Raw genomic sequence first — 244261 nt, 5'->3', positions numbered from 1 at the left:
ACCTTAGATTGCAAGCTCCTCGAAGGCAGGGACTAATGCTCCCTGCAGCGTTCCCGGCAAAAATTTACAGAAGCTGCTAAAGTTGTCAGAGGGAGCAATAAAAAAAAATAGTTTCTTACTACAGGAACAAAAAAATATATATATAAATAATGCAGAGACATGATCTAGAGGAGGGATCTAGGGTATATTTGGCTAATGCTGTCCCATGCGCTTTAATGGTGTCATCAATGCCATGTTCTGCCTCAATAAGGCTCTATGTGGTAGCAGCTTCAGTGGCAACTGCAGGCATCACCCCCCCCGCAACTGGGGTCAGTTTTCTTGTAAAAGCAATCCTAGCACCTAACTAGCCACTGGACTACTTTTACAAGCAGCTGGAGGGGACGTCTCCCGGCCCTCGGAGGCCAAAAATGGTCATCGGTGACCAAAAACAGCACTCTTTGGGCCCTTGAAGGCCAAAAATGCACTCCTGACCCTTGGAGGCCAACAAAGTCCTCGAGTGACCAAAAACAGCATTCCCAGCCCTTGGAGGCCAAAAATGTTCCTCGGTGACCAAAAACAGCACTCCAGACCCTTGGAGGCCAAAAAAGGTCCTTGTGGCTAAAAACTGCACTTTTGGCCCTTGGAGGCCAAAAATCACTCCTGGCCCTTGGAGGCCAAAAAAAAGGTCCTCGGTGACCAAAAACAGCACTCCCAACCCTTGAATACCAAAAATGGTCCTTCCGCGGTTTGCTCAGGCTCTCCTGTCCCACCAGGATCGGCTCTCCACTATGGTAACCTGGAAGGGCTGACCTGACATCACTTCTGGTTTACCTGGACATCAATGCGCCATTTAAAAAAAAAAAATTTTTAAGTATTTAAAAATGCCAACCTTGGTGTTTTGAATGCTTTTAAGGGCAGAGGAGGGATTTGGGATCTTATAGACCCCCAGATCCCTCCATAAAGAGTACCGCTCACATGCCCATTGCTGTCAACAGGGATGTCTACGTTCCATGTGGCAATAAAAGTGATAAAAATAAATAAAATAATAATAATTAAAAAAAAAAAAAAAAAAGCCGATTTGCTTGTTTATTGTCTAATTTTTATGTACATTGGTGGCGTTTTGTTTTTAATTTTCTTTAGATTTTTGGATAGAAAAAAAAAAAAAATTCTTTAGATAAAAAATTCAATAAACATATCCTTAAAAAAAAAAAAAAAAAAAAAAAAAAAAATGGAATATCCCCATTCGCATTTGCCTAGGGCAGCATGGTGTCTAAACCTGCCCTGACACCAAATATAGTTGGGGGCGGTGTTGTGCGCCCCCCCCCCCCCCCTTGGGGTTGATTTACTAAGACAGGAGAGTGCAAAATCTGGTAGAGCTGTGCATGGCAGCCAATCAGAGTCTAACGTCGGCTTGTTCAAAAACCTGGAAAAAAAAAAAAAAAAGACGGCAGGGGTCAAAGCATACCATACCATTATTATAATTATAAAATAGGCAATGTGACTTTAAAGATTTTGTATATTTACCTAAAATAGAACCGAATTGTGGTATGTTATATTTTGTGATACGCATGCAATTGATTTACGTCTGTTTGTTTGTATAAAAAAAAAAAAAAAAAAAACTATAGGATATTAAAAAAAAACAAAAAAAAAAAACAAAAACTTGGAAGACGATTGGATTTTGTGCACCAGATTTTGCACTCTCCAGTTTTAGTAAATCGCCCCCCCCCCCCCCCCCCCCCCCCATGTGTCATTACATTCCCGGAAGAACATCACTTACTTGGAGAGGTTCTGATATTCAGGTTTTTGTTGAAGTCTTCTTTCAGGTTGTCGAGGACGGTTTTCATGTCGTGCTCCACATCTTTCAGATTGATAATGTCTTCAACCAAAGCCGCGTTGATGTTTACTCTTGCCGGAGCGTGTTTTTGGCTTTTGCCTATATGCAAAAAATAAATAAATAAAATAAAATGAAAATAGTAAAAAAAAAAAAAAAAAAAAAAAAAAAAGCAGTTTTTATTACACCGGCTCTCCTACGTACCTTCCTGCCAAGGTGACAACCGAAATAAAACTGGAGTCAAAACATTTTTTTTACACAACTAGAGCTTGCTTTTGGTGGCATTTAATCGCTTTTGGGTTTTTTTTTTTTTTTTTTTTTTTTTATGTTTAGCAAAAAATTTACAGAATTTTTTTTGTTACTATTATAAAAATTTGCAAATAAATAATCTTTCTTCACAAATCTAAGCCAAACTGTATTCTGCGCCATTATTTTGGTGAAAATAACCCAAATCCGTGTATAATATTTAGTCTGTAGGAAAGTTAACTGGTTATTGTGCAGTCATGCAAAGCTGTTTCCAAATTAAAAACTAAAATTTATATATATTTTTTTTACACTTTCTTTTTGTGGTATTTGACCACCACTGTGGTTTTTTTTTTTTTTTAATAAATTAAATAATAAAATGAAATAAAAGCGAAAATTTTGAAAAAAAAAAAAAACCCCATAGCGATGGTCAGAGACTGCAGACATGATACAGGAGATGGTCAGAGACTGCAGACAAAATACAAAGGATGGTCAGAGACTGCAGACATGATACAGGAGATGGTCAGAGACTGCAGACATGATACAGGAGATGGTCAGAGACTGCAGACAGGATACAAGAGATGGTCAGAGACTGCAGGCATGATACGAGATGGTCAGAGACTGCAGACATGATACAGGAGATGGTCAGAGACTGCAGACATGATACAGGAGATGGTCAGAGACTGCAGACATGATACAGGAGATGGTCAGAGACTGCAGCCATGATACAGTAGACGGTCAGAGACTGCAGCCATGATACAGTAGACGGTCAGAGACTGCAGACATGATACAAGAGATGGTCAGAGACTGCAGACATGATACAGGAGATGGTCAGAGACTGCAGACATGATACAAGAGATGGTCAGAGACTGCAGACATGATACAGGAGATGGTCAGAGACTGCAGACATGATACAGGAGATGGTCAGAGACTGCAGACATGATACAGGAGATGGTCAGAGACTGCAGACATGATACAGGAGATGGTCAGAGACTGCAGACATGGTACAGGAGATGGTCAGAGACTGCAGACATGATAAAGGAGATGGTCAGAGACTGCAGACATGATACAAGAGATGGTCAGAGACTGCAGACATGATAAGGGAGATCAATGCAGCCTCACCAGTGTCCATCAAATGCAGCTTCACCAGTGCCTGTGCCCATTGGATGCAGCAGCCTGCCTGTACCTGGATCATAGCGGCGATCTCCGTGTGTCACGGAGCTGGATTTGAATTGCCCGGGCCGCAGTAACGATGTCCCGCCTCCTACGGCCCGGACAATTCAGCTCCCTGACACAGGGAGATCGCCGCCCTGCAATGAGAGGTGGAGGGAGGAGGAGGAGGACAGGACCCGGACCAGGATGACACTCCGCAATGGGCTGCACCCAGCGGCGCGGCCACCGCTACTGCGCGATTGTCGGCACACAATTTTTGGGAGGTTTTTTTTTTTCGGCCACCGAAATTTCAGCGCATCATCAAAATATTATACATATATATATTATGTTTGGGGGTTCTAAGCAATTTTGTAGCAAAAAAAAAAAAAAAAGACTGATTGTTACATGTAAACAAAAAGTGAAAAGCGACTTACCTTTGCTGCTTTTGGCAGCCAGCTGTCTACTCAGACAGGCCCCGGGAAGCTGCTGCTGCTGGCGGACCAGGAGTGCCGCGTTCCATGAGTACGCCGCTGCCGTGGATCTCAGCTGCTGCAGCACCGGCCTGAACCTTCCCAAACCCATCAGTGCCATGGCAGGATCTCAGCTGTAATGATTAAAGTGAAGAAAAAAAAAAAAATAAAGTCAGCACAACCCAGAGGATCGGATTTTTTTTTTTATAGATTAAACCACGCGAAGACCGCGCCTTTTTTCTGGCAATTTTTCTTTACAAGTTTAAATTAGTATTTTTTGTGGCTAGAAAATTTACTTAGAGCCAAACATTATATATTATTTTTTACGCAGAGACCCTGGGGAATAAAATGGTGACCGTTGCAGTTTTTTTTATATGCTGCATGCTTTTAGGTAAAACCGAAAAAAACTACACTTTATAATAATAATAATAATAATAATAATTGTTTAAAAAAAAAAAAAAAAAAACACAATATTTCCATGGTTGCATGGTATTTGCACAATGGTTTTACAAACCGAAAATAAAATACACTTTATAATAATAATAATAATAAAAAAACACAATAAAAAAAAAACACAATATTTACATGGTTGCAAAGTATTTGCACAACAGTTTTGCAACCCCCCAAAAAAATACAATTTATAATAATAATTAAAAAAAGACAGGAAGTGGCTGAAGGAGGCTGCAGGAGATCAGCAACACTGACACACACATACATATATATATACCTATACAGTTGTGCTCATAAGTTTACATACCCTGGCAGAATTTCTGATTTCTTGGCCATTTTTCAGAGAATATGATAACACAACAACATTTCTTTCACTCATGGTTAGTGTTTGGCTGAAGCCATTTATTATCAATCAACTGTGTTTACTCTTTTTATATCATAATGACAACAGAAACTACCCAAATGACCCGGATCAAAAGTTTACATACCCCAGTTCTTAATACCGTGTTTTGCCCCCTTTAACATCAATGACAGCTTGAAGTCTTTTGTGGTATTTGTGGATGAGGCTCTTTATCTTCTCAGATGGTAAAGCTGCCCATTCCTCTTGGCAAAAAGTCCTCCAGTTCCTGTAAATTCTTGGGCTGTCTTGCATGAACGGCACGTTTTGAGATCTCCCCGGAGTGGCTCAATGATATTGAGGTCAGGAGACTGAGATGACCACTCCAGAACCTTCACTTTATTCTGCTGTAGCCAATGACAGGTGGACTTGGCCCTGTGTTTTGGATCATTGTCATGTTGGAATGTCCAAGTACGTCCCATGCACAGCTTCCTGGCTGATGAATGCAAATTTTCCTCCAGTATTTTTTGATAACATTCTGCATTCATCTTGTCATCAATATTGACCAAATTTCCTGTGCCTTTTGTAGCTCACACTTCCCCAAAACATCAGCGACCCACCTCCGTGTTTCACAGTAGGGATGGTGTACCTTTCATCATAGTCCTTGTTGACTCCTCCAAATGTAGTGTTTATTGTTGTGGCCAAAAAACTCCAATTTTGGTCTCATCAATCCAAATGACTTTGTGGCAGAAGGTTTGAGGCTCGTCTCTGTGCTGTTTGGTGTATTGTAAGCTGAATACTTTGTGGCATTTGAGTAGTAATGGTTTTCTTCTGGCGACTCGACCATGCAGCCCATCTTTCTTCAAGTGCCTCCTTATTGTGCATCTTGAAAACAGCCACACCACATGTTTTCAGAGAGTCCTGTATTTCACCTGAAGTTATTTGTGGGTTTTTCTTTGCATCCTGAACAATTTTCCTGGCAGTTGTGGCTGAAATTTTAGTTGGTCTACCTGACCGTGGTTTGGTTTCAACAGAACCCCTCATTTTCCACTTCTTGATTAGAGTTTGAACTCTGCTGGTTGGCATTCTCAATTCCTTGGATATCTTTTTATATCCCTTTCCTGTTTTATACAGTTCAACTACCTTTTCCTGCAGATCCTTTGACGATTTTTTTGCTATCCCCATGACTCAGAATCCAGAAACGTCAGTGCAGCACTGGATGAAAGATGCAAGGGTCTGTCAAGAGTCCAGAAACTCATTGACCTTTCATACATACACACTAATTACAAGCAAACAGATCACAGGTGAGGATGGTTACCTTTAATAGCCATTGAAACCCCTTTGTGTCAACTTGTGTGCATGTTATCAGGCCAAAAATCACCGGGGTATGTAAACTTTTGATCTGTGTTATCATTCATATTCTCTGAAAAATGGCCAAGAAATCATACATTCTGCCAGGGTATGTAAACTTATGAGCACAACTGTGTGTATATATATATATATATATATATATACACTGTATATACACATACTTCAGTGTTGCTGATGTCCTCCAGCCTCTTTCAGCCACTTCATTATACTTTTTTTTTTTTTTTTAAATACATAAAATATATACATATATAAAATTGTATTAAAAAAAAAAGTATATTGAAGTTGCTGGAGGAGATCAGCAACACACACATATATATATATATCTATATTTCAGTGCTGCTGACCTCCTGCAGCCTCTTCACTATATATAAACATCTATATATCAGTATTCTGGGCTCACCTGACCTCTACAATGTTATAGACATGGAAATATACAGAAATCATCCTATAAAGATCCCCCCAGTGCCCCTCCACCAGTCTCTGACCCCCTCCATGCTCTCACCTCTTCTCCAGGACTCTGGCAGCCTCGTGTGACATCATCAGCCGGCGCGGTGAGGGGGGGGGAGAGAGAGAGAGGACGTCGCGCTGTGATGACGTCGCCGGCTCGGCTGGGAAGATGATCGGCTGAGCGGAGGCCTCTCCGGTAAACAAAGCGGTGTGTTGTTGGGGGAGGGGTGTGTGGATTATAAAGGGGAATGTCCGGAGTCTAGGGGGGTTGTTGGAGGACTACAAGTCCCAGCAGGCCCTTGTGTTGTCCCTGCCTGGTGTCCAGTGACTCCTCATCTCTGTTATCATCTGATGTTGTGTGATGGAGGATATGGGGGGGGGAGTTCTTAAAGGGGCGCTGACATTGATCGTCCTTCTGATCTGGGGTCCCTGATTGTCCTTGTATCAAATCTGGGGCCCCCGGAAGTCTCCCCGTATGGTCTGGGGCCCCCGGAAGTCTCTCCGTATGGTCTGGGGTCCCCGGAAGTCTCTCTGTATGGTCTGGGGCCCCCGGAAGTCTCCCCGTATGGTCTGGGGTCCCCGGAGGTCTCCCCCGTATGGTCTGGGGTCCCCGGAAGTCTCTCCGTATGGACTGGGGTCCCCGGAAGTCTCCCCGTATGGTCTGGGGTCCCCGGAAGTCTCTCCGTATGGACTGGGGCCCCCGGAAGTCTCCCCGTATGGTCTGGGGTCCCCGGAGGTCTCCCCCGTATGGTCTGGGGTCCCCGGAAGTCTCTCCGTATGGACTGGGGTCCCCGGAAGTCTCCCCGTATGGTCTGGGGTCCCCGGAAGTCTCCCCATATGGTCTGGGGTCCCCAGAAGTCTCCCCCGTATGGTCTGGGGTCCCCAGAAGTCTCCCCCGTATGGTCTGGGGTCCCCGGAAGTCTCCCCCGTATGGTCTGGGGTCCCCGGAAGTCTCCCCCGTATGGTCTGGGGTCCCCGGAAGTCTCCCCCGTATGGTCTGGGGTCCCCGGAAGTCTCCCCGTATGGTCTGGGGTCCCCGGTAGTCTCCCCGTATGGTCTGGGATCCCCGGTAGTCTCCCCGTATGGTCTGGGATCCCCGGAGGTCTCCCCGTATGGTCTGGGATCCCCGGAGGTCTCCCCGTATGGTCTGGGGTCCCTGGAAGTCTCTCTGTATGGTCTGGGGTCCCTGGAAGTCTCTCTGTATGGTCTGGGGTCCCTGGAAGTTTCTCTGTATGGTCTGGGGTCCCCGGAAGAGCGCTTTGTGGGGGGGGGAGAGAGAGAGGACGTCGCGCTGTGATGACGTCGCCGGCTCGGCTGGGAAGATGATCGGCTGAGCGGAGGCCTCTCCGGTAAACAAAGCGTTGTGTTGTTGGGGGAGGGGGGTGTGTGGATTATAAAGGGGAATGTCCGGAGTCTAGGGGGGTTGTTGGAGGACTACAAGTCCCAGCAGGCCCTTGTGTTGTCCCTGCCTGGTGTCCAGTGACTCCTCATCTCTGTTATCATCTGATGTTGTGTGATGGAGGATATGGGGGGGGTTCTTAAAGGGGCGCTGACATTGATCGTCCTTCTGATCTGGGGTCCCTGATTGTCCTTGTATCAAATCTGGGGCCCCCGGAAGTCTCCCCGTATGGTCTGGGGCCCCCGGTAGTCTCCCCGTGTGGTCTGGGGTCCCCGGAGGTCTCCCCCGTATGGTCTGGGGTCCCCGGTAGTCTCCCCGTATGGTCTGGGGTCCCCGGAGGTCTCCCCCGTATGGTCTGGGGTCCCCGGTAGTCTCCCCGTATGGTCTGGGGTCCCCGGAAGTCTCCCCGTATGGTCTGGGGTCCCCGGAAGTCTCTCTGTATGGTCTGGGGTCCCCGGTAGTCTCCCCGTATGGTCTGGGGTCCCCGGAAGTCTCCCTGTATGGTCTGGGGTCCCCGGAAGTCTCCCCATATGGTCTGGGGTCCCCGGAAGTCTCCCCGTATGGTCTGGGGTCCCCGGTAGTCTCCCCGTATGGTCTGGGGTCCCCGGTAGTCTCCCCGTATGGTCTGGGGTCCCCGGAAGTCTCCCCGTATGGTCTGGGGTCCCCGGAAGTCTCCCCGTATGGTCTGGGGTCCCCGGAAGTCTCCCCGTATGATCTGGGGTCCCTGGAGGTCTCCCCGTATGGTCTGGGGTCCCCGGAAGTCCCCCTGTATGGTCTGGGGTCCCCGGCAGTCTCCCCGTATGGTCTGGGGTCCCCGGAAGTCTCCCCGTATGATCTGGGGTCCCTGGAGGTCTCCCCGTATGGTCTGGGGTCCCCGGTAGTCTCCCCGTATGGTCTGGGGTCTCCGGTAGTCTCCCCGTATGGTCTGGGGTCCCTGGAGGTCTCCCCGTATGATCTGGGGTCCCTGGAGGTCTCCCCGTATGGTCTGGGGTCCCCGGAAGTCCCCCTGTATGGTCTGGGGTCCCCGGGAGTCTCTCCGTATGGTCTGGGGTCCCCAGAAATCTCCCCGTATAGTCTGGGGTACCCGGAAATCTCCCCGTATGGTCTGGGGTCCCTGGAAGTCCCCCTGTATGGTCTGGGGTCCCCGGCAGTCTCCCCGTATGGTCTGGGGTCCCCGGAAGTCTCCCCGTATGATCTGGGGTCCCTGGAGGTCTCCCCGTATGGTCTGGGGTCCCCGGTAGTCTCCCCGTATGGTCTGGGGTCCCCGGTAGTCTCCCCGTATGGTCTGGGGTCCCCGGAAGTCTCCCCGTATGATCTGGGGTCCCTGGAGGTCTCCCCGTATGGTCTGGGGTCCCCGGAAGTCCCCCTGTATGGTCTGGGGTCCCCGGGAGTCTCTCCGTATGGTCTGGGGTCCCCAGAAATCTCCCCGTATAGTCTGGGGTACCCGGAAATCTCCCCGTATGGTCTGGGGTCCCTGGAAGTCTCTCCGTATGGTCTTGGGTCCCCGGAGGTCTCCCCGTATGGTCTGGGGTCCCCGGAGGTCTCCCCGTATGGTCTGGGGTCCCCGGAAGTCTCTCCGTATGGTCTTGGGTCCCCGGAGGTCTCCCCGTATGGTCTGGGGTCCCCGGAGGTCTCCCCGTATGGTCTGGGGTCCCCGGAAGTCTCTCCGTATGGTCTTGGGTCCCCGGAGGTCTCCCCGTATGGTCTGGGGTCCCCGGAAGTCTCTCCGTATGGTCTTGGGTCCCCGGAGGTCTCCCCGTATGGTCTGGGGTCCCCGGAGGTCTCCCCGTATGGTCTGGGGTCCCCGGAGGTCTCCCCGTATGGTCTGGGGTCCCTGGAAGTCTCCCCGTATGGTCTGGGGTCCCTGGAAGTTTCTCTGTATGGTCTGGGGTCCCCGGAAGAGCGCTTTGTGTCCCGCCGGGCATTTCTTGGCCGCGATTCGCAGTCCTCGTCTCCCAGAGATGGCGGTAAAATTCCAGGAGGGGGAGGGGCTGTGATGGAGAACAGAGTTTTCGGATGACAGATTTCATGTAATCGGATTTTGAATATCAATTTCCAGCAGAACAGAACTGGACTCACCTTGTGTGCTCCGCTCACACAATCCGCGCTAACCGTCTCTGACCAATCACAGCCCTCCGCCACTAATCCCCCGTCCCGGAGCGCTCGCCATCATCACCGGACAGATCCTCATCTACACTGTGCAGGGAACATTCCACCAAACAACAAAAAGTTTAAAGAGGACCCGTCATCAGACGTGAGCGCGCTCAGTGATGGCAATGGAAGAAGAGCTGCGTCAGATTGTTCACACAACTTTATTGACACTGGACATTGCATGCGACATCCCCTCCAACGCGTTTCAACCTCCTGGGCTCTCTGAGACTCCAGAGGCTGGATGAGCGTGGAGCCGCAACACATCTAATGCTCAATCATGTGCCCGGTTTTCACTTCTTCTTCAGATTTTTTATTTGTTTCAAAGGGCCGCAGTAAAACCCCAGCTTACTACCCCCCCCCACCTCTGCTGATCCCCCCACTGAGTAGTAACCCCCAGCTCTGCTGATCCCCCCCACTGAGTAGTAACCCCCAGCTCTGCTGATCCCCCCCCTGAAAAGTAACCCCCAGCTCTGCTGATCCCCCCACTGAATAGTAACCCCCAGCTCTGCTGATCCCCCACTGAATAGTAACCCCCAGCTCTGCTGCACCCCTATTCAATAATAACCCCCCAGCTCTGCTGATCCTCTGCTTTTCTAAGCCTCCTCTCTCTCTTGTCTCCACTTACCTCCTGCTATATTTCTCCCACACTGTGTATCACATGTGACATCTTCCAGTTTCTCCAGCTCCAGTCCCCCAGCTCTGCTGATTCCCCGCTGAGTAGTAACCCCCCAGCTCTGCTGATTCCCCGCTGAGTAGTAACCCCCAGCTCTGCTGATTCCCCGCTGAGTAGTAACCCCCCAGCTCTGCTGATTCCCCGCTGAGTAGTAACCCCCAGCTCTGCTGATTCCCCGCTGAGTAGTAACCCCCCAGCTCTGCTGATTCCCCGCTGAGTAGTAACCCCCAGCTCTGCTGATTCCCCGCTGAGTAGTAACCCCCAGCTCTGCTGATCCCCCGCTGAGTAGTAACCCCCAGCTCTGCTGGTTCCCCGCTGAGTAGTAACCCCCCAGCTCTGCTGATTCCCCGCTGAGTAGTAACCCCCCAGCTCTGCTGATTCACCGCTGAGTAGTAACCCCCAGCTCTGCTGGTTCCCCGCTGAGTAGTAACCCCCCAGCTCTGCTGATTCACCGCTGAGTAGTAACCCCCCAGCTCTGCTGATTCACCGCTGAGTAGTAACCCCCCAGCTCTGCTGATTCCCCGCTGAGTAGTAACCCCCAGCTCTGCTGATTCACCGCTGAGTAGTAACCCCCAGCTCTGCTGGTTCCTTGCTCAGTAGTAACCCCCAGCTCTGTTGATTCTTTGCTTTTCTGATCCTTCTCTCCCTCTGGTACCCGCTCACCTCCTGCTATATTTCTCCCACGCTGTGCATCACGTGTGACATCTTCTAGATTCTCCTGCTCGAGTCCCGCAGCTCTGCTGATCCCCCGCTCAGTAGTATCCCCCAGCTCTGCTGATCCTTTGCTTTTCTGATCCTCCTCTCTCTCTCTGGTCCCCGCTCACCTCCTGCTATATTTCTTCCATGCTGTGCGTCATAGGTGACATCTAGCTTCTCCGGGTCCAGTCCCGCAGCTCTGTGGTAACCCCCAGCTCTGCTGATCCCCCCCCCCCCCCCGGCTGAGTGGCACCAGTTATGCTTTAAAATAAAGTTGTCGTTGCTGTTGTAGATAACATAATGTGAGGATAGACATTTGATGGAGTAAAAAGATGACAATCTATATTTCTGTTATTTTAGTACTTTTAGGAAGAATCGATGGAGGAAGACTTAAAGAGGTTGCCGCTGGAGAACGCTTCGATCCTGTCTGAGGGCTCCCTGCAGGATGGACATCGGTTGTGGATAGGAAACTTGGACCCTAAAATCACAGAGTAAGAGATTCTTTGTATACATAACGCACAAACCAAATCTGGGCTCTTGCAGCCCTTAGTATATTAGGGCCGAGGACCCCAACCCCCAGGCTACAGGACCGGTACCAGTTTGTGGCCTGTTAGTAACACGGGCCACACAGCGGGGGGGGGGGAGCGGCGACTGTGGTCTGTATTCTCTCCCGGGTCTCCCACCCCACTGACGGTGTCATCCTATCAGCAGGGGAGGGGAGGAGCTGCAGATCTAGACAGAGAGCGGAAAGGGGGATAGTGAGAGTAAGAGAAGAAAGTGGGGACCATGACTGCAAAAGGGCACTGTGCTATAAAGGTGGGGGCACTGTGATATAAAGGTAGGGGCACTGTGCTATAAAGGTGGGGGCACTGTGCTATAAAGGTGGGGGCACTGTGCTATAAAGGTGGGGTCACTGTGATATGAAGGAGGGGGCACTGTGATATGAAGGTGGGGGCACTGTGATATGAAGGTGGGGGCACTGTGATATGAAGAAGGGGGCACTGTGATATGAAGGTGGGGGCACTGTGATATAAAGGTGGGGGCACTGTGATATGAAGGAGGGGGCACTGTGATATGAAGGTGGGGGCACTGTGATATGAAGGTGGGGGCACTGTGATATAAAGGAGGGGGCACTGTGATATAAAGGAGGGGGCACTGTGATATGAAGGAGGGGGCACTGTGATATGAAGGAGGGGGCACTGTGACATAAAGGTGGGGGCACTGTGATATGAAGGAGGGGGCACTGTGCTATAAAGGTGGGGGCACTGTGCTATAAAGGAGGGGGCACTGTGATATGAAGGAGGGGGCACTGTGATATAAAGGTGGGGGTACTGTGACAGCCTGCTTTACAGATCATTCCCCTTTACATCACAGTGCCCTTTACAGTGCAGTCCTCTAATGTAAAGGGGGGGGGGGTGTGAAGTAAAAGGGAATGCTTTGTAAAGGGGGCTGTAATGTAATGGGGGGGCTGTGATGTAAAGGGGGGCTCTGATGTGAGGGGGACCTGTTCTGTAAAGGGAGGTTGTGATGCAGAGGGGCTGAGAATCGACTCTGTAACAACTACTCCAACACTCCGACACAGAATGTCAGAAACCAGGTAAATATAGTAAGCTTAGTCAAAGCATAGCCAGAGTTCAGTAACCAGATCGGGTAGTCAGCTAAGCCAGAAGTCAGGGATCCAAGTAGAGGAACAGCAAGCAGGATAAGGAGCTAGAAGGGATGTCAGCAAAGCCAGTATTTAAACAGGAATGCAGGAGAAGGTTTCTTGTGATGTGACCAAGGCGAAGGCAGGAATGAAATGAGCTGGAAATCTTTAAGTAGGCGGGACTAACGAGCAGATCCACAAAAGCGGGTTAACTGTGGAGAGAGATGGGAGCTGGCAATTGGCCGACAGCTGAGCGGCCAGCTCAGAGAAGGAAGGGCTGAGCAGAGAACAAGTAGAGCTGGGCAATGAAAGGGATAGAGTACCGGGAATAAGGAGCTCCAAGTCCCTTCTGCAGAGTATGCCGGATTTGCCTCCAGTCCAACCATCCACCCCGCATGGGAACTAACCCTGGATGGGGGGGGGGGGGTCAAATGCGACCCTCTCCCAGTCTTTCATCCCTTCCCGCCTCCTAAATCGTATGAATCGGAAAACAAGCAATGCTTATCATTGCATAATAACAATAAGTTGTAACATTGGGGTAACAACTGAAGTCTGCCTAATTCAGGTCATTTCATCTAGAGCTTATCTGCATAACTGTCAAAATGGAGTATCCAGAACCGATAGTTGTTTCTTCATCAATTTTTCGTAGCTTAAAGTATGAATAAGGGACAATACCTGGGAGTCTAGACCCCTATAAGGTTAGAAAGGGTTACGGGAAGGGGTAGGGGAGGTAGGCGAGGTGTTCTTGGACTAATGTAAGTGAGATTGCATCTGGAGTCCATTCTGTACTTTTTTTTATATGCAGGTTGCATTTATGGATTGAGTATTAGACATCTATTAGACTTTTGCGGATTCCTCCTTTTGAGGTCTCTCGCACCCTCAGGTCAAGCTCTGTTGATTGTTGGACAGCCTGCTGAATTCAGCTGATTCTGAAACTGTATAGTGCTTCCAACATGCCCAAGGTTTGCAGAATTTGGTATGTGTTTCCCTGGCCTGATGGACTAAATCTTCCATTTCGTCAATCTTGCCTATTCGTTGGAGCCATTCAGAAGTACTGGGGGGGGGGGGGGGGTGCTTTCCTTTCAGTGGAGGGGTATGCACATCTTAGCTGCAGTGATGAGGTGCAGAGTCAAGGACTTTCTGTAGTTTGATTGGGGTAGGGATGTGTGGTGGAGGAGAAATTGTGCCGGTGCGTAAGTTGTTATTTTGGTAATAAGGTGGTGTACATTTTTCCAGAAGGGTTGTATCAGCGGGCATTCCCACCATATGTGGAGAAGTGAGCCATTGGCCATGTTATATCTCAAGCAGAGTGGTGATACGTTAGGATAGTACTTATGAAGTTTATCTGGAGTCCTATACCACCTCGAGTATATTTTGAAACCATTTTCATGTACGGAAACATTCCTCGAACCTTTATGAATGTGGGTATAGATATGTTGCCAGTCCTCTACTGAGAGGTCTACCTCCAATTCCCTTTCCCAGTGTTGGCTAAGTTTGTTCGCTTTAGGATCATGATCAGCGAACATAAGTGAATAAAGATCTGAGATCACGTGTGTCTTTGGGGATCTGATCTGGAGCAGATAGCTTTGAAACTGGTGTGATCCCTGCACCATGTGTCTAGTGGTTTGGCGCAATTTAGAAAGTACCTAATCTGTAGGTATTTGAAGAAGGTGATGGAGTGGTCCAGGATTTTAGATGAGAGAGCGTGGAATTGTAGACATTTGCCTCTTTAAAAAAAAGTTTTCAGCCCGGAGAGATGTCTCTGGGGTTCTGTGGCTAACGCTGTGAAGAGGGAGATCGGGGGAAATTCTGGGTTACTGTCAGTTGGGGTCAGGGGTCCGGGGGAGGATGCAATATTCAGTTTTTTTACATGCTGTCCTGAAGCTTTGTGTAGTGTAGGGCCAATTATAGGATGGTTGGTACTCTATTTTGGGATTAAAGTCGGCTTGATCCATGTTGAATGGCTAATCGGTACTTGGAAGAATGAGTCTTTGAGTTTATTCCAGTCTTTGGTGTTGGCGTGGACATGCCAGTCTACCACTCTAGTCAGGTGGCACAACCAATAGTATTTATTTAGGTCTGGGAGGCTGAGCCCCCCCCCCCCCCCCTGTCAATTTAGGGGTCACTAATCTATTCCAGCCCAACCGAGGATGCTTGGAGAGCCAGATGAAATTCTTGAAAATCTGCCTGTATGAGGAAAAGGACATTCATCTTGATAATGGCCGCTCTCCCGTACCAGGAGAAAGGACTCGTTGACCATTTTTTTTTTAAAGATCTTGGATGATTCCCAGGATCGGGAGGAAATTTCTGGAGTATAGTTCGGATAATTTGACCGGGAGCTGGACCCCGAGGTAGGTAATGGCGTGTGAGTCCCAACCAAAGGGGAAGTTATTTTGGCAGTGAGTTAAAGAGGATTGAGGAAGAGATATATTCAGCGCTCGTGATTTTGAAAAAATTGATTTGGAGGTTGGAGAGTGTGTTTGAATAGAGAAAAGTCTTTCAGTAGGTTGGGAATTGAGGTAATGGGATCGGTGAGGAACATCAAAATGTCATCTGCATAAGCTGATAATTTGTATTGATGGCCTTTTGGTTCGACTACTTTTAATGTCAGGATTAGCTCTTAGTGTGTGGAGCAGGGGTCCTGTCAGGGCTGGGCTCAGCCCTTCCTTCTCTGAGCTGGCCGCTCAGCTGTCGGCTAATTGCCAGCTCCTATCTGTCCATAGTTATTCAGCTGTTGATGATATCCTGCTCGTCAGTTCTGCCTACTTAAGCCGTCCAGTCCAGAGGATCTCTGCCTTTGCCTTGGTCAACATCACAGAAATGATCTCCTGCGATCCTGTTCAAGACTTGCTTTGCTGACATCCCTTCTGGCTCCAGATTCTGCTTGCTGTTCCACTACATTGATCCCTGACGTTTTGGCTTGTCTGACTATCCGTTCCGATTACTGAACTTTGGCTATGTTTTGACTACGTTTGTTTTTACTTTTATTATTAAACAAGTGTGATTTAACTGTACTTCTGTCTCGGCCTGATTTCATGGTTCCTGGCAGGTTCTAAGGTCAGCACAAATATGAGAGGGGTCGGGGGCAACCCTGTCGCGTCCCGTTCGACAGGTGGCTGTTGGAATTGAATATAAAGCAAGGATAAATTGGAGCATGCGATCGCATGTGCCTAGCGCTTTGAGAGCTTCTGTCATATAGTCCCAAGCCACTCTGTCGAAACGCCTTCTCAAATGATAGGAAGAAGCCCGGTTGGCGGGATGAGTTTTTTGCAGGTACCTCCAAAACGTGGAGATATGTACATGTATTGCAGATTTGTGCTGTATGTTTTATTTTGCCATGACATACCGTACCCTTTATTTGATACAGTCAAATATTTAAAGGTAAAATTGTTGCTTGTGTTTTTACAAGTTTAAAAATTTTGAATTTTTTTTATTGTTTATTCCTTTTAGGTACCATCTGTTAAACCTCCTGCAGAAATTCGGAAACGTGAAGCAGTTTGATTTCCTGTTTCACAAGTCCGGCCCCCTAGAAGGTCAACCCCGGGGCTACTGCTTTGTAAATTTTGAGACTAAACTGGTAAGTTTCTACAATGCTCTTCTGTCGTCGTTCCCCCCCCCCCACCCCCCCCCATGCTGTGTAACTAATAACCGTCTCAACCACTTGCCACCCAGGCCAGTTCTGACATTTCTCTCCTATTTTTGTTTTGGAAAATTATATATATATATATATATAACACACACACCGTGATCCGAAAAAAAATACTTCCCCCCCCTGCTGATTTTGTACATTTGCCCACTGACAAAGAAATGATCAGTCTATAATTTTGATGGTCAGTTTATTTTATCAGTGAGAGACAGAACAACAACAAAAAGATCCAGAAAGATTCATTTCAAAAAAGTTATGAATTGATTCGCATTTTAATGAGGGAAATAAATATTTGACTCCTTCGCAAAACATGACTTAGTACTTTGGTGGCAAAACCCTTGTTGGCAATCACAGAGGTCAGACGTTGCTTGTAGTTGGCCCCACCAGGTTTGCTCACATCTCAGGGGGGATTTTGTCCCACTCTTCTTTGCAGATCCTCTCCAAGTCATTAAGGTTTCCAGGCTGACGTTTGGTAACTCGAACCTTCAGCTCCCTCTATATATTTTCCATGGGATTAGGGTCTGGAGACTGGCTAGGCCACTCAAGGACCTTAGTGTGATTCTTCTTGAGCCACTCCTTTGTTGCCTTGGCCGTGTGTTTTGGGTCATTGTCATGCTGGAATACCCATCCACAACCCATTTTCAATGCCCTGGTTGAGGGAAGGAGGTTCTCACCCAAGATTTGATGGTACATGGCCCCGTCCATCGTCCCTTTGATGCGGTGAAGTTGTCCTGTCCCCTTAGCAGAAAAACACCCCCAAAACATAACGTTTCCACCTCCATGTATGACGGTGGGGATGGTGTTCTTGGGGTCATAGGCAATATTCCTCCTCCTCCAAACACGGCGAGTTGAGTTGATGCCAAAGAGCTTGATTTTGGTCTCATCTGACCACAACACTTTCACCCAGTTCTCCTCTGAATCATTCAGATGTTTATTAGCAAACTTCAGACGGTCCTGTACTTGTGATTTCTTGAGCAGGGGGATCTTGCAGGAACTGCTGGATTTCAGTCCTTCACGGTGTAGTGTGTTACCAGTTGTTCTCTTGGTGACTATGGTCCCAGCTGCCTTGAGATCTTTGACAAGATTCTCCCGTGTAGTTCTGGGCTGATTCCTCACCGTTCTCATGATCATTGAAACTCCACAAGGTGAGATCTTGCATGGAGCCCCAGACCGAGGGGGATGAGTTATTTTGTGTTTCTTCCATTTGCGATTAACCACACCAACTGTTGTCACCCTCTCACCAAGCTGCTTGGCGATGGTCTTGTAGCCCATTCCAGCCTTGTGTAGGTCTACAATCTTGTCCCCGACATCCTTGGACAGCTCTTTGGTCTTGGCCCATGGTGGAGAGATTGGAATCTGATTGATTCTGTGGACAGGTGTCTTTTATACAGGTAACAAGCTGATATTAAGAGCATTCCCTTTAAGAGAGAGTGCTCCTAATCTCAGCTCGTTACCTGTATAGGAGCCAGAAATCTTGCTGATTGATAGGAGATCAAATACTTATTTCACTCATTAAAATGCAAATCAATTTATAACTTTTTTGAAAAGGGTTTTTCTGGATATTTTTGTTATTCTGTCTCTCACTGTTATAATAGACCGAACATTAAAATTATAGACCGATCGTTTCTTTGTTACTTTTTACCCTCCACTGTTCGTGCGTATATATATATATATATATATATGTGTGTGTGTGTGTGTGTGTGTGTGTGTGTGTGTGTGTGTGTGTGTAATAAATAAATATATATATATATATATATATATATATATATAAAATTTATAAATATATATATATATATATTTAAAAAGTTTTGAAATTATTTTTCTTTGTCCCTTTTTTTTGACATCACAGAAACCTGACATTTTAACAGGGGTGTGTAAACTTTTTATATCCACTGTGTGTGTTATATAAAAAGTTTACACACCCCTGTTAAAATGTCAGGTTTCTGTGATGTCAAAAAAAAGGGACAAAGAAAAATAATTTCAAAACTTTTTAAACCTTTTAATGTGGGCTATAAACTGTACAACTCAATTCAAAAACAAACTGAAATCTTTTTGGGGGGGGGGGGGAGTAAAAATAAAAAACTAAATGTGGTTGCATAAGTGTGCACACCCTCTTATAACTCGGGATGTAGCCGTGTTCAGAATGAAGCAATCACATTAAAACTCATGTTAAGTAAGAGCCAGTACACACCTGCCATCATTTAGAGTGCCTCTGAATAACCCCAAATAAAGTTCCGCTGTTCTAGTAGGTCTTTCCTGACATTTTCTTAGTTGCACCCTACAGAACAAGCCATGGTCCGCAGAGAGCTTCCAAAGCATCAGAAGGATCTCATTGTTAAAAGGTATCAGTCAGGAGAAGGGTACAAAGGAATGTCCAAGGCACTAGATATACAATGGAACACAGTGAAGAAAAAATATGGCACAACAGTGACATTACTAAGAATTGGACGTCCCTCCAAAATTGACAAGAAGAAAACTGGTCAGGGAGGCTGCCAAGAGGCCTACAGCAACATTAAAGGAGCTGCAGGAATATCTTGACAAGTACTGTCTGTGTGATACATGTGACAACAATCTCCCGTATTCTTCATATGTCTGGGCTATGGGGTAGAATGACAAGACGGAAACCTTTTCTTACCAAGAAAAACATCCAAGCCCGGCTAAATTTTCCAAAAACACACCTGAAGTCTCCCAAGAGCATGTGGGAAAATGTGTTCTGATCTGATGAAACCAAGGGTGAACTTTTTTGGCCATAATTCCAAGATATGTTTGGCGCAAAAACAACACTGCCCATCACCAAAAGAACACCGTACCCACTGTGAAGCATGGTGGTGGCAGCATCATGCTTTGGGGCTGTTTCTTCTTCAGCTGGAACAGAGGCCTTAGTCAAGGTAGAGCGAATTTTCTACAGTTCCAAATACCAGTCAATATTGGCACAAAACCTTCAGGATTCTGCTAGATAGCTGAACACGAAGAGGAACTATATCTTTCAGTATGACAACGACCCAAAGCATACATCCAAATCAACAAAGGAATGTCTTCACCAGAAGAAGATTAAAGTTTTGGAATGGCCCAGCCAGAGCCTAGACCTGAATCCCATTGAAAATCTGTGGGGTGATCTGAAGAGGGCTGTGCATGGGAGATGTCCTCGCAATCTGACAGATTTGGGGTGTTTTTGCAAAGAAGGGCGGGCAAATATTTGCCAAGTCTAGGTGTGCCATGCTGATAGACTCATACCCAAAAAGACTGAGTGCTGGAATAAAATCAAAAGGTGCTTCAACAAAATATTAGTTTAAGGGTGTGCAGACTTAAGCAACCATATTATTTTAGTTTTTTATTTTTACTTCCCTCCACCTAAAAGGTTTCAGTTTGTTTTTCAACTGAGTTGTACAGTTTATAGGTCACGTTAAAGGTGGAAAAAGTTCTGAAATTACTTCTTTGTCTCATTTTTTACATCACAGAAACCTGACATTTTACCAACCCGGGGTGTGTAGACTTTTTATATCCACTGTAGGTCCACACATGGGGTGACCCTTTTACTATTCTGATCAAGACTTAATATCCGTTTTTAGTCAATTTCTATCCAAGTTATCGTTCTGTTTTTTTTTTTTGCTTTGAACAGGAAGCAGAAAAAGCCATTCAACGTCTCAATGGGAAGATGGCCTTGTCCAAGAAGTTGGTTGTCAGATGGGCCCATGCACAGATAAAGGTATTGATAATACACACCTCTCTAACTTTGGTTTTGATAGAGTGGAAGAACCTAAGAAATCCTGAACCTAAGAAATCAAAGATTTGCTATGTTAGGTCAGTGGTCTACAAACTGCAGCCCCGGTGGGGCCAGATGTGGCCCTTTTGGTTGCCTTTATCTGCTCCCCGCCATTACAGTAAAGCATCTATAGCTGCGTAAATTGCGTAGCTTGTAGACCAGCCATTCTCAACCACGGTTCCTCCTCGGTTGGCTAAGGGTTCCTTGAGCTGTGGCTAAATGACCTCCCATCTGATGGGACCTTCATAGTTCCAGGTTCAACACCACTTGGCAGCAGAGCCAGTGAAGATGACCACCTTATCACCACTGCAAGTGGAGCATTTCTCCCACTGACCTCCACCTCTGTAAGGGGTGCTTTTCCAATAACCCCTGATAGACTAATCCCCGGGGGGGTTCTCTGAGACCTGAATATTATTTCTTGGGTTACTCTGGGGTAAAAAAAAACATTGAGAAAGGCGGTTGTAGACGATATAACTTTCACACACACCCATTAAGTAGTGGACATGTATGGATTATACCAGAAGATATTCATAACCGTTATTAATAATGATCTGTTTTATTCTTTCAGAGGTTCGATAATTACAAAAGTGAAAAGGTTTTACCGATCAGTCTAGAACCTTCATCAAGCACTGAGCCAGCACAGTCCTCCCTCAGGTAAGTACAATGGGTTGTCTTTATAAGTTCTGAAGGGACTGCTGTGTTTATATTTAGAGGATCTATTACAGGGGTCTCCAAACTTTCTAAACAAGGGGCTGGTTTACTGTCCTTCAGACCTTTGGGGGCTGGACTGTGGCTATCGGGAGTACAAAATGTCTTAGCGTCAGTGGGAGTAAAGCATCCCCCATCATTGGTGTCGTTGGGAGGAATTGTGCCCCATCGTTGGTGTCATTGGGCCCCATTGTTGGTGTCATTGGGAGGAATTGGGCCCCATCACTTGTGTAATTCGGTTCCATTGTTGGTGTCATTGGGCCCCATTGTTGGTGTCGTTAGGAGGAATTGTGCCCCATCATTGGTGTCATTGTGCCCCATTGTTGGTGTCATTGGGAGGAATTGGGCCCCATCACTTGTGTAATTGGGTTCCCTTGTTGGTGTCAATAGGAGAAATTGTGCCCCATCATTGGTGTCATTGGGCCCCATTGTTAGTGCCTTTGGGCCCCGTTGTTGGTGCCATTGGGCCCCGTTGTTGGTGCCATTGGGCCCCGTTGTTGGTGCCATTGGGCCCCGTTGTTGCTGTCATTGGGCCCCGTTGTTGCTGTCATTGGGCCCCGTTGTTGCTGTCATTGGGCCCCGTTGTTGCTGTCATTGGGCCCCGTTGTTGCTGTCATTGGGCCCCGTTGTTGCTGTCATTGGGCCCCGTTGTTGCTGTCATTGGGCCCCGTTGTTGCTGTCATTGGGCCCCGTTGTTGCTGTCATTGGGCCCCGTTGTTGCTGTCATTGGGCCCCGTTGTTGGCGTCATTGGGCCCCGTTGTTGGCGTCATTGGGCCCCGTTGTTGGCGTCATTGGGCCCCGTTGTTGGCGTCATTGGGCCCCGTTGTTGGCGTCATTGGGCCCCGTTGTTGGTGTCATTGGGAGGAATTGGGCCCCATTACTTGTGTAATTGGGTTCCATTGTTGGTGTCAATAGGAGAAATTGTGCCCCATCATTGGTGTCATTGGGCCCCATTGTTAGTGCCATTGGGCCCCTTTGTTGGTGCCATTGGGCCCCGTTGTTGGTGCCATTGGGCCCTGTTGTTGGTGCCATTGGGCCCCGTTGTTGGTGCCATTGGGCCCCGTTGTTGGTGCCATTGGGCCCCGTTGTTGGTGCCATTGGGCCCCGTTGTTGGTGCCATTGGGCCCCGTTGTTGGTGCCATTGGGCCCAGTTGTTGCTGTCATTGGGCCCCGTTGTTGCTGTCATTGGGCCCCGTTGTTGCTGTCATTGGGCCCCGTTGTTGCTGTCATTGGGCCCCGTTGTTGCTGTCATTGGGCCCCGTTGTTGCTGTCATTGGGCCCCGTTGTTGCTGTCATTGGGCCCCGTTGTTGCTGTCATTGGGCCCCGTTGTTGCTGTCATTGGGCCCCGTTGTTGCTGTCATTGGGCCCCGTTGTTGCTGTCATTGGGCCCCGTTGTTGCTGTCATTGGGCCCCGTTGTTGCTGTCATTGGGCCCCGTTGTTGCTGTCATTGGGCCCCGTTGTTGCTGTCATTGGGCCCCGTTGTTGCTGTCATTGGGCCCCGTTGTTGGCGTCATTGGGCCCCGTTGTTGGCATCATTGGGCCCCGTTGTTGGCATCATTGGGCCCCGTTGTTGGCATCATTGGGCCCTGTTGTTGGCATCATTGGGCCCTGTTGTTGGCGTCATTGGGCCCTGTTGTTGGCGTCATTGGGCCCCCGTTGTTGGCGTCATTGGGAGGAATTGGGCCCCATTACTTGTGTAAATGGGTTCCATTGTTGGTGTCAATAGGAGAAGTTGTGCCCCATCATTGGTGTCATTGGGTCCAGTTGTTGGTGTCATTGGGAGGCATTGTGCCCCATCAGTATTTTTTGGTAGAAAATTACTTAGAACCCCCAAACATGATATATTTTTATAGGCCCTGGAGCGGTGATGGCAAACCTTGGCACCCCAGATGTTTTCGACCTACATTTCCCATGATACTCATGTACTCTGCAGTGTAGTTGAACATCATGGGAAATGTAGTTCCAAAACATCTGGGGTGCCAAGGTTCTCCATCACTGGCCTAGAGAATAAAATGATGCGTGTTGCATTTTTTTTATGTCACACAGTATTATGCAGCGGTTTTGCAAATGAAATGAAATGTAAAAAAAAAATACACTTTAATGAACTAAAAAAAACAAAACACAATATGTACCCCAATTTATTTGTAAAATATAAAAGATGATGTTACACCGAGTAAATAGATACCCAACAGGTCAGACTTTAAAACAGCACACACTTGTGGAATGGCAACAAAGTTTGGTACTTAAAAATCTCCATGGGCGACGCCTTAAACACCTTTTACAGGTTACCAGTTTAGAGTTACAGAGGAGGACTAGTGCTAGAATTATTGCTCTCGCTCTACCGATCGCGGCGATACCTCACATGTGGTGCCAGCACCGTTTACATATGTGTGTGTGATGGATTGGGGGGGGTTGGGCGCTTTTACTTTTTTATTTTACTTTTTAATGTGAAGGGGGAGACTGAGGACACTGATGTAAAGAAGGAGTTGTGATGTGTGAGGGAGCTGAGGACACTGATGTAAAGAAGGAGTTGTGATGTGCGAGGGGACTGAGGACACTGATGTAAAGAAGGAGTTGTGATGTGTGAGGGAGCTGAGGACACTGATGTAAAGAAGGAGTTGTGATGTGCGAGGGGACTGAGGACACTGATGTGTGCTGTGAAGTGCAGAGGGGACTGAGGACACTGATTTAAAGGGGGGGGGTCTGTGATGTACAAGGAGGGACTGAGAACACTGATGTAAAGGGGGGACTGTGATGTGGAGGGGGCTGTGATGTACAGGGTGGGACTGAGGACACTGATGTAAAGGGGGGTGGGGGCTGTGATGTGCAGGGAGGGGGCCGACTGAGGACACTAAAGGAAAGGGAGCTGTGATGTGCAGGGGGCTGTGATGTGCAGGGGGGTGACTGAGGACACTGATGTAAAGGGGGGACTGTGATGTGCAGGGGGCTGTGATGTACAGGGGGGAGACTGAGGACATTGATGTAAAGGGGGAGGGGTCTGGGATGTGCAGGGGGGGACTGAGGACACTGATGTAAAGGGGGGACTGTGATATGGAGGGGGCTGTTATGTACAGGGGGGGACTGAGGACACTGATGTAAAGGGGGACTGTAATGTGAAGGGGGGGGGGGGCTGTGATGTAAAGAGAGGAGGGGGCTGTGATGTGCAGGAGGGGAGGGGCTGAGGACATTAATGTAAAGAGAGAGGCTGTTATGTGCAGGGGGACTGAGGACACTGATGTAGAGGGGCGGGGGGACTGAGGACACTGATGTAGAGGGGGACTGTGATTTGCAGAGGGAAACTGAGGACACTCATGTGAAAAGGGGGACTGTGATGTGAAGGGGGGGGGGGGCTGTGATATGCAGGGGGGGACTGATGACACTGATGGAAAGGGGAGCAGGCTGTGAGGTGCAGGGGGGGGGGGGTGACTGAGAACACTGGAGTAAAGGGGGGACTGTGATGTGGAGGGGGCTGTGATGTACAGGGTAGGACTGAGGACACTGATGTAAAGAAGGTTGGGGGCTGTGATGTGCAGGGGGGGACTGAGGACACTGAAGTTAAGGGAGCTGTGATGTGCAGGGGGGTGACTGAGGACACTGATGTAAAGGGGGGACTGTGATGTGGAGGGGGCTGTGATGTACAGGGGGGAGACTAAGGACACTGATGTAAAGGGGGACTGTGATTTGCAGAGGGAAGCTGAGGACACTCATGTGAAAGGGGGGACTGTGATGTAAAGGGGGAGGGGGCTGTGATTTGCAGGGGGGGAGGACTGAGGACACTGATGTAAAGGGGGCTGTGATGTGCGGGGGCGGGGGGGAGACTGAGGACACTGATGTAAAGGGGGGAGGGGTCTGGGATGTGCAGGGGGGGACTGCAAATGAGAATACTGAGATATTGCGGCAAACATCAGCGCGAGAGCAATAATTCTAGTGCCCCGCCTCCTGTGTAGTGCCTCTAACCTGGTAACCTGTAGAGGACGTTTAAAGCGTCGCCTATGGAGATTTTTAGGTACCGCCATTTTGGCGCCATTCCACGGGCATATCCGCAATTTTAAAGCGTGACGACATGTTTGATATCTATTTTTACTTTGCGTAACATCATCTTTTACAAAAAAAAGGGGGGGATTATATTATCTTTTTTGTGCATTTTTGAAATTTATTTTTTCAAAAAAAAAAAAATTGCGTTTGAAAATATCACGCAACTCACCATTTTATTCTTTAGGGCCTCTGCCTAAAAAAAAAAAAAAAAAAAAAGATATAATGTTTGAGGGGTTGTTTTAGTTTTCTACCCAAAAAAAAAAGAGATTTCTACATGTAGGAGAGGAATGTCAGAGTCGGGCAGCGAGTGGTTAAATTTCCTCGTTTCATGTCATGAATTTTACTAACGTTTCCAGCAGAGTCGATCTGGCGTAGTCGGGATAGTGAATGTTCTGAGGTCTTTAAACAAACAAGTGTTCCTGTGATTGGGCTGATCTGTCAATCTCGGTGGGCAGTCATTGGGGGGGGGAGGGGTAAGGATTGATCAATCAACCTGTGTGTATCCAGGCAGCCAGGAAACGAGAAGGGTAAATGCCGTCTGCTAGCCCCGGGGGCGGTGTGCCGGGCCGGGAAAGGTTAAACTGATTGAGCACTGATTGGTGTGTTGGTTCAACAGGAAACTCATTTACTCCGGGGAGCTCCGGTGAACTTTTAGGTCTGCAGAGGAAGGTCAGACACAATCAAGGAGGAGAAGTGGATATCATGGAGGGGAGGGGGGGGGGGGGGGGGTCTGCTCCGTTTCTGCTTCGCCTCTTGTTTGGGGACTAAAAATGCCTTTTCTCAACCACTTGCCGACCACAATACATATTATACACTCACCGGCCACTTTATTAGGTAGACCTTGTCTGTACCGGGTAGGATCCCTTTGGCCTTCATTCTTGGTGGAATAGATACAACAAGGTTTTGGAAACGTTCCTCAGAGATCTTGGTCCATAGTGACATGATAACATCACACAGTTACTGCAGATTTGTCGGCTGCCACACCCCAAAGGTGCTCTATTGGATGAGATGTGGTGAGTGTGGAGGACATTGGAGGACAGAGACCTCATTGTCCAGTGGTGAGATGATTGGAGCTTTGTGACATGGTGCATTATCCTGCTGGAAGGAGCCATCAGAAGATGGGGACACTGTAGTCATAAAGGGATGGACATGGTCAGCAACAATACTCAGGTAGGTCGTGGGGTTTATATGATGATCAGTTGGTACTAAGGGGCCCAAAGTGTGCCAAGAAAATACACCCCCACCATTACACCCCCCACCACCAGCCTGAACCGGTGATACCCCATCCCCCCACCATTACACCCCCACCACCAGCCTGAACCGGTGATATCCCATCCCCCACACCATTACACCCCCACCACCAGCCTGAACCGGTGATATCCCATCCCCCACACCATTACACCCCCACCACCAGCCTGAACCGGTGATATCCCATCCCCCACACCATTACACCCCCACCACCAGCCTGAACCGGTGATATCCCATCCCCCACACCATTACACCCCCACCACCAGCCTGAACCGGTGATACCCCCCATCCCCCACACCATTACACCCCCACCACCAGCCTGAACCGGTGATACCCCATCCCCCACACCATTACACCCCCACCACCAGCCTGAACCGGTGATATCCCATCCCCCACACCATTACACCTCCACCACCAGCCTGAACCGGTGATATCCCATCCCCCACACCATTACACCCCCACCACCAGCCTGAACCGGTGAGATCCCATCCCCCACACCATTACACCCCCACCACCAGCCTGAACCGGTGATATCCCATCCCCCACACCATTACACCCCCACCACCAGCCTGAACCGGTGATACCCCATCCCCCCACACCATTACACCCCCACCACCAGCCTGAACCGGTGATACCCCATCCCCCACACCATTACACCTCCACCACCAGCCTGAACCGGTGATACCCCATCCCCCACACCATTACACCCCCACCACCAGCCTGAACCGGTGATACCCCATCCCCCACACCATTACACCTCCACCACCAGCCTGAACCGGTGATACAAGACAGGATGGATCCATGCGCCAAATTCTGACCCCACCATCTGAATGTCGGAGCTGAAATCCAGACTCATCAGACCAGGCAACGTTTTTCCAATCTTCTGTCGTCCAGTTTTGGTGATCCTGTGCCAATTGTAGCCTCCGTTTCCTGTTCTTAGCTGACAGGAGTGGCATCCGGTGTGGTCTTCTACTGCTGTAGCCCATCTACTTAAAGGTTGGATGTGTTGTGCATTCAGAGATGGTATTCTGCATACCTTGGATGTAACGAGAGGTTATTTGAGTTACTGTTGCCCTTCTATCATCTGGATCCAGTCTGTCCATTCTCTTCTGACCTCAACAAGGCATTTTCCTCCACACAACTGCCGCTCACTGGATATTTTCTCTTTTTCCCACCATTCTCTGTAAACCCGAGAGATGGCTGTGTGTGAAAATCCCAGAAACACTCAGACCGGCCCGTCTGGCACCAACAACCAGGCCACGTTCAAAGTCACTTCAAATTCCTTTCTTCCCCATTCTGATGGTCGGTTTGAACGTCGGCAAGTCGTCTTCACCACGTCTAGATGCCTAAATGCATTAAGTTGCTGCCATGTGATTGGCTGAGTAGTAATTTGTGTTACCGAGCAATTGAACAGGTGTACCTAATAAAGTGGCCGGTGAGTTTATATGTTGAGGTTTACTGGGATTATGGCTGAAGCTATCGGCCATAATCCTGTATTGTGTTTTTTTTATCAGCCGGTAGCAGGCTTTCTCATGAGCCGCTGGAACGCTTTCAGAAGTGACGGGAGGGAACGTCCCCTTCCACCGCTTGCCGGTGTTTCTCAGGGTTACTGTTTTCTGCCGGTTTGCTTAAGAAACGATCCGACAGTGCGGCCGGCTGCTCCCATAGGGGTTCAAAGAATAGATCTGCTTTCATTCCCTCTATGGCCTTGGAGGACTGGAGCCACGGTCATGATGTCACTTCTGGTCCAGGCTGGAAGTACACAAATGTTTGTTTTTTTTTGTTTTGTTTTTTTAAAAGCAAAAATTTATTTATTTTTTTAATCTTTTCCTATCAGTGCCCATCAGTGCAGCCTCACCAGTGCCCACCAGTGAAGTCTCACTAGTGCATCCTTACCAGTGTAGTCTCACCTGTGCCCACCAGTGTATCCTCACCAGTGCAACCTCACCAGTGCCCACCAGTGTATCCTCACCAGTGCATCCTCACCAGTGTAGTCTCACCTATCCTCACCAGTGCATCCTCACCAGTGTAGCCTCACCAGTGCCCACCAGTGTAGCCTCACCAATGCAGCCTCACCTGTGCCCACCAGTGTAGCCTTACCTGTACTCACCAGTGTAGCCTTACTTGTGCCCACCAGGGTAGCCTTACCAGTGCGGCCTTACCCTTGTAGCCTCATCTGTGCCCACCCGTGTAGCCTCACCTGTGCCCACCCGTGTAGCCTCACCTGTGCCCACCCGTGTAGCCTCACCTGTGCCCACCCGTGTAGCCTCACCTGTGCCCACCCGTGTAGCCTCACCTGTGCCCACCCGTGTAGCCTCACCTGTGCCCACCCGTGTAGCCTCACCTGTGCCCACCCGTGTAGCCTCACCTGTGCCCACCCGTGTAGCCTCACCTGTGCCCACCCGTGCAGCCTCCCCAGTGCCCACCAGTGTAGCCTTACCAGTGCAGCCTCCCCAGTGCCCACCAGTGTAGCCTTACCAGTGTAGCCTCACCTGTGCCCATCAGTGTAGCCTCATCTGTGCCCACCAGTGTAGCCTTACCCGTGTAGCCTCACCTGTGCCCACCAGTGTAGCCTTACCAGTGCAGCCTCACCAGTGCCCACCAGTGAAAGAAAAAAAAATGACCTGTTTCCAAAATTTTATAATAAACTATGAAAATGTTAGGATTTTTTTTTCTACATTTTCGGTCTTTATTCGTTTATTTAGCAAACGAAATAAAAAAAACCCAGCGGTGATTAATTGCCACCAAAAGAAAGCTCTATTTGTGTTGGAAAAAAAATGATAACAATTGACTTTGGATACCATTGGCCGCGCAATTGTCATTTTAAGTGTGACAGCGTGGAAAGCTGTCCTGGGCAGGAAGGGGGTAAAAGTGCCCGGCAGGCAAGTGGTTACAGATAAAGAAGAAATGTGGGATCCTTTTGACCCCAGATCTCTGCATAAAGAGGACCTGTCATTTTTATTTCTATTATTTTTTGAAATAGGTATAAAAGTGATCAAAAAAAAAAAAAGTTAAAGGGACATTCACAGAAACCCCTGTATTATGTGAGCACATTGACAAAATACAAAGTCTTCTGTGAATAGGCAGGAGCAGGTGTTGCTGCAGCTATGCCTGCTTCTTTCCTCCTCCTGCCCATTTATAGGAGCCTTTGTATTATGTGAGCACATTCATATAATACAAAGGCTTTTGTGAATAGGCAGCAAAGTGTTGAGGCAGGTATCGCTACAGCAGCTATGACCTCCCCATTCACGGAAGCCTTTGTATGATGTGAGCACGTTCACAACATACAAAGGCTTCTGTGAATAATCCGCAAAGGGGAGATTATGTATTGAAATTTTTTTCTCACCTGTTGTTGTGTTTGTATTTTTTTGGTGCAGTGTCAGTGCTAAAATCAAAGCCATCGAGGCCAAGCTGAAAATGATGCAAGAAAATCCCGACAGCGAGTTACCTGGCCAGCCGGCGTACTCTTACTTCAAAGCGTCGGAGAAGAAGAGGAGCATCCCGTATTCTCGTGTTTCCTGGAAATCTAAAAGATGACATCATCGCGTCCTTGCGGATTTCTGAGCGAGACTGAGCACACACACACACACTGATACCTGTAATATTAATAATAATGCAGACCTCATGCCACGCCTTCATCCACAGCAAAGACTTGAATCCTCTTTGGAGGGAGGCTGCTCTGTAATATATGTTTTTTTTTTTTATTTCTTTCGTTCTTGTATGTTGGAATGTGTGTTTGTTAGTATGACTTTTTTCCTTAAGGCTCCTATAACGCTTGTGCGATCTGTCATGCGACTTTGGACACCTAAAGTCGCCAGACAATTTGCAGCCCACGTGTTTCAATTGAAGTCGGTCAAATCTATGCGACTTAAAATCGCAGCGACTTTAAAAAAAGTTCCGGCGCTACTTTGATGTGACATGAATGCTACAGAATGCGAACTCTCAAAAGTCTCATCGTAATGTTAGTGCAACAGCCAATGTCGCCAGCAAGACGAACTCATCTAAAGTTGCATCAAAGTTGCTGCCTATACACTGGTTTCTCTTTAAAAAGGAAAGATTGTTTGGCAATCCAAAATTTAGCAAGCCTTTACAAACACTTTGAGTCTAACGAGGTGCATGCCACCTCGTAGAATTATTTATATTATTCACATAGACAGGTTTATAGTGCTTCCGGAGCGCCCAAAGCTGCTCTCTGTGGTCTCAGCTCCTTCAAGCGTACTGCAATGCCTGCCCTTCCCCTGCTTCTGCCCATTCACAGAAGCCTTTGTATTATGTGATCTTGTTCACAAAATACAGAGGCATCAGTGAATGGGCAGAAGCAGGGGAAGCCCAGGCATACTTGCTGTGTGTGTGTGTGTGTGTGTTTCTCTACTGAGCTCTGCATCTTGAACAGGAGAGCCTCTGCAGCTGCTATGCCTGCCCTTCCTGCCTATTCACATTTTTGTATTATGTGAGCACATTGAAAAAATACAAAACCTTCTGTGAATGGGCAGGAGAAGGGGATGGGCAGGTATCGCTGCAGCTGCTATGCCTGCCCCTTCCCTCCTCCTGCCCATTCATGGAAGCCTTTGTATTATGTGAGCACATTGACAAAATACAAAGATTTCTGTGAATGGGCAGCAGAGAGAGAGAAGGGTGGGCATAGCTGCTGTGTGTGCTTCTCTCCTTTTACAGCGGCAGTGTAATAAACCTGTCACATATGAGTAATAGAGATAAGTCAGGAGGTGACACGCACCAAGTTGGACTTGCCTCACTGCCCCTCCCCTCCTTCTGCCCATTCACAGAAGCCTTTGTATTATGTGAACTCATTCACAAAATACAAAGGCTTCTGTGAATGGGCAGCAGAGGGGAGGGACAGGCATACCTGCTGTGTGTGCTTCTCTCCTCTCACAGCCAAAGTGTGTCCCTTAGGGAGTGCAATAAACCTGTCACATATAAGTAATTGGGATAAGTCCTGGAGGTGACACGCACCTAGTTGGAATTGACTCACTGCCCCTCCCCTCCTCCTGCCCATTCACAGAAGCCTTTGTATTATGTAAACTCATTCACAAAATACAAAGGCTTCTGTGAATGGGCAGCAGAGGGGAGGGAAAGGCATACCTGCTGTGTGTGCTTCTCTCCTCACAGCCAAAGTGTCCTCCTGAGGGGGTGAAATAAACCTGTCACATATAAGTAATAGGGATAAGTCCCGGAGGTGACATGCACCTAGTTGGACTTAACTCACAGTGTGCCTGCACTACTCTGATGCAACTTGAGTGCAATAGACTGCAATGTAAAGACTCCAAAGTCGCATTCCTAATGTTATCAATGCAACAGTCCAAAGCCAAAGTTGCATCCAAGTCGCACCCATCCAAAGTTGCATCAAAGTCGCAATGGCAATCGCACGACTTCGGAGTCGCACAAGGGTGAACGGAGCCTTAAGCTGCCCATACACTGGTCTTTCTTTAATAAGAAAAGATTGTTTGGCAGTCCCAGTTTCTGCAATAGTAATCACTACGGCTTCCTTGGAGTTTTAAAGCAGTATTAAACCCCAAAAGCAAACATTCATTTTATTGCAGCTTACTAGTTCTTAGATGTGACAGCTGCATTCATTTTCTTTTTTTAGGCTTTCTTCCCTTTATTTTCATCTGGTGATACGGCCAATAAGTTTGTTTTTTTTGTTTTTTCAAAAGCACAAGCAGAATATATTAGTTTACATGAATGAGACGAACCAGTTACCACTGACGGGTGCTTACAATGATCAGCTTTTATTTATGTAAAAACGTTATCCCAAAAGGGAAAAAAAAAGCTGCAACTGCTTATATAGTGTGAGCTGTAGTTTGGCTTCAATTTGTTAGTGTATCTAAATCTGCTAGTAGAGCAGCTGCTATGCCCGTCCCGCCCTCCCTGCTGGCCATTCACATAAGCCTTTGTGTTATGTGAGCGCATTGACAAAATACAAAGGCTTCTGTGAAGGGCAGGCATAGCTGCTGTGTGTCCTTTTAACACTCACCTCCCCCCCAGACTGACAATGCTGCTGTCCAAAGTGTGCTCCCTGTTGCTCCTTCATGGGGAGGGGGGGCCCTCTAATACTTCCCTTCTCTTCATTTTGTTAGTGTATCTAAATCTGCTAGGAGAGCAGCTGCTGTGCCCGTCCCTCCCTCCCTGTTGGCCATTCACAGAAGCCTTTGCGTTATGTGAGCACATTGACAAATTACAAAGGCTTCTGTGAATGGGAAGAAGTAGGGGAGGGGCAGGTATTGCTTCAGCTGCTATGCCTGCCCCCTTCCCTCCTCCTGCTATTTATAGAAGCCTTTGTATTATGTGAGTGCATTCACAAAATACAAAGGCTTCTGTGAATGGAAAGGACAGGCATAGCTGCTGTGTGCCCTTTAACACTCACCTCCCCCCCCAGACTGACAATGCTGCTGTCCAAAGGGTCCCCCCTGTTGCTCCTTTATGCAGAGTGTGGGGGCTATAATACAGGAGGTGTGTTACTGGCCAGATCACCAGGTGAAAACAGAGGGGGGAAAAAAGAAGAAAAGTAATGCAGCCAACACATCTGAGTGGTAAGCTGCAATATATTACATTTTTGGTTTTGGGGTTTATTACTCCTTTAATGTGGTTTTAAACCCCCAAAAAAGGAACAGTAGGGGTACATGCTTGTGACCATATGAAAATGTGGCTGGTACGCAGGTTCTTTTTGGCAGGAAGATATAAGGTGCTCCTCGGTAGTGTCGGTTCGTGTTGAATACCTTCGAATGGGACTGCTGTTTGTATAGTATGATGATCTGCTCCAGAACCTCTCCTGGGAGTCTTGATCTGACCATGTCCAGCCCTGGACTGTAGCCTCAGCTGTGTCTGCCCACCAGTCGTCCACCCTTAGGAATTCAGCTACTTTGTAAAAATTGCAGGGATTCCATGAGCTAAGTCTAACGAGGTGCATGCCACCCCATAGACCTATCTCTAATATTCACAGCTGATAGGTTTATTGTGCTCCAGGAAGATAACTTCAGGAGCTGCAACGCTGTTCACTGTGGTCTCAGAGAGAACTGCTATGCCTTCCCACCTCCCCTGCTTCTGCATATTCGCAGAAGCCTTTGTATTATGTGATCTCATTCGCAAAATACAAAGGCTTCTGTGAATGGGCAGAAGCAGGGGAGGCCCGAGCACCTTAAACAGGAGAGCAGCTGCTATGCCTGCCCCTCCCCTCCTCCTGCCCATTCATAGAAATCTTTATATTATATGAGCACATTGACAAAATACAAAGGCTTCTGTGAATGGGCAGAAGGAGGGGAGGGGCAGGTATCGCTGCAGCTGCTATGCCCGCCCCTCCCCTCCTCCTGCCCATTCATAGAAGCCTTTGTATTGCGTGAGCACATTGACAAAATACAAAGGCTTCTGTGAATGGGCAGGAGAAGGGGAGGGACAGGTATCACTGCTATGCCGTCCCCTTCCCTTCTGCCCATTCACAGAAGCCTATTTATTATGTCATCTCGTTCACAAAATACAAATGCTTCTGTGAATGGGCAGAAGCAGGAAAGGCCCAGACATACCTGCAATGTGTGCTTCTCTACTCTTCTGAGCTCTGCATCTTGAAGCTGCCGCTGCAGCTACTATGCCTGCCCCTTCGCAGAAGCCTTTGTATTATGTGAGCACATTGACAAAATACATAGGCTTCTGTAAATGAGCAGGAGGAGGGGAAGGTATCACTTGCAGCTGCTATGCCTGTCCCTCCCTTCCTCATGCTCATTCATAGAAGCCTTTGTATTATGTCAACACACTCACAAAATACAAAGGCTTCTGTGAATGAGCAGCAGAGAGGGAGGGGCGGGCATAGATGCTGTGTGTGTTTCTGCCCTCTCACAGCCAGAATGTAATAAACCTTTCACATATAATTACTAGAGATGAGTCCCGGAAGTGACATGCACCTGGTTGGTCTTCATTCACAGGGTGCCTGCACTTTTTTGCAAAGTTGTTGAATTCAATAGGCAGCAGGCGGAGGTGTTTCATGCGATGGGGGAGATGCTTCGCTTTGTGCCTGTGGCAAAGTTTACTGGTGAAGCAGTAAGGGCTCGTTCACATGTGCTTCGATCTCCGAAGAGCGACCTTGCATTGCTCTTCAGAGAGCATTTGAGAGCATTTCAGATGCATTGTATAACCTCTTCACCACCCACTTTAATCCCTTGAACCCGCAGTAGCGTGCCACAACTGTGTGTATTGCACAAGTTTGCAGAGCTGACCCATTCAGTGGCAGGGGGTTATAATTTCTGGTTTGTGACTGAGGCATGTGTACACCCCTGGCCTCTGCAGATAAAGGGGGGTGGGAGGTGATAATGCAGCTCAACGGCGGGGGATTTACCACCTCTCAACCACTAGCGTGAACAAGCCCTAAAATGCACAAAGGATGTTTTAGGGCTCCTCCCCTCTGCTGCCCATTCACAGAAGCCTTTGTATTTTGTGAATGATGGGGGAATCCCTCCCAGCGGTAATAATGTGGCTCAACCTCTGGGTTTTACCGCCCCTCAACTACTAGCGTGAACAACCCCGTAAATACAAAAAAATATGTAATTTAGGGCTCCCCCCTCTGCTGCCCATTCACAGAAGCCTTTGTATTTTGTGAATGATGGGGGAACCCCTCCCAGCGGGCTCAACCTCTGGGTTTTACCACCCCTCAACCACTAGCGTGAACAACCCCGTAAATACAAAAAAAGATGTATTTTAGGGCTCCTCCCCTCTGCTGGCCATTCACAGAAGCCTTTGTATTTTGTGAATCCCTCCAAGCGGTAATAATGTGGCTCAACCTCTGGGTTTTACCGCCCCTCAATCATTAGCGTGAACAACCCCGTAAATACAAAAAAGATGTATTTTAGGGCTGCTGCCCATTCACAGAAGCCTTTGTATTTTGGGAATGAGTGTTGATAGAGGAATCCCTCCTGTGGAGCCATTGTTTTCTCCCGGCTGGGGAAGCCATCCACGCCAGGGGGGGACAGTGATTATTGCTAGCAATTGCATGTGAAATCCAACAGGCTGGTTGTACCCTAGTTGATCAATCGATTGGTACTTTCAACCTTGCTATACATGGTTTGAATCTCGGCCGGTCCCTGCTGAACCGGACGAGATTTGAACCATCTATGGCCGGCTTAAGCATGTGAATTCAGAACTGCCGATCGCCATCCATCGAGGGCAGGGTGTTTCAGGAGAGTCGCCAATGGGAAGTCCATGACGATCGCTGTAAATGAAATGCTTAGTAAATACAGACACTCTGTATGTTTAGATTTGTTTTTTCTTTTTAATGGAATAAGATACTGTATGTATATACTATATATATAGTGTATTATATTACCGACCTCCAATGCAATGTAACATTTTAAAGATCGGCTGATTTAAAGGTATTACGATCTATAAGCTGATCTCCAGGTCGATCAAAATGTACACATTATTGCAGCTCTGTAATCATTAAAGTGATTCTGAAGGTTTTTTTTTTTTTTTTTAATAAACATATTATATTTACCTGCTCTTTGTAATCATTTTGCACAGAGCAACCCCCGATCCTCCTCTTTTTCCCCCCGCTGGCGCTCTAGGCCCCTCCCCCTACTGATTGCCGCCAGAGCAAGCTGCTTGCTTTTGGGGCTCTCGTGTTCTCTCTCCCAAGTCAATCGATGGACTCACAGAGCGCAGCTTGGCCCTGCCCCCTTCTCTCCTCGCTGGCTGTGATTGACAGCAGCCCTAGCCAATGGCTTCTGCTGCTGCCTCTCTGTCCAATGAGAAGAGAGACAGCTGGAGGAGCAGCGCTGAATCTGGATTGGGCTCAGGTGAGTATATTGGGGGGGGGGGCCGCTTGCAGGTTTTTTTTATCTTAATGCATTCTGTCCATTCGCAGAAGCCTTTCTGTGAATGGGCTTCTGTGAATGGGCAGCAAAGGGGAGGGGTTGGCATAGCTACTGTGACAAACAGAGCACAGCCCTGCCCCCTGCTCTCTCCTCGCTGGGTGTGATTGACAGGAGCCAATGGCTGTCGCTGCTGCCTCTGTCCAATGAGGAGAGAGAGCCGGAGGAGCCTCTGCTGACATTCACATTGCTGCATCAAGATCGGGCTCAAGTAGGTATATGATGGGGGGGGAGCTGCTTGCAGATTTATTTATTTTTACGTTGATGCCCATTCACAGAAGCCTTTGTATTATGTGAACTAATTCACTGAATACAAAGGCTTCTGTGAATGGGCAGCAGAGGGGAGGAGTGGGCATAACTACTGTGTGTGCTTCTCTTTCCTCACAGCCTGAGTGTGTCCTCCCAGGGAGTGCAATAAACCTGTCACGTGTAAGCAATTGAGAGAGGTCCCGGAGGTGACTTGCACCTAATTGGACTTAACTGTGCACCTCGCACCTTTAGAACCACTTTAATATATCATTATATGTATTTTTTTTTAATGTAAGCAGTGTATGTATCTGAATTTTGACCTGGCTCTCGGCCTCTAACAGTCCCTGTACAGCAGAGCTCAGACTGGGAGAGGGAGAAGCAGGGCAAGGAGCCAATCACCGCAAAGAGCACGCTGACAGGAGGAGAGAGCAGAGAAATTGAGCCCATTCAGCGTTCAGTAAAAGGGGAACTGCAGTGGAGGAAGATCAGATCCCCCCCCCACTCTCTCCTGACGGGTAAAGCAGACCCCCCCCCCCCCCCGTATGGACTTCATCTGTGTATTTAGCTATTTGCCTGGAGTTCAGCTTTGATCGCATTGAACCATGCGACACGTATTGATGTATTATAAGAGGGCACATCGAATTATTCACAAATATATGTTTTTATTGATGAGCGGTATTGATTGTAGTGACGTTGTGTCGATGATCGTCTTTTGTGATATGAAATCTGATGTGTGTGTGAGAAGATCGTTTTATCTGAAAGTGGAAGAACATCGAGGGTTTCGACGGAATGTGGTAACTCTTATGTTCTGGCGATGAACCATTTATCCACTTGCAGCCCGCTAACCGTCCATTTACTGCTCGCAGGCGGCACGGCCAGGCCCGGCAACGTACTGGTCGGAGCCCCCCCACGGGAAGCCACGCTGGAACACGGGGCGGAAGTGACGTCACCGGAAAGGAATGGAGGTACCCAAGGAGAAGGGAAACAAGGCAAGGCTATGTGCTCCGAGCATTCTGCACCTTCTACAGGCCTGGTGACGTCACTTCCGCCGTGCGTTCCAGCGTTGCTTCCCGGGGATCCGACCAGTACGTTGCTGGGCCTGGCCGTGCCGCCTGCTAGCATTAAATGGACGGTTGGCTCCGGGCTCCCGAGCCGGCCATCTCCATGCCCAGCAGCCAGGAAACAGATGACAGCGGCCCTGCAGGATGGTAGTAGGAGGATCTACATCTACACATAGTGTGACCAAATGAGCTTTTTCTACGTTTTTACGGCGGAACCTTGGTTTACGAGTAACGCGGTTAACGAGCGTTTTGAAAAGCAAGCAACTTTTTTTTTTTTTTAATTCCTGACTCGGTTTGCGAGTGTTGTCTCGCAAAACGAGTAGGATTCGAGCCAATGGGGTGTGCAGTACTGCATTTGGCCAGAGGTGCCGGGGGGGGGGGGGGGCGCCGGTGACACTCGGAGCCGTTCGGAAATACTTGGCAACACTCGGAAATACTCTGTTTCCGAGCCTTTCTGAGTTTAGCCGAGCTGTCCCCGAGTATTTCAGAGGCTCTCCGGCGCCCCCCACCACCTCTGGCCACATGCGGTATTGCATGCAATAGAAGTCAATGTGGAACGAATTATCTTAGTTTCCATTGACTTCAATGGGGAAACTCGCTTTGATATGCAAGTGCTTTGGATTGCAAGCATTATTATGCTCGTAATCCGAGGTTCCACTGTATTCTTGTTTTTTTTTTTTTTGTAATCTGTCTCCATTAAAAAGGTTTTACTTGGATACTACACTTAGCTGGCGCCTCCTTCCCTCTCTGCTTTCTTCCTTACTCTGTGCTCCAGTAACTTCCCTTATAACTCCTCTGGGAAGGCCGTCCACAAGGTTTAGGAGTGTGTCTATGGGAACGTTTGACCGTTCTTCCAGAAGCGCATTTGTGAGGTCAGGCGCTGATGTTGGATGAGAAGGCCTGGCTTGCAGTCATCCCAAAGGTATTATATCCGGTTGAGGTCAGGACTCTGTGCAGGCCAGACAAGTTCCTCCACCCCCAAACTCGCTCACCCATGTCTTTATGGACCTTGCTTTGTGCACTGGTTCTGAAATTTCAAAGATTCGGAAATTCAAAAACTCGGAGATTCAAAAATTCGGAAATCCGAAAATTAAAAAGGAAATCCGAAAATCTGAAATAATAACTAACCAATAATAACTTAAAACTATTAAATGATAGGTATTGGAATTTCCTTTTTAAATTTGGCTGTTAGCGAACGTAACGAATACGAAATTTATCTGACGTTACGGATTATCCGAAATAAGGAATGCCGCATCTAAATGAATGGGACGTAACAAATTAATAATAATAATAAAAAGTCATTTGTTACGTTCCATTCGTCTAGATCCTGCATTCGTTATTTTGGATAATTCGTAACTTTGAATAAATTCGTATTCGTTACGTTCACCAACAGCCAAATTTGAAAGAAAATTCCAATACCTATAATTTAATAGTTTAGTTAAGTTATTATTAGTTAGTTATTTCAGATTTTCGAATTTTTGGGTTTTCTAATTTTCGGATTTTTGTTCTTTTGAATCTTCGGATTTTTGATTTTATTTTGGGATTTTTGAATTTCCAAATTTTTGGATTTTCGTTCTTTTGAGGCTTCAGATATTTGTTTTTATTTTGGGATTTTTGGATTTCCAAATTTTCGAATTACTCGAATTTCTGAATATTCGGAAAAATTTGTTAAACAAGTTTTCGTTAATTCGGATATTTCCGAATTAAAGAATTTGTCGAGATTTGTTAAAAAAAAAAAAAAAAACAATTCGGGACGGAACGAATTGCACGTGTCTATCTTAGCCTTGGTTGGCATCTGTGCGTGCTGCCCTACCCGGGAGAAGGAAGTCATCATAGTCAATTTAGTCGTAAATAACTAAAACTAAAAAATAAAATAACTTAAATTATAATACAAAATAGTTAAAACTAAAATACAAATGAACTAAAATACAAAATAATTAAAACTAAAATACATAATAACTAAAACTAAAATACAAAATAGCTAAAACTAAAATAAAAAAATAGTTAAAATACAGAATAATTCCAACTAAAATACAAAATAGCTAAAACTAAAATACAAAATAATTAAAATACAAAATAATTAAAACTAAAATACGAAATAGATAAAACTAAAATACAATATAGTTAAAATACAAAATAATTAAAACTTAAATACAAAATAGCTAAAACTAAAATTAAAAAAAATAATTATAATACAAAATAATTCCAACTAAAATACAAAATAGCTAAAACTAAAATACAAAATAGCTAAAAAGTTAAAATACAAAATAATTAAAATACAAAATAATTAAAACTAAAATACAAAATAGCTAAAACTAAAATAAAAAAAATAGTTAAAATACAAAATAATTCAAACTAAAATACAAAATAGCTAAAACTAAAATAAAAAAATAGTTAAAATACAAAATAATTCAAACTAAAATACAAAATAGCTAAAACTAAGATAAAAAATAGTTAAAATATAAAATAATTCAAACTAAAATACAAAATAGCTAAAACTAAAATAAAAAAACAGTTAAAATACAAAATAATTCAAACTAAAATACAAAATAGCTAAAACTAAAATAAAAAAAAGTTAAAATACAAAATAATTCAAACTAAAATACAAAATAGCTAAAACTAAAATAAAAAAATAGTTAAAATACAAAATAATTCAAACTAAAATACAAAATAGCTAAAACTAAAATAAAAAAACAGTTAAAATACAAAATAATTCAAACTAAAATACAAAATAGCTAAAACTAAAATAAAAAAAAGTTAAAATACAAAATAATTCAAACTAAAATACAAAATAGCTAAAACTAAAATAAAAAAACAGTTAAAATACAAAATAATTCAAACTAAAATACAAAATAGCTAAAACTAAAATAAAAAAAAGTTAAAATACAAAATAATTCAAACTAAAATCCAAAATAGCTAAAACTAAAATAAAAAAATAGTTAAAATACAAAATAATTCAAACTAAAATACAAAATAGCTAAAACTAAAATAAAAAAACAGTTAAAATACAAAATAATTCAAACTAAAATACAAAATAGCTAAAACTAAAATAAAAAAAAGTTAAAATACAAAATAATTCAAACTAAAATACAAAATAGCTAAAACTAAAATAAAAAAATAGTTAAAATACAAAATAATTCAAACTAAAATACAAAATAGCTTAAACTAAAATAAAAAAACAGTTAAAATACAAAATAATTCAAACTAAAATACAAAATAGCTAAAACTAAAATAAAAAAAAGTTAAAATACAAAATAATTCAAGCTAAAATACAAAATAGCTAAAACTAAAATAAAAAAATAGTTAAAATACAAAATAATTCAAACTAAAATACAAAATAGCTTAAACTAAGATAAAAAATAGTTACAATACAAAATTAAAACTAAAATACAAAATAATTTAAACTAAGTTACATTATAACTAAAACTAAAGTAGAAAATATTGTAGGATACTGGGGGTTCTCCGGTTATTTCTTTCAGCTTTGTATGTATCGTTTGGATGATGCCCATGTCTATTTTCTTTATTTACTGAAACTAAGATATAAAATAACTAAAACTAAAATACAAAATAGCTAAAACTAAAATACAAAATAGCTAAAACTAAAATACGAAATAGTTAAAATACAAAATAATTAAAATACAAAATAATTCAAACTAATATACAAAATAGCTAAAACTAAAATAAAAAATAGTTACAATACAAAATTAAAACTAAAATACAAAATAATTTAAACCAAGTTACATAATAACTAAAACTAAAATAGAAAATATTGTAGGATACTGGGCGTTCTCCAGTTATTCCTTTCAGCTTTGTATGTATTGTTTGGATGATGCCCATGTCTATTTTCTTTATTTACTGAAACTAAGATATAAAATAACTAAGAATTAAATACAAAATAACTTAAATTATAATACAAAACAACTTAAATTATATTACAAAATAATTAAAACTAAAATACAAAACAATTAAAACTACATGCTGCTTTTTTTCTAGCTTTTGTTTTTATATGCATTGTGATTCTGTAGGACAGTGTTTTTTTTTTTTATTTCTACAGATTTTCAATATTGAAAGCAAACTTGAAATCTTAGCAAAAAAATATTATGTTCTTAATTTAAATAGGGTTAGCAATTTTCTTGATCTAGATCTAAACTTGATCTTATTTATAAAGGGGGCTTTCATCTGATTCTTGTTGTGCAGTGCAATTAAGTTGTCACATCGAATAAAAAACGAACATAATTTGCGAGACTTCATCATATCGGGTTTCTGTATGCAGGTCCTTTATGTTGAAGCTCGCTGGATCTGTATGGAATTATCATATTACCAAAGGGGCCTGGATGTTCTACACCAAATCAGACTAGCATGCGATACTCTCATTTATAAAGCATTGTCATCTCAGGGTCGTACATTACATAATGCATTCTGGAAAATAGAGAAGGCTGTTCTAACAAAATGGACGTAGAATACGCATACGCCAGGGAAGTGGTTCTCAAACATATTGAGACCAGGGCCTGGTAAATTCTTCCAAAACTTTGCATGCTCCAACAGAAAAAAACAAAAACAAAGTTTATACACAGGCAAAAAAAGTTTGGGGATACAAAATATGTATTGAAGTTCTGGAAGGCTCTGGGTGTCACTGTGAAAGGATGGAGTTTCTTGATGGGGTTAGGGGACTCTGCAGCAGATATGATGGCCTGTAGGAGGTTTCTCGAGGGAGCTGGGGGCAATTGTAAGGGGGGGGTGGGGTCTCTGGGGGGAACTGTGGGGGTGGAGTCTGTGCAGGGAGCTTGGGGCAACTGTGGGGGAAGGGGTCTCTGGGGGCAACTATAGGGAATGGGGTCTCTGGAGTGAGTTGGGAAAAACTATGGGGGATGAGGTCTCTGGAGGGAGCTGGAGCTCTCTTTAGAAAGGTGGAGGCTTTGGAGGGCATTGTGGGAGAATGTAAGGCACTGTGGAAACAGTGGGTGACACTATGGGTGGTGGTGGGGGGGGGTGTTAAGGTATTGCAACAAGCTAGGGGGCACTGTGGAGGCTATCAGTGGGCCTGGGCAAACTGTGAGAGCTTAAGGGGCACTGTGGGCCAATATGAGAGGTTGGGTGGCACTATGGGAGCTGGGAGGCACTATGGGAGGTTAGGGGATCCACAGGATGGGGTCTCTAGAGGGATCTGTGGCTCCGTTCAGAAACCTGGAGGCTTTGGAGAGCATTGTGGGAGAATGGGGGGCACTGTGAGGGCTGGTTGGCACTGTGAGGCTGAGGGGCAGTGTGGGACACTGTAGGGGGCACTCTGGGGGTATTGAAGGCTCTGCAGCAAGCTAGGAGGCAGTGTGGGGGCTGTTAGGGGGCCTGGACGAACTGTGAGAACTTGAAGGCCACTGCGGGCCACAATGAGAGGTTGGGTGGCACTATGGGAGCTAGAAAGCACTATGGGAGATTAGGAAATCCACAAGATGGGGTCTCTGGAGGTAGCTGGGGCTCTGTTCAGAAGCCTGGAGGATTTAGAGGGAATTGTGGGAGAATAGAGGGCAGTGTGAGGGCTGGGTGACACTGTGAGGGCTGGGGGTGACACTTTGGGGGAAGTATGGTGGGTTGAAGGCTCTGCAGCAGGCCTGGGAAAACTGTGAGATCTTAAGGGGCACTGCAGGCCAATATGAGAGGTTAGGTGGCACTATGGGAGCTGGGAGGCACTATGGGAGATTAGGAAATTCACAAGGGACTATGGGAGCTAGGAGGCAGTATTGGGAGGTTAGGGGATCCACAGGATGAAGTTTCTGGAGGGAGCTGGAACTCTCTTCAGAAGGCTGGAGGCTTTGGAAGGCATTGTGGGAGAATAGAGGTCACTGTGAGGGCTGGGGGGGGGGGGGGGGCACTGTGAGAGCTGAGGGGCACCGTGGGAAACTGTGGAGCGCCTTATTGTGGGTTGAAGGCTCTGCAGCAAGCTAGGGGGCACTGTGGGGGGGGGGGGGGGCTTTTAGAGGGCCTGGATGAACTGTGAGAGCTTAAGGGGCACTGTGGGCCACTATGGGAAGTTGGCTGGGACTATGGGAGGTTGGAGGATCTGCAGCTAGCTAGAGGCCTGGATATCAATGCTGCTCCTTCTAGATACAGAGTGTGTTGTCACCCTAGGACAGGAAGTGTGTTACTGGCAGGATCCCCATGTTAAAATAAAAGAAATAATTTTTAATTTAATATTTATATTTTTGGCACTTGGATTAGATACATTTTAGGCTTCTAGAGTTCCTCTCAAGTTTGGAAGGTGCAGTGCAATGAAAAGCTGATGAGCCGTGGCTTTGAACACCATAAAAAAAACACAACTGTACTTGGTGCGGGGGACCTCCAATGGATAGGTAGTCTATTGACTCCACCGCAGTACGGGTTTATCTGCAAAGCCTTTGATGATCACGAGGTCAAGTGAGGACCTTCTGATCACATGACTTGTGTTTATAAACAAAAGCCATGTGATCAACATGTTCTGGATGATTATGACTTTAGTTGATAAACAAAAGCCACATGATTGTGACCCACATGGTTTCGTTGACCAACAAAGCCATGGCACAGAGATGGAGCATGACATACGTTTTAGTTTGATCCAGTTCCCTGATTATGGTATCTTCCTGCACTAGATGATGAAATGAGGAGCAGATAACGGGAAGAATCACCCAAAACCTGACCTCCAGCTCTGACGGTGTCTTCTTCATCAGTCAACGTTTTATTCTTCTCTCCACATCGATGTCATAAGCCAGTGATGGCGAACCTTGGCACCCCAGATGTTTTGGAACTACATTTCCCATGATGCTCAACTACACTGCAGAGTGCATGAGCATCATGAGAAATGTAGTTCCAAAACATCTGGGATGCCAAGGTTCACCATCACTGCCATAGGCCTTACTATCAATCTTTCATTTTAATTTAGTTTTAGAATTACTTTGTTTTTATTTTATTTTACAATATGTATCTATTATATTTTATTAAATGTATTTTTATTTTTTTTTATCTTACTATATACATTTATTGTCCAAATCATTTGGTGGAGGGGGGATTATGGTGTGGGGTTGTTTTTCAAGGGTTGGGCTTGGCCCCTTAGTTCCAGTGAAGGGAACTCTTAAGGCGCCAGCATACCAAGACATTTTGGACAATTTCATGCTCCCAACTTTGTGGGAACAGTTTGGGGGATGGCCCCTTCCTGTTCCAAGAAGCCCAACCCCTGAAAAAACAACCCCCCCACCATAATCCCCCCTCCATCAAATGATTAGGACCAGTGCACAAAGCAAGGTCCATAAAGACATGGATGAGTGAGTTTGGGGTGAAGGAATATGACTGGCCTGCACAGAGTCCTGACCTCAACCCGATAGAACACTTTTGGGATGAATTAGAGTGGAGACTGCGAGCCAGGTCTTCTCATCCAACATCAGTGCCTGACCTCATAAATGCTCTTCTGGAAGAATGGTCAAACATCCCCATAGACACACTCCTAAACCTTGTGGACGGCCTTCCCAGAAGAGTTGAAGCTGTTACAGCTGCAAAGGGTGGGCCAACTCAATATTGAACCCTACGGACTAAGACTGGGATGCCATTAAAGTTCATGTGCGTGTAAAGGCAGGCGCCCCAATACTTATGGTAATATAGAGATAGATAGATAGATAGATAGATAGATAGATAGATAGATAGATAGATAGATAGATAGATAGATAGATAGATAGATAGATAGATAGATAGATAGATTAGATCCAGGGGTCTGCACTGATATTCAGCGTATTGATTATCAGCGCAGACCCATCAGCAGTGCCCACAAGGATGCCCACAAGTGCCCACTAGGGGTGCCAATCAGTGCCCGATAGTAATGCTTGTCAGTGCCTCCCATCAGTGCTGCCTATCAGTGCCACCTATTAGTGCCCATCATTGCTGCCTATCAGTACCCATCAGTGCTGCACATTAGTGCCACCTATCAGTGTCCATCAGTTCTGCATATTAGTGCTGCATATCAGTGCCAACTATCAGTGTCCTTTAGTGCTGCCTATCAGTGCCCATCAGTACTGCCTATCACTGGTCATCAGTGCCACCTACCAGTACCCATTAGTGCTGCATATCAGTGCCCATCAGTGCTGCATATCAGTGCCACCTATCAGTGCCCATTAGTGCTGCATATCAGTGCCCATCAATGCTGCATATCAGTGCCCATCAGTGCTGCATATTAGTGCCTCATCATCAGTGCCCATCAGTGAAGGAGAAAACGTATTTACAAAATTATATAACAGAAACAAAGAAAAACTTTTTTTTTTTTTCAAAATTTTCGGTCTTTTTTTATTTGTTTAGCAAAAAATAAAAATCCCAGAGGTGATTAAATACCACCAAAAGAAAGCTCTATTTGTGTGAACAAAAAATGATAAAAATTTCATTTGAGTACAGTGTAGTATGACTGAGTAATTGTCATTCAAAGTGCGACAGCGCTGAAAGCTGAAAATTGGCACCTGGGCAGGAAGGGGGGTGAAAGTGCCGGGTATTGAAGGGGTTAAAACAAACAACATCATAGAAACAAGATTTACATCAACTGATTAATAAATGTGCAGGTGAGGAGTTCTGAGCTCCCCGACGGAGAACTTGTTTCGGGTCAATGAATGCCCAGGGTTGGGATGACGGGTGACGACATAAACGCCCATGGCTCTTTACTGGCTGGCAGAGAAGCTTCACCCCATGCCACGCGCCGTGTGCCGTTAGCTGCTGGGAGCAACCGCGCAGCCAGATTCCCTAATGACCAGAGATGCTGCTGTTCACATGTAACTGTTCATTCCACTGACCCTGAGAACAGACAGTTTGGGTCTATGGATGACGTTCCTGGATAACTGTCTGGTTTGTTTGCGGCCATAGAGCAGGGCGCGGCTGCGTCCACGCGACATCCAGCCATGTCTGAACGCAGCGGCCTGTCTACCCTCATTTCACCAATCTGACTGAGCCCCAAGGGGGTGAAAAATGTTCACTAAGCAAAGTGCACATTCAATTAGATTGTAAGCTCCTATGAGCTGGGCCCTCTTAACCCTCTTGTGTTTTATTTTATTGTATTTAAACTGTAATGTCTCCCTTTATATTGTAAAGCGCTGCGCAAACTGTTGGTGCTATATGAATCCTGTATAATAATAACATTATAAATAATAATAAAAATAATATTAATAATATAAATCCTGTATAATAATAATAATAATAATAAAAAACCTGAATAATAATAAAAAATAATAATAATGATAATATAAATCCTGAATAATAATAATAATATGAATCATGTATAATAATAACATTATAAATAATATAAATCCTGTATAATAATAAAAATGATAATAAAAATAATGATAATAATAATATAAATCCTGAATAATAATAAAAATGATAATAAAAATAATAATAATAATATAAATCCTGAATATTAATATTATATATCTTGTATAATAATTATAATAATACAAATCCATAAATCCAGTGTAATAGTAATAATAATAATAATATAAATCCTAAATAATAATAATAATAATAATAATAATAATAATAATAATATAATACATCCTGTATAAAAATAACAACAACAATAATAATATCAATAATAATAATAATATAAAACTTGTATAATAATAAAAAATAAAATAATAATAATATAAATCCTGAATAATAATAATAATAATAATAATAATAATATACATCCTGTATAATAATAACAGTAATAATGATAATAATAATAAAAATAATAATAATATAAATCCTGTATAATAATAACAATAATAATAATAATGATAATACCATAAATCCTAAATATTAATAATATAAATCCTGTATAATAGTAGAAATAATAATAATATAAATCCTAAATAATAATGATAATATAAATCCTGAATAATAATAATATACATACTGTATAATAATAATAACAATAATAATAATAATAATAATAATATAAATCCTGTATAATAGTAATAATAATAACAATAACATAAATCCTGCATAATAATAATAAAAATAATATTAATAATAATATACATCCTGTATAATAATAATAATAACAATAATAATAATAATAATATAACACCTAAAAAATAATAATAATAATAATATAACTCCTGAATAATAATAATAATAATAATAATAATAATAATATATTATTATTATTATTATTATTATTATTATTATTATTATTATTAATAACAATAATAATAATATAATATATTATTATTATTATTATTATTATTATTATTATTATTATTATTATTCAGTCATACAATAATGTGCAAAGCAAATCCCTATTCACCTTCATCATCTGTACATGACTGAGAGTCAGTGGTGAAGACAAACATCCCTAATATGTCCACATCATATGTAGGGAGCATTGGGGGTGATTTAATAAAACCGTACAGACTTTTCACTTAAAGTGTATGGAAACCTAAAAACTGAACTGATGTCTGTGTAAAACTATGAAAAATAAAATTTATAGTGATCCTGCCAGTATCTTCTCCCTGTACTTCTTACTTGGGCTATGCAATATATAGAATACTCCTGACCTCCGTCCCTCTGATCTTACAGATTGCTGGGGTCAGGTGTATACAACACACAACATCCAACCACAACCTACAGCTCTGTGTATAGAGGTCAGAGGTCACCACCACTCCCCCAACACCCCCCATCCCAAGAAAAGATCATTTACTACATGTTTAGTTATAAGGTTTACATTGATTTTAAAGTCAACATTATAGATAGATAGATAGATAGATAGATAGATAGATAGATAGATAGATAGATAGATAGATAGATAGATAGATAGATAGATAGATAGATAGATAGATAGATAGATAGATAGATAGATAGATAGATCGATCCAGGGGTCTGCACTGATATTCAGCGTATTGATTATCAGCGCAGACCCATCAGCAGTGCCCACAAGGATGCCCACAAGTGCTCACCAGGGAGAAAGAAAGAAAGAAAGAAAGAAAGAAAGAAAGAAAGAAAGAAAGAAAGAAAGAAAGAAAGAAAGAAAGAAAGAAAGAAAGAAAGAAAGAAAGAAAGAAAGAAAGAAAGAAAGAAAGAAAGAAAGAAAGAAAGAAAGAAAGAAAGAAAGAAAGAAAGAAAGAAAGAAAGAAAGAAAGAAAGAAAGAAAGAAAGAAAGAAAGAGTTTGCTGAGGGACGGAAGAGATAGATAGATAGATAGATCTTTCTCAGTCCTGGTTTGCTCAGGGACAGGAATCTGCATGGAGCAGTTGGGGGTGATCATGTGAAGGAAGGAGGGGGGAGGGGAGATTTCAGCCCACATCATCCTCTCCTCCAGGAACATTCTGAGGGTCCCTGTGCAGAGTCTCCTCCATCTATTAGTACAGAACATTCCCTCCACCCAGCCAAAGTTCCTGTCCAGGACTCCGCACATCAGAGGACTTGGTCGGTCCATCCATGGACATGTCCTGGAGGTCAGACTTGGGGGGATCCTGTGGCAGAGCAGAGCTCCACATTGGGGCCCCTGATTGCTGCAGCTGAGTGATTGGTCCCTGCAGGGTGAAGTTCCTCAGTCCCTGCTGGAGTCCCTCTGGTTGTCCTCCTGTGGATGGTCCTCCTGGATGGTGGTGGTGACTCTTCTTCTGGGGTAGGTGGACCTCAGCCGGCACTTCTTGGAGACTTCTGCAGAGCTGAGCAGTCCCTTCCCTTCTTTTCCTGCCTCTCTGCTCCATCCTACAGGAAGGTGGAAGGAAGGAGTCCTGGCAGTCCCAGCTTCCCCTCCTTGTGGTCACACACAGCAATCCTGGACATGAAGAATGGAGGGATGATTGGAAGCTGGAGCCCCTCTACCAGAGCCTGAACACTGTGTGGATTGTACCCCCCCATCCCCCCCTCCCTCCCCATCCAATCTGGACCCAGCTGCTTCTTAGCCCCCTGCTAGCCCTGGCACTGCTCTGCCCCCATGTACTGGAAAAATGAGAATGTGGCCCCTCATTCAGAGGGCACCAACCTGGACCCAGAACTGGACTCTGCAGGAAAGGTGAGGCTCCCTTCTCCTTTCATTCTCACCTCTGTACACAAAGGGTTAACGAGGACACCCCAAAATCTTTACATCACTGGAATTCCATTCACAAAGCTAGCACACCTAAGTGACAGTTCTGCTCAGAAAATGACAGTTACTATAGGAAAAAATAGCGATCCTTATCCTGAGGCTTCATTCACAAAAGCTAGCACACCAGAACCTTATTTCCCTAAAAGTGACAGTTCTGCTCAGCTGAGTCCAACGCGAACAGAAAATGACAGTTACATAGGAGAAAGTAGAGATCCCCATCCTGAGGCTTCATTCACAAAAGCTAGCATGCTACTTTTCACAAAAGTGACAGTTCTGCTCAGTTGAGTACCACGCGATTCTGAAAGTGACAGTCGCGAAATAGCGATCCCTATTCTCCATTAACAGAGCTAACGTATCAGGATCCTTATTGCGACAGAAGTGACAGTTCTGTTCAATTGGGTCCAATGCGATCTGAAAGTGACAGTTATAGGCTTGAAAAATAGCGATCCTTATCCTTAGGCTTCATTCACAAGGATAGCAACCTTATTTTCACATAAGTGACAGTTCTGTTCAATTGAGTCCAATGTGATCTGAAAGTGACAGTTGCATACTTGAAAAGAACGATCCTTATCCTTAATTCACAAAGCTATAGCATTTTCACATAAGTGACAGTTCTGTTCAATTGCGTCTGAAAAACTACAGCCACCAGCTATAGCGATCCTTATCCTCCATTAGCAAAGCTAACATAGCAGGATCCTCTGCGACAAAACAGACAGTTCTGTTCAAATTGGGTCCAATGGCATTTAAAAAAATATGACCTCAGGTCGCTGGAAATATCGATCCGTATTCTCCATTAACAAACCTAAAACACATCAAGTTCCTTATTGCAACAAAAGTGACAGTTCTGTTCAATGCGATCTAAACATTGACAGTCACATAACTGCAAATAGCGATCCCTGTCCCCCATTAACACAGTTAACACACTATAGGATCCATATTGCAAAAAAAAAAAAAGTGACAGTTCTGTTCAACGCGAGTCCAATGCGATCTAAATATTGACAGATTAGCTGCAAATAACGATCTATATCCTTAACAAAGCTAACACAGTACGATCCTTATTGCAAAAAAAAAGTGACAGTTCTGTTCAACTGAGTCCAATGCGATCTAAACATTGACAGTTTAGCTGGAAATAACGATCCCTATCCTCCATTAACAAAGCGAACACAACCTTATTGCAAGAAAAGTGACAGTTCTGTTTAATTGAGTCCAATGAGATTTTAAAGCTACAGCTTATAATAAAGATCTTTATCCTGATAGGCTCGGGGGTTGATGTGAACAAATACCAACATCTGAGCTCAATTCACAAAGCACAGCAGGATAGGGATCCTTATTTTATTTATTTATTTATTTATTTTTTTACGAAGGTGACAGTTCTGTTTAGCTGAGTCCGATGCCTTTTGGCAATGACAGTCACATATGTGGAAATAGCGATCCTTATCTTTGGGCTCACAGTCCCAATTTCCACAAAAGTGACAGTTATGTTCAATTCAGTCCAGTGAGATTTTGAAAAATGACAGTTGATCCCTATTATCCTTATGGGCTCAAGGACCATCTCAGTCCAACAAACACACCAGTATAAGTATCCCTATTTTCACCAAGGTGAGTCCTTTCTTTTTTTTTTTTTTACTCCAATGAAATTTTTAAATAAAGATCGTTATCCTCGGGCCCTAAGACCCTTCCAGGCTAACGCATGCAGTGTAAAGATCCTTTCTTTCCCCCCCAAAAAATAAGTTATTTTTTTAGCCCAATAAGATAATAAAATGACAGCTGAAAATACAAATCCTCATCATTCGGCTCTATAGGTCGGACTATATTCCAGGCTGATAACACATAAGGATCCTTATTTCACAGACCTGAGATTTATTAAATGAGAACTGAAAATAAAGATCCTTATCCCTGTCTGTGAACTGAATTCTGTGAATGAATATGTAGCCTTAAGAGGTGCACGTTGGAAATAATTGTGTGTAAAATAAATACTTTTTTTCTGGAGATATGATATTATGAAGGTTGGGATTATATGGCATTCTAAATCTTGGGAGTACATGACATTATGGAGATGGGGGTCTATGACATTATGGAGATGGGGTCTATGACATTAGAGATGGGGGTCTATGACATTATGGAGATGGGGGTCTATGACACTATGGAGATGGGGGTCTATGATATTATGGAGATGGGGTCTATGACATTATGGGGATGGGGGTCTATGACATTATGGAGATGGGGGTCTATGACATTATGGAGATGGGGTCTATGACATTATGGACATGGGGGTCTATGACATTATGGACATGGGGGTCTATGACATTATGTAGATGGGGGTCTATAACATTATGGGGATGGGGGGTCTATGACATTATGTAGATGGGGGTCTATGACATTATGGACTGGGGATGGGGTCTATGACATTATGGGGGATGGGGGTCTATGACATTAGAGATGGGGGTCTATGACATTATGTAGATGGGGGTCTATGACATTATGTAGATGGGGGTCTATGACATTATGGAGATGGAGGTCTATGACATTATGGAGATGGAGGTCTATGGACATTATGGAGATGGGGTCTATAACATTAGAGATGGGGGTCTATGACATTATGGAGATGGGGGGTCTATGACACTATGGAGATGGGGGTCTATGACATTAGAGATGGGGGGTCTATGACATTATGGAGATGGGGGTCTATGACATTATGGAGATGGGGGTCTATGACATTATGGGGATGGGGTCTATGACATTATGAAGATGGGGGTCTATGACATTATGGAGATGGGGTCTATGACATTAGGGAGAAGGGGGTCTATGACATTATGTAGATGGGGGTCTATGACATTATGTAGATGGGGTCTTTGACATTATGGGATGGAGGTCTATGACATTATGTAGATGGGGGTCTATGACATTAAGAGTGGGGGTCTATGACATTATGGAAGATGGGGGTCTATGACAATTATGGGGATGGGGTCTATGACATTATGGAGATGGGGGTCTATGACATTACAGGGATGGGGTCTATGACATTATGGGGATGGGGGTCTATGACATTATGGTGATGGGGTCTATGACATTATGGAGATGGGGGTCTATGACATTATGGATGATCGGTGGTCTATGACTAGACTAGAGATGGGGGTCTATGACATTATGGGAGACTGGAGGTCTATGACATTATGGGGATGGGGGTCTATGCACATTAGGGAGATATGGGGTCTATAACATTATGGATAGATGGGGGTCTTTGACATTATGGGGATGGAGGTCTATGACATTATGGAGATGGGGGTCCTATGACATTTAGAGATGGGGGCCTATGACATTATGGAGATGGGCGTCTATGACATTAGAGATGGGGGTCTATGACATTATGGAGATGGGTCTATGACATTATAGAATGGGGGTCTATGACATTATGGGGATTAGGAATATACGACATTATGAAAGTTGGGGGCTCTATGGCATTATGGAGGACTGGGGATATATGGCAGTATAGGTGATTAGGAATGTATGAGATTCTGGAGATAGATGACATTCTGGAGGTTTGGGTCGGGGGGGGGGGGGTGGTGACATTCTAGAGATTAGCAATATATGACATTGTGGATATTGGGGATATATTAACATTCTGGACATTGGGGCTTTATGACACTCTGGGGGATTGGGGCTCTGTGATGTGTATGAAGATTGGGGATATATGATATTATGGGGATTGGGGATATACAGTATTATATAAATTGGGGGGCTCTATGACATTATAGAGATTGGGGATATGACATCCTAGGGAGTAGGGATATATGACATTATGGGGATTGGGAATATTAACATTATGGGTGATTGAGAATATATGGCAAATATGGAGATTGGGAATATATGACATTATGGGGATTGAGAATATATGGCAAGATATGGAGATTGGGGATATATGACATTAGGGGGATTGGGAATATATGACATTATGGGGAGTGGGGCCTCTATAACATTCTAGAAATTGAAAATATATGACATTAGGGGGATTGGGAATATATGACATATCGAGATCGGAAATATATGACATTAGGGGGATTGGGAATATATGACATTAGTGGTATTGGGAATATATGACATTAGGGGATTGGGGCCTCTATGACATTAGGGGGATTGGGGCCTCTATGTCATTTAGAGATTGGGGATATATGACATTAGGGGGGTTGGGAATAATTGACATTAGGGGATTGGAGAATATCATGACATTGGGGGATTGGGACTATATGACATTAGGGGGATGAGAATATATGACATTGTGGAGATAGGGGGCCTCTATAACATTCTAGGGATGAAGAATATGTGACATTGGGATTGGGGCTCTATATGTCATTTTAGAGATTGGTGATATATGACATTATGGAAATTGAGGATATATGACATTAGGGGGGATTGAAGATACAGTATATGACATTATGGAGATTGGGGATATATGACATTAGGGGGATTGAAGATACAGTATCTGACATTATGGAGATTGGGATATATGACATTAGTGGGATTGGGAATACATGACATTATGGATTGGGGATATAAGACATTAGGGGGATTGGGAATATATGACATTATGGATTGGGAATATATGACATTAGGGGGATTGGGAATATATGACATTAGGGGGATTGGGAATATGTGACATTCTGGGGATTTATGACATTGTAGCCCCATTCACATAGGTGTCTTGTAGAAAAGTACACTTCTACATTTAGTTTAAAGTCTGTAGTTTTTGTTTTTTTCCTGCATAAATGGGGGGAGGAAAAAAAATCGATTTTTAATTACAAGCATTAGAAGAAATGAAATTTGCAATTCTTTGGGTGGCCTGATGGATGGTCTGATTGACAGCTGAAATTGACACTTGCAGCCTCTTATCCTGGGCATTTTTTCTGCAGTTTCTAATTGCAGGTAGTTTGTGTGTTTTTCCCCCCTTGCCTGCTTTGGATTACATGGGAACGAAACGATTACCTCAAGAGGCATGGGTTAAGTGCAGGGAAAAAAATCAATCTAGATTCAAATTGCTTCATTAAAAAGACACATCTTTTGTTTGCAAATGGTTTAAATGCCTTCTAGATTTGTTGTTTGGAGCCGGTTTATATAGGCGGACTGCAATATAAAGGGACGTTGGTGGCATTTAAACCAGCTTGTAGGACTGAGGCTTTTCCTGGCAATATCTCCTGAGGGTTTGAAGTTCCACCAAAGGAACCTCCAACAGAGGGACACCTAGGGATTTTGGATATCTTCGGTCCTCCTCACAGCATGGTAAGAGATGATCCGTACCTGGGTTATTATAGGATGGAATGCTCTGGGTAGACAGGAGGGGAGTTTGTTAGTAGATGGCATGTCAGGAGGTCAAATAGAGGAGCAGAAAGAAGGGAAGGATTGCTAATGCATGCCATTGATGGGGACTTACCTTCCACTGGATGCCCTGATCACTGAGGGGGTGCACAGAAGTCACCAGGGGGTTCTGACAGGCGCTGATCACAAAGTAACACCAGGACACTATAAGTTAGGACATATATTCACAAAGTAACACCAGGAGAATATAAGATAAACAAAAATACATATATACAAAATAACATTTTATAAAGAAATAACAGAAGAGTCCAAGACAAGCAAAGATGCATATTTACAATGTAAGACTAGAAGATTCTAAGATGAGCAAAGACATATATTCAAAGTACACCAACCCTACTGATTGATTTTATTTCTACTACATCCTCCTCCCTTTTTTCTATTGAATACATGATTTTTATTCTCACACTTTCTGCCTTTCTGCATTATCATATTTACAGCATTTCTATACTCCCCCCCTCCCTCTCGCAGTCCTCAGTCTTTTAGTGTGTGTGTGTGTGTGTGTATATATATATATATAGAACTATAAGTATAATATATTATATATATCTATATATATATATATATTTAATAATGTCCTCTTCTTTCTCTCTCTTTCTTTCTTTCTTTCTTTCTTTCTTTCTTTCTTTCTTTCTTTCTCTCGCTACCCCCCCCCTCTCTCTGTCTCTCTCTTCCTCTTCTCTCTCCCTCTCTCTTCTGGAATAAATACACATATATGTATCAGTTTTAGAGTATATATACATTTTGGTCATTTTTGACATTTTTGTCTCTAACTCCGTCAGTCACCTAGAGCATAATATTATATTTTGAGTATATATCCTAATGCCTTCTAGAAATTAATATTTATAGTTTTCTAGCTATGTTCTCCTGATTTCTCGAACATGTTCTTATATTTTCAATATATCTCTTCATGTTTTCTAGAACATAATATTCTAGATATAATATTTTACATCAGAGTAATTTCTGTCTTTTAGAACATATTATTTGCACATCAATAAATCTATAAATATAGGTCTCTGTCACTCTTCCAGAACATAAAATTATATGTATAACTATAGCTCTGCCAGTCTTCTGATCATAAGATTTCTTAAACAGCCTTCAGAGCAGGAGAGAAACTGGTCTGTGTAGAGAGCATGTTAGAGAATGTTCAAGAATTACACCGTTTATTAAACTTACAGCTATCAGTCTTCCAGAAAATAACATATAGATATAGCTCTGACAGTCTTCTAGAATATAAGATATAGATATACAGCTCTGACAGTCTTCTAATATATAAGATATAGATATAGCTCTGACAGTCTTCTAGAATATAAGATATATATATAGCTCTGACAGTCTTCTAGAATATAAGATATAGATATAGCTCTGACAGTCTTCTAGAACATCATATTATAAATCTAAATATATCTGCCCATTTTCTGGAACATAATATTATCTCTGTCATATCTTAGTGCTTAATGATTTCTACCTGTCCCTGTCAATCATCCAGAACATAACATTATCTCTATCCATTAGAGCAGAAATCGTCTGTGTTGTCAATGTTTAGATCGTTACAAATGTCATCATAATATATCTGTCAATATTTTAGAACAAAATCATTTCTGTCTGTCGCTCCTCTAGAGGATAATATTATCTTTACATATCTCTTATATCTCTTGTAGCAGAACATTCTTTCTTATGTTGAGGTCGTTTCTCTCTTGTGCCTCCCAGCAGTACATATGAGATCAGATATCTGGAGAGTTTTATGTGATTTGTTGGATCTCTGAACACTGGAGAAGAACACAGAGAAGTGTAGAACATTCTGAGGACTGCCTGTAATTCTGGAGGGTCTGAGCTCCACTCCGAACTCTACCCTCATCTCTGAGCCATTGCTGAGGATAGATTTATATGAGAGGATAGAGATCTGATATCATATCTATCTATCTATCTATCTATCTATCTATCTATCTATCTATCTATCTATCTATCTATCTATCTATCTATCTATCTATCTATCTATCTATCTATCTATCTATCTATCTTCTTTATTTCTATCTTTTGTATACAGTTTACAACGGTCTCACTCTCCTTGTTTTCTTTCTTTCTTTCTTTCTTTCTTTCTTTCTTTCTTTCTTTCTTTCTTTCTTTCTTTCTTTCTTTCTTTCTTTCTTTCTTTTCTTTCTTTCTTTCTTTCTTTCTTTCTTTCTTTCTTTCTTTCTTTCCCTAGTGTATATAAGTGTATAGCTGCCCCCCCCCTTTATTTTGTGTTTACATCTATCTATCTATCTATCTATCTATCTATCTATCTATCTATCTATCTATCTATCTATCTATCTATCTATCTATATTTTTCTTTCTTTCTTTCTTTCTTTCTTTCTTTCTTTCTTTCTTTCTTTCTTTCTTTCTTTCTTTCTTTCTTTCTTTCTTTCTTTCTTTCTTTCTTTCTTTCTTTCTTTCTTTCTTTCCCTATGTATATAAGTGTATAGCTGCACCCCCTTTATTTTGTGTATCTATCTATCTATCTATCTATCTATCTATCTATCTATCTATCTATCTATCTATCTATCTATCTATCTATCTATCTATCTATCTATCTTCTTTATTTCTATCATTTGTATATAGTTTACAACCGGCTTACTCTCCATAAGTGTATAGCTGCACCCCTTTATTTTGTGTATCTTTCTTTCTTTCTTTCTTTCTTTCTTTCTTTCTTTCTTTCTTTCTTTCTTTCTTTCTTTCTTTCTTTCTTTCTTTCTTTCTTTCTTTCTTTCTTTCTTTCTTTCTTTCTTTCTTTCTTTCTTTCTTTCTTTCTCCTCCACATCGTCTATAATCGTACAATTCAGTAACACAGTGAACACATTCGGAAGGACATATATAAGAGATCTGACTTGGCGTGTGTAACACATATATATATATAAAACACTTTGTATATTGGAGAGTTTACAGGGGACCGAGCTTTATATTCTATCCAGTGTTAGGAAATAAGTCGAGTATTTAGGATGTGATATAAATGATAATGATAGAGCGATATAGATCTAACAGACACAACAACTCTCAGTTCTGCTCTGGGGCTCCTGGAAGGATTGTCAGTTGGCAAGAATTGTCTTCTGGCTGTCATTTCCTTTATATGGAGATATTAGCAGTTTAGTTACTAAAGAGCCCCCCCCCCATCCCATAACTGAACCGATATTTATCGGCAGATCTCAGCAAAGGTGGAATCTTCCTGCAATAGGGGTTCACATAGAACTACACCTGTCCCTCTCCTATCACAGCCTGACCTTAGAAATACTCTTCATTTCCAGACCTTTCCAATAGTGGTCCAGGATTAGCTGCTCCAGGTCCCTAGATACCTCTCAGACTTATACTGGAGGTCATTTACTAAAGGAGTAGAGGCTGTAGTGTATGTTAGTAAATAAGAAGAACCTATACCACCCTATTAGATTGTAAGCTCTTATTTTATATATATTTTATAATAATAATAACATATAATCTGAATGGACAATCATATGTCACCAAAAACCATAATAATATTATTAACAATAATAATATTCAATTTGAATGCACAATCATATATTATTATTATTATTATTATTATTATTCTGTATAAAATGCTTATATTAATAATAATAATAATAATAATAATAATAATAATAGTAATAATAATAATAACAATAACAATTGTTCAATCTCAATGGACAATCATATGTCAGCAAAAACAATAATAATAATAATAATAATAATAATAACAATAATAATAATGTTCAGTTTGAATGTACAATCATATGTTGTTATTACTTTTTTTTTTTTTATTATACAATATTTATATTTTTATTATTATTATTATTATTATTATTATTATTATTATTATTATTATTATTATTATTATTATTCTGTATAAAATGCTTATATTAATAATAATAATAATAATAATAATAATAATAATAATAATAATAATAGTAATAATAATAATAACAATAACAATTGGTCAATCTCAATGGACAATCATATGTAAGCAAAAACAATAATAATAATAATAATAATAATAATAATAACAATAATAATAATGTTCAATTTGAATGTACAATCATATGTTGTTATTACTTTTTTTTTATTATACAATATTTATATTTTTATTATTATTATTATTATAATTATTATTATACAGGATTTATATTATTATTATTATACAGGATTTATATGGCGCCAACAGTTTTTCGCCGCGCTTTTCAATGTTAGGGGTTAGGAAAAAACCCTGTTTTTATTTTATTTTATTTTTTTGAGGGGTATATTGTTTTGGGGGGTGGGAGTTGGGCTTCCCTTGCACATAATTGGCAATGCAAAGCCTGCAAAGGTTCACCTTATTTACTAATTTACTAACACTCACTTTGCACCACCAGCAGCCTCCGCTCCTAAACGCTCCAAAGAATCTTTAAAAATTCCAAAAGCTGTAGATACACTCAGGTGACAATGTAATTAGATGTCAGAGATGTCACCAGGCTGCCTGAAAAGTACTGATAACTTTCTTTACACACTGGGGGGGGGGGGGGGGGGGGGGGTTAATGTACTAAAGGGACCACACACATTGCAATCTGATTGTACATCTGATTGGATCTACTAACAACTATGTAGTGCAAGGGCTGCCTGATTGGATACAGATTGATTGGATGAATGAGATAGGTCCTCATATTACATAGTTTTGGAAAAGCCAAAAGTTGATGGTAGGAAGATTATACAGTCATAAATAATCATCATCATAATCACATGTAAGGAAAATACATAGAACATGATTTTTGCTAAGCAATAAATTAGGTATAACAATTGAACACAGCTCACCTTTATTTATCAAGGGTCTCTAAATAATAATAATAATAATAATAATAATAATAATAATTATGATTAGTAGTAGTAGGAGTATTATTCAGGTCCTTGATAAATAAAGGTGAGCTGTGTTCAATTGTTATACCCAATTTATTGCTTAGCAAAAATCATGTTCTATGTATTTTCCTTACATATGATTAGTAAAAGTGAAAACAGATTTTTACTAAAATTCACTCTCTATTACTGCCCTTAATTTAATAGTAAATCAACCCTGATGTCGCGATGTCGCAAATCTGGACACTCTTTCTCCATGCACACTAGTGAGCGGAAAAAACGTCAACGTTTTTAGCTTCAAAAAACGTGGCATAAAAGACACAAATATATCCCTATAAACACCCATCAGCTCCTCCACGGGGATTATTTGCTTTTACCCTGAATCAGATCTCATGCTTTTAAATTTAAGTAGTCAGCTACATGGAGAGAGATAATGTCAAGATTCGGCGAGGAAGTTACAGAATAATAATGTGTGAGCTAAGCGACAAACAATGCGACACTTTCACATGACAGTTGTCAGAGGACAGGAAGCTGCGACCTGATCGGCTTATAGATGCGCATGTGGCACGTGGTGAAGGCTCATGTACTACACACAGATCGATTATTGAGCAACCGAATTGTTTTATATACAATATAGGCGAGAGAGCACTGTGCCCATGTCTACCACTATCCACATAGAAATCATCAAGTCTGCCAAACGTGGTTATGCCACGTTTTTTTATATCCCAGATGTGTTTTCTGCTGGAAAACAGGTGCTTTTGCTGTTGTTGGTGTGTTTTCATTCATATTAATACAGGTGCAGTTTACAAGTTTTTAAACTAACTATATATATATCATTTAAAAATATATATATGTATATAAATACAGTTTTTATGCATCATAAATATATCATTTATATATATATATATATATATATATATATATATATATATATATGTATATATTAGTATGATACATGTATATCACTATCATTTTTATATATCTAATATTGATAAATTTTAAATAATTTCTTAATATATATATATATATATATATGTATATATATATATATATATATATATATATATATATATATATATATATATATATATATATACACTATAGATATATTATACATAAATAGATAGATCGATATATAGATAGATAGATAGATAGATAGATAGATAGATAGATAGATAGATAGATAGATAGATAGATAGATAGATAGATAGATAGAGAGATAGATAGATCGATAGATAGATAGATAGATCATACGCTTGTAAACGGCACCTGTATAAAATGAATGGAAATACACCAACAACATATATGATGCACATATATCTGATGTTTTTATATATAAATGTATGTATGTAATATGTATCTATACAATTATTTTACATTTTTCTCCCATTTTTTTTTTTTTTTAGCTTGAGAATTACCACAGGTGTACTAGTTTTTAGCGTATTGGAGGTTTTATTACAGCTGATTCATTTTATATTGCTTTATCAAAGGTGTGCATTGTACCTATACTCATAGTAAGGGGCATTCTGTATTCAATTCCAATTGGTGTGTGTGTGTGGTAGTCGGTTATAACCAGGAGTATTTACTGGCTGCTGATTTCTTTCTTTTTTTTTCTTTTTTAATGCCTACTGATTTTTATGTTCGTTTTCAGCACATTTCCTTAAGCAGGTTTTATGACCAGTGTTCAAGTTCTGCAATTATTTATTTATTTATTTTAATTGTAGGGTTAAACTAGTTAATAATTCCTGAAATGAATGCATTAATTGTATTGGCACATGTATGTGGGTAATTTACCGTTGTCTTGGGTGGCTTGTGTTTTTGCTTTTAATTATGAACAGGAGGTTTGATTTGCTGGTTGCCTTATCTTATACTCTAGTATCTCTCTCTCTCTCTCTCTCTCTCTCTCTCTCTCTCTCTCTCTCTCTCTCTCTCTCTCTCTCTCTCTCTCTCTCTCTCTCTCTCTCTCTCTCTCTCTCTCTCTCTCTCTCTCTATCTCTATATAGATATATATATAGATATATATCTATATAGATATAGAGAGAGATATAGATATATATCTATAGATATATCTATAGATCTATCTATCTATCTATCTATCTATCTATCTATCTATCTATCTATCTATCTATCTATCTATCTATCTATCTATCTATCTATCTATCTATCTATCTATCTATCTATCTATCTATCATATATTATAGATAATCATATCTTCCTTACTCTAACTACTTGTCTATAGAATGATACAAGTCTATAGAAGTGTGATAACTGACATACATTCCTCAGCTCTCATTTTATTTCCCTTCCTCTGCCACCCTCATCCCCATCCTCTGTACCATCTCCATCCTTTCCTATGAATCTCGTGAACATCAGATTTAATGAGGTGACTTGTAAAGCTGAAGAATAAGAACAAGGCAGTAGTGTCTGGGTAGATGAGAAAAATTCATTTTTTTAAAATTATTATTTATATGAGGATGGTGATTATTATTATTATTATTATTATTATTATTATTATTATTATATTTTATTATTTATATTCCTTGAAAATTCAGCATGGAAATGCAAAAATTCTGAATCTGTCACCCTCACCTCCACCCTTTCCTATGAATCTGGTGAACAGCAGATACACTGAGGTGACTTGTAAAGCTGAATAAAAATTAGGCAGTGTTAGTGTCTGGGTAGATGATAATTCAATTTTTTATTATTATTTATATGGCAATGATGATGATGATGATGATGATTACATTTTGTTAGTATATTCCTTGAAAATTCCAAATTTTTGAAAATCCTAAAATTCTGAACCTGTCACCCTCATCCCCAATCTTCTGTGCCATCTCCATCCTTTCCTTTGAATCTAGTGAACAGCAGATACATTGAGGTGACCTGTTAAAGAATAAGAACTAGGCCATTGTAAATAGTGTCTGTAGATGAGAATAATTCATTTTTTTAAATTATATATGATGGTGATTATTATTAATATTATTATTAGCAAACATAAAATTTCTTATTCATATTCCTTGGAAATTCTGAATTTCCTGAAATGCAAAAATTCTGAAGTTGTCACCCTCACCCCCATCCTCTGTGCCACCTTTCCTATGAATCTGGTGAGCAGCAGATACAAAGCTGAAGAATAAGAACTAGGCAGTGTAAATAGAGTAGATGAGAATGTGTCTGTTTTTTTTATTATTAGTTTATATTTTTTTTATCACGATGATTATTATTATTATATTGATTGATCGCTATTATTATATATATTATTATTATATTTCATTATTTATATTCCTAGAAATAATTAATTCCAGCCTCTTTTGGAAATGCATTTAATGGTTGGTTATGGTGCCAAGATCAGCCATGGGTTTACAAACTCATTGATTTCCCCAAATCAATAAAATGACAGGTGTGATATGAGGAATCTTTTAAAATAAAGACTCTCCTCTAGAACAAAGAATTGAAACGTGTTGCAAATGGTCTTGTAGGCAGGAACATTACAGGAGAAAAAAAATAAAATAAAATAAAAAATAGATAAGAACACTATTGTAATAAAAATGTTTTTTTTTTCTGATGGGTTTTAAATAAAGATAAATTATGTAACAAGCAAAAGAATGTGACAAGTCACAATACAGACCATAGGTGGGGTTCAATAGATGCTAAGGTTTCTACAGGATGGCAAATGTACTTTACATATGAATAGAACATGTTATTGTTTTAAGAGCACAAGTATATACTGCAGTATTATAATGTTATAGAGATTAATCCTCCCCCCACCCCACCAGCCCACTATACATGATGTAGGTGACACCATGTATACAAGCAAGCTACATCCAAAGCAAATTCTCTTTTTTTTTGTACACTTTAGTATATAGCTGTTAATCAAAGGGTTACCTAGCTGTGGCCTAGGACCATGCTCAGGTAACCCAATAAAGGAATATATATATATATATATATATTATTCTGTGAAGCGTTAGTCTAGGACTCGAGGACCCTCAGTGTGCATGGCATGGCGTACACATTTTGGCCATGCTTAATCATATTATTATTATTATTATACAGGATTTATATATTATTATAATTTTATTATACAGGATTTATATAATATTATTATTATACAGGATTTATATATTATTATAATTTTATTATATAGGATTTATATAATATTATTATTTTACAGGATTTATATTAATATTATTATTATTATTATTACTATTATACATGATGAATATATTATTATTATTATTTTTAGTATTATTATTATTATTCAGGATTTATATATTATTATTAGTATTAATATTATTACAGGATTTATATATTATTATTACTATTATACATGATGAATATATTATTATTATTATTATTATTATTATTATTCAGGAATTATATATTATTATTAGTATTAATATTATTATACAGTATTTATATATTATTATTATTATTATTATACAGTATTTATATATTAATATTATTAATATTATTATTATTATACAGGATTTATAAAATGCAGTTTGCTCAGAGCTTTGCAAAATGAGGGCAGACAGTACAGTTACAACACAATTTAATACAGGAGACATCAGAGGGCCGTGCAGGATTTACATATTATTATTCTGAGGAAGATGAGCTTGTGCTTCGTCAAAACATCAAATTAAACCGCCATTGTGCGCTCACCTTTCAAGACCCGTGAGTGTGATTTGTGTGCGGTGACAACCATTGGATATCATTATTATTATACAGGATTTATATATTAATATTATTATTATACAGGATTTATATATTACTATTATTATTATTATTATTATACAGAATTTATATATAGTGCTAACAGTTTGCTCAGCGCTTTACAACATGAGGACAGACAGTACAGTTATAATAAAATGTAATACAGGAGAAATCAGAGGGCCTTGCACCTTAGAGCTTACAATCTAGAAGCACTTGCAACAACATAGTTGACTACAGTCCATTGTTTTTTTTTTGTTTTTTTTTACATTTTATTAATTGGAGCTAACAGCTCATTCTGTAGGACAAGCTTTTGGGGGTCTTTCCCTTCTTCTATGTCCAGGCAGTACTGGTGCACAGAGATTTAGCAAAATTTTAAGAAAAATCTGCAAAAGAGGATAACAATCTCTGAAAAGGGGAATTATTATAATACAGGATTTTTATATTATTATTATACAGGATTTATATTATTATTATTGTTATTATTATTATTATTATTATTATATTATTATTCAGAATTTATATATTATTATGTGGAAGACGAGCTTGTGCCTCATCAAAACGTTGAATCAATCCGCCATCGTGCGTTCACCTTTCAAGACCCGCGAGTGCCGCTCTAATTTTTTTGGTTTATATGCACTGCAGTCTCTGCTGCGCACCCGGGCCCATTTTTTATCCTTGGTTTTTGAGCGGTGACAACCATTGGATATCATTATTATTATTATTATACAGGATTTATAAAGCGCTAATTGTTTGCTCAGCAACATGAGGGCAGACAGTACAGTTATAATACAATTTAATACAGGAGAAATCAGAGGGCCTTGCACCTTAAGATCTTACAATCTAGAAGCACTTGCATAGTTGCATAATTGAGTACCCTCCATGGTTATTTTTTTTTTTTTAATTGGAACTCATTTTGTAGGACAAGATTTTGGGGGTCTTTCCCTTTTTCTAGGTCCAGGTAGTACTGATACACAGAGGTTTGCAAAATTTTAAGAAAAATCTTCAAAAAAGGATAACAGTCTCCGAAAAGGGGAAAATTATTATTATTATAATACAGGATTTATATATTATTTTTATTATTATTATTATTATTATTATTATTATTATTAACAGAATCATTATTAATAAAACAGAATAATAGAGGTGAAATAGTAAGCCAGATAACGAGTATTTTTATCATTATTATCATCAATAGTATTATAATACAGGATTTATATATTATTATTATAATACAGGATTTTTATATTAATTGTGTTATTATTAAAACAGAATAATTAAAGTGAGAGAGTAAGCCAGATAACGAGTATTTTTAATCATTATTATCATCATCAATATTATTATAATACAGGATTTATATATTATTATTATTATTATTATTATTATTATTAATAATAAAACAGAATAATAGAAGTGAAAGAGTAAGCCAGATAACGAGTATTTTTATCATTATTATCATCATCAATATTATTATAATACAGGATTTATATATTACTTGTGTTATTATCATTAAAACAGAGTAATTAAGGTAAGAGAGTAAGCCAGATAACGAGTATTTTTAATCATTATCATCATCAATATTATTATAATACAGGATTTATATATTATTATTATAATATAGGATTTATATAGTATTTATATTATTATTATTATTATTATTATTAATAAAACAGAATAATAGAAGTGAAAGAGTAAGCCAGATAATGAGTATTTTTATCATTATTATCATCATCAATATTATTATAATACAGGATTTATATATTATTTGTGTTATTATTATTAAAACAGAGTAATTAAAGTAAGAGCGTAAGCCAGATAACAAGTATTTTTAATCATTATTACCATCATCAATAGTATTATAATATAGGATTTATATATTATTTATATTATTATTATTATTATTATTATTATTATTATTACAACAGAATAATATAAGTGAAAGGTTAAGCCAGATAACGAGTATTTTTATCATTATTATCATCATCAATATTATTATAAAACAGGATTTATGTATTATTATTATAATATAGGATTTATATATTATTTCTATTAGTATTATTATAACAGAATAATAAAAGTGGGAGAGTAAGCCAGATAACGATTATTTTATCATTATTATCATCAATACAGGTTTTATATAGTGCCAACAGTTTCCGCAGCATCTTACAATATAAAGAAGGACAGTACAGTTATAATTGGGCCCTGCTCCTGAGAGCTTACAATCTATTAAGTAGAGTATTAGGCTTTAGAATTGGGATGGGTGTCACAGTTTTATTTTTTTATTAGAGGTACTCGTAAAGCACCATCAATTTATGTAGCGCTTTACATATTTTACATTCACATCAGTCGCTGCCTGCAAGGAGCTTACAATCTAAGGCCCCTAACTCACATACTGGGGTCAATTTAGACAGGAGCTAACCAGCATGTCTTTGCACCATGGGAGGAAACCAGAGTACCCCGGAGGAAACCCACACAGGGCACAGGGAGGGCATGCAATCTCTGGGCAGGTGGTGCCGTGGTTGAGATTTGAACCAATGACCCCAATGCCGCCAGGCAGAAGTTCTAACCATTTTGCCACGGTGCTGCCCAGGAAATCTAATATATAAAGTATAATAATGGTGATAAATCTTAGTGATCATGGTTTAGAATTCTAAAATACAGAATAAAGGTAGCCAAACGCGTTGCGGCCTTCTCTCATTCAGTCCCTGAGCTAAAGGAGAGAAACGCGGTTGATTCTGCAAATCACAATAATAAACTAGATTTGTACTCAGACAAAAAAGGTAAAGAAAAAAAACTATATATATATATATATATATATATATATATATATATATATATATATATATATATATATATATATATATATATACAATGGCTAGGAAGGCTGTCCACAAGGTTTAGGAGTGTGCCTATGGAAATGTTTGACCCTTCTTCCAGAAGCAGGTTTGTGAGGTCAGGCACTGATGTTGGACAAGAAGGCCTGGCTTTCGTAGCCTCCGATCTAATTCATCCAAAAGGTGTTCTATCAGGTTGAGATCAGGCCTTTGTGAAGGCCAGTCAATTTCCTCCACCCCAAACTCGCTCATCCATGTCTTTATGGACCTTGCTTTATACAGTGGTGCGTAGTCATGTTGGAACAGGAAGAGGCCATCCCCAAACCGTTCCCACAAAGTTGGGAGCGTGAAATTGTCCAAAATGTCTTGGTATGCTGACGCCTTAGGAGTTCCCTTCACTGGAACTAAGGGGCCAAGCCCAACCCCTAAAAAACAACCCCACACCATAATCCCCCCTCCACCAAATGATTTGGTCCAAAGCAAGGTCCATAAAGATATTAATGAGCAAGTTTGGGGTGGAGGAACTTGACTGGCCTGCACTTCCTGACCTCAACCCAATAGAACACCTTTTCGGGATGAATTAGAGCGCAGACTGCGAGCCAGAGCTTCTCGTCCAACATCAATGCCTGACCTCACAAACGTGCATCTGGAAGAAGGGTCAAACATTCCCATAGACACACTCCTAAAACTTGTGGACAGCCTTCCCCAGAAGAGTTGAAGCTGTTACACCTGCAAAGGGTAGGCCAACTCAACACTGAACCCTACGGACTAAGGTGTCCATTTATGAAACTATGAGATCGCCGCTGATCTCAGTTCATTAACGGTTTATGAAACAGAGATGATCGGGGGAGAACATGTTCTCTGCTGATCATCTCCGTGCACAGAGAAGCTGTAACTGACTGACACAGAAACGACCAGTTTTTGAAGGTGCGATCTCAGCACCTCAGAATTCTCCCTCCCAGATTCACCAACTCAGAGCTGGTGAATCTGGGAGAGAAGAGAGAATCCCAATGGAAACTGAGCAGGAAGGAGGAAGATTATTGACTTCCTTCTACCTCGATCAGACCCCCCAAGACATTTAACATGTCCCCCTGCCATGTTTATGTATATATATATATATATATATATATATATATATATATATATATATACAGTTGTATGCAAAAGTTTAGGAACCCCTGACTGCTTCCATGATTGTCATTTATAAATTATTGGGTGTTTGGATCAGCAATTTCATTTTGATCTATCAAATAACTGAAGGACACAGTAATATTTCAGTAGTGAAATTAGGTTTATTGGATTAACAGAAAATGCGCAATATGCATCAAAACGAAAATTAGACAGGTGCGTAAATTTGGGCACCCCCAACAGAAAAATCACATCAATATTCAGTAGAGCCTCCTTTAGCAGAAATAACAGCCTCTAGACGCTTCCTATGGCCTCCAATGAGTGTCTGGATTCTGGACGAATGTATCTTGGACCATTCCTCCTTACAAAACATCTCCAGTTCAGTTAGGTTTGATGGTTGCCGAGCATGGACAGCCCGCTTCAGATCACCCCACAGATGTTCAATGATGTTCAGGTCTGGGGACAGGGATGGCCATTCCAGAACATTGTACTTGTTCCTCTGCATAAATGCCCGAGTAGATTTTGAGCGGTGTTTTGGGTCGTTGTCTCGTTGGAATATCCAGCCCTGGGGTAACTTCAACTTTGTGACTGATTCCTCGACATTATTCTCAAGAATCTGCTGATATTGAGTGGAATCCATGCGACCCTCCACTTTAACCAGATTCCCAGTACCGGCACTGGCCACACAGCCCCACAGCATGATGGAACCTCCACCAAATTTTACTGCGTTCTTTTGCCGCCATGCGTAACGCCCCTTGTTATGACCAAATAACTCGATCTTTGTTTCATCAGTCCACAGCACCTTATTCCAAAATGAAGCTGGCTTGTCCAAATGTGCGTTTGCGTACCTCAAGCGACTCCGTTTGTGGCGCGCGTGCAGGAAAGGCTTCTTTCGCATCACTCTCCCATACAGCTTCTCCCTGTGCAAAGTGCGCCGAATTGTTGAAGGATGGACAGTGACACCATCTGCAGCAAGTTGATGTTGTAGGTCTTTGGAGGTGGTCCGTGGGCTGTTTTTGACCGTTCTCACCATCCTTCGCCTTTGCCTCTCCAATATTTTATGTGGTCTCCCACTTCTGGCCTTAACCAGAACCGTGCCCGTGGTCTTCCATTTCCTCACTACGTTCCTCACAGTGGACACTGACAGCCTATATCTCTTCGATAACTTTTTGTAGCCTTCCCCTAAACCATAATGTAGAACAATCTTTGTTTTCAGGTCATTTGAGAGTTGTTTTGAGGCCCCCATGTCGCCACTCTTCAGAGGAGAGTCAAAGAGAACTGCAACTTGCAATTGGCCACCTTAAATACCTTTTCTCGTATATGGATGCACCTGTCTATGAAGTTCAAGGCTTAATGAGCTCATCAAACCGATTGTGTGTTCCAATTAATCAGTGCTAAGTAGTTACAGGTATTCAAATCAACAAAATGACAAGGGTGCCCAAATTTATGCACCTGTCTAATTTTGTTTTGGTGCATATTGCGCATTTTCTGTTAATCCAATAAACCTCATTTCACTACTGAAATATTACTGTGTCCTTCGGTTATTTGATAGATCAAAATGAAATTGCTGATCCAAACACCCAAATATTTATAAATGACAATCATGGAAATTGTCAGGGGTTTCTAAACTTTTGCATACAACTGTATATACATATATATACATACACTATATTACCAAAAGTATTGGGATGCCTGCCATGAACTTGAATGGCATCCCTTTCTTAGTCCGTAGGGTTCAATATTGAGTTGGCCCACCCTCTGCAGCTATAACAGCTTCAACTCTTCCGGGAAGGCCATCCACAAGGTTTAGGAGTGTGTCTATGGGAATGTTAGACCATTCTTCCAGAAGCGCATTTGTGAGGTCAGGCACTGATGTTGGACGAGATGGCCTGGCTCACAGTCTTCACTCTAATTCATCTCAAAGGTGTTCTATCAGTTTGAGGTGCAGGCCAGTCAAGTCCCCCCCCCCCCCCCAAACTTGCTCATCCATGTCTTTTTGGACTTTGCTTTATGCACTGGTCCAAATCATTAGGTGGAGGGGGTATTATGGTGTGAGGTTGTTTTTCAGGGGTTGGGCTTGGCCCCTTAGTTCCAGTGAAGGGAACTCTTAAGGCGTCAGCATACCAAGACATTTTGGACATTTTCATGCTCCCAACTTTGTGGGAACAGTTTGGGGATGGCCCCTTCCTGTTCCAACATAACTGCGCACCAGTGCACAAAGCAAGGTCCATAAAGACATGGATGAGCAAGTTTGGGGTGGAAGACCTTGACTTTGGACTTCCTGATGACTGATAAAGGCCAGTCAAGTTCCTCCACCCCAAACTCGCTCATCCACACTATATTGCCAAAAGTATTGGACCACCCCTCCAAATCATTTGGTGGAGGGGGGATTAAGGTGTGGGGGTGTTTTTCAGGGTTTGGGCTTGCCCCCTTAGTTCCAGTGAAGGGAACTCCTAAGGCGTCAGCATACCAAGACATTTTGGACAATTTCATGCTCCCAACTTTGTGGGAACAGTTTGGGGATGGATCCTTCCTGTTCCAACATGACTGCACACCAGTGCACAAAGCAAGGTCCATAAAGACATGGATGAGCGAGTTTGGGGTGGAGGAACTTGACTTCAAGGCCTTCATAGAGTCCTGACCTCAACCCGATAGAACACCTTTGGGATTAATTAGAGCGGAGACTACGAAGCCAGGCCTTCTTGTCCAACATTAGTGCCTGACATCACAAATGCGCTTCTGTATCCTACAATACTTTTGGTGATATAGTGTATGTATAAGAAGGCCAGTATGGTGGCCTGAATTTCTAGGAGGAATCCGTTGGGGGGGGGGGGGGGGGTATTTAAGCAGAACAGTCACCTTGTGGTCTTTGTCGGTTCTGGTGAGCGATATCCTCCCTCCTAGTCCCCTTTTTCAGGCCACTCCTCAGCACATTCTCTCCACAATCGTCCATTACTTATATTGAGTATGCCCCCCTTTGTTGGCATACCGACCAGCAGACCAAGGCACACCTCAGGTCTATGTTATGTTGTAAGACTTGTCGCATGTTTCTGTGGTTTGCATCTGTCTCGGTCGAAGGGCTTCAACCATAAATATATATATATTTTGTATAGGGGGACTAATTCTTTTATTAACATGATGTGGGCGGTCTCCTCTGAGAATGTCCGTGTACTGAGCAGCCGCTGCTTAATATGCATTTAAATGCTGCAAATATATTATTATTATTATTCAGGATATATATATCGCCAACAGTTTGCGTAGCGCTTTACAACATGGGGGCAGACAGTACAGTTGCAATACAATTCAATACAGGAGGGATCTGAGGGCCCTTCTAATAAGAGTTTACATATATAAGAGGCTGGGTGAAGGAAGAGGATAAACTGACCTTTTTTTTGGGGAGAAAGTCATCAAATTATGTTTAAATAAAATTCAATTTATTTTTTTTTCAAACTCCATTGCCCATGATTGGGTGTTCCACGTGTTCCCTTTGGATACATAAACAATGCAATTTTTTTAAAAAAAATATTGTATTAAAAAATGATATTGTATTAAAATTATTACATTAAAAATGATATTATATTAAAATGATTATATTATTATAAAATTATCCCTTTTTTTAATGCCCCCGTTTTTTGATATTATATTAAAATGATTACTTTAAAAATGATATTAGATTAAAATGATTATGTTATTATAGAATTATCCCTTTTTTTTAATGCCCCCCCTTTTTTTTGATGTTATATTCAAATTATTACTTTAAAAATTATATTATATTAAAATGATTATATTATTATAAAATTATCCCTTTTTTTAATTACCCTTTTTTTATATTATATTAAAATTATTATATTAAAATGATATTATATTAAAATGATTATATTATTATAAAATTATCCCTTTTTTTAATGCCCCCCTTTTTTTGATATTATATTAAAATTTCTACTTTAAAAATGATATTATATTAAAATGATTATATTATTATAAATGTATCCCTTTGTTTTAATGCCCCCCTTTTTTATATTATATTAAAATTATTACATTAAAAATGATATTATATTAAAATTATTATATTATTATAAAATTATCCCTTTTTTTAATGCCCCCCTTTTTTGATATTATATTAAAATTATTACATTAAAAATGATATTATATTAAAATTATTATATTATTATAAAATTATGGCTTTTTTGAATGCCCCCTTTTTTAAATATTATATTAAAATGATTACATTAAAAATGATATTATATTAAAATGATTATATTATTATAAAATGATCCTTTTTTTTTTAATGCCCCCTTTTTTTCTTTATTAGGCATTTATATTGAACAAAGTTTCAAGCAGCAGCTCTAATCATGACAAGTGCTGTGTTCAAGCTGACCCTTGTAAAGGGTCAAAGGATTGTTTTGTCAGGTGGTTCGTGGGCCAGTCTTGTATGTTTTGAATATTTGCATAGCGAACGGTGTTTGGTTTAGGATTTGAGGTTGGGATGGGGCCAAAGCAATTTTTTTTTTGCACATAAAACAAAAAAAAAAAAAATTGAAAAACAAAATTCAAGTTTCCATCAAGTTGATTGCTGTCAATGGCCCTGAAAAAAATGTTGAAGATAGAAAACCTCAAAATGGGATTTTATAGGCAATTTGAGAAAAAAATAAGAAAAATTATATATATAAAAGTATACATTTATTAATACAAAATGAATCATAAAAACAGAATTCTTCTTAATATATTATTTTTCTTTTTTTTTTTCTCAAATTGCCTTTAAAATCATATTTTGAGGTTTTCTATCTTCAATTCCTTCAGGGATGATGGTAATTTACACGCCAACCTATGGGAGTCTATTAATTTTATGAATAAAACTGTTGATATCAACACTATAGAAATACCAGTCATAAATAATTAAAATGAATAAAACTGAACTACACATTAGCTGGAAAAAGCAAGTGATGTTCTGAATTCTGCTGTGCAATTTTTTGCACATATGCCAAAAAAAATAGAAAACAAATACAAATTTCCATCAAGTTTTATATCTGTCAATATAACAATGTCCTTGTCCTGAAATCGTATCTGATGTACATTTTCAGCATTATACTGCAAAAATACCAGTAAAAAATAATTAAAATTAATACAATTGAACCACATATTTGCTAAATATAGCAATTTGCATATGTGCCAAAAGAATAAAAAAAAATCCTAATTTCTATCAAGTTGATAGCCATCAATGACCATGGCTTTGTTGGCCTGAAATGTTAATATCTGATGTAATAAATAAGTCATAAATAATAAAAATAAATACAACTGAACCACACATTAGCTGGATATAGCAAGTAATGGTCAAAATTCTACTGCACAATCTTTTGCAAAAATGCCAAAAAAAATTAAATTAAATTAAAAACAAAAATTCAAGTTTCCATCAAGTTGATAGATTTCAGCGACCATGGCTTTGTTGGCCTGAAATGTTAATATCTGATGTACATTGATGGCTCTATATAAATACATCAGAAATTAACATTTCAGGCCAACAATGCCATGGTCATTGACAGCTATTAACTTTATGTAAACCTGTTTTTATTATTATTATTATTTATTTTTTGGCATAGGTGCAAAAAATTGTACAGCAGAATTCTAAGCATTACTTGCTATATCCAGCTAATGTGTGGTTCAGGCATTATTAAGTTATTATTATTAAGTATTTATTTTAATTATCTACTACTAGTGTTTATATAACATTATCAATGTATAAGAAATAAATAATTAAAATAAATACAACTGAACCATACATTAGCTTGATATAGCAAGTAATGCTCAGAATTCAGCTGTACAATTTTTTGCACCTATGCAAAAAATAAATAAATAAATAAATAGAAATAAAAATTCTATCAAGTTGATACCTGTCAATAACCATGGCTTTGTTGGCCTGAAATGTTAATATTTGTGGTACATTGATGGCTCTATATAAATAAATCAGATATCAACATTTCAGGCCAACAATGCCATGGTCATTGACAGCTTATGACTTGATGTAAATTTGGATTTTTTTTTTTTTTTTTGGCATAGGTGCAAACAATTGTACAGCAGAATTCTGAGCATTACTTGCTATATCCAGCTAATGTTTGGTTCAGTTGTATTTTTTTATTATGAATTGCTTGTATTTATATAGAGCCATCAATGTACAAGTAATAAAAATTAAAAATAAATACAACTGAACCACATATTAGCTGGATATAGCAAGTAATGCTCAAAATTCTGCTGCACATTCTTTTGCAAATATGCCAAAAAAAAAAAAAAAAATTAAATTAAATAATAATAATAAGAAAAAAAAAATCCAAGTTTCCATCAAGTTGATAGATTTCAGTGGCCATGGCTTTGTTGGCCTGAAATGTTGATATCTGATGTACAGCAATGGCTCTATATAAATACAAGTAATAAATAATTAAAATAAATGTAATTGAACCACACATTGGCTGGATATTGCAAGTAAGGCTCAGAATTCTTCTGTACAATATTGTTTACAGATATGCCAAAAAAAAATTAAAGTAAATTAAATCAAATTTAAAAAAAAATCCAAGTTTCCATCAAGTTGATAGATTTCAGTGACCACAGCTTTTTTGACCTTAAATGTTGATATCTGATGTAAATTTTCGGTACTATATAAATACCAGAAATAAATAGTTAAAATAAATAAAACTGAACCACACATTAGCTGGATATTGCAAGTAATGCTCAGAATTCTGCTGTACAACTTTTTACACATACGCCAAAATAAATAAATTAAAATAAAATAAAAATTTAAGTTTATACCAAGTTGATAGATTTCAGTGACCATGGCTTTGTTGGCCTGAAATGTTGATATCTGATATACAGCAATGGCTCTACATAAATACAAGTAATAACTAATTAAAATAAATATAATTGAACCACACATTAGCTGGGTATTGCAAGTGATGCTCAGAATTCTGCTGTGCAACTTTTTACACATATGCCAAAATAAATAAATAAAATAAAATAAAAATTTAAGTTTATATCAAGTTGATAGATTTCAGTGACCATGACTAACAAAGTCAACAAGACCTGAAATGTTGATATCTGATGTAAATTTTCGGTAATATATAAATACCAGTAATAAATAATTAAAATAAATAAAACCGAACCACACATTAGACAACATTAGCTGGATATGGCAAGTGATGCACAGAATTAATTCCTCTATACAATTTTTTTTTGCACATATGTCAAAAAATAAAAATAAATTAAAATTTTAAAAAATCCAAGTTTCCATCAAATTGATAGCTTTCAGCGACCTTAGCTTTGCTGGCCTGAAATCCTGTCTGATGTAAATTTTCAGCATTATGGAAATACCAGTAATAAATAATTAAAATAAATACAATTAAACCATGCATTAGCTGAATATAGCAAGTGATGCACAGAATCCTGCTGAAAATTTTTTTTTTTTTTTGGAAAAGGGGCCAAAAAAAACCAAAAAAAAAAAACATAAATCCAAATTTTCATCAACCTGTAAGCTTTCAACGACCATGGCTTTGTTGGCCTGAAATGTTGCTATCTGATGTATATTTTCAGCACTATATAAATACCAGTAATAAATAACTAAAATAAATAAAATCGAACAAATCAGCTGGATATAGCAAGCGATACACAGAATTCTGCTGTACAATTCTTTTTGCACATGTGCCAAAAAAAAAAAAAAAAAAAATATATATATATATATATATATATATATATATATATATATATATATATAAATTTCCATCAAGTCGATACCCTGAAATGTTGATATCTGACATACATTGTTGGTGCTATATAAATTCAAGAATTAAAAAAATTAAATGTAATACAATTGAACCCCATATTAGCTCAATGTAGCAAGTGATGCTCAGATTTTTGCTGTATTTTTTTTTTGCACATATGTCAAAATAATAATAATAATAATAATATAAAAAAATGTTATCTGACATTAAATGTTGAAATATAAAAATACCTCTAATAAATATATAATATTTTAAAAAATAAACCGCACACTAGCTGAATATTGCACGTGATGCTCGGAATTCTGTTGCACTTTGCCAGCATTTGTTAAATAGTTAACATGAGCTCCAGGTAGCACAAAAGAGAAATACACGCTGAGGAATATTAGTAATAATGTTACAATTTTCTGCAACATTTGTTAATCTTTATTCACAAGTGATTTTTTTATTTATTTTTTATACTAGTTTTATGTTTCATTAGGGCAATAAAAAAAGGATTTTTATAAACAGAGTTGCATAGTAGTTGCCTGTTGCTTTATTTATATGAACAAGGCGGTCAGTTTTCAATTAAAGTGAATGAAAACCCAATCACTCTAATCCTATAAAAGCTTGAAAGCAAAACTCCAGCCAAAAAAAAATCACAAGAGAAAAATGAATAGACCATTAAAAAATAAAATAACAAAACCAGCGTTTGCTGCAATATTCACCTTTTAGTCAAAACCTTTCCCCCAGCCAATCCTTTGATTCTGCCACTAGATGTCCTCAGGGCAGCATCATTCATCGCACCTCCTCTGAGCCCAGGTCGTCCTGGATCCACCTTCCAGATTGACTGGACAGTGAAAGGTGAAGCAGCACAGTGATGAGCTCATCCCTTTTTTCTCCTCCTATCAGCATGCTCCACATCAGCACGTGAGCTGATTGGTTCCTTGTGCTGCTTCTTCTTCTCACAATCCAGTCCTACTTTACGGGGACTCCATGGTGATCCTGCCATGAAGATTTGGGTCACAAAGCTCTGTCCTGGGGGGACTGTCCCTCTTTCCTGCTCAGTTGTTCTTCTGTTGTGTCTTTTTTTTGTCCCTCTTTGCTATCTCAGAAAGTTAGGAATTATGCACACAGGCTTCTGAAGGTGACTACAAGTGACCATTTTAACACATACTGAACTGGCATAGTCCACCATTAGGAAACCACCTTAGGAAGTGCCATGCAGCCATCATTGTAATGCATGTAGACAGGATGACTAGTCTCCTCATCACCTCCTGAGTAAAATGTTCCCAAGTAGATGCTAGGTGTTGGGTGACCAGTCTCCTCATCGCCTCCTGGGTGGCTTGTCACTGGCTAGCTGCTAGGTCTTGGTTGGCCAGTTTCTTCATTGCCACCTAAGTGACCTGTCACCAGCTAGCAGCTAGATGTAGGATAAACAGTCTCCTCATTGCCTCCTGTGTGACCTGTCAGCGACTAGCCGCTAGGTGTTGGGTGACCGGTCTTCTCATCGCCTCCAAATGACCTGTTCCCAACTAGATGCTAGGTGTTGGGTGACCAGCCTCCTCATCACTTTCTGGGTGGTCTGTCATCAGCTAGCTGGTAGGTGTTGGGTGACCAGACTCCTTATCACCTCCTACGTGACCTGTCACTAGCTAGCTGTTAAGTGTTGGGTAACCTCATCTCCTCATCGCCTTCTGGGTGGCCCATTACTGGCTAGCTTCTAGGTCTTGGGTGACCAGTCTCCTTATAGCCTCCTGGGTGGCCTGTCACCGGTTAGCTGCAAGGTGTTGGGTGACCAGTCTCCTTATTGCTTCCTGTGTGGCCTGTCACTGGTTAGCTGCTAGATGTTGGGTGACCAGTCTCCTCATCACTTTCTGGGTGGTCTGTCACCAGCTAGCTGCTAGGTGTTGGGTAACCAGTCTCTTGATTGCCTTCTGGGTGGCCTGTCACTGGTTAGCTGCTAGGTGTTGGGTGACCAGTCCCCTTATCGCCTCCTGGGTGGCCTGTCACTGGTTAGCTGCTAAGTGTTGGGTGACCAACCTCTTAATCACATCCTGAGTGACCTGTTCCCAACTAGCTTCTAGGTGTTGGATGACCAGCCTCCACTTCACCTCCTGGGTGGTCTGTCACTGGTTAGCTGCTAGGTATTGGGTGACCAGTCTCCTCATTGCCTCCTGGGTGGCCTGTCACTGGCTAGCTGCTAGGTGTTGGGTGACTAGTCTCCTCATTGCCTCCTGGGTGGACTGTCACTGGCTAGCTGCTAGGTGTTGGGTGACTAGTCTCCTCATTGTCTCCTGGGTGGACTGTCACTGGCTAGCTGCTAGGTGTTGGGTGACCAGTCTCCTAAATAACCTGTTTCCAATTAGATGCTAGGTGTTGGGGGACCAGACTCCTTATCACCTTCTGGGTGGTCTGTCACTGGCTAGCTGTCAGGTGTTAGTTGATTAGTCTCATCACCTCATGGGTGACCAGTCACTGGCTAGCTGCTATGTATTGTGTGACCAGTGTCCTCATCACTTCCTGGGTGACCTGTCTTTGTCTAGCTGCTACATATAAGGCGACCAGTCCCCTCATCACCTCCTGGGTGGTCTGTTCCCAACTAGCTTCTAGGTGTTGGATGACCAGTCTCCACATCACCTCCTGGGTGGCCTGTCACTGGTTAGCTGCTAGGTGTTGGGTGACTTGTCTCCTCATCGACTCCTGGGTGGCCTGTCACTAGGTTCTAGGTGTTGGATGACCAGTCTCCACATCACTTCCTGGGTGGTCTGTCACTGGTTAGCTGCTAGGTTTTGAGTGACCAGTTTCTTCATCGCCTCCTGGGTGGCCTGTCATGGGTTGGTTGCTAGGTGTTGAATGACCAGTCCCCTCATCACCTTTTCCTAGCTCTGCAGAACATTCATACCTCACTTAGGGTGTTTTGAGGACTCCTCCTTTCTGCACTGCTAAATGCTGAAGATCGGGGGCCCTAGTAAATGACGTACCCAAAAATCCAGCTAGGGATTTATATGCACTAAAGAAATAAAAGTGAACCGAAAAGCCATGTTGGAATGATGGGGTGGGGGGACATTTTATCTAAAATTAAACTTTATTGGAGATCAACTTTAAGTGTCTGCTAGATTTTCCTACCCCAAAATGAATCAACAATCCCCAGCAGCTGTCCCTCCCGATATGGAGAATAATTAGGAACTCCCAACAATAGGTCCAAATCCCTGGGCACCCCCTCCCCCCCCCAGTTAGTATGTTGACTTTCCTATATACTTTTCTATTGTAGCTAGCAGTGCCCTAATAAATCACTGATTAAATTGGGTGCCAAATGGCCAAGTTGCACTAGGAGGTAGAAAGATCTCGAAACCTCGTTGCATGTGTTTTTGTATATCTGGCAAAGTAAACATTTTTGATGGACAAAAACTTGTAATGAGCTACAGATGACTTCCTTTTGGTCTTTTTGCAATTTTTAAAATGTGCAGTCCTATGTAAAACTTCCCTGTGCCAATAGGCAGGGGCGTATCTACCTCCTCCCCTCTCTCTCTCAACCCCCTCCTCTCTCATCCCCTCCCCTCTCGCTAACCCCCTCTCTCTCTCAACCCCCTCCCCTCTCTCCCACCCCCTCCCCTCTCTCTCAACCCCCTCCCCTCTCTCCCAACCCCTCCCCTCTCTCTCACCCCCTCCCCTTTATCTCACCCTCCCTCCTCTCTCTTTCACCCCCCTCCCCTCTCTCTCATCCCCTCTCTCACACCCCCTCCCCTCTCTCTCACACCCCCTCCCCTCTCTCTCACCCCCTCCCCTCTCTCACCCCTCCCCTCTCTTTCACCCCCTCTCTCTCTCAACCCCTTCCCCTCTCTTTCACCCCCTCTCTCTCACCCCCTCTCTCTCCCACACCCCTCTCTCTCACCCCTCCCCTCTCTTTCACCCCTTTTCTTTCACCCCCTCTCTCTCCCACACCCCTCTCTCTCTCTCTCAACCCCCTCCCCTCTCTCTCACCCCCTCTCTCTCACCCCCCTCTCTCAACCTCCTCCCATCTCTCTCACCCCTCTCCTCTGTCTCTCAACCCCCTCCCCTATCTCTCACCCCCTCTCTCTCTCACCCCATCACTCTCTCTCTCTCACCCCCTCTCTCTCTCACCTCCCTCTCTCTCACCCCCTACTTGAGACAAATTCAGATGGGGGCGGCGCCCGATTTTAGTCTTGCCTAAGGCAGGACAAAACCAAAATACACCACTGTCTACAGGAACCCTGATCTTAAACAGAGCACAGAAGTCCAAATCTCCAGGGATCCAATACTCCCCCCTGTGCTGTTCTTCAATCAAGAATGCTTCTCAGGGGGCATGAGTGAAGTTGATTGGAGCACAGTGGTTATGGTTAGGGGACTCGGACCACTGGAGATCCAGTCCGCTGTAGTCTGTGTGAGCTGTGGTCCGGCTATCCAGCATGCTCGCAACACAGGACTATTTGATATGGGCCTATTGTACTAACTGATTAAAGTGCATGTAAACCTTAACAATGAACTTCTATTTTCTTCCTTTTGGTCTTTTAAGTACGTATACCATTGAAAATGTTTCATTTTATCTGTCCGATAAGTTCCTATTGATGTTGTTAGAAATTCAGAGCTGTCATGTGTCCTGTGCACACTTCCTGTCCTATCTCAAACAGCCCTGGAAGTGGACACCTCTACTCCAGTGATCTCCACTAGCTTTTGGGTCCTGTGCTACCCTGCCGTATTGTGAACACAGGAGAATGGCCGCTTGGCACGGGTGACATTTGATGAACATTTTGTAACTTTTAAAAGAATGTCAAGCGTTCTGTGATTGGAGGGGTGGAGAGGCGGACAGTGCTGTTACAATCTCCATCTCGTCCAAACACAGAACACTTTGCATTCATTGAGAAAATACAAAGCATTCTGTAAATGGCACCGACATCCTATGTTCACAATGCAGCAGGGCAGCCGCTCAGCACAGGACCCAGAAGCTAGTGGAGATCGGTGTAGTAACGGTGTAGTAGCGATGTAGTAGTGTCTTCTTCAGTGATTTTCAGCTTCCAGGCTCATCGGCCAGGTATGGTATATGTATTGTTACATTGGTCCAAGCTGGCACAATGTACCTGTGTAAAAATTACCAAATTACTGTTATCCATATGTAATTACTATTACACAAATCAAATTGCCCCCATTACCACAATCTCCTGGAATGTCGGGGGTTTAAACTCTAAAATTAAACGTAAACTAGTTCCTGAAACGTTACCATCCCCATATCTGTATACTACAGGAAACTCATTTGATGGGGAGCAGAGTGTTGGCTCTTAAAAAGCCCTGGGTGGGTTCAGTGTCGGCTGGTGCTCAAAATTTTTTGGGCGGCACAAACTGAAAAATTCTGAAAAAAAACACCATCAATTGCAGCCACTGTGCCATCAAATGCTGCCACTGTGCCATCAAATGCAGCCACTGTGCCATCAAACGAGCCACTGTGCCATCAAATGCTGCCACTGTGTTATCAAATGCAGCCACTGTGCCATCAAATGCAGCCACTGTGCCATCAAACGAGCCACTGTGCCATCAAATGCTGCCACTGTGCCATCAAATGCAGCCACTATGCCATAAAACGAGCCACTGTGCCACCAAATGCAGCCACTGTGCCATCAAACGAGCCACTGTGCCATCAAATGCAGCCACTGTGCCATCAAACGAGCCACTGTGCCATCAAATGCAGCCACTGTGCCATCAAATGTAGCCACTGTGCCATCAAACAAGCCACTGTGCCATAAAATGCAGCCACTGTGCCATCAAAAGCAGCCACTGTGCCAATTAAATGCTGCCAGTGTCCCCATCAAATGCTGCCAGTGTGCCCATCAATTGCAGCCAGTGTGCCCATCAAATGCTGCCAGTGTGCCCATTAAATTCTGCCACTGTGCCATCGAATGCCGCCAGTGTGACCCCCCCCCGCCCGCTCTCCATCTGCCCGGCATTTACCCTGTCTTGGTGGGGCAGCGGGTGATGGCGAAGAGCGGGGTCCTTCAAGCCAGCGTCTCCTGCCGTGCTCATCTCCCGACTCCCATCCTCTCCTCCTGATAAGCATCCAATAGCGGCGCCTGTCATTTCAGCCAATCAGGTGACAGGTAACAGACCCGAGGACCTGATTGGCAGAGAGGTGGTTCAGTGTTAGGAGAATAGAGAATAGTCATTCGCTTTCCTAACACAGCTGAGTGAATTGTGAAAGACAATTTTTTGACGCCTATTAGAGACTATGGTTCTAATCAGGTGCTTCAAAAACACCCCCCGCCACTGTAATTCAGGCGCCTGAAAAGGGGCCGGACGCCTGAATGGGGGGGTGGCCGTGGCGGCCATGGATAGATTCATGCAATGCATGAATCTATCTATAGTGCACAGAGGGGGTGGCAGAAGAGAGGGGATGGCGCCCGTGCGCCCTTAATGCACGGGTCGCCACTGGGTGGGTTCCACCTATCACTCAGTATACTCTTCCTATGCAAGGGGAGTTGGCATCCTTCACAAATCCCTGCAATTTACTCTCCTGAATCTCCACTTGGACGCTAAAGGGTGTTATGTTGTGTTACATGCATTATGTGCTAGAATTGAGCTGGTCATCGTAGGGGTCTATATACCCCCCCCCTCAGCTAACATGTCACTTCTACGTAAACTGGCTCAGATTATAGCGCAATACCCTACTGCACAAGTTCTCCTGGCCGGAGATCTTAACATGCCCCCAGTTCCCAACATAGATAGGCTGACCCCTTGACGGATTCCCCCCCTCTCTAGATGGGCGGAAACATATGGACTGCTATAGCCTACTATAGCCCTGAGAGACTAACTAGGATATACCCTACACATTCGAACCGCTGCCCCAAATCTCTGAATGACGTAGGGACCTTCATTCATGTGGTCTGGACTTGTCCTCTGATACAGGAATTCTGTAAGGGTGCAGTAGGAGAAATCAATGAGATTGGAGGGCTACATACAGCTGTTGATCCTAGGGTTCTCCTATTAGGTATATATGTGATACTATTACCCCTAACGAGCAGCTGTTTATTTTCTACACAGCCTTTTATGCCAGGAAAACCAAATGGAAACTAGACGATCCACCGACAGTCTCACAATGGAGGTCAACGGTTGATGCAGTCTTACCCCTATATAAATTGACATATATGAGCCGCAAATGTCCTAAAAAATTCGACAAGATCTGGGGGGGCATGGGTGAAAGCACTGCCCGAATACCAATTAGGGCTCTCACTGGCTGAGGGGCGGGACTCTGAGACACGGTCTTCCTGAACCTGGGTGTCTGTGGCTTCGGCTCCCCCCTCCTATCCCTAATCCCCCCCCCCCCCATCTACCCTCCCCCATACTAGCTCCTGCTGATACTCTAACTCAATCCTCTTCTGGATATCTGAGTGCCTTAGAATCTCAGGTTAACTAATCTTGATTCCTCATTAAACCCTTATGTACTGTGTACCTATTGTGTCTGATAAATAAAAACTTTTCTGATAGATAGATAGATAGATAGATAGATAGATAGATAGATAGATAGATAGATAGATAGATAGATAGATAGATAGATAGATAGATAGATAGATAGATAGATAGATAGATAGATAGATAGATAGAAAGATAGATAGAAACATTCCCTAACAGACTGAATGAGAAATACATGATATTGCTAAACGCACAAAATAAAGAAAATCCAATAAAAAATGAAATGGGGATTTAGGGTTTATCATCTGATTATCACATTCTGGTCTATATTTAAATCAGTGGATTAAGCAGCAGGACCCCATCACTGGGACAAGGACCAGCCCCCGGAGACCTGGGAGTGGGGATAATGATCGGTTATAGACGGAGCAATCTCTGAGCGTTTATCTCACTGGGGTCACTAACTAGCAACAATTAGAGAGGTCATTATGAGACTGCGGTGGATGGAGATTAGCTGTGACATGCTGTGATATCTGCACACTGGGGAGCTGTTGAAGTTACTACAATACTACAATCCCCCTTCATCCATGTCTACTATCCCCCAAACATCCATGTCTACTATCCCCCTCCATCTATGTCTACTATCCCCTTCCATCCATGTCTACAACCCCCCCTCCTTCCATGTCTACAACCCCCCCTCCATCCATGTCTACTATCCCCCTCCATCCATGTCTACAATCCCCCTCCTTCCATGTCTAAAACCCCCCTCTATCCATGTCTACTATCCCCCTCCATCCATATCTACTATCCCCCTCCATCCATGTCTACAACCCCCCCCCCCTCCTTCCATGTCCCTCCATTCATGTCTACTATCCCCCTCCATCCATTTCTACTGTCCCCCTCCATCCATGTCTACTATCCCCCCCCTCGTTCCATGTCTACAACCCCCCCTCCATCCATGTCTACTATCCCCCTCCATCCATGTCTACAACCCCCCTCCATCCATGTCTACGGTCCCCCTCCATCCATGTCTACTATCCCCCTGCTTCCATGTCTACTGTCCCCCTCCATCCATGTCTACAACCCCCCCTCCTTCCATGTCTACAACCCCCCCTCCATCCATGTCTACTATCCCCCTCCATCCATGTCTACTATTCTCCTCCATCCATGTCTACTATCCCCCTCCTTCCATGTCTACTATGCCCCTCCATCCATGTCTACTATCCCCCTCCTTCCATGTCTAGAACCCCCCCTCCATCCATGTCCACTATCCCCCTCCATCCATGTCTACAATCCCCCTCCTTCCATGTCTACTATCCCCCTACATCCATGTCTACAACCCCCCCTCCTTCCACGTCTACAACTATCCCTCCATCCATGTCTACTATCCCCCTCCATCCATGTCTACTATCCCCCTCCATCCATGTCTACTATCCCCCTCCATCCATGTCTACTGTCCCCCTCTTCCATGTCTACTATCCCCCTCCATCCATGTCTACTATCCTCCTCCATCCATGTCTACTACCCCCCTCCTTCCATGTCTACTATCCCCCTCCATCCATGTCTACTATCCCCCTCCTTCCATGTCTAGAACCCCCCCTCCATCCATGTCTACTATCCCCCTCCATCCATGTCTACAATCCCCCTCCTTCCATGTCTACAACCCCCCTCCATCCATGTCTACTATCCCCCTGCTTCCATGTCTAATATCCCCCTCCATCCATGTCTACAACCCCCCTCCATCCATGTCTACAACCCCCCTCCATCCATGTCTATTATCCCCCAAACATCCATGTCTACTATCCCCCTCCATCCATGTCTACTATCCCCTTCCATCCATGTCTACAACCCCCCCTCCTTCCATGTCTACAACCCCCCCTCCATCCATGTCTACTATCCCCCTCCATCCATGTCTACAATCCCCCTCCTTCCATGTCTAAAACCCCCCTCTATCCATGTCTACTATCCCCCTCCATCCATATCTACTATCCCCCTCCATCCATGTCTACAACCCCCCCCTCCTTCCATGTCCCTCCATTCATGTCTACTATCCCCCCCCTCGTTCCATGTCTACAACCCCCCCTCCATCCATGTCTACTATCCCCCTCCATCCATGTCTACTATCCCCCTGCTTCCATGTCTACTGTCCCCCTCCATCCATGTCTACAACCCCCCCTCCTTCCATGTCTACAACCCCCCCTCCATCCATGTCTACTATCCCCCTCCATCCATGTCTACTATTCTCCTCCATCCATGTCTACTATCCCCCTCCTTCCATGTCTACTATGCCCCTCCATCCATGTCTACTATCCCCCTCCTTCCATGTCTAGAACCCCCCCTCCATCCATGTCCACTATCCCCCTCCATGCATGTCTACAATCCCCCTCCTTCCATGTCTACTATCCCCCTACATCCATGTCTACAACCCCCCCTCCTTCCACGTCTACAACTCCCCCTCCATCCATGTCTACTATCCCCCTCCATCCATGTCTACTATCCCCCTCCATCCATGTCTACTATCCCCCTCCATCCATGTCTACTGTCCCCCTCTTCCATGTCTACTATCCCCCTCCATCCATGTCTACTATCCTCCTCCATCCATGTCTACTACCCCCCTCCTTCCATGTCTACTATCCCCCTCCATCCATGTCTACTATCCCCCTCCTTCCATGTCTAGAACCCCCCCTCCATCCATGTCTACTATCCCCCTCCATCCATGTCTACAATCCCCCTCCTTCCATGTCTACAACCCCCCTCCATCCATGTCTACTATCCCCCTGCTTCCATGTCTAATATCCCCCTCCATCCATGTCTACAACCCCCCTCCATCCATGTCTACAACCCCCCTCCATCCATGTCTATTATCCCCCAAACATCCATGTCTACTATCCCCCTCCATCCATGTCTACTATCCCCTTCCATCCATGTCTACAACCCCCCCTCCTTCCATGTCTACAACCCCCCCTCCATCCATGTCTACTATCCCCCTCCATCCATGTCTACAATCCCCCTCCTTCCATGTCTAAAACCCCCCTCTATCCATGTCTACTATCCCCCTCCATCCATATCTACTATCCCCCTCCATCCATGTCTACAACCCCCCCCCTCCTTCCATGTCCCTCCATTCATGTCTACAATCCCCCTCCTTCCATGTCTACAACCCCCCTCCATCCATGTCTACGGTCCCCCTCCATCCATGTCTACTATCCCCCTGCTTCCATGTCTACTGTCCCCCTCCATCCATGTCTACTATCCCCCCCCTCGTTCCATGTCTACAACCCCCCCTCCATCCATGTCTACTATCCCCCTCCATCCATGTCTACAACCCCCCTCCATCCATGTCTACGGTCCCCCTCCATCCATGTCTACTATCCCCCTGCTTCCATGTCTACTGTCCCCCTCCATCCATGTCTACAACCCCCCCTCCTTCCATGTCTACAACCCCCCCTCCATCCATGTCTACTATCCCCCTCCATCCATGTCTACTATTCTCCTCCATCCATGTCTACTATCCCCCTCCTTCCATGTCTACTATGCCCCTCCATCCATGTCTACTATCCCCCTCCTTCCATGTCTAGAACCCCCCCTCCATCCATGTCCACTATCCCCCTCCATCCATGTCTACAATCCCCCTCCTTCCATGTCTACTATCCCCCTACATCCATGTCTACAACCCCCCCCTCCTTCCACGTCTACAACTCCCCCTCCATCCATGTCTACTATCCCCCTCCATCCATGTCTACTATCCCCCTCCATCCATGTCTACTATCCCCCTCCATCCATGTCTACTATCCCCCTCCATCCATGTCTACTGTCCCCCTCTTCCATGTCTACTATCCCCCTCCATCCATGTCTACTATCCCCCTCCATCCATGTCTACTATCCCCCTCCTTCCATGTCTACTATCCCCCTCCATCCATGTCTACTATCCCCCTCCTTCCATGTCTAGAACCCCCCTCCATCCATGTCTACTATCCCCCTCCATCCATGTCTACAATCCCCCTCCTTCCATGTCTACAACCCCCCTCCATCCATGTCTACTATCCCCCTGCTTCCATGTCTAATATCCCCCTCCATCCATATCTACTATCCCCTCCATCCATGTCTACTATCCCCCTCCATCCATGTCTACAACCCCCCTCCATCCATGTCTACTATCCCCCTCCATCCATGTCTACTATTCCTCTCCATCCATGTCTACAATCCCCCTCTATCCATGTCTACTATCCCCCTCCATCCATGTCTACAATCCCCCTCCATCCATGTCTACAACCCCCCTCCATCCATGTCTACTGTCCCCCTCCTTCTATGTCTACTATCCCCCTCCATCCATGTCTACAACCCCCCTCCATCCATGTCTACTATCCCCCTCCTTCTATGTCTACTATCCCCCTTCATCCATGTCTACTAACCCCCTCCATCCATGTTTACTATCCCCCTCCATCCATGTCTACAATCCCCCTCCATCCATGTCTACAACCCCCCTCCATCCATGTCTACTGTCCCCCTCCTTCTATGTCTACTATCCCCCTTCATCCATGTCTACTATCCCCCTCCATCCATGTCTACAATCCCCCTCCATCCATGTCTACTATCCCCCTCCTTCTATGTCTACTATCCCCCTTCATCCATGTCTACTATCCCCCTCCATCCATGTTTACTATCCCCCTCCATCCATGTCTACTATCCCCCTCCATCCATGTCTACTATCCCCCTCCATCCATGTCTACAACCCCCCTCCATCAATGTCTACTATCCCCCTCCTTCTATGTCTACTATCCCCCTTCATCCATGTCTACTATCCCCCTCCATCCATGTCTTCAATCCCCCTCCATCCACGTCTATTATCCCCCACCATCCATGTCTACTATCCCTCCTCCATCCATGTCTACTGTCCCCCTCTTCCATGTCTACTATACCCCTCCATCCATGTCTACTATCCCCCTCCATCCATGTCTACAATCCCCCTCCATCCATGTCTACAATCCCCCTCCTTCTATGTCTACAATCCCCCTCCATCCATGTCTACAACCCCCTCCATCCATGTCTACAATCCCCCTCCTTCTATGTCTACAATCCCCCTCCATCCATGTCTACTATCCCTCTCTATCCATGTCTACAATCGACCTCCATCCATGTCTACTATCCCCCTCCATCCATGTCTACTATCCCCCTCCATCCATGTCTACAACCCCCCCCCCTCCATCCATGTCTACAACCCCCTCCATCCATGTCTACTATTCCCCTCCATCCATGTCTACTATCCCCCTCCATCCATGTCTACTATCCCCCTCCTTCCATGTCTACTATCCCCCTCCATCCATGTCTACTATCCCCCTCCTTCCATGTCTAGAACCCCCCCTCCATCCATGTCTACTATCCCCCTCCATGTCTACAATCCCCCTCCTTCCATGTCTACAACCCCCCTCCATCCATGTCTACTATCCCCCTGCTTCCATGTCTAATATCCCCCTCCATCCATGTCTACAACCCCCTTCCATCCATGTCTACTGTCACCCTCCATCCATGTCTACTATCCCCCTCCATCCATGTCTACAATCCCCCTCCTTCCATGTCTACAACCCCCCTCCATCCATGTCTACTATCCCCCTGCTTCCATGTCTAATATCCCCCTCCATCCATGTATACTATCCCCCTCCATCCATGTCTACTATCCCCCTCCATCCATGTCTACAACCCCCCTCCATCCATGTCTACTATCCCCCTCCATCCATGTCTACTATTCCTCTCCATCCATGTCTACAATCCCCCTCCATCCATGTCTACAACCCCCCTCCATCCATGTCTACTGTCCCCCTTCATCCATGTCTACTATCCCCCTCCATCCATGTCTACAATCCCCCTCCATCCATGTCTACTATCCCCCTCCATCCATGTCTACTATCCCCCTCCATCCATGTCTACAACCCCCCTCCATCCATGTCTACTATCCCCCTAATTCTATGTCTACTATCCCCCTTCATCCATGTCTACTATCCCCCTTCATCCATGTCTACTATCCCTCCTCCATCCATGTCTATTATCCCTCCTCCATCCATGTCTACCATCCCCCTCCATCCATGTCTACTGTCCCCCTCTTCCATGTCTACTATACCCCTCCATCCATGTCTACTATCCCCCTCCATCCATGTCTACAATCCGCCTCCATCTATGTCTACAACCCCCCTCCATCCATGTCTACTGTCCCCCTCCTTCTATGTCTACTATCCCCCTTCATCCATGTCTACTATCCCCCTGCTTCCATGTCTACAATCCCCTTCCATCCATGTCTACTATCCCCCCCTATATCCATGTCTACTATCCCTCCTCCATCCATGTCTACTATCCCTCCTCCATCCATGTCTACTATCCCTCTCCTTCCATGTCTACTATCCCCCTCCATCCATGTCTACTATCCCCCTCCTTCTATGTCTACAATCCCCCTTCATCCATGTCTACTATCCCCCTCCATCCATGTCTACAATCCCCCTCCTTCTATGTCTACAATCCCCCTCCATCCATGTCTACTATCCCTCTCTATCCATAGTTACAATCGCCCTCCATCCATGTCTACTATCCCCCTCCATCCATGTCTACTATCCCCCTCCATCCATGTCTACAACCCCCCCTCCATCCATGTCTACGACCCCCTCCATCCATGTCTACTATCCCCCTCCATCCATGTCTACTATCCCCCTCCATCCATGTCTACTATCCCCCTCCTTCCATGTCTACTATCCCCCTCCATCCATGTCTACTATCCCCCTCCTTCCATGTCTAGAACCCCCCCTCCATCCATGTCTACAATCCCCCTCCTTCCATGTCTACAACCCCCCTCCATCCATGTCTACTATCCCCCTGCTTCCATGTCTAATATCCCCCTCCATCCATGTCTACAACCCCCCTCCATCCATGTCTACTGTCCCCCTCCATCCATGTCTACTGTCCCCCTCCATCCATATCTACTATCCCCCTCCATCCATGTCTACAATCCCCCTCCTTCCATGTCTACAACCCCACTCCATCCATGTCTACTATCCCCCTGCTTCCATGTCTAATATCCCCCTCCATCCATGTCTACTATCCCCCTCCATCCATGTCTACTATCCCCCTCCATCCATGTCTACAATCCCCCTCCATCCATGTCTACAACCCCCCTCCATCCATGTCTACTATCCCCCTCCATCCATGTCTACTATCCCCTCCTATATCCATGTCTACTATCCCTCCTCCATCCATGTCTGCTATCCCTCCTCCTCCATCCATGTCTACTATCCCTCTCCTTCCATGTCTACTATCCCCCTCCATCCATGTCTACTATCCCCCCTCCATCCATGTCTACTGTCCCCCTCCATCCATGTCCACTATCCCCCCCTATATCCATGTCTACTATCCCTCCTCCATCCATGTCTACTATCCCTCCTCCATCCATGTCTACTATCCCCCTCCATCCATGTCTACTATCCCCCTCCATCCATGTCTACTATCCCCCCTCCATCCATGTCTACTGTCCCCCTCTTCCATGTCTACTATACCCCTCTATCCATGTCTACTATCCCCCTCCATCCATGTCTACAATCCTCCTCCATCCATGTCTACTATCCCCCCTCCATCCATGTCTACTACCCCCCACCTTACATGTCTACTATCCCCCTCCATCCATGTCTACAATCCCCCTCCTTCTATGTCTACTATCCCCCTTCATCCATGTCTACTATCCCCCTCCATCCATGTCTACTATCCCCCTCCATCCATGTCTACAACCCCCCCCCCTCCATCCATGTCTACAACACCCTCCATCCATGTCTACAATCCCCCTCCTTCTATGTCTACTATCCCCCTTCATCCATGTCTACTATCCCCCTCTATCCATGTTTACTATCCCCCTCCATCCATGTCTACTATCCCCCTCTATCCATGTATACTATCCCCCTCCATCCATGTCTACTATCCCCCACCTTCCATGTCTAGAACCCCCCCCTCCATCCATGTCTACTATCCCCCTCTATCCATGTTTACAATCCCCCTCCTTCCATGTCTACAACCCCCCTCCATCCATGTCTACTATCCCCCTGCTTCCATGTCTACTATCCCGCTCCATCCATGTCTACTGTCCCCCTCTTCCATGTCTACTATCCCCCTCCATCCATGTCTACTATCCCCCTCCATCCATTTCTACAATCCCCCTCCATCCATGTTTACAACCCCCCTCCATCCATGTCTACTGTCCTCCTCCATCCATGTCTACTATCCCCCTCCATCCATGTCTGCAACCCCCCTCCTTCCATGTTTACAACCCCCCTCCATCCATGTCTACTATCCCCCTGCTTCCATGTCTACTATCCCCCTCCATCCATGTCTACTATACCCCTCCATCCATGTCTACTATCCCCCTCCATCCATTTCTACTATCCCCCTCCATCCATGTCTACAATCCCCCTCCATCCATGTCTACAACCCCCCTCCATCCATGTCTTCTATCCCCCCTCCATCCATGTCTACTATCCCCCTCCATCCATGTCTACAATCCCCCTCCATCCATGTCTACAATCCCCCTCCATCCATGTCTACAATCCCCCTCCATCCATGTCTACTATCCCCCTCCATCCATGTCTACTATCCCTCTCCATCCATGTCTACTACCCCCCTCCATCCATGTCTACTACCCCCCTCCATCCATGTCTACTATCCCCCCCCATCCCTGTCTACTACCCCCCTCCATCCATGTCTACAATCCCCCTCCATCCATGTCTACAACCCCCCTCTATCCATGTCTTCTATCCCCCCTCCATCCATGTCTACTACCCCCCTCCATCCATGTCTACAATCCCCCTCCATCCATGTCTACAATCCCCCTCCATCCATGTCTACAATCCCCCTCCATCCATGTCTACTATCCCCCTCCATCCATGTCTGCTATCCCTCTCCATCCATGTCTACAATCCCCCTCCATCCATGTCTACTACCCCCCTCCATCCATGTCTACTACCCCCCTCCATCCATGTCTACTATCCCCCCCCCATCCCTGTCTACTACCCCCCTCCATCCATGTCTACTATCTTTCCCCCATCCATGTCTACTTATTGTTAGATTGTAACGTCTGATGTACGATCTACAGAGGTGCTATAAGTCCATCCAACATAAGAACTCATCGAGGCATGAACACTGCAACAAATGGATTACATTGACATCACTTTGACCCTTCCTACTGCTACATTGTCATTTATTTGCTTTTAATTGGACCCTGTCACCAAGAAGAAGACTGTTTGGACAGAAGGCAGTTATTACACATTAACATGTTTCTGTCTTTTTTTGTAATGGTAGAGCACTGCTGGGTATATGCATTAATTGCACCCACATGTCAAACCCAAGGGACACCAGAGAAAAGTAAATGATCACCTTTCAAAAATAATGTGTTGCAACTAAAAATTAAGTTAATAAATAAGCTACCATTATCTGAAACCCAAACTGGAACCCTAAGGGCTGGTGTACACCGGAGGCTGCATTAGAACACAGTCACTTGTGTTGCGGTAGGATGACAGCAATGTTGATGCCCCAATTGCATACTGGTTTTTTTTTTTAAACAAACTTTATTGAAAGTGCTGCGCAAAGTGTTGCCGCTAGTATAATAATAAAAAAAATAAATAAATTGAAATATCACAAGGAGGGAGATTTACTCAAACTAAAGTGCTCAGAATCTGGTGCAGCTATGCATGATTTTGCACCATGCAGTTTTAGTAAATCAACCCCATCGTGATATCGCATTAAGTGTTATTGGAAGCCAATCACAGTGGTCATGCGATAGGGCGGTCCTTCTCACCCTCCAGGCGTTGATACCCATACACTTAAAGTGGAACTCCGGGAATTGCAGTACTTTTAGAAATGTGCTTGTATACAGTATCTCACAAAAGTGAGTACACCCCATTTTTGTAAATCTGGTGGATGTTAGAGACCTTGTGCTCCTCCACCTTCCGTTTGAGGATGCCCCACAGATGCTCAATAGGGTTTAGGTCTGGAGACATCCTTGTCCAGTCCATCACCTTTACCCTCAGCTTCTTTAGCATGGCCGCGGTCGTCTTGGAGGTGTGTTTGGGGTCATTATCATGTTGGAATACTGCCCTGCGGCCCAGTCTCTGAAGGGAGGGGATCATGCTCTGCTTCAGTATGTCACAGTACATGTTGGCATTCATGGTTCCCTCAATGATCTGTAGCTCCCCAGTGCCGGCAGCACTCATGCAGCCCCAGACCATGACACTCCCACCACCATGCTTGACTGTAGACAAGACACACTTGTCTTTGTTCTCCTCACCTGGTTGCCCCCACACACGCTTGTCACCATCTGAACCAAATAAGTTTATCTTGGTCTCATCAGACCACAGGACATGGTTCCAGTAATACATGTCCTTAGTCTGCTTGTCTTCAGCAAACTATTTGCGGACTTTCTTGTGCATCATCTTTAGAAGAGGCTTCCTTCTGGGATGACAGCCATGCAGACCAATTTGATGCAGTGTGCGGCGTATGGTCTGAGCACTGACAGGCTGACCCCCCACCCCTTCAACCTCTGCATCAACGCTGGCAGCACTCATATGTCTATTTCCCAAAGACAACCTCTGGATATAATGCTGAGCACGTGCACTCAACTTCTTTGGCGACCATGGCGAGGCCTACTTTGAATGGAATCTGTCCTGCTAAATCGCTGTATGGTCTTGGCCCCCGTGCTGCAGCTCAGTTTCAGGGTCTTGGCAATCTTCTTATAGCCTAGGCCATCTTTATGTAGAGCAACAATTCTTTTTTTCAGATCCTCAGGGAGTTCTTTGCCATGAGGTGCCATGTTGAACTTCCAGTGATCAGTATGAGAGAGTGAGAGTGATAACACCAAATTTAACACACCTGCTCCCCATTCACACCTGAGACCTTGTAACACTAACGAGTCACATGACACCGGGGAGGGAAAATGGTTAATTGGGCCCAATTTGGACATTTTCACTTAGGGGTGTACTCACTTGTGTTGCCAGCGCTTTAGACATTAATGGCTGTGTGTTGAGTTATTTTGAGGGGACAGCAAATTTACACTGTTATACAAGCTGTACACTCACTACTTTACATTGTAGCAAAGTGTCATTTCTTCAGTGTTGTCACATGAAAAGATAGAAGAAAATATTTACACAAATCTGAGGGGTGTACTCAGTTTTGTGAGATACTGTATATATATATATATATATATATATATATATATATATGTGCTTTCTTAGAACCTTGGATAATTATTAATGTGACACCTAAGGCCAACATCCGTATTATGTAGATAAGCCAAAATTAGAAACAAGTTGGACTCTATAGGCCAAGCGTGGAGTCTTATATAAAATCATAAATATTTTTTGTGTCATGAAATGTCATATGTTATAAAAACAGATATATTGGTAAATATACAACGATAATAGTGATCTTGCTTGATAATTCCAGTGATGGTTAAGAGGTCTTCATGTTTCAACGTGTTTCGCCAAAGTTAGCTTCATCAGGACGCATGAACACAATCCAGCAATCCTCTAGAGAAAGATAGAGAAAGATAATAGTACTTAAAACATATCTATACATATCAATACTGCAACTCCCTCCTCATTGGCTTACCTCTAAATAGGCTATCCCCACTTCAGTCCATCATGAACGCTGCAGCCAGGCTCACCCACCTCACAAACCGCTCAGCGTCTGCTATACCCCTCTGCCAATCCCTCCATTGGCTGCCACTCAGTCACCGAATTAAATTTAAGATACTAACTATAACTTACAAAGCCATCCACAACCTGGCCCCCAGCTACATCTCTAACCTAGTCTCCAAATACCAACCTAATCGTTCTCTTCGCTCCACCCAAGACCCCCTTCTCTCAAACTCCCTTGTCCCCTTCTTCTATGCTCGCCTTCAGGACTTCTCTAGAGCCTCTCAAATCCTCTGGAATGCTCTACCCCAATCTGTCCGATTTTCTCCTACTTTATCCACTTTCAGACGATCCCTGAAAACTCATCTTTTCAGAGAAGCCTATCTGGCCCCCACCTAACAACTGTACATTTATCTTCTCAATCAGCACATCACCCATAGTTATTACCTCTTGTATCTCTTGACCTTCCCTCTTAGATTGTAAGCTCTAACGAGCATGGCCCTCTGATTCCTACTGTATTAAAGTGTATTGTAATTGTTCTATCTACCCTCCAGTTGTAAAGTGCTACGTAAACTGTTGGCGCTATATAAATCCTGTATTATAATAATAATAATAATATTACAATATACCACTTTGTTTGCTGTGTTGGACATACCTCAGCAACCTAGCACCAAAATGCACATGATCCCCCAGGTGGGCACTGGAGTAAAGGGGTAGGGGCCCAACGGGACACACCAGAACAATGAAATATCTATATCAAAGAGATGATATATTCCCATAAGGACTGATATTATTTCGTATACCAACCAAACAAGGCCCAGTACGAAATGCAGAAGATGGTAAGTACTTAATAACACTTCCCAGATGGCCCAATAAACACTGTATGTCCAAGGTTGGAATAGAAGGAGGCCGTGGACAACAGATAAAATAACATCTGGCTGTAAGAGGAAAAAAATGGGGTAACATCAACTCCAATGTAATAGTAAAGAAAACCATAACTCTATCAGTAGAGTTTCTTAGAACCTTCTTTCCCTAGGTATTTTCATTTGAAATTCTACCCATCTATGTGAGACATCACTTTTCTCAAAGTACTATGAGCGAGTTTGGCGTGGAGGAACTTAACTGGCCTGCACACCATAATCCCCCCTCCACCAAATGATTTGGACCAGTGCACAAAGCAAGGTCCATAAAGACATGAATGAGTGAGTTTTGGGGTGGAGGAACTTGACTGGCCTGCACCTCCTGACCTCAACCCGATAGAACACCTTTGGGATGAATTAGAGTGGAGACTGCGAGCCAGGCCTTCTCATCCAACATCAGTGCCCGACCTCACAAATGCTCTTATGGAAGAATGGTCAAACATTCCCATAGACACACTCCTAAACCTTGTGGACAGCCTTCCCAGAAGAGTTGAAGCTGTTAGAGCTGCAAAGGGTGGGGCCAACTCAATATTGAACCCTACGGACTAAGACTGGGATGTCATTAAAGTTCATTTGCATGTAAAGGCAGGCGTCACAATACTTTTGGTAATATAGTGTATATTTATATATATACTGTATATATTTGTACTCAGAGACTCTTGTGGATAATTAAGGAAAGGTAATAGAAGGAAAGTGGGAAAGTGACCTGGGGTGTGCCATGGTCACAAGGTCAGTATGCCTAAAAGGGGGCATACCCAAGAAGTACTGTATTTATTGGTGTATAACACGCACTTTTTCACCATTAAAATCGGGTGCAAATAGTGTGTGCGTGTTATACGCCGATACTTCAATTTTAGCTGCCTCGGAGGGGACAGGGAGGGGGGCGGGACGAGCGCCATTAAATTACATACAGTGAGAATCTCCTGTACTTGGCGGCCTCTGTAATAGAAAGTCCCGTCTCCTGGGCCACCATTGGACCAGTGTTCTGTCTATCATAGGAGATTCTCACTGTATGTAATCTGTCGGCGCTCGTTCTGCCCCCCCTCCATGTCCCCTCTAGGCTGCAGATGGGCATCAATCAGGCTGCATTCAAGGCGATGGTGAGGCTGCTGCATTGATGGCAATGGTGAGGCTGCTGCATTGATGGCAATGGTGAGGCTGCTGCATTGATGCCAATGGTGAGGCTGCTGCATTGATGCCAGTGGTGAGGCTGCTGCACTGATGGCAATGGTGAGGCTGCTGCACTGATAGCAATGGTGAGGCTGCTGCATTGATGGCAATGGTGAGGTTACTGCATTGATGGCAATGGCGAGGCTGCTGCATTGATAGAAATGGTGAGGCGGCTGCATTGATGGCAATGGTGAGGCTGCTGCACTGATGGCAATGGTGAGGCTGCAGATGGGCACTGACCCTTATTTTGCTTCAAAGTTCCTCATTTAAAATTTAAGTTTTTTTCCTGAAACTTCCCTCTTAAAATGGATGTGCGTGTTATACGCCGATAAATACGGTATTTAGAAAAAAGAAGAAGTGAAATAAAGGGAACTGGTGGGAGGGCTGACAGGAAAAGGAATGCAGATGGAAGGGAGGATTAGGGGCTGGCCTTTTAAAGACAAGACTCCTCCCACAATCTGAGGCTGGCCTGCAGCCCACCTTCCTATATATATATATATATATATATATATATATATATATATATATATACACACAGTATCTCACAAAAGTGAGTACACCCCTCGCATTTTTGTAAATCTTTTCTTCTATCTTTTCATGTGACAACACTGAAGAAATGACACTTTACTACAATGTAAAGTAGTGAGTGTACAGCTTGTATAACAGTGTAAATTTGCTGTCCCCTCAAAATAACTCAACACACAGCCATTAATGTCTAAACCGCTGGCAACAAAAGTGAGTACACCCCTAAGTGAAAATGTCCAAATTGGGCCCAAAGTGTCAATATTTTGTGTGGCCACCATTATTTTCCAGCACTGCCTTAACCCTCTTGGGCATGGAGTTCACCAGAGCTTCACAGGTTGCCACTGGAGTCCTCTTCTCCTCCTCCATGAGGACATCACGGAGCTGGTGGATGTTGGAGACCTTGCGCTCCTCCACCTTCCGTTTGAGGATGTCCCACAGATGTTCAATAGGGTTTAGGTCTGGTCAGTCTATCACCTTTACCCTCAGGTTCTTTAGCAAGTCTTGTTATACCGCTGTATGGTCTTGGCCACCGTGCTGCAGCTCAGTTTCAGGGACTTGGCAATCTTCTTATAGCCTAGGCCAGTGATGGCAAACCTTGGCACCCCAGATGTTTTAGAACTACATTTCCCATGATGCCCATGTGCTCTGCAGTGTAGCTGAGCATCATAGGAAATGTAGTTCCAAAACATCTGGGGTGCCAAGGTTCTCCATTACTGGCCTAGGCCATCTTTATGTAGAGCAACATTTCTTTTTTTTCAGATCCTCAGAGAGTTCTTTTCCATGAGGTGCCATGTTGAACTTCCAGTGACCAGTGTGAGAGAGTGAGAGCGATAACACCAAATTTAACACACCTGCTCCCCATTCACACCTGAGACCTTGTAAAACTAACGAGTCACATGACATCGGGAAGGGAAAATGGCTAATTGGGCCCAATCTGGACATTTTCACTTAGGGGTGTACTCACTTTTGTTTGCTGAGGAGACAGCAAATTTTCACTTTCCTATAGTATAGTTTTCTCTAAGCCCTTATTGTAAATTAAAGAAAAAAAAACTATTGCAGTAAAAAAAAAAGTGTTAACCGGGGGGTGAGCTTCAATTTTTTGTTGCTTGAAAGAGGATACATTTCAAAATATGATCATTTTTTGAAAATAAAGATGGTTACTCGGGTGTATATGCTTTGTGATAGTATAAAAACCTCTTTTGGTGGTGATTGACTACCAATAAGGTAAAACCCAATACAGTCTGATATATGACTATACTGCACCTCTGTCCACTCACACGGGACAGTGTATTGTATATAAAAAATGGAGCTAATGTAAATACTATCATTTTTTTTAGATCTGTATCTGTGTATTGTTTCAGTGTTGGCAGTATGTACGGGGTAATGAATATTTCTGCAAATTCAGTGTTTATCTCATCTCTGTATTTTTAATAATGTTTATATCTCTATCTATTTTTAGCACTATTGTTTATGCAATTTTTTTTTTTGGAATCAAAACTTTTTTTTTTTTTCGTGGATTGCTGGCTTTAATTTGGTCTGCTGAGGAATTGTGCTATTAACTATATTAGGATTCATCTATACATGTTTTTAAGTATTGTATACCTAATAAGGGAACCTAAATCTTGGTCTGACTGCGGAGGATGGGCTGTCCATCTGTAAGCAATTGTGACTTATTATGGTCTGTCATATTTATGGTATTTATTTATAAATAAGGATTGTGACTTTTTTCAAATGGTATGTAGAAGTTCTGGTTGCTTATTTTATGAAAAAAAACACCAATATATATATATATATATATATATATATATATATATATATATATATATATATATATATATATTTCTAAATAAAGAATCAGAGTATATACTGTACAGTATATAATTTTTTTAAAATAAAGAATCAGAGCTCCAACATACCATTTTATATATCTATATATCTATATATATAGATATATATAGATATAGATAAATATATATAAAATGTGTTTATCTATACATATATATATATATACATATATATATATATATATATATATATGTATATATATATGTATATGTGTATATATATATATATATATATATATATATATATATATATATATATATATATATGTATCTATATATATAAATAGAGAGAGAGAGAAATATATTTTTTCGTAAAAAAAAATAAATAAATATATATATATATATATATATGTATATATATCAAATGGTATGTTGGAGCTCTGATTCTTTATTTAAAAAAATTATATACTATACAGTATATACTCTGATTCTTTATTTAGAAAAATAAATAAATATAAATATATATATATATATATATATATATATATATATATATATATATATATATATATATATATATATATTAGCAGCAATGATGGACATTGATGGACAGCACTGATAGACGGCACTGGTGGGCAGGAATAGGCAGCACTGATGACTGATGAGCACTGATGGGCATTGATGGGCAGCAATGATAGGCAGCACTGTAAGCCAACTGTAAGCCAACACTGACTGGCATCACTAATTGATCACTGATTGCTGGCACTGGTGGGCACTGATTGCTGGCACTGGTGTCGCTTTTTTTTGTAATCAGGGCACTGGTTATATGTCTCGATGTCCCCTGCGAGGAGATGCTGCTGATCGGCTCTCCTCACCACACACTCTGTCAGTGTCAGGTGATGGGAGCCAATTACCAGAATGCCCGTGTTTACATGTGACCTTCTGTGATTGGACACAGCCGAACACATGGTTTAAGAGCCACGGCCGTGGCTTTTTACAGAGATCGGGGTCACGCTGTGTCCTAGCAACGATCGGTGCGCGAGAGCGTCCGTTCCCGGGACAATGTGATTTGACGTCCACCCAGAACGAGAGCCGCGCCGTCCCTCCGTCATGATGGCGGGCGGACGGCAAGCGGTTAATAAACAATTCCCAGGCACATCGTGCTTCTGAGGTCATCTACCTAAGCCAGTTATTTGTAATTCCGTCCTGGAAGTCCATCCTGGACTCCCTTCCTACAACGGCATCAATTGGATTAAAAGCCTAAAATATTTTTATTAACCCCTTCAAGATCAGCATGTTACTATCCCTTCCTGGACCAGTTTTCAGTGCTGTGATAGTTTGACTGACAATTACTCTGCCGTGCAACACTGTACCCAAATTAATTTTGTATAACTTCAGATGGTATTTAATAACCATTCTTTTTTTTTTTTTTTTTTTTTTTTTTAACTATATAAAGGAAAAAAAGATTAAACACTTAGGTAAAAAAAACTATTTTCCTTACTTTCTGTTGTAAAATATTGCAAATAAAATTGCGGGGACAGTACTGATTTAATCCCTTTTCTTGAAAAATAGACACAATTTTGCCACATTTTTTTGGAAATGAGGAAAAGTTGCCGATTGAAGCCAAGTTCAAGTTTTCTGTTAGTGAAAAAAATGTTCCCTAAGGGATGGAATTGCATTGCACTAAAATTGCATTGTGTGCAATGACTAGATGTCATGGATAAATCCAAAACATTGCAGACCCCTCCCCCCCCACTAAAAATAATCAATCAGTGGCATTTTAAAACCCCTACCTTCATCCCCCCTACCATAACCCTCCCTCCAATGAGGGGTGGCCCAATACTTTTGGCAATATAGTGTGGATGAGCGAGTTTGGGGTGGGGCAACTTGACTGGCCTGCACCTCAACCCGATAGAACACCTTTGGGATGAATTAGAGCGAAGACTGCGAGCCAGGCCTTCTCGTCCAACATCAGTGCCTGACCTCACAAATGTGCTTCTGTAAGAATGGTCAAAGATTCCCATAGACACACTCCTAAACCTTGTGAACAGCCTTCCCAGAAGAGTTGAAGCTGTTATAGCTGCAAAGGGTGGGCCAACTCAATATTGAACCCTACAGACTAAGACTAGGATGCCATTAAAGTTCATGTGTGTGTAAAGGTATGCGTCCCAATATTTTTGGCAATATAGTGTATGTGATGGCAAGGGTTGCTGGGGTGTGCTGGAAGGTCTATTGATGCTGGCTACTGGAGGGATCTATTGTCATTGGGGGGGATTGTTGCTTGGGAGGTCAATTGTTGTTGGAAGGGATCTATTGTTGAGAGAGGGGTCTATTTTTGCTGGTTGCTGGAGAGTCTATTGATGCTGGCTGCTGGGAGATCTGTTGTTGCTGTTGGGGGTATTTTGTTGCTGCGGTAGTATTTTATTGCAGCGGTCCATTGTTGCTGGGGGGGGGGTATTGCTGCTGGCTGCAAGGGATCTATTTTACTGCTTTTCTTATTATCATTAACAAATTACATGCAAATTGCTTAACATCCCAAAATGATATTTGGCTTTACAGTCTCTCAAAGGATCGCTACTGGGAGGTGGGTAGGGGGTTGAGCCATGAGACGGTGGTTGGAGGTGGGCAAGTGGGTGGAGACAAGGAGTGACTCAGAATGGGGGGAGTTTCTGCCCCTATTTTTTGAGAAAAAAAAGCCCTGTACAAAAGCAACGTTACTTGGGTGTTCAATGCACATGGGAAACTAGGACCACACCCACAGATGTTCAGTAGTGTTGAGGTCAGGTACTAATGTTGGATGAGAAGACCTGATCGCAAAGTCGTTCCTTAAGGTTGAGGACAGGTCCTAATGTTAGATGAGAAGACCTGATCCCAAAGGCGTTTTGTAGGGTTGAGGTCAGGTACTTATGTTAGATGAGAAGACCTGATCCCAAAGTTGTTCAGTAGGGTTGAGGTCAGGTACTAATGTTGGATGAGAAGACCTGATCCCAAAGACGTTTAGTAGGGATGAGGTCAGGTACTTATGTTAGATGAGAAGATCTGATCCCAAAGGCGTTCCGTAGGGTTGGTGTTAGGTACTAATGTTAGTTGAGAAGACCTGATCCCAAAGGTGTTCAGTAGGGTTGAGGTCAGGTACTAATGTTACATGTTAGTTGAGAAGACCTGATCCCAAAGGCGTTCCGTAGGGATGAGGTCAGGTACTGATGTTAGTTGAGAAGACCTGATCCCAAAGGCGTTCCGTAGGGATGAGGTCAGGTACTAATGTTAGATGAGAAAGATCCGATCCCAAAGGTGTTCAGTGGAGTTGAAGTCAGGTACTAATGTTAGATGAGAATACCTACAGTCAAGGATCACGCAAGGATCATATCCAGGGCCTTTTTTCAGCAAATTCATACCAGGCCCATGCAAAAATAATAAAAAAACAGATTGAGGTCCCCCCAAATTCTATTCCATATCTTTTCTGCAAAATTCAAGAAAAAAAAGCGTAAGGATCCCTATGATGCCATTGACTATGTATTGCCATGTCAATATAAGGTCAATGACATCACCTAGGAGACCCTTCCCCTTTGTTTATATTGGCTGTCATCCGCCAGACCTGACGTTCAGTGGGAGTGAAGAGACTGTGTACCCCTTACTCGTTTACATGAAGGGGGGGGCAGTATCTGTGGGCCCCCTTATTATTAAAGGTGGCCTTCAGATTCTGCTAAGCCTCATGCCCACAGCCCTCCCCCAAACATCAGACCAGGGTTGTGGGGAAGAGGTCCATGTCCTCACCTACATGGTGATGAGATGCTTTGCCTGAGTGTCCCCCTCTGGCAAAGGTGCCCCCATGTTGAGTGCATGTGGCCTAGTATGGTTCAGAATGGGGGGGGGGGGGTGTCACATGCTCTTCCCCACTGCCCTTCCTGGCATGCCAACCTGCATGCTTAGATAAGGTCTGGTATGTATTTCTTGGAAGGACCTCATGCTTTTTTTTTTTTTCTTGATTTACCACTTGGGGTTCCCCATTAAAAGCCATAAGAGACCCAAAGGTTTTGGGGGACCTCATGCCATTTTTTAATTTATTTTTTGCACTGGATCTCCTTGATTTACCACTTGGGGTTCCACTTGGGGTTCCCCATTAAAAGCCATACCAGACCCACCGGTTTTGGGGGACCTCATGCCGTTTTTTTTATTTCTTTTTTGCACTGGATCTCCTTTAAAACTCATGTGAGATTTGCAGGGCCTGGTATGAATTATTGGGGAACTCCAACGCCATTTTTTTTTCTTTCGCGGTTCCTTTTTCTTCTTTACAGGCTAGGCTTTTTTTTCTTTAAAAAAACTTTGATATCTAGTAAAAGAGATTTGCATTTAAAAATATTTTGCGTTAGCTGGTCTGCCAAAGAAAAACAAATCTCCCTTTTATTGTTTGGCTTGCTGCTTTTGATCCTCGGCAATAATTCTGGAGGATATCACCGGAGGCCAAGATTTACATCTCATATTATCTCACGAGATAACGTGTAAATATTTAGATCACAAACAACAACTATACTGGATTATTAATCTGTCCCGGAGTGGATTTTTTTTTTTATCACATCTAACCATAAGCTTATTTAAGCCGTCGTGTGTGTCAGCTTGAAGTAGCCGCGGTGTCAATCACCGGAACAGATCCTGAAAACACAGCGCTGTGCCGGGGGTGCCCTGAGGGTCTTCACCTTTACTTTGTAACATATGGGCACCATTTTTACACCATTCAAAAGAATGAAACTGAAAATAAACAAAATTACTAAAAAGTAAACATAAGAAAAATCTGTTTTCTTTTTGACTGTTATAAGTTTAAAGAACGTATTCATCTGGATGGAGTTTATAAAATAAAAAAATAAAATAAAATAAATAAATTAAAATTAAAGGAAAAAAAAATATTTAAGTTGACATCAACCCTAAATGACACTGAATTTTCTAAAGCACTCTGTATCACAAACAAGTGATTTTTTTTTATTTATAAATTACTTGTTTTCACATTCTTGTTATTCCTTATTGATCTCCTGTAGGCTCTTTGCAGCCACTATATTTATTATTACTTTTTAATAGTGCAACTGTATACAATAATTGCAATATTAAAAATAAAATAAAAATTACTTAAGTTGATATTGACCATAAATGACACTGAACTTTCCAAAGCACTATGTATCACAAACAAGTGTTTTTTTTATTAATACTTTCATTTATTATTACTTTTTAATAGTGCAACTGTATACAACAATTGCATTATTGAATCCATTGCACTTTTTTTACCATTCAAAGGAATTAAACTGTAAATAAACAAAATTACTAAAAAGTAAACATAAGAAAAATCTGTTTTCTTTTTGACTGTTATAAGTTTAATGAACATATTCATCTGGATGGAGATTATAAAATTAAAAAATAAAAGAAAATAAATTAATTAAAATTAAAAGAAAAAAAATATTTAAGTTGACATCAACCCTAAATGACACTGAATTTTCTAAAGCACTGTGTATCACAAACAAGTGATTTTTTTTTACATTTATTTATAAATTACTTGTTTTCACATTCTTGTTATTCCTTATTGATCTCCTGTAGGCTATTTGCATCCACTATATTTATTATTACTTTTTAATAGTGCAACTGTATACAATAATTTCAATATTAAAAATAAAATAAAAATTACTTAAGTTGATATTGACCATAAATGACACTGAACTTTCCATAGCACTGTGTATCACAAGCAAGCAATTTATTTTTTCTAATACTTATATTCATTATTACTTTTTAATAGTGCAACTGTATACAACAATTGCATTATTAAAAAAAAAAAATTACTTAAGTTGGCATCAACCATAAATGACACTGAATTTTCTAAAGCACTGTGTATCACAAGCAAGTATTTTTTTTAATTAATACTTGTATTTATTATTACTTTTTAATAGTGCAACTGTATACAACAATTGCATTATTAAATCCATTGCACTTTTTTTTACCATTCAAAGGAATGAAACTGTAAATAAACAAAATTACTAAAAAGTAAACATAAGAAAAATCTGTTTTCTTTTTGCCTGTTGTAAGTTTAATAAATGTATTCATCTGGATGGAGATTATAAAATTAAAAAATAAAATAAAATAAATGAATTAAAATTAAAAGAAAAAAAAATATTTAAGTTGACATCAACCCTAAATGACACTGAATTTTCTAAAGCACTGTGTATCACAAACAAGTGATTTTTTTAATTTTTTTATTAATAAATTACTTGTTTTCACATTTTTGTTATCCTTTATTGATCTCCTGTAGGCTCTTTGCAGCCACTGTATTTATTATTACTTTTTAATAGTGCAACTGTATACAATAATTGCATTATTGAAAATAAAATAAAAAAATTACTTAAGTTGACATCGACCATAGAGGACACTGAATTTTGTAAAGCACTGTGTATCACAAGCAAGTAATTTATTTTTATTAATATTTTTATTAATTATTACTTTTTAATAGTGCAACTGTATACAACAATTGCATTTTTAAATCCATTGCACTTTTTACCATTCAAAGGAATGAAACTGTAAATAAACTAAATTACTAAAACAGAAGAAAAATCAGAAGTTTTCTTTTTGACTGCTATAAGTTTAATGAACTTATACGGAGTCTGGATGGAGATTATTAAAGAAATACAATTAAAAAAAGATGAACTTAATTTTAATAATGGGGCTGGAGTGTGGTGGAGGGTCTATTGATGCCAGCTGCTGGAGGATCTAATGTGGCTGGGAGGGTGTAGTGTTGCTGGGGAAGGGGGGGTCTTATGCTGCTGGGGGTCAATTGTTGCTTGGGAGTATCTATTGTTAAGAGAGAGGTCTATTGATGCTGGCTGCTGGAGAGATCTATTTTTGCTGCTGGAGGTCTATTGTTATGGGGGGATCTATTGTTGCCTGGGGGTGTATATTGTTCTAGGGAGATCTATTGTTGCTTGGGGTGTCTATTGTTGCTGGGAGGGATCTACTGTTGAAAGAAAGGTCTAATGGTTCTGGCTGCTGGAAGTTCTGTTGTTGCTGCTGGATGTCTATTGTTACTTGGGGTGTCTATTGTTGTGGGGAATCTATTGTTGCCAGGGGTGTCTGATGTTGCTGGAGGAGGATCTGTTGTTGCTGGGGGGAAGTCTATTGTTGCTGGGAGGGATCTACTGTTGAAGGAGAGGTCTATTGATTCTAGCTGCTGAGAGATCTATTTTGCTGCTAGAGGTCTATTGTTATGGGGGATCTATTGTTGCTGGGGGTGTACATTGTTGTGGGGGATCTATTGTTACTGGGGGTGTCTGTTGTTACTGGAGGAGGATATATTGTTGATGGGGGGAGTCTATTGTTGCTGGGAGGGATCTACTGTTGAAGCAGAGTTCTATTGATGCTGGCTGCTGGGAGATCTGTTGTTGCTGCTGGGGGTCTATTGGTTTGGGGTGATCTATTTTTCCTGGGGGTGTCTATTGTGTTGAGGGATCTATTGTTGCTGGGAGTGTCTATTGTTGTGGGGGGATCTATTGTTGCTGGGGGGTCTATTGTTGCTGGCTGCAGGGGATCTATTTTACAGCATTTCTTGTTATCATGAACAAATGCCATACAAATTACCACAAATTGATACTTGGATCTGTATTCTCTAAAAGGAGCGGTGCTCAGAGGTTGGTAGGGGGTGGAACCAAGGGACGGTGCTCAGGGGTGGGTAGGGGGCGGAACCAAGGGACGGTGCTCAGGGGTGGGTAGGGGGCGGAACCAAGGGACGGTGCTCAGGGGTGGGTAAGGGGCGGAGACAAGGGGTGACTTAGAAAGTGAGAGTTCCTGCACCTATTATCTAAGAAAAAAACCCTGTGTTCTTCATTAGGGATGTGCTTGGGTTCGGTCTAGTCACCCCATGTGCCATTGGCTTAGCTTCAGGGGTTGCAGGGGTCTCAATGGCAACCCCACCCATGTATACATACATGCACGCATGTGTGTTTGAGCTTTGGGGTGCACACCCTAATGCAATAGGCTGCCCACACCTATGTATCCGAGTAACACATCTAAGTTTTTATTACCTCTCACAGAGATCACAGTACTCCCCACTAAAATGGTTTTAGCTGCTTTGCTTTTCAGAAAAACAGCGCCATCTTTGTTCAGGCATCATCCAGGGTCATCATCCACTTCCCATACTGGGATGCTGGCTCAGGGATGGCACAGTCATGTAAATATTGGTGGCCGAGCATTTCTTGGCTGGAGTTCACAAACGACTGACACAGATCAGCCCATGAGGCATCCTCTCACCTCGCGACCAGTTACATGATGCCACACGTCCTCTTCTTCCTCCCCTGGCCATGTGCACCCTGTAATGAATTGGTGCCATTCTCCCATTGGTCCAAGCCTGATGACACCCCCCCCCAAAAAGCAGGTCCTTGATGTCCTCAGCTCATAAGAGGTGGGTTGAATGACACTGAACTACTCACCTTGTGACTTTCTACAAAGTTACAATGTTGCAGTCACTGGGGGGAGAGTAGACTGAGAAAATGCTTCCTCCTGCTGGCAGCGGACTGATGGTATCATCTCAGCTTAGGAGACTGAGAACATGCTTCCTCCTGCCTGCAGCAGACTGATCACATCATCTCAGCCCAGGAGACTAAAGACATGCTACCTCCTGCCTGCAGCAGACTGATGACATTATCTCAGCCTAGGCGACTAAGGACATGCTTCCTTCTGCCTGCAGTAGACTGATGACCTCATCACAACCTAGGCAAAGTCACTAACTGGAGTTCTAGGGATGGCTTTTTATTAATAAAATTCTTTTTTTTATTATTATACTTTTGCTGTATATTGTGACACCTCAGGACTTTATTCATGCAGACTTATAACATGAATGACAGGTCCACTTTGACATGTTATTTGTATACAGAAATTATTGCATGCTCAATGGATTTGCTACAGTAGTATTTGGAACTCTAGGTTGACATTAGATATGTGCGGTTCATTTCATTCCGAATCGAAATTGGGAAATTCGGATGCATCTGAATTTCCAAATTACAATAGTAATGAACTTAAATGAATGCAAAATAACAGAATTAACTTTCCGACAAATTTTGAATTCAAATCAAATTCAAATTGTTTTCTAATTCAATTCGAATTCAAATAATTTTCTCATTCGATTCAAATTTACAAATAGAATAAAATAGAATAGGAATAGAAATAAAGGAAAAGAATAGAAAAGAATATAATAGAATAGAAAATAATAAAAAAGAACAGAATACAATGGGATAGAAAATAAAAGCATATAATAAAATAGAAAAGAATAGAGTAAAACAGAACAAAATAGAATAGAAAATAAAAAAACAGAATACAATAGAAAAGAATAGAATAGAAAAAATTATTGGATAGAATACAATATAAAGAATATAACCATCTTCTGAAACTCGAATTATAGATAGAATAAATTAGAATTGGAACAGAATAGAATAGAAAAAACAATAGAATAGTAAATAATAAATAATAATAATAAAATATAAAGAAAAAATCCATTGGAATAGAAAAAACAATAGAATGGAATAGAGTTAAAATAGAAGTAATATAACCATATTCCAAAATTCGAATTAGGAACAGAATAAATTCAGATTTGAATGGAATAAATTTGAATTGGAATAGAATAGAAACCAAAAGAATAGAAACTAAATGGAAAATAAAAGAAGAGAATAGAATAGAAAAAACAATAGAATAGAATAAAATAGAAAAAATATAACCCAAATTCAAATAAAATAAATTTGAATTAGAATATATTAGAAAAGAATAGATTAGAATAGAACAGAAAATAAAAGAATAGAAAAGAATAGAATAGAAAAAAACAATAGAATAGAATAAAATAGACTATAACCATTTTCCGAAATTCAAATTTCGAATAGAATAAATTCAAATTCAAATGGAATTCGATTCAAATTTGAATTCCATTAAAATTTTACGAACTGGGTAAATTTGAATGGAATTCGAATAAACAAATGGAATTATGAAAATGAATGAAACAAATTTAACTAAAGTAATTTATAAAAATAACGAATTGAAGCGAAACAAACAATTTTTTCATTCTGCACATGTCTGGTTGACATGCCTGTTTGGTGTCCCGGGAAGCTCACGGAGATCTCCTAACTGGTGTTTTCTCTTTCTCCAGTCCCAGTCGGATGATGAAAACCTTCCATGTAACCTGGAAAAGGAAGACCACTCATCCCCCAGCCCTCCCTCCACCCCATCCGTGTGCTCCCCTCCATCTTCCTCCTCCTCCTCCTCTGTACCTTCAGATGGGAAGAACGTTTGTTCCAGCTGTGGCCTGGAAATCCTCGACAGATACCTGCTCAAGGTACGTAACGAAATAAGCATGAGTCTATGTATAACCATTTTGATATTTGCATAGCTCCTCCCAGTAGCCCGCCCACTGCTTGCTTGGTTAAGGAGCACCTGAGAGGAACTATGCAAATATCAAAATGCCTTGGTGGGTAGATGCCAGTCTGGAGGAGTAGGTGATCCTAGGAAGGGTTTTTTTTGGTAGGTAGCACCCAGATATGATGCTGACCCTCAGAACTGAAACCCAGTGAATGAAAGAGGCGGGCCTCTTGGTGAGAAGCTCAGAGTAAGCCATTTTAGTACAGGAGAGGCACAACTGTGCAAGACTAAAGGGAATGCCAGAGGTCAGCCTTGAAGTCCTGTATTGTGAAGGACCAGTTCAGTTTATAGAGCTCGTTGGCTTTGATTAGGCTGCTCTCATCAAAAAGAGCACCCTAGAGAGGGGTAGAATCCAAACTCTGAAGATGCAGTAAGAGTGGATACCTAGGCTTGACCATGATAAGTCCCCGCTGAGGTGATTGTCACCAGAACTGGTGAGTGAATCCAGAATTGAAAGGCCACACCTGGGTCCAGTTCTGCAGGAGGAGCTTCCTCTGCCTAAGGTCCCCTGCCCTTGAGGCAGTTCTTTGTAACACTGCTAGATGTTCATCGAGGTTCCAGTTGTAGCATAGCTGAGAGGCCTACACCTAAGTTTCTAGTTTGGAGTTTGCGGTCTGGAGACCATCTGACTATTGGATTGTCAACCTCTGAACGACAAAGGGTTTCGAGGACCACCTTGTGTAGATAGAGTTCTGGATAGAGTAGGGAAAGGTTTTACACCCCTGGAAGTTTACCCCTAGGTTCTACCCCTAGAGAGGCCACACCTGGGTCCAGTTCTGGAGGAGGAGCTTCCTCTGCCGAAGGGCCTGTCGAAGTTCTCTGTAACACTGCTAGATGTTCATCGAGGTTCTAGTTGTAGCATAGCTGAGAGGCCTACACCTAAGTTTCTAGGAGCATCTGACTATTGGATTGTCAACCTCTGTAGTGCACGACAAAGGGTTTCGAGGACGACCTTGTGTAGATAGAGTTCTGGATAGAGTTTTGGATAGAGTAGGGAAGGGTTTTACACCCGTGGAAGTGTATTTTTTCTTACTGTTAATGTCCGTTGGAGAAATTTCCCTTCACTTCCTGTACTTGGGAGGCAACAGGAAGTAAGAGGACAATCTTTGCAAAGTGATGGTTGCAACCATCTTAGACAGTTGTCACCAGAACAGGTGAGTGGATCTAGTAATGAAGGACCACACTATGATTTCCAAGTCCAAATCAAGATTATTACAATAAAAGCTATGTTTATAGAGCCAACGCGTTTCAAGGGCTGCGACTCCATCCCTTCATCAGGGCTTGAGAAAATGAACATTGAAACAATGAATGAGGATTTAAAATCAATATATGGTAAAAGTTGTGAATAAGCACAGCATTCAGTTGATGCAGTTCTAACAACTCTTTAATAATACCCATCAATATATTGATTACTGAGTCCACATACATTATTTCTTTCTCGAACATCACGGGACACAGAGCCACAGTAATTACTGATGGGTTATATAGGTATCACTGGTGATTGGACACTGGCACACCCTATCAGGAAGTTCAACCCCCTATATAATCCCTCCCCCTTGCAGGGATACCTCAGTTTTTACGCCAGTGTCTTAGGTGATGGACGTGTAAAGATGTCCTGTGCTGAGCTCCAAAGGGAATATCCTAAGATCCTATACTGGGGCAAGCCAGGCGAACCGGATCTATTCAAAGTGTCTTTTCATGGCCGAATTGAATGGTACCCGGGCCTCGTGTCCGAAGAAACGAGGTTTTACCCGTAATGCTTCTCTTTTTAGAGAGCTGGACCCCGCAGATCAGAAAATGGCTTTAAACTTCCTAATTTCTGGCGAGGTGCTTTACGGTCCCAGAACTGTTGGATCCCCCTACTGATGGGGGCCCCAGTTTCTGACGGTTTTTTCAAACGGAGCCCACCGTGAGAGGTGAAGATTGGGTCTGTGTAAACAGCACCCTGCGGCTGGATAAGGTAAGAGGAGATTCCACAGAATTTTTGAGTTCTAGTGGCTTTTCTCCTTTAAGGTAAATGCATGCTATGCCTATTGTGACCACCGGGGGCTGCCAAGAGCACAAACCTACACATGCTGAATGTCTGTCTCAGGTGTTGTAATCGCTGTGTATGTCCCAGCGTATCAAGCAGGCTGCAAGCAGGTAAGGTGGATGGGGGGATTTCTCATGTTTGAATGTTCCCCCCCAGGCTAGAGAGGGGCCACAGGGGTCTAGAAAGTGGTTATACCACCCGGGCTCTGTGGCCTAATGGCCACCATCTCTGAAGATAGCCGTTCAGGCAAATCTTGTTACCAGTCTCCCTCCTTCCCCCCCCCATCCCCAGCCTTTTCTCCAGAGCATGACAGGAGAGTCGGCAGTGCGGGAAGCGCTTGTTTTTTTCAAAACTCGAGGGGGGGGGGGCGGTAGAGGAGGGGGCGGGATGTCAGCACAGAGTGTTTAGACTCCCACTCAGGCCAGCTGCAGGCTATTAAAGGCACTCTGTACAGGTGCACTCAGCCTTCTGAGAGACACAGAGCTGACGGTCGCATGTAAGGTGGGACACAGGCATTCTCCTAGGCAGCATTTACTGAAGTAACACCAGACTGAGCATTGGGTAGCAAGGCTTTTAGCCAGACTACATCGCTCAGCAGACAGTGTTCATTTGTATACCTCACACCTTGTTGCTTTGCACTATGGGTAGAAGAGGTTCAAGCACCCCAGGAACCAGAGACACTAGGGGATCTCGTTCAGGTTCTGAGGGCCCCCTGTCGGCAGCATCCTTCCCCCCTAAAGATGGGCCAGGGACGGCTAGCCAGGGAGAGCCATCGGGGTCAGGGGCTACACCTGCTTCTGGCACTTCAGCCCCTGTATATATTACACAAGAGGTTTTTTCCTCAACCATTAATGGTCTAGAGGAAAGATTAATGGCCGTGATTACGTCTTCACTCAGTGGAAGAAAACGCACTAGGCTTTCCTCTGTTCCCCAAGACCCTCAGACAGAGGAGCTCTGGGATAAAGGAGATGAATCCCTTTCAGAGGATCGGGATGGGATGGATGATTCCTCTTCGGAGGATTCAGGTGGAGAGGGACCCTCTGCGACTTCCCAAGAGGAGAAAGTCTTAGTGCAGATCCTCACTGGATTGGTCCGCTCCACATTTAAGTTGCCCATACCTGAAACTGCTAAAGAATCCTCTTCTGCTTTGGGGTCACTGAAACCTTTCCAAGCAGCACATGCTTTTCCTGTTCATACTTTACTTGAAAAGCTTATTTATTCTGAGTGGGATCACCCAGACAAACGTTTTTTTCCGCCGAGAAAGTTTTCAACACTTTATCCGATGGAAGAAAAGTTTATTAAAATGTGGGGAATACCAGCTATTGATGCCGCCATTTCCTCCATAAATAATAGCCTGACTTGTCCTGTAGACAATGCTCAGATGCTCAGGGATCCTGTAGATAAAAGGATGGAATCCCTATTGAAGGATGTTTTCTCCTTAGCAGGATCAGTGGCCCAACCTGCAATAGCAGTGATTGGAGTCTGTCAATACTTAAGAGACCATGTTAAGCAGGTCATCAAAGTATTACCTGAACAGCAGGCCCAGGGGTTTGCTAACCTTCCAGCGGCCTTATGCTTTGTGGTTGACGCCATTAGAGATTCTATCGTGCAAACCTCCCGTCTTTCACTGGGGTTGGTGCATATACGTAGAATCCTATGGTTGAAAAATTGGTCAGCCGAAGCACCATGTAAGAAGCTACTGGCTGGGTTTCCATTTCGTGGTGCAAGGTTGTTTGGAGAGGACTTGGATAACTATATCAAGAGAATCTCTTGTGGGAAAAGCACTCTCTTACCTGTCAAGAAGAAGAGTAAGCGTCCCTCTTTCAAACGGACTCTTTCCCCAGCGCCGGGGGCTTCAGCCTCCAGGCAGTCTCGACGGCTGCCTCCATCGGGGTCCAGAGACAAGAGTCAACCCCAGGGACAAAAGAAGTCCTGGGGAAAGAAGCCTACTAGGCAAAACACTAAGACCTCTGCATGAGGGGGCGCCCCCGCTCACTCGAGTGGGGGGGAAGACTGCGACAATTCTCAGAGCTCTGGCAGGAGGACTTCCAGGACAGATGGGTAGTCTCCACGGTAACCTTAGGGTACAAGCTGGAGTTTCAGGAATTCCCTTCTCCTCGGTTCCTCAGATCAAATGTTCCCAGAGACCCAGAGAAGAAGCAGTCGCTCCTTCTAGCGTTAGAGCGACTTTTGTCGCAGGAGGTCATTATGATAGTTCCCGCAAAGGACCAGGGATTGGGCTTCTATTCCAACCTTTTTACGGTCCAAAAGCCAAATGGGGATGTCAGGCCCATTTTGGACTTAAAGGGGTTGTAAAGGTAAAAATTTTTTCACCTTAATGCATTCTATGCATTAAGGTGAAAAAACTTCTGACAGAACCGCCGCCCCCAGGCCCCCCGTTTTACTTACCTGACGCCTCGAAAGTCAGCTTCGCGTTCCCGACATCTGTTCCTCCGCTCACCCTGGCCGCTGATTGGCTGCAGTGGATGGATTGAAAGCAGCGCAGCCATTGGCTCGCGCTGCTGTCAATCACATCCGATGACGCGGCGCGCCGGGGGGCGGGGCCGAGTGATACAGCGAGCGGCTATAGCCGCCGGCTGTATCACGGGAGCGCGCCCGCAAGCACTCACCACCGTGCGAGGGAGCTCGCATTAAGGTGGTGAATGCTTGCGGGGAGGAGCTGAAACAGCCGCCGAGGGACCCCAGAAGACGAGGTTCGGGGCCACTCTGTGCAGAACGAGCTGCACAGTGAAGGTAAGTATAACATGTTTGTTATTTTTAAAAAAAAAAAAAAACACCTTTACAAACGCTTTAAGGGATCTGAACCGATTCCTAAGGATTCAATCCTTCCGCATGGAATCAATTCGAACAGTAGTTCCCACCCTGCAGGGAGGAGAATTTCTGGCATCAATAGACATCAGAGATGCATATCTGCATGTGCCCATTTTTCCTGCTCATCAGAAGTTTCTGCGCTTCGAGGTAGGAGGGCGCCATTTCCAGTTTATGGCTCTGCCCTTTGGGATAGCCACTGCACCTCGAGTGTTCACAAAGATATTGGCTCCTCCTCTGGCCAGATTAAGGGCTCAGGGTATAGCTGTCATAGCATACCTAGACGACCTGCTCTTGATAGACCGGTCGGTAGCCTCTTTGAATGGAAACTTGAGGACCACGGTCAGGTATCTAGAACACCTGGGTTGGATCCTCAACTTAGAAAAGTCTTTCCTAAAACCAGTAAGAAGACTGGAATATTTAGGTCTGATTATAGATACAAGCCAGGAGAAAATATTTCTACCCCAGGCAAAGATCACTGCTTTGAGAGAGCTGATTCTGACAGTAAGGACCAAGAAGGGTCCCTCAGTCCGCCTTTGTATGAGGCTACTAGGGAAGATGGTGTCTTCATTCGAAGCAGTTCCCTATGCTCAGTTTCACTCAAGAATGCTGCAACACAGTATTCTGTCGACCTGGAACAAGAAGGTTCAGGCATTAGACTTTCCGATGCACCAGTCGCATGCGGTGCGTCAGAGTCTCAATTGGTGGCTCATACCCGAAAACCTGCAGAAGGGGAAATCCTTTCTACCGGTTACCTGGACGGTGGTAACAACAGATGCCAGTCTGTCAGGTTGGGGAGCAGTTCTGGAACAGGCTGCGGTCCAAGGAGTATGGTCCAAGACAGAGAGGACCTTACCCATCAACATTCTGGAGATCCGGGCGATACATCTAGCTCTAAAAGCCTGGACCATCAGGCTACAGGGTTGTCCGGTCAGGATCCAGTCCGACAATGCCACAGCAGTGGCTTATGTCAATCATCAGGGAGGCACCCGGAGCCGAGCTGCTCAAAAAGAGGTGAACCAGATCTTAGTCTGGGCAGAGATGCATGTGCCATGCATATAGGCAGTTTTCATCCCGGGAATAGAGAATTGGCAGGCGGACTATCTAAGTCGCCAGCAGTTACTTCCAGGGGAATGGTCTCTGCATCCCGACGTCTTTTGGGCCATATGCCAAAGATGGGGGGTTCCAGATGTAGATCTCTTTGCATCCCGATTCAACAAAAAGATAGACAGATTTGTGGCAAGGACAAAAGATCCTCTTGCATGCGGGACGGATGCGTTGGTGATTCCGTGGCATCGGTTCTCACTGATTTACGCATTCCCGCCTATTCTGCTACTACCACGACTCCTTCGCAGGATCAGGCAGGAAAGGAAGTCGGTACTTCTGGTGGCCCCCGCTTGGCCCAGAAGGACTTGGTATGCAGAAATAGTAAGGATGACGGTAGGTTCCCCGTGGACACTACCGGAACGCCCAGACCTGTTATCTCAAGGTCCAGTGTTCCATCCTGCCTTACAAACGATAAATTTGACGGTTTGGCTTTTGAGACCCACGTTCTGAAGAGTCGTGGGCTCTCAGGTCCTGTCATATCTACCTTGATTAATGCAAGGAAGCCAGCTTCCAGGATGATTTATCATAGAGTCTGGAAAGCTTATATAACCTGGTGTGAATCCAGAGGTTGGCATCCCAGGAAATATGTCATAGGTAGAATCCTTGATTTTCTACAGATGGGATTAGAGATGAAGCTGGCCTTGAGTACCATCAAGGGCCAGGTCTCTGCTTTATCAGTATTATTTCAGCGGCCACTTGCTTCGCATTCTTTGGTCCGAAACTTTATGCAGGGGGTGATGCGTCTTAATCCTCCGGTTAAAGCGCCCCTAAACCCCTGGGACTTGAATTTGGTCCTGGCTGTGTTACAGAAACGGCCTTTTGAACCAATAAGTCAGATTCCTTTGGTCTTGTTGACAAGGAAATTAATTTTTCTGGTGGCCATCTCTTCTGCTAGAAGAGTATCAGAATTAGCAGCTCTTTCCTGTAAGGAGCCTTATTTGATTATACACAAGGATAGAGTGGTACTACGCCCTCATCCTAGTTTTTTACCGAAGGTGGTTCCTGATTTTCATTTAAACCAAGACATTGTTCTACCTTCCTTTTTTCCAGATCCCTGTTCTCCGGAAGAGAGATCTCTACATTCGTTGGATGTAGTAAGAGCAGTTAAGGCCTATCTAGGGGCAACTACTCAGATCCGCAAGACGGATGTTTTGTTTGTGCTGCCAGAGGGTCCCAATAGAGGACAGGCAGCGTCAAAAGCTACCATTTCTAAATGGATTCGACAGTTGATCATTCAAGCTTACGGTTTGAAACAGAAGATTCCTCCGTTTCAGATCAGGGCACATTCCACAAGGGCTATTGGTGCTTCTTGGGCAGTGCATCACCGGGCCTCTATGGCTCAAATCTGCAAGGCCGCAACCTGGTCTTCAGTTCATACATTCACCAGATTCTATCAGGTGGATGTGAGAAGGCATGAGGATATCGCCTTTGGGCGTAGTGTGCTGCAGGCAGCAGTACAGGGTCCTCAGGTCTGATTGCACCCTACTTGGTCGTGGTTCCCCCCCCTCAGGTAGCATTGCTCTGGGACATCCCATCAGTAATTACTGTGGCTCTGTGTCCCGTGATGTTCGAGAAAGAAAATAGGATTTTTTAAAACAGCTTACCTGTAAAATCCTTTTCTTTCGAAGGACATCACGGGACACAGAGGTCCCACCCCTCTTCTAATACACTATATTGCTTAGCTACAAAACTGAGGTATCCCTGCAAGGGGGAGGGATTATATAGGGGGTTGAACTTCCTGATAGGGTGTGCCAGTGTCCAATCACCAGTGATACCTATATAACCCATCAGTAATTACTGTGGCTCTGTGTCCCGTGATGTCCTTCGAAAGAAAAGGATTTTACAGGTAAGCTGTTTTAAAAAATCCTATTATTGCCAAAAGTTTTGGGATGCCTGCCATTACATGCACATGGATTTTAATGGCATCCCAGTCTTATCCCGTAGGGTTCAATATTGACTTGGCCCACCCTTTGCAGCTTTAACAGCTTCAACTCTTCTGGGAAGGCTGTCCACAAGGTTTAGGAGTATATCTATGGGAATGTTTGATCATTCTTCCAGAAGCATATTTGCTGATGTTGGACGAGTAGGCTGGCTCGCAGTCTCCGCTCTAATTCATCCCAAAGGTGCTCTATCTGGTTGTTGTCAGGACTCTGTGCAGACCAGTCAAGTTCCTGCTCCCCAAACCTGCTAATCCATGTCTTTATGGTCCTTGCTTTGTGCACTGGTCCAAATCATTTGGCGGAGGGGGGATTATGGTGTGGGGTTGTTTTTCAGGGGTTGGGCTTGGCTCTTAGTTCCAGTGAAGGGAACTCTTAAGGCATCAGCATATCAAGGCATTTTGGACAATTTCAGGCTCCCAACTTTGTGGGAACAGTTTGGGGATGGCCCCTTCCTGTTCCAACATTACTGCCCACCAGTGCACAAAGCAAGGTCCATAAAGATATGGATGACCGAGTTTGGGGTGGAGGAACTTGACTGGCCTGCACAGTCCTGACCTCAACCCAATAGAACACCTTTAGTGATGAATTAGAGCACAGACTGCAAGCCAGGTATTCTCATCCAACATCAGTATCAGTGGCTGACCTCACAAATGCTCTTCTGGAAGAATGGTCAAACATTCCCATAGACACCCTCCTAAACCTTGTGGACAGCCTTCCCAGAAGAGTTGAAGCTGTTATAGCTGCAAAGGGTGGGCCAACTCAATATTGAACCCTACGGACTAAGACTGGGATGCCATTAAAGTTCATGTGCGTGTAAAGGCAGGTGTCCCAATACTTTTGGCAATATAGTGTATATTGTTAAAATTCTTAATTTTCTAAAGATTTGAAGAAGGGGGTGGAGTTACAGCCCCTGAAAGGCATTGGCTCTATAAACAGCATCCGTCAGCAGCTGGTTGAAGCAGCTCTTACCTATCTTTAATACCACCCAACTATATATTGATCACTGAGTTCATATACATGGTTTCATCTTTTCATTTTCTAAAGACTTGGTGAAAGGGGGTGGAGTAACAGCTGCCGAAACGCGTCGGCCCTATAAACTGTCTGCCATTGGAATAATCTTATATTTGGACTTGGATATCAAGTTGTTGCGCTTCAATTCTGGATTCATTCACCTCTTGCGGTGCCTAAAAGAGGACTTACCATCAATTTTTAAAGATTTCCTTTCACTTCCTGTTGCATCTCCAGTAAAGGGAGTGAAGGGAAAATTCTCCAACTGGTTTAAAACCATTCCCTACTTTATCCAAAATGAAAAAGAAACATTTGGGGCTATACTTATACTTCAAATATGTCACTTATAAATATGAAAGTACAGCTAAAGGTACAGTTGGGGTGTCAAATGGAGGAGGGAAAAGAGACATGACCTTCAACCCCTTCACGAAGAACTGTCATATCTCTGTCTCATCTCAGACCATATTTTTGGAGAAGTTTATTTTCTTGTGCTGGAAATAACTTTGGCAAATATAGTTGTTCTATCTTTATTTTGACCACTTCAGCCCCGGAAGATTTGGCTGCTCAATGACCGGGCCATTTTTTTTGCGATTGGGCACTGCGTTGCTTTAACTGACAATTGCTCGGTCGTGCAACGTTGGACCCAAACAAATTTGACGTCCTTTTTTCCCCACAAATAGAGCTTTCTTTTGGTGGTATTTGATCACCTCTGTGGGTTTTATTTTTTGCACTATAAACAAAAAAAGAGCGACAATTTTGAAAAAAAAACAAAAAACATTATTTTGTACTTTTTGCTATAATAAATAGCCCCAATTTTTTTTTTAAAAAAGTTAATTTTTTCCTCAGTTTAGGCTGATATATATTCTTCATATTTTTGGTAATAAACATCACAATAAGCGTATATGGATTGGTTTGCGCAAAAGTTATAGCGTCTACAAAATAGGGGATAGATTTATGGCATTTTTATTATTATTTTTCTTCTTACTAGTAATGGCGGCGATCTGCGATTTTTTTATCAGGACTGCGACATTATGGCGAACACATCGGACACTTTTGACACATTTTTGGGACCATTGACAATTATACAGCGATCAGTGCTATAAAAATGCACTGATTACTGTGTAAATGTCACTGGCAGGGAAGGGTTTAACACTAGGGGGCGATCAAGGGGTTAACTGTGTTCCCTCAGTGTGTGTTCTAACTGTGGGGGGAGGGGAGTGACAATAGGAAATGACAGATCATGGTTCCTAGCTATTAGGAACTCACGATCTACCTCTCCTCTCCTCACAGAACAGGGATGTGTGTGTTTACACACACACATCCCTGTTCTGCCTCTCCTGCCCGCAATCGCGCGTGGCCGCCAGTCATCGCGACTGCCAGCCATGAGCATTGGCACCCCCGCAAAGCAGCGGGCATGCGCGCGCCTGCTATCCCACTTAAAGGAGCCGACTTACAGCTACGACTCTTCGCAGGATCGTGCTGACCTGCCACAGTATAATGACGGTGGCTGGTCGGCAAGCGGTTAAATTGATAGAGCATCGTCTACATTTTTAGTAATATGACGTGTTAACGTTACAGCATACAAAGACATTTTACAGAATTGTGCTCTATAACCTCGTGGGAAAGACCCTTTTCTTTTCCAATATGAAACCTTAAATCCAGCTCCATGAAGATATTGTTTGACCAGTTTGGTGTAGAGGAACTTGAGTGGCCTTCACAGGAGCCCAGACCTCAACCCTATTGAACATCTTTGGGATCAGATCTTCTCGTCCAACATCAGTACCTGACCTCAACCCTACTAAACACCTTTGGGATCAGGTATCTCATCTAACATTAGTACCTGACTTAAACTTCACTGAACAGCTTTGGGATGAGATCTTCTCATCTAACATCAGTACCCGACCTCAACCCTACTGAACGCCTTTGGGATCAGATCTTCTCATCTAACATAGGTACCTGACCTCTACCCTACTGAATGCCTTTGGGATCAGATCTTCTCATCCAACAACAGTACCTGACCTGAACCTTACTGAACGCCTTTGGGATCAGGTCTTCTCATCGAACATCAGTACCTGACCTCAACCCTACTGAACACCTTTGAGATCAGGTCTTCTCAACTAACATTAGTACCTGACCTCAACCCTACGGAACGCCTTTGGGATCAGGTCTTCTCATCCAACAATAGTACCTGACCTCAACCCTATGGAACATTTTTGGGATCAGGTCTTCTCATCCAACATCAGTACCTGACCTCAACCCTACTAAACATCTTTAGGGTCAGGTCTTCTCATGCAACATCAGTACCTGACCTCAACCCTACTGAACACTTTTGGAATCAGGTCTTCTAATTCAACATTAGTACCTGACCTGAACTCTACTGAACATTTTTGGGATTGGATCCTCTCATTCAACATCATTACCTGACCTCAACCCTACTGAAAAGCTTTGGGATGAATTGGAATGCGAATTGTGAATCAGATCTTTTAATTTAACATCAGTGCCTGACCTCATGAATATTCTTTGGGCTGAATCAGCACAACTTCCCACAGACACAAGCAACTTCATATTAATGGTCAACGTTTTTGAAATGAATGTCTAATAAGTTCATATAGGTTAGATCTCTCTTTTTCAACCTTTTCAACACAGAAGAACCCTTGAAATAACTTTCTGGATTCAGGGAACCCATGTTAAAAATCTACAGCTCATGAAAAATTAGTGTGATGGTCAATGGGAAGAATGCTCCTTACGCTTGTGTTAATCGGGTAGAATTACCCCCTTACAGATATCTAAAAAGATTAATGGTGTCAGAGGAAACTTAACTGAGGGGCAGAAACTGATCATTGCTCAAGGAACCCCTAGCAACCTCTGGAGGAACTCTTGGGTGCCATGGAACCCTGGTAGAGAAACCCTTTGTTTGAAGGTCAGGTGTCTACTACGGTCATAAAGTTTATAATAGAACAAATGATAATTATTCCACCTTTTCTACAAAATTTAACACAGAATAGAGATAAAACAGACATATAACAACCTTTTTTAATCGTTAAAATATTATACAGGATTTATATAGAGCAAAAAAATTTGGGAAGTGCTTTACAAAATAAAGGGAGACAAGAAACTTACAACACAATTCGATACAAGAGGATAAGGAGGACCCTACCTGTGAATGTTTACAATCTAAACAGGAAGTGATACAAAAAGTAGTAAGTGTGACAGGCAAGTTAATGGAGATGGTTACATTTCAGTTGTTAGGTGGAGGCAGCATAGCCTTGCCAGTATAGATGAATTTTCAGGGATCTCCTAAAGTTGGATAGAGTAGGAGATAGCTGGACAGATTGGGATAAGGAGTCCGAAGGATGGGAGAGGCTCTTAAAAAAGTCCTGATCGTGAGCATGGGGGGAGGTGATGAGCGAGCCAAAAAGAAGGAAGTCTTGGAAGGACCAAAGTGGACGGTTTGAATGTTATGTTGCAATGAGGTTGGTGAGCAGGAGGTCTTGGGAGGAGCAGAGAGGATGGTTTGGGTGATATTTTAAGATGAGGTTGGAGAGCAGGAAGTCCTGGGAGGAACGGAGAGGATGGTTTGGGTGATATTTTGAGACAAGGTTGGTAAGTACGTAGTCTTGGGAGAAGCGGAGAGGAGGGTTTGGATGATATTTTGAGAAGAGCTTGGTGAGCAGGAAATCTTGGGAGGAGCAGAGAAGATAGTTTGGCTGATATGTGGAGAAGAGGCTGGTGAGCAGGAAGTCTTGGGAGAAGCAGAGAGGACAGTTTGGGTGATATTTTGAGAATAGATTGGTGAGCAGGAAGTCTTGGGATGAGCAGAGAGGATGGTTTGGGTGATTTTTTGAGAAGAGGTTAGTGAGCAGGATATCTTGGGAAGAACGGAGAGGATGGTTTGGGTGACATGTTGAGACAAGATTGGTAAGTACGTAGTCTTGGGAGGAGTGGAGAAGATGGTTTGTATGATATTTTGAGAAGAGGTCGGTGAGCAGAAAGTCTTGGAAGGAGCAGAGAGTATGGTGTGGGTGATATGGAGAGACGAGGTTGATGAGTAGGTAGTCTTGGGCGAAGTGGAGATGATGGTTTGGGTGATAGTTAAAGATGAGGTTGACAAGCAGGAGGCCTTGGGAGGAGTGGAGAAGATGGTTTGTATACTATTTTGAGACAAGGTTGGTAAGCAAGAATTCTTGGGAGGAACAGAGAGGATGGTTTGGGTGATATGGTTGGTAAGCAGGAGGTCTTGGGAGGAGTGTAGAAGATGGTTTGGGTGATATTTTGAGACATGGTTGGTAAGCAGGAAGTCTTCAGAAGAGCAGAGAGGATGGTTTGGGTCATATTTTAAGATAAGGTTGGAGAGCAGGAAGTCTTGGGAGGAACAGAGAGGATGGTTTGGGTGATATGTTGAGACAAGGTTGGTAAGTACGTAGTCTTGGGAGGAGTAGAGAGGATGGTTTGGATGATATTTTGAGAAGAGGTTGGTGAGCAGAAAGTCTTGGAAGGAGCAGAGAGTATGGTTTGGGTGAGACGAGGTTGATGAGTAGGTAGTCTTGGGCGAAGTGGAGATGATGGTTTGGGTGATAGTAAAAGATGAGGTTGACCTTGGGAGGAGTGGAGAAGATGGTTTGTATACTATTTTGAGAAAAGGCTGGTAAGCAGGAAGTCTTGGGAGGAACGAAGAGGATGGTTTGGGTGATATGGTTGGTAAGCAGGAGGTCTTGGGAGAAGTGTAGAAGATGCTTTGGTTGATATTTTGAGACAAGGTTGGTAAGCAAGAAGTCTTGGGAAGAGCAGAGAGAATGGTTTGGGTGATATGGTTGGCAAGCAGGAGCTCTTAGGAGGAGTGGAGAGGATGGTTTGGATGATATTCTGAGACAGGTTTGGTGAGCAGGAGGTCTTGGAAGGAGTTTGGATGATATTGTGAGTAGAGGTTGGTGGGCAGGACATCTTGGGAGGAGCAGAGAGGATGGTTTGCGTGATATGTTGAGATGAGGTTGGTGATATAGCTCAGGGCAATGTAGCGGATTTTGAATTTTACTTATTGGATGAGCAGAAGCCAGTGGAGGGATTAGAAGAGCGATTTGTTTCTATTTCATTCTATCCTGTCGCAGATTCCAGAGGTGGGGGATATAACGTTTTCTTTAAATTTCACTCATATGGCTCAGTTGCCTCTCCACTGTAGAACAAAAGCCCCTTCCTCCGAAGCAGATCCATTTCTAACATACATCATCGGAGAAAAAAAAAAAAAAAGAAAGAATTCCCTCCTGACATAAAATGGCAAAGCTTGACATTCTTCAAGTGCTCCAATTATGGCCAAATCCTTGTATAAACTTAATTCTGAAAACATGTCAAACCCACTCTTGAAGGTTTACGTTACACGACCAACAACAGATTCCTTATAGTGAGTGATATAATTGTAGCGTCGAGAACTTTTTCCCTTTTGTTGCAGGTGGAACCTGCTTTCATCTGCGTTCGTTTCAAAGGATGACCCCAGAGCACGGCCGCGGGAAGGAAATATCCCATGGCAATTTGTTGTATTAACACTGAGAGTATTGACATAGGACATATTTATAACAAATACTTATATGATTTGACAGATTTGGGTTTTCAGTGTAAATAAACTCGTTTTGTCACGTCCTTCCAATAGAGCTCAACTTTTGCTGACTCCAGAATGACCTTTGTATGAACTGATACAAAGAATCGAATATATACGCTTTAATAAAAAAAAAAAAATTAAATAATAATAAAAATAATAATATATCATATACAATCGCTACACAAGTCATATTGTAATTTAATGCTAATAAATATTACCCTTCCATTTCAATCTCCAGTCTTTGGGTAAATTTCAAAAGCAATTATAGCAACCTGGAGGCACTCTGTACAGGCCCGCCACTTCCCCCCCACCCCCCCCCAGAAATGTAATTTCCTGCTTGTGTGATTGGCTCACTGATCTTTCCCAGAAGTCTGTGCTAAAATAAAAGTCAGATTTTAAGCATCCTCTGCAATAGGAATTTTAGTTTTGGTGAGCTACTCCCCAGGGGTTCATCACTTCCAAAGGGACGCTGACCCTGCAGTTTTCCTCATCAGGACACTGAGAGTGCACCATCTTATTATAATGAACCAAACCCTCCCATACAGAATCAGTCTGAACAGAGATTCAAGTCAGATTTTAGACATCCTCTGCAACAGGAATTTCAGTTTTTGGTGATATAGTCCCCAAGGGATGCATACCCTACAACTTTCCTCATTAGAACATTGAGAGTGCACCATCAGATTGTAATGAACCAGATCCTCCCATTTAGAATCAGTATGGATCAAGAAGAAACGAGTCAGATTTTAGGCATCCTCTGCAATAGGAATTTCAGGATTGGTGAGATACCCCCTCTCAGGACACTGAGAGTGCATCATCTGATTATAATGAACCAAACCCTCCCATATAGAATCAGTCTGCACAGAGATTCAAGTCAGATTTTAGGCATCCTCTGCAACAGGAATTTCAGTTTTTGGTGATATAGTCCCCAAGGGATGCATACCCTACAACTTTCCTCATTAGAACATTGAGAGTGCGCCATCAGATTGTAATGAACCAGATCCTCCCATTTAGAATCAGTATGGTTCAAGAAACGAGTCAGATTTTAGGCATCCTCTGCAATAGGAATTTCAGGATTGGTGAGATACCCCCCAAGGGTTAATTACTTCTAAAGGGATGCCAACCCTGCAACATTCCTCATCAGAACACTGAGAGTACATCATCTGATTATAATGAACCAAACCCTCCCATACAGAATCAGTCTGCACAGAGATTCAAGTCAGATTTTAGGCATCCTCTGCAACAGGAATTTCAGTTTTTGGTGATATAGTCCCCAAGGGATGCATACCCTACAACTTTCCTCATTAGAACATTGAGAGTGCACCATCAGATTGTAATGAACCAGATCCTCCCATTTATAATCAGTATGGATCAAGAAATGAGTCAGATTTTAGGCATCCTCTGCAATAGGAATTTCAGGATTGGGGAGATACCCCCCAAGAGGTAATTACTTCTAAAGGGATGCCAACCCTGCAACATTCCTCATCAGAACACTGAGAGTGCATCATCTGATTATATTGAACCAAACTCTCCCATACTGAATCAGTCTGCACTAAGATACAAGTCAGATTTTAGGCATCCTCTGCAACAGGAATTTCAGTTTGTGGTGATATAGTCACCAAGGGATGCATACAACTTTCCTCATTAGAACACTGAGAGTGCACCATCGGGTTATAATGAACCAGATCCTCCCATTTTGAATCAGTATGGATCAAGAAATGAGTCAGATTTTAGGCATCCTCTGCAATACGAATTTCAGTTTTGGTGATATACTCCCCAAGGGTTCAAATTTTCCAAAGGGATACAGATCCTGCAGCTTTCCTCATTAGAGCCCTGAGAGTGCACCATCACATTATAATGAACCAGATCCTCCCATTTAGAATCAGTCTGCATCAAGATACGAGTCAGATTTTAGGCATTCCCTGCAATAAAAAATTTGAGTTTTGGTGAGATACTCCCCAAGGGTTAATTACTTCTACAGGGATGCCGACCCTGCAACTTTCCTCATCAGAACACTGAGAGTGCATCATCTGATTATAATGAACCAAATCCTTCCATTCAGAATTAGTCTGCATTAATATACAAGTCAGATTTTAGGCATCCTCTGCAATAAGAAGTTTACTCCTCAAAGGTTAAATACTTCCAAAGGGATACAGACCCAGCAACTTTCCTCTTTAGAACAGTTTTTTAGAGAGTTCTGAAGAGATTTTAATGAACCAAACCCTCCTATACAGAATCAGTCTGCACTAAGATACAAGTCAGATTTTAGGTATCCTCCTGAATAAGAATTTCAGTTTTGGTAAGATACTTCCAAAGGGATGCAGACCCTGGCACATTCCTCATCAGAACACTGAGAGTGCAGGAGGTGATTATAATATACCAGATCCTCCCATTCAGAATCAGTCTGCACTAAGATACAAGTCAGATTTTAGGCATCCTTTGCAATAGGAATTTCAGCTTTGGTGAGATTCTCCCCAAGGGTTAAATACTTTTAAAGGGATGCAGACCCTGCAGCTTTCCTCATCAGAACACTGAGAGTGCAGCAGGCGATTATAATGAACCAGATCCTCCCATTCAGAATCAGTCTGTGCTCAGATACAAGTCAAATTTTAGACATCATCTCCAATAGGAATTTCAGTTTGAGTGAGTTACTCCCCAAGGGATGCAGACAATGCAACTTTGCTCATCAGCACACAGAGAGCACACTAGATCAGGGGTCTCAAACTAACTGCCCTCCAGCTGTTGCAGAACTACAAGTCCCATCATGCCTCTGCCTGTGGGAGTCATGCTTGTATCTGTCAGCCTTGCAATGCCTCATGGGACTTGTAGTTTTGCAACATCTGGAGGGCCACCAGTTTGAGACCCCTGCACTAGATGATTATGATGAACAGAACCCTCCCATTCAGAATCAGCCTGCTCTAAGATACAAGTTAAGTTTTAGGCATCTCTTGCAATAGGAATTTTCAGTTTTGGTTAGATACTCCCCAAGGGTTAATTACTTTCAAAGGGATGCTGACCCGGCAACTTTTTTTCTCAACAAAAGTGGAGATACTCTTTAAGCAATGGCTGGAAAATCTTTATAGAGATGAGTTTCGCTCATTGAGCTACTTAGATGAAATTTGCTTGGGAAAAATTAAACAATCTGCTTATATTTTTCTCTTGATTTAATGGTTGTGCTTGCGGTGGTTTGATTTGTTTCTGGTATTTCATTAATGTTTTTTGTTTTTTATTTTTTTTTACCCCTTATTTTTACATTTGATGGTTAATTTGTGCTTTGACTCATTTTTTTTAATATTTTTCTTTTTTTTTTTTCTTTCTGTAAAATAAAACAAAACTCTGTTACTATTGAGGTTAATGGGATAGTTTTTGGCCCAAGAATAGGTTTAGGATAGTTGAAAGGGATATCTGATAAAGTTGATTGTATCATAGTTTTATTGTTACCTCTTGTTTTATAATCTTTTTTTTTTTTTTATATCTTTTTAGGTAAATAACTTAATTTGGCATGTGAGGTGCCTGGAGTGTTCGGTCTGTAGGACGTCTCTGAGACAACATAACAGCTGCTATATCAAAAACAAGGAGATATTCTGTAAAATGGATTATTTCAGGTAAAGTGAGACGATGCTCCAGTCTGTACGGCTGGATTAAGATTTTTGTATTATGATTTTTTTCAGCCAAATAAACACAGTTGATTCGTTATGCATGCAAGAGCATTTGTGCTTGAGTGAATTCGGTGGTGGATAAGATACACTATATTACCAAAAGTATTGGGACGCCTGCCTTTACACACACATGAACTTTAATGGCATCCCAGTCTTAGTCCGTAGGGTTCAATATTGAGTTGGCCCCACCCTTTGCAGCTATAACAGCTTCAACTCTTCTGGGAAGGCTGTCCACAAGGTTTAGGAGTGTGTCTATGGGAATGTTTGACCATTCTTCCAGAAGTGCATTTGTGAGGTCAGGCACTGATGTTGGATGAGAAGGCCTGGCTCGCAGTCTCCACTCTAATTCATCCCAAAGGTGTTCTGTCGGGTTGAGGTGCAGTCCAGTCAAGTTCCTCCACCCCAAACTCACTCATCCATGTCTTTATGGACCTTGCTTTGTGCACTGGTCCAAATCATTTGGTGGAGAGGGGATTATGGTGTGGGGTTGTTTTTCAGGGGTTGGGCTTGGCCTCTTGGTTCCAGTGAAGGGAACTCCTAAGGCGTCAGCATACCAAGACATTTTGGACAATTTCATGCTCCCAACTTTGTGTGAACAGTTTGGGGATGGCCCCTTCCTGTTCCAACATGACTGCGCACAGGAAGGGGCCATCCCAAACTGTTGGGAGCATGAAATTGTCTAAAATGTCTTTGGTATGCTGACACCTTCAGAGTTCCCTTCACTGGAACTATGGGGCCAAGCCCAACCCCCGAAAAACAACCCCACACCATAATCCCCCCCCTCCATCAAGTGATTGATTTGGACCAGTGCACAAAGTAAGGTCCATAAAGACATGGTTGAGCGAGTTTGGGGTGGAGGAACTTGACTGGCCTGCACAGAGTCCTGACCTCAACCAAATAGAATACCTTTGTGATGTATTAGAGCGGAGACTTGTGAGCCAGGCCTTCTCGTCCATAATCAGTGCCTGACTACACAAATGCGCTTCTGGAAGAATGGTCAAACAGTCCCGTAGACAAACTCCGAAACCTTGTGGACGGCCTTCCCAGAAGAGTTGAAGCTGTTATAGCTGCAAAGGGCGGAGCCAACTCAATATTGAACCCTACAGACTAAGACTGGGATGCCATTAAAGTTCATGTGCGTGTAAAGGCAGGCGTCCCAATACTTTTGGTAATATAGTGTAGGTGTAAATGGAGGTCACCATTCTTGGAGGCTGGAGAGCAAAGTCTAGTTTTATTGATGAATTGATATATATATATATGCATGTCCATGATTGAAGGGCTTGTTTATATCTCCGGTTGCATTTTCTAGTATTTAATTGGTGGTTAGGTATTTGGTGTAGTTGACTTATTTCTATTAGACTGGCAAAAAACTTCACTTTAACCTCTTGATTGCATTGTATAGCCAAAGGTTTCTTGACGCCTGACCATCGCATAAAATGTATGTGGACACAGGTCCCGAAAAATTCAGTAAAAGATAATGGTAATGCTATAACATACCAAAACGTATGCAATTGTGTGCTTCCAACTTTGTGGAAAGAGTTTGGTGAAGGCCCATTTCTGTCCCAGCATGACTTTGCCCCTGAAGATTATTTTACCCATTTAAACCCTTATCACCATTAACCTAGGCCTAGTCATCCTTATTGAGCTCCTTCTTCCCCTTATCCCTTTAGTTATGATCGTTTTGCTCTTTTATTATTATTATTATTATTGGCATTATTATTATTATTATCTATATATATATTTTTAACCATTTATGGTTGCTTTTTTTTTTTTTTAAGAGTCAATTAATATTGAAATGTGCAAAAAAATAAGCGCATAAAAACATTTTCAGCAAAAAAATTCATATATAAACCATGCTTATAATTAAAACCATTATATCCAAACTATGTCCATGGTATTAAAGTGCAAAAGGAGTGCAAAGAAAATTTGCAAATTAGTCTCTTTGAATGTGCAGAGAAAAAAAAAAAACTCTGGGTAGTGGGGAAGCAAGTGGGGTCACACTACCTAAAGAAGCGAAGCCCTCCTGCTGCCGGGAGCTTCCCCCCTTCACCTGTTCCTCCTTCGGGGTTTGCGTGCTCCTGCTGTGTGGATAGCCCGGGCCGTGATGACGTCACTCTAAGTAAGTGCACAGGATGCTGTTTTTGAGCATGTTTGCAAAATTAAAGTGGGCCGGTCTGGATGAGGTCCAGGGCCAAACCGTTGTCCCAGTCCAGCCCTGGGCTACGCTGATGGGCACTGCTGAGGCTGCACTGATGGGCACTGATGAGGCTGCACTGATGGGAAATTATGAGGTGGCACTGATGGGCACTGAAGAGGCTTTACTGATGGACACTGATGAGGCTGCACTGATGGGCACTGATGAGGCTTCACTGATGGGCACTGATGAGGCTGCACTGATGGGCACTGATGAGGCGGCACTGATGGGCACTGATGAGGCTTCACTGATAGGCACTGATGAGGCCGCATTGATGGGCACTGATGAGGCTCCACTGATGGGCACTGATGAGTCTTCATTGATGGGCACTGATGAGGCTGCACTGATGGGCAATTATGAGGTGGCACTGATGGGCACTGAAGAGGCTTCACTGATGGGCATTGATGAGACTGCACTGATGGGCACTGATGAGGCTGCACTGATGGGCACTGATGAGGTGGCACTGATGGGCACTGATGAGGCTTCACTGATGGGCACTGATGAGGCTGTACTGATGAGCACTGATGAGGCGGCACTGATGGGCACTGATGAGGCTTCAATGATGGGCACTGATGAGGCTGCACTGATGGGCACTGATGAGGCGGCACTGATGGGCACTGATGAGGCTTCACTGATGGGCACTGATGAGGCTGCATTGATGGGCACTGATGAGTCTGCACTGATGGCAATGGATGAGGCTGCACTGATGGGCAATTATGAGGTGGCACTGATGGGCACTGAAGAGGCTTCACTGATGGGCACTGATGGGCACTGATGAGGCTGCACTGATGGGCAATTATGAGGTGGCACTGATGGGCACTGAAGAGGCTTCACTGATGGGCACTGATGAGGCTGCACTGATGGGCACTGATGAGGCTGCACTGATGGGCACTGATGAGGCTGCACTAATGGCAACGGATGAGGCTGCACTGATGGGCACTGAAGAGGCTTCACAGATGGGCACTGATGAGGCTGCACTGATGGGCACTGATGAAGTGGAACTGATGGGCACTGACGAGGCTTCACTGGACACAGGGTCCAGTCTAGTGACTTCCTTTAGGCTGATCACTAATCAGACGGCAACGTTGCATCTTTGTCACAAGGTGAGGGGCTGCAATGGGGGCTGATTTGTCAACAGGATAAAAAAGAGAGACAAATAAGCCAGTGATGGACGAAACACGTTAGGGGCATGGTCCGGGAGCGAACGATGTTTAAGCCTGGTTGTTACAGTTGAAATTGCGTGGCTTTTGGTGTGGGCTTCCATCCCTTTTTTTTATCCTGTTGATGATGGGGCAGGATGAGCCCCGGTGGGGAGTGAATCACCGGGCTGACCCTGGATGATGTCTGAATAAATATGGCACCGTCTATATCTGATGCTAGATCCACAAGAAAGAAATGTTGTATCTTTTTTTTTCTTTTGAAGTAGATATAATTTGGGTTTTCAGATTTTTCTTTTTTTCTTTTATTTTTTCGGTTCCAGTAGGGTTAGATCACCGTCAGGATTTCTTTGTTCTTTTGTCTTCATGTGGGCTGGTGTCCCGTCACTTCTTGAATCCTAGTGGTCACAATTATGTAACCATTTTATTAATATCTCCAGGTGGTGTTTTGCTTTGTTTCTTTGTTCTTTTTTTTTTCCGTCTTTGAATTTCTAATTACTATACGGTATATATACCTCAGTTTCCTGGTTTCTCTAATGGCAGTGGCGATGAGCTCAGATGTCCCCTGGGAAGGCTACATCACAGTTGCCTTCAGGGAAATCTTGTCCCTAAGGCCCCTTTCACACTGGGGCGGTGGGGATGTCGGCAGTACAACAGCGCTATTTTTAGCGCTGCTGTACTGTCGTTCTTGCAGCGGTATTCGGCCGTTAGCGGTGCGGTTTTAACCCCCCGCTGGCGGCCGAAAAAGGGTTAAAATCCCTCGTACAGTGCGGCTATAGCCGCGGTATTACCGCGGTATAGCCGCGCTGTCCCATTGATTTCAATGGGCAGGAGCGGTGAAGGAGCGGTGAATACACCGCTCCTTCACCGCTCCAAAAAAGCGGTTTGCAGGACTTTTTTCACCGCCCTGCCTGCGCACCGCTTCAGTGTGAAAGCCCTCGGGCTTTCACACTGAACAAACAGCGGAGGCTGTTTAGGGGCGGTTTTCAGGCGGTATTTTTAGCGCAATACCGCCTGAAAACCGCTCCAGTGTGAAAGGGGCCTTAACGGTAAGATTAGTGTATTGAAATCTGCTAGTGGCGGCAAAGTTAATAATATCAAGGAATTAGTAGGTTAAAAGAAAAATCTTTATTGAAAAGTTGGCATGGCATAAGCACATAGCAGTTAAAATAAAAGCTCTGGTAGGAGATATGGTACCATTCCAAATACAGAAAATGCAAACACAAGATTATATACAGCATCACATACAGGGGGTCCCCTACTTACAAACACCCGACTTACAAACGACTCCTACTTACAAACGGAAGGAGACAACAGGAAGTGAGAGGAAATCTACCCCTAGGAACGGAAATTCACTCCTGTAAGAGTTAACATGGGAAAAAGGTGTCTCCACTGATGCTTTATCACCAATCCTTATTTCCCTAATAACCCCAAATTTTCAAAATCCAATTGTCATTGGGACAGAAAGTGAGGTGAAATCTTCTGAACAGGGGCACAGACAGCAAAACAAATGTTACAGGGGTGATAGCCTAGGGAAGGGTTATCTAAAAGACTTAAAAATAGATTTTTTGGCTGGAGCTACACTTAAAAAATTTACCTGTTCCGACTTACAAACAGATTCAACTTAAGAACAAACCTAAAGTCCCTATCTTGTTTGTAACCCGGGGACCCCCTGTATTAAAAAATCTGTCATATAAAATTCCCGACGAACCTGAAGTGACCATGAAGGTCAAAACGCGTCGGAACATTCAAAATGAATGGGCTGCCAATGCACCAAAATCCACCACTTTTTGCTGTGCACCGCTATGCATGTTAAAGCGGTGGTGGGCAACTCAACAAATTATAGAGGGCCTCAAGTGACTGGCCAGAGGGCCAGTGGATGCAATAATAACCCCCAACATCGCTATCCATGGACTCATAAATAACCCCCAGCCTTGCTGTCAATGGATGCAACAATAACCCCCAGCATTGATGTCAGTGCACACATTAATAACCCCCCAGTATTGATGTCAGTGCACACATTAATAACCCCCCAGTATTGATGTCAGTGCATGCAATAATAACCTTCAACATTGGCATCAGTGGATGCAATAATAACCCCAAACATTAGTGTCAGTGCATGCAATAATAACCCCCAGCACTGTTTTCAGTGCACTCAATAATAACCCCCAGCATTAGTGTCAAGGGATGCAATAATAACCTTCAACATGAGTATCCACGGATGCTATAATAACCCCAACACTGGTATCACTGCACTTAATAATAACCCCCCAACAGTGGTATCAGTGAATGCAATAATAACTCCCAACACTGTTTTCAGTGCACTCAATAATAACCCCCAGCATTAGTGTCAGGGGATGCAGCAATAATAACCTCCAACACTGGTGTCAGTGGATTCAATAATAACACCCAACATGGGTATCAACGAATGCTATAATAACCCCAACACTGGTATCACTGCACTTAATAATAACCCCCAACATTGGTCTCAGTGGATGCAATAATAACCCCCAACATTGGTCTCAGTGGATGCAATAATAACCCCCAACATTAGTATCAGTGCATGCAGCAATAGACCCCAACAGTGGTGTCAGTGAATGCAATAATAACTCCCAACACTGTTTTCAGTGCACTCAATAATAACCCCCAGCATTGGTGTCAGTGCACTCAATAATAACCCCCAGCATTGGTGTCAGTGGATTCAATAATAACACCCAACACTGGTGTCAATGCACTTAATAATAACCTCTAACATTGGTATCAGTACATGCATCAATAGCCCCCAACAGTGCAATAATAACCCCCAGCACCAGGACATTAGAGCAATGCCATGCTTTCAAGTTGGCTGCAATGCCATTTAGTTGGCAATGTGCATTAGGGGTCCATTCAGAACGAAGGCGCCCCGTCACACCAATGCATGTAATATTTAATGCCGCGCCGTAGAGTGAATAGGCCCCAACGTTGGAACTTCCATGAGATTTTAGTGACTGGGTTCAGATCTACTAATGACCCCAATGCCCGGCATGACGGCACCTGGTGCCCACGAGTCCCTATACCCTGTATGATCGGTTATAGGTGCCGTATTTCTATTCTTCCACTCCAGGGGCCACCATCCATGCAGAATAACGACCCACAAACATGTTTATGATTGAAGGAAAGCCTAAATCAGCCTAAATAATAATGATCCCCACCACCCAACGCAGAAGAAGGAAAGTGCAGCATATTGAAACGATTGACGTTGCACCGAATAAAAGGAATGTCTCTGAAATCAGGCGGCCTTCCCAGATGTTGGTGATGAGCCGCCCGGCACACAAATGCTTTTGTTAGCGATGGAAATGAAACCACTCCAATCAAGCGGGGCATGAAACCATATCCTGCTGGCATGTGTGCTGCTGATGTTTAGGGTTGAGCGATGCTTATTGTAACCTACTGCTGGGACCCGGGCACTCTGCTAATCAGCGCCGCAGCCACGTGTGGTCAGGGGCGAGCGCCGAGATTTCCGGGTGGAAATCACAGGGCATTGTGCTCTCACCACACAGACAAATAATGACGTTATAGTCGACGTTCGTGTGATTAAAAGAAAAATAAAAGAAACCTAATATTTATCTTCGTAGTGTATGTTTTGTATTCTGAAAATTGAGCTTGGCTTTAATTAAAGCAGAACTCCCAGCCAAATATAACAAGATAAAAAAAAATATATATATTCCATTAACAGATAAGTTCAGCTTTTGCTGCAATATTCACCTTCAATCCAGAGATTTTGCATGCAGTACTATTTTTTCGGCCACTAGATGTCCTTTATGGCCAGCATCATTTAACCCACTTCCTCTGAGCCCGGGTCTCAAGTACCCGGCCGGAGGGCTGAACAGTAGCAGCGCACTTTTTTGCAACTCAACATCCAAAAATTTCGGTCCTGCTGAATTTTTTTTTTTTCGAAGCATATTGCAACGCACACTGAAGAAGTTGGAGCACAGCATTGGTGTTGTTGGATGTATGAATAACTCCCAACATTGGTGTCAGTGGACGAAATAAAAGTCCCCAACATTGGTGTCATTGGACTCAATAATACCCCCCAATATTAGTATCAGTGCATGCAATAATAACCCCCAACATTGGTGTCACTGGCTGCAATAATAACCCCCAACATTAGTATCATTGGAAGCAATAATTACACCGATATTGGTATCATTGGATGCAATAGTAACCCCCAACATTGGTGTCATTGGATGCAATAATAACCCCCAACATTGGTGTCATTGGATGCAATAATAACCCCCAACATTGGTGCCATTGGATGCAATAATAACCCCCAACATTAGTATCATTGGAAGCAATAATTACACCGATATTGGTATCATTGGATGCAATAGTAACCCCCAACATTGGTGTCACTGTCTGCAATAATAACCCCCAACATTGGTGTCATTGGAAGCAATAATTACACCGATATTGGTATCATTGGATGCAATAGTAACCCCCAACATTGGTGTCATTGGATGCAATAATAACGCCCAACATTGGTGTCATTGGATGCAATAATAACCCCCAACATTGTCGTCATTGGATGCAATAATAACCCCAATATTGGTATCATTGGATGCAATAATAACCCCCAACATTGGTGTCAGTGGATGCAATAATAACCCCCAACATTGTCGTCATTGGATGCAATAATAACCCCAATATTGGTATCATTGGATGCAATAATAACCCCCAACATTGGTGTCAGTGGATGCAATAATAGCCCCCAATATTAGCATGATCAGATGCAATAATAACCCCAACATTTGTATCATTGGACTCAATAATAACTCCCAACATTGGTGTCACTGGCTGCAATAATAACTCCCAATATTGGTGTCAGTGCACGCTATATGAAAACCCAACATTAGTATCATTGGATGCAATAATAACTCCCAACATTGTCATCATTGGATGCAATAATAACCCCCAACATTGTCATCATTGGAAGCAATAATAACCCCCAACATTGTCATCATTGGATGCAATAATAACTCCCAACATTGTCATCATTGGAAGCAATAATAACCCCAACATTGTCATCATTGGAAGCAATAATAACCCCCAACATTGTCATCACTGGATGCAATAACTCCCAACATTGTCATCATTGGATGCAATAATAACCCCCAACATTGTCCACGTTGTCCTGGACCCGCCCCCCCCAGCCTGTGAAAGGAGGAGCAGTACAGTGCTACTCCGCTCTCCCCTCCTAACAGCATGTCAGGACATGAACTGGCTAATTGTGCTGCTTCTTCCTCTCCCACTCCAGCCCTGCTGTAAAGTGACTGCAGGAGGCTAATACCAATTCAGATTCAGGGACTTATACTCCTTGCATTAAAAAGATATACAAGGTATATTAATGATTACAGAGCTGCATTCATTTACATTTTTATATTTGTCTGGAGCTCAGCTTTAAAGCCCAATAAAGCTTATTGTGAGCTTTAACTAACCTTCAGGCGTAAAATGATATTAACATGTGTAAAAACACAAAAAAATGACTTTGGCAGGGAAAAGGTGATTGCCTTTTTAAATAAACAAAAAAAAAACTATTTTCTAATGTCTTCTGACTGGTCATGTGGTGACAGGTCCTCTCCCCTTTGGACAGTTGTTGGCCCTGATGACATCAGAGCTGCTCTCGGCAATACTAAACTGTCAGTTGAGGGCGCCATATTCAAGGGTGTGTCTTCCCTCGATGCTGGGTGTCGTTCAACCTAAAAGAATGAGGACATCGTTTGGTGAAGAAGTGGTACTGCGGGAGACAGATTGCAATCAGAGCTGTTTTTTTTTTTTGGGGGGGGGGGGGGGGGAGTAAAAAATAAAAGAAAACTTTAGCCCAGAGTTGGGCTTTAAAAACCTCGGTAGAAGAACAGTGATGTACAGAGTGAAGTATAATGTCCAATCAGCAAAAGGAAACAATGGGCTGGGAGGAATAACTGCCCTCCAGGCCAATATGAATACTGTATGTTGGCCCTTGAGTGAAGATACTTCTCCATCTAGACCTCAACCAGAGCAGAGCCCACAGTCACTAACACTTGCTGGGTGTTAGATCTCCACTGGAACGTTCAGTTTTTCATGATTAATTTCCTTTTCGGCTCTATGATGTTATAAGACCGAATGCCAAGAGCTGGAAGGGAGATCAACGCTGAAAGCCAAAACTGTGGAATGAGTTGCGCTCACTTGTTAAAAAAAAGCAGAACGATAGGGAGGACATGTGATGGGAGCATTGGATTTTCTTTAGTATTTTGTTTCGGTGGTTCTATATAATTTTTACAGAGCAGCCTTTATCCAGTTTAGTCCTTCCTCATTTGCAATTCCCCATAAGTGGTGGTACAGTAGGTGACCAGTTGTGGTCAACTTACTTGGGGCTTCAAATGGTGACGTCACCAAAGGGTCACACATAATATTCAAAGACTGTATAACTACACAAAAACTGAGACCAAAGATGTACACTAAGGAGTTGTTGGAGACTTTGGGCATTCTATAGGAGGTGTTGGAGACTGGGAACATAATATAGGAGTTGTTAGAGACTGAAGAAGGGCTGGAGTGGTTGGAGACTGGGGGGATGCTATAGGAATTGTTTGAAAACTAGGGACATGCTATAGGAGTTTTTGGAGACTAGGGCCATGCTATAAGAGTTGTTGGAGACTGGTGGCATACTATAGGAGTTGTTGGAGACTGGTGGCATACTATAGGAGTTGTTGGAGACTGGTGGCATACTATAGTAGTTGTTGGAGACTGGTGGCATACTATAGGAGATGTTGGAGACTGGTGGCATACTATAGGAGATGTTGGAGACTGGAGGCATACTATAGGAGTTGTTGGAGACTGGTGGCATACTATAGTAGTTGTTGGAGACTGGTGGCATACTATAGGAGATGTTGGAGACTGGTGGCATACTATAGGAGATGTTGGAGACTGGTGGCATACTATAGGAGATGTTGGAGACTGGTGGCATACTATAGGAGTCGTTGGAGACTGGTGGCATACTATAGGAGTTGTTGGAGACTGGTGGCATATTATAGGAGATGTTGGAGACTGGTGGCATACTATAGGAGATGTTGGAGACTGGTGGCATACTATAGGAGTTGTTGGAGACTGGGGACATGCTATAGTTGTTGTTGGAGAATGGGGACATGTAAGGATGAGCCCATGGTTCGAGTCAAACATAAGTTCGACTCAAACATCGGGTGTTCGTTTGTTCTAAAACAAACCGAACATATGGGGCGTTCGCGGAAAAAAACGAGTGCCGCGGAATGCCCCATAATCGCAGTGCATTGCTGTATGATGATTGGCCAAAGCATGCACCTGACCTGCATGCTTTGGCCAATCACAGCACGCTCTGCTGTGAGAGCCATAATTGGCCAAAGGCCTTTGGCCAATCATGGCTCAGGGGGACTAAGTCCACGCCCCACACTATATAAGGCTGCTTACAGAGCGGCCGTGTGTAGTGTTGTTGGCGTGGACAGAGAGATAGCTTGAGTTAGATTAAGTAGGCAGGTTATTTAGTTAGTGGCAGTGTATTTGATATATAATTCAGTCAGTGCAGGCAGTGTATTAATATATATATATATATATATATATATATATATATATACAGTCTAATATATATATATATATATATATATATATATATATATATATATATATATATACACTCTGCATCCAGTTTAGCCTATATCTACAGTGCGTTCTGTGGTGTACAGTTTCTAATACAGTGCAGGCAGTGTACACAGTATCTAATACCTGGGGGACCCTGGGGGACCTCCGCACTATTTTTTAAGAAATTTGGGCGTGGGGTTCCCTTTAATATCCATACCAGACCTGAAAGGCCTGTTATGGATTTTGGGGGTTAATCCACACCATTTTTTTGGTATTCTTGGTATTTTTACCTATATTTCCGGGATCCGACAATACATTACAGCCACGAACAGTATTAAATGACATTTTTTCTTTTAGAAATGTAATTTTGCTGTGGCACTGTTAAAAACATGGGGAAGATGTGCTACTTTACAGGCATACTAAGGACACCCCCCCCCCCCGGCATGATATTTAAAGGAATATTTCATTTTTATTGTTTCACTTTAAGTATTCTTAAAATCACTGCTCCTGAAAAAATGGCCGTTTTTAAAAATTTATTTTGCATTATACATGTCCCCTGGGGCAGGACCCGGGTCCCCAAACACTTTTTATGGCAATAACTTGCATATAAGCCTTTAAAATGAGCACTTTTGCGGTGTTCGCACACATTTTTTGCCTGTTCACATGTTCTGTTGCGAACCGAACCGGGGGGTGTTCCACTCATCCCTAGGGTCATGCTATAGGAGTTGTTGGAGCCTGAGGCCATAATATAGGAGGTGTGGGAGACTGGGGTCATGCTATAGGAGTTGTTGGAGCCTGGGGACATAATATAAGAGGTGTTGGAGACTGGGGTCACGCTATAGGAGTTGTTGGAGACTTGGGACATGCTATAGGGGTTGTCAGAGACTGAGAACATGCTATAGGAGTTGTAGGAGACTGGGGACATGTTACAGGAGTTGTTGGAGATTAGGGACATGCTATAGGGGTTGTCAGGGACTGAGGACATGCTATAGCAGTTGTTGGAGAATGGGAACATGCTATAGGAGTAGATGGAGACTGGGGACATGCTATAGGAATTGTTGGAGACTGGGGACTTGCTATAGGAGTTGTTGGAGATTGGGGACATGACATATGAATTGTTGGAAACTGGAGACATACTATCAGAGTTTTTGGAGACTGGGGATATGGAATGGCAGCTGTTGGAGACTGGGGACATACTGTAGGAGTTGTTGGAGACTGGGGACATGAAAACCAGGTGTTGGAGACTGGGGGCATGTTACAGGAGTTGTTGGAGACTGTGGACATGCTATAGGACTTGTGGGAGACTGGGGACATGATATAGGAGTTGATGAAGACTGGAACATGATATTGGAGATGTTGGAAACTGGGGACATGCTATAGGAATTGTTGGAGACTGTGGACACTCTATAGGAGATGTTGGAGACTGGGGACATGATATAGGAGTTGTTGGAGACTGGGGACATGATATAGGAGTTGATGGAAACTGGAACATGATATTGGAGATGTTGGAAACTGGGGACATGCTATAGGAATTGTTGGAGACTGTGGACACTCTGTAGGAGGTGTTGGAGACTGGGGACATGCTATAGGAGGTGTTGGAGACTGGGGACATGATATAGAAGTTGTGGGAGACCGGGGACATGATATAGCAGTTGATGGAGACTGGGGACATGATATAGGAGTTGATGGAGACTGGGGACATGATATAGGAGTTGATGGAGACTGGGTACATGATATAGGAGTTGATGGAGACTGGGGACATGCTATAGGAGGTGTTGGAGACAACTCCTTAAGCATTTTAAAATGCGCTGAGACTCAAGTGGTTAAGGGCCTCTGTTGATGGGCTTTGGGTGTGTGTTGATGGTGTCAGTTTGATATGCTTTTGAGATCACTCAGAATTCATTAATTTAACCTGTAGTTGGCTTCCTTCTGACCTGCATTCGACCTCCTTCAAGTGGGTTTGGCCTTTCCATAGTCTCGTATAACATTACTAAACCCTGCTTGAAGTGAACAAATGCTGATCAACACAGATCCCAAAAGTCAACGAGCATGTTTCTAAAACTTGCCTACAGGCTCAATTCAAAAACACGTCATACAAGGAGAAAGGTTTATTTTTTTCTATTTTTCATTGGAACCAAAATTAACTGTCACTTGAAAATAAGGATCCTTATCCTGGCATCATTTTGGCTTTGGGAAGTGAGCCTCATGTAAGCTATTTTAGCCTTGGTATTTTTCATAAGTTTTCATACATTTCATGTGACCGCTGTTGGGAAATCCTTTCTTTTTAAGTCCAGCTATATCAGCAAATTATTTTGAGTTTTTTTTTTGTTTGTTTTTAACTTTCAAGAGATTAATTACACATGTTATCATTTTTTTCATTAAAGTGGAACTTTGGGTGAAGTCATACAGTAATTAGGCCTCATACACATGGATGCAATTAGGCATAAACTATGCCTAAGATAAAAAAAAATGGCGTTTTCTTGTGGCTGGGGAGTAGCAGGTGACGAATACAGTGGCCATAGAAGTGAATGGCTGTACAGTCATGTGGTCATGTAAACGCCAATGCATTCTACGTATCAGTGCTTCCTCCAATAGGGACACTAGTTCTGGGTTTCCATCACTGTGGGGGGATTTCTTCTCATTTCCTGTTGTGGCTATGGAACAGAAAGTGAAGGCAAATCTTTCATTTTGGAAGGCGTAAGGGAGGGTTATAAGCCTTTTCAGGGTTCTTTTTTTTTTTGCCATCGGGACACCCTGAAAAGGGTTATAACCCTCCCTTACTCCTTCGAAAATGAAAGGTTTGCCCTTAAACAGTTACAGCAACAGTTTTTCTTTTTTTAAATACACTTAAACCAATCGGACAAACAATGTGCGGCATGGGTTGTCCCAACCCCTGTAACTGCCATTTTTTTTTCTCCGGACAGCTTGGCCCGTTAAAGAAAATGGAAAAATAACAGGCTTTTCAAAAGTTTAAATTTGCATAGTACATCTAGTGGCTGATTCTTGGGTTGACAGATGTAGGTTTTTATTGGACTTGATTATAAGGTAATAGCGTTGCATGTACTACACCTGATTTCCAAAGTAGGATCTGATGACAGGTGCTTTTTAAAGTGAAAAAATGACAATAAATAACTAAATTCTTGATATTTTTTTTGAAAAGTGCTGTGCAAACTGTTGGAGCTATATAAATCCTGTATAATAATAATAATAATAATAATAATAATTACAATATTGTTTTGTAATACATGATGTAATGTCGAGAAGTGAGTCTCGACTTTTTTAACAATTCTATATGATATACAGAAAATCAATAAAGAGATTGAAAAAAATAAATAAATAAAAATATATTTTTATTATTATTATTATTAATAATATAATAATAATATCAACAATAATACTATATACAGCAATAGTATCTTTTTTTTTTTTTTTAAGGAGCTCCACTTTTTTCATTAAAAAGCCACCCGGAGGCTGGGTTCACACTGGTGCGACACGACTGCCGTCCTACTTTGGATCCGACTTTGCCCTGCGACATGAAGCCGGCATGTGTCCGACTTTCAATGAACGGGGATCCGACTTGGATCCCCGCCAATGCCGGCACTGTGTTTGGTATGAATCTTTAGGGGGGAACTCCGCGCCAAATTTTAAATAAAAAACCGGCATGGGTTCCCCCTCCAGAGGCATACCAGGCCCTTGGGTCTGGTATGGACCTTGAGGGGAACCCCCTACGCCGAAAAAACGGCGTGGGGGGTCACCCCCAATCCATACCAGACCCTTATCCGAGCACGCAGCCCAGCTGGACAGGAATGGGGGTGGGGACGAGCGAGCGCCCCCCCCCCCTCCTGAACCGTACCAGGCCGCATGCCCGGGATCTGGGGGCTCCCTTATTAAAGGGGGCTCCCGGATTCCGATAAGCCCCCCGCCCGCAGACCCCGACAACCAACGGCCAGGGTTGTCGGGAAGAGGCCCTTGTCCTCATCAACATGGGGACAAGGTGCTTTGGGGTGGGGGGCCGCAGCGCGCCCCCTCCCACAAAGCACCAACCCCCCATGTTGAGGGCATGCGGCCTGGTACGGCTCAGGAGGGGGGGGGCGCGCTCGCTCGTCCCCACCCCCATTCCTGTCCGGCCGGGCTGCGTGCTCGGATAAGGGTCTGGTATGGATTGGGGGGGACCCCCACGCCGTTTTTATCGGCGTAGGGGGTTCCCCTCAAGGTCCATACCAGACCCAAGGGCCTGGTATGCTCTTGGAGGGGGAACCCATGCCGGTTTTTTATTTAAAATTTGGCGCGGAGTTCCCCCTCAAGAACATCTGAGCACAAGTCGCGTGCCAAAGTCGGATCATGCAAGACGGCAATCCGACTTTGATCCGACTTCAATGATAGTCAATAGACTGAAGTAGGATCAAAGTCGGACCAAAGTAGTACAGGGAGCATTTCTAAAGTCGGAACGACTTGTGTCGGACCAGTTAGGACGGCTCCCATAGGGAAACATTAAATTTCACACGTCATGCGACATGAGCTCCCAATGTCGGAGCGTTTGTCGGACCAGTGTGAACCCAGCCTTAAAGTATAGTCAAGTAATTCAGGTCCTCATTCTGACCTACATTGTTGTAGCAGTGTTACTATAATGCATTGTAATAATAATGTAAGTATCAATAGTAATATTTTATTGAGGTCCCTGCAGGTTTGATATGAGATCATGGGTTATGGTTAGCATTATGGCTTAAAAGCCCTTAGCTAACCCAATCTGCATGGATGACCTCCTTCAAACCACAGACTGGATTACACACTCCCCTGGGGTGACCGCCTTCAATCAACTCTGACTACTCACTACTTTATTTGCTCACATATGTAATATTCCCAGGTTGGCTTGTATTATTATTCGTAATCTAGATCCACAAGCTGTCTTGAATGGACACATTTGACACCAGAGATTGTGTTTTTGCTTAACCAAATGTAGCACAGATGCCAGGCTGGCTGTGCAGTTTCGTCCCAAGTTCTATTCCCTACTATCCAGGCATGCAACAACTTCACAGTCTCTCAACACATTAACCAGGCAGTAAGTCTAGTTTCACACCTATGCAGCTCTGTGAGCCGCGTTTTGCATGGGCACGGCAGCCCATTCATTTCAATGGGCTGCCGTGCCTCCGGAAACGCAGGGAAAAGGTTCCTGCACCATTTCTGGAATCGCGGTCCACATGGGAATTGCAAGTGCACTGCGGTTCTATGTCCTACCTGGTAGCAGAGCCTGATGTGATAAGGAAGGCCTCTCTTACACCTCTGACTTGAGGCCCCTGATAGTGTAGACAGGAGGCATAGGAGTTCAGAGTGGCGCGTGTGCCTGTAAGTCTTGCTAGCAGCAGAGTAGGTGTCCACGCTGAGCAGGAGAAGTCAGCAGATGGCTCCAGCAAGCAGGTGAGCAGACGTGCAGCTGGTACTGGAGACAACAGGCAGAGTAGCAGAGTCAAAGACAGAAAGAATGGATTGGGTACAGGGCACAGGCAGGAGTGTGGTCAGGAACCAAGGCGGGTCTGGAACCAATCAGTAAGGCAGGAGCCAATGGAGCAGACCGAAGCAGAGATCGGGGGACAAGCCGAGGTTGGAGAATGGTGAAGACAAGCTGGGTCAGCAACTGGAAGCAGGATACAGGTTTACAGGGTCACAGGCTACACAGGAGGCTGAAGACAAAGCAGCACTGATCCTGAGCACTGGCTGAGTTTCAATAGGTCATTTGGCGCTAGCATCTGTCACAGGCGCCAGCGGCTGTGTGCACACGTGAGGCTGTATCAGCCAGTGCCTAATTCTTGCGAGCATGAAAGGGAACCGGTTTTAGCCTGTGCACAAAAGGCCTTTCCTTACAGGTTCCCGTGTGGGTGCGATTTCCAGTGCGTGCAGCATGCCATTAGGTTTAATGGCACCTCGACACATTCAGCTCGTATTACTGTGCGGGTGGTTGCGGCTGCCGGTACAGGTGTGGACCTGCAGCAGAAGCCACCTGGACAGATGTGGACCTAGCCTTAGTGCCTTTTTGAAGTTTGATGCTGGTTAAACTTGGTTGGGGTGTAGGATGAGCCTTGGGAAACTCCAAAACTAGGGCAAAACTGTAACAGAGGATAGTCTCCAGTAATAGCCACAATCTTCAGGGTGGACCCCCTGTGTTTACAAGTAATGGGCGTACAGCTCAGGGTACATCAACTATGGAAGAAGTCCTTAGCCAGCAACAGCCTCTCAAAAGGTTAAACCACAACAGTGCCCAGAATCGTTCTCTCTAGCCTCTCCTCACTATGTCCCTGTGTACATGGGCGCCTCCTTCCAGTACCAGCCAGACCCTGTACCATGAGCCTCCAGGCCAGATCCTCAGTAGACTTCCTCCGAATTGTTCTCAGCAGCTTTGGAGATAAGCTCTCTCTCAGCTGGGATCTCAGTGAAACTCCTGCAGTCTCCAGCTGTCTTGCCTAGAAGGCCAGCAGCCCTTCAGGCTGGGTCTTCTCCTCCAGGATAGGGACCCTGCTGTTCCAGGCCCCAGCCTATTTATACATAAACCAGCCCCCTACTGTTCATTATTTTCCCCCAGGGATTAGCTGAGGTTGTATGAACATGCAGGTCCAGGGTCAGCCTTCTCCAACCCACTATATTCTAGAACACACTAGAAAGCTGAGGGAAGTAGCTGAGAACTCCTGGACTCTAGTGAAGATCAGGAGCAATCAAGACCAGCTCCTGATCATATGACCACTGTGACAGCCAATCACAGTGGTCATATGATCAGGCAGACCTTCCCAGCACAGTGACCGAGCTGTCAAAGACAACTCCTGGTCTCTCGTAAATATCGGGAGCAATCAAGACCAGCTCCTGATCATATTACCACTGTGACAGCCAATCACAGTGGTCATGTGATCAGGCAGACCTTCCCAGCACAGTGACTGAGCTGTCAAAGACAACTCCTGGTCTCTAGTAAATATCGGGGAGCAATCGAGACCGGCTCCTGATCATATGACCACTTTGACAGCCAATCACAGTGGTTGTAAGACAAGGCAGACCTTTCCAGCACAGTAACCGAATTGACAAGGACAACGCCAGGTCTCTAGTAAAGATTGGGACTGATCAAGACCGGCTCCTGATCATATGACCACTGTGAAAGCCAATCACAGTGGTCATGTGATCAGGTAGACCTTTCCAGCACAGTAACCCAATTGCCAAAGACAACTCCTGGACTCTAGTGAAGATCAGGAGCAATCAAGACCGGCTCCTGATCATATGACCACTGTGACAGCCAATCACAGTGGTCATGTGATCAGGCAGACCTTCCCAGCACAGTGACCGAGCTGTCAAAGACAACTCCTGGTCTCTAGTAAATATCGGGGAGCAATCGAGACCGGCTCCTGATCATATGACCACTTTAACAGCCAATCACAGTGGTTGTAAGACAAGGCAGACCTTCCCAGCACAGTAACCCAATTGCCAAAGACAACTCCTGGACTCTAGTGAAGATCAGGAGCAATCAAGACCGGCTCCTGATCATATGACCACTGCGACAGCCAATCACAGTGGTCATGTGATCAGGCAGACCTTCCCAGCACAGTGACCGAGCTGTCAAAGACAATTCCCGGTCTCTAGCAAAGATCGGGAGCAATCAAGACCGGCTCCTGATCATATGATCACTACGACAGCCAATCACAGTGGTCTTGTGATCAGGCAGACCTTCCCACCCCCTCCCAGGCAAAATAGCCCAGTTAAAGGGACATAGGGGCTGGGTAATCATGAGTGGCATTTTACCGAATGGCATTTACCCTAGTGGCGTTTACCAAACGGATCAGCATAGTCTTCTTATGGCGTATCCTGGAAAGGTGAGGCTGAGATTTGAGATTTGGCTGGATCTGTTTCCAGATCAAAGTCAGTCAACTGTTTTATAACAGATCTGACAGTTGACCAAAAGCGTTGAAGTTTTTCACATGTCCAGAAGACGTGTGCAACCTGCGTCATTTTTTTCAAGCAATATTGACCTAAGCAGTCCATATAGTTAAAGGATAACTCCCCTTTCCTGGATAAAAATCTAGCAAATAATAATAAAAAAATAATAATATAGCGTATATGATCACTAGAGAGGCCATATTGTAATTTAATGTTATCAGAAACGACCTTTCCTTTTCAATCTGCAGCCGTTATTTTCTGTAAAATTCAATGCAATATGACCAGCTGGAGGCGTTCCGTACACCAATGGTGTACGGAATGCCTCCAAAAATATAATTTCCTGCTTATGTGATTGGCTCACTGATTTTACCACAAGTCTGCGCTAAGATACTAAGTCAGATTTTAGGCATCCTCTGCAACAGGAGTTTCAGTTTTGGTGAGGTACTCCCCAAGGGTTACATGGTCCTAAAGGGATGCAGACCCTGCAACTTTCCTGCATTACAATGCTGAGAGTGCACCGGGTGATTATAAAGAACCAGACCCTCCCATTCAGAATCAGTTTACACAGGACATGGTGATACAAACAGTTATTTCTTCAAGGTTGGAATCTGCTACAAAGTTTGTTAAAATCCTTGCAATTGCATAGCTCCCAACTGTCTCTGATTTGGAGGGTCTGTCCTTCGTTCAGGAACAAAGTCTTTCTGTCCTTCCTTCCTCCTCATTTGTCCCTCATTTTGGTCTGATGTACAGACCTGTATATAGGCAATACTTATTTATCCAGAACAGGAATTTTTTTTCAGCGGGAACGCAGGGAGAACGCAGTTCCAGCACCCTTCAGCACTGAATGTATGGAATGGTAAGGGGTGCTGGGGGTTACTGGAGGGTCTATTGATGCCCGCTGCTGGAGGATCTATTTTTGCTGGGGGGGGGGGGGGTTGGGAAGCGTTGCCGGTGGGGAATATATTATTACTGTGGAACGGGGGTCTTACTTTGCTAGGGTTGTCAATTGTTACTGAGAGGGATCTACTGTTGGGGAGAGGTCTATTGATGCTGGCTGCTGGGAAATCTGTTGTTGCTGCTGGTGATCTATTTCTATGGGGGATCTAATGTTGCTGGGGGGTCAATTGTTGTGAGGGAATTTATTGTTACTTGGAGTGTCTATTGTTGTGGGGGAATCTATTGTTACTGGCGGTGTCTATTGTTCTGGGGGTATCTATTGTTGCTGGGGGGGTCTATTGGTTGGGGAATCTATTTTTGCGGGGGGTCTATTGTTGTGGGGGAATCTATTGTTACTGGGGGGTCTATTGGTTGGGGGGGGTCTATTGTTACTGGGGGTGTCTATTGTTGTGAGGGAATCTATTACTGGGGGTGTCTATAGTTGTGGGGGATCTATTGTTACTGGGGGGTCTATTGTTGTGGGGGAATCTATTGTTATGGGGGTTTTTTATTGTTGTAGGGAGATCTATTGTTACTGGGGGGTCTATTGTTGCGGGGGAATCTATTGTTGCTGGGGGTTCTATTGTTGTGGGGGATCTATTGTTACTTCGGGGTGTCTATTGTTGTGGGGGGACCTATTGTTACTGGAGATGTCTACTGTTGTAGAGGAATCTATTATTACTGGGGGTGTCCTTGTTGTGGGGAGATCTAATGTTACTGGGAGGTCTATTGTTGTGGGGGAATCTATTGTTACTGGGGGTGTCTACTGTTGTGGTGAATCTTTTGTTACTAGGGGGTCTATTGTTGTGGGGGAATCTATTGTTACTGGGGGGTCTATTGTTGTGGGGGGGATTTAGTGTTACTGGGGGGTCTGTTGTTGTGGGGGAATCTATTGTTACTGTGGGGTCTATTATTGTGGGGGAATCTATTGTTACTGGGGATATCTATTGTTGTGGGGAATCTTTAGTTGCTGAGTTGAGTTGAATCTTAATATAGCGTGATCTTACCCCGAAGGGTCCCGACGCTATATTAATGTTGCTGGGGGGTCTATTGTTGTGGGGGAATCTATTGTTACTGTGGGGTCTATTGTTGTAGGGAATCTATTGTTACTGGGGGGGGTCTATTGTTGTGGGGGAGATCTAGTGTTACTGGGGGGTCTATTGTGGGGATATCTATTGTTACTGGGGGGTCTATTGTTGTGGGGGAATCTATTGTTACTGGGGGGTCTATTGTTGTGGGGAATATTTTGTTACTGGGGGGTCTATTGTTGCGGGGGAGATCTAGTGTTACTGGGGGGGTCTGTTGTTGTGAGGGAATCTATTGTTACTGTGGGGTCTATTGTGGGGGAATCTTTTGTTACTGGGGGGTACCTATTGTTGTGGGGAATCTTTTGTTGCTGAGTTGAGTTGAATCTTAATATAGCGCGGTCTTACCCCAAAGGGTCCTGACGCTATATTAATGTTGCTGGGGCGGTCTATTGTTGTGGGGGAATCTATTGTTACTGTGGGGTCTATTGTTGTAGGGAATCTATTGTTACTGGGGGGGGGTCTATTGTTGTGGGGGAGATCTAGTGTTACTGGGGTCTAATGTGGGGATATCTATTGTTACTGGGAGGTCTATTGTTGTGGGGGAATCTATTGTTACTGGGGGTGTCTATTGTGGGGGAGTGTATTGTTGCTGGGGAGTCTATTGTTGTGGGGGATCTATAATTGCTGGGGGGGTATTCTGTTGCTGGCTGCAAGGGATCTATTTTACTGTGTTTCTTGTTATCATTAACAAATTTCATACAAAATACTTATCAGCACAAAAAGATACTTGGTTCTGTATTTTCTAAAAGGAACGGTGCTCGGAGCTGGGTAGAGGGTGGAACCAAAGGAACGGTGCTCGGAGCTGGGTAGAGGGTGGAACCAAAGGAACGGTGCTCGGAGCTGGGTAGAGGGTGGAACCAAAGGAACGGTGCTCGGAGGTGGGTAGAGGGTGGAACCAAAGGAACGGTGCTCGGAGGTGGGTAGAGGGTGGAACCGAAGGAAAGGTGCTCGGAGGTGGGTAGAGGGTGGAACCAAGGGATGGCTCTTGGAGGTGGGTAGGGGGTGAAAATAAGGGATGGTGCTTGGAGGTGGGTAGGGGGTGGAACCAAGGAACAGTGCTTCGAGGTTTGTAGGGGGTGGAACCAAGGAACAGTGCTTGGAGGTGGGTAGTGGGTGGAACCGAAGGAACGGTGCTCAGAGCTGGGTAGAGTGTGGAACCGAAAGAATGGTGTTCGGAGGTGGGTAGAGGGTGGAACCGAAGGAACGGTGCTCGGAGGTGGGTAGAGGGTGGAACCAGAGGAACGGTGCTCGGAGCTGGATAGAGGGTGGAACCGAAGGAATGGTGCTCGGAGGTGGGTAGAGGGTGAAACCGAAAGAACGGTGCTCGGAGGAGCTGGGTAGAGGGTGAAACCGAAAGATCGGTGCTCGGAGGAGCTGGGTAGAGGGTGGAACCGAAGGAACAGTGCTCGGAGGTGGGTAGAGGGTGGAACCAAGGGATGGCTCTTGGAGGTGGGTAGGGGGTGGAACCAAGGGATGGTGCTTGGAGGTGGGTAGGGGGTGGAACCAAGGAACAGTGCTTCGAGGTTTGTAGGGGGTGGAACCAAGGAACGGTGCTTGGAGGTGGGTAGAGGGTGGAATCGAAAGAATGGTGCTTGGAGGTGGGTAGAGGGTGGAACTAAAGGAACGGTGCTCGGAGCTTGGTAGAGGGTGGAACCGAATGAACGGTGCTCGGAGGTGGGTAGACGGTGGCACCAAGGGATGGTGCATGGAGGTGGGTAGGGGGTGGAACCAAGGAACGGTACTTCGAGCTTTGTAGGGGGTGGAACCAAGGAACGGTGCTTGGAGGTGGGTAGCGGGTGGAGACAAGGGGTGACTCAGAAAGGGAGAATTCCTGCACCCATTCTCTGAGAAAGAAAATCCCTGATCCAAAATATGTTTCCCAGAGCTAAAACTTTCATCCAATTTCTAAATTGTTGGATTTATAATTTTCAAAAGACAATATAAAGGCATAGTAGTGGTAAAAAAGCCCTCGTGGGTTTAACGGAACATTTTCTGTATATTAATTCTCCTTGTAATGGGGGGCGGAAAGGTGGGAGAAATGCAATTGGCATCATCCAAAGGGAATTGTTTTTTCTCAACAAAAGTGAAATTACAATTTATATTTGAGGCTAATTTCAACAATATTATTAATAATCATACTAATAATAATAATAACAACAATACTACTACTACTACTACTACTACTACTACTACTACTACTAATAATAATAATAATTTATTAATAATAATAATAATAATAATAATAATAATTTATGAATAATAATAACAATAACAATAATAATAAAAATAATGAAGATGATGAGGACAAGGGTGGTGATATGGGTTGGTGACAAATTCAAAGCAAGCACCAACATCCCTGGGTAGACAATGTAAACAGGGAAGACATTTTTGGCGGGATTTTTTAGGCGCTAATATAGTGAAAACAATGATAGAACTTTAAAAGTACAAAATATCTTTTATTTAGACATACATAATAAAATCACAGATAATTGTTGTTTAAGAACATGTACAACAATATAGCTTAATATAGACAGTTGGTGTATAGAGGGAGGTATCTTAACGTGAAAATGGTGACAGTTATAGCATTATCCCGACATGTTTCGCCAACTTGGGGATTTGTTATATAGCACGATACCAATCACCATGTACAACTCCCAAACAACCACCGCAATGGAGCACATAGGGTGAGCCTATATTGCTAAAGACCATTCCAGTCCGTTTTTCATTTGCCGTTATGGGCAATCAGCACTTTTTAGCACCCTTGACCCTTCTACTCGTCAGTAGCGGGTGTATTGGTCCTAACGGACCCCCTGTGGTCGCTCTATGTGCTCCGTTGGGGTGGTTCATCCTGGTTATGGTGTCTGCTTTGGAGCCTTTGGGCGTTCTACATGGTGATTGGTAACGTGCCATATAACAAATCCCCTGAGGAAGCCCAAGGTGGCGAAACATGGTGGGATAATGCTATAACGGTCGGTCTCCATTTTCACGTTAAGATACCTCACTCTATACACCTAATGTCTATATTAAGCTATATTGTTGTACTTGTTCTTAAGCAACAATTATCTGCGATTTTATTATGTATGCCTAAATAAAATATATTTTGTACTTTTAAAGTTCTATAATTGTTTTCACTATATTAGCATCTAAAAAAGTCCACCAAAAATGTCTTCCCTGTTTTCAATGATGATGATGATGATAATAATAACAATAATAATAATGATGATGATGATGATAATGATAAAAATAATAATAATAATGATGATGATGATGATGATGATGATAATGATAATAATAACAAAAATAAAGATAAAAATAATAATTAAAATAATAACAACAATAATAATAATCATCATATTAACAATTTTAATAATAATAACGATAATAATAATAACGATGATAATAATAATAATAATAATAATAATAATAATAATAATAACATCAATAATAATGATAATAGTAATAATGATGATGATGATAATAATAACAACAATAATAATAATAATGATGATGATGATGATGATGATGATGATGATGATAATGATAATTATAATAAGAAAACTAATAATTTCGATAATAATAATATTGATAATAAAAATAATAATAATAAGGATTATAAAAATAATATTAATAACAATAATAATAATAATAATAATAATAATAATAATAATAATAATAATAATTATCATATTAATAATAACAACAATAATAATAACAATAATAATAATAGTAATAATAATAATAATCATCATCATATTAATAATAACAACAATAATAATAATAATGGTAATAATAATAATAATCATCATCATATTAATAATAACAACAATAATAATAATAATAATAATGATGATGATGACGATGATGATGATAATTATAATAACAAAAACAATAATAACGATAATAATAATATCGATAATAAAAAAAAAAAATAATAATACTAAAAATAATAATAATAACAATAATAATAATAATAATAATAAAAAAGGCAAAATTAATAATTTCACAGCAAATTAAATTTTGCTCAAACCAGTCTCGCCACGTTTGACTCCATCATTTTTTTCCCTTGCTTAAGCTCGTAGAGAAGGATCTGTGGCCATTCAAAGCACCACTTTTCGGCGAGCTTAGAAACCATTGAAAAAAAAAAAAAAAAGATTATCCTTAGAAATAAATTCCTGGCCTTTATATAGAGCAGCCATGATCTGTCTACAGAACCTGTACTACGTTATAACTGAATCCCCTGAAGGACATATTTCCCACTGAGAAGGCCCCTCGTACCGCGTGTGATCCCACTCTCCTATTTACCACCAAGTAGCATAAATACCTCTTTCCATGTGAAAACATTGTATTTTATTATGAGAGGGTACAGGAGTTCATCGTAATAATAGATGTTACAGTTAGAGGGTTTTTGTTCTGTGAATCGAAGGTGCTGATTTGCTGTAAGATGTCTGAGCCGAACGTGATTGCCGGCAATATTTTCCTCGCTACCACAACGTTCAACTTAAACACTAACAGCTTGAGGTAGATTTTTTTTATTTTTTTATTTTTTTTCCTCCATGTTTTCAGTTTTAATTCTTTTGCCAGAAGAAAGCAAAGCAAGTAGAGGAAATGAGAATGACCTTGTGCCAGTGACCTGTGCGAGGCGAAGATTAGCGACGTGAACGCCACACTGTATCATGTGTACGTTCAAAAATACCACTCCTGATTGCTCCTGATTACAGCTTATGTGAAAAAAATAAAGTCGCTTTATAATGGCATATTTTACCCACAATTTGTTAATTATTTGGATAAAATTTGGAATATGCAAAGAATAAAAAGATTTCCTTTATATCTAACAATAATCTATATTACGATAATAAAATAATAATACATAAAATACAATAATAAATAATAAATAAATGCATAATAATACAGTCAAATGATAGAATAATAATGTTAAAAAAAAAACAATAATAAATAATAAAAAAAATAATAATAATACAGTCAAATGATAGAATAATAATGTAAAAAAAAAAAAACAATAATAAATAATAAAAAAAATAATAATAATACAGTCAAATTATAGAAAATAAATGTAATAAAAAAATAAGATTAGAAAAATAATATAATAAATAATAATATATAAAAAAACAATAATAACATTTAAAAAAAAATAATAATACAGTCAAATGTTAGAATAATAATGTAAATTAAAAAAAATATAAGGCAAACAAATAAATAATATGATAATAAATAATAATACATAAAAAAAAAATAAATAGTAATAATGGAAAAAAAATAATACAGTCAAATGATAGAAAATAATGTGAATAAAAAAATAAGATTAGATCAATAATACGCTAATAAATAATAATACATAAAAAACAATAATAAATAATAATAAAAAAATATAATAATACAGTCAAATGTTATAATAATAATGTAAATACAAAAATTAAGGCAAACAAATAAATAATATGATAAGAAATAATAATACATTAAAAAAATAATTAAAAAAATGAATACAGTCAAATGATAGAAAATAATGTAAATAAAAAAAATAAGATTAGATAACTAATACGGTAATAAAAAATAATACGTAAAAAAATAATAATTAAAAAATGAATAATAATACAGTCAAATTATAGAAAACAATGTAAATAAAAAAATAAGATTAGATAAATAATGTGATAATAAATAATAATACATTAAAAACAATAACAAATAATAATAGCAAGTATAATAATACAGTCAAATGATAGAAAATACTGTAAATAAAAAATAAGATTAAATAAATAATACAATAATAAATAATAATATAAAAGCATTATAAATAATAAAAAAAATAAGTCAAATTACAGAAAATAATGTAAATAAAAAAAAAAAGAGAAAATAATTAATACGATAATAAATAATAACACATAAAAAAACAATAAGGAACAATAAGAAAGATAATAATACAAATTCAAATAATAGAAAATAATGTAAATAAAAAACAATAAGAAGAAATAAATAATAAGACACGTGAAAATACTAATACCAGCAGCATTTTGCAAATTGATTCAGATAATTTGATTAGTATATTTGTTATTGGCCTTTTTAGATAAAAACTGGTACTGTATATCAACATGTTTCCTTTATATCTAATATTAATAAATAAATAAGATAATAAATAATAATAATACATAAAAAAAAATAAAAAAAACATTAATAATAATATATTAATATTATAGAAAATAATGTAAATAAAAAAGTAACAAGGAACAAGGAAATACATAATAAGTAATATGAAAATAATAATCCCACCACCATTTTACAAAATGATTCAGGCAGTTTGCTTAGTATATTTATTACTGGCCTTTTTAGATAAAATCTGATGCTATAATAATAATAATAATAAACAACTTTATTTGATATAGCGCCTTTAAAAGTGGCTTCTCAAAGCGCTTTACAAGGAAGACACAAGAAATACACAGAATAACATATGGGAGAAAGGGGGACAATTAAGTCAAAGCTTTTCTAAAGAAAAACGTTTTTAGATTTGATTTTAATGAGTTTAGAGTAGATGACTCTCCGACGTTCTTAGGAAGTGAATTCCAGAGTTTTGGAGCATCACAGGAGAAGGTTCTGTCCCCCATTGAGTGGAGGTGAGTAGGGGACACACACAGTAAACCAGCTGTATATCTGTAAATCAAAATGTTTCTTTTATATCTAATACTAATAATTAATATTTTAATAGTAAATATGTAATAAATAATATAAATAAACAACAATAGTAGTAATAATAATAATAATAATGATATTATATATTAATTATAATAAATACAGTAGTAGTGTGGAGGTCAGCAGGAGGAAATCATGCAAGTTTTGTAGTTTTACATTTTATTGTATATAATAATATTTTATATGGCAAATTTTATACATATAATAATTATTTTTTTTTTAAAAATGAAAATGAAAAATGAGTTAATAATTACACACACATTTATAATTATTAACTCATTATTAATTTTCCTTTTTTTTTCAAATAATTATTGTATGTATAAAATGTTCCATATAAAGTATTATTCTATACAATATATCTCTCTGCAAAAGTCTTAGTAACCTTGCAGGCTTGAACAGCTCATAGCACAGCTCAACCGTGTCATTATTTTCCTGTTTTCTTTGATAATTGTTCATTGTTCTTGTGTCCTTTTTTGGCAAACAGGAAAAATATCTGCTGATTTCTAAATAAGGACAATATTAGTCTTTATAGGAAGGGTTATTTCGAAAGAACAGGCTAAAGAAGAAAGGTTGTTTTCTGAATACTTGCCCCCCACCTGTCCCATCTCTGAGATGTTCCTGTCATTTAAAGTAGAAACTAAAACCACAATATCTTTTTTGCTCACATGTAATTGGATGATTGAAGTGGAAACAATGTAGCCGTATTCACTAGATTAGGGGTCTCCAAACTTTGTAAGCAAAGGGTCACTTTACTGTCCTTCAGGCTTTAGTGGGGGGGGGGGGGGGGTAGACTGTGACCAATGGAAGTAAACCATGTCCCATCATTGGTTTTAATGGGAGGAATTGGTACCAGTGGGAGGAATAGTGCCCCATCATTGGTGTTAGTGGGAGGAATAGTGCCCTATTATCGGTGTCAGAGGGTCCTCCACCCCAAACTCGCTCATCCACGTCTTTATGGACCTTGCTTTGTGCACTGGTGTGCAGTCATGTTGGAACAGGAAGGGACCATCCCCAAACTGTTCCTACAAAGTTGGGAGCATGAAATTGTCCAAAATGTCTTGGTATGCTGACACCTTAAGAGTTCCCTTCACTGGAACTAAGGGGCCAAGCCCAACCCCTGAAAAACAACCCCCACACCATAATCCCCCCTCCACCAAATGATTTGGACCAGTGCACATAGCAAGGTTCATAAAGACATGGATGAGCGAGTTTGGGGTGGAGGAACTTGACTGGCCTGCACAGAGTCCTGACCTCAACCCGACAGAACACCTTTGGGATAAATTAGAGTGGAGCCATAGGAGATACGTCCTATAAATTCCAACAACGTTTCTAAAGCACACCGAATACTCCCAGCTCCTCTCCCCCTGTGGCTGCTGTCTTGCTGCTATCATTGGAAGTTCCCGGTGTCAAGTTACCTGAGGCCAGGTGTCAGATGCACACCACTGGGTTTAGGAGAACACCACTAAAGTTGTGGACCCTTCTGCTGACTGTTGCGAATTAAGCTCTGGGTGGTACAGGAAAGCAGCTCCCACCTGAACACCGACATGGACCAAACAGGGAGCTAGAGCGTAAGATTCCCCAGGGCCTGAATCTAAGAGCCAGCAGGTTTTCACCAGAGCCTCTAGTGGTGAGGATGGATTTGGCTGCAGCTGACTCCAGGGGTCCCTCAGCTCACTGTCAGAAACCATGAAATCAGGCCGAGACAGAAGTACAGTTAAATCACACATGTTTAATAAAAAAAAGTAAAAGAGTAAAAAAAAAAAAAAGTAAAAAAGTAAAAAAAAGTAGTCAAAACATAGCCAAAGTTCAGTAACCGGAACGGATAGTCAGCCAAGCCAGAAGTCAGGGATCAATGTACTGGAACAACAAGCAGGATCTGGAGCCAGAAGGGATGTCAGCAAAGCAAGTCTTTAACAGGATCACAGGAGATAGTCTCCTTGATGTTGACCAAGGCGAAGGCAGAGATCCTCTGGCCTGGACGGCTTAAGTAGGCAGGACTGACGAGCAGGATATCATCAACAGCTGGGTAACTGTGGAGAGAGATGGGAGCTGGCAATTAGCGGACAGCTGAGTGGCCAGCTCAGAGAAGGAAGGGCTGAACCCAGCCCTGACACTCATGCTGACAGACTGGCTCTGGTGGACAGCGCAGAAGCAGCAGTACAGGGTAAAACAGAGGATAGTCAGGAGCACAAGCCAAGGTCCGGGGTCACTAGCAGACAGGAATGGTTAGAAGGACAGTAGGAAACGGGCAGTCAAGACGCAAGGCTCCACTACCTGTTTCCCTTAATTAGAATGGCGGCGCCTGCACCCAACCCGGCCTCGGGGGGGCGGGGGGGGGGGCGACATCGCGTGCTCCCTGGACAGGTAAGTGTCCTTATTAAAAGTCAGCAGCTACAGTGTTTGTAGCTGCTGACTTTAACCACTTGCTTACCGGGCACTTAAACCCCCTTCCTGCCCAGACCAATTTTCAGCTTTCAGCGCTGACGCACTTTGAATGACAATTGCGCGGTCATACAACACCCAAATTACATTTTCATCATTTTTTTTCACACAAATGGAACTTTCTTTTGGTGGTATTTAATCACAGCTGGGGTTTTTATTTTTTGTTAAACAAATAAAAAAAAAATGGAAAATTTAGAAGAAAAAAAAAAATCATGTTTCAAACAGGTAATTTTTCTCCTTCATTGATATGCACTGATGAGCCCGCACTGGTGGGCACTGATAGGCTGCACTGATGGGCAAAGATAAGGTGGCACTGATGGGGACCGATCAGGCGGTACTGATGGGCACAGATAAGGTGGCACTGATGGCCACTGATAAGATGGCACTGATGGGCCCTGATGGGTGGCACTGATGGGCACTGATAGGTGGCACTGATGGGCACTGGTAGGTAATACTGATGGGCAACACTGTTGATGAGACACTGGTTAGTGACACTGATAGGTGGCACTGTGGGCAGTGATAGGTGGCACTGTGGGCACTGATGGGTGGAACTGTGGGCACTGGTAGGTGGCGCTGGAGGGCACTGGTAGGCGGCACTGTTGTGCACTGATAGGTGGCACAGGTGGGCACAGATGAGCTGGCGGGAGCTCTCGTTAATCGGGACCGATGTCCCTCTAAGAGCCGCCGGTGATCGGCTTTTTTTTTTCTCCTCACGCTATCAGCGCGAGGAGAAAAAATAGCCAATTACCGGCTCTGTTTACACCACATGATCAGCTGTCATGGGCTGACAGCTGATCGCGTGGTAAGGGGTCAGGATCAGGCCCGGTGTGGGACAATAAATAGGCCCAGGCATTTTGGATTGAGCTGCCCGTGACATGTTAACCGGCCCTTTCCCCACTCTCCATCCTGATGGCACCCAGGAGAGGTGGAGGCGAGGTGGGACCAGGAAAGAGCATGGGGGAGTGGAAAGCACAGGGAAGAACCTTGAGAACATGGGATGGGGCGAGAGCACAAGGGAGGCAGAGAACACAGTGAGGAGGAGGAGAGCACAGGGGGGCAGAGAACACAGGGAGGAGGAGGAGAGCACAGGCGGGCAGAGAACACAGGGAGGAGGAGGAGAGCACAGGGGGGCAGAGAACACAGGAAGGAGGAGGAGAGCACATGGGGGCAGAGAACACAGGGAGGAGGAAGAGAGCACAGGGGGGCAGAGAACACAGGAAGGAGGAGGAGAGCACAGGGGGGCAGAGAACACAGGGAGGAGCAGGAGAGCACAGGGGGGCAGAGAACACAGGAAGGAGGAGGAGAGCACGGGAGGCAGAGAACACATGGAGGAGGAGGAGAGCACAGGGGGGCAGAGAACACAGGGAGGAGGAGGAGAGCACAGGGGGGCAGAGAACACAGGGAGGAGGAGGAGAGCACAGGGGGGCAGAGAACACAGGGAGGAGGAGGAGAGCACAAGGGAGGCAGAGAACACAGGGAGGAGGAGGAGAGCACAGGGGGGCAGAGAACACAGGGAGGAGGAGAAGAGCACAGGGGGGCAGAGAACACAGAGAACACAGGAAGGAGGAGGAGAGCAGAGGGGGCAGAGAACACAGGGAGGAGGAGGAGAGCACAGGGAGGCAGAGAACACAGGGAGGAGGAGGAGAGCACAGGGGGGCAGAGAACACAGGGAGGAGGAGGAGAGCACAAGGGAGGCAGAGAACACAGGGAGGAGGAGGAGAGCACAGGGGGGCAGAGAACACAGGGAGGAGGAGGAGAGCACAGGGGGGCAGAGAACACAGGAAGGAGGAGGAGAGCACAGGGGGGCAGAGAACACTGGGAGGAGGAGGAGAGCACAGAGGGCAGCGGAGAGCATGGGGGAATGTGGAAAGTACAGGGGGTGGCAGAGAGCATGGGGGGATGTGGAGAGCCTGGGGGGAGGAGGAGAGCAGAGGGGGGTGGCAGTGAGCACGGGGGGTGTGGAGAGCACGGGGTGGCTGGGGAGCATTGGGGGATGTGGAGAGCACGGGGCGGCAGAAAGCACGGGGGTGGCAGAGAGCATGGGGGATGTGAAGAGCACAGGGGGGTGGCGAGGAGCATGGGGGGAGGAGGAGAGCACAGGGGGGGATGTGGAGAGCACAGGGGGATGTGGAGAGCACAGGGTGTGGCGGAGAGCATAGGGGGAGGAGGAGAGCACAGGGGGGTGGCGAGGAGCATGGGGGGAGGAGGAGAGCACAGGGGGGTGGCGAGGAGCATGGGGGGAGGAGGAGAGCACGGGGGGGATGTGGAGAGCACAGGGGGGATGTGGAGAGCACAGGGGGGTGTGGAGAGCACAGGGGGGTGTGGAGAGCACTGGGGGGTGTGGAGAGCACTGGGGGGGGGCAGCAGAAAGCAGGATAGGAGGGGCAGTGGGGGCGGCTGCATATAGTACAATCATTCTCTCCATCTTCCTCCTGCAGTCTCGGAATGCCTGCTTCTCCTCTACCTCCCGCAGGCATTCCGAGACTGCAGGAGGAAGATAGAGAGAATGATTGTTCTATATGCATTATGCAGCCGCCCCCACTGCTCCTCCTATCCAGGTTACAGGGGGGCTGTACTCACGGTTTCTGTCATCCAGCGGCTCCAAGGTGTCTGCTCTAGCTCCTCCCCCTTCCTTAGTCACGCCCCCGGCACCGATGGTTGACCTATACGGGCGGCCGTAGGTGTCTCATTTAGCTCCTCCTCCCCCCTCCTCCCCCTTCATGTTTCCGTCCTCCTGGCGCCGATGGCTAGATGAGTGGCTAGATGAGCGGCACGGGCTCAAAGAGCCTTGGGGCCCGCGAGTACTGGCGGCCGCGGCCCACAGGGCAAGTGCCCGGTTTTCCCTATGGCCAATGCCTGGTCGACCCCTTACTCCGATCTGTGATCAGCCGAGTCTCATAGACTCGCTGATCACAGAGCGCGCCACGCGTGCCCTGCAGAGGGCACGCAGGCCGCTCAGGACGTCACTAGACGTACTCCCGGCAAAGTAGGTCCAGGCTGTAGCCTTCATTCGGCTATAGCGCTGATCTGAAGGAGTTAAAAAATAATAATTTGCGGGTGGATCACCGCTTTAAACACACAGGTGTGAGAGCGCGGCCCCTAAGCTGATACACAGACCAGAGAGGTAAGCAGACAGTCAGGACATGCAACATTACTGCAGATCCATGACACCCGGCTGTAAAATTCAGCCACTCCTGTGTAAAAAGACAATTGCAGATGGTGTGCAAGTGGGGACAGGAGGAGGTTTGTCTTGCAGGATGTAAGAGGAGCCATGATGTGATTCTAATAAAGTTCATTGAAATTGTAGAAAGAAGCACAGCACAGCGCAGCCTGGGCATTGTAGAAAAGTAAAACTCGAATCCAGAGATTGAGGCGACACACCATAAGCTTATATTCAGAAAGAAGTTTGAATTGTAGTAGTCGGCGTGTTTCAGGAGCTCGAAATCACCCACTTCATCAGGGTTAAAATAAGACACACATACACTATATTACCAAAGGTATTGGGACGCCTGCCTTTACACACACATGAACTTTAATGGTATCCAGTCTTAGTCCGTAGGGTTCAGTATTGAGTTGGCCCACCCTTTGCAACTATAACAGCTTCAACTCTTCTGGGAAGGCCGTCCACAAGGTTTAAGAGTGTGTCTATGGGAATGTTTGACCATTCTTCCAGAAGCCCATTTGTGAGGTCAGGCACTGATGTTGGACGAGAAGGCCTGACTCTCAGTCTCCGCTCTAATTCATCCCACGTTGTTCTATGGGGTGGAGGTCAGGACTCTGTGCAGGCCAGTCAAGTTCCTCCACCCCAAACTCGCTCATCCATGTCTTTATGGACCTTGCTTTGTGCACTGGACCAAATCATTTGGTGGAGGGAGGATTATGGTGTGGGGGTTGTTTTTCAGGAGATGGGCTTGGCCCCTTAGTTCCAGTGAAAGGAACTCTTAAAGCGGAGTTCCGCCTAAAAAAAAAAAAAAATTAAAAGTCAACAGCTACAAATACTGCAGCTGCTGACTTTTAAAAGACGGACACTTACCTGTCCAGTGCGATGTCCTCACCCGAAGCCAATCCGTCCCCTCAGCTCCAGGTGCAGGCGCCGGCATTGCGGCTTCACAACCTGGTTCCCTACTGCGCATGCACGAGTTGCGATGCGCGTTCTGAGGGGTCCGTGCTGTCTTCTGGGACCTGTGTGTCTCCCAGAAAACAGCGGGGGGGCTGGACATGGCGTAGATCGCCGCGGATCCTGCAGTGGTCTTTTGCCAAAAGTGGGAGCAAATACCTATATTAGACAGGTATCTACCCCCCCCCCCCGAAAGGTGCGGCCTGGTATGGTTCAGGAGGGGGGGGCGCTCGCTCGTCCCCTCCCTTTCCTGACCTGCCAGGCTGCATGCTCAGATAAGGGTCTGGTATGGATTTTGGGGGGGGGACTCCACGCCATTTTTTAAAAAATGTTGGTGTGGGTCCCCTCCGAATTCATGCTAGACCCAAAGGGCCTGGTAGGGACCTCGGGGTGACCCCACGCCATTTTTTTTCCCGCAATTTCTATTTTTTGCAGGCAATTTTTTTTTTTTTACATTCAGCTGTCAGTGTGGAAACCCGCTGACAGCTGATGATATATCGGTTCTTAAGGATGCGGCGGCCGGCTTCCCAGCCCCCTCCTTAGCAACCAGCTATATAAAAAAAAAGAGTTTTTAAAAAGGATGTATCAGATGTAAGTGGATCGTCCGCTAACATCCGTTTTTTTTGTCTGTACTGTTTTTTTTTTTTTTACGGATGAAAAAAATTGAGTTTTCTTCCGTCATAAAAAACGGAGCTCAGCAGAGACGGATGTCAGCGGATGATCAACCACTAACGTCCGCTATCCCATAGAGATGCATGTATGTCTGTTTTTCATCCGTCAATGGATGGGTAAAAAAACGGACATATGGAACGGCCACGTGAAAGGGGCCCAAGCCAAACGCTTGAAGCTCAAAAAAGTTCTGGAGCTTTTTCTGTAGCTCAAATTGGGCAAATTTGTGTGTTTTGGCACATATTTATTCCCATAGAAATTAATAGAAATGCACCATATGCACGCTTTTGTGTGCGTTCACGCGTTTTTGTCGCATATTTTTGAGCGATTTTCCGCTAAAATGAAAAAAAAAATGTAAAAAAATAGTAATAATATATGAATAAATAAATGTAAAATAAATACACAAATAACTAAAAATCATCATAAATCAATAAGATATACATAAAATAAATTAATAATATGTAATAATACATAAATAAATAATAATTAACCGCTACCTTTAAAAAAATATTAAATACATAATTATTTTTCTTGTTATTATTGTTGTTGTCATTATTATTATTAATAATAATAATAATACAAAAAAAAATCCAAACCTGAAAAAAATAGATACTATAATAATATATACTACTACTATAATAATAATAATAATAATATTACTACTGATAATAATAATAATGTATAAGTATTATTATTGTTATTATTATTATTATTATTATTATTATTAATAATAATAATAATAATAATGATGATGAATTTTTTTCTGTTGTGTTGGAGTTAGGGTGTTTAGTTATTTATTACAGGAGGTCCCTGAGTTACGAACCTCCGACTTGCGAACGACTCCTACTTACGAACGGGAGGCGGCGTGACGTTCTGCACATGCTCGGCCACTTTTCGACGGCGGGCACATCGGAAAACATCGGAAAACAGTGGAAAACATCGGAAAACGACGTCTGCACATGCGCGGCTACTTGACAGAACATCGGAAAACATCGGAAAATGACGTCTCTGCCATTCTGCGCATGCGCTTAAGACTTACGAACAAATCCGACTTAAGAAAAAACAGGCAGTCCCTAACCCGTTCGTAATTCGGGGACTGCCTGTATTATTTAAATTTTTAATTTTTTTAAAGGTTTAGGGGTTAAGGTTAGGGGTTAATTATTTATTTATTATTACATAGTATTCATTTATTGTATTTATTTTTTATTTATTTATGATTATTTGTATTTATTTGTGTATTTATTTGGCATTTATATATTCTTTTATTATTATTATTAGTAGTAGTAGTAGTAGTAGTAGTAGTAGTAGTAATAGCAGTAGAGATGCACGATTATTCGTTAAAAGGCCGTGATCTCGATTCAACCCCCCATACGATCTTAATCCAGCATCTCCATGATTCATGTAACAAGTGCAGAGCACTTCCCCTGCCCACAGCTGTCAAAAAAAAAAAAAGCAGCTAGCAATGTTTATCAATAACATTGCTCAGCACTGCAAGAGAGAATAAAAGAAACATTGTATCTTTCTGTTTATTTACAGATCAAAGGGATGAACTTCGGTCTGTAAATGAAGTCAATTTAACCTGTCAAGTAAAAAAAAATAAAATTATTTTTTTTGGTTTCTATTAAATTGTTCCTCTGCTTAACCCCTTATTAACCCCTTAATTTACTCTAAACAGCCTTATTAACGCTTTATTCTCCTTCTCCATTTAATTTTAAAAGTTTGCTGCTGATTTTTTTTTTTTTTACTTCTATTTTATAAACTATTAATAATTTAAACTTTCTTTTTTTTTTGTTTGCTTTGTTCGTTAATTATATTTACACCTTTAACATATATTTTACATGTTCCGCAAAATAAAAAAAAAACAAACATTTATTTAATTGCTAAGCTATGAGGAAAGATTAGAGGAACTGAATGTATTCTCTCTTGAGAAGAGGAGAATAAGGGGGGATATGATCACTATGTATAAATACACAAGTGATCCATATAGTGAACTTGGTGTTGAGTCATTCCTTTTAAAGTCATCACAGAGGACAAGGGGGCACTCTTTACGTCTAGAGCAGGGATCTCCAAACTACGGCCCTCCAGCGTAACTACACTTCCCATGAGGCATTGGAAAACTCTGACATTCTCAGGCATGATGGGAATTATAGTTCCTGAACAACTGGAGGGCCATAGTTTTGAAAACCCCTGACCTAAACCGTCCTCCCTGTTCATCTCAACACTTTCCGCTCACCAACCTCTTCTCAAAACATCACCCAAACCTTCCTCTCTGCTCATCCCAAGACTTCCCGCTCACCAACTTCTACTCAAAACATCACCCAAACCATCCTCTCTGCTCATCCCAAGCCTTCCCGCTCACCAACCTCTTCTCAAAACATCACCCAAACCGTCCTCTGCTCATCCTAAGCCTTCCCGCTCACCAACCTCTTCACAAAACATCACCCAAACCGTCCTCTCTGCTCATCCCAAGACTTCCCACTCACCAACTTCTACTCAAAACATCACCCAAACCGTCCTCTCTGCTCATCCCAAGACTTCCCGCTCACCAACTTCTACTCAAAACATCACCCAAACCGTCCTCTCTGCTCATCCCAAGCCTTCCCGCTCACCAACCTCTTCTCAAAACATCACCCAAACCGTCCTCTGCTCATCCTAAGCCTTCCCGCTCACCAACCTCTTCACAAAACATCACCCAAACCGTCCTCTCTGCTCATCCCAAGACTTCCCGCTCACCAACTTCTACTCAAAACATCACCCAAACCGTCCTCTCTGCTCATCCCAAGACTTCCCGCTCACCAACTTCTACTCAAAACATCACCCAAACCGTCCTCTCTGCTCATCCCAAGACTTCCCGCTCACCAACTTCTACTCAAAACATCACCCAAACCATCCTCTCTGCTCATCCCAAGCCTTCCCGCTCACCAACCTCTTCTCAAAACATCACCCAAACCGTCCTCTGCTCATCCTAAGCCTTCCCGCTCACCAACCTCTTCACAAAACATCACCCAAACCGTCCTCTCTGCTCATCCCAAGACTTCCCGCTCACCAACTTCTACTCAAAACATCACCCAAACCGTCCTCTCTGCTCATCCAAAGACTTCCCGCTCACCAACTTCTACTCAAAACATCACCCAAACCGTCCTCTCTGCTCATCCCAAGCCTTCCCGCTCACCAATCTCTTCTCAAAACATCACCCAAACCGTCCTCTCTGCTCATCCCAAGCCTTCCCGCTCACCAACCTCTTCTCAAAACTTCACCCAAACCGTCCTCTCTGCTCATCCCAAGACTACCCGCTCACCAACCTCTTCTCAAAACATCACCCAAACCATCCTCTCTGCTCATCCCAAGCCTTCCCGCTCACCAACCTCTTCTCAAAACATCACCCAAACCGTCCTCTCTACTCATCCCAAGACTTCCCGCTCACCAACCTCTTCTCAAAACTTCACCCAAACCATCCTCTCTGCTCATCCCAAGACTTCCCACTCACCAACCTCTTCTCAAAACATCACCCAAACCGTCCTCTCTGCTCATCCCAAGACTTCCCGCTCACCAACCTCTTCTCAAAACATCACCCAAACCGTCCTTTCTGCTCATCCCAAGACTTTCCGCTCACCAATCTATTCTCCAAAAATATCTCCCAAACCATCCACTCCTCCAAAGACCTCTTGGAAAGACCTAGTTTGGAGACCCTTGGTCCAGATTAAAAGAGATTTCATTTCCAAATACGGAGAGGTTCCTTCACAGTAAGAGCTGTGAAAATGTGAAATAGACTCCCTCCAGAGGTGGTTCTGGCCAAGCTCAGTAGATTGATTTAGAAAAAGGCCTGGATTCTTTCCTAAATGTACGTAATATAACTGTGAACTAACATTTATAGGTAAAGTTGATCCAGGGAAAACCTGATTGCCTCTCGGAGGGGATCAAAAAGTATTTCTTTTCCCTGCTGTATGCTATGCTGGGGTTTTTTTTTTGCCTTCCTCTGGATCAACTGTGGAATTGTGTATATGGGATAGTATGATATATATATATATATTTTTTTTGGTTGAACTAGGTTTTTTTTTTTTCAAACTGGCTAATGATGTAACTATGTAACCTAACCTTAACTCTAACCCCTTACCCTAACAAAAAAAATTAGAAATGAATAATAATAATTATTATTATAATTATAATAAAAAAAGAAATGAAAAAAAAAAGAAATAAAAGAAATAAAAAATAAAATAAAAAATAGAAATACACTAATAGAGAAAATTGAGTCATGCTTAAAGGGTTTTTTAAAATTTATTTTCACAATATACAGTACCAGTCAGGTACATAGAACGGCATGGATACTTTCCATCTGAGCAAATTAGCAGAGGTTTGTGGTATGATCCGTTTTAGTATGCGAAGATACATAGGCAATGTAATAAAAAAATTAAAAAATAGTTTTAAGCATGGCTTACATAATTTTAAGACTAATATCATTCACAAAATACACAAATACTCCAATTAATTTTCTCACAGTTAGTATCTCGTATCTGTGAGCAATCTGTGGGAATTTTCCATTCCAAGTGATACAAGCAAAAGACAGCCTCAACCTTTTAGGGACCAAGCGAAGCACGCTGAGCGTGAATCAGTATAAGACCTGTACTGTAAAAAAACAAACAGATAATGCAAAAAAAAAAGAAAAAATATTGCAAAGAAGGATTGGCATAAGAAATTGAGAAGGGGGAAAGAAAAGGGAAGACAATAGAAATATCACCAGTCCTGCCTCAGTCTGGCACAGGGCCTGCAGCACCAGTATTCCAGTGAGAGCCTCTAAGTGTGAAGACCTATATCAGGGGTCTCCAAACTGCGGACCACTGATACCAATGATGGGGCACTATTCCTCCCACTGATACCAATGATGGAACACTATTCCTCCCACTGATACCAATGATGGGGCACTATTCCCCCCACTGATACCAATGATGGGGCACTATTCCTCCCACTGATACCAATGATGGGACAGTATTCCCCCCACTGATACCAATGATGGGGCACTATTCCTCCCACAGATACCAATGATGGGGCACTATTTTTCCCACTGATACCAATGATGGGACACTATTCCTCCCACTGATACCAATGATGGGACAGTATTCCCCCCACTGATACCAATGATGAGACACTATTCCTCCCACTGATACCAATGATGGGACACTATTCCCCCCGCTGACACCAATGATGGGGCACTATTCCTCCCACTGATACCAATGATGAGACACTATTCCTCCCACTGATACCAATGATGGGGCACTATTCCTCCCACTGATACCAATGATGGGGCACTATTTTTCCCACTGACACCAATGGGGCACTATTCCTCCCACTGATACCAGTGATGAGACACTATTCCTCCCACTGATACCAATGATGGGACACTATTCCCCCCGCTGACACCAATGATGGGGCACTATTCCTCCCACTGATACCAATGATGAGACACTATTCCTCCCACTGATACCAATGATGGGACACTATTCCCCCCGCTGACACCAATGATGGGGCACTATTCCTCCCACTGATACCAATGATGGGGCACTATTCCTCCCACTGATACCAATGATGGGACATTATTCCACCCACTGATACCAACAATGGGGCACTATTCCTCCCACTGATACCAATGATGAGACACTATTCCTCCCACTGATACCAATGATGTAGCACTATTCCTACCACTGACACCAATGATGGGGCACTATTCCTCCCACTGATATCAATGATGGGGCACTATTCCTCCAACTGATACCAATGATAGGGCACTATTCCTTCCACTGATACTAATGATGGGGCACTATTGCTACCACTGATATCAATGACGGGGCACTATTCCTCCTACTGACACCAACGATGGGACACTATTCCTCCCACTGATACCAATGATGGGGCACTATTCCTCCCACTGATATCAATTACGGGGCACTATTCCTTCCACTGATACCAATGATGGGGCACTATTCCTCCCACTGATACCAATGATGGGGCACTATTCCTCCCACTGATACAAATGATGGGCCACTATTTCCCTAATATAAAAATTAGGGCATTGTTCACTCCCACTTATGCCAGAACATTTTCTACTCCCACTGGCCCTAGTCCTGCCCCCCTAATGTCTGAAGGACAGTAAACTGGCCCTTTGCTTAGAAAATTTAGAGACCCCTGACCTATATCATGATCGACCCTCCACAAGATGCCACAGGACCCAAAACATATTAAATTGCTCTAAGATGTCATGAAGACGTGCTATGAGGTTCTCCATCAATTTAACATCTCTTATGCTAGTTCAGATTCTGGTTCTGTTTTTATCTCCACTTGAGGCCTACCAAACGTCTGGCAGCTGCGAGAATTTGCGATAGTAATTTCTTGGCAGATTTAGAAAAGGTTGGTAGAGGTGGGCCCACCAGGAAAACGTTTTCGCAATTTTCGGTGAATAAGACCATGAACCTATTCCCAGTAGAGTTTATATAGGATTTTGTTATGAGTTCCTCTGGATCAACTATGGGGTTATAGGGGTTCTGTATATTGAGATTTTTAGTGTTGTGTTGTTCAGTTTATTTATCCATTATTTTTTAATAACACCAGTGATTGTTGATCCAGGAGATACATCATTACCTATGAGGATCAGGAAGAAATTTATTTTTCCACTAGTAGAGCAAGTTGGACCATGCTTTAAGGGTTGTTTTGCCTTCCTCTGGATCATTTGTGGTTATATGGAGGTTTTCTATTTATTTATTCATTATTTATTCTATTGGTTGAACTAGATGGACCTGTGTCTTTTTTCAGCCCAACTAAGTAACTATGTAACGTATTCACAGCTAAATAAAAAAAAAAAAATTGGCTTTAGTAAAGGCTTTTAAATGAAAATCATAACAGACTCTCAAAACCACACCTAAACTGTTTTAAAATAGTTACAACCAAGTGTATCATATTTTTCTTCATGTAAATAACGGAGAAGATATCTCCCCAGTGTTGGCCGCTCAGCTCCTACGTTCCTGGGAAAGTAGCGATGTAGTCCTGGAAATAACACATGGGAATGAGATTTTCTGCTGCAATTTTAGTGCAAATAAACAACAAGGAGATGAAAGAAGAATCTAAAAAAAAAAAAAAAAAACCAACTCAAACCCATAAATCTCAGGAAAGACATGAACGTGAATATATGTAGCCTACAGTGCCTAGACATGATTGGAATAAATCTGAAATACGGTAAACTTGTTTCTTGGAATTACAGCTCAAGTATATACAACTCTATAGCAAGATGTATAACCTGCTGATAGTAGCAAAATAATGTTCTGAGATACGTTCTTATGATATTTGAGAGCCATGCTATTTGGATTCTACTTGGTACTAGATATATCATGCATTTCTAAGTACATAGTCCAAAAGGAGGATTGTACTTGGTTGTTGGTGGTCTTGGTGGTGGTCTTCATGGTGGCATTAGTGGTGGCCTTGGTGGTGGCCTCAGTGGTGGTCTTGGTGGTGGTCTTTAGGACCATGCTATTTGGATTCTACTTGGTACTAGAGATGTTATGCATTTCAAAGTACATAGTCAATAAGGAGAACTATACTTGGTTGGTGGTTGTTTTGGTGGTGATATTCATGGTGGCATTGGTGGCAGCCTGGGTGATGGTCTTGGTGGAGGTGTATATGACCATGTTTTTTGTATTCTACTTGGTACCAGATATGGTATGCATTTCAAAGTACATGGTCAAAAAGGATAATAATGCTTGCTTGGTGGTGGTATTCATGGTGGCATTGGTGATGGCCTGGGTGGTGGTCTTGGCAGTGGTGGTCTATATGACCATGCTATTTGGATTCTACTTGGTGCTAGATATGATATGTATTTCAAAGTACATTGTCAAAAATATGAATTATGCTTGGTTGTAGGTGGTATTCATGGTGGCATCGGTGGTGGCCTGGGTGGTGGTCTTGGAGGTTGTCTATATGACCATGCTACTTGGATTCTACTTAGTACTAGATATGGTATGCATTTCAACGTACATAGTCCAAAGAGAATTATACTTGGTTGGTGATGGTATTCATGGTGGCATTGGTGGTGGCTTGGGTGGTGGTCTTTGTGGTGGTCTATATGGCCATGCTATTTGGATTCTACTTGGTATTAGATATGGCATGCATTTCAAAACAGTCTAAAAGGAGAATTATACTTGGTTGGTGGTGGTATTCATGGTGGCATTGGTGGTGGCCAGGGTGGTGGTCTTGGTGGTGGTCTATATGACCATGCTATTTGGACTCTATTTGGTACTAGATATGGTATGCATTTCAAAACAGTCTAAAAGGAGAAATATACTTGGCTGGTGGTGGTATTCATGGTGGCCTTAGTGGTGGCCTTGGTGATGGTCTTGGTGGTGGCATTGATGGTAGTCTTGGTGGTGGTCTATATTACCGCTCCCAAGATGGACTATGGGATTTGTAGGGGTTGATTTACCAATGGTAAATTGACTGTTCACTTTGCAAAGTGAGTTGCATTTTGCAAGGGAATTTTCCCCAGAACCTAATGAATGTATTGAAATTTCACTTTGCAAAGAATACCCAATCATGTGCAAGACATTTTTTAAAAATTGCATTTTTGTTTGCACAAGGATGATGGAATTCATCAGAACTTCACCTCATTCACTAAGTTCTGCGACAAATTACCTTGCAAAGTGAACAGTTTATTTGCCTTTAGTAAATCCAGCCCACTCACTGCAATTGCCTTCTCACTTGTATGGCATGTACATACTTACATTGGTCCAACCTGGAATAATATAAATATGCAGAAAAGTGTTTGTTTTCTTTATAATGCAGCTCAGGTAAATGCCTAAATTCGACTTGTCACCAGACTCATGTAATCTTCTAGTACTCAGATTGGGATAAGGAGGAGCAACACTAGATCACAATCAGATATGCTTCATTCACATGTGCTCACAGAGAGTATGCTGACAGGAGAAGAGAGCAAAGAGTAATCTGCTGAGGCTTTTTCACTTTCTAATCATACACTGGTTATAGGAAGGTGTCCTAACTTTATTGCCAAAGAGAAAATAAACTTGAGGTGCTGGACTTGGATTTAGCTTTCATCAAATGATGAATAATAGTAGCTTTTGTTAAGGTTGATATAAGCTGCTTAAAAAAAAACACAAAGCAGGGGGTCCATTTCACCAGGTGGTTGACAACTGTTGGTTACTGGCATTTTCATTTTCATTACACAGCCACTATACCATTGTAAATATTTGTTTTCTGACGGCGATCCCCTTCTAGGAGAGGGTACTGTGTCCTTATAGTAACTTTGGCATAGAAGCCTAAGCCCTGATGGAGGGGAACACTTTGGCAATCGAAACGCATTAGTTACTGTTGTCTACCTATTGTCACTTCATAAGAATAAAGCTATTTGGACACCTGAAGTGATTGTCTATTCCTCCATCCTTGGAGGTGGCAAAGAGATGGTTGACCCTTGATGGGATCTTCTGTACCTCCATCCATGGAGGAGGTGAAGTTGTGGTTGATCCTTTATGTGATCTTCTATATCTCCATCCATGGAAAAGGTGAAATGGTGGTTGACCCTTGATGTGATTGTCTATACCTCCATCCATGGAGGAAGTGAAGAGATGGTTGACCCTTGATGTGATTATCTATACCTTCATCCATGGAGGAGGTGGAGTGGTGGTTGATATTTGATGTGATTGTCTATACCTTCATCCATGGAGGAGTTTACAAGCTGGTTGACCCATGATGTAATCTTCTATACTTCCATCCATGGAGGAGGTGAAAAGATGGTTGACCCTTGATGTTATTGTCTATACCTCTATCCATGGAGGAGGTTAAGAGCTGGTTGACAATTGATGTGATCTTCTATACTTCCATCCATGGAGGAGGTTAAGAGCTGGTTGACAATTCATGTGATCATCTATACCTCCATCCATGGGAGGTGAAGTGGTGGATGATCCCTGATGTGATTGTCTATACCTCCATCTATTGAGGAGGAAAAGTGGTGGTTGACCCTTGAAGTGATCAAGGGTCATCATGTGACCTCTGCTGCATCTGGCAGTAGCTCTTCTTGTTGAGCCGCCTGAGATGGTGGACAGCATCATGTCCGATTCCTTGGATAATCTTACCTTGTGCCTTGTTTCTGGTGAACCTTGAACTTCTTGGTCCTCCTATGAACTTCCTGTTTAAGCCATGCCTTTATACTTCATGTTTGTCATATTGTACTCTCTCCAACCAGAGTCTTGCTCTTTTGCGTACCTGCAACTGTCCTTATCTCAACTGTCACTCATTACTGACCTTTGGCTTGTTACTAGACTATACTCTTGCTTGATCCCAGCCTTCAACCATTAGTTATCGACCTTTGGCTTGTTCCTTGACGACGCTTCTGCTCGATCCCAACCTGCAACCACTAGTTACGACCTTTGGCTTGTTTGCTGACTACACTTCTGCTTGATCCCAACCAGCAACCACTTGTTACCAAACTTTGGCTTGTTTACTCACTACGCTTCTGTCCCCTACCTGCTATATCTGCTAGTGGGGTAATCCTGAGGGCTGCGATCTGGTACTTACATGCAGCAAAACGATCTCCACCATCGAGTGAAGCTGTTTCATCCACTAGGGAAGTGACGGCGAACCTTGGCACCCCCGATGTTTTGGAACTTCCTTTTTCCATGATGTTTAACTATACTGCAGAGTGCATAAGCATCATGGGAAATGTAGTTCCAAAACATCTGGGGTGCCCAGCTTCGACATCACTGGTGACCTGCTTGTGTACTTATCCAGTTGGTCGGTGGGAGCCTCTCTACTGCTATAGCTACTGGTCTTCTGACCATGACACCAGGACTTTTCATAGGTGTACATCAGTGTCGGAACTACCAGGGTCGCAGCAGTCGCACTTGCGACTGGACCCTGGCATTTCGCCGCTGTCGGGGGCCCCAGCAGGGTTGCTAGTCCCTCGGCTCTGAGCGGAGAGCGTGTCTCTCATACAGCTCAGAGCTGACAGTTCTCTCTGCTCCCCCCTCCCTCTCTCCTCTCTCGCACGGGATGACACAGGCGATCTGCTCCTTCTTCCTCCTCCCCTCCTCTGTGTGTGTACTGCGGGAAGTCAAGTGTGAAGCTAACAAGCTCACACCTCCCGCGTTACACACATGGGAGAGCGGTGGGGGGAGAAGGAGTATATCGGCTGTATCTCCTCTCTCATCCCGTGTGAGATGGCTTTGAGTTTTATGAGAGATACGCTCTCCACTCAGAGCCGTGCTGAGGAGGCAGGCTGCGTTGATGAGCACTGATCAGCTGCACTGATAAGTGGAATTAATGAGCAGTGATCTGCGGTACTGATAGGCAGCATTGATGAGCACTGATAGGTGGCACTGATGGGCACTGATAGGCGGCACTGATAGGCGGCATTGTTGAGCAATGATAGGCGACACTGATGGGCAGCATTAATGAGCACTGATAAGTGGCACTGATGGGCACTGTTAGGCGGCATTGTTGAGCAATGATAGGCGGCACTGATGGGCAGCATTAATGAGTACTGATAGGCGGCACTGATGGGCACTGATAGGCAGCAATGATGAGCACTAATAGGTGACACTGATGGGCTCTTATAAGCACTGATAGGCAGCACTCAGGCTGCACTGATGGGCACTGATAGGCAGCATTGATGAGCACTGATAGGTGGCACTGATAGGCAGCATTGATGAGCACTGATAGGCGGTACAGATAGGTGGGATTGATGAGCAATTATCTGTGGCACTGGCACTGATAGGTGGCACTGGTGGGCATTGATGGGCACTGATAGGTAGCACTGATAGGCAGCATTGATGAGCACTGATAGGCGGTACGGATAGGTGGGATTGATGAGCAATTATCTGTGGCACTGATAGGCACTGATAGGTGGCACTGATAGGCAGCATTGATGAGCACTGATAGGCGGTATGGATAGGTGGGATTAATGAGCAATTATCTGTGGCACTGATAGGTGGCACTGGTGGGCATTGATGAGCACTGATAGGTGGCACTGATAGGCAGCATTGATGAGCACTCATAGGTGGCCCGGATAGGTGGGATTGATGAGCAATGATCTGTGGCACTGATAAGTGGCACTGATGGGCAGCATTAATGAGCACTGATAGGTGGAACTGATGGGCAGCATTAATGAGCACTGATAGGTGGCACTGATGGGCACTGATAGGCAGCATTGATGAGCACTGATAGGCGGCATTGATGGGCATTAATAAGCACTGATAGGCAGTACTCATAGGCTGCACTGATGGGCACTGATAGGCGGCATTGATGAGCACTGATGGGCACTGATAGGCAGCATTGATGAGCACTGATAGGTGGCACTGATGGACACTGATAGGCAGCATTGATAAGCACTGATAGATGGCCCTGATGCTGATAGGCAGCATTGATGAGCACTGATAGGTGGCACTAATGGGCACTGATAGGCGGCATTGATGAGCACTGATAGGTGGCACTGATGGAAGCTGATAGGCGGCATTGATAAGCACTGATAGGAGGAATTGATGGGCACTGTTAGGCGGCACTGATAGGCAGCACTCATTGATAGGTGGCACTGAAAGGCGGCACTGATGGACACTGATAGGCGACACTGATGGACACTGATAGGCAGCATTGATGGGCACTGATAGGTGGCACTGATAGGCAGCATTGGTGAGCAGTGATAGGCAGCACTGAAATGCAGTACTCATAGGCGGCATTGATGAGCACTGATAGGTGGCACTGATGGAAGCTGATAGGCGGCATTGATAAGCACTGATAGGAGGAATTGATGGGCACTGTTAGGTGGCACTGATAGGCAGCACTCATTGATAGGTGGCACTGATAGGCTGCATTGATGAGCACTGATAGGTGTCACTGATTGGTAAAGAGCCTCATTGATTGGGCTGGATGCACGTCCCAGGGGACACGTGGGAGTCAAGGTTTTTGGTGGATGTCCATTGACACCCTCCGAAAATTGGAAGCCGGGGCTCGGATTGGAAGGGGGGGCCCCATCATGGTTTCTTGCACGGGGGCCTGAAGGTTCTAGTTACGCCCCTGGAGTACACCACGACCAGTATAACCATTGTACTAGTCAACTAGGATACTGGGTTATTCATGGAAGCAGTAAGTCTCCGAGGACATTATATTTATTCATACGATCTCCTCATTCATCAGAGTTACTGTGTGAATAAACAATAATTGGCTTAATGTGCGGCACTGCGTCAGACCAACTTTCCCGGCCGCTACGCGAGATCCTTCTTTCTATAGGAAGCCTTTCTTTTCCGACATCTGCTTTTCATTTGATGTTATTTAGGCTTTTGTTCTATCCAATACATTTGGCTTAAAGACGTCTCAATCGCATAGGAAATATTTATGCTCAAAGTAAATTTTTTAGTAATTGTCCTTAGTTTCCATCTTAAAAATAACTTTTTTTTTTTTTTTTTTTCAATCTGCCCGCCAATTTTTTTTTTTAAATCTCCTGAATAATTCGGTGAACTCATTTAGTCGCCTTACACTGTAACTTTTTTTTTTTTTGTTATTTGTGTGGTCTCCAAAACGGCTGGAAACAAGCAAATGCTAATGCGTGTTTTTTTTTTTTAGTTCAGAGTTTCTCCTCGGAGAACAAAAGGCGAAAGTGGAAACCATTAAAGCCGACCAATGGAAATTATAATTTGCAAAACCATTAAGAAATAATTTATGAGATACCAAATGGGTTTTTGAGTTGTGTAAATAGTGATCAAAGATTAAATGACCACCCTGTATTGGGCTTAACTCATGGAGGAAATGGTAGTGGCAGTAGGAGGAGAGGAAAAAAAAAAATAGTTTATTCCACATTTAAAACTTCCTATATTTGCTACATAACTTGTAATTTTATAACTTTTCTTTTTTTAATCAAAAATTATTTTAATTTATTTTTGTACATTTACGGTTTTCATTTTTTGCGCTATAAATAAAAAAAAAAAGCGTCAATTTTGAAAAAAACACAATATTTTGTACTTTTTGCTATAATAAATATCCCCATTTTTTTTTTAAAAAAAGCTAATTTTTTTTCCTCAGTTTAGGCCGATATGTATTCTTCTACATATTTTTGGTTAAAAAAAATCGCAATAAGCGTATATTGCTTGGTTTGCGCAAAAGTTATAGCGTCTACAAAATAGGGGATAGATTTATAGCATTTTTATTATAATTTTTTTTTTTTTACTAGTAATGGCGGCGATATGCGATTTTTATCGTGACTGTGACATTATGGCGGACACATCGGACAATTTAGACATGTTTTTAGGACATTTTTTGGCATTTATACAGCGATCAGTGCTATAAAAATGCATTGATTACTGTAAAAATGTCAATGGCAGTGAAGGGGTTAACACTAGGGGGCGATCAAGGGGTTAACTGTGTTCCCTGGGAGGTGATTCTAACTGAAGGGGGAGGGGACTGACTAGAGGAAGTGACGGATCGTGGTTTCTAGCTAACAGGAACACACAATCTGTCACTCCTCTCAGAACAGAACACGGATTTGTGAGTTTACACACACACGTCCGTGTTCTGTCCTTCGTGCTCGCGATCGCTCGTGGCCGGCGGTCATTGTGACCGTCGGCCATGAGCATCGGCACCCCCGCTGTGCAGCAAGCGTGGGCGCGCGCCTCCGGCGGCACGTGTGCACCTGCTATCCCCACCTTGCAAGCCGACGTATAGCTACGACAGTTCGAAGGATCGTGCCGACCTGCCGCAGTAAACTGACGGCAAATGGTTAAAGTGTCCCATGGGGGAATTGTCCCTTCGCTTCCTGTCCCTTGGCCAAAACAGGAAGTAAGAGTAAATCCCCCCAAAGTGAAGGAATCCTTGGCCGTCACCATAACTTGTGTCCCCATGTTTTGCTTTTATCTTTTAGATAACTTTGCAGAAAAGAAAGGAAGCAGAAACCCCTGTTATATATTTTGGGGGGAGACTTCCCTTCATTTCCTGTCCCCATGGCCAAAACAGGAAATGAGAGTAAATCCCTCCAAAGTGAGGGAATCCTTGGCTGTCACGAGAACTAGTGTCCCCATGTTTTGCTTTTATCTTTCAGGTTACTTTGCAGTAAAGCAAGGAAGCAGAAACCTCTGCCATATATTATGGGGGGGAGACTTCCCTTCACTTCCTGTCCCAAAGCCAAAACAGGAAGTCTAAGGAAATCCCTCCAAAGTGAGGGAATCTCTGAAGAAGCGTAAATAGAACCTTCAGGGCCCTAGTGCAACAAAATCATAAACCCTTACCCCTGGCTGGGGCCCCCCATGGTATCAGAACACCAGGGCTTGGTCTCAAGTGAGATCTTTGTGACCCAGGTAGTTCCGCCACTGGTGTCAGTAGTTTTCATTCTTGTTATTTTATTTTTTTAATTGTTTTTTTTTTTTACTATTTTATTTTATTTAATTATTTATTTTTTTCCAATTTCATTTTTTATTAGTTTTTTTAATGAATTTTTTAGGAGCCCCGATGGGGGGCTTTGGTGAAAAATCGGGGGTCTGTTTTATTTTAAAGTGCTATGCGATGTTGTTAAACGACTTCTTGACAGCCTTCCCCTCAAAAGCAGGTATGAAGTGGGAGAGAGACCTAGGTTGCTTTGAAGAAGACCAGTGGGAGGAGGCGCTTCAGGCTGTAAGCCAATGTTCCCTCAATGGTGACACACAGGCTCATGCAATTATTTACACTCTTGCTGGTGCATCTTACCTCGGTTAGGCTACACAAAATGCTCTTATTGGATACTCCAACTTGCAGCAAATGCTCCAGGGATCATGGGGATCTGATCCTTTTAATCTGGCGGTGTCCGAAACGACACATCTATTGGGTGGGAGTACTGAAGACGGTCAATGCTGTGTTCCAGACTTCTATCCCACTTGACCCTAAACCTGCTTCCCTAATGGAGACATCTAGTTGGGAGTCATCTAAGATGCCTTCTGGGCATCTTAGATGACTCCCAACTAGATGTCTCCATTAGAGAAGCAGTAGCTAGAACCCCTTTTCAAGCCCGGAGAGTGGTGCTTCGATTTTGCAACAAGTCTACTGATTCTCCTTCTCATAAAGAATGGGGTACATTGTATGGGTGAAACCCTTAGACTGGAGAAGTACATCTACCATTACAGGAGACACAGCCACAAATTTGAAAATCTTTGGGGTCCATGGTTGGCTACCCCAGGCCTGAGCCCACTAGAACTGGTGATGGATAGGCTACTCATGGGTTAAGTTAAACTCCTTTGAAGGGTGAATTCTACCATACCTTGGTTAGAAGATGTGGTGATTAGGGGAGCCTGAACCTATTGTTTATCTATGACCACACTGTATTATCATTGAGCGACCTAGATTCAATCTATTGTGTTTGTTTAATGTTAGGCGAAAAGTTCTCTGGTGACAATTAAGGAACCTAAATGACTATCTTGGAATTGTTGTAAACTCTGATGTCTGTGCCTTTATTGTTTAATAAAACATTTCTTTATTTAAAAAAAAAAAAAAAATCAGGGGTCTAAACAGATATCTGATGTTTCACCTTTGACCCAGCCCTCAATCTCCATCTCTGGAGCCTCAGCCGCACAGAATAAATGGACAGGAACCGCTCTGTACAGAGGCTTCCCGTTCATTCATAAACTGAAGCATAGTAAACACAGTTTTCGATGCCTCGTGTAAGAATGGACAGAGTCAGTGATCGTTACGGATCACCGACTCTATTCAGTAAGACAAAGAAGGGGTCGGTAAATTATACATTTACCGGTCCCTTCCCCGCTCTCCATCCTGACAGATCCACCGCAGGAGCCAACGGGAGAGGGAAGGGGGGAACCTGGCAGCAATTCAGGAGATATGGGGGGGCCGGTGGAATACAGAGAAGCCCAATTACAGCAGGAGGTGGGTAGGAGGGGCGGCTTTTGATTTTTTTGTATGAACATTCCTATGAAAATCTACCAGTGTATAGCCAGCTTAATTACCAAATAGATAACATATAAGATAGGCAGATAGATAGATAGATAGATAGATAGATAGATAGATAGATAGATAGATAGATAGATAGATAGATAGATAGATAGATAGATAGATAGATAGATAGATAGATAGATAGATAGATAGATAGACAGACAGACAGATCACTCCGTAACAATTTACTGTAAGATTGGGGATTTTATAATGTGGAGTGATTTCAACTATTTGTCTTTTCTTCTTTATCAATTTTGCTATCAGCACAAATTTTGTGAAGCATAAAATCTCAATTTTACCTATAAAGCTGCTTAGGTGACTTTTTTTTTCTTTTATAAAAAGGGTTCACTTGTTTTTATTCATTTATTTTTATTTTGAATTTGTGTTTTTTGAGATGTATTTAAGGTAGTTTAGTTTTATTTCATTTTGTATTTTTTGTATTCACTTTTTGTATATATATATATATATATATATATATATATATATATATATATATATGTATATTTTTCATTTTTGTATATTTGTTTGTTATTTGTGTACTGTCATTTCGTTTTTTTTTTGTTTGTTTTTTTTAGATGTATATATTAGTTTTCATTGTTTTTCTTTCTGTGATAAAATGTAAAATAATGAGGCTAATGGGAGGCCATTATAAGGGGTTATGAAAGGGCAATTATTGTAAAATAAAGAGGCGAATGAAAGGCACTAGGACAGGTCCAGGATAGTTGAAAGGAACCTTTGTAACCCTTATGAGCCATCTAAAGCTCACTGAGCTCACCAAAAGCCCACAAATTTTACAGTTCCCTATAATTCCAATGGATCCAGCCAAAATGGCAAAATTTTTCCAAAAAGCTATATGCCCCACTAGGACTAAAACTGTCTTCTTTGTATAGCTCACAATTTCATTCTCTGACAGATAAAAGGACCAAATAGTGTGACCAAATGTATCCTTTTCACACCTCTGCCTGATTATTTGGACTCATTTGTAAATAAGTTACTTGTCCCGTTGACCAATAATTTTGTATCTGCATGTACATTTCCTTGTTTGTTGTGGTTTTGTCAATCTGTGTTCTTTGATGTCCACTCTACTTGACTATAGTGTTCAGTTTTTTTTTTTTTTTTTTGTGTTATTTGCATGAAACCAAATCTGAATAAAGGAAACTTCTTCCGCCTTGCGACTCGAAGTATCAACACCTTTGCAGAGTTTCCGAAACCACTAATGGAATTATGTAACTGGGACAGGGGGATTTCACAACTTTCACATCTCTAATTCTGTTCTTGGACGATCAACATCTTTACACATTACACAGGGATTAGATTTTTTGTTGTGTTCAGTTATTTGTATGAAACCAAGCCTAAAAAGAGGAAACCTCTTCAGCCATCCATAAAGTATTCACAGTTCTTCACTATTCCAAAATGTATTAAATTCATTATTTTCCTCAAAATACAAACAATCCCCCATAATGACAACCTTAAAGAAGTGTGTTTGAAATCTTTGCAAATTTATTAAAAATAAAAAACGAAAAAAAAAATCCCATGTACATAAGTATTCACAGCCTTTGCTCAGTACTTTGGTGAAGCTCCTTTGGCACCAATTACAGCCTCAAGTCTTTTTGGGTAAGATGCTACAAGCCTGGCACACCTATTTTTGGGCAGTTTCTCTCATTCTTCTTTGCAGGACCACTCAAGATCCATCAGGTTGGATGGGGAGCGACGGTGCACAGCCATTTTCAGATCTCTCCAGAGATTTTCAATTGGGTTGAAGTCTGGGCTCTGGCTGGGCCACTCAAGGACATTCACAGAGTTGTCCTATAGCCACTCCTTTGTTATTTTGGCTGTGTGCTTATGGTCATTGTCCTGTTGGAAAATGAACCTTCGCCCCAGTCTGAGGTCTGGATCGCTCTGGAGCAGGTTTTCATCAAGGATGTCTCTGTATATTGCTGCAGTCATCTTTCCCTCAATCCTGAATAGTCTCCCAGATCCTGCCACTGAAAAACATCCCCAGAGCATGATGCTGCTACCACCATGCTTCACTGTAGGAATGGTGTTGGCCAGGTGATGAGCGGTGCCTGGTTTCCTCCAGACATGACTCTTTGGCCAATGCAGGCCAAAGAGTTCAATCTTTGTTCCATCAGACCAGAGAATTTTGTTTTTGAGTCCTTCAGGTGCCTTTTGGCAAACTCCAGTCGGGCTGTCATGTGCCTTTTACTGAGGAGTGGCTTCCGTCTGGCCACTCTACCATACAGGTCTGATTGGTGGAGTGATGCAGAGATGGTTGTTCTTCTGGAAGGTTCTCCTCTCTCCACAGAGATATGATGGAGTTCTGTCAGAGTGACCGGGCAATTGGTCACCTCCCTGACTAAGGCCCTTCGCCCCCGATCGCTCAGTTTGGCTGGGCAGCCCACTCTAGGAAGAGTCCTGGTGGTTCCAAACTTCTTCCATTTACAGATGATGGAGACCCCTGTACTCATTGGGACCTTTAATGCTGCAGAAATGTTTCTGTACCCTTCCCCAGATCTGTGCCTAGATAAAATCCTGTCTCGGAGGTCTACAGACAATTCCTTGGACTTCATGAACTGGACTGTTAACTGTGGGAGCTTATATAGACAGGTGTGTGCCTTTCCAAATTGTGTCCAATCAACTGAATTTACCACAGGTGGACTCCAATAAAGTTGTAGAAACATCTCAAGGATGATCAGTGGAAACAGGAGGCACCTGAGTGTCAGGGCAAAGGCTGGGAATACTTATGTACATTGGATTTTTTTTTTGTTTTTTATTTTTAATAAATTTGCAAAGCTTTCAAACAAAGTTTTTTTCATGTTGTCATTATGGGATATTGTTTGTAGAATTTTGAGGAAAATAATGAATTTAATCCATTTTGGAATAAGGCTGTAACATAGCAAAATGACGAAAAAGTGAAGCGCTGTGAATATTTTCCAGATGCACTGTATTTTCCTGACACTGATCAGAACTGAAGAAATGGCTTGGATAAACTATGAAACATTTTTATCATTACAGACCAAATCCAGTTAAATATGACTAACTACCTAGTGGCTGTAGCCAGTACTACTCTACTGACCACGCCCATCTGATGCATTTCGCCCTACCCACCGAAGTTTAGTAATAGAGCTCTTTGACCTCTATGGCTAAACTCTTGCTTGGAGTGGTGCTTCAAGGTTTTTTAGGTACCAGTAGCTATAAAATAACCTGGATAAATGAGAATCAAGGAAACCAAGGGTTGTACTTATTAAAAGGGTTGTACATATGAAAAAAAAAAAGATGCTGGGCGAAACGTGTCAAGGAGCGTGATCAGTGGAGTAGCGCTGTCTGAGGCCGTATAACACTGCACATGGGTTGGGAGAGCGGCATCCCAGATGCTTTATAGAGATACCCCTGGATGTGTTAGTTTGGATGCTGACACCCCTACTTCTGAGGACAAGGGGAAGTGAGGTTCTCCTCTCGCTTGGAGCAGCACTTCAATGTTTTTTAGGTACCAGTAGCGATACCATGAGCTGGATAAATGAGAATCGAAGAAACCAAAGGGTGTACTTATAAAAAAAAAAAAAAAAGATGCGGGGTGAAATATGTCAAGAGGCGTGGTCAGTGGAGTAGCGCTGGCTGAGGCCGTATAACACTGCACACGAGTTGGGTTGGGAGAGCGGCGTCCCGGATGCTTGATAGAGCTACCTCTGGATATGCTGGTTTGGATGCTGGTGCCCCTACTTCTGAGGACCAGGGGAAGTGAGGTTCTCCTCTCACTTGGAGTGGCGCTTCAAGGTTATTTTAGGTACCAATAGCTATACCATGACCTGGATAAATGAGAATCAAGGAAACCAAGGGTTGTACTTATAAAAGGGTTGTACTTATGAAAAATAAAGATGCGGTGCGAAACGTGTCAAGGAGCGTGGTCAGTGGAGTATCGCTGTCTGAGGTCGTATAACGCTGCACGTGGTTTGGGAGAGCGGCGTCCCAGATGCTTGATAGAGTTACCACTGGATGTGCTGGTTTGGATGCCGGCGCCCCTACTTCTGAGGACAAGGGGAAGTGAGGCTCTCCTCTCACTTGGAGTGGCGCTTCAAGGTTATTTTAGGTACCAGTAGCTATACCATGACCTGGATAAATGAGAATCAAGGAAACCAAGGTGTGTACTTATAGAAAAAAAAAAAAGATGCAAGGCGAAACGTGTCAAGGGGCATGGTCAGTGGAGTAGCGCTGGCTGAGCCCGTATAAAAATGCACGCGGGATGGAAGAGTGGCATCCCGGTCGCTTGATAGAGATACCCCTAGATGTGCTGGTTTGGATGCCGGTGCTCCCCAGGGGAAGAGAGGTTTTCCTCTCACTTAGAGCTTCGCTTAGATACCATGATGTGATTAAATGAGTGCCAAAGAAACCAAGGGGTGCATTTATACTAAAAAAAAGATGTGGGGCGAAACGTGTCAATGGGTGTGGACAGTGGAGTATCGCTGGCTGAGGCCGTATAACACTGCACACTGGTCAGGTTGGGAGAACGACATCCCGGATGCTTGATAGAGTTACCTCTGGATGTGCTGGTTTGGATGTCGGCGCCCCTACTTCTGAGGACCAGGGGAAGAGAGGTTCTCCTCTCGCTTGGAGTGGCATTTCAAGGTTTTTATAGGTACCAGTAGCTATACCATGACCTGGATCAATGAGAACCAAGGAAACCAAGGGGTGTATTTATAAAATAATAAAAGATTGCATCATCCATTGAAACTGCATGCAAATCCTCTCTGGACAAACATATACAGGCTATATTCTCTGCAGACTGCATGTGTGATTGGGATAAATACCACATTATGGCCAACAGATCTCGCTATCATTGGAAATACGTGTGCTCATCTGTTCCATCTAGTGGCCATAAGTCGTTATTTTCCCCATTCACACATTCGATCTGCAGAAAATGCAACTTGAGGACATTCGATTTTGCCCCATTCGCGTAGAACAAATGCAGTTTTGATGGGTGTAAGGCAATGCAATTTTTTTTTATAACTACACCCTACTTGTTTTCCAAAGCTTGCACCTCAAAATATAATCAGTTAGCCATGGTACTGTCTATTTTTTTCTCCTGCTACTAGCCATGGCAAACATGGTGCAACACTCAACATTAATAGGCTTACTATAACCCAATAGTAAAATAATGTCTCATGTGAGAATGTCTTCAGCTAAAGCTAAATACAAGAATAATACACACAACTCATCAACCAGGAAAACTGAGCCAAGGGATAAACTCCGAGCTCATGTACTGTACATCTTCCATATCTGGCAATCACTGACCGTGGGCTTTGCCAAATTTACCTCTGATTATAATACAAATGAACATGTGCATGGGGGGAGAAGGGGCAGCGTGTGAATAGAGAAGCTGCAATGTATATATGAGTTACACAGAGACCAATCATTTCCTGTATACAAAGAAGAACATCTGCATCCCGCTTCACAAATGAATGTCTGCTGCGATAATGCAGATCTCTACAATGCAATGTATATACAAATACAAAAAGCAATTAAAACATATTTTTCTGCCAAAGATAAGAGAGTTTGTAAAGCCCATACTACCCACCAAAAATCTACCGTGGCCAAAACCACTGAACTAGCCAAATTGGATATTGTGGCATTTAGATTTTTTTTTAAGGAAGGAGGGGGTGACTACGAGGGATTTTAGTGCCCCCCCTAACCAAAAAAATACATCTATTCTATTCTATTCTATTCTATTTCCCAAAATTTTCCAATCTTTCTGTACTTGGGAAAGTGTGAAAATTAAGCTTAGTTTTTAGCACATTGATGATGTCCTTCCTCCCTTCCTTCCAACCTGCCCTCCTTTCTTCCTAACCCCCTCCTTTTTCTTTCTTTCTTTTTTTCCTGTTTCGCTCCTTCTCCCTCCCTCTCTCTTTCTTTCTTTTTTCCTTCCTTCCTTTCTTTCTTTTTTCTTTTCTTCTTTTGCTCTCTCTCCCTCCCTCTTTCTTTCTTTCTTTCTTTACATATTTCTCATTTTCTCTCTTTCTTCCCTCCTTTTTCTTTGTTTCTTTTTTTCGTTTCTTCTTCGCTCCTTCTCCCTCCCTCTTTATTTCTTGCTTTCTTTCTTTGCTTATTTCTCCTTTTCCCTCTTCCTTCCTTCCTTCCTTTTTCTTTCTTTTTTTTCTTTTCTTCTTTTGCTCCATCTCTCTCCATCCCTCTCTCTTTCTTTGCTTATTTCTCCTTTTCTCTCTTCCTTCTTCTTTCTTTCTTTTTTTCTTTTCTTCTTCACTTCTTCTCCCTCCCTCTTTATTTCTTTCTTTGCTTATTTCTCCCTTTCTCTCTTTCTTCCTTCATTCTTTTTTTTCTTTTCTTCTTCACTCCTTCTCACTCCCTCTGTCTTTCTTTCTTTTTTCCTTCCTTCCTTCCTTCCTTCCTTTTTCTTCCTTTCTTTTTTCTTTTGCTCCTTCTCTCTCCTTCCCTCTCTTTTTCTTTGTTTCTTTACTTATTTCTCCTTTTCTCTTTTTCTTCCCTCCTTTTTCTTTGTTTCTTTTTTTCGTTTCTTCTTCGCTCCTTCTCCCTCCCTCTTTATTTCCTTCTTTATTTGCTTATTTCTCTTTTTCTCTCTTTCTTCCTTCATTCTTTCTTTTCTTTTCTTCTTCGCTCCTTCTCACTCCCTCTCTCTTTCTTTCTTTGCTTATTTCTCCTTTTCTCTCTTCCTTGCTTCCCTTTTCTTTCTTTCTTTTTTTCTTTTCTTCTTTTGCTCCTTCTCTCTCCCCCTCTCTCTTTCTTTCTTTGCTTATTTCTCCTTTTCTCTCTTCCTTTGTCTTTCTTTCTTTTTTTCTTTTCTTCTTCGCTCCTTCTCCCTCCCACTTTATTTCTTTCTTTCTTTGCTTATTTCTCCTTTTCTCTCTTTCTTCCTTCATTCTTTTTTTTCTTTTCTTCATCACTCCTTCTCACTCCCTCTCTCTTTCTTTCTTTGCTTATTCTCCTTTTCTTTCTTCCTTTCTTCTTCTTTGTTTCTTTTATTTCTTTTCTTCTTCATTCCTTCTACCTTCCTCTTTTTTTATTTCTTGGCTTTTTTTCTCCTTTTCTCCTTTTTTTCACTTCCTCCCTTCATTTTTTTTTCTTTTCTTCTTTGCTCTTTCTCCTTCCCTCTCTCTTTCTTTCTTTTTTCTCTCTTCCTTCCTTTCTTTTTCTTTCTATTTTCTTTTCTTTTCTTCTTCACTCCTTCTCTCTCTTTCTTTCTTTCCTTCTTTCTCCCCTTCTTCCTTCCTTCCTTCTTTCCTCCCTCCCTCCCTTACTTCTTTTTTTCCCCTTCTTTCTCATTTTTTTTTTTTTGGGGGGGGGGGGGGTGTCAACTAAGATGGAATCTTAGTGTCCCCTACTGCAAAATTAATACATCTATTTTATTATAGTTTATTCTATTGTAATCTTTTCTATTTCCAACATTTTGCAATCTTTCTGTACTTGGGAAAAGGTGAAAATTAAGCTTAGCTTTTAGTGCATTTGTTTTCTTTTGCAAATTTAAATAACATAAAAAAAAAGAATGGTGATCTGGATGGAACGACCAGGAGTAGAAATGGTTGTTGGGGGTGTTTGAAAAAGATTTTTATATGACAATGCAAATAATAAGCAGGTAAGTAGACCATAGAGATTGACAGAAGAATTGAAGGGAAGGAAGTCAATGGGCCAAAAAAAAAAAAAAATATATATACTGATATATATACTGTATATTGTGTGTGTGTGTGTGTGTATATTTTTTATATATATATATCTATATCTATATATATTTTTTTTTTTATGGTATATAAATATATGTACAGTATATACATTTCTATAATTTCTATCGGCTCATTGTGGTAGACTAGTGGGAATGAGGGCAGAAGTGAGGGATAACGGTTAATAATAATAATATATTAATAATATATTAATGATAATGATAATAAAATGTATTCTATTGAGACTTGCCACATAAGGTGTAGGAGGTAAACTTTAAAGCTGAACCTAACACACTACAGCAACATTTTCTTCTTTTGTTCCTCCCTCCGCCCTCTTACACTTTTGCTGAAATTTTTAAAGCCCAACTCTGGGCAACTACAAAACTATCCCTGGCAGTGGGGTCAATCCTCTCTTATTAAAAATATCCTGCCGTTGGTCTTTTCTCACAATTTTGCATCACATACTACTGACTCCTGCACATTCTGCCTTACATGCCTCTGACCCTTGCACATTGTATTACATACTTCTGACCCTTGCACATTGTATTACATACTTCTGACCCTTGCATGCTGTAAATTATATACTTCTGACCCCTGCGTGCTGTACATTACATACTCCAGACCCCGACATGCTGTACATTATATACTTCTGACCCTGGCATGCAGTACATTATATACTTCTGACCCTGGCTTGCGGTACGTTAATTACTCCCAACCTCTGCATGCTGTACATTACATACTCCAGACCCCTGCATGCTGTACATTACATACTCCAGACCCCTGCATGCTGTACATTACATACTCCAGACCCCTGCATGCTGTACATTACATATTCTTGATTTATGTAAAGGGGGTTAATAAGAACAAGATAGTACAGCACTTTTATTCACATTTTTGTTAATATGCCAGTTATCCATTCAATCCATTTTTGAATGTAGAGGGGAAAGCCATGCAAATTTTATTACACCACATTTCATATATAGCACCCCCATTATCACATAGAGAGATCCCCTTTATTAGCTACTGGGCTGACATTAATATTCATATCATGCTGCATGTGCAAAAATGTATGTACTAATTCAGTTCTATGTGTTAGCTTGTTTTTGACACTTGTGTTTCCCATAAGAATAATTAACTCCTTTATTTACCGCGACTCATTACCAACTGCAAAACAATAGCTTCTGATTACCTAATTTGCAGCCAGCTAGCACAGCGACCAATCTTTTCATTGCAGTGGGTTGGCTGCAGTGCTGAGAGTGCGGGTCCCTTCTGTGCAATAGCTGGCAAGTCTGCTTGAGGGCCCGATTCACCGGGGGGGGGGGAGGGGGGGGCGTCAATCCAGTCTACATCAGAACAACGAATGACAAATTAAGAGAAAAATAAACACAGATATTGAAGTTTAACAAACTAGATTTGTTTTGTTTAAATATATTTTCTTTTAAACCTTTCTATGATTACACTAACAAGTAAACATAACCCGCAGTTTATAAATGCCCCCAATGGTACCGATTTCAGTACAGGGTCATAGGAACGTAGATATCCATGGAAGGTCTTTTCATGTTAAATTCACTAATTGCTTTTATTGTATCAGTAATTACAATTCTGCAATAGTGAAATGTTCTTTCTTTCTTTCTTTCTTTCTTCTCTCCCTTGGTCCCTTCTCTCCTTTCCTTCCTTCCTTCCTTCCTTCCTTCCTTCCTTCCTTCCTTCCTTCCTTCCTTCCTTTCTTTGTTTTTTCTTTTCTTTTTTCTTCCATCTATCCAATCTTCCTCCCTCTCTCCTCTTTTCCTTTCTTCCTCCTTATTTTTTCTTCTTCACTTCTTCTCCCTCCTTCCTTTTTCCTTCCTTCCTTCCTTTCTCACTTTCTTCCTTCTTTCTTTTTTTTTCTTTCCCTTTACTTTCCTTCTTTCCAATTTTCTTTCTCTATGTTCTTTCTTTCTTTCTTTCTTTCTTTCTTTCTTTCTTTCTTTCTTTCTTTCTTTCTTTCTTTCTTTCTTTCTTTCTTTCTTTCTTTCTTTCTTTCTTTCTTCCTTCCTTCCTTCCTTCCTTCCTTTCTTTCTTTCTTTCTTTCTTTCTTTCTTTCTTTCTTTCTTTCTTTCTTTCTTTCTTTTCTTAGTTTTTTTCCTTACTTCCTTGCTCTCTCCATCCCTCCTTTTCTTCCTTCCTTCCTTTTTCTTTCTTTTTTTTTTTATTTTCTTCTTTGCTCCTTCTCTCTCTTCTCTTCTCTTCTCTTCTCTTTCTTTCTTTTTTTCTTTCTTTTCTTAGTTTTTTTACTTACTTCCTTGCTCTCTCTATCCCTCCTTTCCTTCCCTCCTTTCCTTCCCTCCTTTCCTTCCTTCCTTCCTTCCTTCCTTCCTTCCTTCCTTCCTTCCTTCCTTCCTTCCTTCCTTCCTTCCTTCCTTTTCTTTTTTTATTTTCTTCTTCGCACCTTCTCTCTCTCTCTCTCTCTCTCTCTTTTTCTTTCTTTCTTTCTCTCCTTCCCTCCTTTCCTTCACTCCTTTCTTTCCCTCCGTTTCTTCCTTCCTTCCGCCCACTCTTCCAGTTTTGTTTCTTGCTTTTTTCTTTCCTTTTCCCTTCCTTCTATACCTTCTCCTTCCCTCTCTCCTCTTTTCCTTCCTTCCTTCCCCCCTTCTTTTCTTCCTTCTTTCGTTTCTTTTACTTTCTTTCTTTTCTTCTTTGCTCCTTCTCCCTCCCTCTCTCTCTCCCTTCCTCCCTTCCTTCCTTCTTTCTTTTTTTTTCCTTCACTTTACTTTCCTCCTTTCCATCCCTCCTTTTCTTCCTTCCTTTCTTTTTTTCTTTTCTTCTTCACTCCTTCTCCCTCTCTCTTTCTTTCTTTTTTTCCTCCCTCCTTTCCTTCACTCCTTTTATTCCTTACTTCTGCCTGCCCTTGCTTTTTCCGTTCCTTCCTTTCTGCCATTGCTTCCTTTGTTTCTTGCTTTTTTCTTTTCTTTTCTTTTCCCTTCCTTCTATCCCTTCTCCCTTCCTCTCTCCTCTTTTCCTTCCTTCCTTCCTTCCTTCCTTCCTTCCTTCCTTCCTTCCTTCCTTCCTTCCTTCCTTCCTTCCTTCTTCCTGCTTTCTTTTTTTTCTTACCCTTTACCTTCCTTCTTTCCATCCCTCCTATTCTTCCTTCCTTCCTTCCTTCATCTCTTTCTTTTTTTCTTTCCTTTTTCCTTCCTTTTTTGCTCCCTCTCTTCCTCCTTTTCTTTCCATTGCTCCCTTCCTTCCTTCTTTCTTTTTTTCTTCTTCACTTCCTCTGCCTCCCTCCTTCCTTTCCTCCCTTCCTTCCTTTCTTTCTTTCTTGTTTATACATCACTGGATGCCAATGTGAAATAATCTAACGCTGATTAAAAAAAGAAAAACAGGATCTGGTTTACCACTACTAAGTTTCTCTCAATATCCTGCGCATGCACCGCACAGCATTGGAGTCAATCGCTGACAGATCAGATCATATAACCTATTTGAAGATAAAAACAAATATCATATGAGATCCACTGTTAGGATTCCCTGGTTGGCATCACCCATGCTTGTCCCCGTGTACCTGAAATTATCAAGTATATAATTTATATTGTATATGGTCCATTGATATATCGAGAATTTTTGACTGTATTCTAAAAAGATTCTTTATTGCATGATCCTGAGGAAGTGGACTAAGTCTGTGATATTCATTAAGATGAGACGCCAATTCACCATTGGCCATGACTCTGAAATATGTAGTACAGCCATTTTCAACCATGGTTCCATGGAGCCCTAGTTCTTCCAGAGGTTGCTAGGGGTTCCCTGAGTTGTGGCTGATTGACCTCCCATCTAATGGCCTCTGAAGTTCCAGAGTCAATGCCACTTGGCAGAGCCAACTGCATGATCTCTTTAGCTGTTTGTAAGGATGGCAATCTAACCATCACTGTAAAAGGAGTATTCTTCCCACTGACCACCAATGTAAGGGATATTCTTCCCACTGACTACCAATGTAAGGGATATTCTTCTCACTATCCACCAATGTAAAGAGCATTCTTCCCACTGATCACTAATTTAAGGAACATTCTTCCCACTGATCACCAATGTAAGGAACATTCTTCCCACTGATCACCAATGTAAGGAACATTCTTCTCACTGATCACCAATGTAAGGAACATTCTTCTCACTGATCACCAATGTAAGGAACATTCTTCTCACTGATCACCAATGTAAGGAGCATTCTTCCCACTGATCACCAGTGTAAGGAACATTCTTCTCACTGATCACCAATGTAAGGAACATTCTTCTCACTGATCGCCAATGTAAGGAACATTCTTCTCACTGATCACCAATGTAAGGAACATTCTTCTCACTGATCACCAATGTAAGGAACATTCTTCCCACTGATCACCAATGTAAGGAACATTCTTCTCACTGATCACTAATGTAAGGAACATTCTTCTCACTTGTCACCAATGTAAGGAACATTCTTCTCACTGATCACTAATGTAAGGAACATTCTTCTCACTGACCACCAATGTAAGCAACATTCTTCTCACTGATCACCAATGTAAGGAACATTCTTCTCACTGATCACCAATGTAAGGAACATTCTTCTCACTGATCACCAATGTAAGGAACATTCTTCTCACTGATCACCAATGTAAGGAACATTCTTCTCACTGATCACCAATGTAAGGAACATTCTTCTCACTGATCACCAATGTAAGGAACATTCTTCCCACTGATCACCAATGTAAGGAACATTCTTCTCACTGATCACTAATGTAAGGAACATTCTTCTCACTTGTCACCAATGTAAGGAACATTCTTCTCACTGATCACTAATGTAAGGAACATTCTTCTCACTGACCACCAATGTAAGCAACATTCTTCTCACTGATCACCAATGTAAGGAACATTCTTCTCACTGATCACCAATGTAAGGAACATTCTTCTCACTGATCACCAATGTAAGGAACATTCTTCTCACTGATCACCAATGTAAGGAACATTCTTCCCACTGATCACCAATGTAAGGACCATTCTTCCCACTGGTCACCAATGTAAGGGACATTCTTCCCACTGACCACCAATGTAAGGAACATTCTTCTCACTGATCACCAATGTAAGGAACATTCTTCTCACTGATCACCAATGTAAGGAACATTTTTCTCATTGAGCACCAATGAATTGGATTTAGCAGGGGTTCCCAAACACCTAAAAATTATTTCAAGGGTTCCTTTGGGGTAAAAAAGAATAGTAAAAAAATGTAGTATGAAACTGTATTAATGATAAAAGGTCTAAATAAGTACTTACCGGGGCAATGGTGTTAGGCACGTCATACAGAACAACGTCTTAAGGGAAAACGAAAAATACTATGGGGTTGATTTACGGCAAAAAAAACTGTGCAGTTGCATTTTGCAAGTACAGTTGCTCCAGAGCTTAGTAAATGAGCAGAAGCTCTGCTGACTTCCATCATCCAATTATGTGCAAGCAAAAATGCTGTTCTTTTTATTTTCCTTGCACGTGATTGGGTACTATTTGCAAAGTGAAGCCTAACTTCATTTACTAAACTCTGGAGTAAATGCACTTTAAAAGTGCACAGTTTATTTATCTTTAGTAAATTAACCCCAGTGAAGCAACCGCTAACTTTTTAATACTGTGTTTTCAATTTAATGAATTAGAACTACAGTGAGGAAAAAAGTATTTGATCCCCTGCTGATTTTGTTTGCCCACTGACAAAGAAATGACCAGTCTATAATTTTAATGGTCGCCGTCAGTTTATTTTAACAGTGAGAGAGAATAACAGCAAAATTATCCAGAAAAAAGCACTTCAAAAAAGTTATAAATTGATTTTCATTTTATTGAGTGAAATAAGTATTTGACCCCTTCACAAAACATGACTTAGTACTCGGTACCAAAACCCTTGTTAGCAATCACAGAGGTCAGACGTTTCTTGTAGTTGGCCACCAGGTTTGCACACATCTCAGGAGGGATTTTGTCCCACTCCTCTTTGCAGATCCTCTCCAAGTCATCAAGGTTTCGAGGCTGACACTTGGTAACTCGAACCTTCAGCTCCCTCCACATATTTTCTATGGGATTAAGGTCTGGAGACTGGCTAGGCCACTCCAGGACCTTAATGTGCGTCTACTTGAGCCACTCCTTTTGTTGCCTTGGCCATATGTTTTGGGTCATTGTCATGCTGGAATATCCATCCACAACCCATTTTCAATGCCCTGCCTGAGGTAAGGAGGTTCTCATCCAAGATCTGACGGTATATGGCCCCGTCCATCGTCCCTTTGATGCGGTGAAATTGACCTGTCCCTTAGTAGAAAAAGACCCCCAAAGCATAATGTTTCCACCTCCATGTATGACGGTGGGGATGGTGTTCTTGGGGTCATAGGCAGCATTCCTCCTCCTCTAAACACGGCGAGTTGAGTTGATGCCAAAGAGCTCGATTTTGGTCTCATCTGACCACAACACTTTCACCCAGTTCTCTGAATCATTCAGATGTTTATTAGCAAACTTCAGATGGTTCTGTACATGTGTTTTCTTGAGTAGGGGGACCTTGCAGGCCCTGCAAGATTTCAGTCCTTCATGGCGTAGTGTGTTACCAATTGTTTTCTTGGTGACTATGGTCCCAGCTGCCTTGAGATCATTGACAAGATTCTCCCGTGTGTAGTTCTGGGCTGATTCCTCACCGTTCTCCTGATCATTGAAGCTCCATGAGGTGAGATCTTGCATGGAGCCCTCAGACCGAGGGAGATTAACAATCTCCAGAGCTTAGTATTATTTTGTGTTTCTTCCATTTGTGAATTATCTCACCAACTGTTGTCACCCTCTCACCAAGCTGCTTGGCGATGGTCTTGTAGCCCATTCCAGCCTTGTAGCCCATTCCAGCCTTGTGTAGGTCTACAATCTTGTCCCTGACATCCTTGGACAGCTCTTTGGTCTTGGCCATGGTGGAGAGATTGGAACCAGATTGATTAATTGCTTCTGTGGACAGGTGTCTTTTATTTAGGTAACAAGCTGAAATTAGGAGCACTCTGTTTAAGAGAGAGCTCCTAATCTCAGCACGTTGCCTGTATAGAAGACACCTGGGAGCCAGAACTCTTGCCGATTGATAGGGGATCAAATACTTTTATTCACTCATTAAAATGCAAATCAATTTATAACTTTTTTCAAAACCCTTTGCTGGATATTTTTGTTGTTATTCTGTCTCTCACTGCTATGCCGCGTACACACGATAGGATTTTCCGACAACAAAACCCATGGATTTATTTCCGACGGATGTTGGCTCAAACTTGTCTTGCATACACACGGTCACACAAATCTTGACGGAAATTCCGAACGCCAAGAACGCAGTGATGTACAACACGTACGACGAGCCGAGAAAAATGAAGTTCAATAGCCAGATGCGGCTCTTCTGCTTGATTCCGAGCATGCGTGGAACTTTGCGCGGCGGAATTTGTGTACACACGATCGGAATTCACAGATTTAGTTGTCGGAAAATTTGAGAACCAGCTCTCAAATTTTGTGTGATGGAAATTCCGATGGATCCTACACACGGTCGGAATTTCCGACAACAAGCTCCGAACGCACATTTTCCGTCGGAAAATCCGACCGTGTGTATGGGGCATTAGAATGAACCGACCATTAAAATTATAGACCGATCGTTTCTTTGTCGGTGGGCAAGCGTACAAATCAGCAGCCGATCAAATACTTTTTTTTTTCCCTCCACTGTAATAAAGATCAAGTGATTTTATGCATGTTTTATCCCAAGTGGTACCTGTAAAGTCCAAATATATATATACATTTTATACAATGTTATGAGAATACAGATCTGTTACTGGTTTGGCCTCTATTCTCATTTATATGTTTGACAACAGGCAGTAAAATATTAAACTTTTGACGTTTTTTAAGTGGAAAAGTGAAAAAAAAAAAAAATCTTAAAAGTAGATTTATTTTCCTCGTCTTCTGAGAACTCGATAAAAAAAAAAAAATTCTCCATTGCCCCAACATGAAAAGTTTAAAACCAAACAAACACGGGGACATTAAGTGTAATTTAAATGTCGGGTATAATGAATGAGCGAGCTTTTAATTGTTTGTTTGTGTAGGTTTGGTATCACATGAAGTCCGGCCACTCTCATGTTTTTATTCCATTTATATCCCGGTTACAAATGTGGGATACAATGTAAATCTCTGTTATTACTGAAAGCGCGCTTAATTTTAACCTCTGCGTAGCTGAAGGTTACTACAATTTTCTTCGTGCTGATTCACATATTAATTATCTTCTTTTTTTTTTTTTTGTGGGAAAAGCAAGAAGAAAATCCTCAAAAAAAGAAATTGCAAAAGGCAAAGTTATCTATTTTTTTTCCATACCGGCTTACATAAATAACTCCTGCTACGTGTTGCGTACAACTCTTAAAATGAAGAGTCTGGCAATAAAAGTTGTGCCTGAGGCACCTTAACCTCTTAAAGACCGCCTCCCCCGCAGATATACTGCGACAGGGCAGCTAAGGATGCCACCCGTCCGGACAGTCCGGGTTTGGAATTGCGCGTCCGGGTTTCAGACCTCCTGAAACCCGGTATCAGGCAGGTTGTGGTACTCAGTTTCTTGGGGGAACCACAGTCCATTCTCGATAATGTGTCCGGGTTTCAGGAGGTCTGAAAAAGAAAAGGTGGCAACCCCAAGGGCAGCCCTCCTGCGTGAAATCGCATACCTGTACTACTAATGTAATGGGTACAGGGCCCGGGACAAGGGGGAAGGTCGATTGCCCTGAGCACTATGGTTTCATGTGAGCTGGGGGGGGGGGGGCGCAAAAAGATTGGGGGTGGGGATTTGTGTTGGGAGGGGTTAAAATTGTTTTACGCAGGAAAATTTGGGAGGGGGGGTGGGAGTGGTGATGTGGTGGGGATTTGTGTTGGACATGGGGATGGGAAGGAGGATTTGTGCTAGGAGGGGGGATTTGGGCAGGTTTTTGATAGAAGAGGACATATGGTAGAAGGGGGAGGGGATTTGTGCTAAGAGGGATGATTGGAGGTTATTTGTGCTAGGAGGAGAAATCTGTGTGTGTGTGGGGGGGGGGGGGGATTTGTGCTGGGAGGGGAGATTTGTACTGGGAGGAGAGGGAACTTATACTTAGGGAGTAAGCTTGCAGATTATTGCTCATTTTTTATTTTTTATTTTTTTTGGGGGGGGGGGGGGGGGTTGCCGACACATAATACTTATGCATCTTGGGAGAGAGTGGTGCAGTTTAGTATGTTCACTGTGGGTTCTAAATGACCTTGTCCTGGCATTGGGTGGGGACTCCGATGGGGACCCTAATGTAAGGGGGGACCCTAATGTAAGGGGGGACCCTAATGTAAGGGGGGACCCTGATGTAAGGCAGACTCTGATGGGAACCCTGATGTAAGGCAGACTCTGATGGGGACCCTGATGTAAGGCAGACTCTGATGGGGACCCTGATGTAAGGCAGACTCTGATGGGGGACCCTGATGTAAGGCAGACTCTGATGGGGACCCTGATGTAAGGCAGACTATGATGGGGACCCTGATATAGGGCAGACTCTGACGAGGACCCTGATGTACGGCGGACTCTGATGGCGACCCTAACAATCACTGCCATGGATGCCATTGCAGGGGGGTAGGATGATAATTTTAATTGCTGTGACCACCAATGCAGGGGGATGGAGGAATTCAATTTATTTGCCAGTGATCACCAATGTGGGGGGGGGGGGAGGTATTAATACTGATGTCAGTATTATTAAGGCCACTGACACCACCGGTGGGGGTTAATAATGCGTCCACTAGCACCAATATTGGGGGTTATTATTGTGTCCACTGTCACCATTGATGAGGGATTATTATTGCACTCCCTGAAACCAATATTGTGGGTTAATATTGCATCCACTGACACCAATGATGAGGGGTATTATTGTGTCCACTGACACCAATGATGAGGGTATTATTGTGTCCACTGATACCAATGATGAGGGGTATTATTGTGTCCACTGACACCAATGATGAGGGTATTATTGTGTCCACTGACACCAATGATGAGGGGTATTATTGTGTCCACTGACACCAATGATGAGGGTATTATTGTGTCCACTGACACCAATGATGAGGGTATTATTGTGTCCACTGACACCAATGATGAGGGGTATTATTGTGTCCACTGACACCAATGATGAGGGAATTATTGTGTCCACTGACACCAATGATGAGGGGTATTATTGTGTCCACTGACACCAATGATGAGGGTATTATTGTGTCCACTGACACCAATGATGGGGGGTATTATTGTGTCCATTGACTCAAAATTTGAGGGTTGTTCTTGAACTCACTGACACCAATGTTAGTGGTTATTATTTGCATCCACTGACAACAATGTTGGGGGGTTAATATTGTGTCCATCAGTGAGGGCAGCCCACCACAAGAACAAAGGTAAAGAGTAAAAAGTACTCCATGGGTTCATGTGACCAGCTGGCGGACATCTGAAAAAGGTTAAAGTGGTGTTCCGGCCGAAATGATACTTTTCAAATAAAAATACCCATATAATACACAAGCTTAATGTATTCTAGTAAAGTTAGTCTGTAAACTAAGGTCTGTTTTGTTAGTTTATAGCAGTAGTTTGTTATTTTATAAACTTACAGCAGGCCGTGGCCATCTTAAGTGTGGGCATCTGAAGCCAGACTGTATTTCTTCCTAGATCTCATCCTTGCAGATCTCGCACATGCTCAGTGCAGCACAAGCAGTGTAATAGGTTTCAGGTCAGGTTTCCAAAGCAACGGCAGTGTCGGAGGAAGTTTCCGCCCCTTCCCAGAAGGCATTGCAAACAGGAAATGATGCGATGGGCCGCGGTCAGGGAGGAGGAAGTTAAAAATGAATACAGCAGATATACAGTAGGTGCTGAGAAAAAAAAAATAAAAAAATATCCAATTCATTTACAGTGCACAGTTTAGTGAGGGATGCTGAAGAGTTGTAAAAGTGGGTGGAACTCCACTTTAACCTAAAAAAACAAAAAATTCAGGGAGCAGACAGGCTATGGGGGAAAGGCATAGGCGTGCGCAGGGGGTGTGCCGGATGTGCCTGGTAAAATAGTAAAAAAAAAAATAAAATATAATTGTAAAAAATGATACAAAAATAAAATACAAAACTACTGACACATCCATGTTTTGATACGTTTTGAAATTTTTTTTTTACATTTATTTATAGGAGTGTGTGTGTGTGTATGTATATACTGTGTATTTACACACACGCCTATGTGTGTTTGAGCTTTGGGATGCACACCCTAATGTAATAGGCTACGCACACCTATGGGGAAAGGGGTACGCTAGAATTGGGCCACTATTCATTAAACAGACACTGAATGTTTTTATACCATGATTGCACAATTTTGTATAATTGGTTCGTTTGTCCAGCAATCTACGGCTGATTGGATGGGCAACTCAACTTTAGCCATTGTTTAGCTATGAAGAATTTTGCTTGTGCATTAGTTAACAAATTAAAACTTTTAAAGATACTTTACAGAGTTTTACTGTACTGTCTACTATTCATTGCTGTGATTTTAGTCTACAAAAAAAAAACTTAGAGAAACAAATTGGGAGCCATTTTCATGAAAATCACGACACGGGAAGTCTGCGGAATGTTGAGGAACATTGAATCATCTGTCCACTATGCCAATTTTACTGTAAATATATTCTTAGTGCCTAAAGCTGCCTAAAACTTTCCCACATTCAATGTCTTACAATTGCCAATGTCAGGTGACTTCTTTGTGGTTGGGGAAGAAGGATAGGTATGGTGGTGGAAAGGATAGGTGACTTGATACAACCTCTACAGCGGAACCAGTTGGGCTCTTTCGGTTGAGGAGTCCCCGTCACCAACCTAAAATGGACCTTCACAGTAGAATTACATTTTCTACAACTGTATTGCTCCCCCTTGCTCAATCTTAAGAAAGGTGACATGCCACCTAGGAGAAAATTATGTAAAGTCCTGCCCCTGCAGTCAAACATATCTCAGGAGGCATCAGCCTACAAGGCAGCGCAGAAGGAGGGAGGATCTGGCGCAGGTCATCGGGTGGGCCGGCTGTAGGAACCCGGATCAAACAGCCAACTTCTGATAACATCAGAGAGGAAGATGGTGGCACTGGACTGGGTGTACAGCAGCCTAGTGGTGGATAACAACAGAACAAGGCCAGATTTGTTGGGTGTATGAGTATGTTTATTAAAGATAACCAATAAAAAACAAGTATAAGAGATTTACAATTTTTTTTTTACATAAAGGGAGAAGTTCCTCTTTAAATATTTGAAGGTTGTGTCCAATCCACTTCCTCAACTTCATATGTACTAAAAAAAAAAAAAAAAAAAAAAACAGGAAACCAAAGGCTCCACATAGTGTAGAATGCAAGATGGTCAATTTAATAGAACACACAAATGCACTTACAAATAAAATCAGTGTTAACCGCGCAGTAGGAAATAATTCCAGACAGCTAGAGCTCACATCCCGGACCAGCTTCCAGTTGCGCTCTGACATCAGTTTTGTCCTCAGCATTTTGTGATTGGTGATATCCTCCAAGGCATGTGCCTGCCCAGCTCCTCCACCCATTCCTACATAAGCTTTTATGTAGCTGCTGTGGAATGAGCAAAGGGGAATGCTATGGACCATCATTGGCGACAGCTTTGAGTTTTCTAGCCCACAAGCCCTTAACCCATACTGGTCTGGGGGCTAATTAATGTTTGATGAAGCTTTCTAGCAATACCTTCATGGATCCCCACCCCACCTAGCCCTAGTCACATAGAAAACATTCTGTAGTGCCCCGCTCGATTCTATGGAGAAGAATGCTTCCTGGAGGCACTGGCATAACCATAGCCATAGCAGCCCATGTGGCTGCCAAGAGTGCCTGGCATAGGAGTTACATCCAAGATGGTGGCACCCAGCAGCAGTCTCAGGGCTTTTGGATATCTACACAAGGGGAATAAAATGCCTAAAATATGTCAAATGCACATATCATTTTACGGGAAGATGGTTGTTGAAATGAAGGGTCTAAAACAATATAGGAGCACTCCATGCTGTAACAGTAGAAAAGAGGGTCTTAGAGTTGGGCTCCTGCCTGTAACAAACGGTGTTCCTAATCCTAAGCGATCTGTTGGGGAATCTCCAACAGTGCTCAGGGCTTTTTTAACCCGCAGCTGCTTCCTCTTCCGATCTTATCCCACCAGCACTCCCTACTTCTGAATGTGGAGCTTCAAACAATCTCCAGTGACTGGAGTCACCCTAAATCTAATTTTAAAAATATTTTTGCAAAATAGGGTCTATATACTGTAGCTCCAATCAATTCATCAAGAGAAATTAAAAAAGAATAGGGGGGAGTCTGCAAAGGTTCCAGGTTTATTTATCCTGGTCATTGTATATCTATTAGTAGTTGGTCATATCCGACTGAACTTCTTCTGCCATGTGAAACACACTTGGTAGCTCATCCAAGCCATTTCTTCAGTTTACTAGAACCATCCCATTGGGTGCTCCACCACTGTCCACTGTGAGTGGACTCATCTCAGATACTGTATAGCTACAGGGCTACTTGTACCCACGCCTGAGAGGGCATTTATATTGTCCTATAAATAAATTATTTTAATAAACTTAGGAATTTCTTTGTATTAGATGGGTGAGCTCTTCTTTTCTTTTGTTTTCGTAGTAGTGGAGTCACTCTACAAGCATTTTTTACAGAAGATTCCCACAAGCCCTTACCCATACTGGTCTGGGGGCTAATTAATGTTTGATGGAGCTTTCTAGCAATACCTTCATGGATCTCCAACCCACCTAGCCCTAGTCACATAGAAAACATTCTGTAGTGCCCCCTTGATTCTATGGAGAAGTATGCTTCCTGGAGGCACTGGCATAACCATAGCCATAGCAGCCAATGTGTCTGCCAAGAGGCCTGGCATAGGAGGGAACCCCATAAGGCATGTTTTTAGGGAAAACCAAACTGTTACGTTTCCAGTATAGAAGGGCTGAAGTCAAAATTCAGGATTGTCCCTGGCAACAGGTTCCCCTCTGATAAACCCTTATAGTACAGCTGACATCATTATGATTATTATGGTTACTATTATTGCTATTACAACTATAACTCGTATCCATATCACTGCTTACCTTATAGTGTATTGACTATGCTGGCAGATTTTTTTGCTGCCTGTCCTTGATCTAGGCATAATTTATATCCAGATCAATGATAGTATTGTCCCAGGTGGGTGATACTGCCAGCTGCTACAAATAGAGTTAGACCAGGCAGGGGTGTAGATAATGGGGTGTTGATAGGGAGGTCCAAACACCATCCAGAGCGCATGCGAAGGATAAGGGATAATGATGAGGTTGCCTACAGAGTGGAGATAAAGGAATTTGTAGGCCAATGCTTATGGCGGATCACCAGAAGCACTGCAGACCCTGAAAACCTCAAAAACCGGCAGTTCAGAGAGAGTGAGCTAGGCATTTCAAAGCAAGGAAGACTCTCTTCAGCTCCTACCCATCTCTGATAGACCCAGCCAAAGCAAGCCTTCTCACTCTGAACTGCCTGGCCCGGTGAGTGGATCATGGAAGATGGGGCGAGGGAGTTGCATTGGGTAAGACCTCTACCGTAGGGAGAAATATCAGGCAGGATATGGGACCTTCACAGAGGGTGTTTAATACTGCACAGAGAATGATAGGCCTCAGTATTTAGGAGCTTAGGGAGAGTGGGAGCCTTCAAAGAGCTCACAGTATTGTGGAAGACATTTCCCATCCCAGCTATGATTTGTTTAAATTGCTACCATCTGGTAGGAGGTATAGGAGTATTCCCTCCCTTACTACCAGGTTACAGAATAGTTTTTCCCCTGGTTAGTAAGACTTTTAAAGGCTAAGTTCTCCTTTTTCCAGGAAATATGCCTATGCAGTCAAGGGGGCCCCAGTAGATATTAAAAACTACCCACCTACCCTCACAAAAAACTTCTTCTATAATCCATAATAAGGTCACCATGTCCTGTACTACGCATACCTCCCCAACCTATGTTATATTATTGTGGCATCCTCCCAGTTAGGCTGTTAGGTAAATTTAGCTTTTAGCTCCACTGTAGTGAGTGGAGTTGTTGTTGTTGATTGTTTTGGTCTGATCAGGGTCCCAGAGCTGAGAATTTGGTTGCTCCCCCCTGCCTCTGGAAGAAGCTGCCAGAGACAAGAGAAGGGAGATTGTATCATACCCTAGCCCAGTGGTAGGTGAACCTTGGCACCCCATATGTTTTGGAACTACATTTCCCATGATGCTCAACTACACTGCAGAGTGCATGAGCATCATGGGAAATGTAGTTCCAAAGCATCTGGGGTGCCAAGGTTTGCCATCACTGCCCTAGCCAATCCCTGGAAGGGGGCATCCAGAGGGTGGTTGGGGAGGGGATAAATAGGCAGGAGGCCTAAGTGGATTGTTCTGTCTTCATCAAGGAGGGTTCCATTACTCTTGGGGCTGTTGCCAGTGGGAGAAATATCACTTAGACAAGAGACTAATGTTTGGGCCTCAGCATTTGCTGTGCTAAGGGCCTGAGGATAACAGTTGAAAAAGGTATGATCTGCTGAAAGACACCTTTTCAGAGTCCAGGTCTGAAGGAGGACTTTGCCATTTCCCTCATTAAGGATCTACCTGTGGCTGCTGGGTGGAAGACAGAAGTATCACTTAGACAAGAGACTACTGTTTGGGCCTCAGCATTTGCTGTGTTAAGGGCCTGAGGAGGACAGTTGAAAAAGGGGAGACCTGCTGAAGGACACTGTTTCAGAGTCCAGGTCTGAAGGAGGGAGGACTTTGCTATTTCCCTTTATTAAGGATCTATCTGTGGATGCTGGGTGGCAGACAGCTCCTGGGACACTGGGAGTAAAGACCTTACAGGGGACTGATAGTTGTGTAGATGCGAAAGGGAACCAGCTGCTTATGGTTGCTCCATGGTCTACAGATGTGGGGCCTCAGATATGCCAACCATCCCCAGCTAGCTCCAGAGAAGCTGCTAATAAAAGACTAGAGAGAAGCGTCTACTTTTGCTGTTGTTGCTAATCGTTTTGGAGCCAGTCTTCTATAGGGGAGTCAAGTTGCTTACAGGTATTACAAAAACGTTTAAAGTGATTTACAAAGCTGCACTTTTTTAAAAAATATCTAATTCCTTTATATTCTATTGATTAATAATACCATAACATAGGAAGTGGAGGTATGCGTAGTAAAGGACACCATGAACCTATTATGGGTTATAGAAGAAGTTTTATGAGGGTAGTTGGAAGTTGTTTGTTTTACCTTTTTTCTTTATGTATTATTATACATGATGAGGATTGATGGCGGTGGGTTTGCTGTATTTCATGGGATGTATTAGGTTCTTATATGTTTAGCATTGGAAGGAACTACAACTTTATTTTATTTAAAGATTTTTATTGTAGAATGACAAATGCATTTCCTGATTTTTGGCTATGATGGAGGTGCATTGAAGAACACTGTAGATATGCAGTGGGGTACAATTGATTTTGGGAATTAGTAGAAGATCTGGAAAATAAAAATAACACCTGTCCAAGCGACCTTGTTCTCCAAGCAGACCTCAAAAAGAAAGTCTTGGTTGTCCACCCAGGAGCGCTTCCTTGCATTTTTCACTGAAAGTCACAAGAATGATGGACCACACATTAAATGATATCACTGTAGTAAAGTCAACTTTGCGAATCCAACGACTGAATCCAACGACCTTGAGTTAGAAAGACTAACAAACAAAGGTGAAAAAGGGTGCAAGAAGTACCCTCACACACAAGACGAGAGTAGGACGACGACCACCTCATATTGCTAGAGCAATATCAGGTAAAACAGTAGGATAGTTAGACCTGTCTACAAGGACATCCCACGGTGTCAATAGAATCTATCAGGTAGAACCCTCTACAGGGCCTGCAGGACATGGGACTACAAGTCCTCTGATTAGCACCGATCCAGCGAAGCATCCACAGTGAGAAGCTTTTGTCAAAGATCTAAGAACTATTTGAGAACAGTAGTAGCGAAAGATATTTTCAGGAACTTTCCTAGTCAGCCACCAAAAATGGCCCTGGCTCTAAATAACCCTATCTCATGAAGACCCCCAGACGTGTGCTTTCTCTCACAGGCCTTAGGTTTGCCTGTGAACTGTCTACTGACAAAGAAACACAGGGGGTTATTTTCTAAATCGGGAGTGTGCAAAATCTGGTGCAGCTCTGCATAGAAACCAATCAGGTTCCAGGTTTTATTGTCAAAGCTTACCTGAACAAGCGGAAGTTAGAAGCTGATTGGCTACCATGCACAGCAGCACCAGATTCTGAATGCACATGTTTTAGCAAATCTTCCCCACAGAGTCCTCCAGAGATGGTTTCTTTCCGCGCAAAAGTGATGTTCAATGGAGTCCAGGTCAAGGGCCCTACTCACAGTGGGATCCCCCAAGAAGCAGGCACTGACTGCTCCAGGGAACTCGGTTTCTGGGCATGAGGACAGCCCTGAGACAGGAGTCCTCTTTTGATGGGGGGGATAGCCATAATATAGACCAGTGGTCTATAAACTGCGGCCCCGGGGGCCAGATGTGACCCTTTGCATGCCTTTACCTGGCCCTTGGGGCACTATTTTTTTACTGACACCAACAATGCGACATTATTCCCACTAAAACCAACAATGAGGAACTATTCTTCCCACTGACACAAATGATGAGGCACTATTCCTCCCACTGACACCAATGATGGGGCACCATTCCTCCCACAGACACCAATGATGGAGCACTATTCCTCCCACAGACACCAATGATGGGGCACCATTCCTCCCACAGACACCAATGATGGGGCACCATTTATCCCACTAATACCAATGATGGGGCACTATTCCTCCCACTGATACCAATGATGCGCACCATTGCTCCCACTGACATCAATGATGGGGTCCCATTCCTCCCACAGACACCAATTATGGTGCACCATTGCTCCCACTGACACCAGCAATGGGGCACTACTCCTCCCTCTAATACCAAAGATGGCATTGTTTTCTCCCACTGATGCCAGGACATTTTCTACTCCCTACAGTCTGGCCCCCTAAAGTCTGAAGGGCAGCAAACTGGCCCTTTGTTTAGAAAGTTTGGAGACCCCTGATATAGACCCAAAAAGGATGAGGCTTCAAATCAGGGATCTAGAGATCCATAGGAACCACTTGCATAGCTCACCTCCCAGTTAGCAAGGGGGAGACTAAGGAAGGCTAAGGTCATCACGGGAAGCAGAAGCACTGAAAAGGGGGCTATCCCACAGTAACCCAATGGTCCCTAAATAAAAAACCACTAACCCCTTTACTTCAGTGATGTAATTGGTCTGCGGCCCATCATTCTTGTGACTTTTACCATTACTGTGAATTGCTTTAATTCATTTAATTGTGTAATAGCACATTGTGTGGTGTGAACGAGCCCTCAATCCAACACCAATGGTGCAAAAAGATGGGTGCAAGTTTGGATCAATGTGAACATCACAAGCAGCTACTGAAGACAAAAGTCAAATTTGCCCTATTTATTGGCATGGCATTGTTGACGGTTAAGCATGCAAACACGTCACGTAACAATACACTTTGGCATTTTGCAAACAGTTCTACTTTCCTCTAGAATAGTTGTGTCCGGTCCATGGTTATGATGGAAACCAGAGCAGTTTTTATTTGTGCAGTTGTTGATGCTGGCAGAAGCAGTATTAGCGCTCCAAGGGGGGTTACTTTTCCCATATCCTAGAGGTCCGTCATTGGAGAGACCAGCTAGGTGACTGGAGGGGAACGCAATGTAAGAATATTTTCGATGGAATTTTATTCTAATTATTCTGGCAAGGGAACAAAATAGAAGGTGGGAAAATGTCCAGCAGAGTGGGCCAACTACGTCTAACCTGCCAAGTGCTTGTTTTAAAGATTTTTGTGCTTGTACCATGCAGCACTTAAAGCCCAACTCTAGGAAAAACGAAAAAATTATCCCTTGCAGTGGGACTGTGCCCAAACTGCAAGGGTTGACTGCTCTTTCATGGCTAGGTGAGAGTAAATGCACTTTAATTTACCTGATCCTCCGCGCGCCCCCCCCCCCCCCCCCCCCCGCAAGATGGCTCTCCCTCCTGGTGGACTGTCCTCATGTCCAATGTTGGGCTATGGAACCTTCAATGGTCTTGATGATGTCAGGACCTTTAGACTGCTGGAGCATGTAGGGCAAGACCCTGTGAGGACCGGTCTAGCACTGTGGGGGAGCAGAGAATCAAGCAGGTAAATTTACTTTATCACGTTCTCTAGGCCTAATCGAACTTCGGAACCCTTGCCATACAGGCTCACTGCAAGGAGAAATGTTCAAGATTCTCCCTTTGACCCTTTTACTGCCACTGACGTATGTCATACATTGGTGGCAGCGAGGGGTTTTACACATAATCCCATGTGCTTCACTCCACAAGTTGACTGTCGGCTGTTGGCCTTCTGTGGGGGGGTACAATCCCCCCCCAGCACCACTGGGAACTCCATGGTTCCTTGGTTCCCAGGCTTGGCAGATGGAGTGGAAGTAGTCCAGCGACAAAAAAAAATACTTTAGCACATCTAAAATTGTATTCATTGAATAAGAAGACTCTATTAAGAACCACATTTTCCTCAACATCATTTCGTTTCTGTGCTTACTCATTACACTTTGTGGCGGACTGGACTTTGACAGTTCAGGCTGGTGGAGTCTTTCCTGTAGTTTCCCCTTGCACACTTTTTTACTGCTTCTGACTCACTAAATTTGTACAGTGGAACCTCGGATTACGAGCATAATCCGTTCCAGGAGAATGCTTGTAATCCAAAGCACTCGCATATCAAAGTGAGTTTCCCCATAGAAGTCAATGGAAACTAAGATAATTTGTTCTATTACATGCAATACCGCATGTGGCCAGAGGTGGGGCGCCCCGGATAGCCTCGTAAATACTTGGGGACAGCTCGGAAAGCCTCGAAAACACTCGGGAACGGAGTATTTCTGAGTGTTTCCGAGTATTTCTGAATGGCTCAGAACGGCTCCGAACTGTTCCGATTGCCCCCGCACCTCTGGCCAAATGAGGTACTGCACCACCCATGAGCTTAAATTATACTCGTTTTGCAAACTGAGTCAAAATTTAAAAGAAAAAGTTGCTCATCTTTCAAAACGCTCGTTAACCGCGTTACTTATAAACCAAGGTTCCGCTGTATATCCATTTATTGCTCAATGGGCTAGTGAGCATTTCATGTCCACTGATATAGCCATGGTTGTGATCACATATTTATTATCTTTACTAAATGACCACCAAACAGGACCATCATTAGGATTGGTAAAATTAAATTAAAGTTTTGGCCTACACCAAGGGATTGATATAGAACAGTGGTCTCCAAACTGTGGCCCGGGGGCCGGATGTGGACCTTTGCTTGCTTTTATCTGGCCCTTGGTGCAATAGTTCATCCCCTGACATCAACCATGGGGCATGATTTCCGCCCCCACTGACACCAATGATGGGTCACAGTTCCCCCCACTGACACCAATGATGGGTCACAGTTCCCCCCACTGACACCAATGATGGGTCACAGTTCCTCCCAGTGACACAGACGATGGGGCATAATTCTTCCCACTCAATGACACCAACAATGGGGCATTTTAACGCCCACTGATGACGGGACATTTTCTACCTCCAATGGCCACAGTGCAGGCCGCCTAAAGTCTGAAGGACAGAAAACTGTCCCTTTGTTTAGAAAGCTTGGAGACCCCTTGATATAGAAGAACCTCATTGCTAAAACATGACTCTCAGGGGCGTACTGTGTTCTCTGGCACCCTCGTTTTCTGCCCTCCTCTGTCCTCTGGCGGCTCAAAGTTAGCATGGAGTTTGCACTGCCCGTGTTTGGCTATTCGCTTGCCTTCTAGGGTGGATGGGCAGCTGAACATGTGTGGTGTGTTTTTTTTATGGTTGGGGTTGAGATGAGCTTGGTGTGATATCAGTTGCAGCCCGGGGGAAGGGAGACCGGGGGGATCTATTAGTTGCCCACCGTTAATCCAGAGCATGCATGCCTTGCTCATAGTATGATCCCCACCCCTTAGGGCACTGCACTTGGGGCGCCTGCCTACTCCTTGATCCTGCCCTGACTGCACTGCAAATACCAACTGTTTGGGTTTTGTATGGATATAAATGCTGGGGTATTTTCCTAGGAGCTAGGAAACATCTTCAACATTACAGAACAAATCCAGTTGAATATGCCCAACTACTTCTAGATACATTGTGCATTATGGTTGTAGGGAAATGCCAGACTTCACCCCACCAGTGGAACTAACTGAAGGTTCCATATTCTGTTCAATTTATAATCTTCTGTAGTTCTTTGCATGTGGACATCTCATAGAGAAGGTCAACTGTCTTGCAACATATACTTTGAATGTTTGGTCTACACAGCCATTATACCTTGTCTAAATTTTGAGAAATGTTCCTTTGTTCCTTTCCTTGTCCAGCCGGTTCGGTACCAAGTGTGCTCGGTGCGGTAGACAGATCTATGCCAGTGACTGGGTGCGAAGAGCTCGGGGGAACGCCTACCACTTAGCGTGCTTTGCATGTTACTCCTGCAAAAGGCAACTGTCTACGGGGGAGGAGTTTGGCCTGGTTGAGGAAAAGGTCTTATGCAGAATCCACTATGACACCATGATAGAAAACCTAAAAAGAGCGGCAGAAAACGGTAAGTCTTTGAGAATTTAGCTTTGAGCGACAATGTTTTTGGGTTTTTTTTTCTGATTTGGGTAATTTATGCTTTGTGTGGCAACTTAATCTCCTGCCGACCATGTAACGCATATGTGCGAGACCGAGGAGGGTGGGCTTGAACTCCCACATACAGTGCCTTGAAAAAGTATTCATACCCCTTGAAATTTTCCACATTTTGTCATGTTACAACTAAAAGTGTAAATGTATTTTATTGGGATTTTATGTGATAGACCAACACAAAGTGGCACATAATTGTGAAGTGGAAGGAAAATGATAAATGGTTTTCAACATTTTTTACACATAAATATGTGAAAAGTGTGGGGTACATTTGTATTCAGCTCCCCTTTACTCTGATACCCCCTATAACTAAAATCTAGTGGAACCAATTGCCTTCAGAAGACATCTAATTAGTAAATAGAGTCCACCTGTGTGTAATTGAATCTCAGTATAAATATGTTCTGTGAAGCCCTCAGAGGTATGTTAGAGAACCTTCATGAACAAACAGCATCATGAAGGCCAAGGAACACACCAGACAGGTCAGGGATAAAGTTGTTTAGAAGTTTAAAGCAGGGTTAGGTTATTAAAAACGTTTACAAGCTTTGAACATCTCACGGAGCTCTGTTCAATCCATCATCCAAAAAATGGAAAGAGTATGGCACAACTGCAAACCTACCAAGACATGGCCGTCCACCTAAACTGACCGGCCGGGCAAGGAGAGTATTCATCAGAGAAGCAGCCAACAGGTCCATGGTAACTCTGGAGGAGCTGCACAGTTCAGGTGGGAGAATCTGTCCACAGGACAACTATTAGTCGTGTTCTCCACAAATCTGCCCTTTATGGAGGAGTGACAAGAAGAAAGACATTGGTGAAAGAAAGTCATAAGAAGTCCTGTTTGCAGTTTGCGAGAAGCCATGTGGAGGACACAGCAAACATGGGGAAGAAGGTGATCTGGTCAGATGAGACCAAAATTCAACTTTTTGGTCTAAAAGCAAAACGCTATGTGTGGGGGAAAACTAACACTGCACATCACCCTGAACACACCATCCCCACTGTGAAACATGGTGGTGGCAACATCATGTAGTAGGGATGCTTTTCTTCAGCAGGGACAGGGAAGCTGGTCAGAGTTGATGGGAAGATGGATGGAGCCAAATACAGAGCAATCTTAGGAGAAAACCTGTTGGTCTGAAAAAGACTTGAGACCGGGGTGGAGGTTCACCTTCCAGCAGGACAACGACCCGAAACATCCAGCAAGAGCTACAATGGAATGGTTTAGATCAAAGCATATTCATGTGTTAGAATGGCCCAGTCACAGTCCAGACCTAAATCACATTGAGAATCTGTGGCAAGACTTGAAGATTGCTGTTCACAGACGTTCTCCATCCAATCTGACAGAGCTTGAGATATTTTGCAAAGAAGAAGAATGGGCAAAAATGTCCTCTCTAGATGTGCAAAGCTGGTAGAGACATCCCCAAAAAAAGACTTGCAGCTGTAATTGTAGTGAAAGGGGGTTCTACAAAATATTGACTCCGGGGGGCGCCATACAAATATACCCCCCACACTTTTCACATATGTATTTGTAAAAAAAGATGGAAAACCATTTATCATTTTCCTTCCACTTCACAATTATGTGCCACTTTGTGTTGGTCTATCACATAAAACCTCAATAAAACACATTTAGGTTTTTGACAAACATGACAAAATGTGGAAAATTTCAAGGGGTATGAATACTTTTTCAAGGCACTGTATTTGCATCCACAGCGGCTGAGGTTTCTGTGCTGAGACAGCACTCCCTGCTTGCTCCCGGCACAGTTACCGGGCCGTAAATGACAACTCCCCTTCTCTAGGAATGGGGATCTCTGGTTGGGAGTCGCCGGGAAGTAGGCTTCCGATCATGTGACTATTGTGACAGCCAATCAGCTTTTGTTTGTCCTGGTTTCCTTATATCAAAACTGCTGCAATAAACTGCTGAGGTGGAACCCGCTGGCCTTTTTTTATGATGATAAAGAAGGAAACATATTAGGTTTTAACTGTCATCAGTTTTCTGGATTCCTATGTTCTGTGTTTCTGCTGTAAGTTGAGATACAATTTTTGTATGACATTTTTACTATAAGTTTCTGCTTTTGTGCCCTGTGAGTTCAGTAAATCTTTATTGCATACGACAGGAGATCTCAAGAACCGACGCGTTTCAGGGGCTCAATACTTTCCCTTCGTCGGGGCTGAGCAAGATTTTTTTCATGTGCAAGCCAAAAATGCAACCCAATGCAAGCCAAGCTATTGTTATTAATAGGGGTTTGTCCTGGTTTCCTTTGAATCAAAACGGCTGCAGTGGAAGTCCTAAGTCGGAACCTGATGGCCTTTTTCATCCTAATAATTTATGCAATTAGTGATGAAGGAAGCATATTTGTCCTAATTAACAAATCGGGGGGGGGGGGGGGGACCTCTTTTCGTAATTTGGAAAAGGATCTGCTCTATTTCCTTAGTTTAGAACAGGGGTCTCCAAACGTTCTAAACGGAGGGCCAGTTTATTGTCCTTCAAATTTTAGGAGGGCCGGACTGTGGCCAGTGGGAGTAGAAAAGGTCCCCACGTCAGAGGGTTAAAATAATAATGCTCCATTGTTTGTTTTCAGAGATTAATTGAGCCTCATTAATGCTGTAAGTGGGAGGAATTGTGCCCGGTCGCCGATGTCATTGGGCCCCATCGTTGGCGCCATTGGGAGAAATTGTGCCCCCATCCTTGATGTCATTGAGGCCCATTGTTGGTATCAGTTGGAGGAACGGTGCCCCATCGTTGTTTTAAATGGGCTGGAATTATGCCCCATTGTTGGTATTAGTGGAGGAAATGGTGCTCCAAGGGCCAAATAAAAGTAAGCAAAGGGCCACATCTGGCCCCTTCCCGGGGCTGCAGTTTGGAGACCACTGGTTTCGAAGAATGGCCTAAGCCAGTGATGGCGAACCTTGGCACCCCAGATGTTTTGGAACTACATTTCCCATGACGCTCATGCACTCTACAGTATAGCTGAGCATCATGGGAAATGTAGTTCCAAAACATCTGGGGTGCCAAGGTTCACCATCACTGGCCTAAGCACTATGCTGGGACCACTCTTTTTTAATTTCCCCCTCCCCGTTGAGCTTTATACGCTATCAATTTTCTGGATTCATATGTTTCTACTGTAAGAACGGAAATTTTATAGCACCTTCGTGTTGTGTTTTCCTTCTAATTTTCCTTTTTTTGTGCCCTATGTGTTTATATTGTCCAAAGAATGTGAAAAGGATGAGCGTGCCATAGATATAATGTGAGTCTAGTAAAAAAAACTTTATTGTGCACAACAGGAGATCACAAGAAAAAGCCAACACGTTTTCTCTTCTAACTCTTCATCGGGGTCAGGAAGGATTTTTTTTCCTGTGCAATGCAAAAAATAGCTATTGCCCATAGGGGTCTGTCCTGGTTTCCTTTGGACCAAAACTGCTGCAGCGGAGCAGCTAGCGTGGGAACCTGATGGCTCCTTTTGTAACCTAATAAATGATGTAACGATGCAATGAGTGGCGAAGGAAAACATATCGCTCCTAATTATCAAAGAGGCTTTCAACACTTGTGTTAATTAGAAGCAGGATCTGCTTACATATACATACATATCGGCCTAAATTTATGAAGAAATTAGATTTTTTTTATTATTTTTTTTTTTTTTTTTTTTTTATTATTATTTTTTTTTATTATTAATATTATTATTATTATTATTAGAGCACAAAGTTAAATATATATATATATATATTTTTTTTTAAATTGTCTTTTTTTGTTTTTGTTTATAGCGCAAAAAAAAAAAAAACCCGCAGAGGTGATCAAATCCCACCAAAAAAGAAATGTCTACTTGTAGGGGAAAAAAAAAAAAAATTTTATTTGGGTTCGGCGCTGCATTATCGCGCAATGATCAGTTAAAGTAACGCAGTGCAGTATTGCAAAAAATGGACCAGCCGTGAAGGGGGGTAAATCTGCCGGAGGTCAGGTGGTTAAGGGGAACCCCACGCCAAAATTTTTTTTTTTAAAAAGGGTCTGGTATGGATTTGGGGGGGGTGCACGCTGTTTTTTTTTGTTTTGTTTTTTTAGAATTTTCTATTGCTTTTGTTTACATTTCAGCTGTCAGCGGGGAAGCCCACTGACCACTGAGGAGTCATTATTTGTTAGGACCTGCGGGCCGCCTTCCCGGCCTGCTCCTTAACCGCTTCAGCCCCGGAAGATTTTACCCCCTTCCTGACCAGAGCACTTTTTGCGATTCGGCACTGCGTCGCTTCAACTGACAATTGCGCGGTCGTGCGACGTTGCACCCAAACAAAATTGACGTCCCTTTTTCCCCACAAATAGAGCTTTCTTTTGGTGGTATTTGATCACCATCGGCGTTTTTAATTTTTTGCGCTATAAACAGAAAAAGAGCGACAATTTAGAAAAAAAAAAACGCAATATTTTTTACTTTTTGCTATAATAAATATCCCCAAAAATATATAAAAAAACATTTTTTCCCCTCAGTTTAGGCCGATACGTATTCTTCTACATATTTTTGGTAAAAAAAAAAAAAAATCGCAATAAGCGTATATTGATTGGTTTACGCAAAAGTTATAGCGTCTACAAAATAGGGGATATTTTTATGGCATTTTTATTATTATTATTTTTTTTTTTATTAGTAATGGCGGCGATCTGCGATTTTTATCGGGACTCCGACAGTATGGCGGACACATCGGACACTTTTGACACTATTTTGGGACCATTGTCATTCATACGGCGATTTGTGCTATAAAAATGCATTGATTACTGTGTAAATGACACTGGCAGTGAAGGGGTGAACCCCTAGGGGGCGATGAAGGGGTTAAGTGTGTCCTAGGGAGTGATTCTAACTGTGGGGGGGGTGGGCTACTAGTCACATGACAGCGATCACAGCTCTCAATGACAGGGAGCAGTAGATCTCTGTCCTGTCACTAGGCAGAATGGGGAAATGCCTTGTTTACAAAAGCATCTCCCCGTTCTACTTCTTCGTGACGCGATCGCGGGCACCCGGCGGACATCGAGTCCGCGGGACCCGCAGTCGTGGTTACGGAGAACACGGCAGGCGCACGCGCCCGCAGTGCCGCTTCTTAAAGGGGACGTACCCGTACGCCCTTTTGCCCACCAGCGCCATTCTGCCGACGTAAATCGGCGTGCGCTGGTCGGCAAGCAGTTAAAGTGATTGTAAAGGTTCGTTTTTTCTTTTTTAATTAAAATAGCAAACATGTTATACTTACCTGCTCTGTGCGCTGGGTGATGCTGTAGCCAAACAAAAATTTTTATTTTTTTTGGCCTTTTTTTCCCCACAAATTTTCTTTTGTTGGTGTTTGATCACCTCTGCATTTTTTTATTTTATTTTTGCACTATAAACCAAAAAAGAGCGACAATTTTGAAAAAAAAACAATATTTTTAAAAATGTTTTGCTATAATAAATATCCAAAATAAAATAAAAAATTTCTTCCTCACTTTAGGCCGATATGTATTCTTCTACATATTGATGGTAAAAATAAAAAAAAAATCGCAATAAGCGTATATTGATTGGTTTGAGCAAACGTTATAGTATCTACAAAATAGGGGAAAGAAATTTCGAATTTTCGAATTGCAATCATAACGAATGACCTGAAAAATGAAAAAAAAAAAAAATTAATAAAATAATAAAAAATTTCAAAGGAAATTCCAATACCTATAATTTAATATTTGGTTATTATTAATTAGTTAGTTATTCTCAGCAGTTGACTGCTGGGACAGGGGGGAAAATGCGGTAGGAGAGGAAGGATGTAATGTGTAGTATGTTTTTTCCTGTGGATTGAATATAGGGGTATAGAATGTTGTATAAATGATGTATATATAAATGAAATAATACAATTTTGATTATTAAAAAAAAAAAAAAATTAGTTAGTTATTCTTTCGAATTTTCGGATTTTCTTTCTTAATTTCGGATTTTCGAATTTACAATTTTTTGAATTTACGGATTTTTTTGAATTTACTGATTTTTTTGAATTTATGAATTTACAAATTTATGAATTGTGATCATAACGAATAAACTGAAAAATTAAAAAAAAAAATTAATGAATCAATAAAAAATTTGAAAGAAAATTGAAATACCTATAATTTAATAGTTAGGTTATTATTAATTAGTTAGTTATTCTTTCAAATTTTCGGATTTTCTTTCCTAATTTCGGAGTTCGGATTTTCGAATTTACAAATTTTCGAATTTACAAATTGCGATCATAATGAATGACCTGAAAATTAAAAAAAAATAATTAAATAATGAATTAATAAAAAATGTGAAAGGAAAATCCAATACCTATAATTTAACAGTTGGCTATTATTAATTAGTTATTCTTTCGAATTTTCGGATTTTCTTTCTTATTTTTGGATTTTCGAACTTACGAATTTTCGAATTTACGAATTTACGAATTGCAATCATAACGAATGACCGGAAAAATGTAAAAAAATAAATAAATAATGAATTAATAAAAAATGTGAATGGAAATTCCAATACCTATAATTTAATAGTTGGTTATTATTAATTAGTGATTCTTTCGAATTTTTGGATTTTCTTTCTTATTTTCAAATTTACGAATTTTCAAATTTCCAAATTCCCAAATTTACGAATTGCGATCATAACGAACGGCCCCGAAAAACAATAAAAAAACAAAAAAAACGAACAAGACGAAAACGAACCAATTTTTCGGCAGTGCACATGTCTACTGCAGAATGCAATGAGTGAAGAAGAAGGGATTTATCTGCCATCATTTTTTTTTTTTTTTTTTGGATTCTTACGTTCTATGGTTCAAAATGGAGATACCACCTTTGCATTGTGTTTTTTTTATTGAAAACTTCCTTCTTTTGTGCCTTATGTATAAATTGCGGGATTAGGCAATTAGTCATGCAACCAGCTGGCAGGATATCACCAGTCATCGGCAACTCTTTCCCGACACTCAACAAAGAAAAATTCAGCACAGAAAGAAAAAAACAAAATTGGTTGTCAGAGTAGTCATAACAGTGTTTGTTTGTTTTTTGTTTTTTTTTTGCTTTTTTTTTTTGCTTTTTTATTAAAGAGACAGTGCACTCAAAATGAATACAGTATCTTAGATACGGATGGTAACTCTTGGCTGCATTGCTTGTTGGCTTCCTTTATGACTTTACGGCAAGATGTTTCCTACTAGAGTCTTTAGATCTTCGCTTCTCTCCAAGAAGTCCTATATATATATTTTTTGTATCAGAAGAAAAAAGTCTTCTTGTTCTTCCAGGGAGAGATCCTTTCATAATGGCGGTGGAATGTGAACGGCCTTCTTAAAGTCCAATTACAACCCCTCCCCCCATATACATACTTGATGCCATCCAGCATGCTTCTTTCGCTTTCCTTTAAAAAAAAAAAAAATATATATATATATATATATATATATATATATATATATATATATATATATATATATATATATATATGTCTTTAGGTCACTCCCATGATGCACCGGGGTCCTCTTCGCACTTTGGCGCTGAACCATCCATTTACCACTTGCTTACCGGACACTTTTACCCCTTTCCAGCGCTGTCACATTTTGAATGACAATTGCGCGGTCATGCAACGCCGTACCCATATGAGATGTTGATCATTTTTTTTTCACACAAATAGAGATTTCTTTTGGTGGTATTTGATCACCACTGGGTTTTTTTTTTTTTTTTTTTTTTTTTGCTAAACAAACCAAAAAGTCCCCCAAATTTTTTAAAAAGTTTTTTCTTTGTTTCGTTTATAAAATTTGGATAATTTTTCTCCTTAACCGATGTGCACTGATAAGGCTGCACTGATGAGGTGGCACTGATGGGCACTGATGAGGCGACACTGGTGGGCACTGATGGGGCTGCACTGATGGGCACTGATTGGCAGCCCTGATAGGCAGCAATAATGGGTACTGAAGATGTGACACAGATGGGCAATGATGGGGCTGCACTGATGGGCGCTGATAGGCTGCATTGATAGGCACTGATGAGGCGGCACTGGTGGGCACTGATAGGTGGCACTGATGGACACTGATAGGCAGCATTAATGGGCACTGATGAGGCGACACTGGTAGACACTGATGAGGAGGTACTGAGGAGCCAGCACTGATGGATACTTATAGGCAGAACTGATGGGCACTAATAGGCAGCACTGATGGGCACTGATTGGTGGCACTGATGAGGAGGCACTGATTGGCAGCACTGATAGGCACTGATGAGGGGGCACTGACTGGCAGCACTAATGGGCACTGATTGGCAGCACTGATAGGCAGCACTGATGGGCACTGATGGGCTGCACTGATGGGCACTGATAGGCAGCACTGATTGGCACTTATTGGATGCACTGATGGGCACTGATAGGCAGCACTGATGGGCACTTATTGGCTGCACTGATGGGCACTGATTGGCTGCACTGATGGGCACTGATAGGCAGCACTGATGGGCACTGATTGGCAGCACTGATTGGCTGCACTGATGGGCACTGATAGGCAGCACTGATGGGCACTGATTGGCAGCACTGATTGGCTGCACACATGGGTATTGATAGGCAGCACTGATGGGCACTAATTGAGAGCACTGATAGACAGCACTGATGGGCACTGATTGGCAGCACTAATTGGCTGCACACATGGGCATTGATAGGCAGCACTGATTGAGAGCACTGATAGACCGCACTGATGGGCACTGTTGAGGCTACCCTGATTATCAGTGCAGATGTCCATTTCACACATGCTGGATTCCTCTCTCCTCACAGCAAGTATGTTTACATCGTGATCAGACACAGCTGATCACGTGATTGGCTCTTTACCCCAATCTGTGATCACTGTGTCCGAGGGGACACAGCAATCACAGAGCACGCCAGGTTCGCGCTGCAGGGGAGTTCAACCCAGAGCACTTAATAATAAATACAAAATAATTATTAATAATAATAATAATAATAATAATAATAATAATAATAATAATTAGTTGATAAAATAAACATAAAATTATGAAAAAAGGAGGTGTAAAAACAAATCATTTTATCCTATTTTGTTCCTTAGCCCTGAAGAAGTGGGAGTTTTAAACAAAAACGTGACCTTCTTTTTTGACCTTCTTGACGTGAAAAATAAACTTTTGCTGGACTCATTCGGGCTTTGAGGCGCTCTCGTTCTTTAATTATTCTCCAGACTACTGTCATGAATGCATTTGTGAGGTCAGGCACTGACGTTGAACAAGAAGGCCTGGCTCGCAGTCCCTGCTCTAATTCATCCCAAAGGTGTTCTAGTCAGTCAAGTTCCTCCACCCCAAACTCGCTCATCCATGTCTTTATGGACCTTGCTTTGTACACTGGTGCGCAGTCATGTTGGAACAGGAAGGGGACATCCCCAAACTGTTCCCACAAAGTTGGGAACATGAAATTGTCAAAAATGTCTTGGTAGGCTGATGCCTTAAGAGTTTCCTTCACTGGAACTAAGGGGCCAAGCCCAACCCCTGAAAAACAACCCCAACACCATAATCCCCCCTCCACCACATGATTAGGACTTGCTCATCCATGTCTTTATGGACCTTGCTTTGTGCACTGGTCCAAATAATTTGGTGGAGGGGGGATTACGGTGTGGAGTTGTTTTTCAGGGGTTGGGCTTGGCCCCTTAGTTCCAGTGATGGGAACTCTTAAGGCGTCAGCATACCAAGACATTTTGGACAATTTCATTCTCCCAACCTTGTGGGAACAGTTTGGGGATGGCCCCTTCCTGTTCCAACATGACTGCGCACCAGTGCACAAAGCAAGGTCCATAAAGACATGGATGAGCGAGTTTGGAGTGGCGGAACTTGACTGGCCTGCACAGAATCTTCACCTCAACCCTACCTTGAGATGAATTAGAGCGAGACTGCGAGCCAGGCCTTCTTGTCAAACATCAGTGCCTGACCTCCCATAGACACACTCCTAAACCTTGTTGACAGCCTTCCCAGAAGAGTTGAAGCTGTTATAGCTGCAAAGGGTGGACCAACTCAATATTGAACCCTACGGACTAAGACTGGGATGCCATTAAAGTTCATGTACGTTTAAAGGCAGGTGTCCCAATACTTTTGACAATATCATGTATATTTGTTTCTGGCTAGCATTGTATATTACTTTCTTGCAAGTACTGTATATATATTAAAAAAAGTGTATATATTTACTGAGGAAGGAGAGGGTGCATTGATGATGAGTGAGAAGTCTATGCATTTCCAGGCAATGGTATTACATTGGAGGGAGCTGTGCCATCAGAACAAGACAGCCAGCCAAAACCAGCAAAAAGAGCGCGCACTTCCTTCACGGCGGAACAGCTGCAGGTATGACGCCGGGCGCTGGTGGAGATCATCGGTGGTGCAAAGGAATTCTAACCAACCGTACCACTAATACTCTCTCTGTTCACAGGTGATGCAGGCACAGTTTGCTCAGGATAATAATCCCGATGCGCAAACACTTCAGAAACTTGCAGACATGACAGGACTAAGCAGAAGAGTCATTCAGGTCAGTATTCTAACAAAGTATTAATGTTCTCAGTAATGGATCAGTATCGTGAAACAGGTCTTCAAATTTAGTAATAAAGACACCTTGTTAGAGCTGATTTAGGTAACTTTTACTCCTCCCTACACTCTACTGATGGCGAACCTTGGCACCCCTAGATGTTTTGGAACTACATTTTCCATGATGCTCAACCACACTTCAGAGTGCATGAGCATCATGGGAAATGTAGTTCCAAAACATCTGGGGTGCCAGGCTTCGCCATCACTGCCCTACACCAACCCTCCACTATCCAGCCCCATAGCCTATTGTTCCCCTTCCACAATCTGGACCTACAGACTCATCTCTTCCCTCTAATCCACAATCCAGTCTCGTTGCTTTCTTTCTCTCTTCCACATTCCATACTTAGTGCCGCTTTCTCTTCACTGACTCCTCTCTCCGCTATCTGACTCGTGTCCTTTAGGACAACACTACCAACCTTTCCTCATGTTCACCAATCATTACAGGGCCATGGCGCACTTTGTGTGGGACACTTTATTTAGCACACAGGAAACTGTCCCTCCGTTGAAAGGCCCCAATGTGATGGCATAGGCAGGTGACAGGTCCTCTCTATGGAGACATTGGGGGACTATTAGACCCTCAATGTCTCCCCTGCCCTCCACTGCAACTAATCAAGCATAGATCATGCTTGATTAACTGCTTCCCGAGCTAGAGTAGCCAGGGAATGACAACTCTGAAACTGAAAGTGACATGATACATTGAAAGGACTAGTCAAACTACGGCCCTCCAGCTGTTGTGGAACTACACATCCCATGAGGCATTGTAAAACTCTGACATTCACAGATATGACTAGGGAATTGTAGTTCCCGAACAACTGGAGGGCCATAGTTTGAAGACCCCTTGTCTAGTTGTTTGTCTTTGTCCCCCCAGACCTTCTCTAGTCTCTGGTTTGTAAGGGGGTGTTAATGAAATTCCCCTTTTGGGCACTAGGTGGTGCTCTTCCTTAGAATATACAGTACATTACCAAAGGTATTGGGACGCCTGCCTATACACCCACATAAACTTTAAGGGCATCCCAGTCTTAGTCCGTAGGGTTCAATATTGGCTTGGCCCACCCTTTGCAGCTATAACAGCTTCAACTCTTCTGGGAAGGCTGTCCACATGGTTTAGGAGTGTGTCTATGGGAATGTTTAACCATTCTTCCAAAAGTGCATTTGTGACGTCAGGCACTGATGTGAACGAAAAGGCTTGGCTCACAGTCTGCACTCTAATTCATCCCAAAGGTGTTCTGTAGGGTTGAGGTCAGGCCAGTCAAGTTCCTCCACTCCAAACTCGCTCATCCCTGTCTTTATGGACCTTGCTTTGTGCACTGGTCCAAACCATTTGGTGGAGGGGGGATTATGGTGTGGGGTTGTTTTCCAGGGGTTGGGCTTGACCCCTTAGTTTTAATAAAGGGAATTCTTAACCGGTTCAATACAGGGCATTTTCACCCCCTTCCTTCCCAGACCAATTTTTAGTTTTCAGCGCTGTCGCACGTTAAACGACAATTGCGCGGTCGTGCGAAGCTGTACCCAAACAAAATTGACGTCCTTTTTTCCCCACAAATAGAGCTTTCTCTGCGGTTTTTATTTTTTGCGCTATCAACAAAAGAAGAGCGACAATTTTGAAAAAAACACAATATTTTATACTTTTTTCTATAATAAATATCCCATTTTTAAAAAAAAAAAAAAAATTTTTTCCTCAGTTTAGGCCGATACGTATTCTTCTACATATGTTTGGTAAAAAAAATCGCAATAAGCGTATATTGATTGGTTTGCGCAAAAGCTATAGCGTCTACAAAATACGGGATAGATTTATGGCATTTTTTTAAAAAAATTATTATTTTTTTTTTTTTTACTAGTAATGGTGGTGATCTGCGATTTTTTTTGTGACTGCGACATTATGGCGGACACATCGGACACTTTTGACGCATTTTTGGGACCATTCACTATACAGCGATCAATGCTATAAAATTGCATTGATTACTGTATAAATGTGACAGGCAGGGAAGGGGTTAACCACTAGGGGGACACGAGAGGTTAAATATGTTTCCTAGGGGAGTGATTCTAACTGTAGGGGGAGGGGACTCACAAGAAGAGGAGACCGATCAGTGTTCCTCTGTACTGAGAACACAGATCGGTCTCCTCTCACCTGACAGGACGTGGATCTGTGTGTTTACACACACAGATCCACAGTCCTGCTCGGTTAACGGGCAATCGCGGTTGCCCGGCGGACATCGCGGCCGCCGGGCACACGCATCGGGTCCCGCGCGCGCCCCCTAGACGGCCGGGAAGCCCAGGACGTCATATGACGGCCACCCAGGATGGGAGATCCCATCTGTGGCCGTCATTTGACTATGGGCCGGTATTGAAGTGGTTAAGGCATCGGCATACCAAGACATTTTGGACAATTTCATGCTCTCAACTTTGTGGGAACAGTTTGAGGATGGCCTCTTCCTGTTCCATGACTGTGCACCAGCAAGGTCCATAAAGACATGGATGAGCGTGTTTGGGGTGGAGCAACACCTTTGGGATCAATTCAAATGGGGACATCAGTGCCTGACTTCACAAATGCGCTTCTGGAAGAATGGTCAAACATTCCCAAACCTTGTGGACAGCCTTCTCAGGAGAGTTGAAGCTGTTACACCTGCTAAGGGTGGGCCAACTCAATATTGAACCCTACAGACTAAGACTGGGATGCCATTAAAGTTCAAGTGCGTGTAAAGGCAGGCGTCCCAATACTTTTGGTAATATAGTGTATATGTTAGTGGTCACAGGGTGGGAGGAGTTCAGGTGGAGAATACAGGGAGATAGGAGCTCACCTTTGTAATTGGCACCCACGAGTCTTTGTGTGGTCCTTCCCGCAAAGATGTAACCTCCCAGTGTCTGGTATTCCTCAGCTGGGAAATACCTGGTGAGGTCCTAATACCCTGATTGGGACTGAAGTGTGGGGACAGGACTAGAAGCGAACTTGACTGGGAAAAGTGCCTACCAAAGTCAACCAACAGGGTGAGAAGGTAAGTACAGAACCTACAATGCTCTGAAGTGATATGAAACCTAAATGTGTATTCTGGAATGGGATGCCCTGAATTCGTACGTACTATAGCTGTGTGCCCTCAAGTTGCCCACCTTGAAGTTGAAAAGTAACGTTTTTGCAAACGCATTGACTCACCTCCATTGTTACTTGTGGCCTATCTGGGAAATGGTTAGCCGGATTGTCCGGGAGCATGCGGGGAAGAGTGTGGAACTTGGACTGTATATGTGCTAATAGAGGTATACGTAATGGCTCACTTCGGAAGTGGGGGAACACATTAAGGCAAGAAAAGGGCAACAGGACCTGTTTGTAGGAGGGGTGCAGCGTGGTACAACAGCAATGACACGGTCTCAGTGTGATGAAAGGACTTGTATTGAAATAATGCAAAGACAGTTCACAAATAGCCCAGTGGGAAGGCAGCCCAGCCAGGAACACTCATAGATCCAGCAGCATGTAGAGAGCAGGATTCAGCTGAACTGACAGCTCCTGTTGAGAGGGGCAGAATTTGGCCTGGCTGTCTTGTGTCCAAGCAGGAAGAAGTCCATAGAATTAGCGAGCCCTATGCTTTCCCTTCCTCGTCAGAAACTTTTTCCTGCCACTAGTTTTGTCCCTATCAAGCGGGGTACTTGTCCCTGCTGTAGAACCTTTTGGCTTACAGCACAGATCCAGCTTATTATTATAGAGCTATATATTCCAAGCTTTATACATCTTTTTAAGGCTTGTTGGCCATCATCAGTTCAGTGTATGGAAACTATGGCTTCTATGAAGTAGGTCTTGGGACCAACAAGAAAGTATACCCCTGACAGGTTAGAGTGAGATGGTGCAAAGGTAACCAAAAAACCCACCACTGAACCAGTAAAATACACAGAAGAGCCTTCTTGGATGGTATTGTAATGGCCAATTCCATCACAAATCCATGTTTAGGGATGCTTTCACAGATTGGATCGTGATAGGATATACTGTATAGTCCAACAAAGGAGCAAATGACATATATATCTGACTACAATCCAATCTTGCTAAATCCCTACGCCTACCCTCCACTATCCAACCCCAATTGCCTCCTTTCCCCTCTTCCACAATCTGGTTTTACTGCCTTTTCCCTTCCCCCTTCTCCACAATCCAGTCTTGTTGCTTCTTTCTCTCTCTTCCACATGTCAGTCTTTTTGTCCTCTCCCCCTATTCCCATCTTACTGACTCCTGCTTCTATCTTCTCAACATTAACTTTTCACCATGCCCACCAATCATTACGGTGCCATAACTGTTTCAGGCTTGTTGGCCATCAACAGTGCATTGTATGGAGATCATGGCTTCTATGGAGTAGCGTTTGGGACCAAAAAGATAGTATAACCATTCCTGCTCTTATCTTCTCTGTCTTACGTGTGTCCTTTAAGACAGTAACACCAGCCTTTCACCATGCCCACCAATCTCTGTTGCTCTGTGGTTGTTTCAGGCTTGTTGGCCATCATCAATGCATTGTATGGAAACCATGGCTTTTATGGAGTAGGGTTTGGGGAACAACAAGATAGTATAGCAATTCCTGCTCCTATCTCCTCTGTCTTGCTTCTGTCCTTTAAAACAGCAACACCAACCTTTCACCATGCCCACCAAAAATTACATCACCATGGCTGTTTCAGGCTTGTTGGCCATCATCAGTGCATTATATGGAGACCATGGCTTCTATGGAGTAGGCTTTGGGACCAACAAGAAAATATACCATGACAAGTTATAGTGAGGTGCACCAGAAGTAACCAAAAAAAGCACCACTGAACCAGTGAGAAGCACAGCAGAGCTTTCTTAGAAGGTACTTTCATGGCCCAGGTTATGGTGAGATGGCCCAAAAGTAAAAACAAAAAAAACCACCAAACATGAGAGAAGCACAGCAGAGCCTTCTTAGAGGGTACCTTCATGGCCCAGGTTATGGTGAGATGGCCCAAAGATAAAACAAACCCATCGCTGAACCATTCAGAAACACAGCAGAGCCTTCTTGGCTCAGGTTATGGTGGGATGGGCCAAAGGTAAAACAAACCCACCACTGAACCAGTGAGAAACACAGCGGAGCCTTCCTAGAAGGTATCTTCATGGCCCAGGTTATGGTGAGATGGCCCAAAAGTACAAAAAAAACCCATCAACGAACCATTGAAGAAACACAGTGGAGCCTTCCTAGAAGGTATCTTCATGGCCCAGGTTATGAGGAGATGGCCCAAAAGTAAAACAAACCCACCATCGAACCAGTGAGAAACACAGCGGAGCTTTCCTAGAAGTTATCTTCATGGCCCAGGTTAAGGTGAGATGGCCCAAAATTTTTAAAAACCACCATGAAACCAGTGAAAAGCACAGTGGAGGCTTCTTAGAACAGAATATATCTTCATTTCCCATTCCATAAGAAATTCCAAAAATAATAACATTTTTACTCATTTTAGGATAAAGGGTAGAGTCATTGGAATCATTCTTTTATGCCCCTTTGGCCACAGATAAGTGATGAAAAGGAAAACCCTACAATATTAGTGCAACTGAATTACCATGTATGTTGGGTCTTTAAATTTTATTCTACGTGTGTTATCATTGTTTTATTGCTTCATACAATGTGCCATCCATAAAGTTTTCCTGACATGTGCAATCTCCAGGTTTGGTTTCAGAACTGCAGAGCCCGACATAAAAAGCACACCCCACAGCATTCAGTACCTCCACCGGGGCAGAACCCGACTCGTCTCACCTCTTCCCTGTCCGACGACATTCACTTCTCCCCCTTCAGCAGTCCAGAAAGAGCTAGGATGGTCACGTTACACGGATATATAGAAAGTAAGTAAGACTTTTATTCTACTTTATAATGTTGCAAAAGAAACGCTAAACCAGCAAGAAACATTTTAAGGAAACAGCAAGTTACATACTTTTCACAGCCAACCAATCACTTTTTACAAGGCTCCAAAAGTGCCGTCCCCCTCCGCCAGCACCCCCCGTGGTTCCTGGGATCTCCCGTTTCTCTGGGGAGCCCAGGATCAAGATAAACCATCGTAAAATATAGAGAAGGAGGTGTTTAGGGAATATCTGCTCCCTGACCCCCCTGCTACTAATGAACCCGGAAACGACCTGTGTTAGGTTCCTTCTGGCTTCAGAATTGTCGTTCCCTGGCTACTCTAGCTCAGGAAGCAGTTAATTTGAGTACAGGGGTCCCCAAACTTTCTAAACAAGGGGCCAGTTTACTGTCCTTCTATATACAAAGAGAAAATGGTCTGGTGTTGCCAGTGACACACCTCCATCCCCAAATTAAATACAACAACAAAGAATAGTGCCCGTGGGACTTTGAATGAGGTGAGCACAAAAAGGTCAATAAGAGTATACAAAGTAAACATAGTTTATAAATTGATTAAAAATGTATAACATTCATCGTATACGGGATACATAATCCACAGGTGGCGGCAAAGTGTGTCTGTCCCGGGAGCTGAAGGAAAGGAACCAGCAAAGTCTCCCCCCGGGGACCAATGGGGGGCAAGCATAACATGGGAGCCAGAGAATGTACCCTTTGATGTCCAACATGATTGGTAGCATGATACGTGTGTCCTCAACATGTGGAGTGTGCAGCCATGAAAAGCCTTTTTTAGGTGTCTTCAGTCTAGTTGCTTGAAGTCACAGGTCCTCTTTGCCCCTTTTTTCCCCCGTCGGTGGGCGAGTGATGAATGCTGCAGAGAGTATCGCCATGTAATGATCTTGCACCACGCTCTGCAGCATTCTCCAGTCCAGGGTGGCAACAGAGCTTTGATGCCCTGGGCTCAGCGGAATCAAACAAAGGGGGGGAGGACCATCCAATTATGTCACAAGAGTTGCCGCCATCCCTAACATAAGGAGAAAAGGAAATAACCCCTCAAGAAATGGTGGGACTTTGAAGGCAACGGAGTAAAAATAAAAACAGTTTTATTAACACAAATATACAAAAATATACATATCAAAAAAAATCTATTACAGTCGTATAGAAGGATCAATTTGACAATAAAATCAGGATTATGCTGGTGAGCGAACCAAATGTGTGTTCATGTAGTCTTCCACCTGAGCCTACGCGTTTCTGCAGGAGTCCCTTCATCAAGGGAAAATGGTAGGCGGACTCTACACTACATAATAAAGCATGAAATAGCGTAATTAGAAACAAATGCATTGAACATGTTTCCTGCATCTAACATCATTCTGAAAAAAAAAAAAAAAATACATACCCAAGCATAACCAAGAAGAGAGGCTAACTGTCGGAGAAATTCTCGGGGGCAACAACACACAGGACGCCAGGAATCCAAAATAGGAAACGGGCGTGTCTCTGGCCCCGCCTTCTCCACACTGGTCCCAAAGTGTCACCCCAGGAGAGGATTCCGGGAGTGACAGCGCTAACCCAAGAGGGCCCAGCAAGCGAAGAACCAGAGGGGGGGGGAAAGGAAAATTCTCTGAAAATACAAAAGAGAGGAGGCCTTATGTGCTGGGGTACTATGTGCTGGGGTACAATGGGCTCAGCGGAAGTGCGTTGGGTGATGCCGGGTGTCGTAGGAGAGGAACATCGCTGGATCGCTAATCGGTCTGCAAGTGCCCGTACCGGAAGTATGGTGAGTATTGCAGCCACTGCTGCTGGAGGGTCCATTTTTGATATTTGCCCAAGCTGGACTTGGACTTTAAATGGCACTGTTTACCACCACTGACAATCCAGGGATGATCTACGGGACTTATTATTTGTTTCTTGGGGTCAGTAGCATACTTGGGTTTGTTATTTTACACTATTATGTTCAGTGCCAACCTGTTCTATGTGTTGAGATTGTTGTATGTTCCTGTACAGGTCAGGTACAGTGTGGGCAGATGCACTGCAGACTCCCCTACGCTGCTCCCCCAGTGCATCTAAAAAGTGACATGGAAGCAGCACTATCAAACAGAGGAGAGAAGGTATGTAGTATCTAAACAATGTAAATCCTTCACTTAAAGTAAGACTAAAGGCAAAACTTTTTTTCATTTTTTTTCCATTTTGGATAGTGTAAGGGAGGGTTATAACCCCTGTCAGTTTTTTTTTTGTCATCTGTGCCCCAATGGGAAGATTCCCCTTCACTGTCCCATAGCCAAAACAGGATGTGATAGTAAGTGTGCAGTGGCCAGCAAGAATGCACATCTAAAGGGCCGTTGGGGATATGTTCTTTTATATAATGCTCAAGGCATGGTGCTGTGGCATTTACAGGAGCTTGGCACCAAATTCAGTCTTATTACAGAGCAAAAACCAGCAAACAGACCTAGTAACATCATCACTTAAAAGAGTAGCACACGGTGTCCAGCAGGAATGTACATCTAAAGGGATGTTGGGAATGTGTTCTTTTATATAATGCTTAATGCCTTGGTGCTGTGGCATTTACGGGAGCTTGGTACCAATTTCAATCTTACTACACACGTCAGCGAGTAAGGATGGGTTAAACCCCTGTCTAGTTTTTTTTGGGTCCTGCAGACACAATGGGAAAGGAACCATTTGTTACCATTAGAGGATTTTTCATCTCGCTCTGATAACAACTTAGAACATTTGGATTTCCCTTTATTTTCTCGCTAAAAGGTCACAAGAACAAATAAAAGGGTGAAGCTCCCCAGGAGGGACACAGATTAATCAAACTCTATCTCAAGCTTAAAAAAAAAAAGAATTAGTACTCCCTAAGGAGCATGCAACTAGCTTATTAGATCAGAAAGGAATCAGAGGATCGGAGAAAGTTGGACCACACGTTAGGGTTTTTTTTTTGCTTTTGCCTTGCTCTAGATCAGGGGTCTCCAAACTTTCTAAACAAGGGGCCAGTTTACTGTTCTTCAGACTTTAGGGGGGAGGGGGGCCCGGACTGTGGCCATTGGGAGTAGAAAAGGTCCCGAAGGTCAGCAGGAAAAAAAAAGTCCCTTCTTTGGTGTCAGTGGGAGGGATTGTGCCCCATTGTTGGTGTCATTGGGAGGATTCATGCCCCATCATTTGGTGTCATTGGGAGGAATTATGCCCCATTGTTGGTATCGGTGGATGAAATAGTGCCCCAAGGGCCCCATAAAAGCAAGCGAAGGGCTGCATCTGGCCCCCCGGCTGCAGTTTGGAGACCACTGCTTTAGATCAACTTTGTTGCTACAGGGAGTATCCCATTGCCTTTGTGGGGGATCAGGAAGGGATTTTTTTTTTCCCCGCTGGAACCAATTGAGTTTTTTTTTTTGCCTTCCCCTGGGTCAACTGTTGGTATAGGATTGTGTATATGTAGGTTTTCTATTTATTTATTTTTTCTATTGGTTGAACTAGATGGACTTTTGGCTTTTTTTAACCTGACTTACTATGTAACTTTGGGTATAGTTAATTACACCATAGGGAGTATGCAATTGGCTTATTAGATCAGGAAGGAATTTTCTCCCTGTCGGAGAAAGTTGGACCACATTTTATAGTTTTTTTTTTCTTTTGCCTTCCTCTGGATCAACTTTCATTGTTGACCCAGGGAATATCCCATTGCCTTCTGGGGGATCAGAAAGGGATTTATTTTTTTCCCTGCTGGAGCCAATTGGGCCATGCTTCCTCTGGATCAGCTGTGGGTATAGGATTGTGTATATGGAGGTTTTCTATTTATTTCCTTTCTCTATTGGTTGAACTAGATGGACTCTTGGCTTTTTGTAACCTGACTAACTATGTAACTTTGGGTATCGTTTTCCAAGAATGTGGGTTTTCAATGTTTGTACAAGGGCTGTATTGCAAAAGTGGGCATAACTTTTTTATTACGGTAACTTACCTACAGTAGGTTGTCCAATTTTGCATGTTGGTAGAATAACTTTTCCTCTATAGTGACTCTTCTTCTTCTTTTTCATTACAAGTAAATAATTGATTCCAAGCCAAAGCAACATGCCGTCATTGAGTTCTTGATGTGAGGGGAGGGGGGGTCAAGGTTGTTCATCATCCACATAAATGCTACATAAAGTTTACAGAGATGATACCATTAAGAAGAGCAATGCCTTGTCATTGGTGACTCTTGTCAATGTGTCATCTCCGTAAACATTCCGTAGCCTGTAGATGTTGGACAGCCTTCACCCCTCCTTTATCAAGAACTCAATGATGGCACATTTCTTCTTCTTGGAATCCATTATTTACTTGCAACGGAAAAGAAGAAGAAGAGTTACTATAGAGCAGCCTTTCTCAACACACAATGAACCCCTAAAAATATTTTCAGGCCTAGAGGAACCCTTACTAAAACCAATTCACTGGGGTTAGTGGAAAATGCCCCCCACATTGTTGGTTCGTAGGAAGAATGCAACCCAAGAATGCAAGACAGCTAAAAAGATAAATTGGTGTCATGTTGTTGGCTTTGTCTAGTGGTGTTGGCCCAAAAAAACTATGTAGGCATCATCAGATGGGAAGACAATCAAGGAATCCCTAGCAACCTCTGAAGGAGCTCTAGGGTTTCATAGAACCCTTGATGAGTGTGACGGAATGCCTGGCACCCAGGTTGGGTGCTTCCTCCAGACAGTGCCTCCTGCTCTCCAAACCCTTCCAGCAGACCAGGAGCTAATACATGCCCTTTTACCCCAAGCATTGTGCACAGACAAGCTGTCTAAGATAAGAACCAAAAGAATGAATATTTAACAAAAATGCAGGTTTTTTATACACTTCAAAAATAGGACAGTCACCACATGAATAATAAAACCAAATATTACCCAAAACATCAGACAATGGGTAGATAACGAGGTTGACAAGTTGACCCAAGGCTAATCCCATCATGTAGGAACCTCCAAGAGGATTAGCCAACAGACAGAAACAATAGGTGACTCAATTGACTCAATTAACAATGGGGATGCACAACTAGGAGATACCTTAGTAAACAGACTATAGCAGGAGACCCCAGCATCAGGTTGTTTGAGCTGATTATAGTAACATCTCACAGTCTACAGCAGTCATTGCTGGTTTGGGCACAAAGGCCCCAAATCTGTGTGTTTTGGGGAGACATGGACCCGAATCCGAAGCAAGACCACTCCTATGGTCACCCAGGCACACACTTCCCAAAGAGTAGTGCTTCCTCAAAAGCCAGGGTCCATAGTCAGTAGACAAGAGGCCACACACTGCAGTCCTGTCCTGATCGGGTCTGTCACATTGAGAATAGCTGCTTTAAAGGAAGAGTTACTCTACCAACATGTGAAATTGGAACGGCCTACATAAGTTAATAAAAAAAGTTTTTCCCACTTTTTTATTACTTTCGGTACAGTAGTATTTTTATTATTGGGTAAACATGTTGAACTTGTGTCTGTTCTTCAAACTGACTACGTACGTAACTCTGTAACCAGTATTGTAATCTTGAACCTGTACAATTTTCTTCTGGCAGGTAATCCTATTTCAATACTGAGGGACAACTTCTGTTATTGGAGACGACATGCTGCCCTCTAGGCCAGGGGTTTGTAGAGGATTCAGCAGAGAAAGACACTCAGCAAAGGAGACATTATCTGTTATTTGCTGTCTTTGGCTCTGTTAACAGAGAAGCAGCCAGGTCAATTCTGGAAACTCTTGAAGAGCAGATAAGGACCACAATTAAAACGATATGAGTGGGTTTATTATTAATATTAAATTATAACAAAGGTTTTTAAATCAAAGCTACCCATTCTCAGACTGAAGCTATCACCTCTTGCATTTTTACTGAACATCAACTGCCGCCACCGAGAGGACATCCGCCAACTGGAATAACTGTGAAACGTAAGGAGAAGATGATCCTTTGCATTTCGTTTACATAGCGGATTGTACTTATTCAGCAATGCTGGTTGGTTTTCACCCCGACAATTTCCAGAGTTATGCATGAGAGAAAAAAAGATTGAAATCCCTCAAGAGAAAATATTCTAACCATTGAAAGTGCAAGATAGTTCACTGCCTTTGATATTCTCCCATTGTGTTCCACTGCAATTTGCCAGATCTTACTTTTTCCATTGCTTCATATCTAGAAATCTGTCAAACATGACATTTGATAATTTAACATTTTCCATTTTAAAGACATCGCATTATTTGTCATTCTTCGGAAACAAAATCGGCTGAAAATTCAAAACGTCTTCTGATTTTAAAAAAAGCCACCCAAAAAGGGACCTAGTTTGCCCTGCATCAGCTTTATGAGTTACCATGGTGCCGGCAAGCCAACCGCCAACACCATAACAAACAATCACTCTCTAGGGTTTGGAAGCATGGCATCATTTGTTGCTTTGATGATAGAGAACGGTTTTCCTGCACCATGGCAATGCATGAATCTGATCAAGGGCAGATGGCATGCATGGCCACCCCCAGCTTTCAGGAGAAGATGGAAGTCCACCTCCTCCAGACCTCCTGTGCTCTGCTGCCGCCAAAAGATAGAGCTCTGATGTGAAGATGGGAATTTGTGATTGGGGGGACCTCTGAGATGTGGGGACTGCGTGGCTAGGGGAGGGTCTGTGATGGGGGGGACTCTTACATAAAGTTAATTTTATCAAGGCGGTTGTGTGCATTGTCCCAGGCTCAGGTTTCCTATTGATAAGAATCATTTACTTTTTTCTTACATTTTAGGCTGGGGGGGACTTGAGATTTTGCATACTTCGAAAGGGTGCCGTGACTGAAAAAAAGGATTGAGAAACGCTGAGGCAATCTTTGGTGTGATAACGATATTTGAAAACCAGCTCAGTTTGGAAAAAAAATTTGGGAAGCTCTTGATATCTTGACCAACAAGAGTGGGGGTTTCGCAAAACTCAAAGCGCACATTAGAGCATGGTTTGTTGACCCTTAGACTGGACTTAAATTATCCAAACAAAAAGTAAAAACGAGGTGCTGGATACTGTTTTTTTTTTTTTTGTTTTTTGGGTCAATTCAGTTATTACTGGACAGTCTGCCTCCTGTTTCGCAGCACTCTACGAAATAGTAACACCCCTTAAAAATTACAGGAAAACCCAGAGTTGGGAAGCCACGTACATACATAGAGCACCAAACTAATTTTTTTCTGATAAAATTGGTAAACAGCAGAAAAAGTTCAATGCGTTTCATAGGCCAAACAGAAAACCGTAGAACTATCTGGTATCTGCTTATCTAGGTTTATTTAAGCACAGTCAAAATTCCTGAGCCCTGATGATGGGGGATCCGTTTGGCCCCTGAAACGTTTTGGCTTTTTCTGCTATGAACCATTTTTATCATAATTTTTTTTTTTTTTAACTCTTGGACGTTTAATTGGCTTCATTGTATTGTATATACATGGACTCAAAGTTGAAGCTTTGGCTTTAGCCATATCCTAAAGTGGAGGTTCATCAGCCAGATGCTAAACCTACTCCCAGCCCCAATCTAAGCCTATTCGATCTAACCCTGTATAGAAAAGATCACTATACTTACCTATTCTGAAGCAGCTCTGATCCGGTCTCCAGCGGCGGCTTCTGTGTAAAGAGAGAAGGCCGACAGCGGCTGGGAAATGCCTGGGAGATGACGTCACCCATAGACTTACATTCGTTGACGGTTGCTACACAGAAGCCGCCACTGACAGCTCAGCTTGGGACTGGAACCAGAGCGGCTTCAGAATAGGTAAGTATAGCAATCTTTTCTTTACACGGTTAGATGGATTAGGCTTAGAATGGGGCTGGGAGTAGGTTTAGCATTTGGCTGAACTTCCACTTTAAGATATGGCTAAAGCTATAACTTTGGTTTCCTTTGGAATAGAGTTAGGGATGGCTTTCTTTGCCATCTGTGTCCCATTTAACATATTTCCCCTCACTCCTGTACACACAACAAGAAAATAGAGGCAATATCTCCAAAGTGAGGCAAATCCCCACTTAGACAGCCGTAACTGTTCTCACTGGAAGATGGACCCAATGTCCCCGTTTTGGTAACAACTCAAAATTTTGGAACCTCCCTCACTTTCAGTCCCAGTGATAATTTTCACCAGGACAAATAGAGAAAATAAATTTTCCCAATTGGGACACAGACAGCAATAAAAACCTGGGTACATGCGCTCCTTCTGATATGCAATGCTGTGAACGACCATCTCATTGATCAAGCTGACTTGCTGTGGTGAGACAAGTGGTGGAACAAGTCCTGAGAAAAGTCCAAATATATAAGAAGTAGTAAGGTCCCCACACCAATGGTCATATAGTCCAGAATGGTTATTTAGTAAATAATTAATGGAATTAGCGAGCCATTGTGTTTCAGGTGTTCACCCTTTCCTTCATTAGGGCTTATATATTATGTGTAAAATCAACACTTGGCGCAGCATCACACAGCTGGTGGTATGATCTGGTCTGATTTTACACATATAAGTGCTAATAAAATTCAGCCATTGAGGTCACATAATATAAAAGCCTGATGAAGATGGAGTGCGAACCCCCAAAACGTGCTGGCCCTTTAATAAAAAAGAACATTTTGGACTCCATGGCCATAGGTGTGGTGCATCTACTGCTTCTGACAGGTGTTCCACCTTGGTTCCAATCAAGGGTGTACTTAAAAAGTGAGACTACAATCTATAGATCACAGGTGTCCAATCTGCGGCCCTTCAGCTGTTGCAGAACTACAGGACCCATGAGGCATTGCAAGGAAAGTCCCATGAGGCATTGCAAGGAAAGTCCCATGAGGCATTGCAAAGCTGACAGTTGCAAGCATTACTCCCAAAGGCCGAGGTAGTTCTACAAGATCTGGAGGGCTGCAGGTTGGACACCCATGCTATAGATAGTCATGATGAAGGTTAAAAATAATCTAGGGAAATTGGAATGGAATGCCGAGAGGATAGAAAAGAATAGAAGGAGCCAATGGAGAAGAAATCACAATCGGTAAGATGACTATAATCAGAAAAATAACCTTACTCCCCAATTCATAGAACTATGAACAAATCCCACCCCCTTCCCACGTAACATGGTATTTGTACCTGTTGATCCTACCAGCAAAAGCCCTTCACTTACCACAACCTTCAATAGAGTAATAATTCTCTTTTCCCTGTAGTCACTGCAATGCTGCTACCCATTGCATGCACTCTACCTCCATGGACTACGGTTTTTTTTTTGAATGGGGACCTAAGCAGAACGAGAGGCTACAGACTGCCTGTCATCAGCTAGCCGTTACAGGCACTCCAACTCCCAACTCCTCTGGACCGATAGGGGCAGGTTTCCAGTGGTTTGCAGTCAACTTCAGTACCATAATAGTGAAATAATGAAAGGGAAGCCGCTCTCCATCACAAAAGCCTTTTATAAAAAATGTATTGATCCTTCCAGAACATAGGCTGCTCCACCCGTTTTTTCTTTCTCTAGTGTATTTCACTCTTCCAAAAATGTAACCGTTGAGTACGATTAATCGCTTGATAGATTAAAACTTGTTAGGGGAGCAGCCGATGTACTAGAAGAATTCATACATTTTTTATAAAAGGCTATTATCATGAAAAGTGGCTCCCCGTTCATCGTTTGAATCATCTATGGCCAGCTTTAGAGTAATCTTGTTGAACTGCAGTTGATGAAGGACTCAAATTTTACCCTCTGGCCATTTTTTGGATTGAAGATTCCTTCACAGTTGGCATATCATCACATGCCTTACAGCTTCCCCAGTGGTCTGATCCTTTTGGTAATTTTAATAACCAATTTTTCCATTTTACGTGGGTTGTACTGTAATACAAAAACGGGCATTTTTTTTAAATTAACTTATATAGGTTATTCGGTTGATGTGTCGTTGTAACCATGGACAGTATTGATGATGGAGGGAAGGAAGGCTCTATGGGACCTTGATGTAAAAGAAGAGAAAGAAATGTCACCAGCACACCAAGGATTCCTCAAGAAGGATCCAAAGCTCTATTCTTGTGGTCACATGGTACACAAAAGGCAATATTTCGGGCCACCCATGGCTCCTTCACCAGGCAAGTCACTTGTCTGACGAAGAGGCCCTGCGTGGCTCAGAAACATTGCCTTATGTGTACAAGGTGACCACAAGAATAAAGCTTTGGATCCTTCTTGAGAAATCCTCAGTGTGCTGGTGACATTTCTTCACTTGGATTATCTACGGTTCCCAGCCTGCGGTCACTGCAGCACCCAATATTACCCAATAGCCATTTCCAGGAACGTGTGTGTGGGGAATATTGCATCTTGATGTAAAAGAGGTACAGTTGCCTCCTTTCCCTGTCTCCTCTCACTCTAAATCCGATGTGGCATACTGCAGGAGAAGAAACCTGCAAGATAAATTGGTGCACAGCCATCTTGCGACATTTCGAAAGGAGTAGGATATGAGAGCTGTACCAAAAGTAAGTCAAAAGTGGCCATAACTTTTTATTAATTTACAAAGGTTGTTCAAATTTCCCATGTTGGTAGAGTAACTTTCCTCTATAGTAACTCCTCTTCTTTTTTTCATTGCAGGTAAATAAGAGATTCCAAACATAAGCAACAGTGCCATCATTGAGTTCTTGATGAAGGAGGGGTAAAGGCTGTCCAAAATCCACAGAAGGCTACAGAATGTTCAGGGAGATGACACCATTGACAAGAGTCATCAATGACAAGACATTGCTTTTTCCAATGGTGTCATCTCTGTATACATTCCGTAGCCTTCTGTGGGACAGCCTGCACTCCTTCTTCATCAGGAACTCAATGATGGCATGTTGCTCCTGCTTGGAATCCATTATTTTCCTGCAATGAAAAAGAAGAGTTACTATAGAGCAGAGGTCTCTAATTTTTTTTTTTTATACCAAAGAGCCAGTTTACTGTTCTTCAGACTTTAGGGGGCCAAACAGTGGCCAGGGGGAGTGGAAAATGTCCTGGCATCAGTGGGACTATACTATGCCCTATTAGGGGGAGGATTAGTGACCCATCCTTTGTGTCAGTGGAAGGAATAGTGCCCCATCGGTGGTGTCAGTGGAAGGAAAAGTGCCCCATCATTTGTAGTAGTGGGAGGAATAGTGCCCCATTGTTGGTGTCAGTGGAAGGAATAGTGCCCCATCGGTGGTGTTGGTGGGAGGAATAGTGAACCATCATTGGGATCAGTGGAAGTAATTATGCCATCTCATTGGTAAAGATAGAAGGAATAGTGCCCCATCACTGGTATCAGTGGGAGGAATAGTGCCCCATCATTGGTATCAGTGGAAGGAATAATGGCCCATCGTTGGTTTCAGTGGGAGGAATAGTGCCCAATCATTGGTGTCGGTTGGAGGAATAGTGTCCCATCATTGGAATCAGTGGAAGGAATAATGCCCCATCGTTGGTTTCAGTGGGAGGAATAGTGCCCCCTCATTAGTGTCGGTTGGAGGAATAGTTTCCCATTGTTGGAGTCAGAGGGAGGAAACATGCCCCAAGGGCCAGATAAAGGTAAGCAAAGGACCACATCTGGCCCCTGGGACAAAGTTTGAAGACCACTGCTATAGAGAAGATTTACTCTACCAAGACGTGAAATTTGAATGACATATGTAAGTTAATACGTACATGTAAGAAAGTTAATGCTCACTTTTGCATTACTTCCGAATGGTCTCAAGATGGCTGTGTACCAATGTATCCTGCAGGTTTCTTCTTCTGTGTTATGTCACAGTGGGCTTTAGAGTGAGAGGAGACAGGGAAAGGAGGCAACCGTTCCTCTTTCACATCAAGGTTCCATAGCGCCTTCCTCCCCCCCCATCACCAATGATGTCCATGATTACAATACACAAGAGGCACACCTCAGAAATGTTTTGCCGATCTTCTGTATTCCATAGACTTTCCCTATACAAGAAGAGCTTTGTACCCGATGTGAATTAACATTTGGTCTTTCAGGCAAAATATTTCTTTCAAAAACAGAGACTATAAACAGCTATATTCATGTAGCTGTGGATCTCGCAGGCGCTACTGTCACTCGGCAATGCGTGTCTAGCATATTTGCCAATGACTGACTAAGGAAAATAAAACATATTTAAGTATCGTGTTATCCTTTTCCTATAGGGTCTCCATGTCTAAAGCTACATTAAAAAGAAAAGCCTAAATATAAACACAGCGAGTGCTAAAAGCTCTCTTTTCATATAATGGACTCCCCCACCAGAGACGCCCAATGGTGTTGTACATTGCACAATGGTGCCTTTCAATAGGAAACAACATTTCTGCCGCGTTTTTGACATTCAACGGATATATTTCATGACATACAATGTTCTTCAAATAAACCGGTGATCAGCTGAAAAACAGAGCGCTGTAATTAGCTGAAAGCTCTGCATAATTATGTCATACTTGTGCAGAAAAAGGTTGAATAATTATGTAAATGATGAATTGATTGTAATGAGAATCACACTTTACAAGTTCGTTTACCGGCACTCTTTCGTTGCCAAGATTTTCAGGTGTGTAAATATAGCTGATGAATAAGATGCATGCAGCACAGGCAAACACAAGGGCTGCTTATTTTAAAACTGTCCTATTTTATTGCCAAGCTTGATAGATATTCTAAGCAAGAGGCTGCAAATACCAGCCGTCGATGAGTGTGCCTGTGAGCTTCAGATTTACAGAATGTATTTTAATGGATTCTTACCCAGATCATTCATCCACTGCAAGGACAAACAATAATTTTTTTTCTGGTCCATCCACAACTATTGGCCTTGATGAAGGGGCTTAACTCACGAAATCCGTTGGAACTTCAACACATTGGTGGGCCGCTTCATCTGTACATTCTGTTCTAAACAGTTTTTTTCTGGGAATCCCAAGTATGTTTGCCATTTTTCTGGGGACCTGTCTGAAAGCTATCTCTGACTGTTGGGTTATGGCGCCACCTTCAAAAAACAATGGTCAGAGATCAAGATCTCTTTTGTATCCTTCAAAGAATATATGAGAAATAAGATTTTTTTTTTTTTTTTTACTGGACATAAAATCCCTTTCTATAAATTCATTGAAGGACACAACAGAGATTTTGACCTCTGACCATTGGGATATGGTGCCACCTTCAAGAAAAACAATGGTCAGAGATCAAGATTTTTTGAAGGTGGTGCCATAGCCCATCAGTCAATGATCAAGATCACCACTGTGTCCTTCAATGAACTTGATCTCTGACCATTGGGTTATGACGCTACCTGAAAAAAACAACAGCCAGACATCAAGATCTCTGCTGTATCCTTCAATTAATGGAAGAGATTTTTTTTTTCTACTTACCATAAAATCTTTTTCTCTGAGTTCATTGAAGGACACAACAGAGATCTTAATCTCTGACCATTGGGTTATGGCACCACCTTCAAGATCAAAATCCCTTTCTATGTAGTCATTGAAAAACACAGCGGAAATCTTGATCCCTGACTATTGGAATATGGCACTGCCTTCAAAAAACAATGGTCAGAGATCAAGACCTCTTTTGTATCGTTCAAAGAACATAAGAGAAATAGGATTTTTTTTTTCTTACTGGCCGTAAAATCCCTTTCTCTGAGTTCATTGAAGAACACAACAGAGATCTTGACCTCTGACCATTGGGTTATGGTGCCACCTTCAAGAAAAACAATGGTCAGAGGTCAAGATCTCTTCTGTGTCCTTCAAAGAACATTGGATTATGGCAGTGCCTTCAAAAAACAATGGTCAGAGATCAAGACCTCTTTTGTATTGTTCAAAGAACATAAGAGAAATAGGATTTTTTTTCCTCACTGGGCCATAAAATCCCTTTCTCTGAGTTTATTGAAGGACAACTGTGTCCTTCAATGAACTTGATCTCTGACCACTGGGTTATGGTGCCACCTGAAAAAACAACAGTCAGACATCAAGATCTCTGCTGTATCCTTCAATTAATGGAAGAGAATTGTTTTATTTGTACTTACCATAACATCCCTTTCTCTGAGTTCACTGAAGGACACAACAGAGATCTTGATCTCTGACCGTTGGGTTTTGGCACCATCTTCAAGACCAAAATCCCTTTCTCTGATGTCATTAAGAGACACAGAGGAAATCTTTATCTCTGACTGTTGTTTTTTAAAGGTGGCGCCATAACCCAACAGTCAATGTTCAAGATCACCACTGTGTCCTTCAATGAACTTGATCTCTGACCGTTGCGTTATGGCGCCACCTGCAAAAAACAACAGCCAGACATCAAGATCTCTGTTGTGTCCTTCAATGAACGTAAGATAATTTTTTTTTGTATTCACCATAAAATCCTTTTCTCTGAGTTCTTTGAAGGACACAGCGGAGATCTTGATCTCTGACCATTGGGTTTTGGCGCCACCTTCAAAAAAATAACAGTCAGAGATCAAGATCTCTGCTGTGTCCTTCAATGAATGTAAGAGAAATTTTTTTTTGTACTCACCATAAAATCCTTTTCTCTGAGTTCATTGAAGGACACAACAGAGATCTTGATCTCTGACCATTGGGTTTTGGTGCTATCTTCAAGGCCAAAATCCCTTTCTCTGAAGTCATTGAAGGACACAACAGAGATTTTGACCTCTGACCATTGGGATATGGTGCCACCTTCAAGAAAAACAATGGTCAGAGATCAAGATTTTTTTAAGGTGGTGCCATAGCCCATCAGTCAATGATCAAGATCATCACTGTGTCCTTCAATGAACTTGAACTCTGACCATTGGGTTATGATGCTACCTGCAAAAACTAACAGTGAGATGTCAAGATATCTGCTGTTTCCTTCAATGAATGTAAGACAATTTTTTTTTGTACTCACCGTAAATTCCCTTTCTCTGAGTCAATTGGGTTCACCACACACAGTGTGTTGGGGTGCTGCAGTGATTGGTGGGGATGATGAAGGCCAGAAAGCTGCCGTGCTACAAGGGGGAAGCAGGGGGAGCTGAGCTGCTGACACAATGCTTGCAGGGTAAAGCCAGAGTAAGCTATGCTGCCGAGTCACTGCGAAGGGTGGTTTGTCAGGGGGAGCTGAGCTGCAGAGTCCCTACTGGAAGGGGAAAACAGGGTGAGCTGGGCTGCTGAGAGAACAATGATGTAAGTGCTTCTGCTTTGAATTTTGAGGCTGATTTGCTCCACAGTGCCTGCATCTAGGAGGTCAGTGAGGGCTTGTTTTAAAGCTCATTTACTGCTCGTTAGGATAAATAAGCAGTTGAATGTCCAAATCCCGGCCACAGCTTCCGTGTAAAGGAAAGTGGACATCAACATTCTTTAAAAATAGGTACATAACTTCAACCTAAAATAAACAGTGGACAACAACATAGAAATCTATAACCTTCCACTTCCAGTCTGATTCCATTACTCTGCTGCAGTAAACCAGTGTCTGCTTTGCTGTTCATACAACCTTCCAAAAACTTCCAAAAGAGATTACAAGTGGTTGGTTCAACACACATTGCACAGGGATGGACCACTGTCATCAGCATCAGGAAACCTGCCCTGTGGTGACAACTTTTTGATTGAGCTTTTTTTGATTTTTTTTTTGTTGAGCTGTTGCTGCTTAAAATGTGTTAGCTGGAGTTGGGATTTATTTTGTTTGTTGTGTAACTAATGTCTATTTCAAACTACATGTCTATCAAAGGCTACCCCATCCTACAGGAGTTTCACTGTAGAAGAAAAGGCATTGTCGTCTGTTATAAGAAGTGCAAAAAATAACAAATTAACTAGCAGGATCAACAGGTAATAAAACTATGTTACATGGGGGAAAAAAAAATGTGATAGTGACTGCATCATATATGTCTTTTTTTTTTTTTTTTGCCCATAGTTATAGTTTAAATTTGATTGCATGATGTGGGGAACTACGCCACATTGCTTTAATTTTGAAAATCGGCGTTGCTCTGGTTGCTTTTTTTGTAAACACACACAGAGCTGCACTGAACAATCAGATCATCTAGGCATTCGATATAGCACAATGACATTCTTCCTCCCTTTCTTCCTTGGCAAAGGAAAATTATTTCTGCTTACACTCAAACTGTCCATAACAATGGCGGCCTATTTACAAAGTATTGGGGGGGGGGGGGGCGCCTCAACTGCAGTCCCAGAGAGCTACACAAAACATTTGGTAATGCTACAGAAGACTGCGAATATAACACAGGAGATGTTCAGAGACTGCAGACCTACTACAGGTGTAGCTGAAGACTGGGGACATACTGCAGGACACGGGCAAGGCAGGGACAGGAAATATATTACAGGACAATTCTAAAGATTGCAGAAGAGCCCTGGGGCCATTCTTAAAGGCAATTTAAACATGTTCTGACTTTTAAAGTCAGAACTCTTTGTTTAAAAGTCAGAGTTCTGAGTTTCAACATCAGGATTCTGAGATTAAAAGTCAGAATTCTGTGCTTCATATTTCAAAATCTGCACGCAAAAGTCAGAATTCTGTGCTTAAAAGCAAGGATTCTGAGTTCCAAAGTCAAAATTCTTACTTACAAAGTCAAAATTCTGAGATTTAAAGTCAGAAATCTGTGCTTCAAATGTAGAAATCTGTACTTAAAATTCAAAATTCTGAGATTAAAAGTCAGAATTCTGTGCTACAAATTTAGAAATATGTACTTAAAAGTCAGAATTCTGTGCTTAAAAGTCAAACTCTGCGTTTCAAGTCAAAATTCTGTGAATAAAATTTCTAAAAATTGTGAGATTAAAAGAAATAATTCTGAGTTTCAAAGTCAAAATTCTGAGATTAAAAGTCAGAAATATGTGCTTCAAATGTAGAAATCTGTACTTAAAAATCAGAATTCTTAGATTAAAAGTAAGAATTCTGTGCTTAAAAGTCAGAACTCTGGGTTTCAAAGTAAAAACTCTGTGCTTAAAAGTCAGAACAAAGTAAAAATTCTGAGAATAAAATTTCTGAATTCTGAGATTAAGAGTCTAAATTCTAAGTTTCAAAGTCAAAATTCCGAAGTTCGAAGTCAGAATTCTGAGATTAAAAATCACAACTCTGACTTTCAAAGTCAGGCTTTTAATCTCATAATTCTGACTTCGAACTTCAGAATTCTGACTTTGAAGCTCAGAATTTTGACTTTTTATGTTGCATAAATTTCTTTCACAATGATCCCAGGGCTCTTCTGTAAAAGATCATTGACAATCACTGCCCTTTACAAATCAATTCTTCCACTAACCCCACTGACTGCTGGCATCCAAGGACTGCGCTCCAAGCACCAAAGGGTCGCATGAACCCTCGGGCCATAGGTTGGGCACCAGTGGTCTACAGTAAGGAAGAAGCCACACACTCAGCTATGGCTCACTAGCCAAACCCGCTTGCAGGGGTTTTAGAAACATTAAATTACCTTTGTTTTTAAAGTGATGTCAAACTACAGTGATTTAAAACCCCTAAATTGCACGGCGAGCAAAACGAGGCAGGGTACATTGAATTACGTATTTTTCAAATGATGCCTAATTTTGGTTAGCCAGCAGTGAATCTGTCCGAATGCACTTTGCTTGTTGCTTAGAATCATAAAAACGTCTGGAAGGGCGACTATTCATCATCTACGTGGCAGTTGGTGGTAAAGTAAAACATAAATAAACTGGGATAAAGTCAGCTTAAGGTTTGGCCTCTTCAGAGTCTTCACCAAGAGAATGCCAATCTTGTACTTGTTCAGATCATCACCAAAGCGATCTCAAACGAACCATTCTGTTATCGTGTGTCAATGTCAAGCATTTCTTGGTTGACATCTACTTAGGTAAATAAAGAATACTCCAAATGTACTATTTATTTATATAAAAAAAAAAAAGAAAAATGTGCAAGCACTTTTTTTTAAGATTGTCTGTTTTGTTATATATACTTTCAATGTTGTGAATTGTAAGATGTCTTATTTGTGTATTAAATAAAGTTACATTTGGTGGAACTGCCGGTACTTATCTAAATGATGTCACTTATTGGAGAGGTATAAAATATGAACATTATTGACATTGGAAGAAAAAAAAAACACAAGCCGCTGCACACTGATAACAACACACAGTTCCTGGTTTATTGCATCTGACAACCTGTCAAGGTCAGGGCTCAGGCTTAGAGACCAGTAGCTATAGCAGTAGAGAGGTTCCCACCAACTAGCAGGATAAGCATACAAGCAGGTCACCTAGGCAGATGATGCAGGCTCAACCGAGTACTAACCGATATTCACCAGAGCCCATGATGGTGGAGATGGGTTTTGCAAGGTCGCAGTCCACAGGATCGCCCCCACTAGGAGGTGAGCAACCCAGGGTTTATTAGCCGATAAGCACAAGATTTCTTCTATAAGTACCTTTATTTTCTCCTCAACGTTGCACTTGGTGGATTCCGATGCATCCTTGAGCTTCTTGACTTCAAGGACCTGTTTTCATCCTCAGCGTTGCTCTTGGTGGATTCAAGTTCATCCTTGAGCTTCTTGACATTGTCACGGTCTGGAGTCAGGCTCGTCAGACCAGTAGCTATAGCACTGAAGCAGCACCCACCAATAAGCAGGACGGGTGTACGAGCAGATCACCCTGGTGGATGATGCAGGTTCACCTGAGGTGCGGAGTCTAAGCACTAACCAGTAATCGCTAGAGCTCCTGATG

At 42.6% G+C, this 244261-nt stretch overlaps 3 protein-coding genes across 6 annotated transcripts in view; 2 read left to right on the top strand and 1 right to left on the bottom strand.

Annotated features, from left to right (window-relative positions):
- The window catches only part of MRRF (mitochondrial ribosome recycling factor), a gene marked incomplete in the record, with an annotated part of 13701 nt that extends 7257 nt beyond the window's left edge, over positions 1-6444 (bottom strand). The window contains 3 exon segments of the mRNA XM_073600668.1: positions 1757-1912; positions 3640-3809; positions 6336-6444. Coding sequence (XP_073456769.1) covers positions 1757-1912; positions 3640-3796 — 313 coding nt within the window.
- RBM18 (RNA binding motif protein 18) lies at positions 6390-35705 on the top strand. 3 transcript variants are annotated; one of them, XM_073600670.1, is made up of 6 exons: positions 6390-6476; positions 11560-11690; positions 16295-16421; positions 20110-20196; positions 20822-20907; positions 29625-35705. In XM_073600670.1, the coding sequence occupies exons 2-6, from the start codon at positions 11578-11580 to the stop codon at positions 29782-29784; spliced, it is 573 nt and encodes a 190-aa protein (XP_073456771.1). In that variant the 5' UTR covers positions 6390-6476; positions 11560-11577; the 3' UTR covers positions 29785-35705. The 3 variants fall into 3 exon arrangements, with proteins under 3 accessions (XP_073456771.1, XP_073456772.1, XP_073456770.1); XM_073600671.1 differs by having other exon boundaries at positions 6393-6488; XM_073600669.1 differs by lacking the exon at positions 6390-6476 and adding an exon at positions 7535-7629.
- Positions 35706-48721: 13016 nt separating this feature from the next.
- Positions 48722-232865, top strand: LHX6 (LIM homeobox 6). 2 transcript variants are annotated; one of them, XM_073600667.1, is made up of 9 exons: positions 48722-49424; positions 109748-109933; positions 128003-128124; positions 209096-209316; positions 219587-219687; positions 219773-219868; positions 225559-225733; positions 227742-227845; positions 231265-232865. In XM_073600667.1, the coding sequence occupies exons 1-9, from the start codon at positions 49347-49349 to the stop codon at positions 231283-231285; spliced, it is 1104 nt and encodes a 367-aa protein (XP_073456768.1). In that variant the 5' UTR covers positions 48722-49346; the 3' UTR covers positions 231286-232865. The 2 variants fall into 2 exon arrangements, with proteins under 2 accessions (XP_073456768.1, XP_073456767.1); XM_073600666.1 differs by lacking the exon at positions 48722-49424 and having other exon boundaries at positions 108525-109933.
- The last annotated feature ends 11396 nt before the right edge of the window (positions 232866-244261 follow it).

The sequence above is a fragment of the Aquarana catesbeiana genome, linkage group LG09 (genome assembly GCF_042186555.1).
Source record: "Aquarana catesbeiana isolate 2022-GZ linkage group LG09, ASM4218655v1, whole genome shotgun sequence".
Lineage (NCBI taxonomy): Eukaryota > Metazoa > Chordata > Amphibia > Anura > Ranidae > Aquarana > Aquarana catesbeiana.
The sequence above is the reverse complement of the archived record's forward strand: the minus strand, read 5'-3'. Positions and strand labels throughout refer to the sequence as shown.

Excerpts from the sequence above, each read along its gene's own strand:
- RBM18 (XM_073600670.1), top strand. The coding sequence starts at position 11,578 with ATGGAGGAAGACTTAAAGAGGTTGCCGCTGGAGAACGCTTCGATCCTG. Across the intron at positions 20,197-20,821 it reads GGGCCCATGCACAGATAAAG|AGGTTCGATAATTACAAAAG; the intron begins GTATTGATAATA and ends TTATTCTTTCAG. Across the intron at positions 20,908-29,624 it reads CCAGCACAGTCCTCCCTCAG|TGTCAGTGCTAAAATCAAAG; the intron begins GTAAGTACAATG and ends TTTTTGGTGCAG.
- LHX6 (XM_073600666.1), top strand. The coding sequence starts at position 109,586 with ATGAAAATGAATGAAACAAATTTAACTAAAGTAATTTATAAAAATAAC. Across the intron at positions 109,934-128,002 it reads TCGACAGATACCTGCTCAAG|GTAAATAACTTAATTTGGCA; the intron begins GTACGTAACGAA and ends ATATCTTTTTAG. Across the intron at positions 225,734-227,741 it reads GTTACACGGATATATAGAAA|GTCAGGTACAGTGTGGGCAG; the intron begins GTAAGTAAGACT and ends GTTCCTGTACAG.